Raw genomic sequence first — 288358 nt, forward strand, 5'->3', positions numbered from 1 at the left:
GTGATAACACGAATCATAAAACATCTCAGTGTCCTCTAGCACTGGTTCGGGATACAGGATTGTGTGTAGGGGTTATTGAAGGAAAGGGGAAACTTTTGTATAAAAGGAGAGCATTAGACTAGTGTTAGCTGACAGAGAATTACTAAAAATGAAAACAGGTAAAGTTTGAAAATTAGAAGTCAAAGTTGGATTTGATAGAAAGCTTTAGGAAAGAGGATGAAAAGTGGAAATATTTTAATATTAAGATGAGTTAATGCAAATAAAAATATAACCAGGGAGAAATTTTGGCCAGATGTGCCCAAATAAATCACAGAATCAGTAAGATACAGAAGATGGAAAGTACCTTGTTTCTGCCTTCTTGGGACTTTAAGAGTAGGGAAAACCAAGGACGCTGATGGAGGTAGAGCAGAGATCTCGACAAAGACTAATTTCAGCGCATCACTGTCAGCTCTCTAGGTAAATGGAACCCCTAGTTATATTAAAATAAAGCCCATGTGTAAGAGAAGTAATTAGGGAAAGATCAACTTATTAGTTTTTTCCCTTGAGAGAAAACGTGGTTAGAAAGGGATTTGTGTAGCAAAGAATAAGCTCATAAAGAGGATGGTCTATCAGCTGGATACTTCTGGGTATCATGTGTACCTGTTTTGGTCACAATCAGTGTCTGTAAATCAAGTGTTGGCAAATCTACGATGTCTACTTGTTAATATTAACTAAAAGGAACTTTGGTATGGTATTTGGTAGGACACATTCTGCTGCTGGACTGTGTAATCAGATCGGGATGGGAGCAGTTGGCTCTTCAGATTCAGTGGTCATTGGCTATGTGGTTCTTAAACTTTACCATCCATTGGAATCACCTGCATCACCTCAGCGTGTGCTCAGTTAATTTCAAGCAGGGCTTATTATAAGTAGATTGCTGCCCCCCCCCCCGAGATTCTGCTTCACTAGATCTGTGATAAGGCTCAAGAATTTGCATTTTGGGGATCCCTGGGTGGCTCAGTGGTTTAGCGCCTGCCTTTGGTCCAGGGTGTGATCCTGGGGACCTGGGATCGAGTCCTGAATCGGGCTCCCAGCATGGAGCCTGCTTCTCCCTCTGCCTGTTTCTTTGCCTCACTCTGTCTATCATGAATAAATAAAATCTTCAAAAAAAAAATAAAAGAATTTGCATTTCTACAAAGTTCTCAGGTGCTGATTAGGCTACTACATCACAATTTGAGAATCACTGGGCTAGTCTTTAGGGCGTTGACAAGACATAGTTTCTGAGTCCCCAGTGCAGAGGATCAGACCCAAAACAGTGGTGACTTCTAGGTAGATGCCATCTTAGGAAGTTTATTGATGGCTAGCTAAGTACCCTGTCCCTGAAGACTACTCTATCTTGGAGAGCATCTTTTAATTATTGATCAGAATAGGTTATTATCTCTGGCTCAAATCTGTCCTGATCTTATGACTTATATCAGAAACTGTTTGCATTAATAAACTCCTGATTTTCACTTCATTTGTTATTTACTAATAAGATCAGTCAAGTCTGTTGCCTTCTACAGAATACAATTTAGCTTCTTTTCTGCAAGTTGATTATAATATTTAGAAGTCAGAGTGGTCTTTTCCAAAATAATTTTCCACTGTAATCTGCATCAGTGACTTTTGGCTGTCTAGAATTAATTCAAAGCTGTTTCTATCACTTCTGCATCAGTAAAAGCTGGTATTAGTTGATGGTTCCTTAATAGTTTTCACCATTCTTCCAGTTCCTCACAAAGCTTTCCAGTTGGTTGTAATTCTAAACTCTCTTCTACTCTATGTCTTCCCTCTCTGCCCAGTGCTGATAGCTTGAACTTGCATGATATAAAAACTCAGTATAGTTTGTCTTGAATAACAGAATCTGACCAAATAATTGCTTCTTTCCAAAGCTGTTACCTCCTCAATTTCCCTCACTGTTCCCTCTTATTCCCTTAGCAAGTCATTCTTAAACTTTTAGAGAATTTGTGCCCAACAGAAATATCATGTGAATCACAAATGCTAGCCTCATATATAATTTTTGAATGTCTGATAGCTATATTAAAAAAATAAGAAACGGGTGAAATAAATGTTATAATATATCTTATTTAACCCAACATATCCAAAATATTCTCATTTCAGTACATAATGAGTATAAAAGCTATTCATGAAATGGCCCACATTGTTTCTTTCATATTAAGTCTTCAAAACCTGGTTCATTTGACATAGCACATCTCAATCTGGACCAGCCGTATGTCAACAGCCACACGTGGCTAGTGGCTAACATATTGAACAGTGGTTTTAGAGCCTCTGAATTCTCTGAATTTATTCCTCCATAATAAAGCACCTAAGTTCACACTATTTTAAAAACTCTGTCAGGATTTTTTGGAATAACAACCCCTGAAGGACATTCCTGGATGGGGCTTCTAATTCCAGGTTAAAATTCTTGCTCTTAAGATTCCTCAGGCTGATAGAACCAGCATCTGAGGCAGATCATTCTCTAACACACAGACCTCCTTGGTCCCACTGGAGGCCAGTGTCCGGCAGCAGTGTTTGGACGGCAGTGCCATGGGCTGCCTCCTGCCCCCGACCCCACTCCACAGCACCAGTGGTGGCTTCTCTCTGTTCTGTTTCTGCAGCATCCTGTACAGAACTGTGCTGTGACATGCAGTAGGTTTAATATCTTTCTGGCCGAGAGAATAAACCCGAGCCCTCCTTCCTTTCCATCGACACCTCTGTAGAGCTCTCTGCACCCTGTGCCCTTCACTGTTTGCATTTAATTTTAAAGTCAGTGTATTGCAAGGAGGCTGGATGCAAGATAGATACTATATTAAACTGTACTGTTATTTAAGATGTAATAAAGCAGTTTGACATGAGGGAAAAAAAAAGATTCCTCAGGCTGAAGAGGATCTGGTGTTCAGGTCTCCAGCAAACAGTGCCAAAGCAGCCTTTGCTTTTGTGGTATACGTGGGTGAGGGAGGGGTGGGCACACTGGCCAATCAGAACTTTAAAATGTGGGTCTTACATTCGTTCTGCCTCTGGGTTTCTGGCACTAGCATTCCAACTCCATCACATCCTGTACTCTTCTGTTCTTACTTCACTTTCCATTGCTACAGGTGTTGGGGGGTGGGGTGGGGAGGAAGAGACAAAGAAATAAAAAAATTAAAATTAATAGAGACTTCTTGTTCTAGCCTACCAGATAAACCAGCATCACCTGTAGTAGGTATTCTTTGTACTTGTGACAGGGGCTCATGGATAAGTAAGAAAGAGGATTTGTACTTATATATCAAGATCATTCCAATGCTTAGCCAGTTATACCTTTCACTCTTTCACCGCTTGCATTGTCCTTCTCCAAATTATTTGTCCTCTGGTGAATCTTGACAAAGCGCCTGCACAAAGCTAACATGCGTGCAAAACCTGGATGAGCCAAATTGATTTGCCTATAATTTGTTTGTGAGGCGATCAGGACGTGGTTGAAGTGATTTTAATTTCAGAGCCCAAGTCACCAGTCTGTCTTTTTGTCAGGCAATTAGTTCCGCTAGCTGGGCAAGAATGCTGTGATACGAGGGGCTGAGGGGAATCGGGCAAGTGGGAGCGGTATACCCTTTCTTTTTGCTTCCTCGGTGTGTTCCTCATGCCAGGCTTCTTTTGTCTCTCTGGTTTATTTGAGGTAAAATTCCCTGTTGAGCACCAGGCTATGTGACTTTGCTGGGCATCATCTTGTGAATAAGTGCTCTGGATAAGAACCCAGAAGGAAGTAAACAGAGGAAACCCTAACAGGAGCTATTACATCTGGGCTGTCTGGCAGTGTGTTAGGCTCTTCAACATGTGATTCTATTTCATGTGCTCGATAACCTCGAATGACCGGTATCAATACCTTCATTTTATTCATGATGAAATCAAGGGGCAGAGGGAAGTTGGTAATTAACCAGAGCCACACATCTAAGAAGTGCAGAGTCACTGCTGCAACATGGGTGCTTTTAATCCCTGGACTGTGCTGCCGATTCAGCCATCCACAGAGGCCATTGCCTTGTGAACTTTGGGGAGGAACCATGTTTGGGTAAAGAGGCAAGATGACAGTAACCTCAACAGGGCACTTCTACTTCTGGGGGCAGGGACCTTGTTAGTATCCTCCACGCCCAAGTGAACCTGCTTCATCCTCGTCACACTGGAGGCACACTCATATTTGTTCAGTGATTCAAATACTTTATCTGATTTTTTAGAAAGATTTTATTTATTTATTCATGAGAGATACAGAGAAAGAGAGGCAGAGACATAGGCAGAGGGAGAAGCAGACTCTGCTGGGAACCTGCTGTGGAACTCCATCCCAGGACCCCAGGATCATGCCCCGGGCCTAAGGCAGACACTCAACTGAGCCACTCAGGCTCCCCTCCTATCTGATTTTCACAGTGAGAGGTAGCAAGGGAAGGTAGTATTATCTTTATTTATGATTACTTCACCTGAATTTAAAGGAATATCTCATATTCCCAAAGCAATTCAAATAAATTTCTGAGTCATTGTAATTGTCACGTTGACAGCCTACCTAGAGAGGTTGAAGGTCCCAGAAGCAGGGACCACCTCCTATACATTTTGTATCCCTTTCTCCATAGTGCAGAGTACATTGCTATGGTCATAGAAAGTTCTGTTGGACGATGCTGCTCTAGAGGCAGGCAGAGGCTAGTTGGTGATGACCTAACATAATACCCTACTTCAGAGCCAGAGGTAGAACTTAATAATTTTTGAATGAGTAAATGAATGAACACCATAATGGAACTGTTTTCCTAATATAGACTAAGCTAATTACGGTGATCAGTCATAGGTTGAATTAGAGCTTTCCAGGATAGCTGACTCCATTTTTCGAAATGAATCATCAAAAAGAGCAAAACAACTCATTTCTTAAGATGTCAAAATGCAATTTTAAATGTCATGCTAAGTAATGGCAAGATGCTGGAGTGGCCTAGTCAGTGATTACTGCTATTTAACAGTAATTTAAAAACAAGGCAAGAGCAAAGTTTATACCAATATGGCATCTAAATAGTCAAAACCAACCCTAGGTAGATAATGAATTAATTCGTATTTATTAATAATGTATTTCACTTATTTTGTACCATTTTTCACGAAGTTTAAAGTGAGTCATGGTTATTATTTTAGCTAATATCATGTCATCCATCTACACCAGACGACTGGCATTGCCTTTTCAAAAAATGACAGAGAAATGAAAAAAGAAATAAAATTTTTATTTACCATGATGCCCGGTGGGCATGATATCTTGAGTCCCCTTTTCTTGCCCTGTGATTATTTCCCCCATATTTTTGGGGACACTTGAATAAAAAAAGAATAGCAGAACAGATGCCTGAAAGACTTAGTTTATTGCACGAAACTTCCCAGGAAGTACAGCTTTTCTTAAATTGTTCTATGCCTTAACCAGCCTCTTAGAGGAGAAGTGCCTTTTAGCAATTCAGCAAATTGGTATTTTGTGGAAACACACCAAAGGCTGTGGCCCATTTAACCTTGTATGTTCCTTCCTTTAACCAATCTCATCTATACAAAAGCCAGTCCTTAACTAAGATTGATCTAATACAGTTTGAGGGAGGCGCATTATCTCCAGGGTAAAGCAACCCATTTATTTACTTATAGAATGTCTGCAAGTGCCAGATATGTGCCAGGAACACAATGGTGAATGGCACACAGTTCCTGTTCTCAAGGGGCTCCTGATCTCCTGGGAACTCAGGCAAGTAGATTGGTAATTACCACAGATGGTGACCAGAGCTATAATGGGGTAAGCAGAGGCTTCTTAGGAAGCCATATTGTTCAACTTGGGGCATAAGAAAAGGCTTTCTGAGAAAAGTAGGAATAAATCATGTCATGAAGCCTAGGTAATGGTTAGTCTGGAGATGAGAGAGGCAAGAGAGTGCAAGAAAGAGAGCAAGTCTCTAGTGAAGAAACACAGGAAGTTATAGTATCATGAAAGCACAGATTCTAGGGGCCACAGTGGGTGGAATGGTGGAATGAGGCTCTGGAGCTGCGGTGTCCAATATGGTAGCCAATAGCCACATGTGGCTATTTAAATTTAATTTTAAGTTAATTAAAAGTAAATAAAAATAGAAATGCAGACCCTCAATTTCACTAGCCCTACTTAAAGAGCTCAATAGGCACTTGTGGCTATTGTGTTGCATAGTGCAGCTATACAATATCTTCCTCATCACACAAGTTCCATCCAATGGTGCTTCTCTAGAGGCAGGCAACAGCCAGCCAGCAGTGAGCTTTGAATGACATGCCAAGGTACTTGGACCTTATTGTGAGGGCAATAAGATGCCACTGATGTCTTTTATACAGGAGAATAGAATGATGACTCTCTAGGGCATGAGAGGAATCAGAGGCAAGACCAAGAGTCAGAGAGGTCAGTGCAGAGAGCCTTTCATTCATTAGAGAAAGAGATGATGAAGGCCTAGAACAAGGTAGCATAGTAGAGAAGTGTATGGATTCCAGAATTAAGAGAGATAATCAAGATTTACAGTTTGGATGTGGAGGGTGAGGAAGGCAGAAGTGAAAGTTGATCCCTGTTTGGCAGCCAGTGAATGATGGCACCATTAGGGTAGACAGGGAACAAGGGAGAGGAAGGAATAGATCTGGAGAAGAGAAATGAAAAATTCAAATTTGCTCTTGAATTTGAAGTCAACGGTGAAGCATCCAAGTAAGCTTGCAGAAGGCATTTGGATAGTCAGATCTGAAGCTTGAGGGGTCTCTTGGCTGGAGATAAAGATTTTTAAGCCATCACCACATGGATGACATTTGAAGCAATGGGAGTAGATGAAATCCCGGAGGGAGAGAGTGTGGAATGAGATGCTAAGAAGGCCGAGGACTGAAGGCTGATGGGATGAGACCAGCCGTGGAAGAGGAGCGCAGAGAAGCGGTCAGAGGCAGGAAGAGAACCAAGAAATTGTATGGGAGCCAGGTAAAGAGGATATTTTGGGAAAGAGGAGTGGTCATCATGTCAACTGCTGTAGAGATGTCTTCTCCATAACTCCAGTGCCATTTATTTTTTTAAAAGATTTTATTTATTTATTCATGAGACACACACACACACACACACACAGAGAGAGAGAGAGAGAGAGGGAGAGAGATAGGCAGAGACAACAGGCAGAGGGAGAAGCAGGCTCCATGCAGGGAGCCTGATGTAGTCTTGATCCCAGGTCTCCAGGATCACACCCTGGGCTGCAGGCGGCGCTAAACCGCTGAGCCACCCGGGCTGCCCTCCAGTGCCATTTTTAAATGTCTAACTTATATTAGAGATATTTGTAAATGCTATTATGCTCTGCACTACTCTAAGCACATTGGAAGCATAAATGGAGTCTTCTATATCATCACGCCTTTGTTTTTCCTCGTGTAAGTCTTGCGTATAGAAGATGCTCTTTTTGGGACACCTGAGTGGCTCAGTGGTTGGGCGCCTGCCTTTGGCTCAGAGCATGATCCCAGATTCCTGGGTTTGAGTCCCACATTGGGCTCCTTGCGTGGAGCCTGCTTCTCCCTCTGTCTGTGTCTCTGCCCCTCTCTCTCTCTCTGTTGTCTCTCATGAATAAATTAATTAAAAAAAAAGAAGATGCTCTTTTGATAGCTGTTTAATTACTTTCCAGCCTCCAAACTTAAGGCTCTTAAAGTATATATAAGTTCAAGGCTCTTGGACTTAAATATATATAAATATATATATGTGTATCCTTTTCGTGTATTTTTTTCTTCCACAACTTTCTCTAATTGAATGAAAACATCTCCGCTCCCGGTGAGGGTCAGGTCATGATAAACCCATAATTAGTAGAACCTCATGTTTTCAGGAAATTTTGTAAATTTGTGTGTGTGTGTGTGTGTGTGAGAGAGAGAGAGAGAGAGAAAGAGATAGAGAGAGAGAATTCCCTCTAAAACATAAGAAATAGAACAAAGATGAATACGTTTTAATAAAAAAATTTATTATGATTATTTACACCAGTTCCTTGATAAGCATATAAATGTAAACTTTTATCATTGGCATTATTTCACATATGACTTATCCAAATTCAGAGTTAATACTGTCATTTGAGCGTACAGGTAGTGAGAAAATTTTATTATATTCACAGAATATACATACACGTGCATTCAAAATGTGTCCCTTGTTAAGCCAGTGGTATGGACACGGTCCCATTGGCCCTGCTTCTGCTCCGTAGGTGTACACTGGAATCAGTGATGTCCTCTACATGCTCCTCACTCTTTTTTTCCTTTAGGCTATTGATGAATCTCAGGGTAATTTCATCCCATTCTTCAGGCAATAGCATCAGCAGAAACCCAATGCAGATGATGATGGTAGCAGCCAGGCGGACCACGTTGAATATCACCTCCTGCTTCAGGAGATCCACAGCTAGGGAAGAAAAATCAAGTCTGTCACAGGCTATGACTGTTTCTAAGAGAAGCTTATATAAACTTATATAAGTTTATATATATTTAAGTCCAAAGCACTGGCCAAAGTCAGTGCTACTTCTAGAGATTTCAAAAGTCAAGGTTGTCTTTCCTCTTTCCATATCATATCGTTCCCTTTGTCTGCTTTCTGTGCCTTCTCTCTAAATCAGAAGTATCCTTTATATCCTTCAACTCTCATGTCATCTCATTTAATTACCTCTGCAGTTTCTTTCTTTTTTTTTCTTCTTAAGATTTTATTTCTTTATTCATGAGAGACACATAGGAAGAGACATAGGCAGAGGGAGAAGCAGACTCCCTGCGGGGATTCAGATGCAGGACTCGATCCCAGGACCCTGAGATCACAACCTGAGCCAAAGGCAACCACTGAGCCACCCAGGTGCCCCCTGCAGTTTTATTTCTTGAAACTTTTCCTCTGCATCCCCTCACACTTCTCCAGTTTCACTGGGCTGCTGATGAATTTTCAAATGAGCCAGGCCTGTTAATGCCTATGTCTTTGCACGTGCTGTTCTTTTTAAACATTTTCAATCAAGGTGACATTCCTATAAATTAAAATGAACTTGTTTCAAGTGAATTTAGTGCACTCACTAATTTTTTTGTACATTCACAATGTTGTATGACCACCACTTCCATCTCGTTCCAAAACATCTCCATCACTTAAAATAAAAACCTCTTACCCCTGGGACACCTGGGTGGCTCAGCAGTTGAGCGCCTGCCTTTGGCCCAGGGCTTGATCCTCCAAGTCCCAGGATTAAGTCCCACATAGGGCTCCCTGCATGGAGCCTATTTCTCTCTCTGCCTCTGTCTCGACCCCTCTCTGTGTCTCTCACAAATAAATAAATAAAATCTTAAAAACAAAACAAAACAAAACAAAACAAAAAACCTCTTACCCCTTAAGCGGTTACTCTCCAGCATTCTCTACCCCAACTTCCCAATTCCTGATTGGGAATCTGCTGTTTGTTTCCATGAATCAACCTATTCTGGAGATTTCCTATAAATGGAATCATACCACATGTGACATTTTGGGTGTGGCTTCTTTCATTTAGCATGGCATTTTCGAGGTTCAACTGTGTGGTAGCATGAATCCATACTTCCTGACTTTTTATGGCTGAATGATAGCTCATTGTATCACAATTGTTTATCAATTCATCTGTTCATGGACATTTGGGTGTTTCCACTTCTGGGCCATTGTGAATAGTGCTACAGTGAATATTCACACACGAGTATGTTTTCAAGTCCCTGTTTTCAATTTTTTGGCATATGTATCTAGTAGTGAAATTGTTGGTCATGCATATGTTGTTCTTTTTACATGGAATGTCCATTCCATCTCATATCCACACCACCCAGCTAATCCCTTCATTAGTTCTCTCTTTTGGCTTCTTGCCAGTAGCCACCCTGGATGCCCTTCCTGGGTGCTCTCAGAGCATTCATTACATACCTCTATCAAAACAATTCTGTCTCTACATTTTAACTACTCAATTCCTTCTGTCTTCCTCTGTCTACTACACGATCCTGAGAGCAGAAACTGTGTGTCTTCTTCAGGACCTATTACCAGCATTAGCACAGTTTGTGGCGCATCCTAAGTGCTCAGAAATGATGCGTTGAATGAATGGATCCCTGGGTGAATGAACAAACTTCTTTGACAACTCTATTCCCCTTGGATATATCTTTTCTCTGGATATCTTATGATCCTAGGAGTCTGTCTCACACAATTTGGCATTTACTAATAAATTATACTGTGGAGTTATAAGTTATCTCATATATGTTGGTCTTGTTTTCCAAATTCAGTGAAAGTTTCTTATGGGAACCATAATCTCCTTTTTTCCCTGTTTATTCTACAGTTTTGCATATAATAAGTGTTCAATGAACACTTGCTGATTGTCCTGGGGCAAGAAAAGATGGGACTTGGAAAAATGGAATTTTACAGTTAGAAGGACTGTCCAGTCTGCCAAATCACTCCCTTTCATTACCTGTTCTATTGACAGGTTTCACTACAAAGATTATCCTGGAAAAATAGCTTCTCTTCTTGTCCCTGAAGTGAGTCAAATTGCTTTTTTCTGTATCTGTTCCAGAGGGCCATCTGCTCTGCCCCCAGGAGAAGCTTCTGCAGCTCCCCATGGATAGTCTGATGGGAGCCAACACCCTGCACATTTCCTACACTTTCATTAGTGACGTTTACTTGCAAGTCCTAGGCTGGGAGGCCTTTTGTTTCTGTAGGACTTCCTCTAAAAATACCACAAAATTAGGTTGTCAGGGAGATTACATGAAACCCAAATGATACATTTGGTATTTAATTCTAAAAGCACGACCGAGTAAAAACAGTGTTTATAGCTGCAAATTTTAAATCTGCTGCATAGCTATTCTGTTGTCTGCCACCTTCATGATATTTAAAAACATCTTCCCAGGCAAGGGACATAATTCACAATTGTTCGAAGACACAACTCACAGTGTAAAACGAACACAAGCAGGACACTGATGGCACACATGTCAAATCGTGCCAGTACCTGCATTTCCAGGAACGCTGAGCACTGTCCCGATGGAGATTAGGATTGGGTATGTCAGCACCACGCCGACATTCACCAGGATGTTGAAGGCTGTAAAATAAGGAGGATACAGAGGATGAAGGGGAATTGATATGCTGGGCTCCTTCCTTCTTAACATAATACAACCAGTGTTTTTCCTAGACGTGCCTTCTATACTCTCTGCACTCTCAATTAATTCTCTAATTTGGGAGCTGGATGCAGGAGTTTCTTCTTTTTTCTCCTCTGCCACCTTGGCTGCTTGATCTCTTGCCAATTGGCTGGCAAAGGGCCTGTAGAGCAAATGCAAAGCAATGAAACAATCAATTCACTACGCTGCTTATTAGCACTACAAAGGTAGGTTGGGGCCAGCCAGAGAGGTTGAGAGCAGAGGGCTGGTTTAAGTTTGGGCTTTCTGCCTTAGCTACTTTGCTATATAATGCCACATTCCTGGGTCACTCAAAGGCTCTGGTGTCACTGCCTAAAGGAAGATCTATCTGAGAATGGCCTCTGCTGTTTTATTTCCTCTCTCTTGTGATGAGCATCAATGCAGGCAAACAAGAATGTGTTCAATGTCATGCACTGACCCCCACAGAGCTTTTCCATATCCTGATTTGTGCACAGATTACCCAAGGGCAGGTCCACAGAACCAAAGGAAGGTATAGCTAGATATCTTTAAATTAGTATCTTTGGATCTTTTGAATAAAATATAAGATAATCATCTACCCCCTACAAAAATGATCAAAAATATATGTTCTCAAAAGAAAAGCAATTATAAAATACCTAGCATTATTTTATTTTATTTTTAAAATTGAAAAAAAATTTTTTAAAGTAGGCTCCACGCTGGGAATCTGGGTTATGATTGTTCCCAGCTAATGGTTTCGGCCAGAAAATTATCTAGGACTTTTAATTAGGGTGTTTGGGTCTTATGAGATCAAAACCTGAGTTGAGATCGAGAGTCTGATGCTTAACCCACTGAGCCACCCAGTCACCCCTACATAGCATTATTTTAATGGATTTCAATCCAGTATTTGTTTAAGGGGTTAGAGAGATGAATATCAACAATTATGAATGGTTCTCAATTCAGAGAAATCTTTATGTTAAAGACTCAACCATGTTGCTTATAGTCGATAGAGCCAAAGATGGTTCTAGAGCCATCCCATTCAGGACAGTGTTTATTCTTCCATTGCTATCTATAATTCTTGCTTTAATTAAGCCCATTAACTTAGTTATCTGGAGTTACTTGTACTTGGTAGTTAGAGACAATGGGTTTGACTTTCATAAAACTTGGGATCCTGCATAATTATTATACAATAGTAGTGGCAATCAAGGCAAAGGACCTTCTTAAATTAATAACTACTCCTCCCTCATGGCAGGGCCACAATGGGACTAACTGTTCCAGTATCTCAACTCTCTCCTCAGACCTAGGGAGTCAAATATGGCACACTGTAACAAGTCAGGAATTTATGAAATTCTACACAGGCTCTGCTGAACTCCTGCTATTTTATTGGCCGAACTGGAGTTTTCAGCAGATTGAAAGTGTTGGTATTTGGGTGAGAAGTGAGCCCTTCTCACTCAGCAAGAAACAGGTGGCTGCACCAAAATATGTTGTCTGTTTTTAATTAGCTCTTTCAGTAGAGCACTTACTCACTTTTCTGACAACCTAAGGGCAAGAATATGTAATTCAACATGTTATCTGTGGCAGGGGGCTCAGCCTAAGCTCAAGTGGGACTCAGGCATGTTAGGTGAACAGTCCAGGTCAACCTGCAAGAAGAAATGAGGCCAGGTGAGCCTGAGCAAATAAAAGCTGGAGTTACAGACAATGTGGGTGGGCCAGAAGACCACCTGCTGTTTTTCCAGCCCAGCTCTAGCCTGATCATATCTGGTTACTACAGAGAAGAGAGGGATGGAAGTAAAGACTTAAGAACAGAAGCAGTGAAGATTGTAACACCCTGGGATGTGTAACGTAGTCAGGAGAGAGGCTGTCTTGTCATTTTGTCACAGAGGAGCTTTGGCACCTTGAGGACTGCAGTGCACTGGGTATGGGTGGGGCAGAGCAGCTCTAGAACCAGGAGGCACTAAACCCAGTGGAGGATGGAGAGCCTACTGCTCGGTGAAGAACTAGCATCCCACTAGCCTGGGTGACACTCAGCCAGATTGGGACTTGTGTAGGACCATGTGTTAAGACATGCCAAGGGATATATGTTGGTGAAGGGCTACTTTGTAGCAAGCTGGGGATCGTGTGTACACAGCTGGTGCCAAGAGTCAGTGAAATTTGGGTTATGACTGCTTCCAGCTGGATTGTTTTTGGCCAGGAAATTATCTAGGCACTTTTAATTAGGATGTTTGGATCTTATGGAAATATTACTATTAATTTCCACTCAATTTAGCAAAGGTTATGAAAGGTCATAACTACATATTTTTGGACTTCAACAGTAGAAATCAAAGGGCCAACAATTAACGTTTGATCCTTCTCTTGTCTAAGACCTCCACTCAGGGGCCTGGGCCAAAGTAGAAAGAAGATGACTCAGTGCCTATGTGGGAATAAAAACCAGGCCATGTTTTTCTTCCAGGAACTGGAACTGCAATGCTGCTTCAGATTATGTCACTTTGATAAAGAAGGTCAGCTGAGGGTCGGTAGATGTCCTGCAGGTCAAGTGTGGTGGGTGAATGGATACCAGGACAGAGGAGCAGAATGAAAAGTGCATTTGTTCTGAGTAAAGGGACACGGAGTCATTAGTTGTTGCTGTTGTTCACCTGCTTGGGGAGGGAAGAGCAGGCTTGTTATTTTTCAGGTTCCTTTTACATTGAGTGTAGCAAAACCTGTTGTTCAGGTGAAGCGGATGAAGCAGACCGCCTTGAGTTTGGGGAGTTTGAAGAGAGAACATTACAAAGACTCCAGGTGATTTTTTTCCTGGTCTTTGACTAGGCACAGCCTACTTAGCAGGGCAACCAAGTCTGGGTCTGACTTCTCTTGTTTTCTGAAGGCTTCCTATCTCAAATTTATTCTCCATACACAGTCAGAGTGGGCTGACAAAAATGAAGACGTGAGCCTGTCACCTCTGCTGAAAGATTTTTAAGTGAATTTTAAATTCAATCCCCTTAACAGGCTTCCAGGCCCTTCATGACCTGTTTCTTTCCAGAATGTCCTCTCCCCCCTTCCTCCTTACTCCTCCTACACGTAGTACTCCAGCCATTTTGATCCACTTTGAGTTACTTAAATGCACCATATCCCCTCTCCCTCTGCCTGATGCACTGTGCTATGCCTGGAACACAGTGATATCATTACAGTACATCATGAAGAATGGACAGGCTGCTTGACAAGTGGTGATCAGAATGGCTTGGGCCTCCACCTCACACCCTAACCCCTCGGAGATATACCAATTGAACAGCTCTGATCTAATCAAGAAATAGCCTGCAAAGAACCTTCTAACCATTAATCAACCTTAGGTAACTTTGGGAAATGGAGGACAAAGGTTCCCAAGGGAATAATCCCACTATCATCATTTGTCTATCCAAGGAAGGGTAGAATGACATAGGGAATGGAAGGCAAAACCCAGAGCCACTTACCCAGCCACAGCCCGGCCATCCCACAGAGATAGCCCCACGGCAGAGCCGCAAATGAGGACCAGTGCTCCACCTTGGTGAAATACAGGATGACTGGGGTGAAAGAGATGAAGATCAAATTGAAGAAACCCAACGTGGAGACAAAGTGTGCTGCTTCACCGAAGTTGGCACTTCCAAGAAACATCTTAAACAAAACCTAGATTGGGAAAGAAACTCCTTAGCCACACAGTTTGAGACTTTGCTAGAGTGGAAAGGCAAGTTCTACATAGTCATACAGTGAACTGACCAGTCCAGAGTTTATCCTCTATTTCTTTTTACCCCACCATCTCCATGGCACCAAGTGGGCCATTGAGATAAGGAATTAAAATGCTCTGTAGTCTTCAGATGAAAAAGCAAATGCCCTACAACGAGTTCCTTATGACATTGGAAACTGCTACAGGCACTTTGCACTGTGTTAAACACCACTATCGGGAATGAGCCTAGGGTTAATGATAAATAAGAGTGCAGACAAACCCAGGACAATCTAGGATTGAGATGCCATCAATTCTTCTCCTCAAGCATGGAATTCATTTTACCCGTATTCTGACAGATACCAAAAACTTAGAGACTGTCATTATGCTGTTGAGAGAAGTAATAATGATGCCTTGGATTTATAAGCACTTTTCTCTCTGAGCTTAAAATATTTTCACAATTACTGTGTTTATTCGCCAGATTAAAACAAGTTTTTCTTTCTGGATATAAATCTGTGTACAGAGGAAGACAGCCAGGAGATGTGAATGGCCAACATAAAGACACATTGGGCTGAGGAGGAGCCAGGTCTCTACTCCCTACTTCTTGGCTTTATAACCCTTCTGTTTCCCATATTAATCCTCAAACAATGTAGAATGGAGCAGATATTTCTGACAGTGTACATTTGATTTTATGCATGTCTGTAAATATTACTGCTCCCAGAATGAATCCATCTATATCATGGTCAGGAGAATTCTCTATAAGATAGCCATCCCTGTCACATAGCAACCAGGTATTGCTTTTAATTTTGACAGAACTTATTATTTTTTCTCTTGAGAGACTTAAACAAGAGAACTTGACCATGTGCTGTTCTTTGGTCACATCAGACACCTCAGTGAGTCTCAGCTGGGGGCCAGTTAGACACTAATGGCAATTGAGTGAAAACTTGTCACAGAATCAGTGGGCCAAGAAATGGCAATATGGAAATAGACTTGGTGTCCTCGGAGCCACAATGTTGGTGAATAATCAGAACAGGCATCCAGGAGGGAAGCAAAGGGCGCTTTCTGCTTTTCACAGAGAATTTTCTCATTGAAACACCAAGAGAGGTGAAAGTGGAACAGGGCCTTAGCTATATACTGAAAGCTAGCTCTGAGAAGTGGAGCTTTGGGGATAACCTTTTAGATCTGCTCTCTCAGTCCTCGCTTCTGAAGTCAGGGGCAATGACTGAATGGATTTTCCACTGATGACAGGCAGCTCCAGAGGAGAAAGAGTGGTTAAGTACATAGTGCAACCCCAGAGTATCCATCAGAGAGGGAAGGAGGCCCTGCATTTCACTAATAACAGGAGTTCCTGGGGCTCGAGGTTAATACACAGCAGTCAGCTGGCGAGTGACAGCTTGTTTGTTATTTTTAACACCTCATTGGAGTTAAAATAATGACTGTAGGTCGTTAAAGAACTTAAAGACAGGAGGGGTCTCAGCCTCTGCTGCAACTGGTTGATGTTCATGTGATGAAGAGGCATGGAGCATGGGCTTTGGAGGTGGCCAGTTGGAATTGAAATCTTTTTATCACTTCCTGGCAGTATGCCCTTGGGCAAGTTACTTAATCTTTTAAATCTGTTTCTTCATCTGGAAAATGGAGATAAGTGCCTGTGTCTCATAAAGTTGAGTTAACACAGGTGAAAATTTCGGGCAAGTGCCCAGCATGTAGCAAGTATTCAGTGAATGGTACTTGTTCCTACTTGAACCATCTTTTTTTTTTTTTTTCTCTAGCCAAGACTTTCTTTGTCCTGCCTTCCTTTATTACTTAAGTCTAAACTACGGATAACAGTTGACTACACTAAAAAAGGCACAACATACCTTATATAATGCTGATGTAGAGGCTGAGCCCACTGCAAATGCCACTCCTATGATTGAATCCGTGTGGAAATTATCTGCGTATGCCATCATGACGATGCCAGTAATGGCCATGATTGCGGCAACTATCTGTCAAATAGAATGCAAAGAAATTTTTAAAAAAATGATGCCTCCATATCTCAGGGCAAGCAATCGAAGACTTCATGAGAGTTGCTAAATGCTTCCTCAAACCCAATTACCTCTTGTACATCACTATTTCAATGTAGGAAGGGTCAGTATTAACAAGATATCAGTATGCTCATGAGACATCCAGGCAGAGAATATAAAAGCTGCTCACATTCTAATTAAGGTCTAGTAATTTCAGTTTAATCTTTTAGCTCAACTTCTTAGGGATTAATACCCATGTTGGTGAAATAAATTTAATAGAAAATCACTCCAGAGCATTTTCATTTATACTGTATTCTTTTTCTTCAAACAATCCAGCATATATTTCAATCAGCTCCTCGGATCATCAATGCATGATTTTGAAAACTGACACATAACCAGGACTTGATTAGGGAAACACAATATTGATGCAGCTAAGAGGCAAAATTTAGGCCAAGGGGGGAAAAAAAGGAAAGCAAATAATCTGTCATATTGATTTATAAGGAATGAGCTGAGTTTGCATTGGCACTTGGAATGTCAAATGGAGGTCAGTTCCTCCTTTTGTGTACGTGCAAACTAACCACAAAGGAGAACTTTATCCCCTTATTCTAGAGCATTTACTGCATAAAGTGAAATATTCATAATTTGATTAAAATCATAATGGTTTGCTATAAATTGATATGATCCTTGATATATTCAAAAGAGGGGTCCATTCCCTTAGTGAAATGCTGATTTGCATCTGTTTCTCAAATTATCTTGAACTGATTCTCCTGGAAAACATTTCGAAGCTGTAGTAAACAGTAAAATGAGGGCCCTGGAACAGGGAACAGTGAGTCATTTCTTGAGAAATAGTCTCACTGACTTTTAAAACAAGATGCAACTTTGCAAGAAGTGTAAAGGTACCTGGTGGTTAATTTTGTTAAGGTTCAGTTCTGAGTATTCCTGAGTAAATCAATTCCTCCATAGATAGCTTTTCCACATATGTGACTTTTTTTTTTGGTCCCTCCGAATATTATTAATGAATTATTTATAAATTATTTATAAATATTTATATTACAACGAAACGTAGCTCTTCAACATATAACTGTAGGCTTGTTCAGACCAGCGCAGAGTATGATGGCGATGACACATATAATTTAGATGCTGCTAAAGCAATTCTTTTGTTAGTGACCACCAAAAGCAAGTGCACTGTTGGTTTCAGACCTCGCTCCCTACTAAAGTATCTTTTATGAAAAACAGCAGGAGTACTTGAGAACAGATGCTGACATGTCAGCAGTGAAAAACTGTCTTCATAAAGGGTTTTTCCAAGAAGGCTGCTTGATGGGAGGCGTTTCTCTTGCTGGGTGAATATCATATTCTCTAAAGCTCCCAGGCATGTGTTCTAGTTAGACTTTGCCTCTCACTAGAGGGAATAGAATCTAATACACACACCATGAGGTGTCAAGGAAATTTTCCAAACAAAAAGTAATAGACTCATAAATAAACATGGGGAGGGGGTTATGTAGACCTGGAAATTCTGTAAGGGCTATCATTTTGTTTGATTTGGGGATTTATAGTTCAGCCAGGGACTTGCAATGATCCTTTGGGCAGTCTGATTTCAGAGAAATAAAAAGGTACATTTTCTGATTTGTTTTCATGTTTAAATAATGCTCATGGGTCAAAGTGTTCAGGTGCACAAGTAGATTTCCCTCATAAGATCAAGCTTGTAGGACAATAAATTTGAATCAATATTTGTTTTCTTTCAGCCAAGCATCAGTTGTGTTTTCTTGTTCAGATCAAGACAGGGTTAATAGAATACAGTATTAATCATAATGAACTTTAACATGATGTACTGTTTCACATTTAAATTATTCTATAATACATAATATCTAGGTTTAGGCAATTGTGTGTAACATAGAATTCTGGGTTTAGGAGTTTATGAAAAGAAACAACCTGTACAAAACAAAAAAGAGCACAAACAAGAACACTGTTCTGGAAAGAGATGAACATTTAATACTATTACTCCCAGGATATGGCTCTAGTTAGAAGCACTTCCTTTTCTGAGTCAGTAACAATATATATGCATAATATGTCTATTATAAGGTTTCCCAAGATAGGAATTGGGTATGGACAAAGATTATAAATTTTATAGGAATTCAAAATTATAACTGTGATGAGCCTTTTAAAGATCTCCATTACATTTTATATTCAAGTGCTGTGGAAATATTAGCTGGACCACTTAAGTTGACATATCAATTATACCAGTGTCTCTTTCAATTGCCTTCATGGAGAGAAGCATTTTTCATATGGGGGCGGGGCAGACAATGTGGTTAGTTAAGTTCTAAAAGCATGAAAATCTGAATATTTGAGATATTAGAAAAATTCTTCTCTATGGTGTGAACAGTAATTTATAGGTTATATAGGTTTTCTGGAAGGAAAAGATAAGTTAAATTATTTTCCACATATTTAATTTAAATTTTACAACTAACTAATAGAACAAATTCTCTGTGGCTGTGTTTTGAGAAATCTTCGACATGTTTCTTATCTACACAGCTGGAACTAAGGGAAGAGAGCTCAGCTAATGCAGGAAATGCCAAAAAATGTGGGGTGGAAAGCTCAGTGGAGTGGTCATTTGGATGATCCCAGAGTATTTCCCCTTGGTACCACTGCTTAACTGCAGAGTAAATACTTTTGAAATTTTCAAATAACAAATAGCCCAAGCACAGATCTGAGTCACAGGCATTTTCAGAATTAATCAGTTATCAAGGAAGGATTCATAGCCTGGTCTTTTGAACAAAAAACACAAAATGACTCTTACTGGGCTCCGGATGCTGGAAATGTACCTGCGGGAAGCCAGTGCCTTAACTCCTATGTCAGAAATGCACATAGGTGCATATCCACATGGGAAAAAACCCCAAATATGCCTTTGAACACATCAGCATCCAGATGAGGGATGATTTTGCTGAAAATAAACAATCTCATGGTGCCCACTGTTTGGCTTCAGAAACATGTGGCTCTCCTCATAACCTATTTCAGTTCCAGCCCCATCACCAATAAGTACTCACCACTACCATTACCTCAATCTGGTTTGAGTGAGCATGTTTGCAACCGTAATGATCGCTAAACTGCCAATGCCTCATTTTTAACTTTGGAAACCTCTCGGACTTCTCACATCATGGTGTGCCCACCTGGGAGGAGTACCTTGAAGATGAGAATTTGTTTAGCTCATTTTCCCTGGTATACCTCTTAGGGGACATTTCCTTTGGAGCCAGTTACCTTCCTCTTCAGGCTCAACACCCCTCTGAGAGCCTCCTGTCAACTTTCAGGGCTATTCAGAGGGGGACCTTGAGGCTGTTTGAGTGTGTTCCTAAAGCCCAGAGATGGCTTTGGAGATAAACATTTGATAATCTCACTGTGCTATATACCACATGTGACTCTGCACAAAAGCTAGGTTTATACCACCTCTCAGAGAATTCATTTGTATGGTTAAAAGCTCGGGAAACATCTGGCTTTTGGCTGTTTTATTTTCTTGTATCGTCATTTCCTTTTTGTCTCAGGCCCTCAAAAACTACCAGAGTCTAGCCCTTCTCTTGATCTCTGTGATGGTTTACCAGCCCCTCATTATGTTTACTGTGCTTCCCATCGGCAAAATGGTGCCCAGAATTGTTATTTGTGTAGCAATACCAGATCTTGTAGGGTTCTGAGTACTGAGGTTAACTGTTAATCGCCTAATTGCAACTGCAATGTCTTTTCATAATTTGCCTTGGAGTTAACTGTGTTTCTAAAAGTGGGTGAGCACGGAGGGGCTTCTGTGGCTCACAGTGGACCACCTCTAAATTCCAGTGTACAGCAGCCTCTAGAATGAAGGGCCTCAAAGCTACACTGCTGGCTGGGCTGTACTCAAGCTCAAGACCAAAGGTCCGGAGCTCAATGTGGGGTACGCATTAATAGCTTGGCTGATGAGAACTGCGCTGATGATCATCCTTGTTTTCTTTTAGTTTATTTAAATAGAGTCCATTTTCAAGGAACCAAAGCTATACAGAATCCTTTAGCTCGTCCACATGCTACATTTAAGGTTCCATGAAGGTGAACCATCTGTTTTACTCAGATCCAGTGAAATTGGACAAGAGTTGAAGTGTGAGTAATGAAAGGGGTGGGCAGTGTATAGCTGTACAGATTGTGTGTGTGTGTGTGTGTGTGTGTGTGTATGTCTGCGCAGAGGGTGCCTGGGGACAGGTCAAACCCAAGTTGTGCAGAGCCCCAAACCAAGATTCCCATCCTCCATCCCCCCAACACACATCTATTTTTATATGAATAAAATCCATCTGAAAACGATCTCCAAGGGAGACCAGGATGGAAAGGAGGGAAAGAATGGCCAGATGGAAAGACTAAAGGGTGTGCATGGAAGATAGAGCAGATCTATTGATGGCATTTTGTTAAGGGGTTATGGATTCCTTGCGGGTGTAAAACTGGAGAGCATTCCACCTCAGCTTTCTCTTCCTTGTATTCACAAATTTTGCTCCTGCCAAGAGGAGGATGAAAAGGATGAGTCCCACTACCCATCCTCTGCTGCCTCTTCCAGGAAGCATGAAGGTTCTGAAATAGAGGATTCTGTGGTGCACATGGATGCTCAGTTACGGCCCAAATCAGTAACAGCTCAGCTCCAGGGTCCTGATTTAGCACACCCTGGAGCCCAATTTGAGTTCAGAGAAGTGCGTTAAACAGAGAAAGATTCCATTTAACTGACATACTCCAGTTGGGCTGTGGTGGATCTTGGAAAGTGTCCAAAAGAGCCACAGTTTAGATAGTTAACTGCATAGGGACCCAATTACAGCTAGAAAAATATGTGGGTGTCAAACCTAGGAGACAAAAATTCATTTCCTAAATCTGCTAAGGAAGTTTGGGGTTTGCTGAACCATTCACCACTCACCAATTTTATTCCTCTGTTCAAGGGAATTTAAAAATGAAAGAAAAAATTCAATTAGTAATATAAAAAATAAGGGAGGGACAAGATCTGAAAGAGTTTCAACTTCCTAGTCTGACATTTACTTTGCAGATCGGAGTGCAATCGATACCAGCGACAGAGAAGAAAACCCCCGGCCAGGGGCTCATTTTCTTTGAGGAGAACCTTTTTTTATTTAGTTTCTCTGGTTTTCACGAATTTAAGAACTCTAGCTAAACAGGACAGTATCTTGAAGATGGGAAAAGATCCTTCTTCCAAGCTGCAAGAGCTGGATTCTCACCAACATTTGTGCAATTAAAAAAAAAGATCTTTTAAAAAAGTTTACTAATTTCCACGGGATGATCCTGTAAGCAACTACTCGTGAGTTTTTAACACACCAATGTTTACAGCAAATTGGCTGAAATGACTTTATGATAGAAAACTAAATGTACAACAAATCCCCTTTACATCTGTCATTCAATCAATATTCTAAGAAAACAAAATATTAACAAGTTATTCATAAAACATAATTAGTTTTTCCATGAGCATTGCTACTTCTGGCAACTGGTGCTCCAGAGAAACACATATCACCAATATTATGATTTAAAGCATCCTTCACTGTCTGTGCTGTCATTTGGATGTGAAAAATAGAAGTAGGAAATGTGATCATCTGAAATGTGAGCCTTCTTCAGATCAAACAAATGACAATTATCATCCAAAAACCATCTATCTGTAAACTGCTGAAGTCTTAGAGTGAGTGAAACATACAAATTTTAATCTGATGACTAAATGTAGTACTTTAAATACTAAAAAAGAAAAAGAGAGAGAAAAAAAGTAGTCCAAGCGTGTGTGTGTGTGGGGGCGGGCAGCACAGGCTGTGCTTTGCTCACCTCTGGATGTAGGTAATGAAAGTGACATTCACATCATCAGTGTTGTTTGCCCTCTTTTAATTTCTCAAATGCCCCAATTAAACATGTTCTCAACATGTTTCAGGAAAAACAGAATTGTTGATACTGTCAAACGGCAAAATGCTGAATATGTCTTGGTTCTTACATTGCCCCTGGACCGATTAGGAGCGTCATTAAAATTACACCTTCACGTTCTCCTGGAACATGGCATTAAACACCTCCTCTTGGTTTCCAGGGAGGAGTGAAGGATATCCTGTTATGTGAAAGGAAGACTGACTGCTACCGTGCTGGATGTTCATTTTTACCATTTTGCCATCTATGGTGTCTTAATTTATGTATATACTTATTAACAAGTATATACAACTCGTTGGCTATATAACATTTGTTTTTTTCTATTGGGTCTTCTGACTTACAGATGCTGTCATAGTTTCCTGAAGCCCTTGTCACAGATTACCACACACCTGGTGACTGAGAACAAGAGAAATGCATTCTGTCACAGTTCTAGAGGCCAGAAGTTCAAAATCCAGCAGATCCATGCTCCCAATGGCAGTTCTGAGAGAATACATTCCTTGACTCTTCCAGGTTCTGGTGGCTGCCTGGCTTTCCTGGGCTTGTGGCCCCAGTCACTCCAGTCTCTCTCTCTGTGGTCATGCTGCCTTCTCCTCTTCTGTGTGCCTCCCTTGTGTGTGTCTCTTGTAAAGATACCTGTTACTGGAATCAAGGCCACCTAAATCATCCAGGATGATCTCCTCTTTGCAAGATCCTTATGTTAATTATGTCTGCAAAGACCATTTTTCCACATAAGGTCACATTCACAGGGTCTGGGGATGAGGATGTGGACACCCTATTGGGGACCACCATTCAACCCACTAGAGATGCGAATTTTCAAATGGTGATGGTTTGTAGCCTCTAGGCAGATTTTTGAAATCTGTGATTTAAATAGAAGTTACACAGCTGAGTTTTGTTTTGTTTTGTTTTGTTTTTAAATCTCAAAGATTGAAACTCTTTTGGCGGGACATCTTGTATCAGTAGGTTCCCTGATTAAATGCATTCACTCACTCTAATGCAACGGATTTTCTCACTGGTAAATCTAATAGTGAAGGTATTGATTCCGTTTTGGTATGCAGATGCCATTGGAAGGGCAGAAAAGCCCTGAAATCTCTTCTTCCCTCTCTTCTGACAAGACCCTCCAAATTCTTATGGATAATCCATGGTGCTGGCAAAGATCTCATCAACATGAATTTATTTCCTATATTCTCAAATATCTACAGAGTCCTATTTGGTAGATATTTGAGGACTCAAATAATCCCCTGCATTATTCTAGATTCTAGAGACAGAGGCAGAGTTGGCTTCATGGGCATATGACCTGTGCAGATGCATAGGGTCTCATGCTTAGAAAAGCCTTGCCTTTGGTTTCATGCTCTACTGTTGCTATCTTGAAATTATTGATAGATTTTTAAAAAAGAATGGTCCCTGTGTCATTTAAGAAACAAAATATATCTCTGTGTGTCTCTTGTGAATAAATAAATATAATCTTAAAAAAAAAAGAAAACCATTAAGAAACAAAATAGATGGACATAGGCAGGGAAGGAAAAATAAAATAAGATAAAAACAGAGAGGGAGGCAAACTACAAGAGCTCTTAACTATAGAGAACAAACGAAGGGTTGCTAGGGGAAGGTGAAAGGGGATGGGTTAAATATCATGGGCATTAAGGAGGGCACTTGTGATGAGCACTAGGTGTTATATGTAAGTGATGAATCACTACATTCTACTCATGAAGCCAATACTACACTATATGTTAACTAACTTGAATTTATTTATTTATTTTTTAATTTTATTTTTTTTTTAATTTATTTTAACTAACTTGAATTTAAATAAAAACCTGCGGGAAAGATAAAACTGCTTTAAAAGGTTTTTTTTTTTTTTTTTGTTTTTTTTTTTTTTTAAAGAATGGTCCTTGTGTTTTCATTTTGTATTGAGCCCCAAAATTATGTAGTTAATCCTGAATGGAACAGTGAGCAATATAGGGACTGTCCCTGCTTTCAAGGACTTGTCAGGATACCTGCTGGTAGACAGCCAGCACCAGTTCCACATATAAAAACATAACATTAAGCCCTCTGGATGTCAAATCTAAGATTAGCTGGTGGAGAGTGTGATTCTAATGTATCACGGACAGGTTTAGAGGTTCTCATCTCATCTTCTACCATAGCTTTCTACTTGTTCATGTCAAGCTTCGGTTCTAAATTTCTGAGCAGCATCTCCCAGGATACAATCAGAATTTGCTATTTAAAAAAGTTTTAAGGGCAGCCCAGGTAGCTCAGCGGTTTAACGCCGCCTTCAGCCCAGGGCCTGATCCTGGAGACCCAGGATTGAGTCCCATGTCTGGCTCCCTGCGCAGAGCCTGCTTCTCCCTCTGCCTGTGTCTCTGCCTCTCTCTCAGTCTCTCTCTCTTTCTTTCTTTCTCTGTCTCTCATGAATAAATAAATAAAATCTTTAAAAAAAATAAAATTAAAAAGTTTTAAGGGTTAATGGCTGTCATCAGCTCTCTCTCTAAAATTGATTCCAGCATTTAGGGGCATAGGGAACCCAGAATCATTGCAACAAGAGGAATATTTTGATAGAAAAATATGCTTCCAATCCAGTCTTGGACATCTCTTTCAGAGAACAATAATTGTGTGATGTTTATTTTCTGGGAAAAGGCTTTTCATCTGTACCTCTTTCTAAAGAATTATTTTCTCAATGTTTTCATCATGGTGGCATGACAAATTATATGAATGAGATCTGGCTCCTTAAATCTGCCTGGCTTTCAATCAATCTAATTTAGAGCAAGCATACAAAATAATTTTTTTTTCAAATCCATATTACTTTTGAAAGGAATAAACTCAGAACTGAAGTGGTTGGTGGAAGTTTAATACAGTTCAATTAAGGATTTGTACCCCAAAGTACAAATTGTTGCCTTTAGTTCCATTTCTAGATTAGTCACACTAGATATATAGCCACTTTTAACAGCATTGTACTATTACCAGTGACTTTAATTACTGTTTGGTAACCTTATCTACTTACACCAATGTTAATTAAATCCATCTCGGGGCCAGGGGGAGGGAAAGCATGAGGGAGTTGTCCCAACATATGTTGATTGAAAAAAAGAATTCATAATCTTTACTGTGGCTAATTTTCTCAGACCCTTCTTTCCTGAGGACAGAAGGAGTTGATCACACCATTAATTCTAAAAAAAAAAAAAAAAGAACTTATTTTCCCTGTCTGTGTTCGTGCCTCCTGTTGAAATCAGCTGACTGCCCAAGGGAGACCATCTCTTTATCCTTTCATGATATTGTCATTGCCTGGGTGTTCTAATGCATCTCCAAATTCCAATTTGTACTCAGAACCAATGGGGAAAGTTTGACAGAAATTCCATGAAACAGAGGAGCTCTCCTGATGCCAAGGATTTACGATACGGGCGGCCTCACCCATCGAATCAAGTGTGCCATTACCCTCACTCCCATGAACCTGTCTTTCAGCACGATCCACGACAGCAAGAAGACAAAAGCTTTGTTACAACAGAACAGAGCAGAGACATCCGTGGCTGTCAGCTTCTTTAAAGCCAGTAAATACAGGTAATTAGTCAAAGTCCATAGAATAGAAAAGGGAGCAGTTCTTTTAAGAAAGAGCTTCAACGTCAGACCATCTTCTCCAAAAATCCGACTGCATTCCCTAAGAAAGAAAAAGAGGTAATTGTCAGGTACTAATTGTGACACATGTTGGGTTGTCTAACTCTTGACAGCCACTTTTCTGGCAAGAACACAAACATTCAACATTCATTGTTCATCTGTGGAACTATTGAACCCAGGGCTCCCACCTATGGGCCACAGCAGGGGCAGAGTTCCATGGAAATGAGCCCACATCTCCCCAGGAGCAGAGTGAGGCCCTTTCCTACCTCTCAAGATGGCTGAGGCAGCCATGCTGCTGCTGCTAAACATTCTTAGATAAGCTGGGAGAAATAAGAAATGAGTAGTTTCTTGGATTACTAGCTATTAGAAGAGAGAGAAGATTCTTTCCCAATGGGCGAATACAATAGGCCTGTGACAGTGTGAACAGGTAGAGACAACTTGCAGCCTCCCGTACCATGGAAAGCCTCCCAGTTTGGGAATTCTATTTTTCTTAAGGGACAAGGCCTCTTTTTAATGTATCTGTCCAGGTGACTAGCTGGTTTTTCCTCTAGCATTTTTAAGACAGAGAAAATGAAGAAAGCTGCTGTGATGACCACAAAATGGTAAAATAGATAAAAATCAAACTCAACTTGTGTTTATATACACACATTTGGCTGTCTTGGAGGAATTATCTGAATTTATTGTGTAAAAATAATCAGTTCAGTTAAATGTTTGATGTGTTTGATTTCTGACTAAATTGATTATTTAGCCCAAGGGACCATTTTAATCAAAATATTCAAATTAGCAATGCAGACAGGCAGTAATGATATGATAGAATCATTAGTGTTTATTTGACTATGGATTGAAAGCAGGCTCGCTGTTGGGATAACTCAGCTTTATTTTTTCCACGCAGTTGTTTATCCAAACATTTACTGGGTAACTATCATGTGCCAGGCAGTGTATTTTCAAGAGTAGTATAAATATCTTGTTCAAAGCAACAAGTTGGGATGCCTGGGTGGCTCAGTGGTTGAGCGTCTGCCTTCAGATCAGGGCGTGATCCTGGAGACCCAGGATCAAGTCCCACATCGGGCTCCCTGCAGGGAGCCTGCTTTTCCCTCTGCCTGTGTCCCTGCCTTTCTCTGTGTGTCTCTCATGAATAAATAAATAAAATCTTAAAAAAAAAAAAAAGCAACACGTTACTAATGTTTGCATGCTTATAATGAAATCTATGTGGTTCTTGTAGATACTAACACTGGTTTCTCTTCCAGCTTTTTCTGAAGAGAAACAATTGTGCTTCCAAGTATTACAAACCAAAGTGATCTCTGGCCAATGTCTGCCCCACACGTATGAAGCAGCTTACCCCACAGGAGGGCCACATAGAGGGAGGGAGTGAGTGACAAAGTGGTGAGGCTCTAAGCACAGGAGTATGGCCTTCAATGTCAAGTCTCAGGGTAAACACTGTTTCCAGGCAGCTGAGAATGCTGGAAATTGTAGGCCAGTGAATCCAGGGAGATTAAAAATGCACATTGAGATGGGATGAGCACTGGATGTTATACTATATGTTGGCAAGTTTAATTTAAATAAAATATTTTTTAAAATACTGCACACACAGAAACCTGTGTCATAGTTTTACTTTTTGGGTGGGAGACAACTTAAAATGAGAGGCTTTTTGTAAAATAAAAATGTGATTTCTCAAAGGTAAATTTTAACTTGAAAGACAAAACTTCAAGGAAGGGGTGAAATAACTCAAAAACAAAGTCTTCTGTAAAGTAAACAGGAATCAACACTCCCTGTGTGAGCACATGCTCACACACCCGGGAATTGGATGGCATATCTCAAGGACTGCAGCCATGGAGATACACTGAATCAGAGCCACATACAGACCAAGCAGCAGTTTGCACAGGACATCTTGGCACGAGTTTCATATTCTGCTCATTCTCACAAAGGGATCTGCTCTGTGAGAAAGTCTGCCAAGGAGAGCTGGAGCTGAGAGTCCTGGGCTCATCCTGACATCTACCAGCACTAAATGGTGCTTTGAAATACACATTTATGAAGAACCACAACAAACCCATTTCTGATGAAAGGATTTCTTTTCATAGCCCTGGCCCTGGCCCACCTTCCTTCCCAGAGGCCACCATCACACTGAGTTGAGTGCTCTCAAGCAAAGACTTTGAATGCAGGAGAGCCCACATTCTGACCCCACAGGGAGGCACAGCAACAGGGACAGCCCCCTCCCCCAGGGGGGCAGAGACTGTTCTTTTCACCTGGCTTATCCTGTCCCCCTGGTGTGGGCTTCCTTATCGTTTCCCTCTTTTCCCTTCTCTTACTGCCAACCTTCTCTCCATTTGTCACTGCTATAATCAGTCGGACTTAAAAACGCTCTCCACTCAAATGCCAGGTCACCTGTATAGGACCTTATGCTATTTTAGCATTAAGCACTAAGAAATGTGAAAATTCAAAAAAAGAAAGGATTTCTATAGAAAAGCAGGTAACAGTGGGTCTCTCTTTGGGATGATGAGTTCAGAATTTCTAGGCAAGAGGCACTGACAGGTGGCAAAGCTTGGCCTAAAGCTTAGAAGCTGGGGGACGCTAATAATTTAATTGTGCTCAACATTAGGATGTTTGGCTGGCTCAGTCATTTAAGTGTCTGACTCTTGATTTTGGCCCAGGTTATCATCTCAGGAGTGTGAGATTGAGACTCACATCAGGCTTCACACTCAGCCAGGAGTCTTCTTGAGATTCTCTCACTCTCCCGTTTTTTTCTCTCTCTCTCTCTCTGACCCTCCCCCTACTCATGAGCTCTCTCTTTCTCTCTCTAAAATAAAATAAATAAATCCTTAATTATGCTCAACATTGTTGCAGTACCTACTCACTACTGAACCCCATCCATATGTCAGATGACATCTTAAGCACATTTCATAGGTACCTGACATAGATGAATATATCTTTGGCTCTAGTTTCATGCTTTCTAGAGATTCTTTTCCTTGTAAAAAGTGTGGCTTATAAATTTTTTTTATTAAATTTCAAATTCATGTGATGCAATTAAATTCTCTTGATTGTAAAACTATTTGCAAATGAACAATCCCTACAATATAAATTTGATACATTATTGAAAATTCTTTCGATGTTAGTGGTAAGAAAACAACGGAAAATGCTTTCATACCATTCAAGAGAAAAGAAGACAATAGTCAGAGGGTCTGGTGCTATGGGACAGATTCTATTTCCAGTCTTATACACTAACTCTATTTTCCCCTTGTTCTACCATGAGAGCTTCCGGAAGTACCTTTTTGGCAGATGGTGTAAATGGGTCTACAAGGAAAAAAAGATCAAGCGTCTTAGAATTTTCTGGCAATGTTTACCTCTCCTATGGAGGAGGCCTCTGGAGAATATTCCCCACAAAGACAATGTTTTCTACTTGACAGTAAAAGCTCTTTGATTCGGTTTCAGAAATGGTCTTCACCCAACCTGCACTAACAGGTGGAGGTGTCTTGTCAAATCAACAGGTTTCACTAAATTCAGAGTTAGTCAGACATGAGAGATGTGGTAAAGATGAAGTTGATTCCCAAAACAACATTACTGTAAGCAGCAGCTTCTTGTTGTAGATGTGTTAACTTAAATAAAACCTAGTTGCTTGCTTTGAGGTGTTCTGAGGTACTACATCCCACACTAAACTCTTGTTTTTATCAGCATGTGTGTCTAAACCACAGGAGCATTGGAGTAGAACATACATGCTATGGATAAACTATTTTCAAACAGCAAAATTTTAGTCGATACCCATGTCCCCTGTAATAGCTTATTAAACCTTGTTATTAAAAAAGACATGCACCAATGTCATGTCTTTTTTTTTTTTTTTTTTTGTATTTTGAATCAAATACAAAGTATCTTTAGTGGGGCTCCTGGGTGGCTCAGTCAGTTAAGACTTTGGCTCAGGGTCCTGGAATTGAGCCCCGTATCAGTCTCCCTGCTCAGTGGGGCATCTGCCTCTCCTTCTGCCCCTCCTCCCCACTAATGCCTCTTACTCTGAAATAAATAAATAAAATCTAAAAAATACCCCAAACCAAACCCAAAATATCTTTAGCAATCACAGACCTTTTTCATGAAACCAGATTATTTTATGCACTTAGGTACTGCAACATCCAAAATATTAAGCATATGTTTTTGTAACAATTAATCTTATTAATACATGTTTTTTTCTGGGCTTGAGACACCAAGGTATTCTTTTAAAACATGACTTTCAGAGATAATTCTGGATTTAGATCCGGATCCTGTTAATAAGCCTTACAGCTTATTCCTTTCCTCCAAACCAGAACACATTTATTATTTTTATATAGGTTTTGTTTAATTTTAATTGAATAATCATGGACACAATAGAAAATCAGCTCACAGTGTGACTTTTTCTCAAGCACTTCCAAGCTGGTGATAGAAAATGGAAGTTGAAAATACACCTTTTACAGTTTGTTAAGTTTTTAAGAATAGGCTGATAATGCATTTCTTTTCATGTTCATAGCTGGTGAAACAACAGCGAAGGCCCCATGTGCTCCGAGCCGGCAAAGAACGGCATCTTCTAAACCTCAGGGCTAGGGTGCCTGTGTGCCTCAGTCAGTTGAGCATCTGACTATTGGTTTCAGCTCAGGTTATAGTCTCAGGTCGTGAGATTGAGCCACCAGTCAGGGTCCCCATGTCAGGCTCCCACTCAGTGGGGAGTCTACTTGAATTCTCTCTCCCTTAGTCCCTCCCCCCACTCTCTGTCTCTCTCTCAAATAAATAATCTTTAAACCATCAGGGCCAAACTTCCCTTTTCATGAAACCAGATCATTTTACCCATTTGGGCACCACAACATCCAAAATGTTGAGCATATGTTTTTGGAACAATTAATCTTATTAATACATGTTTTTTTCTGGGCTTGAGACACCGGGGTGTTCTTTTAAAACATGAATTTCAGAGATAATTCTGGGTTTAGATCTGGATGCTGTTATTTAGACCTGTGTGATCTTGGACAAGTCATTCAACCTTTCTAAACTTGTTTCCTCTTTTGTTAAAATGGGGATAGTGACACCACCTTAAAGGTACATGTTACCACCAATGGTGATTAATCAAGATAAGATCTACGAAAGCAACATCACAGAGCCTGGCATGTGGTAGATGTACAATAATTTTTTTTAGGAGGAGGACCGATTCTGTTTCCTAGTGCTCATGTATTCATTACCAAGCTTAGATCCTGGTTCTCCTCACTCCCAAAGTCAACTCAGTTCATATTCTACAGAGATGAAATTACGCATATTTTCATGAAATTATTTTAAAACATCTTGTATTAGCCATTTAACATGAAACAAACCTACCTGAATTTTTTCATTGGAGATTGCTTTTCTTGAGCAGTGGCCAGATGACCAGAATAATAGACTGGGAAAAACATAATGTTCCAGTTTGTTGAAAACCAAGTCATGAAAAATGGACAGTAGAAGTTCTTGTAAGTAATTTTTACAATCTGTGTGGTTCCAACCCAAGACGATGACACTGACAAGATGATCAAGAGTCCCCAGACAGCCTTCAGAACCATGGACGTGCAGGACCGGCAGCGAGCCTTGATTCTGTTTTCTTGGCTGCTGTTCTCAGGATGAGTCTGTGTTCCATCATCCCCTGAAAACAGGAAAGGAATACAAATGTGTGGAAATCAGGTTATAGGACAGCAACCAAAGAGGCAGACAGAAGAATCACCTGTGTTTTTCTTTTTTACCATCATTTAAAGAGATTAATAACTCTGGCTCATTTTCTCTTCTGAATCTTTGCTCTGTGGGGGTATGGTATGTATCTTGACCCTCATCCATTGTCAACACCATGACAATGCTCATGAACTTGGTGGATGCTATGCTGTCCTTCCACGTACCCAACCACTTCCTTATAAAAGCATAACATATTTCTGCCCCCAAAGACTGTGGCCTTTGTCACTTGACCTGCTTGGTCTAATCAAACATGAAGAGATAGATGTGAGGTAGGCTACCTCCTGGGAGAAGCTTTAAGAGGCATCAGAAGGTCTCACTAAACTCTCTTGCTCTTCTCTGTTCCTAGAATGGAAAATGCCAAATAGCAGCTGCCCTTTCAGCCTCTGTGGGAGAAAGAGCAGAACCCAGCCAAAGTAGCCCTGTATCTGCCAACATGAAAAGTAAGTGAAAAATAAGTATTTGTTTTCATACTCCACTAAGGTGTTTTTTTTTCCCCCTAAACTGCAGCAAAGCTGACTATTAAATTGAAAAGCAATGTGTCCCAAGAACAGGGCAAATCTTGACTACACAAAGTCATTTCCCATCTCAGAACAAATTACAATTTAATGTATTTCGGGGAGCACAATGAGTTCTGCTTTGTAGTTTCACATTTACTAAGAAAATTTAGTAGCATGTATTTTACATTAAAATAGTCAAAACTCTGTGAAAGTTACAATCATAAAGTCCTTCTCTCCTGATAGAGAAAACAAGTTCAACACAAAAAAAATGTATGCACCGGTCAGAAGGTTAAAAGGAAGCAGAGATCACCCTGAGTCCCCAAGCTGAGATCCCAGGTGTTAGAATCCTGAGGGAGGGGAGGCTGAATTGTCTGCAAGTTCTCTTGTCTTGAGGAACCTCCTCTGAATACAAGGTTTGTCCTAGTGGTTAAGAAAGTGATGTAGTCCACAGGTTTTAAGTGATAGTGGATGGGTTTCTCACTTTATCTCTCCAAAACCTACTGTCTCTCTCCTGCTGAATGTGGTCCTATTGCTTAGTGAGTCAGGCATGATTGCCCCACTGAGGTAAAAACTTTCACCCAACTAAGGCTCTCTGATAAAATCATTTCGGAAGGGGTATAGCAAGCCTTGAAGGTGAATTTTGAATTGGAGGATATAAAACAAGTAATGACAAACAGAGCAATTACTGTATGACTTCCGAGTCTTTTAACAATACTGGATTCTAAAAAAAAAAAAAAAAAAAAAAAAAAAAGGGATCCCTGGGTGGCGCAGCGGTTTGGCGCCTGCCTTTGGCCCAGGGCGCGATCCTGGAGACCCGGGATCGAATCCCACATCGGGCTCCCGGTGCATGGAGCCTGCTTCTCCCTCTGCCTGTGTCTCTGCCTCATTCTCTCTCTCTCTCTGTGACTATCACAAATAAATAAAAATTAAAAAAAAAAAAAAACAATACTGGATTCTTAGGGCCTTGGCCTCTAGAAGATGAAAATTGGTATTCTTTTTTTTATGTATTCAACAAAATCCTATAAAGAGGACCAGGAGCTAGTTAGCTAGTTGGGTCTAAGGGTTCAAAGATGAAAGACCTGAGCTCATGGCCAGTGGCAAGCTAGAAAACACATCTAATGTGTGATATAGGGCCAACTATGGCATATTAAAGGCCATATGGGGGCAAAGGAGAATCACTGGTTAAGGGATGGGGTGGTAAATGATCAAGAGAAACTTCCATGATGCAGTGACATTGACATGAGTCTGGAAGTGTGAGCCAGCTAGCTCCCTTTACTGTGTATAGATAATACCTGCCCTTAATAACAGTTATGCAAATCCTCTCTATAACCATGTGGCTTGTGAAGAGAGTAGAGGGAAAAATATAAAATGAGTGAGAGGGTAGAACAAGAGACTCTTGTCTTAGGAGGCTGGGAAGCAGACATTAACCTACCGGGTGAAGTAGGTATTATCACTTCCATTCTACAGATGAAAAAATTGAAATTTGCATTAAAAGTTGTCCAAGGTTGAACCCAAGTTAGTATGACTCTAGTGTCCACATCTTTTATTCTGAATACTCATTCTGTGCAGGTTTCAGGCTTGAGCTCTTCATTCAAGTGCTGGAAGTTTCAGAAATAGTTTGGAGAAAAAATTCTGTTTCCTGACAGGAATGGTAGTTTTGTATAAGGCTTAAGAAGAGCGATGCTGGGCAGCCCTGGTAGCTCAGCGGTTTAACGCTGCCTTCAGCCCAGGGTGTGATCCTGGAGACCCAGGATTGAGTCCCATGTCCGGCTCTCTGCATGGAGCCTGTTTCTCCCTCTGCCTGTGTCTCTGCTTCTCTCTCTCTGTGTCTCTCATGAATAAATAAATAAAATCTTAAAAAAAAAAAAAAAGAAGAAGAGTGATGCCTATGAGAAAGATTTGCTCTACGACACTTCAGATTACATTACTCTCAGGGACCATCTCATAAAGGAGGAATGATTCTATAAAGAATCTTAGTATCATATTAATTTGATATCTGCCTTCATTGTCACCTTCTTTGAAGACTGCTTGGTACCACCATCGTACTATATACAGTACTCTTGATGACACCGGTAGTCCCCTAGATCCCTCCATAACATTGACCCATTCTTCTGCTAACTAGATTTAGTTGTTGCCAATTCTTTAATTTTACCATTTATCAATAACATAGATTGGGTCTCCAGAGCTCTTTTATTTTTCTGGTCACTTTAAATTCTCTATAGTCTGGCTTGGATTTATAGTTTTGTATATATCATTAAAACTGATATACTGGGGGTGGGGGGCACCTGGTTGAGCATCTGCCTTTGGCTCAGGTCGATCCAAGAGTCCTGGGATTAAGTCCTGCATCAGGCTCTCCCTGCAGGGAGCCTGCTTCTCCCTGTGCCTATGTCTCTGCCTCTCTGTGTATTTTTCATGAATAAATAAATAAAATCTTTTTAAAAAAACCCTGATATACCAGGAAGTCCACCCATTACTATGAAACTTGATTAGAGCCATTAATGGTAGAGGCCACTGGAATCAACATGAGTGTAACCATTGTATGGCTCTGAGCTCATGTTTGATTCCAGTCTTAACGTCTTTATCCCTCAAACAGTGATAACATTTGTCTCATGGTATTCATTTTGAAGCCAAGTACATAACATTCATGAAAGCATGGTGAACTTCTCTTAAGGTTATTCTCCTTTTCTCTTTTTTCTTCAGTGCCCTGGAATATCCCCCAAATGCCTTCTGAATCATTACAGAAAGAGTAAATTATGTCCCATGTGATCTTTAATGGTATAGCCTTCAGAGTTTATAGTTTGCATATGATAGATATAGCAAGTCTTTATTAACCAGTATATTTAATTAACTGGAACATTTGATTCCGCAGATAACTGGGATAATAGGAATATTACTGCAACTTATAAAAGCCAATTAAAACTTTCTGAAGATTTAAGATGTAATTTTTTTCATTTTTAAAAAAGAACCTTGGCCTCGGGATTAACAGTTGCTGAGATACTATTTTAAGATGTTGTCACTTTTTGAAAAAGATTTTTTCCTTTTTTTAAGATTTTATTTATTTATTTGAGGGAGAGCATATGCATGCGTGAATGGGAAAGCATGAGCAGGGGTGAGGGGCAAAGGGAGAAGGAAAAGCAGACTCCTTGCTAAACAGGAAGCCCTAATACAATTCAAGGCTCAATCCCAGGATGCTGGGATCATGAACTGAGCTGCTGACTAAGCCACTCAGGCACCCTGAAAAATGTTTTTTTCTTTTTAAAAAAATCTTTTCTCACATTAGTAGAGTCCTAGAAGATGCTTTCCTGTTTTCTGTATACCTTTTCTTACTGCCTCTCATCCATAACTAAGTGCCCTGAATTCCATTCTCTTCTCTCTCTTTTTTTTTTTTTTTTTTTTTAAGATCTTATTTAGTTATTCATGAGAGACACAGACGGAGAGAGAGGCAGAGACACAGGCAGAGGGAGAAGCAGGCTCCATGCTGGGAGCCCGACGTGGGACTCGATCCTGGGTCTCCTGGATCATGCCCTGGGCTGAAGGCGGCGCTAAACCACTGAGCCACCTGGGCTGCCCTTCTGTTTGTTTTTTAAGCCAGTTTTCTCAAAGCTCCATTTTATTTTCAACTGACCATTTATTTTGGATGGAGTGTTTTGCTGTTTTATTATTGTTCTTAAGGATGTAAGAGATTTTAGTATGTTACCGATCAAGCTGAGGAATGAGTGGAAGGAGAGACTGAAAAGGCAGGTGGCAAAGATGGAGAGGAGGTGATCACAGAAAAAGCAAAAAGAGCTGACATTGGAAAGGTAGGACCATGCATGTTAAAGTTGGCCCCCAAATCTGGTATTTGGCAAACAGAAGAACAGAGACATTGAGGCTCAGAGGAAAGCATCTGTTTCACTCTCTTCAGAAATGGAAGTGTGGCCGTGTGACAAGAGGAAGTGAGTATGGACCTGGGAACTAAGGCACATTCTCTGAGGAAGGCAGGAAGAGGTCCACCGCCAGGGAGGACAGTGTGGGCAGCAGCCTAGGGGACTCAGCTTCATTTGAAAATGATAAATTTGGGGATCCCTGGGTGGCGCAGCGGTTTGGAGCCTGCCTTTGGCCCAGGGCACGATCCTGGAGACCCGGGATTGAATCCCACGTCGAGCTCCCGGTGCATGGAGCCTGCTTCTCCCTCTGCCTGTGTCTCTGCCTCTCTCTCTCTCTCTCTCTCTCTCTCTCTCTCTGTGACTATCATAAATAAATAAAAGAATTAAAAAAAAAAAGAAAATGATAAATTTGCTGGGAAATCCCTGGATCAAGTTATGAGATTTATCAAGCAATTCCAGTAACCCGAGTGGCCTGGGAGTTGGTGTGTGCAGCCAAGCGGATGTGAGGAAAGACTAGAGGTCTGGGCTGGTCAGGAAATGCTGAGTGGCGAGGCTGAAGTCCTGAAGAAGTTGTTAACAGTGGGAAACTAGACGGGTTCCAAGGACTGCCAGTCCTGATGAGCGCAAAAGCAGAGTCTGTGATTTTATTGCTGTTTTCCTTCTTCTTGGAAGGGAGTGCACTACGACGGAATCCCAGGGTTGAGATCAAGATGCTCTTCAAGGTGAGAAAACCAGTTCCCTTGTAAACTTAATTGGGTGTCACTGTTTAAATCACGTGGTAAGCCCTCAATGAGTCTTTGCTATTCCGTTTCTCTGCTACCTGGCACAGCACTAACAGATCATATCTATACCTTCCCCTTCTTCCTTCTCCTCCCACCTGATAAACCTTCCGCACATCACCCCTAAGAGTCCAGGTACCGCCTCTGCGTTCTGGGCCAATGGTGCCATCTTTCATGGCCAGTTAGAAGGTTACCTGGTGAACAGTTATTTAAGAGGTCATCAGCGTACCTGATCTGTTCTGCCTTTCGACTCTGTGTCCGCAAACTCCAGAAGATCCTCGGCTCTGAAGTTCAAGAATAGGAGCAGAAGAATCTTCGGTGACAGAAAGAGGGGACAGTTGTCTACTGATGCCACTGTGTGAACTGGGGCAGTTGGCTCCTGGTTTACATCGAGTAACTGATGATCTGGAGGTACCTGGGAAGGAAGAGTTCACACCAGTTTGAGAACTTTCCAGAGGGAAAACTAGAAACAGATTTTTAAAAAGATTTTATTTATTTATTTGAGAGAGGAGAGAGAGAGAATGAGCAGGAGTGAGGGGCAAGGCAGAGGAGGGAGAAGCAGACTCCCAGCTGAGCAGGGAGCCCCATGCAGGGCTCTATCCCAGGACCCTGTGATCATGACCTGAACCAAAAGCAGATGTTTAATCGACTGAGCACCCCACCCCAAGGCGCCCCCAAACTGTAAACAGATTTTAAATGCTTTGGAAGTAAAATACATGGCAGTAGTCATAACAGTCCTGATGGGACATTCACTGAGCTCAATTTTATTTATTTATTTATTTTTCAATTTTAATCTTATAAAAGGGGCTCCTAAAAATAAAATTCCATCTTGGCAAGGTCTGTGTCCCTAAAATAAAGGGTCTTTTAGATAAATCTGTCAAAATAAAAAATGAACTTGAGAAAGTGGTTTGGGTTGATATATCTGTTCTGAATTAGAACTGTTAACCCAGTGAAATAATTGACCTCAAGGGAAGGAAACTGTTCTGTTATGCTTGTGTCTTCCCTTTTCCTCCTAAGAGTGACTGTTGAATTCCTAACTGGTAAAAACTGCCAACAGGGTCTCCTGTGAAGTCCACTCTACACTTTTCCATCGGGTTGGTCATGAAAATCCAATTTGGTGGTGTCTCCTCAATCACCTCTGGCTTCTATCCACTCTTACAGAGGAAAACCTAGCCTTTAGGATCCTCCACAGGCTAAGCCCCTCCTGATCGATCCATCCCCACTCAGGATCGACTTCATGGGCCTACAACCAGGACAGCCACACAGGGCTCAGAGGGAACGCACAGCCCTCCCATACTGTCACAGTGACAGTCCACAGCGGCCATGTGGAAGTTCTTTTATCTTTTTTTTTTTTTTAAGATTTTATTTATTTATTCATGATAGTCACACACACAGAGAGAGAGAGAGAGAGAGAGAGAGGGGCAGAGACATAGGCAGAGGGAGAAGCAGGCTCCATGCAGGGAGCCCGACGTGGGATTCGATCCCTGGTCACCAGGATCGCGCCCTGGGCCAAAGGCAGGCGCTAAACGGCTGCACCACCCAGGGATCCCAGTTCTTTTATCTTTCAACTTTTTTTTTTGTAAGTAACATTTGATGAAATAATGGAGCACACACAGGGGACTTGGAGCTTCAGCCCAGGTGTGGTCTTGCCTCCTCTTGCTTCCTCACCTCCTCGGGTGGGTTCTCAGCCACCACTCTAGGGTCCTTGCTTAGCAATCCTACAGGGACCTGGGTACTGGTGGGGAGTGCTGGGACCTCAGGGGGAAAACCTCCAGGGTCTGTGGGGGCCTGCACTCACTTAGAAAATATCAAAAGAGCAGACATTAAATAGCAAATTTAGAAAAACATGGAAAACATGGGAAGTGGAAAAAGAGAGAGAAAGGGAGAGACAGAGGACATAAGAAAGGAAAAAAGCCATTTTCTGCCTTTTTTCTTTTTCTGCCTTTTGAAAAGGGGGCTCTACGTTTTCCCTTTGCACAAGGACCTCAGATTCCACAGCTAGCCCTGCTCCAACCAGAATACTCCATTCCAGCTAGGCTGGTTCTGGCTGGGTTCTGACACCTTACCCTCACCACTGATGAGCTCTAAGCCTTTAATTGGGTTGTTCCTGGAACATTCTGAATCTACCCAAATCTTTAAACATTAAGATCAAGTTCTGATTGGTTCATGCAGCCTTTACTGTTAAATCACATGCATCTATACTTTCTTTGAACTTTTACTGTCTGAGCTCATCTGACAGGAGTCTTGCACTAGCTGCCCCAATGCTTGACTTTCGTGAATGCTTTCACTTTCTCCAACTGCAGAAGCTGCCTGTTATTGGAGACTGTTCTACTCTCTCTGTCTCTCAATAAACTTTTAATTTTGTAATAATTTTATATTTACGGAAAAGGGTTCAGAGAGTTCCCATATGCTCTTTACCTGGTTTCTTCTAATGTTAACATCTTGCTTCCGCACTCCACGCATTTGTTGGAATTAAGAGATTAACACTGGCAATTACTGTTAACCACGCTCCAAACTTCATTTGGATTTCCCTAGTTTTGTCACAAATGGCCTTTTCCTGTTTCTGGGACCCCATACAGGACACCGCATTATATTCAGTCATTGCGTCTCTTTACTGCCTATGTTTGTTCGCAGAGTGCGCTTATTTTTCCTCGAAAGTTATGAGTTTCTCTATTTCCACTGATACAAGGGGAAGAGCAGAGGCTATTATCCTCTCTGGGTCACGGAGGCTATGTCTTGGTATGGTGCCTCTGAGATGCAGAACACACAAAAGTAAGGAGCACACAAAATCTTGAAATAGCAATGACATCTTGGCTTTAATTTGGTTTTGAATAATCACATAATGTACTGGATGAGTCATTACTTGAAGCAATCAAATCAGAACCTCAAGAAGCAGTGATGTCCAGAAAAAGAAAGCTTGAGTTCCTCAGCCATCATCTCCAATAAGAACCTAACAGAACAGCAGAGTAACTTGGCTGTGAATGTTAGTTATGCAGTCCGGGGCTCCCCATCTATGACAAAATGTATCTTGTTTTCTTTTCTTTCTTTTTCTTTTTTTTTTTTTCAGTCTTGGGAAAAACAAGTAGAGGTATATAAAGATGGACTTAGCTGTACCATATATTACTAAGTGTCTTAAATTGATCCAATTAAAATGTATTATTTAATCTTGGATTTAAATTTTTTTTGAGATTTTATTTATTTGAGAGAGAGAGAGAGAGAGCACACACACATGAGCAGGAACGTGGGGCAGAGGAAGAGGGAGAAGCAGGCCCCTCATTGAGCAGGGAGCTAGATGTGGGGCTTGATTTCTGGACCCTAGGATCATGACCTGAGCCAAAGGCAAATGTTTAATCACCTGAGTTACCCAGGCGCCCTTAATCTTGGATTTAAAAGAATAAAATATGTACAGCTACTCAAAAAACCAATAGAAGAATTACATATCGATTATTGTGCTTCAATTAATGCTGTGTTAATACTATTATTATAAAAGTGTCAAAAATAAGGTTCGTATTTTACATATCCAACATATTTACTGTGCCTTTCACAACTATGTTTTTAATTGAATATTTCAAATTCAATGAAAAGAGTCTGTCTAAAATTCAGTGAACTCTCTCTCATTTATTTATGCCCTTCGAGAGTGACTGACACTCAACTACTCCAAGTGTCATTTTTAATTTATCTTTCAAGTATTTTTCATAATTTATTTTACATAAGTTGTGCCTTCTCATTTTCTCTTATGTGAATATCAGTTTTCATTTTGTGATCATTAGCAATTATAGGTGGAAAGGAGGAAGTCCAAAAATAGTTTGGGAAGCTAGTTGAGCAAGGATTGAGATAAAACAATGGCCATAGTTACTAAGGAGTTGGTAAATCATGTGTAGCTGGGACTGTTGGATTTGTAAGCCAAGTTAGCGATTTCTCTTGCTTCCTCATTTTCACTGAAGCATTTTGTTCTGGCTTCTATACCTCCTGGTCCATATGTAATAAGGCTCAATACCAATTACCTGCTGTCAGTTGCCTCATACTGGTTGATTTATGGAAGAGACCAGAGAACAGGTGAGCCACTGGAGACATTTAAATCATTGTCCTAAAAAGGCAAACTTTAAACTTCAGAGCCAAGCCCAGAGGCATATTCAGGGCATGGGCCATGAAACAGTCATCTCCAATCCTGGAAAACACAAACACTGCCCCATGCTACATGGTCTCGTACCCTTCAATTAATATAAAGCCACCTCTGGCAAAAATAATATTCAGAACGTCACCTGGGATGCAGTCAAGGATCATAAATAAATCATGTCTATTTTCTATGCCACAGTGACTGCCTAGGCATTGCAAATTCAGTTAGTGAACAGTGTTCAGACTTTAATAGGTAGTGAGAGTAAACTGTATTAGAAGTGATAGGTTGAAAGTCTCTCATTAGTCACACCAGACGGTCCCCCTCTCCCTTATAAAGACATTTGCTCACCTGAGCCATGGCAGTAGAGCCATCTTATGCCATTTTTCATATTTGTCCAGGAACAAGAATATAATTTCTTCATTTGCATTGGGTAGGCTCTGCATGTTCCCCAAATCGATTTAACTCAACAAGTAGTTATTAAGCACCTATTCTAGGGCCGGTTTTGTGTCAGGACCGGGAGTTAGACAAATGAATACATGGTACATGCCTACATGGAGCTCTCAACAGTATTGGAGTCAGACTTATAACCAATTAACCATAATTTAATGTGAACTGGAGAGCAAGAAGAAAGGGAGTGATTCATTCTGCCTGGAGCAGGGAAGTCTCTCTAAGTGGCTACATCAAAGTTGGCTTTGAAGGATGAGCAGGACTTTGCTGGGCAGAGTTCTACACTGAGGAATAGGCCATAGGAGCAAATACCCTGCAGGGTAAAGAGCATGCTGTGAGACAATGGTAAAATGAGCAACTCTAAGATGCTGAATTCTGAGTACAAACAAGCATTGAAAATCCTTTGAGGAATGTTGCTCAGATGAAATGGTCCATAGAACATATTCAATAAATGTAGATTGTTATAACAAAAAAATAAACAGGTAAACAAAAATGACCATTAGCAGTTCTTTATCAGTTAGAATGACCTCATGCAATAGAAATCCAAACTCGACCAGTTTAAGCAAAAATGAAGAGTTTTTAGAAGCTTAGCAACCAAGAGACAGGACAGCCAGGAATGTCCCTAAGCCTCAAGAACACCTAGGACTGGGGTGCAGTATAGGCAAACAGTCCTCCATCTCTCACTGCAAGTGCTAGCTTCACGTCTTCTCACTTGGCTACTGTTTGTCTTTCTCTACAGAAAACTTGATTGTTTGAAGATCCAGGTTTCCAGTCTTGCAGCTTTAGCCTCCTGGGAGAAATCTAATTTCCCAGAGTCAAAAATCTTGAGGAAGGAACTTGTTGTGTCTTATACTGACTCCCAGTCCAACTTTGTGGCCAGGAAACACTGTGACAATACCAGGAAAGGGCGGTGAGGGTGGGCACACAGGGCCTCGGGCATCCCCTTAGAAATGTCAAAGCAAAAAAGGGCAAAGAACCACAGCTGCTGAGTAAAGCAACCCCCGAAACAGAGTGGAAGGTATAGGGTTTTCAGATAACAACTTGGAAAGGCAAGCAATAAAGAGTACGTAAGAACAGCTCTTTGGAAAGTAGGTGAGAAACAAAGTGTCAGGTAAGGTTCTGTGTGAGCAAGTGCAAGATGACTTGGAAGATAATAGACCAGACTATAAGGTATTCTAACAAGAGCCCTGCCTGTTCTTTTTAAAAAAGTTTTATTTGTTTATTCAAGAGAGACACAGAGAGAGAGGCACAGACATAGGCAGAAGGAGAAGCAAGCTCCTCATGAGGAGCCTGATGTGGGAGTCTATCCCCAGATCCCAGGATCATGACCTGAGCCAAAGGCAGACACTCAACCACTGAGACACCCAGGGGCCCCCTGCCCGTTGACTCTTACCTCTCATGAACATAAAAGGTCAATGACACATTTGGTTTTACTAATCATTATACTGAACAGTGAGCTGGAAACCTTATCCTAACTTGCCCCAAGCTGTGGTGCTTACTTAACTTGAAACACCATAGGTAACCCTGGTACCCAAACCTAAACGCAGAGATATGAAATACAGAAGGCAATTGCACAATGGGGGTGGTGAGTGGGAATCCTAAATCCCTACAGCTTTCTCTCCTTTGATTTAAAGATTTATTTTTTTGTTTAAATTCAATTTAATTAACATATAGTGCATTATTAATTTCACAGGTAGAATTTAGTGATTCATCAGTTGCATATAACACACAGTGTTCATTACTTCAAGTGCCCTCCTTAATGCCTATCACCTGGTTACCCTGTCCTCCCACCCCCTTCCCCTATAGCAACCCTCACTTTATTTCCTATTGGTAAGAGTCTCTTATGGTTTGTCTCTCTCTCTGTTTTCATCTTATTTTATTTTTCCTTCCCTTCCCCTATGTTCATCTGTTTTATTTCTTAAATTCCACATATCAGTGAAATCATATGGTATTTGTCTTTCTCTGACTTATTTTGCTTAACATAATACCCTCTAGTTCCATCCATGTCATTGTAAATGGCAAGATTTCATCCTTTTTGATGGCTGAGTAATATTTCATTATATACCATATCTTTTTCGAACAAGCACCTGCAAATCATACTTATCCATAAGACAAACAGGTGATTCCAATGCAAGTTAAAAGTTTGAGAGCCTCTGTGTGATACCACAAAGGGTAGTGAGGTACCCAGGTATAGCAATGGCTCTTACTACACTTAGCCCCAAAAGGACAAGGAGAAGGAATGATTAGAAAAATTTGGAAGGAGAGGCTTGCCTGATACGAGTTATGACTTTTCATTAAAGTAGGCACCCAGCTAGGGGTCCCTGAAAATGCTCCTTTCCTATGATATCTCTTAGGGACTCCTCATTCATCAGTAAACCAAAGAGAGCAAGAAAGCCTATTTCTATAGCTCTTACAGTTCAACCGCCACAAAGAAAGGCAAGTAGAGAGAGGTTATGAGGCAGATAGAAAGAGAAACTGGAGAGGCAAATGCATGTGATCTGCCATGTTTCTACAATAACAATATTATAATCAAAATCAGGGGCTAGGACATATGATAGTCTAGCTTTACATTTCTTTGATTGATGATTCTTCTTTGATGATTCTTCCAACCAGTCTCTTGAAAATCATACTTTAAGCATAAAACTAGCTTTGGCTATTTTTTTAAAATTTATTCATGAGAGACACACAGGGAGAGGGAGAGAGGCAGAGACACAGGCAGAGGGAGAAGCAGGCTCCATGCAGGGAGCCCAACGCGGGACTCAATCCTGGGTCTCCTAGGATTACGCCCTGGGCCGAAGGCAGTGCTAAACCGCTGAGCCACCCGGGCTGCCCAGCTTTGGCTATTTTAAAATAATCTTTTATAAGTGTGTTTCTTTTAAATATCCATGATCTTTTCTGTGAGGATGTTATAATCATCGACACATCTATGACAGAAATGTAATCCTGAATTTTGATTTAGTTTGTTGGAAGCCACAATTATCATTTTGACATTGTCTGATGAAAAAGAGATAAAATACCAGTAATTCAACAAAATATTGTGAAAAGCTATATTTCAGCTTTTTTTTTTAAACTCACATTCCATCGAATTACAATGGGAGCAAATATTCCTTGTAGTGAAGGAATATTTACCATTGTATGGTTGGATTTTCATTGAAGTCCATATGGAATTTGTAAAAAAGTTAACTCATTTATTAGGTAAATACTTAGTTCTAGTATTATTGAAAGAGGTCAGCACAGTGCATAGTTTCATAAGCAACATAACAAATTTCCATTTTGATCTGTACCACCTGCTTCTTTAAAGCCCAAACTGTTTTGGCACAGCACTGCTTCACTTCCACGTACTATTCACTCTCTGTAGCTCTGAACACTTTTCTTTAAAAGATTTTATTTATTTCTTTGATAGAGAGAAAGCAGAAGCAGGGAGAGGGGCAAAGGGAAAGGGAAAGGGAGAAGCAGACTCCTTGCTGAGCAAGGAACCCAACTCAGGGCTTGACCCCAGGACCCTGGGATTGTGACCTGAACCAAAGGCAGACACTTAGCCAACTGAGCCACCCAGGTACCTCTGAACACTCTTGATTAATTTCAGAGAGAAATGTCTTTTTATTTTTTTAATGTTTTATTTATTTATTCATGAGAGACACACAGAGGCAGAGACACAGACAGAGAAGCAGGCTCCCTGTGAGGAGCCTAATGTGGGACTTGATCCCAGGACCCCAGAATCACGACCTAAGCTGAAGGCAGATGGTCAACTACTGAGCCACCCAGGTGTGCCGAGAAATATCTCTTAAAATAAACTGGCTGCTGGTTATATTATTATCCATTTAAAATTTTTTCAATTTTTTTGCTAATTATCTTATTGCCAATGATAATCAAATGTCCATTAACTAAAAGCTAGATTTTCAAGATGTAAATCTGAAATATTTGGGTGCCTACACACGCATATGAAAGTGACCTTTAAAAAATCTTTCAAAACCTAATTCGTTTTTATTCACCTAAAACCTGTAATAGGAAGAAGCGACTAATAATTGTTCTATTTCTGCAATATATATCTTGTCCCTAAAACAATATTAATTTATTCTATCTGGAATGTATTTATTTCTTCTACCAATAACTAACTTTAAGACTAAAAAGTATGTCACTGCTCTTTACTTTTACAGTGTAAAAATAAAAATGTCTAGCACTTACTTAACACCTACCATGTGCCAAGAGCTTTACATATATGATCTCCTGATAACACAATACTGTGGGGTGGATTTTACTATTCCCATTTTATAGATAAGGAAAGTGGATCTTTAATAGTCCAAATAAGGATTTAAAAAGTCAAGACGGGTCCAGTTCCAAAGCCCATATTCTTTCCAGTATATTTTGTTGCCCTTCCCATTTCAGCCAATCAGCATTGTTGAGCTCTTTCTGTGTGAAGGGGAAATACAGAAAATAAGGACAATTATTGTTCAGAGAGCAGGGAGATTAACTTCAGCCTGGACAGTTACAGAATACTTAGCAGAGGATGACGGATTCCAGCAGATGCTAGTACATGAGCAGGGTCCGAATGGGAAGAGAGCCTAAAACAGCTTCCAACAAAGGAAAGTTAGGATTTTGCCCTTTTAGTTGTTAAGAGCAAAAGAGGTATTTTGAAGAGGGATGACGAATTGGAAGCTGAGTTTCATGAAGGCAAAATTGGCAGGAGAGGGCAATATGCACAGAACACACAGAACTGGAAAGAAGACATCTATTTGGAAGTTGTTCAAGCAAAACATACTCTTTAAAGAGAGACAGGACTTCCCCTTTTAGAAACATGTATTGCAGTGGGACCCTTTTTTCCCTGCTAAGATCCAGACATTCACATGGTAAAATCAAAAGAATACCAATAATAACAGTATCTTGTGCTTATTAACTGGTCATACTTACTCTTCCCGGTCATGATCTCACTGTTGTGGGATCCAACCTGACCACCATTTACCCCAGGCCTATATATGCCAAAGGGCCTCTATTCTTACTTAGCAACCCATGTATTTGTCAAGCACATGTTCTGGATTTGTATACTAAAGAGAGGTTGGCAGGGTGCCGGGGTAGCTCAGTTGGTTAAGCGTCCAACTCTTGATTTCAGCTCAGGTCATGATCTCAAGGTCATGAGATCCAGCCCAGTGTTGGGCTCCCTGCTGGGTGTGAAACCTGCTTAAGATTCTCTCTTTCTGCTCCCACCACCATCCCTTCCACCTCTTGCATTTCTTTTGGCTCCTTTGTCCCAAACAAAATATCATCCTTTACAGATGCTTGTTTAGATCATTTCTGGACCTATATCTCTATCCAGTATCAAGCATTTATTTCCTCAGCACTGCTCAAAGTGTCACCCTTTCTTCAACTAGGGCCCTGATCACATTAATTAATTAAGTCTACAGTTGTTTTCCTAATTCCAGCTGCTTCTTATTCTGCCCATCCTCAGTCTCTGACTACATACCCTTGTTATTCCTCACACCTTCATCATCTGGAGAGTTAGATTATAGGTTAACCTTGATGATTTTTGCTGAACATTTATAGAATCTGGAATGGGTTTTTAAGTATTCCCAAGGTACCTACAAAAGAATTTCAAATCTATTTGGCTGATCCTAGATATGAATCAGCAGAAATACTATAAAATTGCCTTTAACATTTTTTATTTTTTGGTGATAGCCTCGGTCTTAAGTAATTTCCAAGATGATAGAAAGTGTCGTTCACTGAAAAAGAACAAAAGACATTTTTTTTAAAAATCTCAAAAAAAATAAAAAATAAAAAATAAATAAAAAATCTCTAAGCCCTATTAACAACTCCCTGAATGTTTTTTAATGTGAATACCTTGGGCCTCTGTCTTACTTTTAACTGCCCGGCACTCAGGCACTCAACTCCTTCCCATTTAGGGGGCCTGCCCCCTTGTCCCTTCCCTGCCCCCTCCCCCAATTATATAAGGCTTGTTGGGGAAGTGCCCCATATTCCACAATAGAAGCCAAAGGAGGCTCTTTAAGAGGTCTAAAGCTCTCCCTGCTCCCGACAATAGGGGACAGGCATGACTGGGTTTCACCCCATGAGACCCTCCTATCCCCAGAATTTTAAATCTTGAGAAATCAGGATGGTTCACGTTCCGTGAGCAACACTGGCAGCCTGGTAGTGGGTAGTGATGGCAACAGCAGCATCCTGGAGGACTATCCCAGCTGCTTGGCTGTAAAGGCCCTCAGTTCCTGCACATTTTCCAAGGTTCTCTGAGTGTCTCCACCCCAGTCCACCCAGTAAATCTCCCTTTTGCTAACTACTCATAGCAACTTTGGAGGCTCTGCGTTGAGAGCCTTGTCTGAGACAGCCTCTCTCGGACCTTCACACGCATCCAACCCCACAGCATCCTCCTTTCCTGTCCTCTCCCTCTTCTCTCTGATGTCCTCACCCACTACTTCCCTTTATTATGGCCTTACTCTACGAATGATACACTCTGTTCTCAGGGAGGGGCCTATGGAGAAATTTAGGAAGATTTAGGAAGATTTTCTGGAATTCTTGCCAGCTGCCCTGGAAGAACCCAATGGCAGACATTCTTTTTTATTTTATTTTATTTTATTTTATTTTATTTTATTTATTTTATTTTATTTTACTTTATTTATTCATGAGACACACACACACACACACACACACACACACACAGAGGCAGAGATACAGGCAGAGAGAGAAGCAGGCTCCATGCAGGGAGCCCGACGTGGGACTCGATCCCAGGACTCCAGGATCACACCCTGGGCCAAAGGCAGATGCTCAACCGCTGAGCCAACCAGGCAGCCCAATGGCAGACATTCTTAAGGGGATGTAGCTGGCCATTACCTTTTGCTGAACACCTGGAGGTAAGTCCTTCCCTCGCCATCCAAAGGGAGCTGGCTGATTCCTAGGTGAAGGTGAAGAGAACCTCAGTGATGTACCGACCTCACTGCTCTCCTCTGTCACTTTAGGCCTGATGCCAACACAGGTGGAGATTCATTGGCTATACAGTAAAAAGGCTGGCCATGATGGCTCTGAAATACTCACTTTAACCCAGGAAAGCCAAAAGAAATGTAGGATTCACTTTAGAACATTTCCCAAAGAGATCAGCTCAATAAATTGAAGCAATATATGTAAGAAAACACTGTGCCATATGAAGAAAATAAACGTAGAAGTGCTACCTGCCCTAGTATAAATATATAGCTTGGTTACTCCTGGAGTATTAAATGGAGTCCTGGAAATTTTACCTTTGAATACCCATCCATGTATCTCAGTTGGTAAGATACCAGCATTAAGACTACACAACTATTTTGCTTTTTATAATATCATACATATTATTTTTAAAACACATATAAGTAATGTTATGGTATTAATCATATTTTACATGAATTGATTAATTTTACATTAATCACATTTCAGATGCAGTGGGAGTGTTTATGCTTGAAATAGCTTCTTGTTAAAATAAGTAACTGACTTTAATTTGTTTTCTAATTCTGGATTTTCATATGTTGAGCTTGCTTCTTTGATCCTGTTTGCTTTTCATTAAGCCTTCACTTTGACTTTCTTCTAATGAGCCTTTGTCTCTTCTGCTCCTAACGTCTTGATTTCCTTGTAATTTGAACTGGAGTTTTACTCATGTGCAGGTGTACATGAAAGGAGCTAAGATCCCTATGTACCTTGTGGCTTCATTACCACCCTCCAGCAATGTCACTATTGCCCTGAAAATCTTGAAAAATATGCCCTATTGACTGTAGAAACTCTCTACTTACAAAGTCCTTCCTGGAGGCTCTCCTGGGATACATTCCCTTCTAAATGGCCCTGGTGAATTTTTTGACTGATGGATTAGACAAAGCGTTCACAAGGCAGCCTCATAATTCATTGTAGTCAAAAACCAATTCAGGATAACCCAAAGTCCTGTACCTATTAGCCTAATTGTATGATGATCCATTAATTAAAAAGTTATTGATGCCTACTATGTATCTGGCCCTCTGCTAAGTGCAAGGAAGACAAGAAGGCATGATGCCTGCCCTCATTTTCTTATGGTCCAAGAGAGGAAAAAAGCCAATTACACAGTAACTTCCATAAACAGCATTAAATGCTGAATGGGTGGACAAGCCAGGTTTTAATTTGGAGCCAACTGACTGCTCAGCCCTTTGCAACTGCCAATGGTCCACCAGTATCTTCTCATTTGGGAATTGGCTTTTAAACCATAAGCTTATGGAAGAGTTCACAAAATATTTATGCCTTATACATGAGCAGAAAAAAATAAGTGGGTAGAAGAGAATGCCAGGGTATAGCTAATGCTGTTAGCATCTACATCTGTCACCAGAGAGGAGTGCAAGGCAGGAAATGGCAGAAGCAGCTGCTTGGGCAGCTTCACTGTGATTTAGACCACAATCTAAAGACAACAATTCACAAATTTCTGCCTTGAGGGATATGGGGAAAGCTACATGATCAGCATCAGGTCACTTTCATAATTGTTGTGGGTATCCACACCTAGCAGGTAGGTGAACTATAGGGCCCTTGAATCCAAACCCACAAGGTTTAGTTGAAGGTCCATATTCGAGGCTTGTAAGCCTCTTCCCCACTCACCTAGATTCTACTGTCCCTTCAGTATCCAGCTCAAGGCCTAACATCAGCTGTCTGGGTCCAATGTCTACTTCCAAGGCTACTCAATGCCATTGAAAGCTTAAGCAGGGAAATGGAATGATCGGATTTGGGTTTTTAGAAGAGTGCCCTGCAATGTGGAGAATGGCTTAGAGAGAGTAAAACCAGAGATAGAATGACTTGTTAGGAAACCACTGGAGTGGTCTGGGGGAGAGATACTAGTGGCCTTGCAGAAGTGGTAGCAGTGAGATCAGAGAAGGTGTGATTTGAGAGCCACTGCAGAGATAAAACTGACAAAATTTGGTAAATGATTGGATGTGGTTTTAGAAATGAGGGTGAAGGAGTAAAAAATAAGCATCAGTTTCTGTCCAGGACAACGGAATTGATAAGGCACCATTCTTAAACATGTTGAGTCTTTGAGTCATCCAAGAGAGATGGATAGTGGGCAGTTGGACACAGAGATCCAGAATCCAAAAGACGGGTTTGGGATGGAGACACAGATTGGAGAGTCAATACAGACAAGTCATCAAAGCTATAGGAAATATTATGAGTTGAGTATCTCCCACCTTTTCTCAACACATGTTGAAGTCTAACACCCAGTATATCAGAATGTGACCTTATTTGGAGATAGCATCTTCACAGAGGTAATCAAATTAACATGAAGTCTCTAGGGTGGGCCCAAACCCCATAGCCCTGGTATCTGTATAAAAAGGGGAAATTCAGACACACACACACAAACAGAAAAAACACTATGTAAAGATGAAGGCAGGTACTAAGGTGTTTCTATAAGTCAAAGAATGGCAAAGGCTGTCAACAAATCACCAGGAGCTAGGCAAGAAGCATAGAATACATTCCTTCTCCCTGGCTGCAGAAGGAAGACACCTGCTGACACCTTGATCTCAGATTTCTAGCCTCCAGAACTGTGACACAATACATTTCTGTTATAAGCCACCAAATCTGTGGTACTTTGCCATGGCAACTGTAGTAATAAGCTCATACCAGATGGAATAAAATTATCCAGAGAGAGAATGCTAAGTAATGCAGATAACTAGGGCTGAGATTCAAGAAAACCAACAATTAAAGGGGTATGAACCTATAAAAATAAAAGCAGCCAAAAGGTATGGGGAAGAAACAGGAGGATGAAAGAATATGGAAGCCAGAGAAAGAGAGCAGAAGAAAGCCATGCTGCAGAGTTTGGCTTTAGTCATTGTTGACTGTGGAAAGATTACCATTGGTGGAGTAGCAGGGGCAAAGGGACTGGCGTTTACTGAGAAAGGCATGGAAGGTGAGAAAGCACAAGCAGGAAGTGTTGACAACACACAAATGCAAAGAGAAAGGACATATTTTCTATACATATTTTTAAAATACAAAAATTCTGTTATTTTAAGGAGTAGACAAAGCTCCCAAATCTGTTATATAGGGGATAAGGATGGACATCTATCCAGATAGATGGATGCAGGGAGAAGACCAAGTCTCTCTGTCTTGGTTCATACTACACAGGGGCAAATAAACCAGAAAGCAGGTGAATTATAACCCAACAAGGGAATCCTGATATAGTGACAAATCCTGGGCTTAATGGAAATGAGGAGCTGCAGGATGGATGGAAGAAAGATGGCAGACCCAGGTGTTTCAGAATACTTTTTTTTTTTTTAAGATTTATTAATTTATTTGATAGAGAGTGTGTGTGTATGTGTGCAAGGGGGTGGGGCAGAGAGAGAGAGAGAGAGAGAATCTCAAGTAGACTACTGGCTGAGCGCAGAGCCCAACGGGGCTGGGGTGGGGGGCTCCACATGGCACTTGATCTCATGACCCTGAGATCACAATCTAAGCTGAAACTAAGAGTGGGAAGCTTAACTGATTACACCACCCAGGTGCCCCAGGATAGTTTTGTTACAAGAAAGATAATCTCTTATTCACTGTACAAAAGATTCATAAAAATCATGCATGGCACTGTAATTCAATAGGAGATGTGAAATTTACTTTAAGCTTCCTGAAATCTTCCTACACAGAAAGCATTCAGGGAAACTGATTTGGCATATTAATCACCTCCCTGCCCCCAAGGTCATTTCAAATGTTCAGTCAAAATCCTCACTCACCATCAAGGCCATTTCTTGGCCAGCGATGAGGAATAAATATTAAAATGTTTGTTTTATGCCTTTGGTAAGCAAATGAGAGTAAATGATCCCCTGGGGGGACCATATTTGCCCATGTGAAGCAAATCACAGCTGCTAGGCAAGTGTTGGCATGTGTGCTGCACTGGTACTGATGACTGAGCATAAGAGATTGAAAAATTCTCTTGCAGAGGCAGCTCTTGCAGCCTGTGAGGCATGCTCTCTCCTTGCAATCCTAAATTTATCTAATGGAGTGGAAGATACTTCTGATGTTCACACTGTCTGGAAGATCACTTAAATTTACTGCAGGAGCCCTGGAAAAATGTAAACGGTCTTGCTGGCATCACCTTCTTAGACATTTCTTGATTCTGACCCCTCTTGCCACCCCTACTCCTCCAATCCCCCCACATTATGCCCTCCTCCTTTGGCCTTTTCTTGCATAATTGACTGTCAAGAGTTCCCGGCCCCCAGGACTGCACAGAGTTACTGCCATGTGAGGATGGAAGTTATCTGCTATCAGAGAGAAAACTCTGGGTAAACCTTGACCCACACACCTATACCTTGGAGCTAATTATCCTGGCTACTATTTGTTTTGACTTGGCAACCCTCATTCATACATTCATTCATTCATTCATTCATCCATTTATAGACACTTACTGAGGAGTCTCTTGTGTGTCAGACATTAAACTAGGTTATCTGGTGGGATGCCTGAGTGGCTCAGCGGTTTAGTGCCTGCTTTCGGACCAGGGCAAGATCCCAGAGTCCTGGGATCTAGTCCCTCATCAGGCTTTCCCTGCATGGAGCCTGCTTTTCCTTCTGCCTATGTCTCTGCCTCTCTCTGTGTCTCTCATGAATAAATAAATAAAATCTTAAAAAAAAAAAAAAACTAGGTTATCTGCGCTACGAAGAGAGTGCAAATCAAGTCTCTCTGCTGTGGTTCAGAGTACACCGGTGCAAAGAGGCTGGAAAACAGATGAATCACAACCCAACATCAAAAGCCCTGATATAGTGAAATCCTGGGCTTAATTAAAATCGGTTTCTTGAGGAATCTGAGCCCGGATGGTATGAGAAACTGCGACACTCTAGAAATAGGAACAATACTTATAGGGCAACCACTTCAGATGAAGAAGACAGGACTAGTCACACAGAGTGCAAACATTAACATAAAACAGACAGAGAAGGCAGGACAAGTAATTAACCATCTAGAGCTACGAACACAGAGTAGATGCCCAGAGGGTCCAAGATAAATATTCTGGGGAATAGTCCTGGGGAATATTAGGTGGTGGATAAATTGAGGACAGCAAACAAAATGAAGTAGGGTCAGAGACAGAAGCAGAGACACAAGGGTAAGAGAAGTCAGAGGTTCGAGAAATTGGAAGGACTGAGCATCAGGGTTGAGTAAAGGGTTATTCAAGTTACATGGGAAAGTTCCAGCTATGATGAAGTAACTTGTACAGGACTTGTCCACAAACTGGATAAACCACATGAGGCAACTGTTTCCCAGCATTGGCCAACAGGTAGCATCAGACTGCAATCTCTAAGGAAGGTCACAAGGTAAGCCTCTTGATCTCCAGCCTCTGTTTGGAGGCAGTTGCCTCCTTGTGGAGCAGAAAAGTGAGTCTGAGTAGAGCCCTGAGGCACCACTGAATAGAGGAAGCAGAGATCAAAGTCTGGGGCCACTGGAATTCATGGGCCAGTTGGAGAAGACAGACCTGGGACTCCCAACACTGCCACAGGCAACTACAAGCTTGAATGTTTCTCTAGCCATGCCATTGACCACTTCTCCCCATCCAACCCCTGGGCCTACATTCTATGAACTCATATTTGAGCTTCAGGACTCAGGTCAAATGTTGCCCACTAGCAGGGGCAATCCTGGACCACATGCTTTCCTCTGTGTAAGCCCCACATATCGAATTACACCATACTGTACTGTCAGTACTGTTGTACTTATTTTTCTCTTGGCTTTCAGCTTTTGAATAGTATGGGCTCAATCTTGGCCATTTTTGTGTCCCCAGTCCTGGCACCTAGTAGCTTTTCATGAGCATTTGTGGAGTTGCCTGTTTCTCCTCTCGGAGAAGTGTAGCACCTAATCATGCTCTTTATTTTCAGTAGCTTCAATGTGCCTATATTTTATCACCCAACATATGCTCAAGAAACATATGTTTAATGACTAAATGAATAAATTGACAAGATTAGAAATGCCCTAATTAAGGACAAGAACTAAATTCTTACTTGTTTTGAGCCTCTTATTCTTTATGAAAGGATGTTAGGCACACATTAACTGCTCAATAAATACTTGTGAAACTGGTTGATTAAAACAGCAGGAAAGTCACTAAACTCCAGACACATCAAGATTCCCTCACCCCTACCTAGAAGCAGCTTCTCAGTTCCTTTTGGATTTCTCTGGTCCAGCTACTCACCTCTGTTCCTGCCTCCACCATGTCTATCAGAGTGACCCAGAAGTCCTACAAAGTGTTCACCTCTGGCCCCCAGGGCCTTCACCAGCTGCTCATACACAAGTGTGCCTGATGTCTGTGTCTGCCTCTCAGCCTTCTTCCAGGTGGGTAGCACAGGAGCTTGCAGGGTGGCCTCGATACCAGCATGAGTATGGTTGTGGTTACAGTAGGTCTAGGGGTGTGTGGGGTATCACAGATGTCTCAGTGGATCAGAGTCTGCTGAGTCTTCTTCTTCTTTTTTTTTCTGCTGAGTCTTCTTAAGCTGGATGTGAACCCCAACTTCTAGGCCAGATGCACCCAAAAGAAGGAGCAGATGAAGACCCTCCCTCAACAGCAAGTTTGCCTCCTTTATTGATAAGGCAGAACCTGGAGCAGCAAAACGAGATTCTGGAGACCAAGTAGAGCTCCTACAGGAGCAGAAAACAGCTCAGAGCAACAGGACAATATGCCTGAGAACTATATCAACAAGCTTTGTTGACAGCTAGACACAGTGGTACAGGAGACGCTGAAGCTGGAAGTGGCACTTGGTAAAGTGCAGGGGCTGGCAGAGGACTTCAGAATAAATATGAGGGAGAGATTAAAAAGCCTGCAGAGATGGAGAATGCATTTGTCGCTATCAAGAAGGCTGTGGGTGAAGCTTAGACCAACGAGGTAGAGCTGGAGTGTGCCTGGGCCAAATGGCATCATCGCGAGCTCAAGGTCCAGGGCTGGGAGATGGCCAGCCGCAGCCGGTCAGAGACTGAGGGCCTCAACAGCAAGCAGATCAAGTAGCAGATCAAGTAGTAGGAGCTGCTGAACTTCACTGAGACGCACACGGATGACCTCCAATGCAGGAAGATGGAGGTTTCTGAGGTGAACCTGAACATCAGCAGGACTCCCCACTGAGATCCAGTGCCTCAAAGGCCAGAGGGCTTCGGTGAAGGCCACCCTCACCGATTGCTGGGCAGTGTGTGGGAGCGGGTCAGTAAGGGCCCCAAGCTCTGAGGCAACCACTTCAGATGAAGAAGACAGGACTAGTCACACAGAGTGCAAACATTAACATAAAACAGACAGAGAAGGCAGGACAAGTAATTAACCATCTAGAGCTACGAACACAGAGTAGATGCCCAGTAGATGCCCAGTAGATGCCCAGCTGGCTGAGCTGCCGGCTGCCCTGCAGCAAGCTGAGCAGATCTTGGTGCAGGGGCTGTGCAAGTACCGAGAGCTCACGGATGTCAGTCTGGCCCTGGACAGCGAGATTGCCATCTACCCAAGCTGCTGGAGGGCGGGAGAGTCAGCTGGAGTCTGGGATGCAGAACATGCCTATCCATACTGGGACCACCAGCGCTACTCAGGTGGGCTGAGCTGGGCCCACTGGGTCTCACCAGCCCTGGCCTCCACAACAGCCTGAGCTTCTTCCAGTTCAGCTTCAGCTCTGGTGGGGGCTCCAGCTCCTTCAGGCATGTTAGTGCCTCCTCCAACCAGGCCATTGTTGTGAAGAAGATCGAGACCTGTGATAGGAAACTGGCATCTAAGTCCTATGATGTCTTGTCCAAGTGAACAGCCACTGAGAACCCTCCCAGTCTCTCCCCTCCTGTGGCTGCCATAGAGACTTTAGGGAAAGGAGCTGTGCAGGGGAGTGTAGGGAGCAGGAGACCCACCTGAGGCTCAGCCCCAGTCCTCAGCCTACCATTGGGGGTAGTCAGCGGCCCTATGTACCCCATCTTACCCATGCCTCCAACTAAAAAAGCCAATTTAGTTGTCTTTTCCAAAATAAAGCCTCAGCTGGTTCTGGGAGTCCTCCTCCCCCCACCAAAAGGGGTTTCTTTGTATTTGAATTTTTGAAATGTGAGCAGGAAATGGAAACTGCATTGGCAATTGCTTTTAGATCTCATGAATGCCAGATAAGTTGACTCTAAGGAGCTATCACATTTAAGATCTGGACAGCAAGGACAGGATGATTTTTGTGTCTGTTTCTATCTTCTGTATGGAGACCATTAACAGATCTGCTGAGTTGGTCTGATCAACAGGTGCATAGTCAAGAATCAGCTCTCCATGATTTCTGGCAAATTTTAATAGAGTAATTATATAATTTATTATGTATGTAGCTTCATCAGGGGTTTAGATCAAAGTGAAATATATGAGGCTTGATTTCTACAAAGTCTTGTTAGGGGACAAAAGGAGAGCTTGTCATACATTCCACCAAGAAGATGGCAGTTTCCCTCCCTACATCCCCTTCCCTCCTCACCAGTGGGATGCTCATAGTCACAAGACCCACAGTCTCTCTGTCCTCTCAGAGTCTCAGTTGTCCCAATGACACTTTTTGATCTCCCACTAACTTGGAATAGCATTCACTGAGAGGCATTTCTATATAGCAACAGTCAGAGGAAACTTTTTCCCATCTGAGATTTAACACAAATTCTTTTTCTGGAAGCTGCTGACAATGTAGCTTCCAAGGATTTTCTAAGGTCCAGCATGGCTTCCGGCAGAGTCTCTTTAGAGCAAAAATTCTGCACTAAGCACAGTTAAAGAGTCCAGACTTGGAAGTCAGATGACCAAGGCTGGAATATCAACTCTGCTTCTCACCACGTTGTGCTCTGGAACAAGTGCTGTTTCCTTTCTGAGCCTCAGCTTCTTCAGTGGCAGGGAGAGTGGTATCTATAGGGTTGTTGTAAGGGATTAGGTGAGATAATGTACTTCATTGTCATTTTATCTGCAGAACATTAGCACCCAGAATGATGCCTTTCACCCAAAAGGTTCTCAAAAAATATTTACTGATTGAATTTTACTGAAGCACAAGGCAAATACCATAGGCAAAATCTGACTTATAAACTGGAGTTTTTTCTCAACTCTAAATGCATTTCCCCATATAAACAAAGTCATAAACTGTGGTTTGACCTCAGATTGGGACTCAAGTCCCATTTAACACACTGCATTGTTAAAACATTGTACATTTGCAGTGAAGAAGCACAGTCATTAAGCAAAACTAGACAACATTGACTAATTTATCTTGAATGTTTGCGGTTGAAGAAAAGTAGATTAATTTAAGGAAGAGAAAAAAGTTGTAAATAAGTTTTGGAGGGACCCCGAGGGAAACTGCTGTGTATTTCCTGAAGACTTTCAGCATTGACTGCCTAGCATCTTTATTTGAATTTCCCATCAAATCTTAGGACTCTCTTCTTTGATAAAGATATCCCATTAGCATCAATTTTTTGCTTATCAAGGTAACACACATTTCTTTTAGCTTGCAAGAATACATTTCTTATTTCCACAGAAATAGGACATGGGAGGGAAGACACTGGAGGGAAAAACAGGATGCATGAGAGAGGAACCAAACAAACAACAGAGGTTTATAATAACTCTAAGAACAAGTTGAAAAAGAAATGGGAAGTAAATGAGGTTAAAAATAGATTGTGTGTGTGTGTGTGTGTGTGTGAGAGAGAGAGAGAGAGAGAGAGAGAGAGAGATGAGAGAGAGAGAGAGAGAATTCTACCTCAGGCAGTCATTTTAATGAAGAGGGGAGGAAAATAGCATATGAGTCCTCTCTTTGTGAGGTGAAAATGGGAGCAGTGGTCAATTTCAGAACAGAGACTTAGTTCCCTGTTATGGCATCTCTGTGGTCTATCAGCCATTCCAGAACTTGGTTTCTGTTCCAAACAAGTGCATAAGAAAGGTTTGAAAGGCAACCTGAAGTGAGGAGGTTGGGTGACCCTAGGGAGTCACTTAACCATTCCTAGATTGGAACATTCTCATTTAGAAAGTGAGAAAGTGGAATTAGACACTCTGGGAAATTTTAGTGTAAAGAATTTTAAATTTTTATGAAAACTTTGTGGATTTGGTATGAACTAGCACAACTGCCAGCTAGGTACAAGTTAAAATCATAGACTTTGCTTATGCAACCCAATATGGTACTTCCCCCTCACCTCCTTAAAAAGTTATCTTCCCTAAGCATCACCATGACAACTGAGAAATAATCCTGTGTTTCTTCTAGGAAGGGATTTTCAGACTTATACCTAGACACAGGGCAGGATATTTTTCAGGAAATATCACTGCATCTGGAACTTTCCCTAGAGTGAAAGATCTAAAGAAGAATCCCTGAAAGAATAAGAAACAGAAACTGATTTTCCTTTAAAATCCAAAGAAGGCTCATATTTTGCAGTGTTACATGCTGCTTTAAAGAGTGTATTTTCAAGAGGAAATTGAATAAGATGCATGACAAATTTATTACACTTATGCTTTATCAAAGGACATGGTTTTAAAATTCCACTGTGTGCATTTTGAAACTGATCATTTTTATAAAACAATGTTATGAGACTTTCAGAATCTCAGTTACGCATACCAAAGGCATAGGGTTGAATCTGCAGTTTTGCCTGAAAAGAGCATTGTACCAGAAATTAGGATTCCCAGGGCTTAGTGGTCAGTTTAACTCCGACTAAGCATCTGATCCTGGATGTTTCTTTTTCATTCTGTCTCTTGATTTTCTATATATGAAACTGGGAAACAACTACGATTCTTCGTATCAAACTCTTCTCTTATATTTTTACTCTGGTATAGCATAGAATTTACCATTATTACCTTTTTTAAGGGTAATGTTCAGTGGCATTAAATATATTGCTATTGTTGTTCAACCATCACTCCCATCCATTTCCAAATTTTTTCATCTTCCCCAACTGCAACTCTGTATCTATTCTCTTATTTTGATAATATTTCTCTTAATCCACTCAGAGCAGCTACCAATAGTATTCTCATACCATGTACCTCATTAGTGTGGTGATGAAAAAATAATTTTACAGAATTAAGAAGGGAAAATTGAAGACTGCAGATATGCCAGTTTGATGTCAAATCTGCTACAAAGTATACACATCAAGTTCTGATGATTAAAAGCCCATTTTGGTTACTTTCAAAAGTTTGAACTTGAATGTTTAATCACTGATGTATATAATCCCCTGTGAAAAGGATACCAAGAGGAATCTTTTCCCTTTCAGTGAAAAACAGCCAGAATTCCCAGAGAAGACTAATAGAGTTAAGCATTGTGGTAGATCAACCGTCCAAAGAAATGGATGACTCAGGTGGGCTTGTTGTGTCTGTGCAGAAGAGATTCCTGGAGCACCATTGCATCCAGGGATTTCCCAAGCTCCAACACTCATCTGTCTACCTCCATTATTTGCTGTTCATTTTATTTTATTTTTTAAAGATTTTATTCATTTATTCATGAGAGACACACACACACAGAGAGAGAGAGAGAGAGACGGGCAGAGGGAGAAGAAGGCTCCATGCAGGGAGCCCGACACAGGATTCGATCCCCGGTCTCCAGGATTAGGTCCTGGACTGAAGGCGGCGCTAAACCACTGAGCCACCAGGGCTGCCCTGCTGTTCATTTTAAACCCAGTTTCTTTTACTCGCTGCTTCGGACCATCCTTGCTTCCCTGCCTCTCTTGGCCCGTATATCCTAGATCTTTCTACCTCTCAACCACAGCTCTACCTTCATCTTGAATGACAAAATTCCTTTTTGCTTAATCCCATGCCATTATAGGTGAGCTTCCTCCACTCCCTTCCTGGCCATAGCTGGTTAACCCTTAGCCATTTTTCTCTCTTCTTGCTACCCTCTCTCTCACCCACAACCAGAGCCACAGCCATCGGAAAGGTGGTTTTCTATATATTATGAAAACAACATCAATATTAAATCAGATAATTTCAGCCTCAGCTTTCTGATGCTGATATATAGGTCAGACTTCCAAGCAGGGAAATCCCATATTGAAAATCTGGCTCATTCTAACTGCACATATTCTTTTTTAAAAAAAGTCAGAGCTACCTAATCATTATGTACAATGTATTATGCATTTGTTTATTCTCCCAACAAAAATTTACTCAATACCCTGCATATGCTAGGCACCAAGTTAGGTGCAGAAAAATAACTGAATGAGAAAGTTGCTGCCCTCACCAAGTTTAAAACCTTTAGAGAAATATAGACCCCAAATGGACAATTGCAATAGTACAGATAAGTACTGTGAAAGGAGAGGTCAAGCAGTTCTGCATGCACCATGATAGGGACATCTAACCAGGCCTGGGCTCAGATAAGTTTTCCTGAAGAAGTGATACTCAGCAGGAGCCTAAGAGAAGAAGTTAAGCCAAGCACCATAGTAAGAATCCTAGAATACACTGCATGCCATTTACAGATCATAATAATTTCTCTTTTTTTTTCAAAAATTAAATGTTTCTCTTTTCCAAAAAGTAAACTCTTACCTGATATGCAGGGGACAGAAAGGACTTTAAAGATGCCATTTAAATACAGTAGATTCTACTTGTCCTTGGGATAAATAATGATGCTGTCTCATGATGAGATTTATTTTCTTTTTGCATTTCAGTAATAAAATCATATCAGGAGAGATCTAAGAGAAGATTTAAAACTAGCCTTAAATGTTTCTATCTAACATTTAGAACTTATTATTAGTACAGGAGTAAAACAGATTGATGACATGAGCAAGATTTTAAAATAAAATGTTGGAAAACTTTATCTATTTGATTTAAAGAATCCAGGCATGCATAAAGCATCAGTAATGTCTTAATTCTTAGCAACTCACATCTGAATTCACACATGAAAAGATGTCTGTGCTCCATCAGGGGCTCATTACCCAGGATCCAAAGACTTCAGGAGTTCCCCACATGTTGGGAAATTATAACCAAAAATGGTGGGCACGTACATATTAGTGGGGAGATGTTCCACAACTTCATTTGGCTACTCAACAAGGAATCCATGTCCCCTAAAAGTTCAAGAACCACTACTCTGTAGGATGGCAGTAAGTGCTAAAAGGGCAATAATTGCTGGATAGAACTTTAGAGATTCTTGAATATGAATTATCCCATATATGGATTAAGAAGTGGCGGTAGAGTTTCAAACTGAATGTGTTCTCTAGGAAAGAAAATCAACTCAAAAATGTAGCTGTAAAGATTTTGGTTAACATAAAGCCAATTTAAGGAAAAAATTCCCAATAGTAAGGACTGATAATCATCAGAGTAGTGTTTCTAAAAAGGAGTGTAGGACTTCCTTTTTGAAATTTTTAAAAGAAAAATAGGTTTTTATCCCCTAGAAATGTAAGATGGAGTCTTCCGGGCTAAAAGCAAGAGAATACACAATGTGACAACATAGTCCTCAAATGCTCCTCTTCTCTTTCTTGGTCTGTGGTAACATTCAACAAATTTTAACACAAGCTCATCCAAAGGCAACTGTAACAGATGGTTTTCAAAACGCTGCCTTTTGTACATAAAACCAGCAGTTGGAAAAGTAGTGTGTTTATTTTTCTGGCTTTGCCTATTGGCCTTTGGACGACTTCAGGCCCCATAATTTGTTTTAGGATGGACGTAAAGGTCTACTGTTCGGGATTTAAGTATTTTACATTTTGTAATCAATGGGATATAAGCCAGATTGGAGTTTAGTTTTGTAGTCTCAAAAAAGGGTCTGGTGAACCCATTCAGAGTAGAGAAATAAACTGAGGAAAGACACTGAACTTGCCAAACCCCTCTGCATGCATTCATCTGCATAATAAATATCAATGATTAATATGCTATCTAGCAGCAGCATTTATTCCTTAGATCAGGTCTAAGCAAAACTTTGCTAGCTAATTGTTTATGGAATTGTATCTACTTGAAATAATTCAACTGCTTTTTCAAAAAGAAGCATTTTTTAGTTAAAACATCATTACAGCTTAGCTGAGCTTTTTGCCTAATTAGTTTGATGTTTATTGCTATTCATCACAGAACTATCAATGAAATACAAAGTCCCTCAGATGAACTCAAGGAGTAATATAATGGAAATAACCATATTACTCATTCTTGAATACAATATTTATGGAGCAGTTTTAGTAAAAGTAATTGTAAAATATTCCCGAATTAAATAAAGACATCATCAATTTGCCAATCCAGTACTTAAAAATCTGTTGTCTCAACTAATATAGGTAAGGTTGTTAAAGAGATAATTTTAATTCTTTTTCTTAAACAAACCAGTCAGCATTCAATATATGAGTCTCTAAGATTCAATATTAGTTAATATCTGAAATGACTGTTTCACCTTAAACAACTAATGTTGTTTTCCCCTTCTTTCTTTAGAGTTAGACTCAATCCAAGCTCACACAAAATGTCAGTGAAGCTGACAAGGATCTCAATTCAACTATGTAGGAAAACATACATTTTATTCAATTCCTTTTATTCAATACTTTTATCTCTTCACACACTATACTCTAATACAGAAATCTTTATATACTTTCCTTATGTACGTTGTTAAGGGAACAGCAACCAAGTACAATTACTGAAATATTAGAGAAGTCAAAGATAGAGATCTCTGTAATTAGAATTCAATAAGAAAGTTCAGTCTCCAAATAAACTAATACTTAAATAAGTCAAATCTAAGCAACTGTTAAAAGTTTTCTCTTTTAGGGATTCTAACAAATTTTCCCTACAATAATGCTCATCTCCAAACTGCCCATTCTGTAAGTATAACCCGAATGTAGGCAACGAGTAATTTAAACTGTATTTTAAGGGTTTCTACAGAAAATAAACACAGTGATGATAATAAGCATAAGGAGCCTAAGACCAGCCACGTGGAGGACAAATGGCCAGTAAAACAGCATTTACCGTCTGAGAGAGGTAAGTTTCGTGCAGAAACACTGTAGGGCACCACTCTTGAAGAATGTTTCTTCATCCTTTGAACTGGTTCACCTTGTTCACAGTGCTTTTTCTGAGTTGGTTTGAGTCTCCAGTTCTATAGCAAACACTGCTGCGGCTGATGTCTGGGTGACGTTCTGGAGATACTGCTGGAAGCTACAAGCACTGATGTGCAGTTTCCCTGGGAAACCATTTGCCACATGTTTAAGCAATGTTTGACCTCCTCTAAAAGTTTTCTCTTAAGCTACTGTTAGGCATAGTGCAAAACTTGAAAAATAAAAAGGGAAAATCAAGATTGCTTTCCATTAGAAGCACAGCAGAGTTGCTGAACTAGTAAAGCATGACCTTTCTAAAGATATGTGTGTGTGTGTGTGTGTGTGTGCATGTGGTATAACATATATTAAGAATTTTAATTTCCATGGGGTGCCTAGGTGGCTCAGTTGGCTAAGTGTGTGCCTTCTGATCAGGTCATGATCTTGGGGTCCTAGAATAGAGCCCCACATTGGGCTCCCTACTCAGCAAAGATTCTGCTTCTCCCTCTCCCTCTGCCTACCTCTCTCTCTCTCTCTCTCTTTCTCCCTCTCTCTCTCAAATAAGTAATCTTTAAAAAAATTTTTTAAAGTTCCAGATTGGGAAATTGATAATGTCATTATATATATATGCACTATGTGTGTGTGATGTGTGTGTGTGTGTGTGTGTGTGTGTGTGTGTAACTGAAGCACAATATTTCTAGGGTACAACCAGATGAAACAAAACCAACAAAATATTTGGAAAAGTATTGAGTTCCTTGGGGCAAATCACATGGAAGGACTATATTGCCAGGATAAACATTCTGATTTTGATGAAAGGCAATTAATTTGTATAGACTTTCCAAGAGTGAAATGTTTCCATAAATAGAAACAGAATTTTCTCATTTCGTGATAACAGAAATTACCACTATATATGCATCAATTTACTCAGGACCAGCACAGATAGATCTGGATAGATCCATCTGGCTGCTACGCACTTGAAGGCCCAAGACTGGAGCCCAGGAAAGAGGGATGGAGCATCAGTGGAAAGACTACACTCATGGGAGGAGCTGACAGCTCACAGGGAGAGCCTGCAGGAAGTAAAGAAAAGCAGGCCTCTGGCTGAGCCCTGAAAGATACTTTCTTTAAAAATATCTTCTGGGACGCCTGGGTGGCTCAATGGTTGAGACTTTGGCTCAGGGCCTGATCCCAGATTCTGGGATTGAGTCCTGCAACAGGCTCCCTGTGTAGAGCCTGCTTCTCCCTCTGCCTGTGTCTCTGCCTCTGTGTGTGTGTGTGTCTCTCATGAAAAAATAAATAAGATCTTTAAAAAAATCTCTTTTTATTTTGAATTTTTTTTGTATATTTTTTTATTGGAGTTCGATTTGCCAACATATAATATAACACCAAGTGCTCATACCAAATAATTTTAAACTTACATGGAAGTTGTAAAAATTGTACAGAGACATCCTGTGAATCCTTTACCAGGCATTTTATTACATGTATTGATTTGTCTAACCACCACCACAGTCAGGATATACAACAGCTTCATCACCCCCCAGAAAAGTTCAGCAGCACAATGCCCTGGAGACACATCCAATATTGTTGTGTGCATCAAGTTTGCTACTTATTCTTGCTGAGTAGTGCTCCATGATATGAATCTACATCTATCCCAGTTGGAACACTAACTTCTTGAAGCAGATTTCCTGCTGAGCAGGGAGCCCGATGTGAGATTCACTCTCGGGACCCTGAGATCATGATCTGAGCTGAACTCAGATGCTTAACTGACTGAGCCACCCAAGTGTCCCAAGGACATTAATTTCTAAGGTAGTGAAAGAAGAAAAGAAGCCCACATATGAAAGTGAGGAAAATGAGGAAAGCAGGAGAACCAGGGTCCAGAAGTAGAGGAGGGGAGGTGTGCTTCAAGCAGGACAATCACAATCAATAAGGTAGTGAGCAACTGCCACATGCTAGGAAGGTGTTAGGCTCTGAAAATAAGATGGGAAACAACATGGTCCCTGTTCTCATGAGTTTAACTGGAAAGATAAAACCAAACAAAAAGCTTTACTAATAAAACATAAATGGGAATAAGTATGGCCAAAAGGGAATGATGTTACAAGTATGTATACCAGAGGGACTCGACCTAATCTAGAGTTCATTCATTTCTTCTTCTCTTCTTTTATTTTTTCATTCATTGTGCAAGATTTATTGAGTACCTAGTGTGTGCTAGCTCTGTGCAAGATTATGGAGATCTATTAGTAAACAATACGGACAAGGTTCCTATCCTTATACTGCTTACATTCTATGCTGTGGAAGTGATGTTTCAGCTGGAAGATCTGAATGATAAGAAGTAATAAAGTGGGTGGAGGATAGCTATTCCACACTAAAGGACACATATGCAGAGGTCCTGTGGCACAGTGCAGTACAGTTCATTGGAGAAAGAGAAATTGCCCATGTGGCTATAATGTAGGAAGTGAGAAATAAATGGGTATGAGATAAAGTAGAAAAGGCCAGCCTCATGGACTTTTTTTCCCTAAGTTTAATTTAAAGCTATTAGGTGGTCTTAAAACAGGGAAGTAAACTGGACTTATTTATAGTTGAAAAGGATCACTGGGATAATTGCAGAGTAGACAGTAATGGAGTGGAGATATTCAGATAAGCCACGGTGGCTTTGGTTAGAAAAGTGGAGTGAAGATAAGGAGCCAAAGCCAAGACAATTTTGGAGACAGACCTGACAAGATTTAGTGACAGATTATCTAATCCAAACCAGGAGAGGATGGTAGAAGGCAGAAGATGAGGGAGGGAAAGCATTAAGAATAAGCCCCTAATCTCTGGCTTTTGCAGCCAGATAGATATTATTGAACAATGAAGAAAGAACAAATACCTAAGACAGGTGGTGGAAGACCAAGTGATCCATTTTTGGTATGTTAAGTTTGAAAAGTCTATGAGACATCAAAGTGGGGATGTCATAAGGCTGTTGGGTTATAGTTTGGTGCTCAGCAGATAACACCAAACTGGACAAATAGGAGAATTGGCAGTGAGGAGAGTTTTTAAATTGCCACAAGTTTGGGAGAGGTCAGCTAACACATGGAGAGAGCCACAAGAGGAAACAGTACTGAACCCCAAGACCTCTAACACTTAGAGATGAGGTTGAAATAGAACCAGTAAAGACAAGACAGATGTTTGATAACTAAGCATCTGCAAAACTGAAATTCAGAAAGCCCTCAAGGATGATAGCTTAATATGCCACATTTGAAATGCCAAAAGAAATTATTTTCCAGGAATTACAAATGTATTCTTGGAAGCTAATGAACTGTTTTGATTTCTGAGAACAAATTTAAATAAGTTTGAGAAATTCCATCAAACAATTTATGCCAGTGTATGTAATTACGCCAACACATATGGCACTTAGAAACCACTCACTCCTTCAATGGCATGTGAAAATGTTAGCACAGCAAGGGAGAATCGAATCTTAACTCCGAGCTTCCTGGCTCTGCCAGGTGAAGTCAAGCAGCTTTTACTCCTGTTTAGGATTTCATTGTTGATTTGTTGAACTAGGTTTTGCATGGTGTTAACAGATGCTTCAAGAAAATTCTGGGAACTTCTACAGCAAACCTTTCTGATTGCTTCACAGTCACCAAATTAGACAGCCAGGACATGAGGGGAGCAGGGATGGGTATGCAGGGGTCCAGGGGAGCCAGAAGCAGTTGGGCACAGTTTAATTCCTTGCAGAAACCCATTCAAGTTTAAATGCTGGGTGAGGCCTCTTCTGGGGGGGCAGGGGTAGAGAATGGAATCAGCCCGAGAGAAACATTTTCTGTATACTGGATTTACATCCTAAACATGTAGATTTTGCTGAAACATTTTGAAAATTTATTTCTACTCTTTATGGCAGAAGCTACACTGCAAATACCATTCTCAACAGTCTCTTCCTTGTGCTGTTTATAAGGTGTTGTAGATTGCTTTCACAATTTATAAAGACTGCTCAAATATCCCATTTTATGTTACCTTTCCATCATCAGTGAGGCATTTACTATTACTTTTGCTTAAATGACAAGAAAACAAAAGCTTAAAGGGTTGCTAAATGTGATTTGTCACATGGCTGACAGTTTTCCAAATACATATTCTAATATGTATATATGTTTTATTCCATAATCATGTATTAAGTGCTTGCTAAGGATCAGGCGTTGTGCTAGAATCTAGACATATAAACACTGATTAGGTAGGTAACTGAAATTAGATTTCTGCTCACAGTCCACGGATACTTACTAGTGAGGTTACCAGACAAAATCCTGTGCAATATGTGGGGTGGACTTATATTAAAACTTATTTCTATCAGAATCACATCTAATTGAGCATATTGTATTTTATGTGCAAAATCTAGCAACCTTATGAGTTGTTAGAAACATTTTATGAACCACCTAGCCAACGGATCCCTCCTTGTTATTTTTACATTATACAAAGTGATTCGAAAGGTCTTATTTTCCAGAAAAATTCTATCTGTCAACAAAATGCAAAACACAGATTGACATTTATTGACTATAGCATAACTAGACAACAAATTATAAGGCTCTAGCTGAGAAACATTTCATCTCTTTATTATATATTACTTTTTAGTTTACAAAGCATTTTGCATACATTATCTCATTGGATTTTATGTAGATCAAGTGATATTGGTCCCAATTTATAGATGAGAAAACCAAGGTTTAGAGAAGTCATGTGACTTGCTCTGAGTGAATAGTAAGTCATGGCACCCTGAAACCAGTCAATGAATCTTTAGTTCAAGTGCTTCTTTTTCAATAGGATTCTGGATGCTGATGACAGTAACTGCTAAAGTAGAATACTATAATTGATTCATCCTCCTTCAGTCTGGATGAGGCTACAAAGGCAGAGAATAATATAAAAGTTGTCAGATATGCCCTGATCCTAAAGTCAGGGCACATCACTTAAGCCCAACTATAGAAGAGACTACTCTGAAGAGAGTTGTTGATATGCTGTGCCGTGGCCCCCTCACACCCCTCACACTGAGGTGTGGAGGGGGTGTGCTTCTCCCTCACTTTGGGTGGAGGGGCAACTTGGCACATGTCCTCCAGCGTCTGGGGTTCATAAGCTCTGCAGCTTGAGTCTCCCCAGGAGAAGTTCAAAAGTGGAATTCAGCAGCTGGAGATGTCCCTGTGAGAAAACAGAGTATAAAGAGCAGCACAGGGAACTTTCTTTCAATCACTGGGCAAAATGATATGTCCATATGCTGGGAACCAGTGAAGGAGCTGGCCTGGTAGTCTTAAAAAGGATCCTGCCCAAGGTGACTCCCAAGAGAGGTGACACCGAAATAGGAGAGCTAGGTTCTTGTCTCACGGAATTGAAGAATGAATCTTGGGGACAAGGGAGAGTGAGTAAAGTGATAGAAGTTTATTAATCAAAGATACAGAAAAAGCTCTCAGGAGTTAGAGGGGTTCTGATAGGGTTGCCACTGAGGGCTTTTAGGGTTGGTCTTTTGTAGAAAGCTAACCAGGGAACTTAAATCTTTTTGACTTCTCTACTGGTGGCACATTTATTAAGGAGTAGTGATAACATCTTTAATGGTTTACTTCTTTTTAGGGTCTGGTTATTTTCTGTTGACCACAGGAGACTGCATAAATAAGAATTCTCCCTCTGACACCTAGGGCAGGGTGGTCTGGAGTGTTCTCTTATCTCTGGCTTCCTTACATTTCTGCATTTTGGGGATTTCTGTGAGCCTGATCACATAGCCCCCTATCTATCTCTTCCTACCTAGCTCTGTCTGTCCCTTACTCAACATGACCCCAACAGAATCAAGGTTGGGAACCCCAGGATCTGAGAGATGGGAACATCACAATCAGTCAGTTTGTATGGGAGAGGCAATTTCTTAGAACTCTTTGAATTGTTTAATGTACATTAACTCTTCTCTTTAAAATATTTTATTTATTTATACAGAAAGAGCATGTGCATGAGAAGGGGGAGGGGCAGAGGGAGAGTGAAAGAGAGAATCTCAAGCAGACTCCATGCCCAGTACAGAACCCCACCTCACTTTTTTTTTTAATCCAAAATCAAGCCTGTATTTATTTTCATTGATTGACACACGAACTGAATGTTTGAAACAACTAGAGTCTACAGGGGAAACACGGCTTGAGAATATAGAACGGAGCAGATGGCTGCAGAGGCTGAACCCATGAGGCTCCAAAGTATGGTGGACACAGATATGGACAGCAGGGAACAGTAAAGGACACCGATATTCATGTGGTTATGAAAGCAAAATCAAAATAAAAAGGAGATCATGTCAAGGCCTCCACAGGTGGAGGAGCACGCCAAGAACCTCACAACCCCGAGGTCATGATGTGAGCTGAAACCAAGAGTTGGACACTTGGTGAACTGAGCCACCCAATTAACTTTAATTTTCATCACAGTCCTATGAACTAAGTACTATTATTATCCCACTTGACAGAGAAGGAAACTCAAGCACATATGTAGGTGAATTAACCGGCCCAAGTTCATACAGGTGATGAAGCTGGAATATAAACTACGATAGGCTCATAAGCTCTACTGATTCTATTTGGGCCCTTCTTTTATTTAATCCTCAAACAACCTTATTGTTGTCCTGTGGTTATATTCAGCTGTGTCAACAGAATATGAGGGAAAGCTCTCAGAAACTAATGATGTCATAGAGAAAAAAAATTAACTTTTCCTTTTCTTGATTTTGTACACCACACGCTAAGGAAGGAGATGTGATAAATATGTTTACTTTAAATTGTGGAACACTCAGGCAATGATCCCCATTCACTACTCTCAAAGACTCTGGAGATCATTGGACAAATAACAGAAATGATGAAAGACAAAACAATGCAAAATGCACGGTAGAAATATTGAACCTCATGTGCAGTCTCTAGCTATAAGCTTCTGATATTCAGTCATAGATAGTAGATAGGTGGTATGAAGTGAAGAGACAAGAAATATAAAAATTCTGACCTTAACTGGTAGAATAAAAATTTTAATTTATAAAAAAGCCTGCAGTCTTATGCATATTACATGGAAACACATGCAAATGTGTGAATATACAAAATGAGATCTCCCAGAGGAAGCTTCCAGCCAGGACTACTGTACTAAAAGCGGGCTCAATCTTCCAAGCTAATTGATGGAGGTGCTAAAAGTCACCTCTAAAAGGAATTATCACCATTAGACTCTACCATTTTACATATTCTAAATTACTGTTTTAATAGAATTTAATACGAACATTATTACAAACATTTCCTGAGGAGACTAGTGCATGAAACCAGCTGGTTTGGTGCTTTACAGTCAAATGGGACTAAAGCAAGAGCCAGCCTTTTCTGTTATGAGAAAGGCCACTGCAAAGAAAGGCTGGAGGGAACACACATTACTCTTGTCTGCCCATACCACTTTTTCATGATAAGCACCTCTAATATTCCTGTGAGGAACTACCCCCATTCCTCTCTAGGTCCATAGCGTTGAGGTGAAGCTGGACATCACATCCCATACTCCTTAGTCAAGGATGGACACATAACCCTGTGCTGGTCAGTCTATTTCATAACTTAGTGACACAAGACTCAAAAGTAGTGAGGCCAGCTCCAGGACTCTTGCCAGAACCTTATGGAAGGGCGCTCTTTAATTGTTAATATCACTTATATTGGTAAAATGTGAGCCTAGAGTTATTGGAGTCATCTTTGCCTCAAAAGAAAATGGAGACAGGGCCATTGCTTTGGCACTCATATCAGGCCTCACTTGAATTCAATACAACCCTTGGGCTTTTCAGTTTCAGAAGACAATAAATTGTTTTGTTTTGTTTTTATTATTGTTTTCTGAACTCAATTTGAGTTAGGGATCTTTCACTTGTAAATGAAGGAAGGAGTCAGGTCCATCTCCATGGCCCTAAAGCAAGAGAACTTAACAGTTGACCTAATGGGCCATTGCCAGCACTTAGAAAACAATTTGAAAAACAACTTCTTTAGCAGCATTTCAGCTTAAGTCAATTATACAGCATTTGACTTGATGGGAGATAATGAGAGATGCCCCGCAAATGACCATATTGCCTTTTCTTGCCTAAAATGTATCCTGCCTCATTAATGACAGAAACTATCCCACTTCTCATTTTTCTCTTGTGAAACCATTTTCTCATTCTCTTTTTCCTATGTGTACAAATTAAAAAGAAGATTCAATGAGAAACCTCCACTTCCCCACTCCCATGTTAATACAGTATCTTCTGCTTGAGATTGGCTTGGATCTATGAAGTTTCATTTCCTTACTATGCTCAGTTTACTATTCACCAAAACATAAGTCAAATAAGGACATATTTATTTGTTTCATCAGTGTTGGATAAAATTTTGAAATATGATCTCATATTGAGGATCTCATAATTCTACATTAAAATAATTCTAGGAACATTATTGCCTTCTTGGTGAGAGGTCTGGTAATTTATTAGGAGATGTGGCAGAGGACAAGATATTGATTCCAACTTATTGTATAAATGACAATGGTCTAAATCTACTAGTCTACTAGATCTACTCATCTCGAATCTACAAGTACATATGATTACTACTATTTCTACCAGTAAACCTCCTGCTTTAGAAAAACTTGGCCTCCCAGATGTTCTAGAATAATGAAGAAAAGACATAGGCTAATCTATCCAGAAGAATTTTAAGAGAGCCTTTTCCGCTCATGGTGCCCATCAACATTGTGAACGTGTATCATCTTAAATCCAGCTTGAAAAAGCAGACTTTTCCTCAAAGCTGAGAAAGTTCAGCCCTTTCTTCTATATTAAACATATTCTCTCTTCTCCATTCAATACAACCCTTTCCTTTGACTATAACAGCATACATCTCATAATAAATTATTGAGTCCCTAATCCAAAAATGTAGGCACAAGAAGGGAAGGAAAATTAAAGTTTTTCTCTAAGGGTCTCCTCTGGTTTCTTTATCTTCCGAGATGCACTATAAATGTCGATAGTGGATCCATGTGTTTCCAACATCTTGAATTCGTGGTGTTCCCAACACCTTGGCAACTCAAATTCCACAAATGCCACTGAATAAATAGAGGAAAAATAAATAATTCATCCCTAATCACAAAGAGTATCAAGCACAAAAGAAATACAAAGGATTCCCAGATCTTAAAAAGGTGGGGTAAAGGGTAGAAAGCTTCAAGACAAAAGAGAACACATGAACACAAAGGGCTTGGAACAACTGCTGACTTTAGCATATTCTGCCTCTAAAATTGCAACTCAGGGTGCCCTCTTGTTTTATATGGATACTAGTCCCTCACATACAACAATTTCCAGTAGAATCTGCATTTGACATGGGCCAAGTATTATTTCAGAGTGTTAAAATGATATTTGATCTGCTCCTTATTCAAGGAAGCATTATCCCTATTTTATGGATAAAAAATTGAAGTTACATAAAATGATCAAGGTTATAAGGCAAGTAGAATCACACAGACCCCTGATACATTATTTTGGATAAGATATTTCCCATAAATTTATTCACATAGATGATCTCTGTCAAAATATTACCTAGAAAAGATAAATATTTTTGTGTTTGGTCTATAAAAAGAACCACTTGAGACTCAAAAGGAATCAGATAAAGGTTTACAAATGATATTAACATAAAAATAGATCTCATAGATTTGACTAAGGCCACACAGTTTATATACTGTGGAATTTATGAAATAAGAGAAAATAGAAGTTTACATGAGCCATGAATTAATTGGTTAATGGAGCTTTCCAGTCTTTTTAAAAATTAATTTTTTTTGCTCAAGGCATTATTATCATAAAAATGAAAATCAATGCAGTGTTATAAAGAAACAGATGTCTTATGAACAAATCCTAACTAGGCTTAGAGAGAAAGCAGAGGTAATTAGTTATACAATCTAAGCTTTTTCTGTTCAATGTCAGAAGCACCTGTTGCATCTTAATTATTTACTCAGAGGAAAGATGATCATGAACATGCTAAGTTTAAAAATAGAGATAGTTTTAAAAATCAGGTGGTGATAAACAATATTGTCTCTCAGTTTCAGTGAATATTTTATCAAAGTCAACAGAAATGGCCCTGGAATAAGATGCTAGGGACCTGAACCTGAACCAGGGACCTGAGCCAGGTGAGCCTAATCTCCCTGGGCTTCAGTTTCCTCATCTTTTGGATAAGTGTACTGTACTGGATGGCCACAGACAGCAAAAATAAGAATAACCGAAAACATCCTCCAAAATAACATAGGAGGAAATGTAGACACATTTTCTAGCTGAAGATCTGTAATTAGCTAGTTGTAGTGTGACCTATTTCAAGAAAATTCAATACTTAAGCCTCAAAACTCACAAAATGAATGAACTAGGAATTATGAAAAAATACATAGCCCACTGTTTTTTATTTTTTTAAAGATTTATTTATTTATTTTAGAGGGAGAGAGTAGGGGGAAGGGGCAAAGGGAGAGGGAGACAAGGAGATTCCCTGCCAGCAGGGAGTCTGGCATGTGGGCTTGATCCCAGGACCCTGAAACTATAATATGAGCCAAAATTAAGAGTTGGAGGCTTAACCCACTGAGCCACCCAGGTCCCCTGTCCACTGTTCCTTTAAATGTCAACATTCTGTGGTACAATAAAAAAAACAAAAGATTTGATTTATAAAAAAGAAAAGATCACCTACAAAATTTTAATACTATAGCTATCACATAGAGCAAGATACTACATATTAATATATAACAATTTATGAACTCTGGATTTTTTTTATGAAGGACATGGACATCTTTATGAAGACAGGCAATTATCATCTGTCTAGATTAACTGAGGAACACCGCAGTCTTAAAGGTGGTGGGAATAAGTAATGCATAGGTTTATGAGCCCTGTTTTACTAAAAGTCATTGTCTGGAAATTATTATAGATTATTTTGTTTGAACATGACAGTGAGGATTACATAATCAATTCTAATCTATAAACACAAATAATCACTGTGTTAACACAAGTACAGTCTCTATTGCTGGAATGTCTGCATATCTAGGATGCTTGACCTCAGAGTGTCATTAGAGTTTAATTGCCTTATTTCATTTTATTAGTTTACTCACACTTGACCACTAGTAAGTGAAATAGCAATGCAGTCACCTTCCACAGTGAAATGAGGAGGTGATTTCTAACCTTATCTAGATGAACTCCTAATTAACCTTGGTTGCATATCTTTCCATGCTCAATGACCACTATTGCTGATAAAGGTATCTGCATTAGTGACTGGGTGCCAAGGAAAAAGACATCTCCTCCTTTGAAGATGATTTCTTATAAACAACCAATTAACTCTTGCTTAGCTGATAATTTCATTTTTCCAGAAGATTACAGGTGTTTGGAATATTAAAGATCATCCTAGTAATGATGATTACCATATTTCATAAGATGTAGATTTTTCAAGCCTAACACCCTTGAAATCTGATTTATCTTAGAGCTAATGACATCTTACAATCACTGTTAGCCAGTGGCAGCTGTGGTGTAGTTGACCTTGTCTTTGAATGTGTGAACTTCATTTTAATTCATAGTGGCATTACAGAATAACCCCAACCTCTTTATGTTTCAATCAATAAACCATTTAAGGACTATCAGAGGAGGAAAAGGAAAAACCTCCCAATGGTATGTTCGTCAAACTTTTTTAAAAATGTCAACATCATATCTTGCACTTATGGGTGTCAACAACTTGGAAGAAAATGTTGGAGGCAGTAATGGAGTGAAGACATGATATATCCCCATCAGCCTTAATGGCACAGCATGGAAAATATGGACTTCAAAGACAGCAGAGATGTCTGATTTGGACAATTGAAGCATTTAACTTTTCATATTTTCAAAAGAAAGACAGATTCTAATGTTTTGTGTCTAAATTAGCCCAAAAGAACCCTTAGTGAATGTAAATAAAAATTCAAAACAATAAGAAAACCATGTGTTATGTTTTCATTGCCATTATTTTCCAAGAACTATATCAAATATTAGAGTATCTTAAAATTTTAAATTCCATGATAGACAGTGGATTTCAGCATGGCTGCCACATGCGCTGAATGAGTGGTGGCTCATCTGAGAGGGACTTTGAGACCACATCTGGGCTCAGTAAAGAGGAGGGTGACCAGAGATGTCGCAATGGCAGCTGGTGCCCCTGCCATTTTTCTTCCAGTTCAGCCCCTCCTCAAACCAGTAGTTCTCCTCCTTTTCTTAATTTTTTAACTTAGAAATATAAATATGGATGATTTATGCACCTTTCTTTACTATTTTTAAAGATTTTATTTATTCATGAGAGACACAGAGAGAGAAAGAGAGAGAGAGAGAGAGAGAGGCAGAGACACAGGCCGAGGGAGAAGCAGGCTCCCTGCGGGGAGCCCAATGTGGGACTTGATCCTGGGTCTCCAGGATCACACCCTGGGCTGAAGGCAGGTGCTAAACCACTGAGCCACTCAAGAATCCCTGCACCTTCCTTTAAAAGGCAGGGGTAAATTGAGCTTTCAAAAAGTGTGTACGAGCTGTTTTTTAAGCTGAAAAATAAAATCAAGCTTTATTCAAGCTTTTCAGCAGTGCCCTGCATTATCTGACCTCTGCATCTCATCTCCCTCACACTGTCAGATAAAATACAGATAGGATATGCTTCTACTAAAAATAATATACTGGTTAGCTGAAATTCAAACTTAATTTAGGTGTCCCATTATTCTATTTGTGAAGCCTGGCAGCTCTGCCCATCACTCACTGCCCTCGTCTCTCCACCTCCATCACCCTACCCTGCCTGTCTCTGCCCCAATCCCCAGGCTCCTCAGGTTTCCACACATGCTGCCCCTTCGAGGTCTGCCTAGCTTCTCCTCATCCTTCTGCTCCCAGCTGAAGGGTCACTCCTCAGAGACTACTTGCTGATTCCTTAATCAAAATTAGTTCCTCTGTTGAAATTTCTCGTCAACACCTTTTCTTTTTCTTCATAGCGCTTATCACAATTTGTAATTACTCACTTATCTCTGTGGTAATATGATTAGTGTCTGTATTAGTTCCCTCTTGCTACAATAACAAATTACCAAACCTCAGTGGCTTAAACAACACAAATTTATTATCGTGAAGTTCTGATGGTTAAAAGTCTACAACAGGCTGGTAGGGCTGCTTTCCTTCTGGAGGCTCTAGGGAAGAATCATGTCCTTGCCTTTCCTAGCTTCTAGAAGATGCTTGCATTCTCTGGCTCATGGCCCCATATCACTCCCGCTTCCATCTTCACATTTCCTCCTCTGTCTCTGACCCTCCTGCTTCTCTCTTATAAGGAACATTGTGGTTAGATTGTGCCCACCCAGATAAATCTAAGATACTCTTTCTGCTTCAAGATCTTTAATTTAGGTATATCTGCAATTCAGGGATTAGGATGTGGCCATCTTTGAGGGGTCATTATCCTGCCTCCCATAGCATCTCACAGACTATGAAAATGGACCATGTCTACTTCTTCCCACTGTATCTCTGGGGGCTGGCAGGCATATAATGGGCACTAGATAAATGGTGGTGAAATAAATGAATATATCTTTTACGTTTCCCTACTTTGAAGCAAATGGCAGAATCCTTACACAGTTGACCAAATAGAACTGACTAATCTGAATACTTAATTTAGAGGTATGCTATTTCAAAAGGGAGGCATATAGGTAAGATCCTGCTTGTATTGTGGCAGCTTCAGATGTCTACCCATTTTATTTTGTTTTTTTTTTTTATTTTTTATTTTTTTTACCCATCACAGGATTTAAACTCATGATCCTGAAATCAAGACCTGAGCTGAGATCAAGAGTCAGATGCTTAACTGACTGAGCCACCCAGGCACCCTCACACCCAATGATTCTATACCCACCTTTATCTCTCTTTCCCTCCCAGAAGCACTGGATGCATTTGACTTTTCTTTCTGTCTTTAAACACGTATCCCTCAGCTTCCAGAACCCAATAGTCTCCTAGATTTACTCCTTCTTCTCCAACAGTTCCTTCTTAGTTTGCTTTCCTGGTATGACTTCTCCACCTGACCATTCATGTTGGAGCACCTGAGGCCTTGGTGCAGGCTGTCTTCTCGTCTCTGACCATGTTCAGTCCCTTAGGTGATCTCATCTAGGCCTGTGATTCTAACTTACCTACCTGTGGATGGCTCTAAAATCACATATCCTGCTCCCTATTGGTACTCTTACCTGAATGTCTAATATTATACCAACTTAGAATGTCCCAGAACAGAACAAGAGTGTTCCCTGTTCCTGTTGCTCCCAAATACAATTCTCCCTTCAGAGTCCACATCACAACAAAGAGCATCACCATCCAACCACTTAACGTTCTTCTCCCAACATCTAATTCATTAGCAGACTCTGTTGATTCTGCCCAAAATGTACCTCATATACATCCACTTCCCTCCAATTCTGTGCCCATCATCCTAATCCATCCATCCAGCATCTCTAGCCTCATCCTAGTAATCTACCAACAATCTCTCTACTTCCAGCCCTTACTTCCTCCTATACTATGCTCTCCACACAGTGGCCAGAGTTTGGTCTTTTAAAAATGTCAGTCAGGGGATCCCTGGGTGGCGCAGCGGTTTGGCGCCTGCCTTTGGCCCAGGGCACGATCCTGGAGACCGGGGATCGAATCCCACATCAGGCTCCCGGTGCATGGAGCCTGCTTCTCCCTCTGCCTGTGTCTCTGCCTCTCTCTCTCTCTCTCTCTCTCTCTCTGTGACTATCATAAATAAATAAAAATTAAAAAAAAATAAAAATAGAAAATAAATAAATAAATAAAAATGTCAGTCAGACCATGCCACTCCTTGCTTAAATGCTTCTAACTGCTTCCCTGCACTTAAATGCAGACTTGGTTTTTTGGCTTTCAGAGCCCTCCAAGACCAGATCCCTGCCCAGCCTCCAGCCCCATCTCATGGCACTCCTCTCACTCATCAGTCTCTATAAAGTTGTCAAACTCGCCACACTATTTATGTGTCAGTGCCTTAGCCTATGCTATTCCCTGTACTTGGAACTCTTCCCCAGCTCCTCACATAGCTGGGAACTTCCCCTCTTTCAGGTCTCAAACCAAACATCACCTCCTTAGAAGTAATTCCCTAAAGCCTGTATCTAAAGTAGCTACCCTCTCCATCACATGTCATTCATTACCTTGTCAATTTCCTTCAGGCATATATCACAATCCAGAATCATCTTCTTCATTTATGTAGTTACTTGTCTCTCCCATGAGGGTAGAAGCTCTTTTCAGTCTTCTTCACAACTAGATCAGGACCTAACATGAAGTACTTGCTCAAAAAATGTCAGTGGACTGGCTTAATAAATGAATAAATAGTTTTTGAAGACTAAATAATCCAGAGCTTGCCAAATATATCAATATCAGACTGTTGCGCTTTTGCAATTGCTTACTGGAGAGTCTCCAGTGGGGCATTCTGAAAAATGCATCATCCTGGGGGTGGTGGGGTTACTAAACTGCCTGCAGCCTCAGGAAGCCCAGCTAGTGTGCCCCAGCCAGCACTGGTATCGGGGGGTACCCCCTTTCTCTGCAGTACTGTGACAGATGAGAGATAATAGCAACTACAGGTATTAAAAGTGCTGTCTCCAAAGGAGTACCTCTGAGTACCAGCCACATCATGCAGGCATCAAGAGGGACCAGGATGGTCCTTGGAGCATGAGGAGAGCAGAGTTTCTCCTCATAGAGGGAGGAACTTAGTACAGGCACGGGCTGTGGCCAGAACAGCCGTTCAAGCTCCATGGTGGTGGCTTGGGAAAATGTCTCTGTATGTGAGCATGAGCTGAAAGCCCTATTTACCTACAGTTCTGGCGTTCTAAGATTCCAGGCCCAAGGGGGCTAGAGGGACCAGAGAGAGGTTCATCCTCCTCCTGTGTCAAGAAAAAGTGCTGTCAAGTGGGGCCCTTGCTAGGCAGAGGAGGAGGCAAGAACTGCACAGCAACAATAACCAGAGAGCAGGTTTCTTCTCCTGGAGAAAATAAGAAACCAGGTCAACACACTAGACTGCGTAAGCATCCTAGGTTCCTAGAGGACTCTCAGGAAGGAAGCTCCAAATGGAAAGAATGACATTCAGGCCACAAGCAGGATGGGGTCTCTGAGTCTCCAAAGCAAATATCAAATGGGATGTGACCTAAGTTCATTTCCCGAGTGGGAATGGTAGAATTTTCCAGAAGCTTTTGTGAGCTTCATTATGAATTCCACAGAGCTCATATTTTAATGACTGCCAATAAGCCAGAGACAAGAAATAATGATAAGAAACCATGGACAGGCATTGGGGTGCTCTGTGCTTCTTTTTACTTCAGAAATCTTTCACCCGGGTACCTTGCTTTTAATAACCAAAAACCATCCATGACATGTCCTCATTCCTTCCCAGAAGGAATCCAAAAATCAATGTGTCTGAAGCACATTTCTTCCCTCATTTGGATCAGTGGTTCTCAATAGGAATTATTTTCCCAGTCAGGACATTTCATCAACTTTCGAGATGTTTTTGGTTGTCACAACTTGGGGAACAGGGTGCTGCTATTCACATCTCGTGTATAGAGGCCCGGATGTTGCTAAACATCTTACAATGTGCAGGACAGTAGCCCTCCACAACAAAGAGTTATTCTGTACAAAATTACAACTTTTTTTTCATTTTTTAAAAAGATTTTATTTATTTATTCATGAGAATCAGAGAGAGAGAGAGAGAGAGAGAGGCAGAGAGAGAAGCAGACTCCATGCAGGGAACCCGATGTGGGACTCGATCCCAGGTCTCCAGGATCATGCCCTGGGCTGAACGTGGCGCTAAACCACTGAGCCACCTGGGCTGCCCTTTTTTCATTTTTTTAATAAATTTATTTTTTATTGGTGTTCAATTTGCCGACATATAGAATAACACCCAGTGCTCATCCCATCAAGTGCCCCCCTCAGTGCCCGTCACCCAGTCACCCCCACCCCCTGCCCACCTCCCTTTCTACCACCCCTAGTTCGTTTCCCAGAGTTAGGAGTCTCTCATGTTCTGAAAATGATAACTTTTTTAGTGCTGGGTGTGAGAGTCCTGCTTTACACTAAAATCTCTTCTCTGCTGTGGTTCTGTAATTATAAGAGGGGAAATGATTTGTGATATTGAACCAAAGCTGACAGTTCATCTTGCAAATAGTTTTAATACAGAGAAGTTAACCAAGCACTAATTTCCTTTTTTATTTAGTGCTGATGCCACCCCATGGAAGAGTCTGCCCGACTGTTTGCTCCAAGCATTTTCCCCTCCATTGAGTATCTGCTTTAGATTGCAGGCAACCCCTGCAGACGGTTAGAAGCATTTTCCCTCAATATATTAAAAAACCTCAAGTACATATTCCTTTGGAAGTTCAATATCACAAAAGTCACAAGGCCATTTACAAGGATTACTTTCAAAGGCCTTTTATGGTTACTATTAAATAAATTATGTGTTCAGTGTACTGGAGCTTTAGAGAAGAGATAAAAGCTGAATCTCTGCCCTGAAGAGCTTGTGATGCCCTGCCAGGCCCAATAAAATAAGGCATGAAAGAGGATTTCAGTGTGATGAGAAGAGTCCGGTCTCACTGGGGGAAAAATTCACAAGGGAAACTATTTCAAAGAGAGGACCCAGTGAAACCACGGCTATTCCCTCTGCTAAAGAACCGAGCTAATCGAAGGCAGTTGGGGCTTCAGCATTACTCACTTACGCCTGAGGTTAATGTGGAAAGACACTAATGGGCAGGAGAGGAGGCTCCCAGGGACCATCCCTCAAACTCTTGACTCAGTGTCCAAACTTATAGTGATAGTAGTTCAGCTCTGGACCTTTGTTGTTGTTGTTGTTATTTTTTTTTTTTTTTTGCTTTTGTTTGTTTGTTTTTGTTGTTGTTGTTTTTGAGAGAGAGAAAGAGAGAGAGAACACATGCATGCTAGTGGGGGGAGGAGGGGCAGAGGGAGAGGGAGAGAAAGAATCTTAAGTAGGCTCCACACCCAGTATGGAGGCTGACACGGGACTCAATCTCACAACCCTGAGATTATGACCTGAGCCAAAATCAAGAGTTGGATGCTTAACTGACTGAACTATCCAGGTGGCCCATCAGCTCTGGGCCTTTGATTCACTTTCCAGCCCCACAAATTTAGATACCAGAGAAAATTCTGGAAACACAAATGTATTTCACTTCCTGTCTGCTTCCTAATCAAGACCGTAATTATATTCTGAAAATGTGACTCTGGAATAATATATGCCAGGGAGCTGGTGGTTCTTGCTGCCATGTGCAGGAGAGAGGCCCCTGAAGGAATAGCCACTTTATCAGGGTTGGAGGCACCCTTTGTTGGAGTATTAGTTTGCTAGAGCTGCTGTGACAAAGTATCACAAACCAAGAGGCTTAAACAACAGAGACTTATTGTCTTACACTTTTGGAGGCCAGAAGTCTGAAATCAGGATGTCAACTGAATTGGTTCCTCTTGAGGGCAGTGAGGAAGAATCTGTTTCATACTTTTCCCCTAGCTTCTGGTGGTTTGCTGGCAATCTTTGACGTTCTTTGGCTTGTGCCAAAATGCCACCCTATCTCTGCCTTCATCTGCACATAGCAGTCTCCATGTGTGAGTCTGTACCCCTTTTTATAAGGACATCAGTCATAACGGATTAGGGGTCCACCCTACTCCCATATGGACTCATCTTAACTAATTATATCTGCACTTGCAAATATGGTCAAATTCTGAGGAACTGGAGATTAGGATTTCAACATAAGAACACTTGGGGTGGTGGCGGGATCCCTGGGTGGCTCAGTGGTTTAGTGCTGCCTTTGGCCCAGGGTGTGATCCAGGAGTCCGGGGATCGAGTCTCATATCGGGCTCCCTGCATGGAGCCTGCTTCTCCCTCTGCCTGTGTCTCTGTCTCTCTCTCTTTCTGTGTCTCTCATGAATAAATAAATACAATCTTTTAAAAAAAAAAGAACACTTGGAGGATATAATTCAACCTATAACAGAAGCTGTAAAGGGAAGACTTCTGAGCTCACGGCATTCCAGCTTATTTTAAGGTCTGTTGATGATGCCACAATGCCTCCCAACCAGGGGATGTCTGAAGCTGTTGTCACAGCTCTTGATTCTATACTCTGTGGTGGCCCCTACTGCTAAATCAATGGCAACTATGATTCTTCAGAGCTTAGCTGGAGCCATTTGGGACATGTCTCTCTCCACTGGCTAGAGTCACCTTGTTAATTCAGCATGTTCCTTAGTGTGTATCAGAAGGGAAGAGTTGACACTGAACCACCACCCTTCTCTGTTCTTCCTTTAAAAAAATGACAAATTATTAACAATGTCTTTATAGAACTGCATGTTATTCAATAATAGTTGAATGCCTGCTCTGTTTGGGGAGGAGGGGGCCACTGTGCCAAGAGCTGTGGAGGAACAGAAGATAGATGTCTGTTTTGATGAAGCATACTGTGGGCCAGACTGCTGAAAAATAAAGCAGTAACAACACATCAGCCTATTTTTGTATCCAAATGACCTAAGAACCTAAATTAGGACTTCTGAGCCCAGGATTATTGTGAAACCCCCAGTGGTAAGGAGGGATGGGTATTTAGGGCTGCAGAAGAGTGTGTGTGACATCACTCTAGGGGTTTCAATTCACAGATGGTACCTATGAAATAGCTTGTACCATGCACAGCCATGCACTGTGGCTCTAGATTTATCATCTTCTCTTTACTTTCTCAGCCTTGTGGTACCACCTCATCCAAAGCCATTACTATGATTGAATGCTATAGACATTGCTATAGACTGAATATTGCCCCTAAATTCATGTGCCGAAACCTAATCCCCAATGTGATGGTATTTGAAGATGGGGCCTTTGGTAAGTGACTAGGTCATGAGGGTGGAGCCCTCATGAATGAGATTAGTGCCCTTATGAAAAAAGATCCCAGATTGCTCCTTTGCCCCTTCCACCCTGTGAGGACACAGGAAGAATGCAGCTATCTATAGACTTGGATGAGGGCTCTCACCAGACACCAAATCTGCTAGTGCATTCATCTTGGGCTCCCCCACCTTCCGACCTATGAGAAATAAATTCCTGGTTATGAGCACCCAGGTCTATGGTGTTTTGTAATGGCAGCTTGAATGGAGAAAAATAGCTGTATTCTTGCCAGTGCCCACATCACAGGCTTTCAATGACCCTTTTTGTCCTTCCTGTCAACACCTATAAACTGACACTCTTACACCAACTCTCACCTCATGTTTGACTGTCACACACAATCAGTTATCACACCTCATTTATCACCAATTGTAAGCTGCCAATGTTTAGAAACAATCATTTCATAGATTAGTATTGTTATCCCTTAGTGTAATTCCTCTCACTTATTTATGTCCTAATGCAGGTGATCACCTAATCCCATAATCTCTGAGGAAGAAAGGAAGAGGGCATGCTCCATACTGCTGCCAGGGTTATTTTTCTAAGACTCAGGGTTGATCCTGTCACTCTCCCATTCAGGAGTCTTTAAGAGTTTACCTTGTATCCAGAATGAATGCTACATGTCTTAGCAGAGGTGATCCCACAATTTGCTCCATCTCTTCCCTCCCTGCATTCCCAGCCTCATCTTCAGTACTATTCCTTCACATCCTACATTCTAGCCAAATTGGACTACTGGTTTCATTTCAACATTTTATTTTACTTGCTACTGCAGTGCCTTCATTTTTGCTGATCTGCTTGATATTCCTTGCTCCAGAGATACATGCCAAATACTACCCAATTCTCCCAATAAGAATCTATCTTTCCCCCATTCTGTGCTCCTATGACATTGTTAGTATAAATGATTTAGCACAATTATCACATTCCATTGTGACTTCATTTATAATTGTGCATCTTGTCTTGGGTATTAGATGCTATGCTCTATAAGGAATATACACACCTGTTTCCTCAAAGCACCAAGCACAGAGTTATACAGATGGCAGGTGCTTAGTCAAGATTCAATTTCCACTAGACATCAAAGCTGCTAATGAATTAGAAAGCACTCATTTAAGCATCATCTGTGTCTTTGACTTAAATGGCGTTTTTTTGGTGTTTTTTTTTTTTTCTTTCCTCAATTTCTTCTCTGCTCAAGTCTTTTCCTTAGGAATTAGCTTTCAAGTGAATATCTTCTCCTTTATCTTTCTCCTTTTGGATGCTGGAGGAGGATGGGGCAAAAGATTCCTACCATGGCTTCTTTGTCCTTTCCTGTGATTTGATCATGTTAGGATATTGTCTCTGTTAGGATGCACTGAGTGCAACTTTCCACCACTGATCCTTCTGATACATCAGTTTAGGCTTTAAATAAGAACTGAGGAGCTCTGGTGCTATAGGTCTATTTGTCCTTTCATGAACTTTATTAACAACACATTGCCATTGGTGATTTGGGGGTGGCTTTTTTTTTTATGTGATATTTTACCCTACCACCTCGGGTTAATGGCTGCTAGAAAGGCTATCACAATATCGTGCATATATTATTTCCCCCAAACTACAGGATTTTGCTGGTCCTTGCTTTTCTCTGCTATGCCACAAATAGCATTACATGTGAGATTCTGTGCAGCTGCAGAAAGTTCCCATGACCAGTGGAGGCTGGATAGTTCTCCACACTGGCTGCAGCCCCTCAGAAATCAGGCCCTGACTTTGATTTAGTTAGCATAATAATACTGGTGGATAATTCATTATTCTGGGGAATTTGAGTTTTTTAAGCATCCTAAAATAATTCAGTAAAGAAACCTAAGGTAAGAACAGTACCAGAAAAGAAAGGTTTCAGGTGTGTTTGCCACTAATTTTACTATATACAGCACATAAGTATGAATTCGGGTAAATTACCACGTCACTGAGAAAGCTACTTAACCTCTGTGGGTCTCAATTACTATATTTATCCACAGAGCTTTTTTGAGAACCAAACAAGAATACATATAAAGCATGTCAGTAGTGTGCCTGACACATGGTTAAGTGCTCAAGGACATGTAGCTATTATGATTATGAAAAATCAGGCAAGTTCCTTTTCTCCTTGGTGACTCTATTCTTCTCTCTTCAAAACACAGATCATAGTTATCTTTTAGTGTCATCTGATAAGAATGTTTTATAACTTAATACCCATTAAATGCACTGAGAGTCTCGGATGAAAGCCTCTCTATAAAGGGAGAAATTTATACTATTTTTCAGAGAAGCAGTTAGCTATGATTTAATATGAAATATTTGTTCTTCTAATACTTTATTAATAAAACTGATGCCAAATATGTAAGCTTTCTAAATGTTCCAATTCATTACTTTAAGTGCCTCTTTATCAAATGGAAACATCTGTGTTGGAACAACTTTGATTCAGTGCTTGTTACAGTGACAGTGGTATTTGTTAGGGCTACAATAAATTTTTTTGCATGTTTGCATATATTTGAGATGCTCAACAATTAATTAGAGAGGGAAGAAGTTCCTTCAGTAAAAACAAAATAGCAGATCAAAAAAGAGGAGCCTTTATTCTTCAGGTTCCAAGAGACTTTCTGACATTTTTGTTCTTTTTATTTCTTTTTTAGTTTAAGGGCAGATCACTGATTGTTAATTTGAATGCCAATTCCTAAACTGAGATCCAGTTTAAAGCCAGATACGGCTCTGGTTGCCAAGGTTGTTTGGAGAAATGCTAAGGGTCATGGATAGGCAAGGACTCATACATATGGATGTTACCTGCCCTGCCACCCCAGCCCCAAATGCAAAGCAGACAAGCAAACAAACCCCAGAAGAGTGCCTAGCACATAACAAACGCTCAATATATATTTCTAGTAAATAAGTAAGCTAATTTCTACACCTCTAGGTCTGTGCTCACTAGCAAGAAAGCAATCCCATGGTGTGTGAGGTGAGCGATCTCCCTGGCACAGAAGGAAACATTCTCATCTTCAGAGCTTCATCAGGCACCATTCCCATGTATTCCTCATGATTCCTGGGTCATGCTGGCAAGCTCTAGAGTTTTCCTGATCTATTTTATTACATTATTTTACCAGCCCAAAGTAGAGGAGAAAGACATCTGACCCAACATTACTGACTTTTTTGTTCTACTCCCAGTTTTCATGGATCTTTTAACATGATCTTGGCAATGCAATGATTTTAAGCCAGTAAATAACTATAGCAATAGGAAATCAGTAAAAATGATCAAATTCTCTTGATAATAGAGATCAGCTTCCTAAAGGACTTGAATTAGGATGTCAAACCAGTAGCTACTGTGTGAAGGAAAATGAGGGCTATGGATCCAGAGGTGAGTGTGCTCTATATGCAAGATAATAAGGGCCCTAACCTCTAGAGCAGTGGATCTCCCACCTTGGTGAGTGTCAGAATGCTCAGGAAGCCTTGTTAAAACAATTTGCTTGGCCATGTTCTCAAAGTTCCCGACTTAGTAGGTCTGGAATAGAGTCTGTTAATCTGCATTTTAACAAATTCCCAGGTAATATTGGCCACACTTTGAGAACTACTCCCCTGAGGTTTTAGGTTGAGGGTTGCAAACTCCGCTGGTGTTCAGTAGCCAGAAAGGAATATAAAGAACTGGGTGTAGCATCTGGGAGTGGCGAGGCCCGTGGTGCACTGCAAAGTGTATTCATGATTTAACGGCCACTCAAACCGACAGCATTACTGTAATCACAGTGTAGGAAGGCAGGCGTTTGGGACCCTGGCTCAGCCATTTGCTTGCCACTGTTCACTCTAACACCTCGAAATTTATTCTTTAAAAAAGCATAGAAGCTCATACCATAATCAGAGTTCTATCTATAACTTGGGTTGAAACTCTTCTCTCCCTAGTCCTTTTTCAGAGAAGTTATAGATCATTCATAGTCATGGCACCATACTAAGCAATGCCCACTGGAAATCAGCTGACATGCCACCTGGGAAATGTTGTGATTAGAGCATCTTCTAAGAGTCAGCAAGGTGTGCTGTGTGTTCTGCATCTTCCCCTCCAGACTCGCTCTCCCTCCTTCCCTACCTTGCTGCGCTCCCAGAGGCTACCCACTGGGGACTGGCAGAGCTGGGCTTCCTTGCCTTCTAGCTCCTGGTTGGGATGGCCAGTGTGAAGGAGACTGGAGGCAGGAAGAGGGAGAGGTCACCCACCCACCCTGAGCCATGATTGTCAGTGGTTCTGCTCTAAGACCACAACTCCCATTAGGTGGCCCTCTCTTAGAGTTACAGCTACTTTTTCTGGGCAGCCTCTCCTTTCTCTGGCTGCTTCCTGTCTAAGGATGCAAACAGCTCCCAGCTTCCCCAGTCCTTGGTCTCCCTCAGCCCTGACCCAACCTTTGTAACTAGGTCCTTCATTGTATTCCATTCCCTCTCCCCTTCTGAGTGTCTTGTGTTCCCCACCTGGACCCTGTCTGATTCACAGTTCTACTGGATCAGATGTGGAATATTCCTCATTAGTATCAAAATTACATGAGACAATTTAGCAGCGACAAACCAAACAGCAGAACAGTGATCGTTTGCCCTTCGGTAAAATCAAGTATTAAATGCTGCCCAATTATGGAATTAACCTTTTTTTTCAAGTACCAATCAGCATTCTACTTCTGGAGCCCAGGTTCAGGTTGTTCAGGGGAAGACCAGATAAGCACAAAATCAGCTTTACACAGAGGGATCTTGCTGCCAAAGCTTCTGGATTTTTATTGTTATCCTGGCCCTCTAGGCTCAGAGGCCTCTGAAAGCAGTGGTGGGAGACCCTGAGAAAGAGACTGTTACCATGCAGGGACCACAGAGCCAGGACGCAGTTGCACACATCTGACATCGCAACACGACAGTTCACATTTCTCTGGTCTGTGACACATTTGGAACAAGCATCAGCCCTTCAGTTCTGCAGGGTTCTGGCAATGGAAAACACCACAGGTAACTAAAAACAGAACTCGACGGTCTCCATAAATTTGTCAGCTGATGAAATCAGGCTGCCAGGGTCATGTTAGGAGTGACAGATCAGTATCACTTCTATTTCCGTGACATGAAAACACAAACCATCCTGGGCCATGAGACAAAGCCATAAGTGAGAGATTGCAAATTGGCAGCTTGCAGGCACGGCACAATCCACAGGCATGTTACACAGCCCAAAGAGTGTTTTTATTTTGTTCATTTGGTTGCTATCATTGAATATTTTGAGGATTTCATGTAACTATTTGGCTTTCAACTTTTACTGAAAAAAAAATTTCTTGTAGCAGTCTGATGCTGCATAGAGAATAGAATACTTGGTAGACCTTGATGGAAATGTTAATGACTATAAGCTAATAGTGGAATGAGAAAGGTTCAATGTGGCCCAACACCTAGAGTGACACTAATAATCAAGTATCTGTTGATGGCGAGGCAGCCACTAGAGAGAGATGTACAGAGAATTCACATTTAGGTCAGCCTGAGGTTCAGCAAGCACGTTGCTTGTGATTTCATAATTGCTAAGGAATGACTGTGTCCAAGGGCATTATCTTCTCTTTTGTCATGGGAATGGTGGGAGACATCCATTTAATAAGTAGCGTGGGGGTGGGAAGCTGGACAGCCCAGCTCTGGTCACAGTTTGGTCTCACCAAACTCAGAATAAAAACTATGCCTCCTCCAGGTGTGGCAATAAATGTATTAGCTACTGGGAAGGTTCTTCTATGAAAACCAGGCTTTCTGATGTCCAGGCCTGTCCCAATGACTAGAAGACACTAAGCCACAGTGACAGACAAGGCTCCGAGTTTGAAAACAGAGCTTACCCAGCAGTGAGAGAAATGACATTGGCTTCCCTGGGCTTGCCAAGAAGGTGAGCGGGCAAGGACCATGTGCACCACCTTCCTCCATGGACTAATAACTTAATGACACGTTTCCACTTCAGTGTGGGGCCAAACCACTCCAGGGACCTTCTTTCATCTTCTTCTCTCCCCTTTGTCACACACACACACACACACACCACCTTACAGATCAAGAAGGTTTAGGGATCCCTGGGTGGCGCAGCGGTTTGGCGCCTGCCTTTGGTCCAGGGCACGATCCTGGAGACCCGGGATTGAATCCCACATCGGGCTCCCGGTGCATGGAGCCTGCTTCTCCCTCTGCCTGTGTCTCTGCCTCTCTCTCTCTCTCTCTGTGACTATCATAAATAAATAAAAATTAAAAAAAAAAAGAAGGTTTAGAGAGAAAAATACACTTGCCAGAGTGGAAGATATTCCATTCCTCAACTCAGGTCTTCCAGACAGCCCACCCAGACTCTTCCCAAAGTTTGGTCAACATGCACCACAATTCAAATTGTAAATAATAATACCAATTGCTTACATTTACTGCACTAAGCATGTAATTATGGGCCAGGTAGGTGTATATATTTAGACCTCTTCTTCCTCTTCTTTTTCTCCTTCTCCCTTCCCTCTCCTCTCCCTCTTCCTTCTTCTCTTCCTCCTCCTTCTTTTAGTTTCAAGTTTTAATTGAAATTCCAGTTAGTTAACATACAGTGTAATATTAGTTTCAGCAATAGAATTTAGTGATTCATCACTTATATACAACTCCCAGTGCTCATCACAGCCAGTGTCCTGCTTAATCTCCACCACCTCTTTAACCATCCCCTGACCACCTCGCCTTCAACAACCATCAGTTTGTTCTCTATAGTTAAGGGTCTGTTTCTTAGTTTGCCTCTTTTCCCCCTATGTTTATCTGTTTTGTTTCTTAAATTCCACATATGAGTGAGATAATATGGTATTTGTCTTTCTCTGATGACTTATTTTGCTTAGCTTTATACTTTTCCAGCTCCATCTACATCCTTGCAAATGGCAAGATTTCATTCTTTTTGATGGCTGAGTAATATTTCAATATATATAATATTTCAATATATATTATATATATATGTATATATATTATATATATATATACCACATCTTCTTTATCGATTCATCAGTTGATGGAAATTTGTGCTCTTTCTATAATTTGGCTATTGTTGATAATGCTACTATAAACATCAGGGTGCGTGTGCCCCTTTGAATCAGTATTTTTGTATTCTTTAAGTAAATACTTAGTAGAGCAATGGCTGGCTAGCTTGATTTTTAACTTTTTGAGGGATCTCCATACTGTTTTCCAAAGTGGCTGCACCAGTTTTCATTCTCACCAACAGTGTAAGAGGGTTCCTTTTCTCCACATCCTCCCCAACACCTGTTGTTTCCTGTGTTGTTAATTTTAGCCATTCTGACAAGTGTGAGGTGATACCTCACTGTAGTTTTGATTTGTATTTCCCTGAGGATGAGTGACTTTGAGCATCTTTCATGTATCTGTTAGATCTTGTCTTTTATTTCTCTTGACAAGCCTATGAGGCAAGCACCATTCTATTTCAATGTTCAGGTTGAGGAAATGGAAGCTCAGGAATGTTCAAGGTCATCCCAACAGTAAGTGGCAGAGCCAGGATTCAAAACTGACTTCTCTGATCCCAGAATTGGAGTAAATATATTACACTGAATATACTAAACTGGTTTCCTGAGAGATTGTCATGGAAAAGTCCTTTGTCGTTTGTACAGACAGAAAGGGAGGCACAAAGAGGTTAACAATTTCCTCAACATCACGGTCTCTACATGAGTCAGTGTGAGCAGAGACCCAGAACTTGAACTGGGGTATCCCCAAGGTTCTAAATAAGCAAATCCTACCCAGTTGTATTTTCCTCATTCAGCACAATATCATGCAAGCTTCCCTCTAGGTATGATGATAAATCAATGGACTTCCAGGGCATGAGGGCAGCCTTCAGACTCCTGCCAACAAGGAGCCGAAGGCCTCAGTCCCACAACCACAAGGCAAGAAGTTCTCCCAGCAACCTGGATGAGCTGGGAATGCCACTTGGTTGACACTTTGATTGCAGCATTGGCAGGCATGGAGCAGAGGACCCAGTAAAACCCTACCCACACTCCAGACCCACAAAACCTGTGAGATGATAAATGTATTATTTTTAGCCATTGAATTTGTAGTAATTCATCACACAGCAACAAAAATACCCGATAAACAATAAAACAGGGATAATGGCCCCCCAGAATGCATGTTTAATTTTTTTTCAACTGGCAGCAGTCATTCAGAGAAAGGCAAGAAAGCTATCAAAGCAGTTTTTCAATGCTTCATCCTGGGGGACCTAGAATGTGTGCAGCACTCAGCTTAGGTGGAGCTTCCTAGAGGATTCAAAGATGCCCCCGACACTGCCCCCAGGGAGATAGAGACTCTGAACAAGGAATTGTAATATGTAAAGTTTGAGAAGAGCAGGATCCCTGGAGAGATCTGGGGCTAGAACCTGAGCTATGGAAGGAAGGCAGGAGGAAAGCTGCACAAGAGCATCGGGCAGGGATAACTTTTGATTCAGAACTTCCAGGAAGAGGATTGAGAGCACCTTATAGAACAGTTTACTCTTATACTGGTGAAATAAACAGGTCTAGTTCTGTTTTTCCGTGGTAAAGAAGAAGAAGCCGATGAAGGGATACTCCATGAAGCCCTCTCTTACTTCTGTTAATTCATATTTAATATTTCTTAATCCCAGAAAGATCCAAAAGCTACAGAAGGCGTAGTGCACTCTGGCTACTGTTGGTAGCCCACTCATTCCTCTTATTGCCTCTGTGCTCCCATCCTGCAGCAGCTGTGACTTTTGAGGTTTTCCCTTGAGCCCTGGAACTACCTCACCCATGCAGAAAGCTAGAAGTGTCTGGGAGGTTACCTACTGCCACTTTCACCCCAGTGCTCCCAGCTGACAGCCAGTGATACGATGGATCAGTGTGGAAGTATAATAACCTAGCTTCTTTCCCATGAATCAGGACAAATCTTAGGATAGTTCATACTCCAGCGCTCCCAAGAGAATCAGACATCACTTAAAACCACATCCTTTATGGTTTCTTCTCCATTCCTTTGCTGGGGATGCTCCTCCTGGGAGCATTTCCTTAATAAATCTCTTACACTCAAATTCGTAGCTCAGAACCTGCCTCAAGGAGAACCCAAATTAAGAGAAAAGAGAAATAGAAATGTCCTATGGCTCTAGACATGTGGTATTTGGCTGCATTTTAGAGTTCATTGATCTACTTTGCCCAGAGAATATATCTAGAACATTCTCTGAGGTGGGCTGAGTCACAGCATCATGCTCATCCACCAAGGTCACATACCTCTTCCTAAGTGCTCCATTATCTGGTGCCCACTCCTCCTAGGGTCTGGCGCTTCTTGTCAGCACCTTGCAGCTGCTGTCAAGTTCATCCAAGGTACCATGGACAAAGATCCTGCAAACAATCTACTTGACCTGAACAGGGAACAATGTAGCCCAATCTGACATCCACATTTAAAAGTGAAAAAAAAATTTTTTTTAAAGATGAAAATCAAGAATTTTAAGTGACCTCAAGAAAAACTATAATAGGAACAGTGAACCTTAGCTCTCTAACCTAAAACTTGTGCCATGACAACAGACATTATGACCCATATTGTCTCTAATAGTTTATTATGGAGGGAAAAATTCAGGCCTCTTGAACTCTTCCCTACTAAATTCACAAAGATATGTTATTGGCCCCTGTGAAACATGTGAATTCAGAACAATATTAATACTCTGGATGTATAACTGTAAAATAACTCTCCTAAAAAGTGAAACCCTTCCCTGTATCATATATTGCTTTCATTTATGCTTAAAATCTACTTAAGAGAACTTGCCAAATAGTTTTTTAGAGTTGGAAACCAAAGAGAAAAAAAATAAATGAATAACATATGCCCTTACTTGGATCCTTCTGCAGCATGGTAAGGAATATCTAGAAGATAAGTTTTACTCTTTTTACTTAGATTTAAAACAACGTAGTTGAGTTAGGACAGAAAAGTAGGCTACCAGCAAAGCCTGGATCCCTTCATATGAAACAGACTTTTAACCGCACCGCCCCCTCCCACTGAGTAGTTTTCACAATTTCACAGAGCTATTTTAAAATTTTCTTTAAGGAAAACAGAAATTAAAATTTGACTAAAACAATCCTTTAAGGAAAGGCAACAAAGTATTTCAAATTTGAGTCAGCAATTTATTGCACGAACCCTTTTTAACCTTCACGTACTACTTTCAATATTTCACTATGTTTTGTTAAAACAAATCACTTAAGAGACCTGGACAACAGAGCTGGGGAGTGTCAAAGGATTATAGTGACAACCAAAAAAATGTGGAAGTGAAGCTCAATGTGTCTGTAATGATGCAAAGCATGTGTAGCAAACAGTGTAGTCTCAGCTTTAGGAATGATGATGGGCACCATTTATGGAATCGGAAAGTTGCAAGTTTTATTTCCAGCTGTGGAACTGAATGACTTTGAGTGAGTTGCCTCACCTCAGTGAGCCTAATTTTCTGGATCTGTAACATGGAGCTGATAATACCTTTCATGGGGTCAGAGTGCGGATTAAAGGCGATATGTATGTGTGACAAGATGGAGAAATATTGATTGAGCAGAATTCCGGGATATCTGTGGATAGGCAGACTGGCCTGATAGGGCTGCTTTCCCTACTCTAGCTTCGTTTTCAAGAGGAATAGTTGAAAGGCTGGATGAGGAGGCTCCAAGGTAGGACTGCAGGCTAGGGGTGGAGTGTTAGAAGCACCTTTAGAGGAAAACATAGGAGAATCTCTCCATGATTTACAAGAGTCAAGGGTTTCTTAGAGAGAGGTTACAGAAAACATAAATCATAAATAAAAAATTAAATATTAGACCTCATCAAAATTAAGAATTTCTGTTCACTAAAGGAAACCATTAAGGCAAGCCATGGACTGAGAGAAACATATCCCACAAATGGCTGATATCAGTGAAGCAATAAAGAACTCAGTAAACAACCCCACTGAAATGGGCAAAAAATTTGAACACTTTACAAAAAGAAGATCTATAAATGGCCAGTTAACCCACACACATGTAGTCAACATCCTTACTAGTTAGAGAAATGCAAGTTAAAACCACAGTAAGATACCACCACAATAGCCACCAGAATAACTAAAAAGAAAAAGATTGACAACCCCAAATGTTGATAGTAATACAGAAATTGGACCTCTTATACATACTGAGAAGATATAAAATGACACAATCCTTTTGGAAAAAGGTTTGGCAGTTTTTGAAATAAAACTAAACATATGCCTGCCTCATGATCTAGCAATTTTACTCTATGGTATCTACCAAAATGAAAACATATATTCATAAAAAGAACTTGTACAAGAATTTTTACAGCACTTTTATTCATTATAGCCAAAAAACCTGGGCATAGTCCAGGAGAATGGAGAAATAAACTGTGGAACAATGGAGTACTACTCAGCAGTAAAAGGAAAAGAATTACTGACAAATGCAACAATGTTGGTGAATCTCAAAAACATCCCAAGACAAAGAAGCTTGACTATATACTGTATGTTAAGAAATGTGGAGGGACCTGGGTGGCTCAGTTCGTTAAGCATCTGAGCCTTTGGCTCAGGTTATGATCCTGGGGTCCTGGAATCAAGGCCTGCATTGGGCTCTCCACTCAGTGGGGAGCCTGCTTCTCCCTCTCCCTTTGCCTCTGCCCCTCCCCCTGCTTGTACTCTCTCTCTCTCAAAATAAATAAATAAAATCTTTAAAAAAGAAAGGAACTGTGAAGGGTTGGAGACTTTACCCTCTTAGGGAACCAACCAGTTAGCCTACCCCTATTCACAGATGCTAGTAGAAGACACAGGGCTCCTGGGTCACTGACAAATGACTATAGTACTAGCAGCTATAGCAACAGCCAGAGCATCAGCATTTTCCCGCGCAGGCCCCCAAATCCAATTCCCACAGGGTGATGTGAGGAGCCAGGGGACAGCTGCACATTCAGTGGTGTTGCTGAGCTTGGCAAAGCTGCTTCCTTTATAGTGGGCAGTGAGTATGAATGCTCTTTGCTCAGGAGGCAGATATGATCTTTGCATTCCAAAGCCACCTGCTAAACAAACATCCTTGAAAAGAGTCTAGGACAAAGGCCATCGGTGCTTCTGGTAGCAAGCTGTGCAAAAATGTGAGCCATCTGTGAATAGAACTGTATCCCAACACTGTATAATTCCACTTACATGAAATTCTACAGGAGGCAAGTCATTTATGGCAGAAAAAATGAAAATAGTGTTTTTCTCTGGTGGTATGGAAGTGGAGGTGGGTCATGCAGGGAACTTTCTGGATAGCAATTATGTTCTATATCTTGATACGGTTTTTGGTTATATAGGTGTATACATTCATCAAATTTAGTGAAAGCACACTTAAAATTTGTGTGTTTAATTTGAGGCCAGTTTTATATCAAAAGAAAAAACTGCAAATAAATACTGAACTTCAATTAATGATATGTATGCCAAAGTGCTTGGTTGGGATATACATACTATCTACAATTTACTTTGTAAAACACTGAAAATACACTGGATTAACAGATCAGTAAAGAGATGAATAGATAGAAAGCTATGCATAAAGCAAGTACAGTACAACGTTAATGGTGGAATCCAGATGGTGCTTTTACAGATGTTTGCTATAAAATGCTTTCAGCTTCACCATTTGTTTGAAAACATTTAAAATTAAAATGTTGAGGGATGCCTGGGTGGCTCAGCAATTCAGGAGTAATCCTGGGGTTCCGGAGCAAGTCCCACATTGGGCTCCTGCGGAGAGCCTCTGCCTGTGTCTCTGCCTCTTTTTCTCTCTCTCATGAATAAATAAATAAAATCTTTAAAAAAATTAAATTAAATTAAAATGTTGAAGGAAAAATGAAAGTCTAACAAAAGAATAAAAAGAAAACAGGGATAAACATGAAGAGATAGCCTTTCTAAACAACAAAGGAAAACTATAAAAGAAAAAAATTGATAGAGATGACTATATGATAATTTTTTAAATTCACACATAGGCTAAATGCACTTCCACCCACACACACATACACAGTCTAGTGGTGAAAATGAAGAGTTCTCACAAGTCAAAAAGAAAAAGGATCAATACCAATAGAAAAATAAGCAAGGGTCATGAACAGGCAACTCAGAAAAAAAAATGAATGTAAAAGTTAATAATCTATTACAAACAAAATGTGTAGCATTGTTGGTAGTCAGAGATGCAAACTAAAACATCAGTAAGATGTCATTTTTCACCTATTTGATTGGAAAAGAAATTTTAAGTGACCATACCCTGTGTTGGTGTGGATATGAGACTGATTGACTGGCCAGCTTGACTCTCAGCTCCTCCACTTAAGCTGAATGACCCTGGGCAGGGTACCTAGCCTTTCTGTGTCTCAGTGTCCTCATCTCTAATATGGCAAAAATAATATTATCTATTAAGTTAATATACTGCATTTCAAGGTGTATCTGGGCATAAGAATATGGTAACAGTTCAAATGAAAAACCAACCCAAAACAAAACAAAACTCAGCATGTAGATTTTTGGGAAGCCCAGAGCACAGAACTCACAGGATCCAAATCATGCACTCAATCACTGTGACAATGACTGCCCTATGATGAAAAAATATACCTCACGTATGTTTCAAATAAATATATGGATAACTCATTTTTGAGGAGTTTATTTATTTATTTATTTTTATGATAGTCACACACACACACAGAGAGAGAGAGAGAGAGAGAGAGAGGCAGAGACACAGGCAGAGGGAGAAGCAGGCTCCATGCACCGGGAGCCTGACGTGGGATTCGATCCCGGGTCTCCAGGATCACGCCCTGGGCCAAAGGCAGGCGCTAAACCGCTGCGCCACCCAGGGATCCCTTTTTGAGGAGTTTAAATGTAAAACTATTGTATTATTATTTTTTCCAGAGGTAGAACATATACTTAAGCTAGCAGAAGGGAATGCACATCTTAAAGAAACCTTCATAAAGTCACATTTGAAATTTTTCCTTTCACAAACAAGACAAAAATTATCAAAATTATTTCCACAGAAGACTCTTCCATCATTGTGGCAAGTTAAAAAAAAATACAATAAAATAGAAGGAAAAGACACTTTTAAAAGTTAGGTTTTTAAAAATGTTACCAACATCTCAGACTTAGAGTAACTGTGGGGCCATTTCCAGGACCACCTTCTCCCCTGCCACCACAGAGACTCTGGGCACCATCCATGCCTGGGCTTGGAGGCCACTTCTGCTTACTTGTTTCAGGGCTGGATACAGACCTGCCTGGGGAACCCAAGCAGCAGCTCCCTGGTAGAAGCACAGACATTTCTCTTCCCTGACAAATGTCTGGGCTGAATTCAACTACACTTTTCCTTTTTTCTATACCTAGTGACCTAATTTTCTGTCACCTGATTTTTAAAACTAGTCCACTCCAGGTTAAAAATGTCAGTCTTTAGCTCCCTCCCCCATCATAGACTGGACTAGACTGGCTTTCATGCAGAGGCTAGAGAGGGCATGCCTGCCTCTGAGATTTGTCCTCTCCCATCAGCCAGCATCTGATAGTACCCAAGTGAACCACAAGAGAGACCAGAGCTGTGAGGCTTCTTTTTGGGAGGTTTCAATTTTTTTTTTTTTTTTTTTTGAGAGAGAGAGAAAGGAAGAGAAAGAATCCTAAGCAGACTCCATGCCCAGCATGGAGCCTGGGGCAGGGCTCGATCTCACAACCCTGAGATCATGACCTGAGCCAAAATCAGGAGTAATGAATGTTCAATCAACTGAGCCACCCAAGTGTCCCCGCTCTGTGAGATTTTTACCCCATCTGTTCACCCCCTACCCCAACCCCAGCTGGAGCAGGGTTTGTATGGGGAGATTTCCTCAGGGAGAGAGTGTTAATTTTCCCTCTAGGTCTCTCCATCAGGGAGGCACCAATGTCTCTCTATGGCCCTTTCTCTCCATTATTTCTGGTACTCCTGTAGGAGCCACAGGAATCATAGCATCTCTCTTCTACAGCTTCCAGAGCCTTGGAGAGCTGCAAGGATGGGGCTGGTTGGCCCTGTCTCCTTTCTACACCTCACACCACTGTGTGGGCAGGCTGTTCTGTGTGCCTCTCTTGAGCAGCCGTGGGCCCCAGGGCTCGTGCTCACACCCCCAGCCCTCCTGTCCTCCAGCAGCGCCTAGATAGCTCTTCCCACCCTCTCTCCTATGGAGATACTAAGATGGGTCTGTGGGTTGAATATAAAACCACATGGAAATAAAAGAACATTCCCTCTGTCCTCTCTCACACGGGGCTCTTCAGGGTTAGAGCATTTGCGGGCAGATTCTGTAGCTCCTTCATTAGCTGTGAGGGAGAGGGTTAAAGAGGGGGAAGATGTCCCACTCCAATGGTGGGTGGCTCATGGGATACTTCACAGTTTTCATTTTAAGCTTTAGGACTCAATTGTAAATTAGGACAATGTGAAAATTCCCACTTGATATTACATGTATATTTATTTATTTATTTATTTATTTATTTATCTATCTATTTATTTATTTATTTATTTAATTTATTTATGATAGTCACACAAAGAGAGAGAGAGGCAGAGACACAGGCAGAGGGAGAAGCAGGCTCCATGCACCGGGAGCCCGACGTGGGATTCGATGTTCCTAAACAGAGTATACTGATCACATTCTCCTTAGCTATTCAAGGTCATCATTAAAAACCCCAGTAGGTGTTCTGGGACATAATACAGTAACACACTGAAAAGCCAATGATGTGAGCTAGCTTTCTGCCCCATACATTGAACAATCCCCAAATTCACTGTTTTTAAAATTATGTTTGTTAGAGACTTTTCTGGAAATTTCCTTCTCAAACGACTCTTCTCCCTGCTGCATATAGTCCATTAGAAATTCTTATAATCTAATGCTCCTGGTCTTTGCATTGGGAAACTAGATAACCATGTTCATTTGAACTGCATGAAAATCAAGAGTAAATTAGTTTCAAGAGTGATTCTGAGCAGATCTCCAGGAAACAAAGCACATTATCTTCACTGCATGTGACATCAAGGTTTGCTGCTCAGGAACCATTTGTGGTTAGTTCTTTGTTCTTGGCTGTGTACAGACGGGTGAGGTTATCAGATAGCTTATTTGAGTCCCAAATAAGTAATGTTGAACCATCGTTTCTCAGTAGAAGTCAGGTATTATCGGGAGGCATTAATTCTCATATCACTGGGTCATTATTTCAATTAAAAAATCTATCAAGAGGTGAAAATAGTCACTGTATTTCTGAAAATGCTTTAATGTTACCAAGGAGTCAGTTTCTTACTAACCTGGCCCATATCTTGAAATTAATTCCTAAAGCTATTTATACTATGCAGGCTGTCCCTGGAGCCACACTTTAAAGGATGCTATTTCCAGCATGAGCTCAGTTGTTCAGGGCAGTATCCTGGGGTTTTCAGTTCAAAAAATCAAATTAGTACAGCTGGGCCGATTACCAAAAGCCATTAGAAGACTCCAGTTGCCTTTTTAACAGCTCCCTACTCTCCTGCACTCTTCCTGCCTCGGAACCAGGAATGTTCAGTGTGAGAGCCTTTTTTCTGAATTGCTTTTGGCACAGGCTGCAGGCAGGCAAGCATGTAGTCAGAAGCTCATCCAGAATCAAAGTTACACGACAATGCCTATTTTGGCTCCAAAAGTCAAAAGGAGAGTTCCATTTTGGCACAAGTTCTGCTCTGACCCACGTCAAGGATATTCACTTATTTTTTAAGACTTTTGATAACCTCATACTAATGTTAAAATGTGGGCCCCAGGATAATAAAAAAAAATGATTACTAAAGTCTTTATTAATTATACTTCCAGATTTATTGAGAATTGTTTTTCTGTCTAGCTTTGTTATGGATTGAATTATGTCCTCCCCCAAATTCATATATTGAAGTCCTAACCCCCAATATCACAGAATGTGACTATTTAAAGATAGGGTCTTCAAAAGGGTAATTAAGTTAAAATGAGGTTATTAGAGTGGGCCCTAATCCAATATGACTGGTGGTTATTATAAGAAGAGATTAGGTCAAGTAGACACAGAAGGAGGACTATGTGAAGACACAGGGAGAAGATTTCATTTACAAGTCAAAGACAGAGATCTCAGAAGGAACCAGCTCTGCTGAAACCTTGGTCTTGGAATTTCAGCCTTCAGAACTTTGAGAAAGTAAATTTGCTGTTTAAGCCACCTAGTGTTTATTAGGGCAGTCCTAACAAACTAATACAAGGTGTCAGCGGCTACAAATTCACATCATAAACAAAAGAGCTACAGGAAAGTTCATAACCATGTATGGCAGCAGTAGTGCCAAGAACAGTATTTGAGTTCCAATTTAAGAGTACCTTTCTGCTTTAACTGAACCTGTTTATTTTTTTTTTTAGGTGTAACTGACATAACATTATATTACTTTCAGGTGTACAACCTAATTATTCAATACTTTTTATATATATATATATATTTGTGTAAATATAGTGAAATGATCACCAAAATAAGTTTAGTTAACATCTATCACCACACATAATTAGAAAAATATTTTGCTTCTGTGATGAGAAATTTTTTTATCCATGTTGTAGCATATTATCAGTACTTTACTCCTTTTCATAGCTGAATAATATTTCCTTGTGTAGATCGATCACATTTTGATTATCCATGAGGTGATGAATATTTGCATTGTTTGTTTGTTTTACTGTTCGAAGCAGTGCTGCTACAAGCTACATGATTTTGTGAATAGACCTTTTCATTTCTCTTAGGTACATACCTGGGAGTAGAGTTGCTGGGTCATAAGGTAACTATGTTTAGCCTTCTGAGGCTGTTTTCTAGGTTTCTGGCTTTCTTTCTTTCTTTCTTTCTTTCTTTCTTTCTTTCTTTCTTTCTTTCTTTCTTTCTTTTTCTTTCTTTCTTTCTTTCCTTTCTTTTCTTTTTTTCCTGGGCTGTTTTCAAAAGCAGCTGTATCATTTTACCTTTCTACCAGTAGTGTATGAGGGTTCCACATCTTCACCAAACTTGTTACTGTCCATATTTTTTAAAATTTTATTTCAGTTGGTTAACATGCGGTGCAATATTGGTTTCTGGAGTAGAATTCAATGATTCATCACATATATACAACACTCAGTGCTCATCTATGAGAACTTTCAGGATCTACTTTCTTAGCAACTTAGAAAGATGCAATAATTATTAACTATAGTCATGTACTGTATGTTACATCTCCAGGACTTATTTACTTTATAGCTGGAAGTTTTTGCTTTTTGACTACCTTCATTCATTTCACCTACTTTCCCAACTCCCAACTCTGGCAACCACCAAACCATTCTCTATATCTGTGAGTTTGGCTTTGTGTGTGTGTGTGTTTTGGGGTTATTTTAGATTCCACATACAAGTGAAATCATACAGTATTTGTCTTTCTCTATCTGACTTATTTCACTTAGCATAATTCCCTCAAGATCCATCCATGTTGTCACAAATGGCAGGATTTCATTCTTTCTTATGGCTGAGTAACATTGCTGTGTGTGTGTGTGTGTGTGTGAGAGAGAGAGAGAGAGAGAGAGAGAGAGAGACCTTTTCATCCATTCATCCATCCACAGACACTTTCCATATTTTGGCTTTTGTAAACAATGCTGCAATGAACATAGGGGTGCAGATATCTCTTTGAATTAATGTTTTTGTTTTCTTCCAACAAACATCCAGAAGTGGAATTGCTGGATCATATGGGAGTTGTATGTTTAATTTTTTTTTTCTATTTTTAATTTTTTGACGAACTTTCATACTGTTTTCCATAGTGGCTATACCAGTTTATATTCTCCCCAAGAGTGCACAAGGGTTCCCTTTTTGCCATATTCTAACAGTTGCTATTTCTTGTCTCTTTTTAATAATAACCAATCTAACAGGTATGAGGTGATATCTCATTGTGGTTGTCATTTACATTTCCCTGACTGTTGGTGGTATTGAGCATTTTTTCATTTACTTACTGGCCATCTGTATGTCTTCTTTGGAAAAATGTCTATTCCATCCTCCTGTCCATTTTTTAATTGGATTGTTTTTTGTTATTGTTTTGCTAACTGGCCCTTTTTAGATATCAGTTATATATAGAATTTGGAGCCACCTATGATCCATTCCCATAAAATACTCTCTGAACAAGAGCATCTGTTCTTTGTTCTATTCCCATCATGAAACATCTTCCTCAGTCTGAACACTTTCTCCATCTTCTAGAGCACAATGAGCTCTTCTAAATTCCAGGTTCCATGTCCTTCAATCTTCCTCTAGAGTCTATGGTCAGCTAAGCTAACCCTCTCCCTTCCCAATATCAGCTAATTAGCCTCTCTCTCTCTCTCTCTCACCATTACCTTGGATCCCTTTCTTCTCCAGCCAAGAGGGGAGACTATCCTGTAAGATACACATATAGGCAGCTGCTGCTTTTCAATACCTTGTGTGTTATCTCCTTTCCTGGTCTTCATTTAGTCACCAGGAGTTAATCAGTTATTAGTGTTAGAGTCCTTCTTTATTTGCAAACAGAAATAATTCATTGTCATACTAAAATGTAATTCCTGAAGAACATAAACAAGAGAACACTAGCTTGAGAAAAAAATATTTTTAGCAATATATTTAGACTGAAGCAGCTGTGCATTCAGATTAAAATTGTAGAGACAGAAGATTAATTGTCATACTGCAAGTCTGTGGAATCATCCGTATGAACCTGCTCCTACAGAGGGGTGGTTCACAATTCCAGGTGAGTTTCCTAATGACATCTCATTGACTCAGAGATCCTGAGTGAATTGGGCCTATTGATTGGTATTTTAAAGATATATCAGGAATTTGAAGACGAGGTTATTAATGAGGGAAAGAGAAAAACTGAGAAAGAGAGATACGAGAGATTGAAAGAAGGCGGAACGGGGGGGAAGGCATTAATTTATTTTTTGTTCCTAACTACTATGTAGGACCCAGTGTTTCCTTTGCGAGCAAAATTTGGAATAAATTAGGTTTGATTGCAGCTAAAAGCATCATATTAAGACCTTAGAAAACCAACTCAAATTGTTGCATTGCAGAATGGATGTTATCTTTAACTGTGGCATCACCCTGAGACAGCTTTATAAATTACAGGGTACATTCGGTTATTTTGATGAGATTATGGGTTCTTTATATTGCTTACTCAGACAGGGATAATAACAGAATACAACGATGTATGTTTATAGTTCCTATTGAAAAAGCCCATAAAGGCGACCACAATGGAATTAATGATGATTGCTTCTCCAAGGTGTGTCTTCTTGATAATGAAGTTAGTACCACCCTTAATCTGAGCAACCATATTTAGTTGTGAAGGTGAGCAAGATTCCATCTAGTTGTAACCAATGGTCTGCTACCTATCTGCAGCCTTGTTATCCTGCTACTCTTCCTCCTGGGTCATATCCATTCATTGATCTTGTTGAGGTTCTCAAGTAACAAATATTGAAAATTCAAACAGGATGATGAGTTATTACAAAGGACTTCCCACTATTTAACATTATAAATTAATTTAATTTATTTTTGAATCTAAGAGACAACCAGAAAAATCTGGTTAAAATAGTGCCATGGCAATACAATGTTTATTTTAGTACCAGGGAAAGTAACCAAACACAGGGAAGTCAGCTGAGAGGACACCAAAGTTATTGTATACATTATTTGTTAGTCAACTGAAATAAAGAATATATTTATAAAGATATTAAATGAAAACACAGCATAAGATTACCATTGTTTTTCTCTCCTCTTTCTCCATCTGAATATCTTATAAGTGTTTCAAATTCAGCATGCTTCAAGATGAACTAATTTTTTTCTCTCCAATTTCTTTGCACTTCCTAAAGTTTTGACCTCAATTAACAGCTTCATCTTCCTATCAAATTAGACCCTCCATATCATGATCAACTGCTCTCTATCACTCACTCTCTCTCTCTCTCCCTCTCTCTCTCTCTCATCCTCAATTCACTTCCCTATCCAGGCAATTCTACTTCCTAATTTTTCTGGAGTCCATCCCGTCACTCTTCAGGCCACTGGCACTAGCTTACTTCAGGTTTAGATCATTATTGCCCTAGAGAACTCCAAGTGTCTCCTAACAGAATGCTAAGTCACTCAAATACTTTTAGGAATGAGGCCATTATTAAAACAACAAATACATGAAAAAAAATAAAACAACGAATACAATAGTAACAATAACAACAAAACTCTCTGTGCCTGGTCTAAATTCCCAGCCACCATCCCTTAAGGCATTTCTATAACATTTTCAGAGATATATTTGGAAAATAAAAATTGAGTATATTATTCCATCACTTAAGCATCAAAGATGCTTTAAAGCTATGGCTCAAATTTCTTAACATTCTAAACACTCATCTCTGCCCACACTCGGTGATTCCATTTACTTTTCAAACAAGCCAAGCTCTCTCTCACTTCCATATCTTTGTATACTCCCTCTCTCCAGAATATCCTTTAGCCCCCCTCTCTAGAGTCCTAACATTCCATTCTATCTCAACTTTTAAGTCTAAAGTCAAATGTTAAAACCTGGCCAAGCCAGCATCTCTTGGAATGAGTTCCTGTCATCAGCCCTAATGCTGTACAAATCCTCACTGTAGTTGGTCAACTGGGTAATAACTATTGAGAACCTACTGTGCTAAATGCTAGGGACAAGTAGCAAATAAGAAAGGTAAAGTCCATGTTCTTATGTAACTAATATTCTAGTGGAGAAAGATAATAAATAAACAAAAAGAGTAGTATCTAGAGTGATATAGGGACAGAAAAGCAACTGGGACAGATTGAGGAGAGAATAGGAAATGAGAAAGTGGAGTCAGTTGAGCACATTTTGGGATTTGTATTTGTTTCCGTGTCTTCCTTGTCCTCTAGACTGTGACCCACAAAAAAGCAATGACATCTTATTTATTGATGTAAATGAGGACACAGTACAGTGTCTGACTTGTAGTAAGCAATCAATAAATGCTGGATTAAAAAAAAAAGAACAAATGAAGAAAGCAAAGGAAGAGAATAAAAAGATGACACTGCATATTCAATTTCTGCCACACCAGCTTTTGGGTAATATATCAAACAGAAAGCAGAAAGACTAAATGCTAAAGTTAGCAGATCATATACTTTAAATATGATGGATGATACCTGACTTTCTTTCATTTGCTGAAGGTTAAAGGGAACTGCAGTCCACAGCCAGGATGGGAGTTCAAGGGTAGTAAAGGATCTTACAGATGTCAAGGAGTCAGATCCAGAACTGGTATGGCCACATGCTATTGACATGTGATAATACTGGAGTATGAGGGGCACCTGGGCAGCTCAGTGGCTGAGTGTCTGCCTTTGGCTCAGGTCGTGTTCCCAGGGGTCCTAGGATTGAGTCCCGCATCAAGCTCCCCATTGGGGGCCTGCTTCTCCCTCTGCCTATGTTTCTGCCTCTCTCTGAGTGTCTCTCATGAATAAATAAATAAGATCTTAAAAAAAATATTGTAGTATGAATAATCAACAAAGAAACTGAAGCTTATATTGGCTATGTAAAAGTAATATCAATTGTAGTCATTTACGTGAATTTTTAAATTTCCCTGAGGCAGACACAGAAACATAAATACTACATGATCTCACCTTAGATGTAGACTCTAAAATAGTTGAACTGTAGAGGTACAGAGTAAAATGGTAGTTTCCAGGGATTAGTGGTGGGAGAAGTGGGCAGAGATGTTGGTCAAAGGGTATAAAATTTCATTTATGCAAAAAAGAGTAAGTTCTGGAGATCTAACATAGAGTATGGGGACTATAGTTAATAATACAGTATTGTATACTTGGAAGTTGCTAAGAGAGTTGATCTTAAGTGTTCTCACCACACAAAGGTAACTATGTGAGGTGATGGATGTATTGATGAACCTTATTTTGATAATTATTTTGCAATACATGCATGTATCAAATCACCATGTGTACACCTTAAACAATTACAATATAACAAGTCAATTATATCTCAATAAAACTGGAAAAATAATGGGATGCCTGGGTGGCTCAGTGGTTGAGTGTCTGCCTTAGGTTTATGATCCTAAGTGATGATCCCGGAGTCCCGGGATCAAGTCCCACATCAGGCTCCCTGCATGAAGCCTGCTTCTCTCTCTGCCTGTGTCTCTGCCTCTGTCTGTGTGTGTCTTTTATAAATAAATAAATAAATAAATAAATAAATAAATAAATAAATAAAATCTTTAAAAACTGGAAAAATAAAAATAAAATTTTTAAGTAAAAAGAGGATGGCTGGAAAAAAGGATATTCTAGAGTGAAAAAGTTCAGATGTGGTACACTATGGTATATGTCCAGGAAACCATCAAGAGTACAGTCTGACAGAAAAGTAAAGTATGTAAAGAGGTGAATTTGGAGGAAAGATTGGAAGAACAGACTGAGATAAGATCATGATGGCCAAGTAAAAGTTTATATTTTGTCCACTTCCTTCTCAAATTCCAGAAAAGGTTCAATTACATTTGGAATTTTCTATATTATGTCCAATAGGTTCTCTTATTCCCAATGAAAGCCCCTAGTACAAGAAAGTTCCAATATGAAAGGATTCCTTAGGGGCAGCTCATACACAGTAAATCCACTAATTTTTCACTAAGTAACTGCCATGTAGCTGTTTAGACTCAACATCAAATTATATCTGTGTTACATATGGATGGTAGAACCACTTTAAAATTCTCATATATTAATTGCTTGTATCTGGTTGCTTATTGATTTTTAACTTATAACCACTTTACCTTCCTAAAAAGATTTTGAGACACTTTCTCACTTATGTTCGGAAAATAAGGTGTGTCTGTCAATAATCCATTTTGGTTTTCCATTTACTCTGACAAATTTCCCTGCTCTGAGGTATTAAATTACATTCACTTCCTATTCAAGAGATTCCCCGGACTCCTCTTGTAGTGAGAAATCAGTTTCTCTTTTTTCACATCTGAACATGTGCAAGAAGACACAATCTAACCGTAAAACCTTCACTTATAACCCCAAACACTGAGTAACTGGCCTGTAGTAGACTGCAGTTACTTTTCTCATATTTGTGTGCCTATCTCCACCTCCAGGTGGAGCCAGTGTTCTAGGAAGTCCTGAGAAATGCAGACAATTCTCCACTGAGATAAATGCTTCCAGAAAGACCCATTATCTATGCAACTGTACCACGCAATTCTCAGTAACTACATATTGGAGTACTCCAAACATGACAAAAATAAGAAAATACTATATGTTCCATTATGCCAAAGGCTATTTTATTAATTTTTTTTTTTGCAATCAGCGTGAGAGTTGGCTTTAATTCTTAAAGAGCAGACCAATCAGAGAAAATAATAAACAAAAGCAGTTCCACAGTGCTTTCTTTTTGTATTCAATTCTATTTAAAAATATTTATACTTCTCTGCAAAGAGCTGAAATTACCAAATGAGTTGGGCATTTAGACGAGATTTATGTAAGGGAAGTATTTTTTAACAATACAATATTGTTTGTTTCACACCATTTTTTCTCAATATGAGAAGGTTCTATGCCTGCTCTGTAGAGTTGGTTAGAATCCCAATCAGGATCTGAGCACGGACCAGATAAATGTTTTTTTCCAAGATCTTTAAATCTGATGTATTTATAACACTTTGATCCAGAATTAAACTTCAGAAATAAAAAGAATTTCATCTAGCACTATTGCTTCATTTAAAAAAAATTTTTTTTAATTATAGAATATAACACAGATTTAGAAAAGCACAACAACCTAAGGCTGTAAAACTAATAATGTACAACAAAGTAAATACCATATAAGGACTTCCTGGGTCAAGAAATACAACATTGGGAGGACCTGAAAAGCCCTTTCACATCCTCTCCAGCATTATGTTCTCCCTTCAGATAGAACCACATTCTTGGTTTTCTTTGTAGTTTGGTTACCTAAGTATGCATCTCTAAATGCTATTGTTTAGTTTTGCCTCATTGTTTTGTGAACTTTGTATAAATGTGCTAATATAGTATTTTTACATTCCTTGCTTCTTTCATTCTGTGTGATGTTTCTGAGATTCATACATTTCATGAAGTGTAGCATATTCATTTTTGTCACAGAACAGTATTCCTTTGTATGAATTTACCATAGTAGTTATCTGTTTTAGTGTTAATAAACATTTAGGTTTTTTCTCATTTGGACCTATCAAAAATAATGTTGGGAGTTTGATAAGAATTGAATCGAATCTATCAATCATTTTGGGAATGGAAAAAGTTGACATCTTTACACTAGGAGTCTTCCAATCTATAAACATAGTATATCTTTTTATTTATTAAAGTCTCATTTAATTTCTATATTTCATTAAACCACATTTTATAGTTTTATATAGAGAAGTTTTGCATATAATTCGTTACATTTTTCTTAGATATTTGATTTTTTATGCCATTGTGGGTTTTTTTTTTTCATTTTCTGCTTATTTTGCTAACATATAGAATTGCAATGATCTAATTGTATATTTGTAATATTGTGGCACTGATAAACTCTCATATTAACTTATGTGGAAATAATAATAATAATAAAGATTTTATTTCTTCCTTTCCAATCTGTATGTCTTTATTGCTTTTTCTTTTCTCATTGCACTGGCTATGATCTCCAATAAGAGGCTGAATAGAAGTAGTAATAGAGACTTCCTTTCTGATTCTCAATTACCAGGTAGAGAGAAAGCATCAAACACTTTATTATTTCTATGATATTTGTTGTAGGTTTTTTGTGTACAATAGTTAAAGATTATAAACCTTTATTTTCCTGTTTTCATAAGTAGTTTTTTTTTTTTATCACGAGTGGATATTGCATCTTATCAAATAAACTGAATTGGTAGTCAAAAGACTTCTCTAAGTACTTCCATACTTGCAAAATAATAAGACCTTGACAATTTTATTGGCAAGCTTTACCAAACCTTTAAAATTGTCTCCGTCAGTTAAGGGTCTGACTCCTGCTTTTGGTTCAGGTCGTGATCTCAGGGTGGTGAGGTAGATCCCAGCATTGAGCTCTGCACCAGGTGTGGAGCCTGCTTAGGATTCTCTCTCTCCATCTCCTTCTGCCCCTACTCCCTCATGTACAAGTATGTGCTCTCTCTCGCTTTAAAAAAAAGGGGATCCTTTAGTCCTGAGATCAAGCCCCTGCAACCACTGGCTCTATGCTCAGCAGGAAGCCTACTTGAAGATTTCTCTCTCTCTCTCTCTCCTTCTGCCCCTCCCTCTACTCGTGAGCACTCTCTCTCTCTAAAATAAATAAATAAATCTTTTTAAAAAATATATAAAATGGATAATGCCTGTCTTAAGTTGTTTAGAAAAGTAGAATAAAGGGAAGATCTCCAACATATTTTGTGAGACTTATGTAACTTAACCAAGGATAACTTAAAAAAAAATTCCTTCATTCTCTCGTGTTGACCTGAGCTAAAGCCAGATGCACCTGGGGTTCTCAATCAAAGACAACTTGTGTAAACTAATCAAGAATGTGAGAAAAGTATATCCCAATAGCACGTTTATTTACTTTTTTCAGCTTTATTGCACTATAACTGACAAATCAAAATTATATATATTTAAAGTGTACAACTTGGTAATTTGATACACATACACATTATGAAATGATCACCAAAATCAAGCTAGTTAACATATCTATCACTTCACATAGTTACCTTTTTCATATGCTGAGAACATTTTAGATGCCTTCTTAGCAGCTTTCAGTATACAGTATGGTATTGTTAACCATAGTGCTGTTGAATTTAGTTTGCTAGTATGGCTTTGGGTATCAAGGTGATGCTGGCCTCATAAAATAAGTTTGAGCATGTTCCTTCTTATATTTTTTGTAAGAGTCTAAGAATTGGCATTATTCTTTAAATGTTTGGTAGAATTTACCCATGAAGCCATCTGGTCCTTGGCTTTCTTTATTGATAGGTTTTTGATTACTGGTTTATCTCCATATATATTATTGGTCTGTTTAGGCTTTCTATTTCTTATTGATTCCATTTTGTTAGGTTGTGTATTTCTAGGAATTTATCCATTTCTTCTAGGTTATCCAATTTGCTGACACATTGTCTGTTGAAACATAATTGTCTATAATAGTCTCATATATATGTATATAAATATTATTTTAAGGCATTCATTATACTGTCTCCTCTTTCATATCTGATTTTATTTGAGTCTTCTCAAATTTTTTCTTAATTGGTAGAGAATTTGCAGATTTTGTTTATCTTTGTAAAAAACTCAACTCTTAGTTTTATTTTTCCTTAAGGTGGGGAGGGGCAGAAGGATAGGGAGAGAATCCTGAACAGAGTCCTCACCCAGCATGGAGCTGACACAGGGCTCCATCCCACAACCCTGAGACCGTGACCTGAACCAAAATCAAGAGTCCGACACTTAACCAACTAAACCACCCAGGCACCCCCAATTTTCTTTTCTTTTTTTTTTTTTAATATTTATTTATTTATTTATGATAGACAGAGAGAGAGAGGCAGAGACACACAGGAGGAGGGAGAAGCAGGCTCCATGCCGGGAGCCCGACGCCGGATTCGATCCCGGGATTCCAGGACCACGCTCTGGGCCGAAGGCAGGCGCCAAACCGCCGAGCCACCCAGGGATCCCAACCCCCAATTTTCTTGATTCAATTTACTTCTGCTCTACTTTTTATTATTCCCCTCCTGATAACTTTGGGCTTAATTTCATTTTTCTCACACCTTGAGGTATAAAATAGATTTCAGATCTTTTCTATTTTTTTAAAGATACTCCCTATTTTTTTGTGTAGACATTTATTGCTATAAACTTCCCTCTTTTTCTGCATCCCGTAAGTTTTGGTATGTGTTTTATTTTCATTTGTTTTGAAATAGTTTTTAAATTCCGTTTTAATTTCCTCTTTCATTCAATGATTCTTTAAGAGTGTGTTGTTTAGTTTCCATATATTTGTGAATTTTCTCATTTCCTCACTGCTGTTGATTTTTAATTTGATTCCATTGTGGTCAGAGAAGATACTTGGAATTATTTGTTTCATTAAATTTGTTAAGATTTTGTTTTGTGAATCAATATGTGGTCTATCTCAGAGAATGTCTCATGTACACTTGAGAAGAATGTGTATTCTCTTCCTGTTGGGTTCAAAGCTCTGTCTGTTAGATCCATTTATTCTATAGAGTTGTTCAGGTCTGATGTTTCTTCATTGACTTTCTGTGTAGATGGTCTACTCATTATTAAAAGTGGGGTACTGAAGTCTCCTACCATTATTGAATTGCTATCTATTTCTTCCTTTAGATCTTTCAATAGGTATTCTGTTATTTGGTGTGTATCTATTTATAATTTCTATTTCTCTCTGTTGAATTGATTCTTTTATCATTATAAAATGACCTTCCTTGTCTCCAGAGACTTTTTTTTTTTTACATAAAGTCTATTTTGTCTGATATAAGTTCAGCCACCCCTGGTTTCTTTTGCTTATCATTTTCACAGAATATCTTTTTCCATCCCTTCACTTTCAGCCTATTGTGTTCTTAAATTTAAAGTGAGTCATTTATAGACAATATATGACTGAATGTTGTTTGCTTATCTATTCAGCCGCTGTATGCCTTTTGACTGGGGAGTTTACATTTACATTTGCATTTACATTTAAAGTAATTATTGGTAGGTGAAGAGTTACCTATTGCCACTTTATTGTTTACTGTTTTGCAGTTGTTTTGTTCCTCTCTTCCTCTCTTGCTGTCTTCCTTTCTTATTTCATATTTCTTGTAGTGATTTGCTTTGGTTCTTTCCTCTTTATTTCACCCAATTATCATTTTATTTTTTTCTACCTAATTATTATTTTTAAATATGCATGCAAAAGTTTTAAATTTATCTAGAAAATTTAATCAAAGAATTTAATATATCATTACTATTTGTAATAACAATGATCTCAACAGATACAAAAATTATTCATTAAAATTAATTGCTCATTTACAATAATTTTTTAAAATTCTTAGATGACAAGGAACAAAAGGACTTCCTTAACTCCATAAGGGTTTATATGAAAAACTACCAATTACCAGCTTAATTGTGAAACTCTGAGAACATTTCCATTAAAGTCAAGAATGAAGGATGGTGTCTATCACTCTTACACTTTAACACCAAACTGTTGGTTCTATTCAAAGAAATAAGATAAGGAAATTAATGAGAAGAATAAGCATTGGAAAGAAAGAAACAAAATATCCTTACTTGTGAGTGCCATAGAATATCCCAAAGAATCTACAAACAATGAAAATTAATGAGAATTCAGCAAAGTTTCTGGTTACAAGGTTAAAGGATAAAATTCAATCCCAGTTTGACATAATAAAAATATAGAACAGTTTCATGACTTTCTGAATTTTTGGTGCCCATTTTGTAGTAAACCCTCCTTGACCCTTAATTCCTGGAAACCAGTGATTTTCTTTCTGTCCCTATAATATAACTCAAAAGTCATAAAAATGAACTCGTATAGTATTTAGCCATTTGTCTCTGCCTTCTTTCACTTAGCAGAAAGCATACGAAACTCATGCATGTTGTTGCATGACTTAGTAGTTCATTTATTTTTATTGCTAAGTAGCATTTCACTGTATGATGTAACACCATTTGTTTTTCCATTTACCAGGTAGAGGACATTGGGACGTTTCCAGTTTTTTGCAATTCTGAATAAAGCTACCATAAACATTCATGTACAAGATTTTGAGTGAATGTAAGTTTTCACATTTCTTGGGTAAATTTAGAGGGGTGAGATAGCTGCCAAACAACTTTTCAAATTTGCATCATTTTGTATTCTTATCAGCAACATATGAGAATTCCAGTTGCTCCACATCCTCATCAGCAATTGGTATTATCAATTGTGTGTGGGTTTTTTTTCCTTACTTTATTGTAAATAGGTACGTAGTGGAGGACTTTCAATGTCATCTTAATTTATATTTCCCTAGTGGCTAATGATATTGGTTTGTAATTTTTTTTTAATGTCAAAAACGATGCTGGCTTTATAGAATGAATTGGAAAGTGTTTCTTTCTCTTCTATTTTCTGAAAAAGATTGTATAAAATTCGTGTTATTTATTTCTTAAGTAATTAGTAGATTTCACCAATGAAGTCTTCTGGGTCTAGAAAGTTTTCAACTATGAATTCAATTCCTTTAATATACATATATAAAGCAATTCACATTTTTTAATTTCTTCCTCTGTGAGCTCTGACAGTTCATATCTTTCCAAGAACTTGTCCATTTCATCTAATCAAATTTATGGGCATAAACTAGTTTATGATATTTCTTATTATTTGTTTATTGTCTCAAGGATCTAGAGCAATGTCCTCTTTTCCATTCCTGATATTGAAAATTTATGTCTTCTTTATTCTTGGTCAGTCTGGCCAGAGATTTATCAGTTTTACTGATATTTTCAGAGAACGAATCTTTGGTTGCATTGATTTCTTCTAATGTTTTACTGTTTTCTTTTTTTTAAGATTTTATTTATTTATTCATGAGAGACACAGAGAGAGAGGCAGAGACACAGGCAGAGGGAGAAAGCAGGCTCCATGCAGGAAGCCTGTCAAGTCCCTGACATGGGACTGGATCCCTGATCTCCAGGATCACACCTTGGGCTGAAGGTGGTGCTAAACCCCTGAGCCACCCGGGCTGCCCTGTTTTACTGTTTTCAATTTCATTTCTTACTTTTATTATTACCTTTTATTAATTGCTTTGAATTTGCTCTCTCTTTTTTTTAAGTTTCTTAAGATGGAAATTTAGATCATTGATTTGAGACCTTTATTGTTTTCTAATATAAGTATTTAATAACAATTCCCCTCTGAGTGGGGTTATAGATTCATTTATTTATTTGGGAGAGAGAGTATGCACATGTGAGAGAGAGAACATAAGCGGCGGGGGGGGGGAGAGGAAGGGCAGAGGGAGAAGCAGACTCCCCACTGAGCAGGGAGCCCCACATGGGGTTCCAATCTTATCCCAGGATGTTGGGATCATGACCTGAGCCAAAGGAAGATGCTTATCCAACTGAGCCACCTAAGCACCTCCATCCCACAAATTTTTATACATTGTTTTTATTTTCATTTAATTCAATATTCCTAGTTTCCTCTGTGATTTTCTCTTTGACCCATCTATAATTTAGAAGTGTGTTAATTCCAAACATTTAGGAATTTTCAAATGTATTTCTATAATTAAAGTTTAATTCATTTACGTTCAAAGAATATACTTAGCATGATTTCAATTTTTAAAAAATTTGTTAAGATTTATTTAATGCCCTGAATTGGTCATTAGAGAACATTTAGAATATTCATATAAGCAAAAACAAAATTGATAAAATATCCATTGCTCAGAAGAAGTTAATAGTTCGATATGTATTTTTCAATTTCTTTCATTATACTCCCATATATACATAAACACGCATTTATGTATATATACCTGTGTATGTGTATGTGTATATATAGACACACAGAGTAGAATCATGCCATACAGACACTTTGTAATCTACTTTATCTATGTAAAGCCTCATGAATTAGTGGGTGAGACATGAGCTCTTAAACTACACTGGTCGGGTTCAAACCCAGGTTTCACTATGTACTTGCTCTGTGACCTTTGGCAAGGTCCTTAAATTTTCTGTGCCTCAGTTCTTCACATATAAAATGGAGATGATGATAATAGCATTTACCTCATAGGAATGAAAAGAATTATTTGAATTAATACAAACAGACTACTTAAACTGCACCTGGCACCTTATTAGCATTATGTAAGTGCTTGCTGTTTTCTCTCATTGCTTTCCCCTGCAATGGTTCCAGTGGAAGGATGCACCACAGTTTATTTAGCTCATACCCTAGTAACAGGCATTTGGATGATTATTTCCGTCCTTAGAATGAATTCACAGAAATGTGATTGCTCTTTTGAAGAATGGGCATATTTGTTAAAAAGTTTCTGATGCTTTTGCACAAGTCTCAGAAAAGGTTTTTGGTTTTCTTTTTTAATTGATTGAACAACCCACCATTATGCAACAAAGTATACAAATGGGTCAGAAACTATTTTCCAAAATCTTCCACAATAATTTTTTTGAGGTTTGTGTAGATAACAGTATTAGAAGACAACTTCACAGGTTAAATTTCTTTTTATTTTATTTTATTTAATTTTATTTTATTTTATTTTTAATTTATTTTTTATTGGTGTTCAATTTACTAACATACAGAATAACCCCCAGTGCCCGTCACCCATTCACTCCCACCCCCCGCCCTCCTCCCCTTCTACCACCCCTAGTTCGTTTCCCAGAGTTAGCAGTCTTTACGTTCTGTCTCCCTTTCTGATATTTCCCACACATTTCTTCTCCCTTCCCTTATATTCCCTTTCACTATTATTTATATTCCCCAAATGAATGAGAACATATAATGTTTGTCCTTCTCCGACTGCCTTACTTCACTCAGCATAATACCCTCCAGTTCCATCCACGTTGAAGCAAATGGTGGGTATTTGTCATTTCTAATAGCTGAGTAATATTCCATTGTATACATAAGCCACATCTTCTTTATCCATTCATCTTTCGTTGGACACCGAGGCTCCTTCCACAGCTTGGCTATCGTGGCCATTGCTGCTATAAACACCGGGGTGCAGGTGTCCCGGCGTTTCATTGCATTTGTATCTTTGGGGAAAATCCCCAACAGTGCAATTGCTGGGTCGTAGGGCAGGTATATTTTTAACTGTTTGAGGAACCTCCACACAGTTTTCCAGAGTGGCTGCACCAGTTCACATTCCCACCAACAGTGTATGAGGGTTCCCTTTTCTCCACATCCTCTCCAACATTTGTTGTTTCCTGCCTTGTTAATTTTCCCCATTCTCACTGGTGTGAGGTGGTATCTCATTGTGGTTTTGATTTGTATTTCCCTGATGGCAAGTGATGCAGAGCATTTTCTCATATGCACGTTGGCCATGTCTATGTCTTCCTCTGTGAGATTTCTGTTCATGTCTTTTGCCCATTTCATGATTGGATTGTTTGTTTCTTTGGTGTTGAGTTTAATAAGTTCTTTATAGATCTTGGAAACTAGCCCTTTATCTGATATGTCATTTGCAAATATCTTCTCCCATTCTGTAGGTTGTCTTTGAGTTTTGTTGACTGTATCCTTTGCTGTGCAAAAGCTTCTTATCTTGATGAAGTCCCAATAGTTCATTTTTGCTTTTGTTTCTTTTGCCTTCGTGGATGTATCTTGCAAGAAGTTACTATGGCCGAGTTCAAAAAGGGTGTTGCCTGTGTTCTTCTCTAGGATTTTGATGGAATCTTGTCTCACATTTAGATCTTTCATCCATTTTGAGTTTATCTTTGTGTATGGTGAAAGAGAGTGGTCTAGTTTCATTCTTCTGCATGTGGATGTCCAATTTTCCCAGCACCATTTGTTGAAGAGACTGTCTTTCTTCCAATGGATAGTCTTTCCTCCTTTATCGAATATTAGTTGCCCATAAAGTTCAGGGTCCACTTCTGGATTCTCTATTCTGTTCCACTGATCTATGTGTCTGTTTTTGTGCCAGTACCACACTGTCTTGATGACCACAGCTTTGTAGTACAACCTGAAATCTGGCATTGTGATGCCCCCAGATATGGTTTTGTTTTTTAAAATTCCCCTGGCTATTCGGGGTCTTTTCTGATTCCACACAAATCTTAAAATAATTTGTTCTAACTCTCTGAAGAAAGCCCATGGTATTTTGATAGGGATTGCATTAAATGTGTATATTGCCCTGGGTAACATTGACATTTTCACAATATTAATTCTGCCAATCCATGAGCATGGAATATTTTTCCATCTCTTTGTGTCTTCCTCAATTTCTTTCAGAAGTGTTCTATATTTTTGAGGGTATAGATCCTTTACATCTTTGGTGAGGTTTATTCCTAGGTATCTTATGCTTTTGGGTGCAATTGTAAATGGGATTGACTCCTTAATTTCTCTTTCTTCAGTCTCATTGTTAGTGTATAGAAATGCCACTGACTTCTGGGCATTGATTTTGTATCCTGCTACGCTACCGAATTGCTGTATGAGTTCTAGCAATCTTGGGGTGGAGACTTTTGGGTTTTCTATGTAGAGTACCATGTCATCGGCGAAGAGGGAGAGTTTGACTTCTTCTTTGCCAATTTGAATGCCTTTAATGTCTTTTTGTTGTCTGATTGCTGAGGCTAGGACTTCCAGTACTATGTTGAACAGCAGTGGTGAGAGTGGACATCCCTGTCTTGTTCCTGATCTTAGGGGAAAGGCTCCCAGTGCTTCCCCATTGAGAATGATATTTGCTGTGGGCTTTTCATAGATGGTTTTTAAGATGTTGAGGAATGTTCCCTCTATCCCTACACTCTGAAGAGTTTTGATCAGGAATGGATGCTGTATTTTGTCAAATGCTTTCTCTGCATCCAATGAGAGGATCATATGGTTCTTGGTTTTTCTCTTGCTGATATGATGAATCACATTGATTGTTTTACGGGTGTTGAACCAGCCTTGTGTCCCAGGGATAAATCCTACTTGGTCATGGTGAATAATTTTCTTAATGTACTGTTGGATCCTATTGGCCAGTATCTTGTTGAGAATTTTGCATCCATGTTCATCAGGGATATTGGTCTGTAATTCTCCTTTTTGGTGGGGTCTTTGTCTGGTTTTGGAATTAAGGTGATGCTGGCCTCATAGAACGAATTTGGAAGTACTCCATCTCTTTCTATCTTTCCAAACAGCTTTAGGAGAATAGGTATGGTTTCTTCTTTAAACGTTTGATAAAATTCCCCTGGGAAGCCATCTGGCCCTGGACTCTTGTGTCTTGGGAGGTTTTTGATGACTGCTTCAATTTCCTCCCTGGTTATTGGCCTGTCCAGGTTTTCTATTTCTTCCTGTTCCAGTTTTGGTAGTTTGTGGCTTTCCAGGAATGTGTCCATTTCTTCTAGATTGCCTAATTTATTGGCGGATAGCTGTTCATAATATGTTTTTAAAATCGTTTGTATTTCCTTGGTGTTGGTAGTGATCTCTCCTTTCTCATTCATGATTTTATTAATTTGAGTCTTCTCTCTCTTCTTTTTAATAAGGCTGGCTAATGGTTTATCTATCTTGTTAATTCTTTCAAAGAACCAACTCCTGGTTCTGTTGATCTGTTCCACAGTTCTTCTGGTCTCGATTTCGTTGAGTTCTGCTCGAATCCTTATTAACTCCCTTCTTCTCTTGGGTGTAGGATCTATTTGCTGTTTTTTCTCTAGCTCCTTTATGTGTAAGGTTAGCTTTTGTATTTGAGTTCTTTCCAGTTTTTGAATGGATGCTTGTATTGCGATGTATTTCCCCCTTAGGACTGCTTTTGCTGCATCCCAAAGATTTTGAACGGTTGTATCTTCATTCTCATTAGTTTCCATGAATCTTTTTAATTCTTCCTTAATTTCCTGGTTGACCCTTTTATCTTTTAGCAGGATGGTCCTTAACCTCCACGTGTTTGAGGTCCTTCCAAACTTCTTGTTGTGATTTAGTTCTAATTTCAAGGCATTATGGTCTGAGACTATGCAGGGGACAATCCCAACCTTTTGGTATCGGTTCAGACCCGATTTGTGACCCAATATGTGGTCTATTCTGGAGAAAGTTCCATGTGCACTTGAGAAGAATGTGTATTCAGTTGAGTTTGGATGTAAAGTTCTGTAGATATCTGTGAAATCCATCTGGTCCAGTGTATCATTTAAAGCTCTCGTTTCTTTGGAGATGTTGTGCTTAGAAGACCTATCGAGTATAGAAAGAGCTAGATTGAAGTCACCAAGTATAAGTGTATTATTATCTAAGTATTTCTTCACTTTGGTTAATAATTGATTGATATATTTGGCAGCTCCCACATTCGGGGCATATATATTGAGGATTGTTAAGTCCTCTTGTTGAATAGATCCTTTAAGTATGATATAGTGTCCCTCTTCATCTCTCACTACAGTCTTTGGGGTAAATTTTAGTTTATCTGATATAAGGATGGCTACCCCTGCTTTCTTTTGAGGACCATTTGAATGGTAAATGGTTCTCCAACCTTTTATTTTCAGGCTGTAGGTGTCCTTCTGTCTAAAATGAGTCTCTTGTAGACAGCAAATAGATGGGTCCTGCTTTTTTATCCAGTCTGAAACCCTGCGCCTTTTGATGGGGTCATTAAGCCCGTTCACGTTCAGAGTTACTATTGAGAGATATGAGTTTAGTGTCATCATGATATCTATTCAGTCCTTGTTTTTGTGGACTGTTCCACTGAACTTCTTCTTAAAGGGGAATTTTAAGAGTCCCCCTTAAAATTTCTTGCAGAGCTGGCTTGGAGGTCACATATTCTTTTAGTTGCTGCCTGTCTTGGAAGCTCTTTCTCTCTCCTTCCATTTTGAATGAGAGCCTTGCTGGATAAAGTATTCTTGGTTGCATCTTCTTCTCATTTAGGACCCTGAATATATCCTGCCAGCCCTTTCTGGCCTGCCAGGTCTCTGTGGAGAGGTCTGCTGTTACCCTAATACTCCTCCCCATAAAAGTCAGGGATTTCTTGTCTCTTGCTGCTTTAAGGATCTTCTCTTTATCTTTGGAATTTGCAAGCTTCACTATTAAATGTCGAGGTGTTGAACGGTTTTTATTGATTTTAGGGGGGGATCTCTCTATTTCCTGGATCTGGATGCCTGTTTCCCTTCCCAGATTAGGAAAGTTTTCAGCTAGAATTTGTTCAAATACATATTCTGGCCCTCTGTCCCTTTCGGCGCCCTCGGGAACCCCAATTAAACGTAGGTTTTTCTTCCTCAGGCTGTCGTTTATTTCCCTTAATCTATCTTCATGGTCTTTTAATTGTTTGTCTCTTTTTTCCTCAGTTTCCCTCTTTGCTATCAACTTGTCTTCTATGTCACTCACTCGTTCTTCCACCTCGTTAACCCTCGTCGTTAGGACTTCTAGTTTGGATTGCATCTCATTCAATTGATTTTTAATTTCTGCCTGATTAGCTCTAAATTCTGCAGTCATGAAGTCTCTTGAGTCCTTTATACTTTTTTCTAGAGCCACCAGTAGCTGTATAATAGTGCTTCTGAATTGGCTTTCTGACATTGAATTGTAATCCAGATTTTGTAACTCTGTGGGAGAGAGGACTGTTTCTGATTCTTTCTTTTGAGGTGAGGTTTTCCTTCTAGTCATTTTGCTCAGTGCAGAGTGGCCAAAAGCAAGTTGTATTGGGAAAAAGAGAAAAAGAGAGGAGAGAAAGAAGGAAAGAAAAGAGAAAGAGAAAAAAAAGGGAGGAAAAAAACGAAAAAAAAAAAAAAGAAGAAAAAGAGAAAGAAAAAGAAAGGAGAAAAAAAAGGGGGTGGGGGAAGGAAACAAATCAAAAAGCAAAACAAAACAAAACAAAAAAAAGAACCACGGGGGAGTATCTTCTGATTCTGTGTACTTTAAGTCCCTTGGCTTCTCCTGGAAGTTGTCAGTCCAGCTGGTCTTCTGGGGGAGGGGCCTGTTGTGCTGATTTTCAGGTGTTAGCACTTGGGGGAGCTGCTGTGCCCCTGCCTGGTGCAGGGCTCAGTGGGGGTTGTTTACCCCGTGAGGCCGCAGGAGGAACAGCCCCAGTGGCGGGGCAGCTCTGGAAACCTGGATTCAGCTCCGGCAGGAACTCCGTCTGCAGGGCCTGGAGGCTCCGGGGCGGGGCCGCTGATCTGCTCAGCTGGGGCAGGAGCGTCCTCGCTGTCCTGGGCCCTCCCGGCCTCTGCCTGTCCCGGGGGAGGCCGGATCCTGGGCTGTGTCCCGGCGCCCTGTGCTCCGGAGCCTGCGCTGGTGGATTCGCGCTCCCGGGCCGCGCAACCCCCTCCGCGGAGCCGCCGCCCGAGCCCCTCCGAGCTGCTCCTGGAACCGCGCAGCCCCCTCCGCACGGAGCCTCTTCCTCTGCCCGAGCCCCCCGAGCTGCTCCCGAGGCCCCGCAGCCCCCTCCGCGGAGCCGCCGCCCGAGCCCCCCGAGCTGCTCCGGGTCCCCCCATGCGCGCTGCAGCCCTTAGGGAGCTCGGCGCACTCTCCCGGGGCGCAGGTGTCTGTTAGTGTCCCCGGGAGCCCGAGGGCATCCCCGCCCTCCTGGGTCCTGCTCCACCTCCCCGCGAGCCCCTTTCCGCCCGGGAAGGTCGGTGCAGCTCCTGCTTCTCCGGGACGGGGCTCTCCTGTCCTGGGGACACTCGCCCCGGCCTCAGCCCGGCTCCTCGCGGGGCCCCTCCCCCTGGAGGCCTTTGTTCCTTTACTTCTTTTTCCCCGTCTTCCTACCTTGATAGATGCGTGAACTCTTCTCACTGTTGCATTCCAGCTGGTCTCTCTTTAAATCTCAGGCCGAATTGATAGATTTTCAGGATAATTTGAAGGTTTTCTAGGTAATTTGGTGGAGACAGGTGATTTGGAGACCCTACTCTTCCGCCATCTTGCCCCTCCCCCCGGTCTCTGTCCACAGGTTAAATTTCAAAGAGCTACAGAGACAAACTATTTCATTCCAGGACCTCAGAGCATGAACATGTTACTTCTACAAGTGAATTCCAGAAGGATGACAACAGATGCCAAGCAAAAATACAAAAGAGATTGTGCTGCTCCACTGAACAGGTTTTAAAATTGTATTAATTAAAGCTAGAAAATCAATGAACTGATTAAGGAAAATTGTCCTTCAGGCATTTATAGCTCTTAAGTAAGATGTAAATCCATCTTCTGTGGATATAGATTATATAGACCTTTTTTTAAAGGAAAATGTTTAATGGCATATAGACTGCCTAGAAATATAAATTTCTTTGTATTCCTCTTTATTTTATATTATTATATAATGAATTGGAAAGTGCTCCCTTCTCTTATGTATATACATAAATATATATATATATATATACATAAATAGGGATGTTATTTCTAGCCATGAATACCTAGCTTTCTGATGAAAAAGTTCCATTGATTCATAGAACAAAAAATGGAGGATTTGAGAATGTCTTTCTTGTTTTAGTACTGAAATTCTAAATGGCCGTATTTAGGGAGGTACAGAATGAGACATGAAGAAGTCTTCAAAATTTTATATACTTTTTCCACATTAAACCCCATTTCCCAACATGAATAGCAAATGTTCAAGAAAATTCTGGTCAGCAAGTAAATACAACCAAACCCAAGGATCTCTTCATCTCAGCTAGAAAAATGTGGCTCATGGAACCCAGCACAGACACCCTCACATATTTAACCAAGCCTTAAAGGTAAACAGCTTGAGCCATTCTTACAAATCAAGACTTGCCATAGGATAAATTTCATCAAACTAAGAGAGAAATCACTCCAGGGAAGCCATCCTACCTCAAGAAAACCATAGCAGAACTCAAAGGTATCCCTAATTTGGGGGAAAAAATTGAAGAAATTCTATTTTCTTACAGTAAGTTAACCAACTGATAGAGAACAAGCTGATCCACTTTCGACCCAGAGAACCAGAAAAATGAGGTTCAGAGTTTTCGTCACTAAGAAAGCTCTCTTTAACAAAAATTATAAATTCTTCTAAAATATAATTTATACCCCAAAGTTAGCTTTTCTCTGAGTCCAGGTTCTGTGGGATTTTTATATAAAATTAAAGTTTCAATTGCACAGAATAATTTACTGTATCTTCAATATTCAGGAATGTGAAGGACACCAAATAGACAACAGCCACCTCACGAAAGACAAATCTGTGTTCATGGGATTAATTAGAAGGTAGTTTATCTGGAAAACAGGATGCTTAAAAGACAACTGGTATCAAACCCGAGCCTGTTCCATTCACTTTACTTCCTTCTGTTTTAAATAATATTCTGTTAGCAGTTATGACTAGACATGTCCTCCCTTATGACAGGTCTTCATGTGAAAAATTCATATAACTTTTGGCATCTTTAATTTAGTTGAATAAAAGATCTCATTCTACAGTTAGTAATGACAGTTTATCAAAATGTTTGTGCTCTGCTTCTTTCATAAGAGTGTGCATTAGCAGTAACAGTAAAAACTGTAATGTCAACACTTCTCCCAACTTAAACATCTTAAGACTAAAAGAGATTTCAAAACTAATTTGTTCTAGACCAGCAAAATATAGCACCAACAGAACACTTTCTTTTCAAAATGCTTTTCTATTATTAGCCACTTTATCTGCACGATGTTCCATGACTGGTTCAGTCTAATCCCCATTTTATGGATGAGTAGATCGGGCATGAGACCATGGTAAGCTGCTGTAGGCTATAAAATAAAGGCAGTGGACAGTGACCACAACCCATGAGGATGATGACTTTCTGAGTTCTAGTCCTATCTTTTCTGTAGATTGTTAAGATACATTGCCTTTATTTTTTTAAAAAATACATTCACACATACACGTACATTCTCTATATCAAGCTGCAGTTTATATTGACCTTGCACACACAGATCTAAAATGAACCACCAGCTGTTCTGTTGAGTCAGATGGCACAGCAGAGGAAAAAAAAAAAAAAACTAGAACTTTGGAATGAAATAGACCAATTCTAACCTTGGTTTTGCCACCAACTAGCTACCTAACCCTCTCTGAGTACCATTTTCCTCATCTGTAAAATGGGGCTAATAGCATCATCTTCATGGAGAAGTAATGAGAGCAAATGCAAGCACAGTAATTGATACATAGAAGATGTGTGACTATCTGTTCCCTTTCTCCTTCCCCATCACATTAGATAATACTGTAGGTGGCAAATTAAGTTAAATCAGCGTCCTTTACTACTTAACCCTATACAAGTGACAATTTGCAAGTTGACAAGTACAAACAACGAGTGGCACAGGGCATGACTAAGTTAGCTGAGGGCAATCCACAGATAAACTACTCACAAGTGACCAGGCAGGTATGAATAGTCCCCTTGTCCCTCTCATTATCTGCTCTGTCCAAAAGGCTAATGGCAGTAGCTGTTGCCAACAGGTACGCAGTGGGAGAGGTAAGCCATCATGAATAGAATGAAGCCAATGCCAGATAATTACTCCCCATACAATTAAGGATTGAATCAGTGCACAATGCCTTCCTTAAACAGTTCTCATTCCCACGGATGTTAAACTTAGCATAGACGAGCTACTCTCGTACTCCTTTTTACTTATAAGCATTAGAATCAAAAACTACTCCGCAAACTCTTTGCCATCTATTTTAAAGAGAATTGCTCTAAGAAGCTGAAAATATCAAGATACCTTTTCAAATCATTTTCATACTCTTTTTTTTTTTTTCAAACAAGTGCTTCAAAGGGTTCATTTCTTTCTTCAAAAGGACAGGCTGTGTCTTGTTCTCTGAAAAATGGATCATAAGTATGATGCAGTGAACCACAGACTCCCAAAGATTCTTGGGGCTCCCTGCTGGAACTTTCTGTTGCCATCACCCAAGGTCTAAAGAGTAGGACCTGAAATATTTCTCCTCACCTTTTCTCTACCACATAGGACTTAGAACTGCAGAGTTCAAAACAATTTTTTTTTTTTATGTGAAGAAATATAGGGATCCAAGATTTCATTGTATGACTTTGAACACGGGTTCTAACGTCTCAGGACTACAGCAAGGTTGGCAGCAAGTTTGACATCTCAACCAGCACTCTGAGCTTTCCTATGTGGAAAGACAGGCCAGTGTATGGAAACCTCTGAACTAGGAGTTGGCTGTTGTAGTCCTAGTTCTGATAAAATTTATGTGGGACCTTGACTTTTATGGCTCCGCCTCTCTCACACATACAATAAGAGTCAATGGCAAGATCAGTGATTCTGATGAAGGCTGGGGATGATCACCCCAGAAAAATGATCAGAGTCACAAAGATTGTCACAGAATATCAGGAGGTATCCTGGCCCACAGGGCTGGATGGGCCACCCTTCTTAAGGACTCTATGGCTACTGTCTTCATGTACCCTAACAAGATACAATATGATTCACTCCCCAGACAAGAAAGGGTGTTCTTCACTGGCTCTTTTTGCTGTAGTTGCAGAGGACCAAGAAGAACAAATAAAGGAGAAAGAAGTATGGGAAAGCCAAGGTGAGACATGATGACTAGATCAGTAGCTAGATATACTCCCCTTACATATAAACTTAGGCCTCTGTGCAAGGCAAGGGCTCACTCTGTGGGTTTGTGTGCATGTACCTAGGAAGTCAGCCAAAATGTTTTTTTTTTTTTTTACTATTGATGATATATGAGAGAGAGCACCTACCCTGCAGTCACTCCCTACCTAGGAATACTCCAGCAGAAGCTCACTCTGCATACAAATTGCTCAGCTGGGCTTCTTGCAGTAGAGTAGACCTGAGAAGTGCTCAGGGCCAACCAGTACCTACTCCCAAGGAGGGTGGGCAGCAGCGGCCTCTACAGCAACAAGAGAAGGTCCTAGCACTATCTCAGCAGCAACAAGAATAAGAATAAAGAATAAGATACAGTTCTGCATTGCCTACTAATTAGGCAGTATCATAGCTAGCTCATAAAATTGTTCTGAGAATTAAATGAATTAATGTATGTAAAGGACTTCGAACAGTATCTGGCACTAAGGATCGATAAATGTTAGCTATTTAGTACCAAAAACTAATTTACAAAGAAAAAAACTACTGGAATTCAACCTAACAGTACATATGGAGTACATATGGGATAAAAAAAATAATTTTTCTTTTACTTAATCATTGGATAAAAAGATCAGGAACTAGAAGATATGGTAAATCCATAATTCATTTATTCAGCACAAAAAGAAATACTAATTGTACACATACAATAATTATAAAATCCAGCACCAGTTATATATTATGGTGCTGTTTCTTTGTTTGACCCCACCCCACCTAGATCTATTCTCTGTCTTTCTCCACTCTACTGAGGATTCCAAAAAGCAGACCTCTATCATGTGGGATACCTCCCTTGCTGAATCCTGACTGATCTGGACAATGGGAAGCTCCAGTAAGGGAGGGAAACAACTGTGCTCCTCCACAGCTGCTACTCTTGCTGAGTGGGCCACCCCCATGGCCCCAGCTCTCTTAGGGTTTGGGTGACACCATTCCCTAACCCTTTGCCTCTTCAAGCCAACAGACTAGATTCTGTCTCCAGAGTCTTCACCACCTCTTGCTAATCCCCGTTACACCATCCAACACCTTTGAAAATAGTTTATTACACTTAACTTGAGTTAAATAGTTTAACTTGAGTTAAATCCATTAACTAAAACACTGTCTTATGTTCTTATCTAGATATTTCCCTGAAGTCAGGCTTTTCTCCCCAACCAGAAGTTAGCAGGGCTGCCTTCAACTTCATGTTTCATCTCTTCCACCTCACTCTCCAGCTCCTACCTCAAACATAAAGATCATTGTGCTGGGGCCACACAAATATGGCTGACACACCTATGGCTCCATTTCCAGCAATGAAGGTACTTTTAACTAAGGAAATCATCTCTACAACTTGATGTGCCTGTTGCAATGAGTCTTTAGGCTTCACAGCTGAGCTGTTCTAGATAGATTACACTGTTTTCAACTACAAAGTCATCCTCAACACAGTGCTGAATCTACCATGAGCTCTGCCACAATAATTGGTTCCTGATAAAAACTATATGTATGTGTTATAGATAGTATGTGTATGGCTATCATCTATCTATCTATCCATCTCTCTCTCTCTCTCTCTCTCTATATATATATATATATATGCATATATATATATGGATATAGATATTTTTATATCTATATAAAATAGATAGGTTCCACCCCCACCATGGAGCCCAGTGCAGGGCTTGAACTTATGACTGTAATATTGAGACCTGAGCTGAGACCAAGAGTTGGGCACTTAGCTGACTGAGCCACCCAGGTGCCCCTCTATGGCTATCTATATAAAAATTTAAGGAAAGATTCAAGCTTTGTCAAAAATATCACTATCCTAGCTTAAATTCTAGTCTTGTCCTTAAAATGAGAGAGGGGGCACCTGGGTGATGCAGTCAGTTAAGCATCCAATTCTTGATCTCAGCTCAGGTCTTGATTTCAGGGTTGTGATTTCAAGCCCCACATTGGGCACCACACTGGGAGTACAGTCTACTTAAATAAAATAAAATAAAATAAAATAAAATAAAATAAAATAAAATAAAATAAAATAAATAAAATAAAATAAAATAAAATAAAATAAAATAAATAAAATAAAATAAAATAAAATAAAATAAAATAAAAAAGTAATTACCAATAGGGCAATGGGAATTTTGTAGAAAAAAAAGCTAAGAATCTTATTTCAAAAGCTGGAAGTATTCATGAAAGCATCATTTTTTTTTTCATTTAATAAATGTTGTTGGAAGTCTGCCATGTGCCAGACCCTGTGCCAAGCACAGAGGATACAGCAATAAACAAGATAGAAATAGTCTCTGCCTTTAAGTATTTCAGAATGTGATGGTAAAGACAATTTTGACTAAGTTCATTAGTATGAGGACTGTAGTGAAGAGATTCAGATGCTATTTGACAATATGACAGTGGACTCAACTTATCCCAGGTGGTCAAGGAATATTTCTCTGGGGGAGCAAAGCTTAAGCAGAGCCGTGGAAGATTGGTATTAGCTAGATAAGTGGGGTAGGAGAAATGGAAAATAATGTGCAAAGATCAAGAGATGGAAAAGAAGATCACATATTCATAGAATTGAAGTAGGCCAGTGTGGCTATAGTAAGAATGAGTACAAGATGAGGGTGTAGAAGTGGGCTAGGTAATGCAGGATCTGTAACTAAATTAAGAGTGTAGATTTTATCTTAATACCAATGGAAAGCTATTGAAGGGCTTTATGAAGGAGAGAGTCACTACCAGATTTTGAAAAGCTCTATCTGGATCAATGAGGACAGGAACAGATGTGGGGAGACTGGTTTGGAGGCTGGTGTATTTAGCCCAGGCCAAGGATGACACTTGTTTGAAGCAAGAAAGTGGTCATGACAGGGAGAAGTATTTGAATTCAAAGGTATTGAGGGGAAAAATCGTTTGACTTGGAAATAGGTGGGATATGGAGAATGAAGGAGAAGGTAGAGTTCTGAAAACTCCCAGTTATCAGGCTTGGGTAGTTGGATGGATGATGATGCCACTTCCTGAGACAAGGGAGCACAAGATAAAGACAGGCCTGGGATGTGAGAACATCATCTATCAGGTGAAACAAAAACTGGGTAAGAACCACTGAGTTAAACTAAGGGTAAAATCATATGAAATTTTCAATATTGGATTGTTTTGGTGTACAAAAATGGAAATTTAATATGGTACTGTTACAAAAGTCTATCTTCTGGGATTAACACAATGTTTAAGGAAGCACTGTTTGATTATGATACACTATGAGCTTTTCTGCAAGACTAGGTCAGGAATATCTATAATCATAATCAAGAAGAAGCCACAGAAAGGGGGCACAGAGGTACATGCACATACATACACCAGGAGGCCTAAATCAAGGTGCAAAAAGGCATAGATTCATCAAACACAAGTGAAGAAAATTAAGCTGTATGCAGCAATACTACGAGATCAAATAAATTCAGTGTACCCCAGAGCCATTCTAGGACTATTGGAAAACACTTATCCAATTAACTTACAGCCTGCAAAGAAGTAAGTCAGAGTTTAAAAACTGTTTTGCACTTATTCTCCATAATTCCAAAGAAAGCATGCCAGAAATATACTGTGTTTGCTTCTAATTTTAAACAGGAATCCAGGTTTCTCACTCTGGAATTCACTTACAGAAACAGGTAACAGCACAGCAGATGGAGGTTCCATCCTAGATCTTGGATCACTGTCAACTGTCTCCTATTGCATATTGGAGGGCTGCAGCTCTTCCTTCCTATCTTGAGTGCAAAAGTCCTGTAAAGCACAGGAAGGGGTATAAACCAGCGTCTACCATTTCTCATTGCACTTTCCAAGAGGAATCTGCCTCCTTCTCAGGCTGTGTCTCTGCCATGGAGTTCCAAGGTTCTGAGCCTATTTATCTTGAAGCGAAATCACCACTGTAACAGGGGGCAGTATCAGTTGTCTACTTGATACGAAATTGCTTTCACTGAGCCCAGCTTTATCCTGAAGGTCACGTCAAATTAGGGATTCACATCCCTTTGCTTTAGTTTAGTGTTAGTATATTACTCATCATTAAATGAAGTCTAGAGAAATATGCTACTAGTTAGAGGTAAAATTGTGCAATTAAAAGACTCAAATCTAACACATTAGCTACTAGCTCAAGTTAATATTAACCTAAAGTTTTTTGAAGTATTGACATTACCAAGTTGATTTCTTACACACAGTATTTTTCCATGTGATGTCTCATTACCAGGCTTGTAATAGTACCTGGCTGTTTTCTTCATTCCCCCAGCCCTGGGAGAAAGGAGGGGAAGAGGATGGATGTCCCATATTTAATTACTTTCTTTGCTTATTTTACTTCTGAACTGTTTTAACAAATAGGTGGATTTTTTTAAGTAGAAAAGGAATATTTTTAATTTCTATGCCATGTGTTAGTTTCTTAAGAAAACAATTACATATTTAGATTTCATAATTTTTAAAGAGCTTCTAAATGCCTATCAAAAAGAAGATGTTATTTTAATCCACTTATTGGGTGATTTAAAAACCTTTATAGACATATCTGTGGCTAGTTAGGTGCAGATGATTAGAGCCCTAGTTCTTCACCTTTGGGGATTTTCAATACCTTGTTGTTTTGTATTTGATTTTATGTTTCTTACCACCTCCACATTCTTAGTGATGGCACAGACACATCTTCATAGAAATTACCTAATCCAGAAACCCCCAAAATACCCTGTATTCCTTCTTTTCCTTCATCCAATTCTCTTTCCAGATCCAATCAACTCACCAGGTTCTGTTCATTCTCCCTAGAAAGTATCTTTCTAACTCTCTGCTCCATTTTCAAAGCTGTGACTTTGGGATAAGCCTTATAATCTATCACCTGGACAACTGCCAGAGCTCCCCACTCTTTTCTCTGCTTTTAATTATTTCCCCTACTCAAGCAACCCACAGCATATATAGCATGACCTTTCTAAACACTCAGATCTGGTCCCTTCCTTTCCATTACAACCATTCAATGGCTCTCTTTGGCCTATAGAATAAAGTTCAGTGCCCTTCGAACTACATGCAAGGCCATCTGTCTTATGGCTCTTTCCTCCCTTTCCAGTTTTATTCCCCCTTCCCCATCCTGAATCCCCTCGACACACCAGCCATGACCAATACTTAAAGGCTCGAATATGCATTATACTGGTTCACATCTTTATACCATTATACATTTATTCCCTTTACATAGGAATCTCTCCTACCAAATTAAGATTTTCCTCTTTTGTGCCAGAACCAAACTGGATAGATATCTCTATTCATGTATTTATCACACTATATAATAATTCTGTTTCTGTGGTTGCCTTCCTCTGTAGAACACAAGAAGGTCAAGGAGTTTTCTTATTCAGCCTACCTAGCATGGTGTCTGATATGTGATATGTGCTTGATGAATGGATGGAGGAGGTGTTAAGTGGCATCTCCTAATTTCTTAAAAATTAAATTAATGAACATCATTTTGCTATAAAGTTATGTAGAAAATCCCTTAAAATACATAAATTGTAAGATGTTGTCTTCATCAAATTGTTATAACCCCACTTCTCCTACCCTAGGGAATCTGCTTCTCTCTGCTCAAGGGCCACAGATAATCTCAGACTCCCAATCCCAATATTTCCACAGATGATAACTAGGCACAACATATTACCTGGAGAGAAAAAATTTCACACAACACATCTAACAGAGGGACGATAATGGCATCTTTATATATAAAACATGACATTTACGCATATTAGCATTCAAGAGGAGAAATGCAAGAATCTAGAAGCAATTTATCTTTCTTTATACTAAAACTACATTATTTAAAAAATATTATCATTCTTTGACTCATCCCAAAGGAAGGGGTTCCCCCCAAATTATTCATGTCATAGACCTGACAATAATGCATCTGTGAATTAAGCCAGAAATTTAAAAAGTTTTGCATCAAAATACAATAAAATAAAAATCCCAGGTCCTGAGTAATACTTTAATTTTATTATTCACTCTTTTAAGATGTTCAGCCAGAGTAACTAAAATGTGTTTCCCCATTGAGAGTCTTAAAAATAAACTTTAAACTTAGGAACTCTGTGGATCCAGTCTCTTTCCAGAATGAAGCCATTTTATTTGTTCACTTTGCCTACAAGTGAAAGCATACAGCCTCTGTTTAGTTCAACTAACCAAGGATATAAATTGCCCCAAGGTGTTTGTTTTTCTTGCTCTTTATAAATAAGATGACCTAGAGAAAAATACAAAAGATATTGCCTGCCTGTGTGCATTCACTCATTCAGCAAATATCTCTGAGAAGCCCTTGCTAGGCCTGGGGCTAGTGAGATGAATAATTCACAGTCCTCTCCTTCAAGAGGTTCCCTGCCTAATGGGGATATGAAACCTAATCAGGTAATTATAAAACCACATGGGAGGTTAGTGATAGAGACATGCACAAGGTTTGGTGTAAGCCCAGAAGAGGAGTATTTAAGCCGTTAAGTGGCTGAACAGAAGAACAGACACGTACCTTTGGGATTCAGGGACCCAGAATAGGCATGTTAGAAGTAAGTTTGTGGTGAGATGTAAGGAATGGACAGATGAGGGAGTTTACAGCTACTAACCTCAGTTTTCTCAAGAGCAGAGGATTCTAGCCATTTCCTGGGAAAGAGTAGTTGAGCATTGAATAAGGGCATGTCTTCTAGAAGTAGTGGAAGTGTGGTATCATTTCTGAGAGGAACAGAACAGTGAGGTACTGCAGGTAAGAAAGCAATTGAAGGGTGGCTCTGAAGGCCCAGGGAACTGAATCTGTAGAGGCCAGAAAGGGCAAAGAGCAACACAGGTCTGGGTTGGGGTTCTGTAGACCTACACGGCACAAGAATACAAGAACTGGCAGGGGACTAGTAGGCAATCAGTTCAGATGGCTAACCCACAGGTTGCATAAGATAAAAAGATGGCTCAGCAATGTATGATGACTGGTATGTGATCATATGTTCCTTTTTGCCCAGGACCATCCTGCCAAAGAATCTCTATTGGGCAGTATATTATATGGTCCCCTACATAATACAGAGAAATAATAAGAGAACGGGTTTCTATGAGGTTAAAGGGATAGTGTGGCCGAAGAGTGGAATGAAGGAGTTATGATTTAAGAAGGCGGAGCTTCCGGATAGGGAGAAGATAAAGGGTGTGGTCCTGGTAGGGAGTGGCTCAGATGACACAGAGATGACAGTCTTTAGTGTTAAGGTAGCCCCAGCAATATGATGCTAATTGGTTGGATGCGTCATTCTCATGGCCATTGAGATCAGCTCTGACACTTAGTAGATATTCAATACAAGTTTGAAGATATAGCAAGAGGTGGAACAGGAAGGGCGACTATGAACCAGGCCCCACGTGACAGACAATAGGGAGCTGGCTAAAAAGGGGAGACAGAAGTGAAGAATGATTCAAGATGGCATATATGTGCCTGAGACACAACATAAAAAATGTACTTTTAAAAGAGGAAGGGAGGCAGCCCGGGTGGCTCAGTGGTTTAGCGCCGCCTTTAGCCCAGGGCGTGATCCTGGAGACCCAGGATCAAGTCCCACATTGGGCTCCTTGCATGGAGCCTGCTTCTCCCTCTGCCTGTGTCTCTGCCTCTCTCTCTCTCTCTGTGTCTCTCATGAATAAATAAATAAAATCGTTTAAAAAAGAATAAAAATAAATAAATAAATAAATAAATAAATAAATAAATAAATAAATAAAAGAGGAAGGAAAGAGGAGCACCTGAGTGGCTCAGTCCTAATCTTGCTTTCAGCTCAGATCCTGATCTCATGGGTTGTGGGATCAGACCCCAAGTTGGGTTCCTTGCTCAGCAGAGAGTCTGCTTGAAGGTTCTTTCCCTCTGACCCTCCCCCTACTTGCGCACACGTTCTCTCTCTTGAACAAATAAATACTAAATCTTTAGAAGAGGGAGGAAAGATATGATCAGGGAGCAGTCAGGGGGCAAGCCAGTAGTTTGGGGGGTATGAGAGAATAAGAAGACCCTACAGTGTAAGCTATAGAAGAGGAGAGGGGAGGGGAGTGGTGGGCACCACTGTGCTGCTTCCATGCAGCCTGAAGGGGCAGCAAAGTTCCCATTAGGGGAGAGGCCAGGGGTTCTGTCTCAATGTAAGTGAATCCTACTGAGGTCATTAAAAGGTCCAAAACCAAATTCCAACCTGCACAGGAAGTTCAAGGGTAGCAGGTAAATTTCTCATATATTCTTTTTTTTGCCTTGTACACTCCTAGCCTCTATCTTGGAAGGCTGGTACAATGGAACAAAGATAATTATCCTTTCTTGGGCTAAAGTGTTAGTTATGTTACTTCCTGTTACAACTTAATAATTACTAGAAAATTGCTTATAAACAAACCATTTCCACTTCACATATATGCATCTTTTCTTCAAACTTTGGAAAGAGAACCGTAGCTTGTCCCAACATGTCTCTTCCTGTCTATGTGAAGCATAGAGGCAGATCTCAATAAGTAACCACAGGCTGTTCTGGAGTCCCTGAAAATATATGATGTACTAAATATCCCCTAAATATTTATCTTTTACAATTTCAAATTATTATCACCAAAGAAGCTAAAGCTCAAAATGTTTTAATTCAACTAAAAGAATTTCATCAAATTCAGCACTTTTAGAACAATTTATAAATGTCTGAGTTCCTCTGTCCTTAAATCATAGTTTGGGGCAGGGTAGAGAGCAAGCAATAAGAGAATTCTTGACTGATTGACTCAGGGGGGAGGAGGAGACTGTCAAAGAATTTGGGAGAAAGGTTCATCCTAAAATTTATTCCAGTGAAACAGATCCTGGCTCCCCCATATACCCCCCTGTCCCAGCTACCTGGAGGCCTGAGACACAAGTCCTTGAGCCCATGGCCAAAGTCTCTTGACAAAAAATGTCCTGCCCATCCAGTACTGACTTAAGTATTTCCATCTTTTCAAGTGCTGATAAGGAGAATGGTGGTTCTCAAGCTGAGGAGTCCATAGGCTCATCTCATTAACTGTCTACTATGCTTTCATGGTTTTTCTTTGGGTCATCCCCAGTCTAAATAGCAAACAAGATAATGGAAAGTTTGTAACTGAGGTCACCAACTGCATAAAAATAGGAGAGGTGACTTTTATTTTGGTTTGTTCTTACGAGAAACTTCCGTGTGAATAATCTAAACTTAATAAAAATAACACTGTCTCAGCTAGAGACATCTCTGAAAAATGGTAGCAATACAGGTATGCATTATTTTATTTCTCCCTGTTTCATTATTTAGATCTGCACGCTTCTGCGATGCTAGGCATCTATATTTATCTCCTAGTCTGTCAGAAAACACTGCAGCTGCAACTGTGAGTTTATCCAACAGATACAAATAAGAGACCAGCACCCTTCTAAAAAGACTTCAAATTTCAGATCACAGTGTCATATCACATGGAGACAGATACAAAGCTTTTCAGGATGTAGCTTGTGGTAGGGGCAGTGACACAAGTGGAGTTGCTAAGGGAAAGTATTATATTTAAAGTAAAGGAGCAGATGTAAAGAAGGGAAGGGATCATTTAGTTCAAACTCTTCATTTTACTGAGGAAAGAATGACAACCCAGAGTTTTAAGTCTGTTCAAAGATCCATAATAGAGCCCAGGTGAGAACCTGAAACCAGAATCCCCAGGGGAGGGGTCAGTACTCTAATTTCCACAGTCTCTTCTTTAATGAAGTGTACCAAGTCGAGCCTTCATGTTTGGAGATAACACAGAAGAAGTTTCCACTAAACACCCTATGGCTATCATGAACAACTGTCATTTTTTTGACCACCAAGGACTATTTTCTAAAGTACAGTACTCTGATTCCTTTGTGGAATTACTTGTCTCCTACTGGAAGAGGTCTCGATGGGAAGGTCCATCCAGGCACCTGCCCCTCTACTGTGCAAGCTAAAATAGACTCTGGACTCTCTTTTGTCAGAGCATTTTTCTCCCACCCTACAGCAGCCAGGGGCAGACATATAATTGGGTCTAATGACTCTAGCAGTTGACCCAGCCAAGACTGTCAGGCAGTCAGTTCCTGCTCCTGCGAATTAATACCTACGTTTCCTAAGTCTGTGTTTTAAGCATTTCCTTCAGTCCAGATATTTTCCTGTATCTCTGCAACAGAATCTCATTTATTGTAAGTTAGAGTCAGAGTTGATTTCCATTACTTACAACACAAAGCTTCTTGGAGGAAAAGAATGTAAAAAAGTCTAAGAGATAGAGAGATCCTAACTAATTCTGAGGTTAGATACACACATAGAAGCCATTCCTTTAATTAAACATTCCTACTTGTGGTGAAACAGAGAAAAGCTACAAGTCTGCTGAGATTTGAGTATAAATAGCTGTTGAAGTTTTGATGTCATGCTGGCATTATTGTGGAGTTAAAATCATTGAACCTAGAGCCTTTTAGAAGAATATAGAAAGTTTCTATTCCAAGATAAAATCTGAGTTCTAAAGAAGTGACACACACAAGTCTAAGGCTGAGACACAAATTGGATTAAAATTTAAGAAATAACAGTGAGATCAGTGTGGAAAACATTATCTATAGCTAGATGTTTATTTTGAAATAAACATCTTTCTCTGTATTTAAACTCAGATTTTAGAAGTTTTATAGTATTAAATTTTCATATTTTGAGCTTTAGTTTTTGAAAACTAACAGAGGGTGGACAAAATGGTAAGGTGAGGAAGGAAAAAATGTATCTCAGGCAAAATTCACCTCTATGCTTAGACCTTACTATGGCCTTGATTGAAGCATGATCGCCTCCTTGTGATGGTATACTTTAATTGCAAACTCATCGGATGATTAAGCCTGTGAAAGACTGACCTTACAACCTAAAATATAATAAACAAAAGCAGTAGAGTCATGATTTATATGTAAATTAGAAACATTTTATTGCATATGATAGGAAAGCTTTTTAATTCTAAAGTGTTGTGGGAATGAAAAATTCTGGTTGATGGTAATTAAGATAAGCTAAATGTTCAATCATATTGCTCCACGTGTCATGTTCTTCATCCTAAGACTTATAAATCAATATGTTGAGCCAACAACTCTTGGGAAACTAGAATTTGAGCCCTCCAGTTGTAGTAACCAGGCAGATGGCACTACAAATAGAGTTAAAGAGCTTCTGTCAGAGAAACAGGTTTTACAAGTTGGAATGAAGAAAACCCAAACTGAGCTAAATTGGGTTATGGGACTGCAATAAGGAATCCTTTTATCTTAGTTGTAAAGAAAATCTACCCACAAAAAGAATCACCCAGAATATCATACATCAGAACATTCATGCAAGCAGAGAAAAGCCAACATGAATTTCTAACACATAAAACCCATTTTCACAGACTGCATGAAAAATAAAAAAAAACTTATTTCAAAATTCACATTGCCTTTTGAAAACAAGCCATATGTTGTTTGTAGGAAAGGTGCTAAATTTTTGAAGAAAAGGATATGAAGTGAGTTTCAGAACCAAAGGTGACAGGAAGGGCACCAATTCGTGTATAAATATGAAAATATGAAAAAAAAAACCAGCCTCTAGATTCCTAGAACATAGATAATTTATCACCAGAAATTGCTAACATTAAGAGCTGCACGACTTTGGCTTTGCTACTGTTTAACTTGGGCCTCAATCCAACTGCCATATTATAGGTTTATGTAGGCGATGTCAGAAACCCAAGTTCTTCGGCCTACGGATTTGGAAAGTGTGCACTTTGAAAATGAGTTTTATATTCAGAAGTCAAGACAGAATTCTGACTTCTAAAATACACTTCTGCAACAAGAGAATGTCATTTTTAAAAAATTGATCATGACTACTAATACTAGCTTATATATCCAAAGACAAGTAGAGATATAGTCAATAAATAAATTTGGAAATATCTAGGAAAACTTTTTTTAAAGCAGTCCAATAGATACAAAGAGAGACTGAACTTAGAGGCATATGTTGCAAAAACCAAACATTTTACACTTTCAAAAGTGATGTGTATAAAATACTGGAACACTTTTTCCATTGATGTATAGTAACATTAAGGGGAGAATTTTCATATTAAAGTAAAAACATTGAATTTTAAACATTTTTAGCTTTTTAATTATGGAAAATTTCAAATGTATACAAAAGTAGAGAGGATAGTATAATGGACTTGCAAGTGCCTTTCAGCCAGCTTCATGATTATCAATTCATGGCCTAGGCATGATTTGTTTAACCCAGGCTGTGGAAAACAATCTCAATATGCTATAAAAGATGTCCTTTTAATTTATTTTTCAAAAGAACTGTTTCACTTCATTCTTTTCCATGGCTATCATCTGTATTTTTTTTAAAAATTTTATTTATTTATTTTAAAGGAGATAGAAATGTATTCAATATACCCCAAGGGAGTGGCAGGCAAGACAGTAATGGAAATACTAGGTAGAGGGTGTATTTAAAATGGGAGGGTGAGGACGTAGGGGGACATATGGAATTGGTAACCGTGCCCGGTTGTAAGTAACCCATTGTTTAGTTAGAGCCTATGGATATTTCCAGATGGGTTACCTGATGTCCCTGTCTGTATTCAGCCAGAGAATCACTGTGGCCCTTTCTACATTCCATTGCTCAAACCTATTGCCTAAAAGCAGACTCTGTGTTCTCCTCTGACAGATTGGCAACGACAAATCTTTGGCATTTGGGCAGAGGTCTTATCTTTGGTAGCTTCTTCTTGCTGAATGAAGGGTGTGGAGATGTCCCTACCAAAACTTCTTGGTCCATCAGGGGTTCTGTGCAGTTATAGACCAGAACATGGTATTATATTAACATGCTGACAGGTGATTTGAGTGAAATTCCTTTGTGGTCAGGTCCATGGGATTTAGTTGAGGGGCCCCACAGATGTTATGGGCCGAAATTCCTGTTGCACCATCCCTGCTGTACAGGGAACTGTTGGATTCACTCAGTCTCCTAGCAGCATGTTTGCCTGCATATCAGGATGGCAGCTGAATCCACAGGAACAAAGGGAAAGGGGCAGAGGTAAAAAGAAGTGAGGTGGCTGAGAGTCAACCAGTGTCAGGGAAGAGTCCCAACTGAGTCTGAAATGTGTGTGGATTCACCCTGGGTGAGCTTCCGCGGCCAGCTGCCTCACACATTGGGTACAGACCCTGGGGATGGAGTGAGAAAGCAGAGGAAAGGAGTCCTTTACCCTTACAGGCTTGGGTACTCTGACCACACCAGGGAGCTGCCCTGGCCAGAGATCTTCAGTTGGCTGGGAAGTGCTAGGGTTAGACTGGGGAAAGGTAGAAAAGAGAGAGGAGAAGGAGGGAAGGACAAAAAGGAGAATCCCTCATCTTTCTGGGCAACAGTGGTCAGATTGGTTCCTCTGGGGCTCCTGATCCTCACCGAGGAGTAATCTCCACCAACTCGACATCGTCAGTTCCCCAAGGAGTAGTAAAGCTGGTCTACTGAGGGAAAGTCCTGAGAAATTCCAAAAGAATCTGAGAGAGCCCTGAATGACAAAAGCTCCTCATGTCAGGTTCGTCTAAATATGGGGAGGCCCCAAATTCTCCCTGTGTAGCAGTGTGGAGCTGCCAAATATGGTATCTCTCCTGATCAGATAGGGACCTGCAAATATGGGGTGCTGACTAGATGGAAGTCAGTGGCCTGGGTGGTGAACGGATTCACTCAAGACAGAACAAAGGAGATAGAAGTTTATTGAATACACTGCAAGGGAGGCCAGGCAGGACAGCAAAGCAGAGACTATCATCTATATTTTTAAAACTAGATAGCTATTTGTAGAATCAAAAAACGAGCTGAAGGAAACTTAGATAGCAACCATATTCCCACTAAATTCAAGACCTCCTGACGCAAGATCCTCATACAGTGTAAGGAAAGTCTTTCTACAAACAGAAAGAATCATTTAAAATCCAAGAAAGCTGCCTTATGAGGCCATGGATACGCCATCTCTCGAAAGGTTGAGATACAGCCTTAAGCAAAAACTTAATATCATGGTATACGGTAAGAATGTGTATTTGGGAAACACACCTGAGTTTGAATCTTGATTTTGCCAGTTAGCGGTTGTGCCTCCCCTCTGAGCTTCAGCCCTTCTACCACAGGGTTACTATTAGAATCCAATGAGGTAACATAAATAAAATGCCTAGCACACAGGAGATACTTAATAGACATCTCTTCTTTCATCTCCCTTTACTCCCCAAATCAGTTACACCTAATGACAGAGAAAACAAGCAAATGTATAAAAGCATTGTACTAAATGATCTCACATACACGCATAATTTTTCGGTCACCATCTTATTATGGGATAACAGTAACTGAAATATTAAATTGATAGTGTTTTTCTCAGGGCTACACTTTTCCTGAGACAATCCTCATGTGAAAAATATATATGGAGAATAGAGTCCTTCTTATCAGTATATTAAGCTGGAACAATACAGGGCAAGTCACTTCAGAGACATAGCAATGAAAGCTAAAATAGTTTCTTTTTCTTCAGCCACATTCTTATGCTACAGAGAAAATATCTGATGTGGAAAAAAAAGAAAAGCTTTTGATATGAAGGAAGAGAATCGTATTAAGAGGAAATGGAAAAAAAATCTCAAGCAGATAAATTCTTAATTACCCTTTTTCTCACTATCTTAATACCCAGCTCCAGTAGTATGTAGTATTTCAAATTAATGACTCCTAGGTGATTTCATTGCTTCATGTTATATGAACCCTCAATATAAAATAAGTCCCCAAGTAGCCTTGTGCCCATAATCAGCATCTCTCTGAGGAGTGGTTGGCTCTCTCTGCCTTCTAGTACTCACTCCTAATGTGGAAAATTTCTATCTGCTACAATGAGACATCATTATTATCCCATATGGAGCCAATTTTTTAAGACTCTTTCCTAGAAATACCCACCATGTGACAAGTGCTGACATTTGTGACATATGTAATACAACATGCTGGGGCATTTGAGAATCTCTCTGGATTTAATCTCTCAAATATGGTGCATTGGGCTTTGGTGACTTCCCTGCAGATATTTTTCTTCTTGAATATTGTGTTCTGCTATCCTTCTTTTCACAGATATCCTACAGTCATCAAAGTAAAGATGATCCATTTTTAAAGCCTAAATATTAAAATTATTTATTAGAGTGTTTCAGCTAGCCTATGATGTACAACAAATCAAACCCAAACTTAGACTTACAACAATGATCCTTTATTTTGTCTCATGATACTGCAGTTTAGCTGAAGTTTAGTTTAGCTGTCCCTCTTTTGCCTTCGCCTGAGTACATTCATGCAGCTACATTCAGCTGGAGAGTTGGCAGGGCCAGAAGGTTCAAGATGGGCTCACTTATGTCTGCCAGTTGATGCTGGCTGTAGTCCAGGGTACCTCAGTTCTCCTCCACTTAGCCTCTCATCTTCCAGTAGGCCAGCCTGGTTTTCCTACATGACTGTCTCAGGGCAATGTCTTTGTCCTAAATGGTCTAAAGCAGAAAGTGCAATATGACATTATTGTCATTGCATTCTGTTGATCAAAACAAAAGACCAGTCCTTATTCAAGGTTTGGGGAAATAGACTCCACCTCTTAAAGGTGGATGTGGCAAAGTCATACTGCCGAAAAGCTGGGGAGGAAATGTTATAGCAATCTCTGAAAACAAGAGGGTTCTAAGCAAAGGTATCAAATTAAGTGTATTGTCTTTCTCAGAACTAAACTTGTCTTCTCTAAAATTCAAGCATAGCACCATGCCTCTGGCTGTGATTTCCTAAGAATCAGAATCTAAGCCTTTGCTTAGAATTGCAACACATCTCTCAGTGTTGTGGCTGCATTAATAATCCCTTTGTCCCCACCTGCAAGTAGAAGTCTAAGGAAGAAAATGAAAGTTTTTATTTTTTCACAGTAACAATTTTTTGTTCCTAATGGAAAGAATAATGTAGAAAAAAAAGTTCAGCCACTTACAACACAGGCAAATGCCATGCTTGGAGAGGCCACGTGGTAAAATCTTTGAGATCCTCAAGTGGAGAACTTAATTGGGATGGTACAGTGGCCATCAGCACACCCCCCAAGATGTGGCTGTGAGCCACAGAGCAGCCTCTCCCACATTCAGCTTGTCCCAACAAAAGCCAAGAAGTAACTGAATAGCAATGAGTGGGTATGGATCATGCCTGCACCGGTATTCAGAAACCTGGGACCTCTCTGATTGCTAGTTTTTATCTGACCATGAACCTGACTCTTGTGTCTCTCTCTGCATGGCTTTACTGCAATTGCCCACAGGATACACAGAAAGCATTTTAGATATCTCTGATAAGATAAAATGGAAAAATATTATTGTATGACTCCCCCCAAAATTCTGGCTACAGATAATTAGTGGGACATTTAAAGAGATTTAACTGCAAACAGGAATTTGCTCTAAGTTTTAAAATATTTCATTTGAAAAAAAAATCACCAAGTTATTACAGAGCTTTGACAGCCAAAGCTTAGTTCCATGGTCATCACAGTAAACTATGGTGAGCATTTCCCTATAAATCAATGATTAGCATCCTCCTTCTTAAAAGATTTTATGGAATATATTACTTTGTGGTTTTGCTAGTTTGTGAATTAGATTCATGTTTTACTCTGTAGAATATACAGGAAAATGACTTCTGTGTGTGTGTGTGTGTGTGTGTGTGTGTGTGTGACAGAGAGACTGATGCAGAGAGAGAGACATACATGCACACAGATCTCATTCATTTCTGCTATGTCAGGCACCCCTAAAGGAACAATTCCACTTAATGTCCAAAGGACTATGTGCTTCTATTTACTGTCTGACTTCTCATCTTCTAAATCAGTTAGTATTCGTGATAGGAATACCTGAAATGATATATCATAGATAGAGATTTTGTTTCCTTCAATTTACTCCCTATTCTGCACCTGCTCAGATTCCTCAGTTTATTTTCATCCTCCCTTTCTAAAATCAACTGATAGATATTTTATTACTTTAAAAGAATATAAGCTCTCCCATCATCTTTTGACTCTAGACTGTGAATTATTACACTTAATGTACAATGTCCAAGACTGCGAACGCATAACTGGAAAGGAGTTAATGGCAAGGTTACAGCAAGGGTAAAATGACCTAGGTAGCTGTCAGAGGTTAAATGCATGAGCTGTGGACAGCAGTACTTGCCAAAGACTTGTAGCTTTAAAATACTCAGATTCAAATCTCAGATTCTGACATATTATCCTCTCTCTAGACTCTCCTCTCGTACCATAATGCACATTTTATGACTGTAAGCCATGCTACATTGGGCTTTCTCAAAGAATGATGAAATGCTAACAGCTCCAACAGAATGTAGCAGAACAATGGGAACAAAACCACAAATGAGCAGAAGCTTGGCACTCAGTGCCTCTAAGGCCAGAGCAGTTGAATTAATCTTTTCCAAATGCAACTAATTAGATCTTCAACTCCAAAGTAAATAAAGATAAGACTTATTAGGTTATAGTATTCATAAGTGAGGAAGGATCAGCAAGTAATAAGCATAGCTGGAAAAAGGAAATTCTATTAGGGCAATTATTCATGTTGAAACTTTGATGGAGAAAAAAAATACATAAGTGATTTCCACTTAAAACATTTTGAGACGTGCCCTGATTGTGTCTACAAATGAAGGCTCAGTAACCTATCAAGTTAATTTCCCACTCCAGAAATGCTGGTACATCCAGCATGTATATTAGAGTATACATGGAGTATATACTTGGGAGTATATTAGAATCTATCTGACACCGAGGGCTAGGTGCCACCTCACCTGCACTCACGTAATAATTTCACAAAATTTTGTTGACCTCCTACATCCACCTCAGTATTTCAGGGAGCAAAATGGCCCCTGTCCTAGGAGAGGAGTTGTCAATTCTACCATTGCTAAGACAGACTTTCCTTCAAACAAGTCTACCTGGCTCTCCCTCCCTCTCTATTTTCATGGACTTCCTATACCCTGACTACCTGGGCTCAGCCTCCATCCATTTCTTCCTCCGTTTGATTCTATTCCCTGTTGTACGTGGGCTCTGGTCGGCCCCAGGGCTTGCCGCCTCCCTAGTTGGGCCCTGCCATGTACTGTTCTGGCATTCTCACAGCTGCCCACGTTCTGGTGTAGATTATTGAACACAAAGACATTAAGGGGGGAAAAAAATGAACCAGCAGATTTAATTAACCTGCTTTTCAACCAAATTAACTTTTGTTTTGTTTATTTCTCAATATCATTGGAAGTCTGCCTAATTCCTCTAGATTGACCATTCCAAATTCATTAGCCTTTGTTTCATAAATGTTTGAATTTTTATATTTTTTTAAGCTGCTTTCAATGCTGTAATACAGGAGAGACCTCCTGGTTGTGTCCTGGACAGCTTTCCCCCAGACACGAAACAAAGAAACAACTTTCACTCTTACTTGCTCCCTATAAAAATAAAACAGTTCGAGTTTCTTTGTCATCATTTCACTGATGGTGGACAGGCTTTGTGTATGTGACATCCTGTCTCTTCCTCTACAAAAGCTGTCCTGGGTATCGTCAAAGCTTATGTACTCTGTTGCGAGGTGAAACTTCGGAGAATAAGACTGAGGAATAGACTTCTTGGAACAGAGTTCTCAGGGCACCTCCAGGTGTGATACAATCCTTTAGATATCTAAATCTCCATGAGATACCCCACCACCATCCACCAGAGAATCTCACATTTGAGAATCTCCATAATAGGGCTCTTAGTGACCCAGGGAGCAGAAGGACCCCCAGCACATCAAGATCTAGCACTTTGCTAATTACTTTACTCGCTCTTTTGACTATTGAAAGGTTTCTTTATGTAGTTAGAGTAAAACAAGCAGATTTGATTTGGGGAATTATTTGTTCTTAATCACACAATTCCTAGGTCTAACGAGGAAGCACATGGTTTCCTCAAGGAGCTATGGGGCTCTACACCCCAAAACAGGTAATATCAAATGCCAGAAGTGAAGCCAGAATCCAAAGATCCTCCCTTCCTGGATCACACTGCCCCCTGTGGACTGTGCTGCAGAACGGGCCCCACAGGGGTGCTTGAGGAGTGAGGTTTACTGACAGCGGTATATAGGGTCTCAGTCTAGGCCTGGGCTGAAGCTGCCTACGCCATTTATTACATTCCTCAACTTCACTGAATTTCCTTATCTATAATTCAGAGGTAATAATTCCTACCTGACGGGTCTGGTGTGACAAGAAAATAATCGATGCAGGGCACCTAGCACAAAGCACGCTCCCAGTAAACGGTAGCTATCATTATTTTTCATTTAAAATGTAAGATAATGATAACGTGACTCCTATGAGACTACCATAGCTATTTGGGATAATTTATTAAAAGCCACAGAACTCCATCTTTAAGAGATTAAGAAAAACTATGATTACTAGTCATATATTGCATTTTCCAAGTACTTACTGACAGAATTTGGGCCATTTATTTCAAGACTGTGGATAAGTTACTTAATTGTTGTTTTTCTATTTTTCCAATAGCATGAATATTTTGTCTCCAAATATGCTGATACCCTTAAGCTGCCTAAAACTCTATCCACAGGGGGTCTGCAAGGAATGCTTGCTGGAACAATATTAAGGTTTAGTGATTCTAGTGTTTTGTTTGTTTTGTGGGTTGTGTGTGTGTGTATTAGGGAGGGGTGTTGTTTTTGTCTTCCAAAGCTTTGTGTCATTCCAAAATGACTCAAGGGATAGATACTATGCAAGCACCATTAATTATCTGGAAATGCAAGGATAGAGAAAATGTGCTTTAAAAATACAGGAGGGTTATTACGAAGGGGTGAAGAATACATACTGGAATGTGTGGGCCATGTTTGAGTTCAAGTTGGTTTCTAAGGGCTCTGTAACAGCTCAGGACGGGGTGGTCTGGCCACCCATGTGCTATCTCCTGCCCTACACAGGGAGAAAAACCTGAAAAAAATCCTGAGTGTAGAAGTTTTTGAGATAATCCACTTTACTAAATAACTGAGATTTTAAAAAAGATATTATCCATTCTATTAGGATGTTCAGGGTCCTGGGAAATAAAATATAACAAAAGGGAACAAACATGTGAGCAGTAACACCCCCTAAAATATTTGTCTTGTTCTTTTGAAGGTTATCTTAAAACAAAGGTTTGCTGTAAGAATACATTGAAATAAGAACTCTTAAGACATAAAGCCAAGATGAGAGTAAATGCTTACTGTATTGGGCAGTGTGGGACCCCATGCCATCACAGATGTCCCACAGAGAGTCAGTCAGGGCATTCTTCCTCAGTGAGAAACACAGGCATGTTTTACACCCATGGATGAAAATGTGAGGTTCCTACTAGTTTAGCCCACATTTCCAATATACACAACCAAAAAGATTAGGTTTTGTCTTGCATACAACACTAAGGCTGGAGTGCCTGGCTGGCTCAGTTGGTTAAATGTCTGCCTTTGGCTCAGGTCATGTTACTGGGGTCCTGGGATCGAGCCCCACATTGGGTTCCCCACTCAGCAGGGAGTCTGTTTCTTCTCTCACTCTCCCTCTGAACTCTCCCTCTCTCAAATAAATAAATAAAATATTTTCAAAAATACAACACTAAGTCTGCTTTTGACTATCTGTAACATTTCATATGAAATATTTCAAATAGGATATAAAAGCAAAGAAAATGGTATAATGAGCCCTCAGGTACCATCACTCAGCTTCAGCAATGAAAAGCCCATGCCTAACTTTGCTCCACATATATCCCAAGCTACTTCCCCTGTCCCTGGATGAATTGCAAGCAAATCTCACTTCATTATGTCACTTTATCCATAAATATTTCAGCTTATGTTTTTAAAAAATTAGAATTCTATTTTTATACCTAACCACAATACTATTATACTACTGAAAAACATTTACAGCGATTCCTTGATGACATTAAATGTCCAACCACCTTTTGCATAATCACACACAAGTTGATGCAATCACATGAAAATGACAGCTGCCATAAGTAGAGACTCAACATCTTTGAACAATCTTCGTTAGAATTAAATTATTGATAAGAGTGTCTAGCATAAACTTCAAGAACAAAAGTCTGTTTCAGTGAAGAAAGTGATCCACTTTTAGGAGCATTTGCTTTCCCCAGTGAACTTAAACAGTGCATTTAATCCATCCACTTAACTCAAAGGGATGGAGTGCTTGCACATGGAAAATTGAAAGCATGTTATTTTTAGGCTCAAGTTGTAGAATTCTATATCTGACCAAGAAAACATCATAGGAATCTAATGAAGCCAGCTTGACCAAGCCAGCAGTTGGCTAATTTGTTGGTTTATTAAAGAAAAACTATCTGAGGTTTGTCACTGGTAGGTTAAAAAAAATAGGAATACAAACTCTTAAAGCCCAAAATACTAAATACATCTGAATGCTGAGGTTACTTGTACAATACAGGAGCAGTCTAGATCGTGTGTGTGTGTGTGTGTGTGTGTGTGTGAGAGAGAGAGAGAGAGAGAGTATTTTATGCAATTTTATCACATGTGCAGATTTGTGTGACCACCACCATACTCAAGATACAGGATGATCCCATTACAATAATCCCTCATACTACCCTTTTTTAAATACTACCCTTTAAAAAAACTAAAAAGGTATGATTTACAGACCACCTGCATCAAAATTAGCTGGGGGGTGGGTGGGAGGGGGGGCAGGTGTTGCTTATAAATTTGAAGGCCTCACTAGGAACAGCTGAGTCAGAGATGCTGCAGGCTGGGTCTAGGAATTTGCATTTTAACAAGCTGCCCAAGAAATTTTTATTTATACTAGGATCTTTGTTATATTTCAGTATTCTGGCTTTAGTATATATTTCACCAAAAACTAGGACTGAAGAGCTTTAGAACTTTTAAATTAAGGTGCAATCAGAATTGTTGCATCTAAATATAAGGAATCTAGTCCAAGCTCAAATGGAAAGGCTATTTTGGATTTTGGAGAGAAATTTAATGTGTGTAGTTTACGTGGCTGCATCTAGAGTCAACTAAAATTGCAAAGCGTAGACTGTAAATCCCCAAATATGCAATATAACACAATCTTCTTTGCTAGTTCCTGTGCACTGTGTCAGGTTACTTTACCAACACAAGATATTTAGTGCTCACTATAATTCTGTATTGTGGGTCTAAAGGTCCACATTTTACAGATGAACAAGCAGAGGCTCTGAGGAATAACTTGTCCAACAGATATACAGCTTGTAACAGCTGAGCAAGGATTAAAATACAAGTATGTTTGGAATCAATATTCACACACTTTCCACAATGCCAGAAGGACTTAGATATAAAACAAAGGCCGCTGAGTTAGATTTATATGAGTAATCTCTAAATTTCCTATTTTTTGATTGAGATTGTATCTTCACTAAATTTTCTGCTGTTGTTATTATCATTTTTGTTTGGAAGTAGGATTATAATAGGACTGGGAAGCAGCATTCAAAATATGTTACCAGATTGTGACCAAGTACAGAAATTGAGAGTAAGCATTAACAAATGTTCATAGCAATTAAACATTGCTGTGACATTAAATGAATGATTAGTGGATTTACCTCCTTGAAGACAACATAGACCAGTACAGAATTCCAAACTCGCATAGCCAGTCCTATATGGCTCAAGCCACAGGTGGTCTTATATGGAGAACCACATAGGAGAACCTTGCAGAGACCACCTTGCAGAGACCACCTGCATGTTACATGGAGAACAAAGAAGTGGTCCTTCTCTACAGAGAGTTTGAAAAGTACTGGGTTTTGCAATTGAAAATTTTAAAGATGTAAAAGAGGCACTCTGCTTCCTGTTTGCCCATTGTGCAGGGTAGACATAAGCTGACAAGACTCTCAGATGCTGCCTGAGCCTCAGAGGGCCCACACTTGTCTCCCCTGGTGACACACGAATGCCTCCTCATCCCGCCATCATTGTAACTCCAACTACCACCCACAATATATTTTTCACACAGTGTCCATGCTTAGCTTGGTTACTTGGGAACCAGGAGAGGAGAAATTGGAACACAGAAGTCACTGCCAGGTCCGTCACACAAGACTTGCAGTGGCATCTGTAGTGGAGCAATGATGATAATTTATGGGCAATTTCTCCTGTTGCTATTATTACTCCCTCTATTCACCACTTTCATTATCAGTCCAGGAATCTTTTGATTTGGAATTTGGTATCGCTCATATCACCTGCCAGTTCTCCTCTGTCTCCTTTTACCTAACACACATGATGTAGAACATCAGTATCATCATTACAACAGCTTTCATGTACTAAATTCATGTCAAGCATGGCAGAAGGGCTTTATGTAAACAATCTCATTCAACTCATAAAAACTACCTAACACATTTAATTATCGCAAATTTTTATAAGAAGGAACCCAAGCTTAAGAAGGTGAAGTTATTTCTCTGGGTAACATAGCTAATCAGAGGCCAAGCAAAAATCTAATTTCCAATCCCATGTCCTTAACCACTTTAGCTAAATAAATATTCAACATTATTAATATTTCCATGTAGTTAGTAATAAGAATCTCCATTTTATAGGTGAGAAAACTGAGGTACAGAAACAATCAGACATCTGGCAATAAGACAACATAGTTCTTGTGACTCAGAATGATGACTTCATACTAGTGTTCTTTTAGAGATGGTGTTTTTCCTTTTGTTACTACTATCTACAAATGTCCCTCTCTGCTGTTTTTTTAATTTGTTTATTTATTTATTTATTTATTTATTTATTTATTTATTTATTTTAAAGATTATATTTATTTATTCACTAAAGATTCAGAGAGAGGCAGAGACACAGGTAGAGGGAGAAGCAGATTCCATGCAGGGAGCCTGACGTGGGACTCGATCCCAGACTCCAGGATCACGCCCTGGGCTGAAGGCAGGCGCTCAACCACTGAGCCACCCAGGTGTCGCCTACTCTGCTGTTTTAAAATCATTACTTGCACTGTATCAATGGGGATTTGCCTGAGTTGAATATCTCAGAATAGGCAACAGCAAAAAATCATTTCACTTAGAGTTATAAATGCCCAGAGCTTCTGGACTATGTTTTTATTTTGGTTAATATTTAATTTAGGCCCTTGCAGGTGAAGGCAAAATGAGGTTGTATACAAAGAAAGAAAATGGAACTACATTGCAAGGAATAGGATAAAAATAGAATGACATTAGTTCTCAAATATGACAGTAGATAGATTAAAAATTGTAGGCTTACAAATGAAAATATCATATGCCATTTATGTGGACATTGGCAGTTTTTTGAAACATATAATTTAGGCTTCATTAAATTTTTAATAACTCAATACAGAACACTGAATCCAAACACTGAGATTCTAAAAATAAACTCTTAAAAACATTCTCTATGTGTGTGTATCTGTGTGCATGTGCATGTGTATTTTGTTTTCTACACAACCAGACAATCTATTATTTTTTCCCAGATACTTGGGTAGGGAAAGTAAGAATTGCTAATTAGATCTTCCTACTTCAGGCTCCTATTTTCCATTTTTCTCCTCCCATCATTTCCATTTCTCTGATGAAGCCAAGATACTCAATGCAATCCCTACAAATAACTCTAGAAAGAGCACTTGTACATTGCCATGTCAATGTCTTCACTCTTCCCTTCTGACTTTGGGACCCTCAGGGTCTCTACTTTAGCACTGAGGACAGGACAGGAGACAGTGACAGAGCCACATGTTCATGCTGTGGCTGTACCTGTGGTCTCATTATGATCCTAACTATTTCTGATGAATAGTGGCACCCTCTAACAAAGGGGTGGTCTCTGCAAGGTGGTATATGCAGTCTTCTTGGGACAGTGTTCAATTGCACCCAAGCTCCTGCTGAGACTGAGGACACCCCTACTGGAACAGCCATATCCTCCTTCAGGTTGGGTCCTCCAATGCTTGGCCCAATAGCACCTGGGCATCCCCATGCTTCTTGACTCTCTTCCAACCCCTATGAGCCTTTACAAAGACCCATAGGTGCCTGGAGGTATTCTTCTATCCTCTGAGGGCTGAGAAGATAAATATGGGGTTGGGATTACTTCCTTCTTTTCCCAGGTACCTCATGCTATGATCTTTTCACACCCTGTTGGCCTGGGATGCTCCACTGGGCCTTCAAACATCTCTAGACCAGATGTAGGTACTCACTGCTCTGTTCTCCATATGCCCTCAAACTTCAGGGAAACCATGTTAAATTTTCTCCCAAAGAATTCTCTCACATACACCACTGTGAGAGCAACACCAGAAAGGGACTGCGATGTTCAATTCAGTGAACAGCCAGCCAGGTGTCCTGCTTTCATGCTACCCAACCTCTAGTTATTTTTCTGCTATTCCTCCCACTTGGGTGGAAGGAAGAGAACAGTTTTTTATTTTCTATGAACACAGGCCTCCCCTGGCTGCGCCCAGATCAGACTCCCCTGTAGGGCCCTTTTCTTATATTGTCTGGAGTGGGAAGTGTGCCTGTGCCAGCTGCAGTGTAACCAGGATGTCTGGATGGTCTGGGCAGGAAGCTGTCTGTCCTAAATGGGGTCAGCTCTTAGGCAGCTCTAAGGATTTAGAGCATATACAGTGAAGATTTCCCTCCTCTTTAAGGTTTGGTGAAATTACCAGGACAATAGGAAAAGTCTCTCTAAACATTATTAACATAGAGATAAGATCCTTTGCAATTTATAAACCAATGCATTTTAATTGTCCCTAACTTGCATCTTTCTTCCTAGGTTTATTACCCAAGGGAAGAAAGCTCACACTTCTTTAACAAGACTCCAGGCTTTGCTAAGGAATCCGATTCATGGAATTCCTCTACCTGTCATTCAGGGCCAGCTTCCCACGCATGTGACCAGTGTAGTAGCACAGAGTCCCATGCTTGTTGCTCCGTGTTCTGCAGTTGCCATCCTGAAATTCCTAGTTAGTTTTGGAGAAGGGGGCCCTGCATTTTCATCTTGCACTGGGCTGTGTGAATTATGCAGCTTTCATTAGAATATCCCTCCCCCACCACTCCCCATCACTGGCCTCAGGGCCTCCAGGTAAAAGGAAGATAAGAAGCAGCAGAAGAAAAAGGAAAGAAAAGTCAACAGTTTCTGGTCAGAATTGTAGGAGGAAAGCAGGAGGCTGGGGATGTAGGTATGCAAACTGGTGAGCAATGTGTCTCAATTTCCCCCTTGACTTCTCTTCTCTGAGAGAAGTGGAGAAGGGTTAAGCAGCATAGAGGAGCCAGATAGAAGAAGGACCTCAACCCCCCGTGCTGATGAGAAATCTGGCAAGGGACCCAGTCTACCCCTCACCAGAGTGGGCTGACCCAGCAATATAAACCTGGTTGTATAGTGTGGCAAGGTGGGGGGGGGGGCCTTGATGCTTAACTCCTCTGGCCAGTCTGGCTCCCATACCCTATGGATCAGAACCTCAGCCTCTAAGGGCCGACCAGAAGGACCTCAGTTCAGCAACCCTCCGCCCCACCTTGGATCTGCCCTGGGGTTCCTTGTGCTGGCAGTGTTCCTAGAAGTGTCTACTGTGGCAGAGGCCCACACACAGCTTCGTTCCGAGGCTGAGCCAGCCAGGCCCTGACCAAGGGACTGCTCACCTCCAATAGTCCAGGTAGTTGTAAAAAGATCTAAATTATCAATCTCATTCAAATATCCTTTCAGGGAATAGAAACCCTTTAGTTTCTCCAGTTCTCTTTGAACCAACTTTCCAATCTTGTTAGTTCTATCACTAATAAGTAAGTTTTTGAAATGGGTTCATTTTATATTTATGTTCTGTTTTTCACTTTAGAATATAGACTTTGATAATGCTTTCTGCCAATATCAAAATATCCAGCTTCAAGAAATATCCTGCCCTTACTTTCTCTCACTCATCTGTGGAAAAAAAATATGCAAAGAACTCTGTTCTTGACACACTAAGGCATACTAGAGAATATTTTTTAACTTAAAAAAAAATCTAAGATACAATATCAAATGTTCAGAGGCAGGCTAGTATTGTGATTAAGAGGGTGAACTATAGAGCTTGAATAGCCGTTTTGCTGACTCTGTAACTCTGGGCAATGTTTCTTTCTTTCTTTCTTTCTTTCTTTCTTTCTTTCTTTCTTTCTTTCTTTCTTTCTTTCTTTCTTCTCTTTCTTTCTTTCTTTCTTTCATTCATTCTTTCTTTTTTTAAAGATTTGTTTGTTTATTAGAGAGAGAGAGAGAGAGAGAATGAGCACACATGGCGGAGGGGCAGAGGGAGAGAGAAAGTCCCAAGCAGACTACTTGCTGAGCATGGAGCCCTGCAAAGGGCTCCACATGGGACTCAATCTCACAATCTTGAAATCACAATCTGAGCCAAAACCAAGAGTCAGATGTTTAACCCACTGCACCACCCAGGTAGCCAATGTTTCTTTGCATAGTTTCACCTTCTGTAAATCTATGATAATATCTACTGGGTTGTGAGGAGAATTGAATGACTTGGTACCTACAAAAAACTTAGATTAGTGCCTGAAACATGGAAAGTGCTATATACAAGTATAGTTACATTATTGTGTTATTATTTTATTAACAAGGGTAGTTAGAAAAAAAAAAAAAAAAACAAGGGTAGTTAGCAAGTATGTGACTAGTACTAATGTTTGTATTATAGGCTACAAAATACAGTTTATAATCCTTTAATAGTCAATTATACCAGTTTTCAAACACACATCTAATCTGCTATCCTATAGTCTGGTAGTTTGTATTTTCCAAAAGGAGCACCCAGTAGACAATGCTATTACCTATCTCATATACTACTTTTGAATGTAATCCCAGCAGACTTTTCTGAAGAGCTAGTACCTAATTACCCTACTATCGAACCTGGTCTGGACTTAGTGACTTTCTTGACTAATAGAATATGGCAAAAGTGACATTCCATGATTTCTGGAGTTAGGTCATAACAAACGTTGAACATTTGCTATTGGAACGTTCCCTTTTGTAACCCAACTGCTATGCCCTGAGAAGCCCTAGCCACATGGAGAGGCTACATGTAGGTATTTTAGTGGACTGCACCAGTTGAGTTCTCAGCCGATCACCAACATCAACTGTTAGACATATAAATTGAGTCTATTTGGATGTCTACTCCATGTGAGCTTTCAAGTAACTCCAGCTCCTATTTGACTGAAACTGCAGGACAGATCCCAAGCAAGAATCTCCTAGCTGAACCCAGTCAACTCCCAGAACCATAAGAGATAATAATAAATCCTTATTTTAAGCCACTAGGCTTATGGATGGTTTGTCTTGCAACCAGGGACAACTAAAACACACACCCTTTTGATCTCTCTACAATGTGGTTCTAAGAACAAGACATTTTGGTTTACTTTACCTATCAATTTATCTATCTGAAGCATTATGCTCCAAGCAAAAGCAGAACAAAATTCTAGCTGCTTCAAACCATCAGTCCTCTTGCATATGCTCTAGGGAGGTTATTTGTCACTTATAGAACAGTTATTTTCAGCATAAATATTTGAAATTAGTGGGAAGTATTTTAGGTGCTTCCTTATTTAATCTCCTCTCCAGGAATTCTAAATCTCCTTTTGATTAAAGTGACCCTGGCTGCTACTGAGTTCCAAGATTTTTAAAACCCTACATGGGTAAATACTGGAAAAGAAATCATTTAACAACTGCAAATAGTTTTATGCCGCTTTGGGAAAGTGTAAACCTTTGATTTTCCTTTGTGGCAGATGAACCCATAGTTTAGAGCAAGGAAAGCCAATGGGCTTTCAATTATGCAGAAGTATTGCAAAGACTTCTTTCTAAAAACAGGGAGGGTTGAGGCTCCTGCTCAAAGGAGCTTGGTGTTCTGCACAACAGTGTAAAGACTGGTCTCATGGGTGAGCAGAATTATAGCTTTGTAGATAACACTATCTTTGAAGTAGTGATTCTCAAACTTAAAACCACTTTTCAAAGAAAAAAGTAGTGGACAGCCTCAGCACTGTTTGAAATTATTTTTATTATAAAATTATTTAAATACATACAAACATAAAACACATACAGATCAAGTGCCTACTATATGCCAGATACTGTTTTAACATTGGTGACAGACTATCTCCCTGACCTCAGCAAGTTTAAAATCTGATGGAACTATGATTATAAGTGGACCAGACCACTTCCTAGAAAATAACATAGTATTATTCAAGACATAAATACATGGTATTGTTCAAGACAGAAAAATCCAAATTTGGGGAAATGTACTAATGCTGCACTATTATAATCTGATGTCTTTGGAAGGCAAAAGGGCAAGACACATGTCTGAATAAGGGGTGGAGATACTTGGTAAAGAAGTCAATTTTCATGTTGCCAATTGTTCTAGAAAAGGGTTAAACCAGGCATCAGGAAAATGGGGACTGAGATAGTAGGCTCTACAGATGAGGTAAAGAGAAACTCTCTCCAGGTTCTTGTCAGTCAGATCTGGACTGTGAGGCAATTGTCCACAAATTCCCATTCTGCACTGGGAACTACAGTCATTTTAAGACCCTAGGAAAATGTTTGAAAATTGGGGGGGGGGGACAATTAGTGACTCTAAGATAATAAAACTGTTAAGTCACTATTAATAGATGTTTAAATGCCCACAAAATATAACTTTGTGTCAACAGTACTAATTGTTAAAATTAGTATTCATGAAAATGTCATTACATTTGGAAATAATTAATTGCCAGATGATGTCATTTTGCAAAAATTCTCAAACATATACAATTGCCAAGAAATCATTGCCAATCATAAATTAAATGAGTTGCAAAATAATTTCCAAAGGAAACTCATAAAATTTCTTTTATACAGTTAATATGAAATTAATGTAGATGTGGGTTTGTACCAATGTGTTTGATAGGAAGTGGAGTATGGTCTCTAAAAATTTGAGAACTTACAGGCAACAATGCTGAATTAGGGTCCTCTGGACCTATGAGGGGGTAAATGCTTTCTTAACTATCCTGAAGCAGGCCAGTTAAGTAGGGAAGGGTATTAGCAAGCAGCCAGGAGGGCTACAATAAACCCATATAGTACCTTCGTGTGATTTTTAAAAAGGTGACCATTCCAAGTAGATCTAGTCCCAGACAGAGCACAGAACTTGATGAGCTAGGTGTGGATTAGATTTCAGCACTTATGTAACTCTTGGGCTAGATGACCTTATTCAGAACACAACATGCATAGGCATTCAGGGAAGCCATGATAATACTCTGTGCAAATGTCAGACTCTGTATAGTAATTGTTACCTACTCTGTGGCTCTCCTTCCCTCCCACAGTCTTGAAACCTTAGTCATGTGTTCAGGGAATGTTTCAGCCTTGTTACGGCTTTGCCATAGGAAACTGAGTGGAAGGACATGTCCCACACTTAGAACAAAAAGAAAAACAAGAGCCCCTTCTCTTAGGTCAGAATGGTATAACTGAAGATAGCTGTGCACAGCAGAGGGGGGTTATGGTGAGAGACACTGGCCACCAAGGCAGGTTGAACCAGAGCCCAGGAGCATGAATGCCTATCTTGAGCATGAGGCAGCACGCTGAGAAATAACTAGTGGATAATCATGTGATCGGGTACTTAAAATTAAATGCAAATTTATTTTGTAGTCACAGATGAGTGAAGCTAAGGTACAAGGCTTTTTTCCTTCACAAAGGCTCTAGTCTAACAAAAAATTCAAGTAAAGTAAGAGAGGGTTCAGTAGAAAATAAAAATAAAAGTTGCTTTCTCAACTTCATCTCTAGAATATTAATAATTAATTTACATAAATAGCCTAACTATACCAATCAAAAGGCAAAGATTAGCAGTGGGTAATAAAACACAGCTCATCTATATGCAGTTTATGAGAAATTCATTACAAAGTCAGTAATACGTAGGTTGGATGTAGTAAACAGATGAGAAAAAAGATATACGATGCAAATGTTAATTCTGAAGAGCAGGAATGACTATATTAATATCCAATGAAGTCGACTTCAGAGAAAAGAAAATTACTAGCGGCAAAGGAAGACATTACATAATGATGGAAGGATCCAACCACTAGGAAGACACAATGATCCTCAATATGCACTCATCAAATAACAGAGCCTTAAAGATACAAAACAAACACTGACAGAGCTGAAAGGAGAAATAGGCAAATCTGCAGTTCTAGTTGGGGACATATCCCTCTAACCAACTAATAGAACTACTAGACAGACAATCATCAAGGACATAGAAGATCAGAAAAACTCAATCAGCTGACATGATCTGACAATATAAAGAACACGACAGTCAATAACAGAAAAATATATTTTTAAAAATCATCCATGGAATGATCATAAAGATAGTCCATATTCATGGCCATAAAACAAACCTAATAAACTCAAAAGAGTTAAAATCTGACCATAACGTGTATTCTCTGACTATGAGGGAATCAAACTAGAAATTAATAACAAAAAGAAAGCAAGACAATCTCTAAACATGTGAATATTAAACAACATACTTTTACATAACCTAGGTCAAAGAGGAAGTCTCAAAGGAAATTTCAAAAATACTTAAAACTGAAATGATAATACAACATATCAAAATATGTACGATGCATTTAAAGCATTACAGAGAAGATAATTTATTATACTAAAATGTTTACATTAGAAATGTAGAATGGTCTCAAATAGATTAACAAACTGGAAAAAGAAAAGCAAAATAAACCTAAAGCAAAAAGAATGTAAATATTAAAGATAATAGCAGAAATAAGTGAAACTGAAAATAGGTAAACAGTAGGGAAAATCAATGAAACAAAAGCTGGTTCTTTGAAAAAAACTAAACAAAATTGATAAGCCTCTAGCAAGACTCACAAAAACAAAAAGTATACAACAGAGAACACCACTATAGATCCTGCCATCATTAAAAAGATAAAAAGGAAATACTACAAAAAGCTTTCTATACATAAGTTCAACAACTTAGAAGAAATGGACCAGTTTCTTTAAAACTATAAACCATCAAAATTAGGATTTTCTGTTGGCTTTACCTACACCAAAATGCTTTTTTCAGCTTACCCAGTAAGAGGGATATATATTTTTTAAGATTTTATTTATTTATTCATGAAAGACACACAGAGAGAAAGAGGCAGAGACACAAGCAAAGGGAGAACCAGGCTCTATGCAGGGAGCCTGACGTGGGACTCGATCCCGGGACTCCAGGATCACGCCCTGGGCCAAAGGCGGCGCTAAACTGCTAAGCCACCCAGGGATCCCCAAGAGGGATATATTTTAAAAATCAAATTTGTCTTCCCAACTTAGATTCTAAGTCTTACTCTTCAAAGGATTCTATTTCTAATAGAATATAGTGAGAACTCAATTTTTGGTTTAAAAGCATGCAATGGTGTTTCCAAAACTGTCCTGTGATCAGCAAGGTCTATAGTACAGTAAGCAGTAAAATATACTGGGGAAGGGAATTCACAAAGTTAATTTCCTATTTTGAGTCAGCAATGTTCATGGATTCACTAAACAATCCCCCATGAGTTCCTCCTTCAAGTCTAAATTCTCAAAAAAATCTTCCTAAAGGAAACCGTCAGGATCAATGGTAATTATAATTTTTCTCCATTTCCATGGACTTGGAATTACCATAAATTCTACATTAAAATGACTGGAGAAAAGAAACAAATATCTCAACTATGGAATACACTTTCAGATGAGACAACCTCAGTTCTCATTTTTCAGTTTGTCTAAAGAATCTTGTTTGTGAGGAATTTCCAGAAAACATTGCTTCTGACTTCAGAGAGCAGAGCAGCTAAACTATCCCAAGAATATTGGCATCAGCCCTAATAATACTTAAGAGCAACCCTGGTAAGAACAACTCATATCCTTTCCTAATAAGCCATTTTGCTGCTCTGCAACAGTACTTTGTTGACAGACTCCTGCACTCGTACTGAGCTTCCATTAGCAAGAACACCAATGGGCCCAACTCACCCATGGAGCCAGGGGCCCCTCCTTTTCATAACATAATTTCATTGAGCTCAGCCATTGGACCTAATGTGCATGTTTTCCTTGAAACTATCTCTATGCAAGCCATGTATTCTCTGAAAAATACATGAAACATACTTTCACAGAAATACAAGATTGGGTTCTGAATCTGTTCAGAAGCAATCAGTCCAAACTTCATAAAATAACTGCATAATTTCAGTGTCCCACATCCATCATGTTACCTATTTCTTTTAACATTTAGTGAACAGAAACCTGCTTTTTCATGTTGGACGGTTATTTCATGGATTCTAATAAGAAACATCATTTCTGAACATAGAACCACAAAGGCAGGCATTCAACCAGAAAAATGAAGTCAGTGATGGAAGGGTCATGTCATCACCTACTACAGGGCTCCTATGAAAAGTATGGAAAAGTGGACAAAGGATACTCCATATAATGTGGCCTGGGTGCTTAGAGATTCTGTAATGGTACTTCAAGTCACATTTTGAAAGAAATGGAAATGAATTTTCTGCCTCTTTCTTTATAAGACCTGATGTAATATAAGTTTTAAATGGATTTTGACTACAATTTCCCATAGCCTGAGGGTGAGTCTTTTTTGAAAAAGAGCAGCCATATTTTCAATGTTTTACTGATGCGTTGCATTAATCATTTAAAAACACCATCTGCCTCCTTTGTGAAGGGCCCCAGTTCTGAATTTAGAAGAGAAAGTACAACCAAAAAACCCACAGAAACAACAATTAATCTATAAAAACTCTAACCCAGCATAAGTTCTATAAACAGTGGAGTGGGGTCCCAGGTGACCCATTCAGAACAATGAAATGAAAGCCAGCACTACTGAGTGCACTGCCTATTAAAATGCCTCTTGTCAGTGGCACAGAAGTGCACTTCAGAGGACAATTCAAAGGGAAGGGCACCGGGTCACAAGGCTCTTCCTGTCTGACAAGTGGTGGCAGTGCAAGTGCTAAATGACAGGACATCAATCTGTCTGATTACCATGCAGTGTCATCGTTGGCCAACTTGCAGCATTTAGGGACTGTTTGGGGGCAATGGAGGCAAAAATGGAGGGTGTTGGGCATGTTTCATTTTGCTTTTACAATGAAGAAGCCAGAAATATTGAGTTAAGGGTAATCTCATAACTGGTGATCAAAATTCCCAAAAAAACAAAGTATAATATCAAGCACTCTGAGGAATGAGAAAAAGGCCAAGGCAGGGCTTAAGCTCTTGGGGTATTTTTCTACCCTCATGGCCTCTGTCTTCCTTATGAGCTCTCTAAGCTCCTGAAGCAAGCAAAATGCTATGGACAGTGAATTTTGCAGGAAGGGGGACATTTTTCTCAACTTTTCTCTTCCAGATCATGGAAATACATATAATATTCAAGGTCAAACCCAGGGAATAATTCCTGGAATAAAAAAACATAGTGAAACCAGTGAAACCAGACTATTTTGCTGCTTCCCTCAAGAAAACTGTCTTCCTTGAAGACAATTATGAATGTCAAATAAGATCAACTAGGTTTTATTAAGTACTTACTATGTAGTAGGCATATGCATTGTCCACATATACCTTTAATAGCTCACCAACCCTACAAGGAAGTTATCATTGGACCAATTTTATGAATGAGGCAACAGGTATCAGATACCTGTTGAATCTTACGGTTAGTACCAGACAAAGCCGGTAAAGTATAAAATCATAGTTCATATGACACAAAGCCAGAGTTCAGACCCGGGTCTGTCTACCATCAATGTTTGTGCTTTTCCTCTCTGCTCAGTTAAGAGGCATCTTCTATTAGGAAAGCTAGCCTAGCATATTTGGCTATAACTTTTCCACCACAGATGCTGATTATCCAACTTTTAAAAACACCCCATGTAAAGAGTAGTCTTTCTTTTTTAAATAGAAATTATGATGAAAAAAAAAAGAAATTATGATGAGTAGTTCTAGGGAAACAATCCCTCTAACATGACCTGAAATGTGAAATAAATTAATAATTTCTTAAATGGTTGTGACAACTGCCACTACATTCGGGATAACATGAAAGCAGTTTTCATACAATCATTGTTCTGTTGTCCCCAGGAGCTTTAATGGACTTTCTCAGAAACCAGTATTCACTTCAGGCCCTGAGAAGGTGGTATACATTAATCACAGAAGCCATGTGTTAAATTCATGCCACCAGTAAATACATTTTCCAGAATTCATCTTCCTAAGGTTTGGAGGATGAAAATCATAAAAAGTACAACAGAGTTCAAAAGGCAAAGCAATCCAAGTAAGACCAATGTACCTTGGTAATCTTTCAGAGGTCATCCACGTATCAGAGTGTAATATAAGTAACAAATGTTCACCATAATTACCCTCAGTTATCAAGGACCTACCTAACAGCAGAGTAACTATTAAAACATTTTTAAGAAATGTAATCAAATGATTAATTTATATGACCAATCATGTTTACCAAATGATAGCTATTGTTTAAATATTTTGATGATTAAAGGGACACCTGGGTGGTACATTGTGTTAAGCATCCAACTCTTGGTTTTAGCTCAAGTCATGATCTCCAAGTTGTGAGATTGAGCCCTGTGTTGGGGACTCTTCCTCCCTCTCCCTCTACTCCCCACCCCCCACTCTCTCTCAATAAATAAATGAATAAACCTTTAAAAAAATTAGACCTCAGTTACCTGGAGTATTAAGCTACATTAAATATTTCTGTGATGATGCTAAGCATCATGATTTAACCGAGATGGTAGCCAAGGTAGTACACTGACTCCTGGCCAAGGGCACCATTCTCCTCTCCTTGAAACTAGATGATCCAGCCACTTAAATGTTACAGCTCCCCTGCCTGCTTTCCTTGACAATGAAATGAGGCCATAGTTGAAAAATTGCTGTTTTTTAAAGCACCCAAGAAAACCAAAGCATATAATTTAACAGAAACAAGCGAACAACAACAACAACAAAAAAAAAAACAGTCTGGAAAGCAGGAAAGGGAATTCTCCAAAGAGGGACCTCACCGTACTGTATAACTTCCCAAATCCTGTGACCATGCCCAGGGATCTCTGACTAACAGAATAATACAAATCAATTAATAGTGAAAGGGGTGGGATCCCTGGGTGGCTCAGCGGTTTAGCGACTGCCTTCAGCCCAGGGTGTGATCCTGGAGACCCGGAATCGAGTCCCACATCAGGCTCCCTGCATGGAGCCTGCTTCTCCCTCTGCCTGTGTCCCTGCCTCTCTCTCTCTCTCTGTGTCTATTATGAATAAATAAATGAAATCTTTAAAAAAAATAGTGAAAGGGGTGTAGCTGAGAAAAATCACATCTGTTCTTCCTATTCTATGCTCACTTCTTAAACTTTCCACTTCTCCTTTACAGGAGCCATGACTACATCAGCACGTCTGTTGGCCCACTGGTTCATTTTAACTCATCCTTTGGGCTTGAACTCATTTAGATTTCCCATTTCCTTCAAGCATTATGGTCATTGGGCCTGGGACAAAAGGCCTCTCTGAGTATGTTCTGAAACTTTCATGACTGTAATACCCTTCGAATAATATATAAATAAAACTACTCAAGATTATATGCGTAGATGCAGAGAGAAACACACTTTCAAAAAAAAATGACCTTTTAAGGATTCAACTATCATACATATTGGCATCAAAGACTAATAAAAAGACCAGAAATCTTGAAGATGTTGGTAGAATTCTTAGAAGATTGAGTTTTGAATTCCTGTTTCACCACTTGCTAACTAGATAAACTTGAACAAGTTACATTATTTCTAAACCAGACTTTCCTCCCCTTTATTAGAGATAAAATAGGCTCCTTGTCTTATAGGGTTGTTTTGAGAATTTAAATGAGATGATACATGTTTATCACAGATCTTGGCATTTTTTAAGTGCTCAAAAAATGTTAGTTGTTAATATTTTCATTAAATGTAATCATATCCTTCCCCAGGCAGTTTTTATGTGTAGAAACAATTTAGAATACTTGCCCCAAAAAAGAATATTTGCCAGATTCAGATCAATGAAAAAATAGAAAATCTCAGCAAACAAACTTTGATGTTTTGTCTATGGCTTTCATGTGTGTGTTCAGCCCTCAAATTTCTCTTAGATAATCTAAAAGAATCCCCCAAAACTTGATTCATTTAGGAAGCATTAATTGAGGTCCCAGTGGTATGTAAAGAAAGAAAAACAGATTCAAGAGCATGCCTCCATGTTTACTTCCAATGACTAAACTGACTATAGCAAAGTTCAGAATTTCTAGCTAACTTTATACATTGGAGTTATTTGACCAATTTGGCCATGTGGTGATTCAATATAATAATAAAAAAAAAACCTTAGATCAGCCACGATATAACTTTATAGATTCCATCAGTAATATCAGCTATGGGAAAGTCACTCAGAAATCCAGTGGACTAGAAGCCACCAGATTGAAAAAAGACCAAATCTCATCCTTTTGAAAAAGGAACACAAAGAAATATGAGGTTGATTTCTGAACAGAATTAATGAATGAAAGTGACACATAAATTATAGTATAAAAATATTTCTCCTGTGGACTTTCAAATAACTATAAAATTAATAATAAAAATCTTTAACTTAATTTCTACAGAGTAGGGATTTTCCACTTCTGCATTGCAGGTCTTCATTTCTCGTAAATGGCCATCTTTTGTTATTTCACATGGTTCATGAACCTTTTCTTGATCACCTCACCTGTAGAATAAACTGCTGCCACTTTGGATCTGTGAATTTTACTTTTTATGTAACTTTTTCAGTCAAAGTTAGAATGATTAGAAGTGTTATTAAGGTGAAGATAATGCATTTATATCTAGGCAACTTGATTCATATTGGCACCAGTGTAACATATCAAAATCCTATAAACAAAAGCATTAAGAACAGAATAGGTAATGGAAGGAACTTCTCAGGGAGCATAAAACAACCAACTGAATTTTGGTCTTCCTCAAAAATATGTTTTTTTTTAAATTTTCATGTAAATAGTGTCATTCTAAAGCACCATATGTGCAGAATGAAACAAGCAGACACAGCTGGCTCCTGGCCATAGCAGATGGAAGGAAACCAATAAAGCAGTTAAGCATCAAGCTGAAGGGCTTGCATGCACACACACACACACACACACACACACACAGACTCTTAATAAATATCATCCAATGTTGATGAAGTACTCAGTTTCACTGGGGACCTCAAATGATAGGTGACACACATGAAATTATTAATGACTTTATAAACACTGACAAGGTGGATGTGTTCTTGCTGCTCAGTTAAAATATGGAAGTACATTAATGTGCACAGGCATACACAAAATCATCTCAGACTTCCTAATTTCATGACTTTTTTTTGCACAGAGAGCTTTCAGAACTATGTGCAAATTTCCACACCACATGCTTTGCTATAACCTCCCAGAGACTGCCAGGATTCATGAAACCACTTTTAAAAGGTGTCCTGAGTGAGAGGTTGTCAACCTGGCACACAGATCTTTGACTCTTATGCGGGGCCCAGAAGTCCCATGCTTTGCCATGCCTGCTAGAGGAGGACAGACACTCACTCCCTGGTGGGCAACTTGCTGGTGGGACTCCTTCATGCTCCCTCTGCCCCAAGTAACATACTATCCGTTTTTAGTATTTCTAATGTAGGCGGGCCAGCTGAACTCCTCCTGGGAAGTGGCATCGGGAATGGCATAGAATGAAATAGGACCTATGCATCGAGAGGAAAAAGGAACTTTAGAATGTCCTGGTCTCCACTTGACACATTAAAATATACTGTCGCTGACTGGCGGTGTGTTCTCATGCAACTCAGTTAACCTCTTTGGACTTTAGTTTTCTACTCTGCAAAATGATAGAACTACAACTCTAAGGCACCTTCCAATTCAAACACTCTATGGCAAGTAGCTGCAAAGTTTCCAGCCCATAAAACTTACATAAAGCTCTCCTGGAAAAAGAGTCTATGGTAAAAAGCATTTAAAATGCACAGAAAAGGGATCCCTGGGTGGCCCAGCGGTTTGGTGCCTGCCTTTGGCCTAGGGCGCGATCCTGGAGACCCGGGATCGAATCCCACGTCAGGCTCCCGGTGCATGGAGCCTGCTTCTCCCTCTGCCTATGTCTCTGCCTCTCTCTCTCTCTCTGTATGACTATTATAAATAAATTTTTTTTAATTAAAAAAAATAATAAAAAATAAAATGCACAGAAAAGGGCAGCCGGGTGGCTCAGCGGTTTAGCGCCACCTTCAGCCCAGGGCATGATCCTGGAGACCCGGGATGAGTCCCGTGTCAGGCTTCTGGCATGGAACCTGTTTCTCCCTCTGCCTGTGTCTCTGCCTCTCTCTCTATCTGTTTCTCAAATAAATAAATAAAATCTAAAAAAATATTTAAAAATAATAAAATGCACAGAAAGGACCAGTTGCCTTATAAAAATGGAAATCAATAAAGGGAAAAAAATCTAAGCCCCAGATATAACTTTTTAAACAACTGTGTGGTAAACAGAATTGCTGGTCTCAATTTGCCACTCTCCTATAGTGAAGTATATGTCCTTGCCATATCCTGATAACATATGGAATGTACTTCTCCACACCTTGATCTTGGACTTGGCCATGTGACCCACTTTTGTCAATGGGATATTAGTGAAAGTAATACAGAGTAATACAGGCAAAATGTGCCTTTGCACTGGAGTTGCCCTCCTGAGCATCTGCCATTGCCATAGGGAAAACATACCACGGGAGTCACTGCCCTTTCAGTCTGAGACTCCTGGAACAATCCTAAATCAGGCCTACAGCCTGGAGTCAGCTGAGTCTACGTGAACTTCACAGACCCACAGGCAAGAAGAAAAGTACTTCTGTAAACCATTGAAATTTTGAGGTTATTAGATGGCATGATTCCAAGAAAAGCTAACTGATAAATCCTGCAAGGAAATAACATAGCTGTATGAAGAAAATGCCTACAGAACATGAGAAGATAAACACCTATCTATATAGATTCTCTATAAAGATCTATCAAGATTCTATATCACAGCACTGACAATAATGTGTACTCAACGTGGTCACAAGTGTGTCAAGATGACAGCAATGTCAATTTGAAAACTGCATACAAATTACAACAGGCTCTCCCACACTCACTTTAAAACAATCGTAACAAATAGCCATAAATGGTTAGCTTGATAACAGAATTAGATCTTTATTGGGAAAGTGGTAAAATTTTGGAAAAATCCGAAAATTCCTTCATTTGAACACTGATTTTTACAAACTACCACATACATGCATTACATGCAGCCTGGGAATGCTGCAGATGTTTGCCACCATAAGCCACACACCTTTTTTTCCGTTTCAGACTTTTTTTTTAATTTTAGAAATTGGAATATAATTGACATATAACATCCTATAAGGTTAAGGTGTACATGTTGGTTTGACACACTTTTGTATTGCACTGATTACCACCTAAGCATTAGCTAACATTTTTATCATGTGACATAATTATTATTTCTTTGTTTGTGGTGAGAACAACTAAGATCTAGTCTCTTAGCAATTTGGAAGTTTATAATACAGCATTGTTGACTATAATCACCATGCTGTGCATCACGCCTCCAGATCTTACTTATCTTCTAGTTGCAAGTTTGTACTATTTGACCAACACCTCCCCAATTTCCCCAGCCTCTGGTAAAAGGCTACTCTGTTTTTCAAACTATGGCTTTTTTCGATTCCACATATAAGTGAGATCATGTGGTATTTGTCTTTTTCTGTCTAACTTATCTCACTTAGCATAATGCCCTCAAGGTCCATCTATGTTGGTACAAATGGTAGGATTCCTTTTTACTCATGGCTAAACTATATATATATATATATATATATATATATATATATACATACACACTCAGGAGGGCAACTCCAGTGCAAAGGCACATTTTGCCTGTATTACTCTGTATTACTTTCACTAATATCCCATTGACAAAAGTGGGTCACATGGCCAAGTCCAAGATCAAGGTGTGGAGAAGTACATTCCATATGTTATCAGGATATGGCAAGGACATATACTTCACTATAGGAGAGTGGCAAATTGAGACCAGCAATTCTGTTTATATATATAACTTGATAAATATATAGCAATTATATTTGTTAAACTATTTATATTTATATATAAATATATATATGTCTTATATAGTATACAGACGATGACTATATATATAGTATAGGTAATATATATATACACACACACACATATATAGTATACACACACACAGACACACAGACACACACCTTCCTTACCCACTCATCCATTGAAAGACACCTAGGTTGTTTCCATATCTTGGCTATTATAAATAATGCTGTAATGAACTTGACTGTGCAGATATCTCTTCATGATACTAATTTTCCTTTAGAAAGATATCCAGAGTAGGATTGCTGGACCACATTATAGCTCTATTTTTAATTTTTAAGGAGCCATCATACTGTTTTCTATAATGATTGTTTCCACCTTCCATTTCTATTTCCATTTTACATTTCCACCAACAATGCACAAGAGTTCCCTTTTTTCCAATTCCTTACCAGCATTTATTATCTCCTGACTTTTTGATAGTAGCCCTTCTAACAGATGTGAGATGGCATCTCATTCTGTGCTTGATTTACATTTCCCTAATGATTGGCTATATTGGGAATCTTTTCATGAACATGTTGGCCATTTGTATGTATTCTCTGGGAAAATACTATGCAAGCCCTTTCCCGAGTTTTAAGTTGGATTTTTTGTGGTTAAAAAAAAAACTGAGAGCTTTTCCTCTAAGATCAGAAACAAGACAAGGATGTTCATTCTTACCACTTTCATGCAACATAATATTGGAAGTCCTAACCACAGCAATCAGACAAGAAAAAGAAAGAAAAGGCATCCAGATTGGTATGGAAGAAGTAAAACTTTCACTATTTGCAGATGACATGATACTATATGTTGAAAATCCTAAAGACTCCACCAAAATACCACTAGAACTGACAGATGAGTTCGGCAAGGTCATAGGATACAAAAATCAATGTACAGAAGTCTGTTTCATTTATATACACTAATAATGAAGTAGCAAAAAAAAGAAATTGAGAAAACAATCCTATTTACAATTGCATCAAAAATAAAAAATATCTAGGAATAAATTTAACCAAGGAGGTGAAAGACCTATACTCTAAAAACTATATAACATTAATGAAAGAAATTGAAGATGACACAAACAAATGAAAAGATACTCCATGCTCATGGTTTGGAAGAACAAATATTGTTAGAATGTCCATACTACCCAAACCAATCTACAATATTTAATGCAATCTCTATCAAAATAACAACAGCATTTTTCACAGAACTAGAATAAGCAATCCTAAAATTTGTATGGAACTACAAAAGACCTCAAATAGGCAAAGCAATCTTGAAAAAGAAGAACAAAACTATCACAATCCTAGATATCAACATATACTACAAATCTGTAGTAATCAAAACAGTATGGTACTGGCACAAAAATAGACACATTGAACAGCAGAACAGACTAATGATCCCAGAAAAAAAAAAACCAATATTATATGGTCAGTTAATCTTAAACAAAGGAGGCAAGAATATCCAATGGAAAAGACGGTCTCTTCAACAAATAGTGTTGGGAAAACTGGACAGCTACATGCAAAAGAATGAAACTGGGCCACTTTCTCATGCCATACACAAAAACAAAAAATAAGCACAAAATGGATTAAAGACTTAAATGTGAGACCTGAAACCATAAAAATCCTAGAAGAGAGCATATGCAGTAATTTCTCTGACATTGGCTGTAGCAACGGTTTTCTAGTAATGTCTCCTGAGGCAAGGGAAACAAAAGTAAAAAGAAACTATTAGGACTACATCAAAATAAAAGGCTTCTGAATAGTAAAAGAAACAATCAATAAAACTAAAAGTTAACCTACTGAAAGGGAGAAGATATTTGCAAATGACATATCTGATGAAAGGTTAGTATCCAAGATATATAAAGAACTTACACAACTCACCACCAAAATAATAATCATCATCATCTAATTAAAATGGACAGAAGACATGAACAGACATTTCTCCAAAGAAGACTACAGGTGACCAACAGACACATGAAAAGACGCTCAATATCACTAATCATCAGGGAAATTCAAGTCAAAACCACAATGAGATATCACTTCACATCTGTCAGAATGACTAAAATAAAAAACACAGGAAATAAACACAATAAATTGGCAAGGATGTGGGGAAAAAAGGAATGTTTATGCACTGGTGGTAAGAATGCAAACTTCTGCAGCCACTGTGAAAAACAGTATGGAGGTTCCTCAAAAAATTGGAATAGAATTACCATATAATCCAGTAATTCTACTACTGGGTATTTACCTAAAGAATATGAAAACGTTAATTCAAAAAGATAAATGCACCCCTATGTTTATGGCAGCATTATTTGCAATAGCCAAATTATGGAAGCAATCCAACAGAATCCATCGATAGATGAACGGACAAAGAAGATGTTGTGTACACACACACACACACACACACACACACACACTGGAATATTACTCAGCAGTTAAAAAAGAATGAAACCTTGCCTTTTGCAACAACATAAGTGGATCTAGAGGGCATAATGCTAAGTGAAATAAGTCAATCAGAGACAAATAGCATATGATTTCATTCATATGTGAAATTTAAGTAACAAAACAAAGAAAAAAAGAGACAAGCTGAAAAACAGACTCTTAACTATGGAGAACGAACTGATGGTTACCAGAGGAGAGGTGAGTCAGGGGATGGGTGAAATAAGTGAAGGGGATCAATAGTACACTTACCATGATTAGCACCAAATAATGAATACAGTTATTGAATCACTATATTGTAAACTGGAAACTAATATAATAGTGTATGTTAACTATACTGGAATTAACTTTTTTTATTATTTAAAAATATATTTAAGAATTTATTTTTAAAAATTTATAATATTTAAAAATTTTATAAAAATTACTTAAAAATATTACTTTAAAATTTATTTAAAAATCAGATTATTTGCTTTTTTCTACTGAATTGCATGAGTTCTTTATATATTTTATATATTAACTTTTTATCAGATATATATGGTTTGCAAGTATTTTCTCCCTTTCTATAGGTTGCCTTTTCAGTTTATTGGTCATTTCCTTGATGGGCAGAAGCTTTTTAGTTTAATGTAGTCCCATTTGTTTATTTTAGTTTTGTTGCTTGATGCACATACTTTCTTAAGATACAATATTTGAATTTTTCCTAAGATCCAGAAGCTACTGAATTTGGACAAATCAGCTTTATAGAGAAATGTGTGCATATCTGTCTCATAATTTAATAATATAATTACCATGTTGCATCTGATATTTATGCTGTTCTGTCTATTGGAGACAGAAATCCTGCTCAAGCAACCTTAGGGTTTCTAAAGTAAATGCACCAAAGTCTTTGTTTTAACAGTCTCAGCAGAGAGGACCAGAAAATAAACTAGTCAGAGAGGATAAATTCCCAAAATTCAGTCAATATCAGAGCACCAGTCACAGTAATAAGAATGAAGTAACTGCTGTTTTATACTACTTGATAATAGATTATGCAGCCACTTAAAACAAAGTTTGTGAAAAAATTGTGATAATCTATAAATTAATTATGCCATAATTAAAAAAAACCAGCACGCATAATAGTATCAATAGTAGGATCGTTAACAATGTAAAAAAAACATGCACTAGAAAATCAGATTTGGAATGTCCTCAAAATTGTTAATGCATTGTCTTTGAGTGATAGAGCACTTGAGTGATTACATTTTTTCAATTTTTTTGCGTTATCTGTATTTTCCAAATTGAATATGCATTATTCAAAATATCTTTTGAAATTACTTTTCCTAAATTATAATTTTATTCTTTCAAAATGTAGTTTTCCCTTTTGCTATACTCTGTTCAGTCTTCTTCCACATACTTACCAAAAAAAGGGAAATGCAAATTAACATTGAAACAGAGTTTACATGTTTATATCTGATCCTCTAAAGTTTTGTTGATTACCAACAGCACAGATGTTTGGTCCCACAGCTAACATTTCAGGTGCAATTTTTAAAAGCCAAATATTAACCAGAACTATAAAATAATATAATCCTTACAGAGGAGTTGACAGTGCCTTACAGCACGGTCATTAGAAATGAAGATGCCATCTCATTACTGTGAGACCAGGGAAATTTTAACATTACACAGGACATGAAAATATTGTGTCTCCAAAATACAGCAATCATGTCTTCAAATTTGTGATTATTTCAGCAGAATGGACTGGCCTGACTCAAAAGTTATATTTAAATAAGTTATAAATACTATAATCTCAAAAGAATAAACAATTAGCATGTTCTTCATCCCAGAGAGCTTCAAAGACTCTATTTGATAGAATATCATGATCTCTATTTCTTCAAAGACAAGTAGAAAATAGAAATGTGAAATAATTTTCCAAAGGCCACACAGAGTAAAATATGACTATACTAGATACTTCTTAATTTATGAATCTTTCCCAAGTGTGTCATTAGAATCTTGAAAATATATGTTACTATTGGGCTATATGTAAGAAGAAATGCTTTTTTTTAAAATCAAAATTCCCATGTTGCAAAAATAATTTTGTATAAAGCAGTATTTAGTGTTTTCATTTCCAAAGAAAACATTAAAAAGAAATAGAACTACTTCCTACTTGGCTTTGTGGGAAATTGCTACTAATAACTATTGTTAAACAGTTTGCAAAAATATGACACGCTATTTCATTGCCTGATAATAAGCTCAGAAGAACAAAGCATAAATAAGTAGTTCTAGGCTATTGTTTTTCAGCTTCAGAAAATTACACAGGCTTTTACTAGTTGATTATTTTGTGCACTTGAAATCTAGAAATACTCATTAAAAATTAATAGTCTTGTATCATAAATAATATAAGCATATCTTTAAAAGATATGGAAGGTAGATTATTGGCACTTTGTAAAACTAACAAGAAAAGACTACTATATCCCACTTCAAAGATTTACCTAAGTTTTAGGAAGGCTCAGGAACAATTTTGGGAGTTTGCTTACTGTGTAAATTCACTTGTGGTTTGTAAGAGCCAAGAAACAGCAAAAATTACCTCCTATCCCGACACACACACTAGTATGTCAGAGCAACTAAGATTACCTGTTAATTGATTTTTTTAAGGCAGCTTTGCTACATTTTTTTTCTCTTTCTTTCTTTTCTTTTTTTCTTTCTTTTCTTTTCTTTTCTTTTTTCTTTTTTTTTTTTTTTACCTCATAAAGAAAAAAATACTTTCATTTGCTCCCTCTTGGCTGTGCTGGAGAAACAGAAGCCTCACCAGGATTAATGGAAGGATGACCAACTTGTGGAGGAGATGCCCGTGAATGTCATGTGTGATTAATTAATACTAGAAAGAGCAGTGAAGACATTTTTAAGTCATAAGATTACAAACGAGACCAAACAATAGAGCACCCTAACAGTGTGGGGGCTTTGTTAGAAACAATTTGCCTCTGTGAAAAGGAATTTTTCCTAAGCATCCCTCCTACCCTTGAGAAAGAGGAGTGACAAATGGGATTGGTAAATTTGGGGCAAATGCTCCCATCAGCTGTACCTTTCTTCCTCCTGTTTACACAGAGTATGGGTTCTCTCTGTGCCTCCGCGCCAGAGCCTCTCCTGGGCAAGTGTCCTCTTCCAGGGGAGTTGGGCCCCCAGCCAGGTGCCACCTAGGGCGATAGGACACTTCTACCTAACTCAGGACTTCAGCTGTTAGCCACCCATGTGGCTAACATATTAGCTAAAGCCATCACCTCCCTTTTGGCTTCTGCAAGTAAACAGGAGATATTTCGTCCCTGTCTTTTGCTGTTTTATATCTGAACTTTTAGGTTGGTTTTGCTTTGATGATACCATAGCAAATCACTACACTTACTCTCAGGAAAGGACTTTCATTCGCTGTCAATTGATTTGCAAAAACTCCACGCCAAATCCGCTGCCTGATTTACAAGAGAGCCATCAATCATCACGTGAGACAGTGAGTCCACACTTGAATAATCTGCTTACTACACATCACAATTCTCGCCATAGCACATCATGGCCCTGTGGTATTATTTATTAATGTTCTCTTTTAAAAGGATCAGGGCGTTTTTTTGTACTATAAAGTAGTATGCCAAAGAGAAATGACATTACCACTGTGAAAGGAAAATGAGTATGACTTGTCAAAGATTAACATCCAAAATGTACATAGCACTTACCATATGCCACACCATTAGAAGTGCTTTACAAACATTACTTCTCTGACTTCTGATAATAATCCTATGAGGTAGGTACTATCATTTCTGTAGGTACTATCATTTCTCATCTATATGAGAAATAACTACTTATTTATTTCTCATCTATAGATGAGAAAACTGAGGAAAAAGAGATTAGGAAATCTGCTCAAAGGTAAGCGGCTAGTGAGGGGCAGACTGGGATCTGCATCAAGTGGCCGGCGTCTGGTGCCCTGGCTTTAAAGTCAGCTCTGACAGACCCCAAATATAGAAAATGACCATAAAGACAAAGGCAGCAGAAAGAAAATCGGAGTTCTCATTTTATAAAAATAAAAATGAAATGCAAGGCATAACAATTGGTTAACAAAAATTCACACCTGAAAACTATTTTTCTTGCACAAGAGCTGTCAATAATCAGCTGATAATAAAATTTTAAATTTAAAAACAAAAAATCAAATACAAAGAATAACAACCAATTTATTATAAAAATCCACTCTGGAAAATTCTATTTTTCTCATGCAAGAAATAACTGTTGATGATAAATCAATAATAAAAGCTTCATTTTGAGTAGCTTCCTTTTAAGATTAATTAGAGTAAGATGCCTCAAAGGGAAAAGAATATTTTAATTCATTTTTGCTCCTCTTTTGCTAAGTCCTGAGCAGAAATCTATAGAGGCTGAATAGACCTGGACCACTCTGAGTTTATCTAATGGCATTTTTCCTCACCACATTCTTCAATGTACTTATCAGTAGTGATTCTTATTCCTCACTCATCTCTTTCCCCTACAGGAACCGGCCGTCAAGTGATTCATGTGGTCAGGAGCAAGTGAATTATAGTTCTTGGCTCTACTACTTCAGCTTCACTCAAGCAATAACACTTACTGTATCTATGAAGTCAGGGATTTGATGGGCTATTCTTTTCATAAAGTATGCATGAAGAGAGACAGTATTAAGCCTCCCCGACTTCACTTCTTTGCCAATGGTCTCACAGCAACTACACATTTCCCAGCCTCCCTCTAAGTTAGGTGGGGTCCCGTGGCTGGTTCTAGCCAATAAAGTGTGAGCAGAAGTGATTCATGGCGCCATCAGGGATCTTTTCTTTTCTTTTTTAAATTCAATTTGCCAACATACAGTATAACACCCAGTGCTCTCATCCCATCATGTGCCCTCCTTAGGGCCCATCACCCAGTTACCCCATCCCCCACCCACCTCCCCTTCTGCAACCCTTTGTTTGTTTCCCAAAGTTAGGAGTCTCTCATGGTTTATCTTCCTCTCTAATTTTTCCCACTCAGTTTCCCTCCTTTTCCATAAGGTCCCTTTCACTATTTCTTATATTCCACATACAAGTGAGACCATATGATAATTGTCTTTCTCCAACTGACTTATTCACTCAGCATAATGTCCGCTCTTTGTCTGTTTCTGGCTAGAGAAAGCCAACTCAAGGACCTAGAGGAACCCAAAAGCCCTCAATAGAAATGTGAGTCCTTGAATGACTGTGGAACATAGGAATGACTTCCACCAAAGCCCACACTGGACTATGATATGAGGTAAGAAATAACCTTTTACTGTTTTAATTTACTTTGACTTAGAGATCGTTATGATAGCAGTTACTTTATTCTGATTAATATGATGCGTTAAAACAAATATTTAACTCCTAATATTTGAAAAGTGTTTCTCCATGTATCCTTAAAATGACAACTCTTTGGTAAACACCAATGTCAGAGGTACAGCCCCTGCTGTGATCATTCCGTGGAAAATGTGCTTTCAGAGACACTGATGAAAATAATCAAAAGCTGCTTCCATAACAAGCCGTGTTCTAGCTAAATCTGCTCTAGAATTTACTGGGTTTTCTCTTTCTGTTAATCCTTCATTGTAACTGGCATATTGAATGGGTAGAACTCATGGAGTTTAATCACCAAAACTTGTTTTTTCCAACTGTCTCTTTAAATCCAATCAGATCCTTCTCTTCACCCTGATTTTTATGGTCATGCTTAGGTTTTAAAAAAGGAAAGAAAACCTACTGTCATTTTCAACACAATTGCAATTTCAATTCAGTATTTTTAAATGACTAATTGGATATAGTAAGCAAAAGATCACTTAGAGTTACTAGTCCTCCCTTCCACCAGTACTTCCCCATCCTGGGCCGGCAGCCAGCTGCTCCCCACCTTAGTGTGTGGTTAACATCTTCTGTGTTAAATGTGAATTTTCTCCCCACACCCCTACTGTTATTTCTGACCTGTGTCCCATCCAGGGTGGAAACTGCAAAGGGGAAGAAGTAAAAGGGCAGGAGAAGTTCTACTTGACAAGTCCTACGGTCATATAGTACTGTTTTTTCTGGTGTTGGTGGACATTTAGAGCTAATATTTTTTTTACTGTGGGTTCTCTGGAGACTCTTTTCTGGGTCTCTCCGGCTGAACCCCATTGATTCATTGATGTCTCTCATTTGGCTGCCCCTTCTCAAACATCCTCAGCTTCATCCCCTATCTCCTCACCCCCATACTTAAGTTATCTTGCTAATCTATTTACTCGCTTGTTGTCTGTTTTGCTCCCCATTCCCATCACCCCACTAACCTGTCAGCTCCATGACAGCCTTTTACTACCATGGTCTCCTTACCCTGGGGGAATCCTCTTACAATTATTCCAGGTTCAATGACAGTCCCTAGGATTCACATTCCATCACAGGGCAGACACAGCAGCAGCAGCTCTTCCCCCAGCCAGAGCACTTACTGTCCCCATATCTCTGGCTCGTTTGATTTCCCAGTGAGGCTGGGGGAAATGAGACATCAGTTGGCCAAGCCCTTCCACTCACAGGGGTCATAGGTGAAGCTCTCTGCATAGCTGGGTGAAAGTCTCCTCCTCAGATTTGCAGTGACAGGCAAAGCACATCCCTACTTCTCTTGCTTAGAAAGAATCACAGTACAGCTTTCCCCTGAGAAACCCTCCTCACAACACTTTTAATTTTGAATATCAATTCACTTATCTTTGGCATAGGTGAGGGGCTTCATGAATCATATAAGTGGTTTTCAGACTTCCTTTTCTGAATTCTGCATATGGTTTAACATTTCTTTTTGGAGTGGACCTTCTATTTATCTTGGCGCCTCACAATCTGGTTTTCCTGGATCAATCGAAGTCTTCCTTATGAGCAAGCATTCCAGTTAATGCATATTTCCAGGCTCCGGGTGTCCTATTTAACATGTCTACACTTTCATGCGTTTCACCTAGTATTCCCTACACATAGCAATTGCTTGATTTGATGGGTCAACAAGCTATTCCACTTCCATTTCCTATAAGCATGCAATTTAATTTTCTTCCCACCACCTCTGTTGGGGACTTTGTCAGTCTAAGTTTCTGTTTTTCCCTATTCATAGGTTAGCATTCCAGCTGGAAGTGAAGGCTAAAGAATGACTCTTGACGTGGTTGCTTTGTTTTTACTCAGATTTATATTGAAGATCAATAAACACATCAACATGTTCTAAGGATGCTTTACTTCGCACTCAACACAGGTGAGAAAGTTTCATTGTCCACCTCTAAGTTATCTTGCTAAGCTGTTTATTTGCTTGTTGTCTGTTCCACTCCACATCACACCCCTACCCGCCTAATATATCCACCCCATCCATGATAGCAGAATCTACCCATCAGGCTGACTACTATTAACTCTCCCCAGAGCCAATGATTCTGACAAAAAAACATGCCCTAAACTAGTGCATCCCTAACTTCAGAAGTCCAAAAATCACCTGGCATCACACTAAGTCAGATGTTATTTGATGAAATAATAGTTAATTTTAATCAGTAGGTCTGGGGTGGGCCAAGGAGGCTGCTTTTCTTTTCCCTTTTTTTAAAGATTTTATTTATTAATGAGACACACACACACACACACACACACAGAGAGAGAGAGAGAGAGAGAGAGAGGCAGAGACACAGGCAGAGGGAGAAGCAGGTTCCATGCAGGGAGTCCGACGTGGGACTCGATCCAGGGTCTCCAGGATCAGGCCTTGGGCCGAAGGCGGTGCTAAATCACTGAGCCACCTGGGCTGCCTAGGAGGCTGCTTTTCTAACAAGCTCCCAGGTGATAATGATGGTTGGCAGAGAACCACACTCTGAGTAGCAAGGTTGAAAAATATTTGTTGAATGAATTTGACTTTTTATATGGTTAATTTGTTATTTACGGTATTTTAGAGAGACTGATGGAGATTATGGGGCAAGGAGCCCTTCAAAACTGTCCCTTGCCATTACCACTGACTGTCCCCATTTTTAGCCTCTGCTCTCATTTTTCTTGGCATCTGATGTCTTTCACTCGGATTCACGTGAGCCCGTCCTTCCTGCAACAAAGTCTCCCAGAGCTGACAGCTCTAAGATTGTCCTTTGTCAGAGTCTGTTCTTGGTCTAGGAAGTATTTCAGAAAACACCACGCAAAAGGGCCAGACCTTAAGCACGGGGTCGAGGACTCTAAAATGCACAAATCTCAGCAAGACTCCAAGAAAAAGACTCAGCCCATACAGCAGTGAAAGTGAGTGTTCAGACTAAACACCTAGAAGGTGTGGCCCCATCTTACTTTAGCTCCTCTAAAGCAGATGTATGCTTTGCATAAATTTGCGTAGCATTAGGTGATTCTAATACTGCCGGGTGATAAACTGACTTATTAAGAGAAACTTCTGTCCCAAATTCCAGTTTGGGAGGCAATAAACAAAACAGATCTATTTCCCAGAAACCTCCCAAGTTTGAAGCAGGGGCAGGGAGGGTAGTGGAGGCCCTGGCCCAGCTGAACTGCAGAGAGGATGCACTGCAGCTTGCCAGGGCATCTGGATTTACAACTGAAGCAGCAGCTTCTCCAGATGAATTTAAGCATAGCACCTGAGTTGGGTAATTTCCCCTATTTCCCACCATAAGCAGGCAATGCAGTCTGGGAAGGTGAGGGAGAGTGGGGTGGCAGGGGCAAAGATCGCAGGGTGGGTTCACTTTCAGATTCTCTACTTATTACAAGCTGTGTGGCTCAGGGCAAGTTACATAATCTCTGAGCCTGAATTGTCTCATCTTTAGAGTAAGATAAGCAAGAATAACAGTCTTGCAAGGTCATTATGAGAATTAAATAAAATATACACCAGGAGGCTTACTGTAATGAATACCCCTTTCCCCTTCAAGGACCACCATGGGCATGGGACACACATGGTCTCTGCAGCCTTAACTTTTAAAGCATCTTTACAGCTGTTTACTTACTTGGCTTTTCTAGGAGAAAAAGAAAGAGAGAAAAGGAAGATTTGAAGAAAATGAATACAAAAAGAAGAAACTATGGAAGAACCACAGGACATTGCAAAACAAAAACAAAAGCCCACAGCTCCTTCGGACATGGAGACGTGGCATGTGACCGTCAGAGGCTCTCACAAAGCTGATGAAGGTCAACTGACAATGAGTTAGGTCTGCAGTAAATGCGCTCCAACTAAAATAATAGTAAGTCAAGCATCTGAGTTTGTTGTGAGTTTGACCCAGAAATTAATTTCTGAGAAGAAGGAAGTCTTGCTATTCCAGTCACCTGCAAGTGGAGTAAGAGCAGCACTTGGCCTTGCTAATGCCTGATGTGTATTCCCTGGTGGGACTTTAAGGGAGATGACTGAACTATGCTCCCTATTAAAACCTCCTAAATATAGTCTCTGTGGTGTAATGCTTGCTGGACCCTTTCACATATCAAGATCCAAAGCAAGTTCAAATCTGCAGTACAGATAGACTTTGGGACCAGCCAGAGACCAAATTGTGCCCCTCTCCTTCCCTTCTCCCTTTTGGGGTCCGTTTGTACAGAACCACTGTGCATCTTCCAAGATAGAGATGAGTCTGGCTACAGGAAGACAGCATCAGTCAGTCCCCCACCAGCCCAGCTCCTCAGAAGTGCCCCTTTGGTCTTTGACTAAGTCCTTGGGAAGGGACAGCTTGGAGAAGTAGCCACCAACTGTACTCATAGATATCTGAGAGACACTGGCCACAGCAGGCAGCAGAACTTTGGGGCATATGACAAAGTGAGGCAAAGAGTGGAGAAAAGGAGCTGTCCCCATGTCACTAGTGTGGCATTTCACCCAGTGGCCAAGTGTACTAGCCCTACGGACTGGGGTTTGAATCCAGGTTCTCTCATTTCCCAAGTGGATGAGGTAGGGCAAGTTCGGGAACCTCAGTTTTGTCATCTATAAGATGGACACAAAAATGCAAGCATCTCTTCGAGTCCCTCTGAGGCTTCTATGAGACCCTTGTAAAAGCAGTGCCTCCAACTTTTCTCAAGTCATTACAGAAAATAACTCATGTATGTTATAATCCTATGACATAATGAAACTGCTTAACCCCAGAACTAACAGCATTAGGGGCCCTCAGACCACAGGCCCTTGGAGACCATTCTCCTGAGGACTGAAGGGACAGTAATAACAAGGGTGACAGCACATGCATAGTGCTTCCGAAGGGTGACAGCACATGCACGTTCTAAGTGCTCTTCATTGACTAATTCATTTGGTTCTCACAACAATCTTATGAAATGAAAATATTCTTAGAATCTTTATTTCACAAATGAAACTGAGGCATGGAGAAGCTAGGTAATTTGCCTGAGATTATAGGACCTGTGAGTGTCGGGGGCAGGTCCAACCCAGGCAATTAGATCCAGAATCTTGCCTTCTACATTTGGCAACACAACCTCTCAATATCATGGCCCAATTCCAACCCAGACGTGGTGTCACTGAAGTACAGCCCTCCTCACCATACCTGGCATAAGGCATCTAATAGACATTAGTATTTATAGAGCAGCTCAGTCGAGTGTGCAGATGCCCAACAAGATCTGCAGTACTGGCGGTTTGACAGAGCGGGACAGTCCAGGGCAGAGGGCAGCGGCACAGTCGGTTGTGATAGGAATCACAGAGACAGTCACAGCTGGCCCAGCAGCCAGTCACAGCACCAGGAAGGGAAAGGAGGACAGAACCAGTGAATTCCCCTTGGTGGTGAGTGCTCTGGGGTTGTAGCACTCTCCAGTAAATCGCTGAGAGACACTTCGGTGGGCCTAGCATTAGTGTGGGGAATTTGAGCATTCTGGTGTTTAGCTGTAGGCATTACTGTCATAGCTACTCCTAAACTGGCCTGCCCAAGGAAGCACAGGGTACAGCTGTAAGCAGCTGCTGAACTTCAAACGTTCATCTTGCTGATTATAAATTGCAAGTTCCTGAAAGGCAGAAAATGTGTTTCTTTCATTTTGGTAGTCTCTCCCAGTTGCCAGAGGCCTTTTTTTCACATAGTAGGATATCAATAAACACGTAATGAAGTTAACCAAATATATTTAATAAAGATTTACTATCTAGGGCTAGCCCTTAAGACAATTACTTTCAACTTCATAATTTTCTTTGCAGAGGCAATGGCATAAGCCAACTTCTCTACTTTAAATTTAAGTAAGAACAAGAAAACTCCTGATGGCAAAACTGAAGACCTAGACCAAACTCTGAGCATATTTATTGCATACTGACTCTGTACAAATTCTCTTTAAACACTACAGCAGAGTCCTGCCTCTGTGGATAACAGTCTGTCTATCTATCTATCTATCTACCTACCTACCTACCTACCTACCTACCTATCTATCTACTGTTTGCAAACTCAATCTTGTTGTTTTCTCTAAGTAAAAAAATTCAGAAAACTGCTAACAGCAGTTTTCATCATTATTATTTTTATTATTACTATTATTTTTGCTAACACTTAACCAATTCTGAACGCATTAAATCCAATGTTATTTGTTGCCATAACTCAGGGAAGAAAAGTTGCTGCAGTTGGTGCCATAACTCTTTAAGTCAGCTGTTTTCAAATGTATAAAGGTGGCTTCAGGTCAGCTTGGAGGACTGGTTGCCATGTCCCAATGTCTGGACTCCTGGTGCAGGGCTAGACTAGGGCCAGGATGTGATGGAGTGAACATAAATTAAATGAGACTGCACTTTCTTTCATGGAACCCCCAAAGATGTTTGTCCTGGAAATTGAAAATCCCTATTCTACAAAATAAATGCTGTTTAGCAGTACATTGCTAGATACCAACTGCTCAGTGACAATTTAAAATAAGGGTCAACAAACTAGAGCTCGTGAGCCCAATCTAGCCCACCTCCTGATTTCTTAAGTAAAATTTCATTGAACACAGACACATTCATTCTTTTATGTATTGTCTATCACTGCTTTTGCCACACTGTTAGTATATAATTGACTAGTCTCAAAAGACACTGACTGGCCTGCAACACCAAATATATTAGCTATCTATCCTCTACAGAAAAAGTTTGCCAACCCCTGATTTAGAATAACACCTATGGTCATAGAACCAATATCACCAAAATTCATTTCACCAATCCAGAGCCCAACCTCCTAAGACATCTGAATATAATTAGGATGACTAAGTTTTTTTAAGCATTTATATAGCTTACTCCTTGAATCGTCAACACGATGCCTCTCAAAGAGGCATAAACTTTGCCATAAGGTGGTAACAGAGGAGTAAAAGATATTGGCATCTCACTCATGTACAGAAAATCAAATGCATGATTCTTATTGCATTTCCTTCCATACATGAGTGTTTAACTTGTTCCCTTTTGAGCTGGGACGAACTCTAAAACATTAGAATGTGTAAGTAAGACACAGAATTAAAAACTCCATCCCTTAATTCTTAAGACATGGCCCTTCTTCTATTTTTGATGGTTGCCTAGCTGCGGCCTTGTTAGCCTGCCCACCCCTAAACAGCTCTCTGGTCAGGCAACATTTGCCTACTGATGTGTGAATACCCCCTGCAGATGCCTCTACACCCCACTTAGCACACCTTTTCCTTCCCTCACCTCGAATTCCCCCTGAGTATTACTACGTCTCCCAGGATGCTTGACTAGCAGAGAATAGCAGTGTTCTCATTCTTTCCATAATAACTTGTTTTTCTTACACTCCTTCTCATGAGTACAAATAATGAAAGAGGAAAATTTAAAAAGTAAAGAAGAAAGATAGTGGTGAGAAGTTAACATGTGGTAAAGGAAAAGGTTGTAGGAAAGGAAGAAAGAGACATACAGGACTATACCAAAGGTAAAACCTTATTAATAAAGATGCAGTAATGAGCGAAGCTGTCAAAAGAGAAGGAAGTAAAACTTTGACAGTGCAGAGAATGCAGGACATTTTAGTTTCACCCATTGACCTTGTTCTTTCAAAGCACCTCCTATATTTTCTCAGAAAGGATGTACCTGAGATTGCACTTCACGTCCTTGTACTCCAAGGAGAATTGCAATGACGGTCGTGAATTTCTCGCTTAATAGTTATTAAGCTCCATGCATTTGGAATCCCATTTTCACAAACTTCAGAGTACACTGTAATGTCTTTGTTTTACATCTCATTAAATGGAACTAAACAGCTACACTACAATAGCTGCAATAGCAGAAGAGGCTATTGTCTACTGATAGTTATTGAGCAAAACCAAATCAAGTCCCAAAACTCAGACACCACTCAGGATCACTCAAACTAGCCACACAGATAATCAGTCTCCCTGTACTCCACATTTCCACTATTCAGAAACCTAGCTCGGGGCTTGCTTGATTTGGGATCCATCATTCCAATACTTGAACAAAGCATTTGTTTACTACCTCAAAAGCAGAAAACATGTAATATCATCTAACATTTAGCAGACATTCACTTCTTGCACTGAATTTTTTTAAAGATTTTATTTATTTATTCATGAGAGACACGAAAAGAGAGGAAGAGGCATAGGCAGAGGGAGAAACAGGCTCCATGCAGGAAGCCCAATGTGGAACTCGATCCCAGGACTCTGGGATCACCCCCTGAGCCAAAGGCAGACGCTCAACTGCTGAGCCACCCAGGCATCCCTGAATTCATTGATAATAAAAAATACAGTAGGGTCTGCCTTACATACATTGAACCCTACATATTTATAGACTGGGAAGCAGAGCTGGAATAAGGATAAAACCTTAAATAAATGCCTAGAGCACAGGTTTAAGGAGGCACTCACTTTCAGGGTCATGTTAGTACAGAATCAGCAGTTTCTGAGCAATGGGAAAGGGGAGTTTATGGATAAATGTTTCACTTTTCCATCCCTCAAGTATACTATTTGAGTTGCACTCTATAGGCTACGCAGAAGGATATTATGATTGCGTGCCAGATGCCCAAGCAGTGACCACTTGATAATAAACATTTACATGTGCCTTTCCCACCCTCTCTGTTTAATTCTTTTGAAATTCTCACCCCAGCTCCATGGAGTCCCTGTCAACTACCATTTCCTAAATGCAAGCCTGTATCAGAGGCTCCGCCTTCTGAGAAAACCTGGCCTAAGAGAACTGGTGTAGGATTTGCCATAGGAAGCAGATGCTCAGGATGGGATTCTAGAACTAGTGACTCACCAGGCACCAGAATCACTATCATCACACTTACCTATAGCAAATGGAAATGAGGTATTGGTGAAAAGTGAACAGTTGGTTTCTGTACTTGAACAGGATAGAGGGAATGAGAATTATAATGATTAGGGGTCAGCTAGCTTTAGTTAACCACAACTACAGGGTATATTGTGTTGAAAATTAGGTTCAGGATTTATTACTAAAGATGTAGAGATACAGGAGGGCTTTGTTGTATCTGCAATGTCTACAATACATCAGCAGCCTTGATAGGATAAGAGTGGGCCCCTGAGACCTGGATATAGAAAGATCTGAGGATCTTGTAGCCCTAGAATCCTTTGAATAACACTGTCCTAGAATAAGCAGCACCCTCTCTCTTTCTAGAGAACACCCTCCTTTCACCTGGATATCTGCAAAGACCTCACCTGAGGCAGGTGCTTCATGTGATAAGGCTTGTCAACCTCAAGAGCTACTCCACTTCCTGTTCCTGCCTCCATAGGAGGATGCACCACAGCCCAGGGGAGGGATACAGTCCTTGCTCTGGTAAGAAGGAGGGTACATGCTCATAGAAGTGCAGGACCTGATAATGTGGGCAAGTAGGAACCTGGAGAATGGAAAATATATATGAGAATAGATCTTTTAGGTTTTGGACTAGAAGACAAAATATAGGCGGGATAGAGAAAAATTTCTCCCATGATTTGGGAGCCTGATATTCTGGCAAGATCACCTGAGATTAATCCAAAAAGATGCCTAGAGTGGCCCTTGAAGTTTGAGCATGACAATGACCTACAGTAAATGAGGTAGAGGTCGTGGACTCATCCTAGCACAGTACTGAGGTAGGAGTCAGAAGACTCCATGAGGTGAGAATATTGGAATGAATTTAAGGTTAGAGAACTTAGCCCTTGAGTTTATACTCCAGAAAGGCCCAAAGGCAGAATGAACAGGTGAGACTCACTGAGAATCTAGGTAGTGGCTGTCCTCTGTAAGTTCAAGCTTACAGTAGGAAATACTGTTGTTGAAGTGGGCTCCTGACTTCAACATCAATATATTGTGGTGTTAATGGTTTTGGGAGATGGCAAACGCCAAATGCTAGCACTAAATCATCAGGTACAGGGTAGAAATAATTACCTTCATGGTATCAAGTCTGGAGTGGCAGCCAGGGGGCTTCATCTCCAATAACTAGATACATGAGTGTGGAACCAACAGGTGGAAATAAGGTTGGGCCCTGTCACCACTTCTCTCAGGGGCCCCCTTGCTGAACGTGTGCTGCTTCTCTCGACAGCCTTAGCATTTGCTTGTGAACCAGATTTGCTGGGAGGTTCACAGAGAAGTGAAAACTTCTACCAGGGGACACAGGGTGAACCTGAAGCTATAACTCCAGTTTATCATATGGGCTTCTCATTCCAGTAGACTAGTAGCCAAAGAAAGGATCACTTTGTCACAGTGGAGTTATTTGTGCTGATTACAATAAATGAAAACCTAGGATTGCTGCTACATAATAAGGGCAGAAAAAAAGCATGTCTAGGAACTCGAGAATGCATAGGGTATCTCATGTGCCTACAAACATTAATTGGAAATCTCAGCAACCATGACCCAATAGGTGTTAAAAAATAAAAATAGAAATAGAAATAGACAAAGGCCCAGACCTCAAAGGAATAAAGATCTGGATCATTGACCAGGCAAGCAATCTAGACCTGCTTAAATATTGTCTAGGTATGAATGAATTCTAGAATGGCTATAGAAGAGTATAATGATGAGTATTAATTATAGCTGGAAGAACAATTGCAAAATGAAGACTGTAGCTTGTTCCAATAACCCTGCTGTTTTATACTTTTCATAGAATTGCAGCAATTTTGCTGGTAAACAGATACCATTTTTACCAAAAACCAATGACAAGCATCACATTTAATGGTAAAACTTTAGAAATATTTCCTTTAAATTCAGTGTCTAGGCAAGGATTCAAGCTAAGACTGCTAGTTAACATCCTGCAGACATCTTAGCCAATACATTAAATTAAAAAAATTTTGAGGGATCCCTGGGTGGCGCAGCGGTTTGGCGCCTGCCTTTGGCCCAGGGCGCGATCCTGGCGACTTGGGATCGAATCCCACATCGGGCTCCCGGTGCATGGAGCCTGCTTCTCCCTCTGCCTGTGTCTCTGCGCCTCTCTCTCTCTCTCTCTCTCTGTGACTATCATAAATAAATAAAAATTTAAAAAAATTTTTTTGAGAAGTATAAGATTGGAAAGAGATAAAATTGTCCTTTATTGTATATGATATGATTGTCAATATAGAAAATCTGTGAATAAATTACTAGAACTCACAAAAATATTGGCCTACTAGTGAAATATAAGATCCACATTCTAAAGTTAATAATATTCCTTTTTACCCATAATATTGGATTAGAAGATAAAATTTAAAGAAGATTTCATTCACATGGGTGCCTGGGTGGCTCAGTTGGTTAATCCTACCCCACCCCACCTTCCAGTTGGGCTTCCTGTGCAGCAGGGAGTCAACTTCTCCCTGTGCCCTTCCCTTTGCTCATGTTCTCCCTCTCCCTCTCTCTCTCAAATAAATAAATAAATAAATAAATAAATAAATAAAATCTCTTTTACACAAAAAATCTGATTCACAATGAAGGATGTAAAGGTAATGTGATGTGAAGAAAACTACAAAAATATTATGAGAAAATTTAAAATACATGAATAAAAAGATAACATTTGAGGATGAATTAATCTATAAATCCCAATTAATCTATAAATCAAATGTAATTCCAATGGAAATGTCAACAAAGTTATTCATGAAATTTGGTAAGTTGTTTTCATAATTTACATGGAGAAGCAAAAGCTAACAACAGCATAGACAGTTGTGAACAAGATAGGAGAACCAATTTTACCAAATAACAGTGTTTCTTATAAACAGTAATTAAGACTGTGTGGTATTGGTAAGGGGATTAGCGAATTGTCGAACAAAATAAAGGCCTCAGAAATACACCTAGGCCTATGTGAAAACCTAACACCTAGGATGTGTGAAACTGCAAATAATCGGTAGAATACATGGATGAATACTTCAGTGAATACTGGGACAACTAGTTATCCACATGGGAAAAATAATAAATTGGAATACCTATACAATATGATAAATAAAATTAATTCCAGGTATATTTAAGACATAGATGATAAAACAAAAGTATAAAATCTTTAGAAGAAAATTTAGAATTTTTATGACCTTTTTCCTAGGAAGAGATTTCTGGAAAAAGATCACATGCACACACACAAATCATAACATTAAAAAAACCCAGCACAATGTTCAGCCTATAGTGTAAACATCCTTACATTAAATAACAGTATATGCTTATTATCATTCATTAGTTACACGCATCTTCACATCATCTGTGCCATTTTGTTCTAAGTAAATTAAGAAAATCAGGAATGGGGTAAAGAGTTTTTAGAGCAGTGCTTAAGGGCAAAACATGACACTAGGTAGTAAGAGAAAAATAGTATACTTTATGTAGATCTGGAATACTTCATAGCTAGAAAACAAGCCATAACAAACTATAAGCCAGTGCAAGGTATGTCCCTCAGCAAAAATCAGAGATGACAATAGCTACAGATAGGTCAGTAATTAATGTTTTATTCTGAACTTCAATTAATTGTTCTCTTCAGAGTATCAATAACACAGCAGCCTAAGTGACTTTATATGTTTTCCCTTTTGAAAGTATTTGCCAAGTGAGTGTGAATAGAAAGGAGAGAAAACTTCCTTTTTAGTAACATAGGACTTCTTGAATTTTAGATTATGAAATGAGTTAAGCCTCTGAGAATGGTATTTTTAGTGTCAGATCTCATGACAAGGCACTGGCTTCCGCAAGGATCATCAATCTCACAACTTTGAATTGACTGAAGTAATAAGAATACTTGGCAAAAATGTAAATCTAAATTAGAGAGAGGATTGAGATTTCTAATTATATAGCTAATGCCTTAAAAAGTGTCAACAAAAAGAGAAAGCTTGCTATCCTGTAAATTTTATAAAACGACTTATTCTTTAATGTGATGTAATCTTTTCAGCTTGATTTACTATATGAGTTACTATAACTATTTCATTTTTTCATGTATTTCCAATTTCCTATTTTTAAGATTTAATTCACTCATGATTGCCATTGTTGCCTGATATGTCATATACCTGGTTTGCTCCTTCTAAAAACAAGTCAAAAAATAAAAAAATAAAATTAAAAAATAAAAACAAGTCAAAGACAAAAACAATGCCGTTTCAACAATAATTTCAAGTCACACATGCAACTTCTTCCTAGACTTTCAGATTTTTGTGATAGCACACCAAAGAATACTAGAATCCAGAATCCAGAGTTGGTTCTTTTAGCAAATGGTGATTATAATTTGGTATAGAAATTCACTTCACAGCTCAGTCTACCATCAGGCAAAAGCAAAGTTTAAATAACCAATAGGTCCCTCATGGAATAATGAAAGGTATGTCCCTGCACCATATTAACCACACCAGCAGGTAATGAGTGCATTACTAACAGGGCAAAACTAAACCAAGACATTAGGGGCCTGGAGAAACAAACTCAGCAGAGAAGTTCATTTACTAACTTGTCCATTCGAGTCAAGTTTATCTGTGGACAACCACCAGCATCTCGAATATTATCAGTTCTTTGTCTTCCACTATGGTTGAAGAAGGCTGGATAGGTCAGTTATTCTGGTCAACTACAATATTAGAAAAATAAATGTGCAGAAATAGACTTTTGGCTACCCCAAAGCCAGGTTCTGGTCTCAGGATCCAGGGAGGCCTAGGAAACTGACTTCCATTTTGCCAGGTGCTGAAATTATCCCTCAAAAATAGCTTATCCTTAAGAAAGAAAAAAAAATTGCTATTGTTTCCACATGATAGAACAATGATTTATTAGATTCCATGGCAAATCATAGAAAATAACCATTTTCTGAAAGACATCATGAGACCACCTGAGGGCAAACATGCAGAGCTAGCTGCTTCCAAGAAGTCAGACAAGGAAATTACCAAATCCAAGTCGAAGACTGGAGTGACGAGGATCCCGGACTTATGAATAAAAAGCTATACAGTGACCACCAGTGGGGGATGAGGAGGGAGAAGAGTGTCTTGGATGAAAGAGAAAGGCCACTGCTTGTTTCTAGGGCACAAGCTATAGGCAACTGTGTGGGGCATCCAGAATGGGCACTGGGCTAGGACAGAACAGGCTTGCAGGGGTGGGACCGAGTGGGGTCTTAAAAATAGCCACATGTCACAGAGGTCTTACTCTCCTTCCCTGATGTCCCATCCCACCAATGCCACACAACAGCCCCAAGCAAGCACTGTGCTGGCCTAATGGATGGGCTAGAGGAAGGGACAGCCTCTGAAGGAAGAGCGCTGGAGTGATTATGTGCAGGGTGTGGGTGAAATCACAGCCAGGCACCACAGGCTCAGCACAGTGACCACATCTCCTCTTTTGAAGCAACCTCAGTTCTTGCCAGCATTCATGGCCAAGTTCATCCAGAGGTCCACATCCCCAGGCCGGCCCTCCTACCCTGGGTCTTTGCATACCACAGAGAATATACCACCACAGAAAAGGTGGGCCTGGCAAATGGCCTGGTGATTTGGCATCACAGCAATGATGAAGACCAAGGGACAGTATCTGGCCACCTGGTAAGCAGACTGGCCAGACTCCACCAGAGTTGTTTTATATCAGTTAAGATGTGGACCTGGTGAGGAGGCCAGCATACAGGAAATCCAGAACATTGAGAGAGACTGGGACCAGGGCTGGGATCGGGGTGAGGGAAGTGACTGTCCCCTCTTCCAACCTTGCAAATATAAGGAGGTGTTCACACTTAAGGCGCTGACTGGGCTTTTGTACACCCCTGGGAGTGCCTCCTTAAATTTGTGCCCTGGTCACTTCATTCCCCTCACCCTAATCCTAGCCCCAGCCAAAAAGTCATTGACAAAGATGAAAACAAAGCCTGAGTGTAGATGCAGTCTTTAAGCCATGCTGATGCTTCTCTAACCGCCAAAGTCCACATGGGAAACGTGGGGATCTGGAAAGCTTGCACTTCTGTCTGGGAGCATGTTGCACTGTCTGGTTTGTAAGGTTACCTGCCTCAAAGTAAATTTCTGTATCCTTTGCAATTAAATAATTTTTATATCTCTTAACTGTGTTTCTTGGCACTTTTTCCATCAATTACACCACTGTCCTGTGGTATCACCTATGCAACACTTAATACTAAAATAAGATTCAAAATCAAAGTAGAGAAAATCGGGGTCAGCATTTTGAATATCAGCAACTGTACTGCAGGTGTTAAGGAGTAAGCAGATAATAGCAGACCTGTGGGAAGAAGGCTAGGCAAACTAGGTTATTCTCTACATTCACCGAAAAATTTGGTTTATTAGTTATTTGGCAGTTCTTAAGTTTATTCTGTTTTTTTTACTCTTACAAGCTAAAAAAAAATAAACATGTTATTGGCTCCAAATAAAAATTGATAATTCAAATACTGATAAAGGAACATACTTGTTTCTGTGCCAAGGGCAGTGGGCTTTCTGCCTAAAGACAACTGACTTGAATGTCCAAGGGGTCTATTAGGATTCTAATTATCTAGTGCTATTATCTATTATAATGACTACCCTAAAAGTCTGTGGCTCAAAACAGTAAACATGTTACTATACCTTAAGTTAGAAATTCTGCCCCCAAACATCACATGGGACCATTCAATGATATGCAGTTGGGCTGTAAGATGGCTTCACTCACATGCCCAGAAGGCTGAGCTCAGCTGAGCAACCCTTGTCTTCCAAGCAGTCTCAAGATCTCTTCATGTAAATTCTCTAGCAAGGAAGCCAGGCCTCTCACATGGTGTCTCAGAGCTCAAAATGTGAGCTATCATTTCAAGAGACAGAAAGTAGAAGGTGCCAATCTTTTAAGGCCAGGACTGGAAACTGTCCCAACATCTTTCTTACCCTTCTGTTGTAGTCAATGAAGCCAGAGAGCCCATGTAGTTTCAAGGGAAGGATAACATACTCCGTCTCTCTCTCTCTTTTTTTTTTTTTAAGATTTTATTTATTTATTCATGAGAGAGGCAGAGACATAAGCAGAGGGAGAAGAAGCAGGCTCCTTGCAGTGAGTCTGATGCGGGACTCAAGCCCAGGACCTCAGGATCATGACCTGAGCCAAAGGCAGACACTCAACCACTGAGCCACCCATGTGCCCCCAGACTCCACCTCTTGAAGGGAAGAATGTCGAAGGGCCTTTGGCCATCTTCATCCCATCATTCCTAAGTATCTTCCATCTACGAAGCTGTAACACACACTAGGGCAATACCAGAGATGTCCAGCACCCATGGGGCACATTTTATGTTCTCTTTTTGGTTTGAGCATATCCATAAGGACCCATCAAATCCATGAAAGCAGAGCAGGAAGGCCAGACCAGTCTCTAGAATCAGAAGAGCTAGACACCTGGGCTATCTGAGTGGCATCAGCAAAACACCTAGAACTCAGCTAAGCCCTGGGTTGTGTGGGACAGAGCTAAGAACATCAAGGCTGCTCAGTGTGGTTTGTTCACTACTTCACTGACACCCCTGACCGAGGCACCGAGTTGGATGGTCACAGTTCTGTCATTATCTTCCTTGACTTCTGTGCAGGACTGGACATGGTTCAGCACTCCCTCATTCTTTAAATATTATCTTATGTTTCCCTTGATAACATACCCCTGATTTTCCTCCTACTTCAAGGTCCATTTTTTTTCTCCATCGCTTTTGCTACCTTCGCCTTCTAAAATCTCTAGAGACTAGGGCACTGTAGAGCTTTGTCCAGGGCTTAGTCCCTTCCAAATCTACAAGGTCATCTAAGTGTTCCCATTCATCCAGAAGTCCATATATGGATGTTCTCCAAGGTTGAATCTCCAATCTGGACTTCTTTTGTGAACTCCACGTTCACGTTTCTGGGTGACTATTTGATATTTCCACTTGGATGGAAATAGGCATTGCCAATTTATGACCAAAACAAAATTCTTTTAATCCCCTCAAAGCCTATTTTCCCCTAGTCTTTCCTATGCACCCAGTTGTTCAACCAAAGACTTAGGAGTCATCCTTAGGTTAATCCTTTCCCTTCAGTTTCCAGCCCCCATCACCCTCTCAACCCCCAAAACCTCCCTCACCGCGTCTGATCTATCAGCAAGCTATCTTGGCGTTACCTCTAAAATACATCCTTAATCCAGCTATTTAGGATTTAGACCACCTCCTGCCTAGGCTACAACAAAAACCTTCCAACAGGTTATTCTTTTTCCATTTTTATCCCTTTATGTCATCACCATTCAGTGGCCACAGAGACCTTAAAACAGAATTAGATTGTGACCCACCCCTCCCTTTCTAAAATCACTCATAGCCTTACTGCACTTAGAATGCCATCCATGCTCCTTACCACAGCTCCAAGCCCTGCACGAATGGGCTCCCACTACCTTTCTGGCCTCATTTTGTTGGATTCTGCCCCTTGCTCACTAGGGTCCAACCTTCCTGGCCTCTTTTAGTTTCCCCTCTGCCTGGAGCACTCTTGGGCTGCCTTGGCCTCAAACTCTGACACCAGATTAAAAGATGCCTCCTCAGTCTTGTGACTGCCTTCCCCACTCAAATAACTCTTAGCAAAACCTGTAAGTAGCTCATCTATTATTTGTCATTGTCTGTATTTCCTTCTCAAAAATCCATCCCATGCATTCGGGGTTAGTGTTATAGCACAGCATACTTGCACCATGCTCCAGGGGAGCAGGAGAACTTTAAGCAGTGCAAATGCCCTGAAGGACCATGCAGTCTTGTTTGTTGTTATATCCCCAGGGCCTGACATAGTACCTTGTACTTAGTAGATGCCAAACTAATATTTTTCAGTGAATGAATGAATGAACTAATGACTCCAGGCCATTTTAAAAGGCTTGGAAGCTTTGAGCAGCATGCAGTCTGGCACTACATCTATTTCACCCTCCTTGGATTGTTTATACACAGAAACTGAAAACATATTGTTAAAAGCATGATAGATAACATTTTTTTCCCATTTTATTTTTAAAAATCAGTTTATTGGGATGCCTGGGTGACTCAGAGGTTGAGTGTCTGCCTTCAGCTCAGGCTGTGATCCTGGGGTCCTGGGATCAAATCCCACACAGGCTCCCTGTAGGGAGCCTGCTTCTCCCTCATCTATGTCTCTGCCTCTCTCTCTGTGTCTCTCATAGATAAATCAAATATTTCTAAAAAATAAAATCAGTTTATTTCTGTGATCATTTCAAATATTATTTATATTCATTGTATAAAAATTCTAACTCATAAATATAAAAAAACAGGAAAATTAAAGTCACTCATAATCTCACCTTTCAAATAGATAATGTCCTAAATGTTGCATCCTATTTTATTTCTTTGCACTTTTTGAAATTTTTCTCTGTGCTGTAGAGATTTTTCAGTATGGAATTTCAGCTGATTTTATTTTATTTTTTAATTTTTTTTTAGAGACAGTGGAGATTAGAGGGAGAGGGAAAGAGAGAGAATCTTAAGCAAGCTCCATGCCTAGCATGGAGCCCAACACAGGGTTCAATCTCACAACCTTGAGATCATTACCTGAGCTGAAATCAAGAGTCAGAAGCTTAAGTGACTGAGCCATCAGGTGCCCGTGGAATTTCAGCTAACTTTATATCACATTTCCCAAGATCAGGAAAAATAACACTATTCTAACAACTGGCAATAATTTGAGGATGCCTGGAGGACTATTTTGATGATTTCAGATGATCTTTGCCAGCCTACTAGTAGGCCAGTAAATTATCTCACTTAAAGATTTGTAAACAGTTAATCAACAAAACATTATACTTAAAATCCAGAATGCTGTTTGCATGTGTCACAAAATTTGGTAACTAAGTCAGAAGCCTGAATCATTAAAGGTAAAAATTAACATATAGTACTCATTCATTCAATGTTCAATCCAAATGTTTACTGAACATCTACAGTGTTGGGCAATGTTTTAGACTCTGGCAACAAAGCAGTGACCAAAATCTCTATTTCTTAAGAGGTTGGTCTAGCTGGAGAATAATAGAGAAATGGTAGATAGATGATGATGAAGATGATGACGATGATGATGATAGATAACATAAGTTATATATTTGATGATGGTAATTGCTTTCAGAAAAATATGGCAGGGAACAATGATAGAGGAGTTGCAATTTTAATTTGTTATTGGGGTTATCAGAAAAGGCCTCACTGAGAAAGGAGAACCCTCTTGCACTGTTGGTGGGAATGCAAACTGGTGTAGCCACTCTGGAGAACAGTATGGAGTTTCCTCAAAAAGTTATTAATAGAACTATGATCCAATAATTGCACTACTAGGTATCTCCCAAAGGATACAAAAATATGGATTCAAAGGGGTACATGCACCTTGATGTTTATAGCAGCATTATCAACAATAACCAAGCTATGGAAAGAGCCCAAATATCCATTGACTGATGAATGGATAAAGAAGATGCAGTGTGTGTGTGTGTGTGTGTGTGTGTGTGTGTATAACAGAATATTAGTCATCAAAAAGAATGAATACTTGCCATTTGCAATGACATGGGTGGAGCTAGAGTGTATTATGCTAAAGTGAAGTAAGTCAGAGAGAGATAAATACCATATGATTTCACTCAGATGTGGAATTTAAGAAACAAAACATATGAACATATGAGAAAGGGAGGAAAAGCAGAGAGGGAAACAAACCATAAGAGACTCTTAATGAAAGAGAACAAACTGAGGGTTGTTAGAGGGAAGTGAGTCGGGGGTGGGCTAGGTGGATGATGGGTATTAAGGAGGGCACTTGTTGTGATGAGCACTGGGTGTTGTATGTAAGTGATGAATCAGTGAATACTGCTCCTGAAACCAATATGGCACTGAATGTTAACTAAAATTTAAATTAAAATTATAAGAAAAAAAAAAAAGAAAAGGCCTCACTGAGACCTGAAAGAGGCAAAGGAGCGGGCATAGGTATATCTGGAGGAAGAGTGTTCCAGGTGAAGGAAACACCCATTGTATAGGTCCAGAGGTAGGAGAGAATCTGATTTGTTCTAGAAAGAGTACAAAATCAGTGTGGCTGGAGTTGAATGACCTAGGGAGAAAGCCATAAAAGATATGGTCACAGCAGTGCCATATTATTCAGAGCCTTAGGTCCTCTAAGGATTATAGCTTTTACAGTGAGTGGAACAGAAAGCTATTGGAAGATTTGGACTTAAGAATGATATCATTTTACTTAATCCTTAAAAGGATCCCTGCCTGCTGTGCTAGGAATAGATTTGGGATGAAGGGCAGAAGGAGGAAAAGTCAGGAGGATGAGCAATATTCCAGGACAGCGAAAGATGATTTGGAAAGAGATGATCAAAATTATCCCAAAGTCTTAGGCCTGAGCCATTGGAAGGGTGGAGTTGCCATTTACATAAAAGTGTAAGACCATTAGAGTAGAAGGTTTCAAGGGAATATTAGGACCACCCAAGCAAAAAATAAATAAATAAACAAAATATAGGAAATAACTGGCTATATTAAAAGGGAGAAAGCAGGGAACAGAGTAAAAAATAAATGGAGAGTTCAAGTGCTGGTACAATTAATAAATAGGTTAAGTTGGGTCTATTCTGATACTAGATGTGCTTCTTTTAAAAAGTAAAAAAAAAAAAGTCTCTAGGCAGCTGTCAGAGGGATTTGACATTCCCCAAGTACCCTGTAAAATAACTTCTTAGAAAAGATCAATTCACCAAGCAATAAAATAAAATTCTATTAGCTTAACAGCATGTTCAGTAACAAGAAAGTAATTACTGATTTTTCTCTTAAGAGACTTATTTTCTATGTTCATCACATGCTTCTCTAGATGTCTATAAAAATGAAAGGCAGGACATAGAATTCTGAAGAGAGTGATGTTAGTTGTCCTCTGCCAATGGTTGAGGGAAAATTTCACAGTCCTATGTGAAATCCCCAAAATGAGGCTCATCAGAAGCCCATGTGTTAGTAAATTTTTAAGATTTTAAAAATTTATTTGAGAGAGGGGGGAGAATGAGAGGGGGGAGGGGCAGAGGGAGAAGCAGACTCCCCAATGAACATGGAGCCCTATGGGACTCCATCCAAGACCCCGGGATCATGACCTGAGCTGAAGGCAATTAACCCACTGAGCCACCCAGGCTCCCCAGCGATTTTTTGCTAACTACCTTGTCTATTATAAAATTATAAGGCAGTCCGTGGGTCCATTCCTTGCTTTTTTGAGAAAATAGCAAGTAAACAACGTGGTTAACAGCCACTGGGATATCCTAACTATCATTCTTAAATGCATGGACGATTTTTACAAAGCATGATCCTCCGTGTAAGCCATTAGAAGTCTCTCGATTAATAACAGGCATCTATATTTGTTTTGGCCAAAAAGGAGCTCTATGATGAATCCCAAGCCCCTCTGATTATCTCTTCTCCCAAGTTCCTTCTCATATAAGTTCTGTAAAAAAGGGAATACAGAAGTAATTACCGAGCCAGGCAAAAATCAATAGTGCCACTCACTACCAAGCAGGCCCTTTCGCACCAGCCCCAGCTGAGATCACAGGGAGGCACTACATCAGAAGTTCTCAGCCTGAGAGGTACATTTGAATCTTGTGAGAGCCTTTTGAAAAAGTACCCATCCCCCAGACCCAACACCAGAGATTTTGACTTAATTGGTCTGGGAAGGGGTGGAGATTTTTTTTTTTAAGTTCTTCTCATGATTATAATGCACACCCAGGACCAAAACCATGACATTAGAGAAAGCTGTGAGCACAGCCTGTTCTGTAAGGAATTTCAACACCAACAGAAAGAGTATATTCTAAATAATGATAATAATTTGGTAATCCAATAGACATAGGGCCAAGTTTTCTTCTTTTCTTTTCTTTCTTTTTTTTTAGGGCCAAATTTTCATGTGACAGGAAAATTCAAGTGGTAGAGGTGGGGTGGGGAGTGGTTAGAAAATTCAGGTAATGGGCTTGCTTAAATTTTAAAAAGATCACCTTTCCATGGCATTCACAGATACCCTTCCCACACATCCCGTCACAATCCTTTCAACCCAATTTTCTTTTAAAGCCCATACAAGCAGACTGTGCTTCCTACCAAATTCTACAATATGTACAAGGAATTCACCGTGTCACAGAATGTTGCCCAGAACCACCCCTCACCTGGGCGGCCAGCTTCTTCCACATGTTGCAGGCAAATTCAAAAAAATGGGGATGAGTTGGAGGGAATGATTCTTCCAGAAAACAGCATTAGTTCTCCGGGTAGCATGAAATGTGCCACGGGGTGGGAATTCAGCAACTCCATCTTAGGAAACAAAGGTGAACAACTCCAGGAGGCTATCCTGAAAAGGATCTAAGATTAAGCAACAGCAACAGTGACAATTTCCCCCACAGCCCAAGCACACCCACAGGACACTTTCTAGCTGGATGACATATCAGGGTTTTTTTGGTTTGTTTTTTGTTTTTTTAACAGCCATCCTGGTAATGCCTCATAGAGGGAAACACAAATGGGTTTAATTAGATTTAGGTCTCTGGACACCCAGTATGCACAGAATCAGTACGTCAGCTGCAGCAGGTAATGCCCCGGCCTGGCCCTCAAAGCAATGGCAACGCTGCCGAAGCGGAGCTATCCACACCAGGCCCTGGCATGCAGCACCCTGTGAGCTGCACCGAGCAAAGCTGGCAGAGGACTTCAGAGGAGGCCACCGGGGGCAGGAGGCCTTAGGACAGCTTCAGGGTAGAAGTGAAAATGAGACCAGGTCCTGAAGTGTAGTGACACTCCAGGGAGAAGGCGAAGATGGCAAGGCGGGGCGATCCGGGCAGAAGCCCTGTGGCGAGAGCAGAGAATGCCTCCAGGACACAGGTGCGACCCACAGGTGACTCTCCACAGGTGTGCTGTGGCACCAGCCTCTGCGTTCTGTTCACATGAAAAAATTTATTTGTGCTACCGCTGAAGCCAGCCACAGTCAGAGCAATGTCTCCCTATGACAGATTACAAGCCGAGAGGGTTGTGCAAAGCAGTGTAAAGCAGCTCCAGAGCTTGTGGCCATGAAGAGGGCAGACTGTGTCAGCAAGCAAGGAAGGCGGCGTGTGGGACTCTGGAAGCCCAGGGGACATTGCTTCTAAGATAGGAGAGCCTGGCCCTGGCCCTGGCTCACCCTGCAACGCAGCTCCGAAGAGCAGCCAAGAGAATGGGGATGCCACACTCCCTGGGCCTGCTTTGATGGGTGCCGTGAGACCGCCTGCTACTGTCATGAGGCTTGCGTTGTGGTGATTGCTGACAAGCTTTCTGTGATTTTGAGTCTCTTGATCCCTTCAACCATGCAGTAAATGATTTAAGTATTTCAGAGAATGCTGTGAATATAAAAAAGAAAAAAAGTCGACACTCTCCAGACTAAGCACGTGGGACCGTACCCTGCATGCACTGGGGAGTCACTGATGGTTGTTCACAGGAGAGTGACTTTATGAAAGGGACATGGCAGGAAGAATCATTTTCCCATTAAGTGCAAATGAGAATGGAGGGAGGAGAGAGTATACAAGCACAGGCACAGTTATTTCAATTCCCCTAATGGATTAATTTTGAAAAGTAGGAAAAGAATATACAACTTTCTACTTTTCAACAAAATTTCAAATATATTGTCTTCTACCTAGGAAAAAAAGTTATGGACGTAAAGAGTAAATATTGCCTCCAAAGAAAATGCTTACATAGTAGCATTTCCCTTTTGCATATTTTCCACTTATTCCAACTTCATCACATTACAGCCATGTGGTTTTGATCAAATTGTTTAATCTCAGTAAACCTTAGTTTCCTGATCTATGAAATGGTGACAATATGACTGTAATGCCACCCCATGGGGTCTCTGTGAGGAATACATGAAAGAAGGCATGCAAACCAGCTCTTCCTTATATATAGAAGCTTTTTTTTGTTTGGACCTCCTTAGCTCTGGGCAAGAAACACATTTCTTACAGGGCTTCTTAGAAGACTTCCAATATGCACCAAATATGAGGGTTACGACCTAGTTTCCTGTTCCACCATGGAAAACCTAAAAGATACCGCTAGGAAAACCTGCAGTCTAGCATGAGAAAGATTAAAAGCTTGAGTTGAGTGACTCAAAACTCATTTAAGAAGCCAATAAATTCAAACCTCATTTATCAAAGGAGTGCTTGTTGGCTCTGCTCGGACCTCATTCACCACCTTCTTCAACAGGAAAACAGCACCTGCCAGCCACACCTTATAAAACAGCAAGAGCGCCCAGCAGGAAAGGGGCTGTCAGAACATGAGTTCCCCCAAGCAGACAGCGGCCAGTGCTGTTGTAAGCCAGGCGTCCCACACTCCTGCTGGCCCTTCTGTGTAACTCTGAAACTGAACATCCAGGGCTGCTCTGTCAGAGACTCATCCCACGCTGAAGACACTGCTCCTTTGTGCACAAACGACCCGGGCGGTGAGTGCAGTAGCGCTGGTGTAGACAGCATCAGCCACTTACTCTGGGTGCCGGGGACACAAAACACATGGCTGCTCTCTCACTGCTGGTGGGAAGTGGCACACACGTTCTGTCCGAATTTCTCATCCTCCCTCCCAACTGTGATCCCCCCACTGTGTTCCAGTTTTCGTTAGTACACCAATGCTCCACACCAATCACTCAGGCTGCAGCAGGGACATTTTCAACTTCTCCCATTCCTCTCCTTACTTCTCTCTTTTTTTAAATTAAAAATTGTATGTACTTAAGGTGTACAATATGGTGATTTAATATATATACACATAGTGAAATGATTACCTGGTCAGGTATTTAATGTATCATCTCCTCACATACTTACCTCTTACCTGTGTGGTGAAAGCGCCTGAAATCTACTCTCTTGGCAAATTTCCAGTATTCGGTACAATATTATAACTGCAGTCATCATGCCGTGTGTTACATCTCTAGATTTATTCTCCAATATAACTGCAACTCTGTACCCTTTGACCAACATCTCCCCATTCCTCAGACTTCCTTGCTCCTGGACACCCCCATTCTGCTCTCTGCTTTTCTGTTTTTAACTTTTTCTTAGACTCCACTTATAAGTGAGATTATGAAGTTGTTTTCTTTCTGTGTTTGGTTTATTTCACTTAGCATAATGTCCTCCAGTTTTGTCCATGTAGTTGCGAATGGCAGGATTTCTCTCTTTTTTTTTTAAGACTAAGTAACATTCTATTTTATATATATATATATATATATGATAAATGTATATATCATAATTCCTTAACCCATTCATTCATCAACAGACACTCAGGTTGTTTTCCTATCTTGATTACCGTGAATAATGCTGTAATAAAAGTGAAAGTACAGTTATCTCTTCAAGGTACTGATTTAATTTCCTATGGGTACTGACCCAAAAAACGGATTGCTGGATCCAATGGTAGTTTTTTGTTTGTTTTTAATTTTTTGAGGAACCTCCAAATTGTTTTCCATAATGGGTATACCAATTTATATTCCCAACAGTGTCTGGGGATGCCTTTTCTCCACATCCTCACCAACTTCGTTTTTCTTTTTTTTTTTTAAGATTTTATTTATTTATTCATGAGAGACAGAGAGCGGGAGGCAGAAGGAGAGGCAGGCTCCCCACAGAGCAGGCAGCCTGATGCGGAACTTGATTCCAGGACCCTGGGATCACAACCCAAGCCAAAGGCAGACCCTCAATCGAACAAGCCACCCAAGGTGCCCCACCAACTTCTTTTTTGATAATAACCATCTTAACAGATGTGAGGTGATATCTCTTGTGGTTTTGGTGTGCATTTCCCCAATGATGAGTGACATTATGTTTTCATATACCTGTTGGCCATTTGCATGTCTTCTTTGGAAAAATATCTAATCAGGTCCTTCTCAGTTTTTAGTCAGGTGGGTTTTTTTGCTACTGAGCTGTATGAATTCCTTGTATATTTTGGATATTAACCCCTTATTAGATGTATAATTTGCAAATATCTTCTTTCAGTTCATAGGTTGCAATTCCATTCTGTTGACGGTTTCCTTTGTTAAGCAGAAGCCCTTTTAATTTGATGTACCCCTACTTGCTTATTTTTTGCTTTTCTTGCCTGAGCTTCTGATGTCATATCCCAAAAGTCATTGCCAGCGCCAATGTCAAGGAACTTTTTCTCTATATTTTCTTCTAGGAGTTTTAATGTTTCAAATCTTATGTTTAAGTCTTTAATTGATTTTGAATTGATTTTGAATTGATTTCTGTGTAGGATGTAAGGATTCAATTTCATTCTTTTGCATGGGGTTATCCAATGTCCCCAGCATCATTTATTGAAGGGACTATCCTTTCCCCTTTGTGTCTTTTTAGCATCCTTGTTGAAAATACTTGACTGTATATGTTTTGGTTTATTTCTGGGCTCCCTATTCTGTTCCATTGGTCTATGTGTCCATTTTTATGCCAGTACCATATTATTTTGATTAATATAGCTACAAAGCTATGTGATTCAGAATCAGGAAGTGTGATGCCTCCAACTCTGTTCTACTTTTTCAAGATTGCTTTGGCTATTTGGAGTCTTTTGTGGTTCCATACAAATTTTAGAATTGCTTTTTCTATATCTGTTAAAAATGCCATTGGAATTTTGATAGGGATTGCATTGAACCTGTATTTCACTTGGGGTACTATGGACATTTTAACAATGCCAATTCTGATCCACAAACACAAGATATCTTTCCATTTATTTGTGTCATATTCACTTCTTTCATCCATGTTTCTTAGTTTTCAGCATATAGATCTTTCACCTCTTTGGTTAAATTTATTTCTAAAAATTTTATTATTTTTGATGCTGTCATAAATGGAATTATTCTCTTGATTTCCTTTTCAAATAGATCATAGTTGGTGTAAAAAAACCCAACTGGTTTTGGAAGATTTTATTTATTTATTTGAGAAAGAGAGCATGAGTGGGGGGCAGTAGGGGCAGAGAGACAGGGAGAAGCAGGCTCCCCCAGGATACTGGGATCATGACCTCACCTGACCCAAAAGCCTAACTTGGGGCTCGACATGGGGCTTGATGGGGGGCTTGATGGGGGGGCTTGATCCCAGGACACTGAGATCATGACCTGAGCAGACCTTTAACCAATGGAGCCACCCTGGCACCCCAATTTTTGTTTGATTATTTTATATCCTTTCCTGAATATGTTTATTAGTTACAACAATATTTTTGTGGAGTGGAGTCTTCAAGATTTCTACATATAGAATCATGTTCTCTTCTGCAAAAAGAAATAATTTTAGTTCTTCCTTTCTAATACAGATGCCTTTTATTTGTTTTTCTTGTCTAATTGATCTTGCTAGTACTTCCATTACTTTGTTGAATAGAAGTGGTAAAAGTGGGCATCTTTTCCTTGCACCAGATCTTAGAGGAAGTATTTTCAGTTTTTTCCCCATTGATTATGAAGTTATTGGGGGGTTTTCTTAAGTGGCCTTTATTGTGTTGAGAGAATTTCTTTTTACACCTACTTTGTTGAGAGTTTTTATTTTGAATGGATGTTGAACTTTGTCAAAGGTATTTGTGCATCTATTGAGATGATCATGTGCTTTACATCTTTCATCCTCTTAATGTGGTGTATCACCTTGATTTGATTGAGTTATGTATATTAAATTAAACTTGTATTCCAGGGATAAATCCCACTTACTTATGACATATAATCTTTTTGATATATTGTTGGATTTGGTTTGCTAGTCTTTGGTTGAGTATTTTTGCATCTATGTTTATCAGAGATATTAGCCTGTAGTTTTCTTGAGGTGTCTTTTTCTGGGTTTGGTATCCAGGTGGTACTGGTCCCATTAAATGAATTTGAAAGTAGTCCTTCTACTTCTATTTTTTTGAAGAGTCTAAGAAAAATTAATATCAGTTCTTTTAAAAATATTTGATAGAATTCAGCCATGAGGCCATTTAGTCCTGGACTTTTCTTTTGTTGGTAGGGAAAGGTTTATTACTTCAATCTCTTTATTTGTTATTGGTCTGTTCGGTCTTTCTATTTCTTCTTGATTCAGTCTTGGCAGTTTGTACGTTTCTGGGAATTTGTCCATTTCTTGTAGGTTATCCAATTTGTTCACATGTAACTGTTTGTAACAGTCCCTTAGGACCCTTTTTGTTTCTGAGGCATCTGTTGTAATGGCTCTTCTTTCATTTCTGATTTTTGCTGAGTCTTCTCTCTTTTTTTTTTTTCTTAGTCTAGTTAAGAGTTTATTGATTTTATTTATTTATTCAAAAAACAAATTCTGGTCTTTGTACTTACAAATGCCAAGTTCTGCTACTCTTCTTCCACAATATCTCTAGTATCTTTTCCTCCTTTCATTTACTCTATTAACAACCCTATTCATTTCCTCTCATCCAAATGAGTAATTGCTGAAGAATGAATCTCCCCATCTCCAGTCTCCCCTTCCCTCCAACACATTTGAACTTTTAGAAGCACATCTCTAACTGGACCATCCCTGTGTTCAAATATATTTGTGACTCCCATTACCTTTATAGTAAAATACAAATTCCTTAGCTTGACATTCAAGATCCAGATGATCTATCCTCAAACTATTTTGTCTACCTTTTCTCCCATTGCTTGGCTATATTCCCATTTCTGGAAGCCATGCTTGATAGGACAGATAGCAATAACCTAATTATATATCTAAAAGTATTACAACATACAAAATACAACTGTCTTCTCAATACGCAGTCTTCCCAAATGGCCCCAATGATTCCAGCCTCCTGCCCTAGTGTCATCCTCTCCCCTCTGAGTATGGGCTGGACCTAGTAACTTGCTTCTAATAAAAGAATACAGAAAATTTATGGAGTTCACTTTCAATATTGGGTTATAAAAGACTGTGACCTCCAACTTTTTCTCTTGCCTTCTCTCTTGCTTGGTCTGGTGAAGCTAGCAGCCATGTTGCAAGATGCTCTATGAAGAAGCCCATGCAGCAAGAGACCAAAGGAAGACTCTGGCCAAGAACTCATGAGGACCTGAAGCTTCAGTCTATAGTGTTCTAGGAAATGATCCTGCCAACAAACATGCAGATAAGCTTGGAAGGAAATCCTTGCCAGGGGTAAGCCTTGAGATGACTGTAACCTTGTGAGAGACCCATGACAAGAAAATTTAGCTAAGTCTCACCTGCATTTCTGACCCACAGAAACTGTGAGATAGTAAATGCTGTTTTCTTAAGCTCCTAAGGTTTGGGATAATTATTACATAGCCATATATAAATAATATGGTACCTGTGCTGAGCACATAATGTGTTTGAAAAAAATCAGATGTTATAATAAATAACATTTCTCCCCATTTCTAATTTCCTTTGAAAGCTAAAGATCAAAAGAATATTCATTCATATGACAAAGATTTGCTGAAAGAGTCCTATGTGCAGGGCATTCAACAAGGTATTAGAGGAAGATAAAAAGCTGAAGAAGTCAGGACACTTGCTCTCAATGCATTTACAGTGTAAGTAGAGAAGGGATATTAGAATGAAAACCACTGAATAAAAAGATTTAAAAGGGGGAAGTGGGTATAGGAAACACACTGAGGACCACTGGAGGGGAGTGAATGGGGAGGACAGGGTAACTGGGTGATGGACAATAAGGGCACATGATGTAATGAGCACTGAGCGTTATGTAAGACTGGTGAATCACTGCCCTCTACCTCTGAAACCAATAATACATTGTGTTTTAATTAATTGAATTTAAATTAAAAAAATTTTTAAAGGGGGAAGTGAGAGAATGCTGAAGGTATTTACAGTGTATCGGGGCCATGAGAAAAAAAGACACATTAAGTACGTAGCAAATGAGGGGGGCAAGTCAAAGGAAAGGTGTCAGTAAAGCCCTGTGGGAATGAAAAGGAGGAAGGATAACTCATGCAGGATAGTAAGGAAAGGCTTCTTGATTGAAGTGCATTTGACACAAACCTTGATTATCAGGGGAAATCTTGATATAAAAAGTTGGGGGAAAGCCATGATGAGGGGAAAAGCGGTTTAAGCAAAGCAAGGAAGTCAGAACATATACAGAGAAAGTAAGTAGTGAAATTCAAACCAAATATATCCCCAACTCAACTTTTCCTTAACTGGATACCCAAAGTTCCAACAATCATCTAACACCACTTGCAATGAATGAGGGAAAGTATGGAACAGGGAAACCATTTCTATGGCTACTCCCAAGGCCTTGGAGGGGACCCACACAAATGAAGTGTCCTGAAGCTCCAGCTCCATGGTGTGTCTGTCTCTGGTAACAGTCAAGAGAGTCTCTCATATTTTTTCCTCTGAGTCCAGGTTTATAAGTAGGTGAACAGGGCAAGCCATGGATCTTGTCATCAAATCAATTTCTCTGTGTGTAGAGAGATTAGTGACGTTTCTCCTACTCAGATAATGTGTATGGATCTAATAATAAAGCAGGTTTGTAGAATAGGTATTATGTTTGATATTGCTCAGAATTGCTGTGAGGATAAAATGAGAGGATTTATTAGAAAACCTTTGGCAAACTCTAATACACCTAACACAATGTAAGTTATATGAAAAATAATGAATTCTGGTACAGGAAGCTGTTAATTGGAGATGTTCTGTGCTTGTGAAAGGTCACACTGTGCCTATCAGAGCTGGGGCTCCAACCCAGGACCCATACTACTAGGGACGCCCGTTTCATGGTTAGCCAGAACACAGGGTCCAGGCTCAAAGCTCAGCCTGGTCACTTACAAACTATAGCTTGGACAAGTTGTTTAATTTCTCTGAGCCTCAGTGTCCTCATCCATAAAATAGGAGTTATCAAATGTGCATTGTTGAGAGGTTTAAAATATATAATGTCTGTAAATGCTCAGCACAGCTTGGTACACAGCAGTCACTCAATAAATGGAAGTTATTATGACTGTTACCATTTGGTACCATTTTCACTGAACCAGACAGTACTCAATTCTAGTAGTTCACTGATCGTGATTTCCGGTTCCAAGCAGTATCAAAAATAGACAGAACCTGTCTTCAACATCTTACCACTCCCCTTTCCAAGGGCTTCTTCTCCAGATTTCCCTTCCTGAGCTGAAACCTCATGTTCAAGTAAGGCTCAGGGGACTATCGCAAGCACCTTGTGCTTCTCCACCTCAGTTTCAACTGTGTCTCCTTCCTTCTGGACCCTGAACTCTGCTTTCCAAAGTAACAGCTAATTAGCTGACATACTAATCTACTAAGGGACTGAATGCTAAAATTGTTCAGTGCATTACTTTCCCCACCCGACCTGAGATATCTTCATCCTACCTAGGGGAGACCCCTAGGTGTAACAAGCTGTGTGTAAACCATACAGATGGCCCTGCCTCTAATATATCCATCTTTGTAACTCCATGTTTGAAAGACTCAAGGACACAAAACACTAAAAGACTGGATCGGGTTCTGCCTAAGTTTGAGGGAAAATGAGCAGTGAAATCAATTTCCCATAGCCTGGTCTCAAAGAATATTTTAAAAACTCATGCTTGCAAGAAAAAAAAAAGATTGAGAAAAAAAAGATTTCTAAAAGAGATTCAAAAATAAAACCAACACATTAGGTAGATGTGAGGACAGACCAAATTTCCCTCTTTAAAAATAAGCAAGAAAAATGCAATATATAACCAGGTCCATCTGGCAAGAAGAGAAAGAAGGTTAGGAAAGGCAGCCACCCAAGATGTACCCTTCAGGATGTGAATACAACATCAGCAGGCTTAGAGCCCTGTCCCTGCTCCTGAGATAGGACTCCATCACTCCGGTCCTTAGTTTTGTTACCGAAGAAGCATACCCAATAGCATCATGATCATGCCACTCTTTAAAAATATCTATTGTTTTTCTGAAGGCGTCAGGTTAAAAAACATACTTTCTCATTTATAGTAATGTAGAAAACTAATATTTAAAGGAAGGTGTATGTGTGGAATATAGAAAATAACAAAAAGAAACATCAGTCATCCATAATCTCTCTGCCAAAGGATAATTACTGAAGATTTTTCAATATGCAGTTTTTCTTTCTGACTTCTTCTCTAAAGATAGATAGATACATAGATATGGACATATGTATGTATATATATATATACACACACACATACATATAAACAGGATGAAACAGTTGAGCTCATCTTGTGTATAAAATTCTGTAATGTGATTTTTTATCATGTTATATAATATTATTTATAAACTTAATGACTGCATGGTACACTATATAAAGGTACTTTAATTTGTGAAATAGTTTCCACACTGTTCAACACTTAGTTATTATAGTTTCATCAATGAATATAAATAACAATACTGGGGGTTATTTGTGCACATATCATTCCAGCTCCAATTATTTCCTTTGGATAGATGGCCAGAAGTAGAATTACTGGGTTGACAAGTTAAGTATTTTGAAGGCTCTTACTATAAACTGCCAAGTTTCTTTCCATCAAGTTTATAGCAATTTATCATCCCAGCAGAAAATACAAAATGTGCATCTTGTCATCTACCCCACCATGCAACGACTATTATTTTTAAAAGACAAAAATCGAGGAAGATGTATTTTTGAATCAAGGAAATTTGTGGCCACTCTGCCAAATCACTTCAGTAGCCATTTCCCCTGAAATCCAGAAATGAATATTATAAGAACACCGAGTGCAATGAACAGAGTACTGATGTTGCAAAGAGGTTCTTAAGTGAACTCTTCAGTGAATCAGTCAGGATCCCAGCAGGAACCAGACTGTGCTCTAGAATGGGCAGTTGACCAGCATTTAATAGGTGGTTGTGTGAAAAGAGTGGGATGGAGTCAAGACTGGCAGAAGGGCCGTGGGAGAGCCTGCAGGAGCTGCCACCACCTTAGGCCTAAAGGGGAGGAGGAAGGAACAGGACCAGTTGCTAGAGAAAGCAGGGGATGCTCAAAGGTAGACGCAGGTCCACAGGTGGGAGCCAAGAGAAGGACCCCCTGATTTTGCTCTCTTTCAGCCTTCATACCAGTGTCTTCTAGCTCAATACCGTAGGGCAGAACAAGGGACCCGTGTTGCTATGGACTCAATGTGCCCCTCCCCCCCAATTCTACATGTTGAAACCCTAACTTCAGTAAGATGGTATTAGGAGGTACTTAGGTTGATACGAGGTCATGAGGATGGAGCCCTCTAGCTGATATATTAGTGCCCTTATAAGAAGAGGAAGAGACCAGAGGCCCCCCGCCCCCCTCCAATGTGAAGATAAGAGCAAGAAGGCAGCCTTCTGCAAGCCAGGAAGAACCCTAGCCAGAAACAGAGTCAGCAGGCATCCTGATCTAGGACTACCCACCCTCCAGAACTGTGAGAAATAAGTATCTATGGTATTTTGTTATAGCAGCCCAAGCAGGCAAAGATACTGGTAAATACAATCATACAGCTCAGCTGCCCAGGTCACAGAGTAGGGTGAAAAGACAGACAGTGGAACTTGGGGGGCAAGTGGAACCACCTAGGGCAGACAGCCAGTAGGAGACAAGCAGGGTGTGCAGTCTGGCTCCAGTCTCTGCTTCACAAACCACTCCAGTAAATAATTCATCTAGCGTCACTGTTTGCTGTGGAATTCTCAAGCAGCAAGTGGGTATATTACAATGTAATCATTTCCCTTTGCCTCAGTAATTTAAAGAGTGAAAATTTTGAAGCTTTTTTCTTCTCAAGAGACCAGAATATATTTGTGGGTCCAAAGGCATCTTTGCAAAACAGAAGAAACATTTCCTTTATCTTTGTATCAACCAAGCAAAGGAATGCCTTCTAATAAGCAATTGAGTAAAAACAACAACAAAAAAAACCTACTGTGATTGAATTTATTTTTCCAGAGAAATGCAGGAAATAATCATGAATGCTTCATTAAAACTCTTCCTAATCATAAATGTATATCCGTGTCCTAACAAGTACATCTTTTTAGCACTGCAACTCTCCAAGCCAGCAAACAACTCTGTAAAATTATCTCTAATCCCTCACAAATGACTCTGGGGTCCCACTGAGGCTATAACACACATTATTTAGTAAATCCATGAATCTACAAACCAGGAGACATGGAAAACCATAGCAACCAGAGACAGGACTAGGGAGGTGGCCAGTGTTTAAAGGACAGCATGAGGAGGGACAGGCAGCCTTCCTGAGCTCGGAAGCCCACTCACTTCCTGCTTGACTTGACCTTGCTTTCATCACTCCTCCCACCCTGCAGACCTGGTGCAGGAACTTATAGCTGAATGGGCTCATGAGTCTAACTGGTCTCATCTTCTGCTTGCAGACAAATTGTTATCATTTTATATGAGGAAAATGAGATCCAGAGACTTTGAGTGACTTGTCCAAGGTCACAAAACTAACACATGGAAGGAGAAACACTAGACCTCAAGCCCTGATTCTAGCCCAAAGCCTAAAAGCTAACTTGGTAAATCAACTCTAATTTCTGCACAGTCCAGTTCTTTAAATGGAATGAGGGAAAAGGGAACTCAAATTCTACCTACATCTCTGAGAGCAATAACAAACTGTTATGGCCACTGAAAGTAGCATACTGAACCTGGAATTAATCTACAGAATTGCACTCACTGATAAAGAAATTTCACATTTCATAGCAAATTTCCCCTTCAGAAAATATCATGAATAATATCAGATGCTGGCTTCTGCCAGCAAAGCCAACGCATACCTAATGCATTTTGATTCTAAGTCCTCATAATTGTTGGAGGCTTTATTCATTTAGTTAATGATAAACATTTTAAGAACATGAGAGCAGGTGTCTATTGAACAATACTAAATATGGAGGGAAAAAAAACACATATGCTTAAAGAAGTATAAACAGTAAAGTTCTCTGCTTAGAGCTCATAGAAGAGGTAATACCTATAGAAAGCTTAGAGCCGGGGGATCCCTGGGTGGCTCAGCGGTTTAGCACCTGCCTTCGGCCCAGGGCGTGATCCCGGAGTCCTGGGATGGAGTCCCACATCGGGCTCCCTGCATGGAGCCTGCTTCTCCCTCTGCCTGTGTCTCTGCCTCTCTCTCTCTCTCTCTCTCTCTCTCGCTCTCTCTCTCTTTCTGTCTCTATGTGTGTGTCTCATGAATAAATAAATAAAAATCTTTAAAAAAAAAAAAAGAAAGAGAAGAAAAGAAAGCCTAGAGCCACCTTGTCGCCACCAGCAGCTGCAGCAGACAATCTCAGGACAACACGACTGGGGACACAGAATTCTCATCTTCTCTCACGGTCTTTCCTGAGCTTACCTCAACCCTATCCCTAGCTCTGCATGTTCTGGAATAGTAAATGGTGTTTGTTGCGGACCATCTCTGCTAAGCAAGTCCGGTTTTCTCATTCTTTTGTACATATCAGTTCTGATTTCCCAGGCTTTGCACCTCTGGAGGATCTGAGTCAGTGCTCTGGGATGGAGCCCAGGCATCTGTGTGCTGCGAAAGCTCCCCAGGTGATCCTGATGAATCGAAACACAGGTGCCTGGGCTGTGTCCCAGAACAACTGACTCAGGATCTCCGAGGTTTAAGACCTCGGAGATCTATACTGTGAAAAAGCTCCCCTAAGTTGATTCTCATACATACCAAAAAAAGAGAAATGCTCTCTTCAACTGACAGGCACAGATCTAGCCACACCACCACAGGACATCTTGGAGCAACAACCTATGTTAAACAAATATTCAAATACAGACAGACTCCAGCCCTGCCCATAGCTAACCTCTGGCTTTCCAACTTGGATAAATGCTACATTCGTTCTTTAGGGCAGCTGTTGAGTGTATTTAAGTACACCATGGAGATTGTATGCACAACTCTGATGCATCTCTTATTATTTTTTCATATATTCACAAATCATCTTTATGAATGCTAGCTTCCCATCGAATAATAAAAATGCACATTAAACAAGAACACAAACCAAACAGCCTCAATTTGAAGTGTTTAATTTTATTCTAAGAATCTTTTTGTTATTTTCATACGTCAAATCTGAATCTATTCACAAAATCATATGCTGAATTAAGTGAAACATAAAAGAAAAAGTTTATAAGTTAAAATAACATCAGAAGCAGGCTCTAAATTTAATCTAAGACAAGAGCAATCAGGCATTGTGGGAAACATTTTACCAGAGTACAAGTCACCAGCCATGATTATCTTCAAACTTCAGAGTACAAGATGACAACACCAAAAGGACAGAGTTGGTAATGATTTTGAATAAGTGGCTCCTGAAAAGTAAAATCTCTTTCAAACAAAACAAACTACTGCAAGAATTTTGCACTTCACTGAATAACTGCAGCACATCAGTGTATTCACTTTTTCTCTCTTTTTTTTCCTCTACAGATTCATTCCCTCTGCTTTGTGTCAGCCCTAACAGTGAGCTACAAAAATGTCAGAAATTATCAAGTGTAAATAGTGTCAGATCCTGTGCTCACAAGGAGGTCCAAAGTGGTAATCATGTATTTCTCAGTTTTAAAAAGACAGAAAAATATGCTTCTTGCCTACAAAGTAAAATGATGACAATTGCAAAAACATCTTAGTAGAGCTGATCCCTGGTCTCTCCTACCAATGAAGGAGGGGGGCGGTGGTGGAAGACAAAACACGGGTGTTAGAGCAGACAGTGGCATAACTAAGACTTCATGCTATTAATGGAAAGTCCAAGAACAATGGAAAAGCAACATCATATTTACTCCAACTAAAATTAGATCAAATCCTTCTCGTCCAGCATGTCAATACTGTGAGTTGCCTCTCAAAGCACCAAAATAGAATGGTTGAAGCGTTAACAGACCAATACAAAAGCTGCTTTTTGCTGCAGAAATGTAAAAACCACCACTGTTATTCACCAACCCTGTGAGGGAGATGAGGTGACCCACCTCATCTCCCTCAGATGCTGCAATCATATTGTTCCTCAATAAAGATCAAGTTATTTAAAAAGCCACAAAGTCCAGATAAGTCTCATCGGATGTCTCCAGTTAGCTCCTGCAGGTTATAAGCCACGGGGAAGCCATGGTACCTGCAGCTACCTCTCAACAATCTAAAGGCAGGTAAAGAAATAGATGGGGAATATAATTAGAATTCAGTAATAATGGAAATGTTTACATAAACTGATAATTTTTTTCTAAGCCTTTCTTAACACCCTTAAAAAGCAGCAAATGACTGATTTGCATTTCACACCCTCTCCCTAATACTCAAAATATGACTGACAGGAAAGTGACAAGGGAATGCAAAGATCCTCTATTTCTGCCACGTAATTATCTCTTGACTACTCAAGAGTTGGCTGGTGAGAAATGGACCCTGCCCAGTTTCTGTTGCTATAGACATCCTGGAATCCAGGAGGACGCCCCCCTCCCAAACTCAACATGCCAACACCTCATTTACCAATGACCCCTCCAAGGATTCCCCCCCCACCCTCGCAGCCTCCCTAGTAACCACCATCATCATTCTACCATTGAAACCTTGGAGTTATCTCTGGCTTTTTCTTATTATGGTATCAAGTCATGGCTCTTCCCAAGTGACTTCAGTTCTTCCTCCTGGGCCTCTCGAAATGATCCTTTCTTTTTACTTCCATTGTTTGGGCTGAGAGTTAAGGAACGAGCAGGAATTTTCCAAGCAAATCTGTTTGGAAGGCATTCTGAGAAACAGAACAGTCTGCACCAAGACATAGGTGTGTGAAAGCACAGCACAGTAGGGAACACCAGGCGATCTGACATGGCTGCAACCTGAGTGGCAAGAAAGGGGGTGAGAAAGAGCTCTAACATGAAAGACCTTTGATCCCCCAAGGTGAGGCCTGAACTTTTGCTAGGAAGCCAGTATTTTGTATACTTGAGTAAAAATTTGACTAAAGCCTTTTCTACATACCACCTATATTATTTGCTTTTTCTGTAAATTGGTTTTTCTATATTAATCCATTTATTTAACATTAAAATTTTCTTTTCACTTTAAAATTTTTATTATGGAAATTTTCAGATGTACATAAAAGTCGAGATAATAGTAAAATAAACCTACCTGTACCTAGCATACAAATATCAATCAACGTTTAATCTTGTTTCCTCTATTTACCCCTTATCATACCACCTCTGCTAGCCACACACAGCTGAATTACCTTGTCTGTGATAAACAGGTCACAGGTACCGTATCATTTCATATATATGTGTATATATATATAATATATATATGACTTTGTAAGTTTTTTAGATGATTTATTTATTTATTTTTGAGAGACAGAGCATATACGTGAGCGCATACAAGTAGGAGGAGGGGTAGAGGGAGAAGCCGACTCCCCAGTAAGCAGGTAGCCCAACCTGGGGCTCGATCCCAGGACCTGAGATCATGACCTGAGCCAAAGACAGACACTTATCCAAGAGCCACACAGGTGCCCATATATAAGACTTTGTAAAACATAACCGCAATACTATAATCACACCCAAGAAAGTTAAATATCCTAAATATCATCTAATGTCTAGGACATTAAAATTTGACATCACAGCCATATATGAAAAACTGAAATCACTTGCTATCAGTTGTTAGAAGAAAATAATATCAAAATTATGGCATCATATGCTTGTGTTTGAAATCTTAGCTTGAGGCATGTTCTCCTTATTAAAAATGGAGACAGTGGTAGGGCCCCAGTTTCCTTTGACCAATAACCCCCCCAAGGACTTCCCCCTCATGAAGGGACCCCCATCAATAGAAGGGGGTTACAAAGGAGGAAGGGACAGCATCTTACTGTGTCCTACAATTCACTGAGTCACCCCAATACTTCTTGAAAGCTTGAGAGAAGATTTTCTTAGTACTCTAGTAGAGGAACACACAAACTCACTCACATGCCCTTGACCAAAGAATAAACCTCCTGTATTTTCTCTGACTGATCTCACAGCTTCAAGGGAAGGTAGAGGAAAGAAACACTATCTAGTCAATCAGGTCAGCCAGATCAAACCTAGCAGTCAATGAGATGACAGATGTCTCAGCTCGATGGCCCTCTTGTCTCACTCCATCATTTCTTGAACCTTCGTTGTCACCCAGGCTAACCTCAATCTCTCCAAAGCCAATCTTACCCCAGAAGGGGCTTTAGTGCCAGGCCCAGATCATCTTTCCTCATGAGAATGCTCCCCTGTGACTAAATCACCAAACCTTCAAGAAATGCCAAAATGTGACATTTTCCAGAATATTTCTCACCCCCACCCCCACACACATATATTCAAATATCTTCCGTGGCTCCCCTTTCACACAGAGAAAAGTTCATATCTTTGCTGTACTATTCAAGGATCTCCTAGATCTGGCTCTCACTAATCTCTCCAACTTTATTCTTTCAGAGTCCTCTGCTTTACGTTACCTGATTTAGTCTTTTTTTTTTTTTTTCTGATTTAGTCTTTTACCCAAGCATGCCCAGGCACAAAAATCATTTAAGTCAACCTGACATAGTTTAATACTACCCAACATCCTGATCATTTCACTCATTATTTTGCCCCACCTTTCCAAGGTAAAAGCCAGAGAAGTCACATCTCCAGACTCCTTAATACCGGGGTATAGGAATATGACTTAGCATCTCAGTATTGCTCTCTGGTGTAGAGATTATGTGAGCTCTCAGAATCTTTTCATAATTTCTCTTTTGACATATTAGCTAGAGTTGGTTCTGTTGTGTGCAACCCAAGACCTTTACTGATGCACTGTCCCTGTTCCTTAACTTAGCTCATTTCCTGTGCTGAAATTAAGTTTCTGTTTTCTACACACAGCCAAACTTAACCCCCTCTTTCACGTTCTACCTTGCCCAAGGTATCTTCCTTAAGTTTCCTCAAACATTCTTTCCAAATTCAGGCACTCATTGTTTGTATCACTCATTGGAAAGTTAATACATACTTTTCTATTTTATAGCTATAGTCTTTTGCCATATCCTATTTCTACAACTTGAATATGAGTCTCTGTGTTTTTACATATTCAATAGTTAACGAGTTCTTTCTATGCATAAAGTATTGTGCTTAATTCCAGTGATACCAAGAGGAGTAAGCCAAAATCTAGTCCTTGGCAACTTACAGGTCACTGGGCAATTTGGTTAATAAACCAAAGGATACAACGCAATGTTCTGTAATAGAAGTTTTATGAGTTCTGGTGGAGGAAGAACTCACTCTCCCTAGGTAGGCTCCAGGAAGGTAGAGAGGACAGAAGTGAGGCTTCCTGAGCAAGTGGGAATTCACCAGGCAGGCAAACAATGAGGGGAATGTCTTCTACTTCTTAGATTCCTGAGATTCCCCCAAACTTAATTTGTTCCCTAAACATTCTATGCGCTCAAATTCTCTTCTAGTCTGGGGCCAGCAATGCATATGTCTAAGAGTTTCAATAAAAAAACCTGATCAAAAACCAGTAAAAGAAAATGAAGGAATCAGTGAAAATGGAGTCAAACAAAATTTTTCCAAATTAATTCATCTTCTTTTATCAAACACTTGCTGTATGAAATATAGTTTAATACTGCCCCTGCCTTCAAGGTCCACTGCTTGTTTAAATGCAGTCTAGCTGAGGAACTACATATATAAAAGCAAGGAGACATATACAACAATAAAAGACTTAACAGTTCAGTCTAATAATAGAAAAAAAGACCTAAGTGCACATGATCAGGTGCCAAAATTAATGCAACCATGAGAATTTTTTTTAAAGAGTGATCGCTTCACACTGCGTGAGTCAGGGGAAACTTTATAGAGATATAAATGTATACAAAGAAGTGCTAAGTGAAAGGTATAAACACACAGGACAAGTTGAGGGATTAGTAAACAAATTAATTTCACTGAAATAGAGAATTTGAGTGGGAGAAGAGCAGGAATATAAGAACTAGGGAAAAAAAACTTTAAAAATTAACAACCCCAGGAGGTTCCCAGGTGAAATCTGAAACTGGTCCCCATACACAGAGGGCAAGGAGACTTAAAGAAAGAGGTGGTCCATTCCAGACATGTAGGTGGCACTACAAGGTCACCCAAGGAAATTTAATACCCAAGGAAACCTATATCCAAGGCTTGTCATGGTGGACCAAGATGAGTAGATGTTTGCACCTGCCTGCCGAAATCTTAGTAGTTTGTAAAGGCCTTAACTGGGTTCAGTCACTTCTACTGTACAGATGGCCTCACCAATACATTTCTATCTCAAGGCTGTGCCCTTGAAAATGGCTCTGGCTGTGGGAATGGTGGGCAAAACTTACTTTCCAGAGACAGGGGAGAGGGTGAGGAGCCTCCAGGAGCCTAGATTTAGTTTAAGGGTCAAAAGGCAATCACATTCTCTCAATGATCTCCTCTAACAAGGGGTCACTCTTTGTGGATAACATACACATGCACAAAGGACAGTGACTATTTGTTGAGTACCTACTACCCATAAAGTATACAAGTATCTGTAAGTTAATCTAAAATTTTTTAAAGATTTTATATCTTTATTCATGAGAGACAGAGAGAGAGAGAGAGGCAGAGACACAGGCAGAGGGAGAAGCAGGTTCCATGCAGGAAGCCCAATGTGGAACTTGATCCCTGGGCCCAAGGATCACACCCTGAGCCAAAGGCAAACACCCAACCGCTGAGCACCCAGGCTTCCCAAGTTAACCTAAAGTAATACTCAGATAAGAACACAGGGTCTTAGCTTAAATATTTTGTTCAAGGTCAGTCTAGAAATATCCAGATGCAAAAGACAGATGTGGCTTCTTACCTACAGGGCTTACAGCCTAACATCTTCAGAGCTCATAATCGGATGGACCAAATTCATATTCCAACTCCCAGGACCAGACTCATATCTCTCCAGTACTTCTCTATTCCCGTCCAGCACCCAACTAGGTTAAATATTAGAAAACCTTACTCCCTCTTCACCTCACACCTTTCAGTCAGCTTTTGTGTACAATAGATGGCAGGGATTCTTGACCCAGCCTGCACATCACAGTAACCTGTTGGGCTTTTAAAAAATGTACATGTCCTGGACCCAAACCCAAAGACCTGAACTAGAATCAGGCATCTGTATTTTTAAAATACTCTACAAGAGATCCTCATCACAACCAGAGTTAAGAAGTAGATAGATACTCAACAGTTGAAAACATGCCTCAAAATTTATCACCTAAGATCTAAATGAAATCCTCATTGTTGCAAAAGGCAAGGTTTCACTCTTTTTGATGGCTGAGTAATATTCCATCATATATATATATTTCATCATATATCATATATATATCCATTATAGATATATAGATATATATCTCACATCTTCTCTATCCATTTATCCATCAATGGACAGACATCTGGGTTCTTTCCATATTTTGGCTATTGTGGACATTGCCATTATAAACATTGGGGCGCATGTACCCCTTTCAATCATTATTTTTGTATCCTTTGGATAAATATGACATGGAGTATATTAAGCCAAGCAAAATAAGTCAGTCAGAGAAAGACAAATACCATATGATTTCACTCATACATGGAATTTAAGAAACAAGAACATAGAGAAGGGAAGGAAAAATAAAATAAGATAAAAACAGAGAAAGGCAAACCACAAGGGACTCTTGACTATAGAGAACAAACAGGTGCTGGAGGGGAGGTGGGGGAATAGGGTAATTGGGTGATGGGCATTAAGGAAGGCACTTGGTATATTGAGCATTGGGTGTTATATGCAACTGATGAATCACTAAATCTGACCCCTGAAACTAATAATACACTATCTATGAACTAACTTGAGTATAAATTAAAATAAATGAAATCCACACATGCCCACTTTATTCTACTCTAACAAACACTCCAGATGAGTGATCTAATAATGATGCTAGTGATAATAACACTAATACCTACCTCTTATTGAGTGCCTACTCTGCCCCCTAGGCACTGTGTTACTTTTTTACTTGTATTATCTGATTTAATTCTCACAAAATCCAAAGAGGAAAAACTTTTAATATTCTTATTTCCAAAATCATAAAGCTAGACAGAAGAGCTGGATTTCACATCCAGGAGTGCATTGATCCAAAATAAATGCTCTTTTAGCCACTTCACTACACTGCTTTCCAAAACTAATGGTATTATTTATCCACCGAATATCTGATCAAGAGCCATCTATATGCCAGCTACTGTGCCCTCAGTCACATACAAAATAAATCAATACTCTCTTACTCCAAGGTAACAGTGTATTTACTCAAGCTCCAATGGATAATATTTGTCACAGGGACTATACCAAATAAGCTGAAAATAGAACAAACAACAAGCTTTGTTACCCAGTAACTTAACAAGATAAAGATTTCACTACCAGGAAATTGGGTTTTCCCGGGGAAGAAAAAAAAAGTATAGGCTATAGTTAGGGAACCACATATATTAGGTTTTGAGGAAATGGACTTTGATTCTGATTCCCACAGGTCTAGGCTTTCAAAATCTGAGTCCTGCTCACCTTCATTCATTTCCAGGAGCTGAAGGTTAACCATCAGTTTAATAACCTCATTATTGATCTCCAAAGAGAAACCCGATTCACATTAAGACCACTTGAGCATCACTTGGTATTATTTCTCAATATGCTGCTACAGAATATCCAAATGCCCTGAAAGAAGGAATGTTTTCAAAAATGCAAGTCATAAAAAAAATGCAAGTCATGTATTCCTTTCCTTCCTGTACCTCCCATTCTTTCCTGTGGTTATGTTAATCTTCTGAGAACCATGAGTGCCACTGAGAATCTAAAGAACCTTATGAAGACCTTCAGAAGCAGATATAGTCCATGTACATGTCTTTAGATTAAGAATCTCTCATCTAAATAACCATTCTGGGATCCCTGGGTGGCGCAGAGGTTTAGCGCCTGCTTTTGGCCCAGGGCGCAATCCTGGAGACCCGAGATCGAATCCCACGTCGGGCTCCCGGTGCATGGAGCCTGCTTCTCCCTCTGCCTGTGTCTCTGCTTCTCTCTCTCTCTCTCTCTCTCTCTGTGACTATCATAAATGAAAATAAAAATTAAAAAAAAAAGAACCATCAAAAACTTCTAAAAAAAAAATAAACAACCATTCTATTTTTTTCTTTTTATATTCAATGTTTTAAAATTAAATGCTCTTTCAGGCACTGAGTGTATTTGATAAGCAAGAGAAAGAAATGCTCCTCATCCCAATGGAATTCATCTACAATCTAGCAGTCTTACATATTACTAGATTTTGAAAAAGAAAATATATAACCCATATTATCAATTAACAGAAGTATATAAACCGTGAATGACTAGCTATACAAGTATGGCTAATACCTGGACAACAGTTGGAATGCAGGACAAAGCAGGAGATCAAGGGAATTAACCCCCAACTGATGGGAAATGACCCAAGAAAGTGAGAAGTTTGTGGAGGCTGGAAAATCTGGCAATAGATAGTGTAGAATAGAATAGGAGTGGGCAGGGTTCACTGGCAGATCTCCAGTCCCAAAGAAGACATGGGTCAAGGTTTAAGGCAAAGCACTAGTCTCTAGAATACAAGGCAGAAAACCAAAACAAGGATTGAGGCAGTGGGGTCTTAGAAACCCAGACCCATTCACTGACACTGGGATATGGAAGGGACTTGGTCAAGAGGAAACAGGCAAGACTCCATACTTGGAATGGGCACAAGATCAGAATGAGACTATCAAGGCACTGAACCTGGAAGCCACTGGCCTACTGCTTCTCAGTTCCATCTAGTCCTCAATCTCTCAAGAACAGAGGACTGGTGCCAGGGCCCATGCCAAAGGTAAAATCTATAGATGAGGGTCAAAGAGTTAAAACTAGCTGTGGAGAATGGGAGAAGATATTTGCAAATGACATATCAGATAAAGGGCTAGTTTCCAAGATCTATAAAGAACTTATTAAACTCAACACCAAAGAAACAAACAATCCAATCATGAAATGGGCAAAAGACATGAACAGAAATCTCACAGAAGAAGACATAGACATGGCCAACATGCACATGAGAAAATGCTCTGCATCACTTGCCATCAGGGAAATACAAATCAAAACCACAATGAGATACCACCTCACACCAGTGAGAATGGGAAAAATTAACAAGGCAGGAAACCACAAATGTTGGAGAGGATGTGGAGAAAAGGGAACCCTCTTACACTGTTGGTGGGAATGTGAACTGGTGCAGCCACTGTGGAAAACTGTGTGGAGGTTCCTCAAACAGTTAAAAATATACCTGCCCTACGACCCAGCAATTGCACTGTTGGGGATTTACCCCAAAGATACAAATGCAATGAAACGCTGGGACACCTGCACCCCGATGTTTCTAGCAGCAATGGCCACGATAGCCAAACTGTGGAAGGAGCCTCGGTGTCCAACGAAAGATGAATGGATAAAGAAGATGTGGTTTATGTATACAATGGAATATTACTCAGCTATTAGAAATGACAAATACCCACCATTTGCTTCAACGTGGATGGAACTGGAGGGTATTATGCTGAGTGAAGTAAGTCAGTCGGAGAAGGACAAACATTATATGTTCTCATTCATTTGGGGAATATAAATAATAGTGAAAGGGAAAATAAGGGAAGGGAGAAGAAATGTGTGGGAAATATCAGAAAGGGAGACAGAACATAAAGACTGCTAACTCTGGGAAACGAACTAGGGGTGGCAGAAGGGGAGGAGGGCGGGGGGTGGGAGTGAACGGGTGACGGGCACTGGGTGTTATTCTGTATGTTAGAAAATTGAACACCAATAAAAAAAATAAATAAAAAAAATAAAAAAATAAAAAAAAAAAAACAAGAGAAAGTAGACAGATAAAAAAAAAAAAAAAAAACTAGCTGTGGAGATTATAAATCTACAGGGACTAGAATCCATAACAGCATTACAAGTAGTAACCATGTTTCACAAGATAGATCCCATTATCTTGAAATTTTTAGATGTGATTCTACTGAAACAGAAAGTTGGAAAGCTAGAATACAAATTCAGTTAAATACTTGGAAATGTCTGTCTACTGAATGTTAAGCATCTTGATATTTAGAAATTACATAAAGCAGCAGATATTTAGAATACCAAGTTATTGTGCTATAATCAGATTTTGGCAATAATATTGATCTATTTCTGGTTAATGTAAATTCTTCACAATAGGTAATTCTATGTACTGTAGTAGTTCCCTCATTCCTCTCTCTACAATGCTAGGATACATACTGCTTCTTCTGAGAGTGTAGGAAAAGGTAGAAAAATAACCAAGTTAAAAATGATTAACAACATAACTGATAGCTTGTCTAGGCCATCACTAAAAATTACAAAATATTTGTTTCCTTCACTTTTCATATAGATGGGTTCAGAGCAGTTCAATGGAAAAATTTTAAATTTCTTCTCTAGAAGGGCATTCTGAAACAAGGTAGAGAGTGGAGCCAGCTAAACCTGAAAGGAGCAAGATGAAAGGATCTGAAAGGAGTACTCCTTGCTGGTGTTCTGGCCATATTCTATTTGCCTCTTCACCTTGTTATGTGGTCTGGAGGCTGGGCTATGTGATCTACCACTGCAGGATCCCATGCTCCTTGAATTCCATGATGTTCAGGCAGTGGAGAGCATCCACCAGCAGAAGATGGGAAGGAGAATGACATCAAGATATGTGTACAGGCTATAGAGTCCTTCCATTCAACACTGGTGCTGTCAGGTAGCCTTCTCCACATAGGCACCCCACCTCTCCCCATGCTCCCAGACCTGTTCACTATTCACAGCCCTCTCCACCAACCCTGAGGCTCCTAATGCTTTCAGTTTCCCTACACCCTGCCCATTCCTCCTCTAATTGTCCAAAATGAGTGTGTATCTGTTGAATGCAGAATGATGATATTTATCATTCTACAACCACCCTCCAGTGGACCTGGGGTTAGAGGCAGCGGTGGGGTGGTGGATGGAGGCTATGTGACTTCTGCTGGTAATACTGTTCAAGTTACTGTGAAAATGTTCCAGTCCTGGGTGCAAGGGAAAGAAGTCTGTTATTTCTACTTTGCCAAGCATCCTGAGGGCAGAGCCAAATTTCACCCTCCTCCTGAATCAAGTCAATAGTTAAGAGATTTTGGTTTCTGCATACCATGAAGACCAAAAAATCATTACTAAGCCAACAGTAATTCCCCAAAATAGAGCTACCAAAAGAAAGATCTAAAATGTTGGAGTAGAAAGGGTTTGAAGCTCAGTTTCTCCCCATTTGAGCTTTTTCCTAATGTACTTAGAACATTTCTCTCAATTGCTCAAAAAAAAGTTAAAAACTGAATTTGTATTCTTCACTTGCCAGAATCTCAAAAGAGTTAGAATATGATATTCCTACAACGTCCTCAAAACTACAAAACAATTTCAATAGCTCCGCAGGATATTAAAACCTCCTGGTAGCTTCTCATAAATTCAGTTTTTGGTTTCCAGCAAGTAGTCAGACACTAAGTTCAACTCTTATTGAAGATAAGAGCAGGTTACCCATTAAGCATAAATACAATTGACTTAACATTTTTTTTTAAATCCACTGACCTTATTAATGCCACAGCTGAGAAACTGGGAAAGGCCTGTCTAAAGATATTCATCTAGAAATGACAGAAACAAATATGGTTTACCTCCAATGAAGGTGAATCTAATGATGCTTAAATCCCACCCAGAATGAGGCATCACTACAATCACACTTGCATTTCCAAGACCATTGATAGAAAGCTACATGAAATCTTGCAGAAGACTCAGTAATGTAAAAAACAAAGAGTGAGACTATAGACCAATAGAGTCAATATTAAAGTAGTATTGGACTCCTTTTTCTGAAAAGGACAACAGTAACACCAGTATCCACATTCCAGTGATTTAAGCTATAACTAGAGAAATATCATTAGATATTAGAACAAGCATTGACAGCTAAGATGTATAGTCAAAAATTCCACAAATACTGTTCACAGGTACCATGCAATGCACAAAGGACTCAAAACTATAGACATCTATAATTCACCACAGGAATAGGCAATGTCTTCTCCTTTCATCCCCTTAATAAGGCTTATTTCTTTTTTTAACTTGTGGATGCAAGAAATAAAGAGTCTTCAAGAGGAAAAGCTGCCTTCTGAAAGCAAGTTTTCTGCAGTGTGACCATAAAGATAGGCCTTCAAATATCCAGGTAAAATCTTGAGGGCTTAAGAAGGGGGGCGGTTAGTCTCTACTTGTTTCTCCACTGCCTTTCTCCTCTCTGTCTCTAGAAAAGGAGGAGATTCCAGATACCAGTTGAGCCTCAGTAGAAGTATCTAAATCTCCCTCTTTTCCTCTCTCTTTCTCTCTCCCTTCTTCTCTCTCTTTCCCTCTCTCTCTCATTCTCTCTCTCTCTCTCTCTCACACACACACACACACACACACACACACAGTATGATTCTTAAGGCCATCTTAATCATCTCTCCTCTTTCCAAAAAGAACCTTCAGGTGCAGCATCCATTTGAGGTAAAATTCAAACCTGGAGGAGAGGGAGAGGCCCTGCTTAGGTTCAGAGAGCAAACCCTTTACCAACACTGTGCATTGCAAGTTACAAGCACTCCTAAAGAGGAAGCAGAAGTGTATTATCTTCTTCCATGACTTCAGGAAGAGGTGGAAGAGCTGAGTCATGGGAAGATCTGAATTTTACCATTTTGACTTCTTGTTACTCTCTCTAGTAGAGAGTATGGCTTTGGGAGGCAGACAATTCTAGGCTCAAACTCTAGCCCTGATTCCTGGTAGCTGTACCCCGGAATGAGGTAACCTCTCTGACCTCAACTTCCTCATCTGTAGCATAGTGATAATAACACCCCCCTCACAGAAAGGCTATGAGTTTTCATGAAATCCTATATTTTATTGGCACGTAAGGTGTTAAAATGCTACACAACTGTCAGATAATCGTAGTAGTACTATTCAGAATTCATAGTCTCAATCCTTTGTTGTGCTAGAAGTTAAAGCCCTTGCTATTTCTTTCAAAGTGCTCAATTTAAATCTCAGAAACACTTCATCTTTACTCCATCTTCAAATATTACTCTGCACAAAGTCCAGCCTTACATCCAGTACAATTCACCATGGCTGTACATAGTACATATTTGGGTACAATTTTCTATTAAAAATCACACTATAACCAACTTCTTATGTTATAGCATATGCTGAGATTCTCATTCCTGCTTTTTGTTCCTAATAAGCTTTCATGGGTCAGATGCTAGGTGTGCTGGATGTTTTACATGCACAAGCTTTACATGTGTAAAACTTTAAAGAAGATAGAATCTATAAACAAGTAAGTTAGACACCTTGCCTCCATTTTCCTTCCCTTATCAAGTAACCAAACTTGAGTTGGGAAGGATACCCAAGTCCAGAGTCAAGCATATCCTCTTCCTCCTTTCTGCTTCCTTTCTGAGAGTCAGACTTAAGTTACACATAGGAGAGCCACCGTGAAATTCTACACTCCCAGCAAATATAATGAGAATGTAACACAAGTCAAGATGAATAATAAGGCCATTGAAGACAGCTTTATTAAAAGCCACACAAGGGACTTAGAGTGCAATTAACAACATCTGGTGTGGCCTTTGGTTGTCTAATAAGCATAAGTGTGTCATCTTCTCTGAAACAGGTGAGCAGTATTTAGATGGGAAAAAAAAATAGAGATGTCTTAGAGCATGTTAATCAGAAAATCTGCTTCAACTTGAATTCAAGTTGAATTCAACTGTATCACCATCAAAATAATCTCCCAAAGGGAAGGGGATTAGATGTCACCATAAAAAGATTCATGTGATTCATTCTGAACTCCTCCCCAAGATGAGTGTCCCACAGATTCCAAACCTCACTCTCCATCCCATGCTTCATAAATCTAATGGGCTCCCTTCCACATGAGTAAATTTTCCATACTCCCAGACTACTGAACCAAGTATCTAGGGGTAGCAAATTACAGCAGCCCACTTCCTCTCATTGGGTCCTACAAACACTAGGCAGCCCCCACAGGCCTCCAAGTGAAACCCCACTTGTCCTTTGAAGATTCCAGCCCCAGTAACAGAAGAGTTTTCTCTGCATTCTAGCGTAAGGTGCAAAGTCACTGAGAACAAAGCTCCTGAGAGTCTTTAAGTGGGTTTTTCCCTAAAATTCACTTGTCCATACAACTTATAGGTTAGATCCACTGCAAACATACATGAGATCACGTGTTAAGGTTTTAGTAGCCAAGAGTTTTCCTTGAATTTATGTACCTGAAGGAAAATAATATTTGAAAAAACCTCAAATGAAGCCATGAGTTCTTCACAATGGTTTTTACTCCATGCTTTCAGAGCCAGAGATGTATTAGAGTAGATGCAATGTATCAGGAGGGCTGTAGAGAATGAGTGGGAGCACATACTATAGGCCTCAATCCAAATCCTCTTCAGTCTCCAAAATGACTGAGAGGGCACGATATGGATACTCAATCTAGGAAAGAGATTGAGTGCTAGGAAAGAGAAAGAATATTCCGGGGTCTGAGGAATCAGTGCTACCCCATGTGTGCTCTGCAGACTGGTACTGGCCATGAACTGCTACCAGATAAATATGGAAATTGAGAGTAAACATTGAGAAAATTTTATAGCAAATTGACACTGCTATTATAGTTCAGCATGATGATTTTTTTCTATTAGTTCACTTGTACTGATTTTGCAAGAGTTTTCATCTATAATGAGTTGGAATTTTAAAAATACAAACTGGTTCTTTACCGCAAGCAGTTTGAGAAGTGGTGTTCTACACCTAAGTTCACAGCCTTGGCTGTTCAGTGGACTCAGGGGAGTGTTAAAAGGTACTGATGCTTGAGTCTCAATCCCAGATAATCTGCTTTAATTGGAATGTAATGCAGCCTTGGCATTGGGATAGTCTTTAGAACTCCCAGTTGTTTCTAATATGCAGCAAAGTATTTGAGAACCACTTTCCTCATACTGGTAAGGGATCAGGGGACATACTTGGGGGTTAATGAAAAAGGAACCCACAAAAGTAATTATTTATTTATTTTATTTATGTTACTTTGAAAATTTGGAAGATAGTTTAAAGTTATTATTCAACATTAATTAAAATAAGGGTAAAACAGACCGAAATGCTATGATATACAATTATGTTATATATAATTTTTAATGAAAACTTTTTATTGCAATGTAACAGCCACACAGCAAATTACACAGACCTGAAGTGCACTGCTTGATGATATTTTCATAAGGTAAACACATTTGTGAAACCAATATTCAGATCAAGAAACAGATCATGCACAATGTTGTTTGACCCCATGTTATGACATCTAAAATAGCTTCCCGCTGGGAGGAAATCACGATAATGCACTCCATTACTATGAATATGACATTTATCTTGGTTTACAGTAGATCTAGTTTAAGTTGGAAGATTTCAAAAATAGAAATAGAAAGGACAATGATACTTCCTGGTAAAGATGGCAGGTTGAATAAACACATCTGTTCATTCAGGAAATTCCACTAAAATGACAATATGTGAATTTCTTAAAGGCATAAATCTACAGAATCAAGAGCAAAGATAATAATGACAATTAAGGAGCTAGCCAGTAGTAAATGACTTTTCCGGCCTGAGAAAACTAAAACCTAAACTGAGGGCAGAGGAAAGTAGATATTAGTCGATTCACAACATATAAAAGTGATGCTAGTGAGGCTAAAATCAGCAGCCTTCGTTAAGTCTGTTTAAGAAGCCATCAGGCTTCTTAATCCCCATGGCTCACTCCGTACAGTGTTTGATTCTGCCTCCCTTAACCCTACCAAATGCCAGGCTTTACTCTCTGGAAAGGCCCAAACAGGAGTCTACAGGAACACCAAGCACGGCTGAAGATGGAGTACCATACCAAAATCATGGGGGAATTAAGTGAATGTATGCACACCACTCACAGAGATGTCCGAACTTCTTTCCTACTTGATTCCCAAAATGTTAGCAGCCAACCAAGAGATTAGAAAAGCCTTCTATGGGGATCCCTGGGTGGTGCAGCAGTTTAGCACCTGCCTTTGGCCCAGGGCGCGATCCTGGAGACCCGGGATCGAATCCCACATCGGGCTCCCGGTGCATGGAGCCTGCTTCTCCCTCTGCCTATGTGTCTCTGCCTCTCTCTCTCTCTCTCTCTCTCTCTCTCTGTGACTATCATAAATTTAAAAAAAAATTTAAAACTTAAAAAAAAAAGCCTTCTATGATTCAAAGGAACATATCTTAAGAAAATGATTTTGAATGTTCCCAAGGAAACAGCACAGCTATTTGAAATAAAATCATAAAAGACAAGCTCCAGTTGGGAGACAAGTCTCCATAGGTCTTTCATTTCTGAAGATCTTGTGCAGAACCTGACAGCTTTTCGTTCTGGACTACCTTTTCAAGTCCCTGTATCGTGAAGAGTTTGGAAGATACAGATAATGTCTCCCTCTAGAAAAGAGGCAGGTTTGTTTGCAAGCATCTCGCTCTGAAGCAAAGGTTGGAAAGGTTTGTTTACAGGCCATTATAAATCATTGGGATTTCCTAGGCTGAGGAGTCCTCAACTGTGACACAAACCGACTATAATAATGAGGATCTACCTTGCTGTGCTCCATCTTCTCCCTGTGGAACTTAGGGAGCAAAGGGAATCATGGTGAGTATGAAGCTCACACTCCATGCTGGACTGTAAGTAATAAATAGTCCTTTGTCTCTGACCCAGGAGCCTTATGTCTTCTGCTAGCATCAATGAAACTGCAACAGGCTGACTTCTTAGCTTGCAAGTGCTATAAGACCCTCCATGGTTCTTGACCTCCTTAACCATTCCCACAGATTCCAAATAGTTTTGGAGCCCTCCATTCTAGAATATAAGCAGGTAAACAAAAATCACAGAATTCCAAGTATATGCTAACAATCATAAAAACTGTTAAAAAAGCATCCTGGAAAAAGCAGCCCATTCAAGAGAAGAAAACAAAACAAAACATATTAGTAATATCCTCAAGGAATAAGAGGAGCTTATAACTAGAGAACTTTACATATCTATAAACAAGAACAAGATGCTGTATGTTTAAAAGAAATATTAGGAAAACAAAAGAAAGCTATTACAACTTTAAATGAAACTTTAAGTAAGAAAAAGTTAATAAAAGAGTTTTAAAATAAAGTCAAGAAAATGTCCTGCAAAGTACAACACACAAGAGATGAAAAACACTAGAGTCTGGGTACTTCATTATAGCATAAGCCATTAAGTCAGCCACGCCCCCTCCCCCCTCCCCGCCCCCCCCAGCTTCCTGCAAGGGGATAAATTTCCTTATTGCTTAAGCCAGTATCAGTTGAGTTTTCTTTTAGCCAAATTCATCCTGGGGAGACCTTGGGAACCAGTGTGCCTTGGAAAAGGATAAACTGGTTTGTGGTCTGAAGCAGGGGATAAAATGGAAGTGGTGCCTTTATCAAATAAATAAAGTCTTCTCCTCAAGCTGTTTATTGCCACAATTTTGCTGCAAACATTGAAGATGCCAGCAGCTATGCTATTTCCCTTTAGCAAATAACTGTTTTGTCTCACAATGCTTCCCACTCAATTTTCTGCTGTATGTATATGAATATCATCTAAGGAGAATGCCTAGCCTGTTAGCTTTTTGGGAAACATGAAAGTTTGTCATGTCAAACAAACTGTACCTGGGGAAAAAAGTAGGTTGTGCTGCTTTGGTGATAAAAGAAGTTTGCATATCAGTATAACTTGCTGCCTTACACATCAGCATGCAGTAGCATCCAAAATATTGTCAATGATGCCACAGAAAACTTTGTCTAGTGCTTAAAAGTCAATTGCATCAAAACCAGTAAAGAGAATGTAGAAATCTTCTTGACTACCTGGAAGCTAATGTCTTTCCAGAAACCATGACTTGAAATCTTTGAGTGACATTTGGGAAGGCATTTGTGTCACCTCTGAGAGAAAAGGGAAGCCCATCCTTGGAATAGTCACTTCAGGAAGGAGAAGTTCATTTTTCACTTTGCTTACTTTATAGATATAAACATGACAGACTGTGTCATTGAAAGCTTTAAAGTCACTATTATAATGCAGCTGAAAACCACAAGTTCTTCTGGAAACACAGCTCCTCGGGAAAGTAAAGGATCCAGAGTGACACTGTGTCATAAAAGTTCAGTGCAGATAAACAGTCTTGGAGTATCTAGATACACTGCAGGATATATTTGAAAGCTAATTATGCTTAGACAACCTTAAAATCGAAACACAAATTAGTCATCCTTTCTTTGCTGTCAAAGACAGCATGGATGATGCAGATCTCACCTCAAAGATGACCTCACTGACTTGAGTGCAAATGAAATGATGATTCCCATGCCTAAAACCACTCCAAAATTTCCACTTCTTATTCAATCCAGATGACAAGAGCTTTCTCACTAAAATTCACTTTTGAATAAAATTGAACCTCATCCCTATTTTAGTTAACAAATTTGGACTATTTCAATTTTTCCAGACATTGCCATTAAATTTTGTACACATTCTATAAAATAGAAAAACAGACACAACTCATTAGAATTATCATCTTTATAGCCCATTCCTGTGAAGTAATAAATTTCCAGGGTAATAAAATAAGCTGCATGAAAACATTTGGCATATATGTGTACTTTGGGAGAAGGGGGTAATTTATAGCTTTATCTAGATTTTCAAAGATTTCTGTGCCCCCCAGAATGTTAAAGGATAGAAACACTAATGACTACCGCTCTACGCTATGAAGTAGTCCTTCAAGATAGTACGTAATTACCATGTCAAGTCATGGTAATTTCTAACATGATTTTAATCCATTATCACCTTGTAAACTAGTAGTTAAGTTTTCAAATGTGATCTGACCCAAGTCCTGAGAAGTTGATGAGGAAATTCCTATAAAACTGAAATTATCTTTCCAAGTCTGATGCATTAGAAGCCTACTTAAGAAACATGGCAACTGAATGCAATGGGCCAGGCTAGATCCTGGACCAGAAAGAGAACCTTAATGCAAAAACTGGTGAAATCCAAATAAAGCCTGAGTTTAACTAACAGTAATGTATCAACACTGGTTTCTTAGTTTTGACAAATTTACACTGGTCATATGAAATGATAACAATGGGGAAAGTGGGTGAGGGACATACAGGAATTCTTTGTATTATCTTAACCACTTTTCTGTAAATTGAAAAATATTTCAAAGAGATGATGTTTTGCAGAAACTCTGCTTGAAATCTTTAACAAGGCTTGATCACATATTAAACAAATATTTATGGAGTGCAGAGGCACCATTTTGTATGCTGGGCACATGGTGCTGAACAAAATGGATCCATCCCTTTCCTTAGGGAGCTAAGAGAGTAGTGGGCAAGAAGACCATTAAACAGTCACAGCAATCAACATAAATTGTAACTGCAGTTTGTAGTAAGCACTGTAAAGGAAAAGTACAGAGGAGAGAGGTGCAAAGTTAGAAAGGCCTCTCTGAAGCAGTGGCACTTAATATGAGACATGAGGGATGGCTAGGAGCCAGTCAGCAGCATGAGGAGTAAGGAAGAGCATGTTTGCCAGCCAGGAGGAAAGAAAGGGCTAGGAACACACACCTTTATGCCTAAAGCATAATCACATCATGGAAGAGTGTTACCATCTGAAGAACTGGACTCTGTAACATCTTCCTTATAGTCTGGGTTTAAGTTTTTATAGTTTTCCAAAGAGATATGGAAAGCCACTAAAGACTTTAACCAGAAGAATGATCCAATTGCTGCTTTCAAAAGATCATGATGGTTGTAAACTAGGAGTATGACAAGAAGCTCCTGCTCAAGTGCCCACATTAAAAAAATAATAAGGAAAAAATAATGATAAAAAATAATGAGAAAGAAAAAGTTCTCAGCTTCTAACTATATTTGTTCTAAAAAAAATCCCTGGTAAATAATCATGTCATCCTAGATTGTATATATTGCTTCTTTAGAACCTGCCACCATAAGACTTGCAAGGAAGATGGAGTCCCAAAAGGGCTCCCAAATCACTCAATCTGGACCTTTCCTCCAGAATGACTATGATTAAGCATAGGTATGAACAAAAACACAAGAAAGACACCAAAGTCCAATGTCTTGGAGCTTATCAAGGTATCAGCAGCTAAAGTCTGCAGCTCTTACCCCCTTGGGAATCCTAGCTTTCATGAGAGATGAAGAATTCTTAGTATGTCTGGTTTTAAGACCACAAAATCATTATTGACACCTCACTAGTACCATCTTGGCATTAGCCCAGGACTAAATATAGAAAATCCTGGACTGCAGAAAAATGTAATTTTCAATGCCTGTTTAAAATATACAATGTTAAATGTCATCCTCAATTACTATAGAAGTAACTGGTATGTTGGCCTATCTGACCTAAAAAAATGAAATATATCTTCCAAACTTGATGTAAGTGGTAGCACTTCAATAAAACTTAGTAATTAGTCTGCAGTACTAGTTGGGTTCTTTTAAACAGAAGGCCCTAGGGACTTATACTCTCAACAGACACTTGGATCTCCTTAGTTTGTAGAAATATAGTATCTTTAACCTCACTAAATATTATTGAGATATACTCTAAAAAGAGATCAGAATCAGAAGAAAGAAAAGACTGGATCTTGACAGAAGTCTATGATTTGATACAAAAAGCTTTTTTATGCAAAGCTCTGTGAACCAAATAGCTATTAAGTGGACTGTCCAGCCAATTGCCCCTCTTCTCTGGAAACAATATCTTCCCCTGCAGTCAAAAGGGTTACAGGAGAGAGTTTCTGGCAACATGATTGGGTAACTTGACCCTGCCCCAAACCACCACAGTCAATAGAATCAAGAGTGTGCACTTGACACAAATTGGGCCAAAGAGTCCCTTTCTCCGGGAATCTGAATTTAGAAGTAAGAGATTCTTGCTCAATCTGTCTGCTCTCTTGAATAGAGGACACGTAAACACTGGAACTGCTGGCAGAGGCTATTTTCAACCATTTGGACAAGGAAATTGAGAAAGCCAGGCTGCAGGAAGAGACAAGAATGGAGAACATGTGCCAGAAAAAAGAGATGAAAAGCAGAGAAAGAGGGCTTCCTGTTTTCCCTATCACACTCCAGGACCTGATGCTAGCTTATACCACCCTATCCTTGCCCCTAAAATCCATGGAACATGACCAGTTATCCCTTCAATCACTCGTTTTTACTTAAGCCTGTTCAAATGGAATCTTGTAACTAGAAGACAAGCCCTCATGAACACTTCAGATCTCTCCATTTTATTTAGTCTCAAATAACTGAGAACCAGCTTGCACAAAAATTTTAAGGCAAGATCTCTGCAAGGAGAATCTAATTCCAGCCTCTCAAAACAGAGAAGTGCAACAAAATTAAAAATGCTTATCCTAAAATATTAAGCGGAAGAGAAGCAGGGCACAAAATTGTGTATATATCAGAATTATGACTACACTATAGTTTATATTTGTCAAGAAGTGAGGCCCCATATGCATTAGGAAGAAGGAAATTAGCCAAAATAACAGTAGTTACAGTGACAAGATTATTTTCTGTTTTCTCTATATTCTTCTGGATCTGTAAATAATTAAACACTTTATGACTTAAAAAATTAACTCCAAAGATTATGTAGAAATATATAATGTGTTTATAACACAATGATGTATTTTTTAAAGTAGAACATAAAATACTGTTACATTTACTGCTGTATAAAAAGGAACTGTCCCTTTAAGACTCAGCATATTAAAGAAACATTGTAACTTCCAACCCACTGGCTCCAAATTAATATTCCACCTTCACTTCCTCTTCACCTATTTGCCCTCCCTGTCCAGTCTAACCCTACTTGCCCCCATTGCATGCTAACCATCTTCAAATGGGATTTCATACTTCCCCTCCCCCACTCTCTCTTCACTATACTCCCACATCCCTGGCATCCCTCTGCACTCCCTTCTACTTTGAGGTCTGCATTTTGTATCTCCAGACATGCAGAGCCATCCTGTCACTCATAGGCCCTAGATTTGTCTCCTCTCTTTTAGATCAACCCACTGGGAATAACCTCATCACAAATGGCCTCCAGCCCATTTTAAACTATCCTTAGGGGCAATCCAGGTAAGTGTTACATACTGCCCCTTTCAATTATAGCACCAGACAAGCCACAAGTGGATAAGGAATGGAAGGCAACATCCAAAAATAAAAACCATTGTGAAGTTGGATAATTTGTAAATGATCTTTAACAGGCTATGACACAACTTTCAATAACAATTCAAAATTCAATTCTGCATATGGGAGGGGGAAAAGTGGTAAGTCACTTATTTTCCAGGAAAAAGGGAGCAAGCCTCTCTGATGATGAAACCAATTCTACTGGTTTCCTCCATAATCATTAACAGCTTTCATATATTGAACAGGGCATTGTGCCAGACATTCTTATACATTATCTTACATAATCCTCCCAATGACCTACGAAAAAACTATTATTCCCATTTTACAGAAACAAAATTGTTGATCAGAAGAGTTAAGTTACTTATGCAAGTTTTCTTTTTAAATATTTATTTATTTATTAGAGAAAGAGACAGAGAGAGAGCAGGGGGAGGAACAGGAGAGAATTTTCAAACAAATTCCCCACTGCGAAGCCTGATACCAAGACCCTGAGATCATGACCTAAGCCAAAATCAAGGGTTAGATGTTCAATCTACTGAGCCACCCAGGTGCCCCGTTATACTTGTGCAAGTTTGAAAGGCCTTATAAAAAGTAGTAGAACAGGATCGTTATGTCTTTGCATTAGGCCTCATGGCCTCATGGCCTCAAACAGGCCTTAGATAGGCTTTCTCAAGGAAGTAAATCTGCGATTTACTTTATAATGTTAAACCACGTATTAGCTAGTAGTAGTAGTAGTAGTAGTAATGGTATTTTATAATACAAATACCCAATTTACATGTAAATTTATATTTTAAATGAAAAATACACACCAAAAGAAGCATTGTAGAAATGACATTATCCAACATTAATAACACACACAATAATATTCAGTATCAACATAGCCCTTATACATTACAGTTAAAAACTATATTACAAAGACTTCTCAATACCACATATCAATGGTAATTATTTATAACTGTTTACAAACCAAGCTTATTAGGGTAAAACAAAATACAAACTAGGAGAAATATTTATTGCATTCATTTCACTAGGAAGAGACAATTTTATAACCTACTTCATTAGAGTGGAGTAACTTTACAATTTTTAACATTACTCCAGTTAAAGTGCTTAAGTATTATGTATTATACCATGAAAACCAATAGCAATCATTTCAAAGGGGAGTGGGGGAAGGACCACATTGTATCTCTAATTCTAGTAACTTGTACTACTCTGTATTAAAAAGAAAAAAAAAAGCCTTTGCCCCCATTTAAGCACAGAAAATGTGATGAAGTAAGAAGGATGAAAATGCAGAAGTTACAACCACAAAGGTAAAGGGATCACAAAATACCATTTGGTGTATTCTCATTCTCTGAATAGGCACATCTATTCATAGCTGGTATATTTTTTCTTTCCCTCCAATTGCTACCATCGTGTACTCTTTCTTTTTCTGTGTGAAAACAATTAACTCGCCAATTTCTTCAAAGGAAACTATAATCATTCATTCACTAGTACAATAAACTTTATTGAGCACCCAGAATGTACTAGACACTTTGCCTAAGAGGAAAATAAATAAATAAAGGTAAGTCCCTGCCCTCCCCAAGCTCTGTGGGTGAGAGAGCCTTGTGTAAAGTAAACAGCTGAAAATAGTGTGCTAAACGCAGGAGCAGAGGTGAGTACACAGTATTATAGGAACACAGCGGGAGGATTAACCCAGCCTGGAGCAATCAAGAAGCTTTACAGAGGACAGCACGTTTCAACTTAGCCTTTAAAGATAAATAGGAACTTTCCAAAGAGTGATGAAGGAGACACACAGAGAGGAAGCTGTCTGGCCATAGTGTAAAAGGGCACTGAGGAGCAGAAAGAGCATGGAGAAAATGATGTTATCAAAACAACAAGCTCCTTGATGAGATACTTACCAAGTTCTATGGAGGCCACGTGAGCTATGAAATTAAAAAGCAAACAAACAGGGGCACCTCGGTGACTCAGTCGGTTGAGGGTCTGCATTCGGTTCAGGTCACGATCCTGAGGTCTTGAGATCAAGCCAGAGTCCAGCTCCCTGCTTAGCAAGAAGTCTGCTTCTCCCTCTCCCCCTATCCCTCCCCCCTGCATGTGCTCTCTCTCTCTCTCTCTGTTAAATAAACAAATAACATCTTTAAAAACAAACAAAAAACAAACTTTGCCAAAAATCCAATGACTTCAGTAGATTAAGGTGTTGCAATAAATGGAAGACCATGAGTACACTACATTTACTAAAAATATACAGACCAATGAGAGAAACATTCAGTATGAAATAAAAATAATTTGCATGTGTTTATGGATACAAAAACCGACTGAAAAGATAGTGTTAACAAAATGTTAATACTAATCACCTCTGGGTGATGGAATTATGAGTAGTTTTGTTTTAATCTCTCTTTGCTTCTCTGCCTTCCAGATTTTCTGCATTAAGCATACATTACTTTGGCAATTAGTGGGGGAAATATGTGCTAAAATAGAACAATGTAAGCTGGGCTCAGATTGTGGCATGCTAAGGAGTTTGGACTTTATTACACAGAAAATGAAGATTTATTCCAGGCATTGGATCAGGGATGTGAGATGAACAGATTTTGCATTTTAGGAAATTAAATGTTGTTAAGGTGTGCATACTGGATTAGAAGGGTTTGAGGCTGGAGGAAAGATGTGATGGATAGAACTAAGGCAGTGCCAGTAGAGATAGAAAACACCTATTTGGGGAAGAATAGACAGGACCTCCTAACTGAATATAAAGTAAGAAAAAAGGGTAAAGGTTTAAGGATGATTCTAGGTTTCCAGGCAATTGGTTAGATGCAGATATTGGAAGCCAAAAGGCATAATAAGAAGGAAAAGGCATATTTTAAGGATGGACTGCTGAATTTAGTTTTATGCGTGACATCTTAGAGGACATCCAGGTAGGAATTCTAGTAGGAAGTTTGAAATGGTCTCAGTTCAGGAAAAAAGGATGCAGATACACAGTCTCATAGGAGGTGGTGAAGCCATGGGATTGAGTGAGTTTGCTCAGGCAAAGTTGGGTGAGAAGAGACAGCAGAAGCTGGAACCTTGGGACATGCTAAGTCTATAGCAGCAGTCAGAGACGTCAGAAAGCCAGAAGAGGGGCAGCCCAGGTGGCTCAGTGGTTTAGCGCTGCCTTTGGCCCAGGGTGTGATCCTGGAGACCCGGGATCGAGTCCCATGTTGGGCTCCCTGCATGGAGCCCTGCTTCTCCCTCTGCCTGTGTCTCGCCTCTCCCTCTCTCTGTGTCTCACATGAATAAATAAATAAAATCTTTTAAAAAGAAAAGAAAGGCAGAAAAGTCAGACTTTGGTAGAGTTGTTTTGGGGAACAAGGTGGTCAACACTGGGATCAGAGCAAGGGGAAGAAATTTTACTATTGCAGCTACCAACAGTAAACAACCACAGAACCTGGTGACTAACGGGGCATAGAAAAACAAAAGGCCAACAGGTGCAAAAGACAGAACAAAGAGAGGCAACTGGTCACCCTCTGAGATAGAAGGTGTTGTCAAGAGAAGCAAAGTAAACATGGTAGGGATTACCAAGTAAGGTTGTTCTGTTGAAGTTGGAACTTTTTTGAAAGCTGTTGAAGCTGACCCACTGCATGGCTGTTCTGGGGCAGCAACTTCTGTGCTTTTAAAAACAACGAAGCTGATGTGCACAGGGAAGATCAGGGAGTCAGTTCCTGGCAGGTTTAAGACTAGAATCAATCTCCAAAACACTAGGGTTTAATTCACTACACATCAGCATATTGCCTCCTTCTGCAAACACAAAAAGAAGGCTTACCCCAAAAATATCAGGTATGCAATATAGTAAAATATAAACTAATTTATCCTTTGCCTTGACTTAATGGAAATAACTTCTCACAACATATAGCGCTCTCTCTGACCATCACCTCTTGTCTTCCAGCTAACTTCCACTACACTTTGATCCCACTGAGACTGCAATCCACTGATCCTACCACCTCTTTACTCATTGTCATTTTCTTGATTTCCTCTCCTCTACTTACCAGCTTCAAATGCTGTGGTCAATTACTACAGTAATACCTTCCCTGCTTCTAGTCACTACCCTCTTGCCCCTATTATTTTATTAAACCCATTGGACAATATGCAATTCTGGTTAAATCCTTCCCTTCACTTGCTCCATGTCTTCATTGTATCAGGGACTACAACAACCTACTGACTGCTCTCACTTTAAATTTGCGGCCAAAAGCTTACAACAGGCCCTCTGTGGCAGCCAGACAACCTTACTGCACGTCCCCAGGCTGTTCACTCTCCCTACTTAATTATTCACACTTTCTCTCTCCTCCAACAACTACCACTCTTTCTGCATCCTCACTGTCAGTTGATTCCTTGCTTCCTCTTTGGAGAAAACTAAAGCAATCAAAGAGAACCTCAAATGATCCCCCCCCCCACCATCTTGGTTACCCACCTTTCAGATCCTGCACCCACTTCCTCGGCCCTATATCCATGAAATGTCCTTTCTCTTGTGCAATAGGCTCCATATCTTATCTCTCCAACATTGTTGGTTATTCTATTGAATCATTCGCAAATGACAGCATGCAAACATGCTGTTATTTCTTCCATCAAAAATAAAACTTCTTAATCCTACTATCCCCATTTCCTCCCCTTGCACAAAAATCTTTGAAGAATTCTCTTATACTCACAATTCCAAGTCCTCTCTCTAATTCTCTCATATACACATTCTAGTCCTTTTATTCTACTTATCTGCTTTTGTCAAGGTTCTAGTCAAGGTCACCATTGACCTTCAATCGCCAAAGTCAGTGGTCAGTTACCAGTCTACATTTTACTTAACTTTTCAGCAGCATAGGACTCAGCTGATCTCTTCCCTTTAAAACTCTTCACCAGCTTCCGGGGTATCACATGCTCCTGGTTTTCCTCCTACCTCCCTGGGAGCTCCTTTTTGGTCTCCCTTAGTGGTTTCTCTTCTTCTCCACAGCCTCTTAATGTCTGAGAGCCCCTAGGGTTCAATCTTTATTCCTCTTTTCTTCTCTCCATAAATTCATTCCTTAGAGATTTTGTCAGTCTTAGGCTTCAAATACCATCCAAGTGCTGAAAAATCCCTAATTTATGTCTCTAATCAAATATTTCCTCTAAACTTCATCTCCCATTACATTTAACATTTCCAAAATATTATCCTTATCCCCTGACCCCCTAAACCTTCTCTACCTCGAAGTCTTCCACACTTCAGCTACTGGCAACTCAAAGTTGGTAAAACCAGAAAAGATAAGATCATTTTTTTGTTCCTCTGTCCTGTAGATGCTATATCCAATCCATCAGGAACCCCCTTTGGCTCTAATTTCAAATATCTGTAGAATCTGACCACCTCTTCCCACCTGCACTGTTACCACTCTTGTTCAAGGCACCATCATCTCTCACCAAAGTTATTACAATAACACACTAATCTCTCTGCTTCCACCCCTGCCTGAATAGAGCAGTCAAACTGATAGGTAAGACAAGTCACATTACTCCTTTGTCAAAACCCCACAAAGGCTCCTCAGCTGAAGGACTTAAAATGACCAATAAGACCTTACTTTACCTGAGCCCTGAACCCAGGGTGACCTCACCTCCAATCACTCTCCCAGTTGTTCACTCCACTCCAGCCATGGAAAAGCTCCATGCTTTTTCTCTAGCAAGGCACATTCCACCTCAGAGCCTTGCATTGGCTGTTCCCTCTACCTGGAGCAACTTCCAGATGTCCACATGTCTAACTTTTTCACATACTTCAAGGCTTTGCCTAGTTCTGATCTCCCCAGTGCAGCCTCACCTGACTTAAAACTTGCTACAATTTCTACCCAGTTGCCATGCTTTAAAATTGTCACAATCCCTACCCATCTCATAATTTTTCATTCTTTTTACCATGTTGTGGTATTTTTAAAAGCACGTATCACCTTGAAATATACCACATGATTTATTTCTTTGTTCATTATTATTGTCCGTCTCCACTCACTGAAACTTCAGCTCTAAAAAGGAAAACATTTTTGTCTGTTGTGTTCATGGATGTATTCCTGGCACATAGGAGGTGCTCAATTAACACTTGTTGAACAGATGAATCTATTTCCCCTACCGGGCTGTAAGTAACTCAAGACTAGACAAATGCTTCAATCATTTCTGTACCTTGATTATCATCCTGATAATATCATACCCTGATAATATCATAAGTACTATAAATTATATAATCTATATGTGTATGTATGTATACACATACACACATATTTGTTTCTTATATCAGCCTAACAGAATTTCTTGTGGATTGCCAAGGATGGCAGCAGCATGCATTAATAGGAGGCTGATCACTGTTGCATTTTCTCAGAGATGAGTGCCCACCTACCTCTAAAAAGGTAAATGGCATAGATATCCAGAGATCATCCTTAAGGCCTCATATATGACCAGTCAGAAAACGGGAAAGTGACCTTGCCTTCACATATCATATATTCCTCACCATAGCCTTTTCCTAAATATATCCCTCCAGACTTCCCCCAAGCTGTTGCTCATTCCTGGTAACAGCTAAATCAATTGACCATATTGTACTGGTTTGCTTCAATGTGTTTGTTTACTAGTTGAAGCCTGCATTAAGGGCAGGATTATTTCATGGTGCTCGGCTGCCTGGCTCTCTTCCAGCTCTCTCCTCTCCTAGTCTCTCACTGTGCAAAATGGCAATCTCTTTCTACCTCTGAAAGCACCAACATTCTGAAAGTTATTTGACTATCATGTAATTCTCTGTCCTTGTGAGATGCTGTCCTCACTGAGCTCTGTGGCCTGAAGTTAGGTAAGTGCCCATCACAAATTACTATGGCAAATGTATCTAGATCCCTTTTACCTTCACTTACTGTCTCAGCCAATGCTCTTCCCTCTTTCTGGCCTATTATTCTACTGCAAATGATACATGAGCAGTTATTTGAATCAGTACGAAAAGATAATATGAACATGATTTTATCTAAAATGTCACTTTTCCAGGATTCCATTTGGTTTCTTCTTTATTAACCAAAGTTCCATTGTTATAAAAATTACAATAATAAACTACTCTGAGTCCTGTAATTTCACAGACAGCTTCTCTATTCCCTAAGTAACCAAAACCCCATTGTTCCTAATTAAAATATTCAAAGGTGAAATCCAAGTAATCTCCACATGGTATACTAGCGCTTCCACTTCAGTCTCTAGGGTTAAAAGAAACCCTTCGCCAAGGGGGGGGAGGGGAGAAGTTTCTGAGTCTATAGTACAAAAGCTTCAAACTGCATTCCACAGTGTGTTATTTTCTTTCCAGAAAATTCTAACACTATATAATTACTTTTGTATGGAAAATGAATAATGTAAGCTTCTAAAAACAGCTAGACAGAAACCATCCAAATCAGACAGGCCTTTCCTGAAACCAAATGAAATATTAAACGAGAAAATATCTCTAGGAGAACAAAGCTCTTGGATTGTTATTAAATAGAGATGGAACATAGTGGGGGAGAAAGTTACAAGGGGGGGTGTGTTTTCTCATCTATGGTGTCCGGGTTTGTCTGCTTCAGAGAAGCTGTAGCATTGATCAGACCAAAAAAATGTCACAGGAAAATACCAATCAGAAATGCATCTAGGATCTTGCAAGGTTTCCTGTTAAAAATAACAGCAAAAACATCAATTAAGCTCCATCTATTGCGACAGAAATGCATTGGTAGAGGAAAAGCGAAATCCCACCTGCATGGGAAATAAGCCGCAACTGGTCCCCCAATTCGGAGAAAAACGAGCTTCACTCGGTCCCTGGCTGAACTAATTCCAGCAAAGATAGCCAGTGGGTTCGTGTGTTGGGGGAGGGGGACAGAGTAGAGCGCACCTCATCGCCCTCCCCCCAAAACTGCTCCAGAAATGTGCAAGCGTCGGCGCCGCGCGACCGGGTTCGGCCCGCAGAACGCCTGTGCGGAACGCAGGAGCCTGCTGGGCTCCCGGGCAGCCGCGACGTGCGGCGGGCGGCGCGGGTGCGGGCGCGGGCGCGGGCGCGGGGTCCTGGCGCGGGGTCCTGGCGCGCCTCCCCCTCCCACCCACCCCACCCCCAGGCGTTTGCACGGGTCTCCCAGGCTCCCGGCGCCGGCGCTCGGAGACCTGGGCTGGTCCTCTGCCTGCCCCGGCTGGAGCACCTCGCAAAGGCATTTTAGCAGGAGCAATTCCCGCCCTGGCATCGTCTCGACAGCCCGGGTGAACGAGCCGAGCCGGCCTGCGCCGGGACCCACGTCCGGCTCGGCCGCCCCGCCGGCCCCACCCCCGAGCCTACCCAGCCTGCGCGTCCCGCGCCCGGCCCGCAGCCCGGCACCCAGCAGGGGCCGGGGGGCGCGGGGCGGGCAGTGCAGCACCTGCGGAGGACTTTCGGCTCATGCAACAGCCATGGCAGCCTCCCCTCGGGTCGTACAGAAGCCGGAGGCGAGCCGGCCGACGGCTGCCAGGAGCGCACATCGGGTCCCCCTCCCTGCGCTGCCGACCCCGAGGCTCGGTGAACTAACTCTTGGGCGCCAACGGCCCGGACCGCGTCGGCTCGCGCGGTTCAGCACCGAGGACAGCGGACACACTTTTTGCCCCAGCGGCCCCGCGGCCGGGAGGGTAGCGTTAGCGGCAGCGGCGGGGCTGCAGGTGTCCGGACCGCGCGCCCTCCCGCATCCCACCCGCTCCGGCGCCTGGGGCGAGGCAACCCCGCGGCGTCTTACTTTTCTGGCTGGAGTAACCCGGGTAATAGCCATAGTAGCCGGTGATCCGCAGGATCCGGTCCTCGATGGTAGCCACCCCGTTGGGGGCCGCCTTGACATCCATAGAGAGCGCCGGGCGGCGGCCCCGCGGCGAGCGCAGCGCGGGGCCCGGGAGCTGGTGCAGGTGCTGCCGCCGCCGCCGCCGCCGCCGGTGCTGATGTTGCAGCTCGTGCTCCCGCGCCCGGGCTCTGACTCCACCGCCCGGCGCAGCACCGGCTCCGCATCACAGCGGCGGCGGCGGCGGCGGCGGCGGCGGCGGCGGCGGAGCGGCCCCCACTCGGGCCGGCCTCTCCGTCAGCCTGGCAGCAATCCCGCCCGCCGCCCGGCGCACTGCTGCCCGAACAGCGCCCCCTCACCTCCGACGCCCACCGCAGCCGGGGCGGGTGTGGGCGCCCCACCTGGCCGCAGACTCTCCTCGTTAACCCTTCTGCGCCCCTTCCCCGAAGCCCAGACATCCCCCCGGCCCCACCTGCCAGAAGGGATGCTCGGTCAGGGGCTTGGGAGGAAACGAGGTGAGATGGTGGCGGGGGCTCAGGGAGGAGCGGTGGAGACGGTTGAGACCCAAGCGGAGCCAAGTGTTAATGCGAGAGGAGCACAGTGTCGCTCGGGGAGATTGGACACCTTGGGGGCGCCGCGGGGTCTTGGTCCACGCTTGGCGTCGACACCACCTGGGGTCAGCAGACAGGCTAGCGTTCCTAGGAGTTAATCAGTTCTCAAAACTTGCCTAGACGACAGGGAGTCTTTTCTTAAGATATGAAAAGGGGGGGGGGGACACCCCCCCCCCAGAGGCCTCAGCAGGTGGTACAAGAAGTGATTATCCGGGTATTGTGGACACAAAGACTTTAAAAGATGAGGCCCTCGAATCTGACGGTCCGGTCCCGACCCTCAGCAGCCCCCAGAGTAAACATCAAAGGCGTGGGAGGGAGACTCAGCTGCACGCAGCATGTTTATTTTGCCGATTTCAAATGCCTTTAGGAGAAATAATTTTCTCCTTTATTGCCAAAAAACATCAGGGGGGAAGCCCTTCAAACTGTAAATATCTGGACGGATGAAAGTTTCAGCTACAGTCTAGAGACTTTTCACCTGAGTCTAGAATGTCCTTGAAGCTCTGTGTTCAGAGTGAACACCCTCCCCTCAGGTGTGGCTCATCTGTTCCAGCGAGACACCCACCGAGTGAGAATCCGTGAGCAGCGAGGACGATTCTTCTATTGGTACTTTGTAGTCGCAGCCTCCTGAAAAATCATTTTCAAAATTTCATCTCAGAAACTAAAGGGTGTGGGGGGTTGGGGGTGGAGGGTCAGTTCATCAGCTTAGAGGTCATTATGTCCACCTTCCACCCAGACCCAGATCAGGACGTCCCTGCCAGATTTCACATTTCTAAAACTTGGGGGGTGGGAGGGAAGCACAACAAAAACAAGTTGACCTCACTGCCCCTCAGAAACCTCCAAAGAACCTATCACGGCATTCCACCTTCAAGCATTTCCCACATTGTATGTGTGTCCTTCAGAGGGAGGAAATGTTGCAAACTTTTTAAAAGATGAATGAGATTTAAGCATATGAAAATGCAGTATTACATTTCACAACGTATTAAGGGTTTTCATCCTGACACAAACCATAGCACAGAATCCTGAGAGTGGAGTGAGTCTGAAGTGATTGTAGCTGGGAGGAGGGTTCAGAAAGAAATCAATTTCCTCCCACACCTGCTTTTTGGGCTAGGGAAGATGGAAGGAAGGATGGAAGGAACCAAAAGGTCAAAATGAACTTAAAGGAAAAAGCAACTCTGGCGCCATGCTGAGGAGCCCAACATTTAAAGCAAAAATGGAAGGATTATGCTTTTACACTCTGCTGCCCACCCCTCCCCCACCCTGAAAGTGATTTTCAGTACACTTCTGTTACTTTTATTCTTTTTACTTCTGTGGAAAACCTTACACAAAATGTATGCATTATACATGGTAAAATGGGTTGATCACATTAAGATTTCCCTTTTGTTCAAAGTTTCTATAAAACAAATTTGCTTATATCGCATCTAATATGTGCTTAATAACATCATAATCCATAGATATTAATATACAGATGATTCAATGAGAAATTAAGAAACTACTCAAGCAAAAACCTTCTACCGTAATAGGAATTTGAATATGCACAGATTTTAAGGACAAGTGGTTTTGTCCTATTAATGCTTATAACTTATTTTACCATAATGTTTTAAGTTCTAAATTACACTTATTGTCTAAATTGTTGCCTTCTTCCTAGTTTTGCTTTGCTTTCAGAAATTTCCAGACTAGCGGTTGGAAATGTACTTAACTGAATTTCATCATTCGTACAAACAGCAAATTCAGCATAAATTTAAATAATGTAAATATTATACCCACAAGAGTCTATGTTTCCTAAAAGAAATTATTTTTCAAATCTCAGACTGACCTGGAAATTAATTTTTAAAATAGAAGAGCACTTACAAATGCTCCTGTAATCACCTGTAATCAGGTGACTAAAACTGTGAATTTAAGTACATGCTACCATCTTGGACACACTTTTTTTTTAATGGAACCAAAATTTTACAATTATAAACAGATAAACAATGAAAAGTTAATGTCTGCTAATGATAAGCACTCTTTGTGTCATATAATAAGTGTTTTAATCTTTCAAATGTCATTTTGCAGATCCTTAAAAAATTATAGAAATTATTTTGAGGGGAAGAGAATTTTTTAAAACATTTTTATGTGTTTGCCTGCTCAGCCTACCAATTTTCACAAACTGCAACACAGAAATTCAAATTTACAAAATATGAAATATCAGTGTGCCTCAAATCTATTCTGAAAAAAATAAGGAAAGGTACAATTAAACAAACAAAGACTGAAGCTAATTGTTTGATTCACCAAATGGTTCCTCATAGTGGCCAGTTGATATAGCCAATCTCCCTATTAAATTAAGTAGTAAATCAATTTTCCGGGATATCACAATTCAATTTAGAAAAATTTGGTTTGTATGCAGGAATATTTTTAATGCATTACGAAAGAACATCTGTCTGTAATTCCAAGTGAGTTTTAATATCTGGACCATATTTATTTTGATCATCTGACCAAAGATTAGATATTTGTACTAACTGAGTAAATAAAACTTGACCATTTGTGTTGTTAAAAAAAGCTATATCATTTATGAAATAGTTTATATGATAGTCACAACTCTGTGTCTAATGCTGAAAGTATACCAAGTAATAACATTAAAAACTAAATATGATCACTGAGCATAATTTCTATTCAAAGATATAGTCCGTCATAAAATCGCTTTAACATATTACTTCAGCTTTTATACTTTGGAAGGAGTAGTAAAATAAAATCCATGGAATCTAGTCTTTTTTACTACAATTAGCAGCTGGAGGCCAAAAAGTCTGCCTCTTTCCAAGGCAGGAACAATTCACTTCATCTTTTTGACCACCTATTCAGAGTTACCAATAAAGGATGTCAAAAGAAGGGAATGTACTATGGTGTAACTACCTCCTTAGCTAAGAGTAACTAAGCTATTTGGAGAGCCAAGAATGTTTAAGTTTTAATACCCAAGGGCCAATATTGCCTTGTATAATCATCATCACTATTTACAGAGTTGACCCTAGGTAGTTTGCGCAATGTTTGTGTTTAAAAGCATCTAACATCTGTCCACCCCAGGTGATACGCATTAGCATCTAGACAGAAAGAAACATAGTCTTCATATTCCATTTTCCTTTTTTTTTTCAATATTTTATTCATTTATTCATGAGAGACACAGAGAGACTGGCAGAGACACAGGCAGAGGGAGAAGTAGGCTCCTCACAGGAAGCCCAATGCAGGACTCCATCCCCGGATCCTCGATCATGCTCTGAGCCGAAGGCAGACACTCAACTGCTGAGCCACCCAGGCGTCCCTCATATTCTGTTTTCAGGTCAGGAAAGCTGTTTTGAGCATTTAACCACTAAGTCATCAGCTGCCCCGTTTGGAACGCCGATACTCTAATCTTAAGCAGTGTTAGGCATTGTTAATTTACCTTTCAGCCAATGGCAAGACTGAGAGGGGTTGAGCCCCAGCACTCAATACCTAAGACATCTGGGCCAAATCCAGTCTTCATTGACCTCTGGTACCAGGCTCTATCACAGGACTATTTCTGAGGCTCAGTTCCTTGGAAATGCATTGAAATCCTTTGGAGAGAGTCTGAAGTAATTACAACAAATAGACTCAAATTTTAGAATTTATTTATGATGTGTATTTGTGTGTCTATATCTATCTGTCTCTTTCCTTCCTTCCTTCCTTCCTTCCTTCCTTCCTTCCTTCCTTCCTTCCTTCCTCACTCCCCGCTTTCCTCACCTCATGCCTCAGCTGTATGTAGTGGTTTAGAGCATGGACTTTGGATCCAGATTGCCAGGGGTCAAATCTAGTCTCACCATTTTCTAGCTGTGTGACTTTGGGTGAGTCTCTTAAACTCTATGACTCAATTTTTTCATCTGCAAGATAAGAACATCATACTGTTATCGTACTTTTGTTTGTTTGTTTGTTTGTTTACTGTTTAAAAACATGTCTCTTTGTACTCGTGAGCCTTTACTTTTGGGTCTTGACCGGAGATTCTTAAGGGGCAAATGGACTAAATGAATGAATGCCAATCACAACAACAGTGGGAGAGAGTGATAATTCAATTCAACAAGCAGTTACTGAGTGCTTACGATGTGCGGGGTCCTGCGCGCAGCCCCTGGGGGATAGAGATGAATAAACAACAGCTTCTGCCCTCCAGGAGCTCACGATCTTCCACTTGTACGGTCCAATCCATTTGTCCATCTTCCTCTGAGGCAAGTTCCATCTGTCTCTGTTTTCCCATTGGGTTGATCTGTTGTTTTGTCTCTGGATTTCAGGTGAGCACATCACCAACTCAATCCAGATTTATGCTGGCCAACATCTTGCTGCCCCTTTTTGGAGGCCCAGAATGGTGTCACTTAAGCTAAGTCACCAAATCTGGACTTAACACCTAACCTAAATGCAATTTCAACTTCCCCCAGAACTGTAGTCATAACTCCCAGTCAGAAATTTTCTAATCGACATCAATGACGATTCTGTCACATGGGTCCCCTCCATCCCCCAAAGGAAGATGATATAATCCACCTAATGAGACTCCCTGCCCTTCCCCCTAAGGGAAGGTGACCTTGCCCAATACAATCCTGTCTTTTCCTTTGCTAGTAACCTCTTGCCTCATTCTCCTTCCTGTAAAAATCTTCTATTTTGTACAACTCTCTTCTACATGCTAATTGTTGCTGAATAAAACCAATTAGATCTTTAAAATTTACTTGGTTGAATTTTGTTTTTTAATTATATCTACCTCATGGAATTATGTGAAGATTAAATTATTTTATATTCATGAAGACCTTGTAAAGTGGTTGGCATATAAAAGCATCAGAAGTGGTAGCTACCATTAGTATTTTGTTTTATGGACACAGAGCACTCTGAGCTTCAGTTTTCTCATCTGTAGAATGAGCTCAAACTCTCTACTTAATAGTGTTGCTGTGATGGTTAAGTGAGATAACATATGAAAAGGGGACGTCTGGGTGGCTCAGTCGGATACGCTTCTGACTCGTAATTTCAGCTCAGGTCATGATCTCAGGGTCTTGGGCTTAAGCCCTGAGTCCAGCCACTGGGCATGGAGCCTGCTTAAGATTCTCTCTCTCCCTCTCCTTCTGCCCCTCCCCACTCACACTCTCTCTAAATGAAGGAGGAAGAGGAAGAAAGGGAAGGAAGGAAGGAAGGAAGGAAGGAAGGAAGGAAGGAAGGAAGAAAGAAAGAAAGAAAGAAAGAAAGAAAGAAAGAAAGAAAGAAAGAAAGAAAGTCTTAAAATATCTTACCAAGACTTGTTACATAGTAGGTACACAATAAATATCAATATCCTCTCCCAACCCCATCCTGCCCTGTCCATTATTTATTTCCAAAGTTAATTTACTTGAACATTTTATTCACATTATTAGGAGTTTCTGTGTCAGTTGCTGTCCGGAGTCTCCTTGAATCCCTTCAACCATGACAATGATCACGTGAGACAGATCTTGGAATCACATTGGTAGACCAATAGAATAGGTGGGCTGCAGAATTTAAGTATTTTGAAGAAAAAGTAATTACTGTGAGTCAGCAGTTCTTCCTGTCCTTTGAGAAGGCAGGAGGACCCAGAGAATATGCTTCAGGCTGGCAACAGTCCAAAGGTTGGTGGTCCCCAGGCATGGGAGGGATTCTGGTCCTGCTTGATGGAAGTGCCCCAGGGAAGTGGACTGGCCTCAGAGAGATCACATGGTGGTGCCTGGGGGAGGCTGGGCCTTTAGCCCTGGGCTTCCCAGCCTCCTAGATTCTGCCTCCAAGCTTAGACCAAAGGCACCAAACTGCCAGCTCAAGAGATGTATGTGGCTGGCATGTGTGGTTTTGGCTAGTGTACATCTCCGCAGAGATGAGAGGATTGAAGACCAACATGTCCCCCTGATGTTTGAGCTTAGCCAAAGCTCTCCCCTGACTGCATAACCTTGCAGTAGGGGAGCCCCAGTAACACAGAGATTGCATTTTCCACTATTCTTATTGGCAAATAAAGATTTATTTAACCTTTTTAAACAGATGTGTTGGTGGTTATATGCTCAAACGTGCTACATATTCATTTTACAAATAACTTTAATGTCAACATCTAAAAATGCCATGCATGCCACAGCCTCAGACCCAGGGTGTATCAGTTATTTCACAAGGCTGTCTGTATCATTACCCGCTAAAAACGTCAAATCTGCTGTGGTGTCATTGGTAGTATTTGCCAATTATCCACAGTTCTTCGTTTTAGGCATGCCAGAGAATTGCACTTTCTGCCCTCTTGTGGCTGTACGGGGGCTACATGACTGATTCTAGTGAACGAAAAGGACAGTGATCATACCCTAGCCAGAGTGAACCAGAACAGATCACTCAGCGTTCTCTCTTCCCTCTGGGATGATGACCATAACATTCAAGATGACTTTGACACATAAAAGTCAAGTTACTAAAAAATTAAAATCAAAACAAGTTTGACTTCCTTCTCTAAACACTATATTTAATTTTAAATCTTTTCTTTATCTTTTATTTTCTAAGGGCAAATTACACATGTTTAAGTATCTGTTCACCAGTTTCTGAAACAATTATCAGTAAACAAGAGTGAAGACAAAAGAGTTGGAAAGAAACAGTATGAATAGTATGGGAAATCAGAGAACAAAACATTTAAAACTCATCAGAATGTATCAACAAGGCGAGGAGAGTCCAGAATAACATATACATCCAATACATCTATGTCTTGAGTAACTATTGCCAAAAGCAATCTCAGGAATGACTTTGCCTTTTGTTTCAAGAACTAGTCATTTGCAAGAAATATGTTCACAAGATTCTATTTCATCATTGTTTCCAGTGTCAGTGACACCCATCAAAGAGCTTGCACCTCGAATACACTGAGATAACACAGATCATCAGTACTGAAGTAGACATTTGCCTTTTTTTATTTTTCTGGCTACCCAACTAATGTTAGAGGATGCTCCTCACTTACCAAAAAGAGTATGCCTCTCCAGAGAAAAGCTAAAGGGTTGTACCAAGTACCTTTTTGCTGCAATTCACTTGCTCCCGCTTCACCTTGCAGTGGCCAGCTCTGTGTGGATTCCCATCAACTTCAGACAGACACAGCCTGGCGGCACCTGGCCTCTTGCCAATGCTGAGCACCTCCAGCCTCCTGTCCCGGGGCTTCCTGTGGATGCTGAGACATGAAAATGCATGCACTTGGATCAAACACCCATGCAACCTGCAAGTGCCAGGGACTCATGCAACATGGGGCAAACATGTAATAATGGGAGCTAGGAGCTGGGTTATGAATTCTCCATTCTGTTCCTATGGTCTGCACTGAGAGGCAGGCAGTTCTGCAGCCTCATGCCCACAAGATAGAGCAATCAGACAGATTGGTCAGTCTTGATGCCAAGGGATGGTCAGCTCAGTAACATGCTGACGTACCATTAGGGGAAAAAAATTAAGCTATTCAAAATTCAGAAAGTGATTGTTAAGATAACAGAACTGAGAGTATTCTCTCATTTTCCAAACTTTTTGATATATAGCTTCCCTGCTCTTAAAATGAATACGTGTGTGTGCACACACACACACACATAACCAACCTTAAAACCCATTTTAGCTCTATTCTGCAGTATTGCTAGGCTTTTACACGCACTGTGCTGGAGAGTGCCACCTGCCTCCCCATTAATCTCCTCCATAATCGTAATTATCTCTTTTCCAGCAAATGTGATGAAGTCTGACTAAAGGTCTCTAATTCTTCTGGCTCTTCATGTTCTCATAAATAATAAAACAGGACTCCATGACAACGAGTACGGGAAAAGTTTTGTAACATCTCAAAGCGGTTCTCAACTCTTTAGATTCTTAAGCTAACAAAGTATGGCAGGCACTCAGTTATCCAGGCATCAGTGATGAGTTACAACCACTTGGTTCCATGTAGTAAGATCATCTATGCTCAGATGAAAGTTACAAATGCTTCTTCACCTGACCAGGGCTGCTTCAGCTGTTTCCAAAGATGTCTCTCCTCCGGGAAGCCTTCTCTGAGCACCAAGCTTCCTGGAGGACCCAAGTATTTGCCCATCAGGGCTTTTCCCACAATATGTGGTCTTTCCACACTGTATACTTAAGTTCCTCAAAGGCAGGGACAGCCTTTTATTCATCACAGTGTGGCCAGGGCTTCTCAGAGTGCCTGGGACACCCCAGGCAATCAGAACATGTTTGGGACTGCAAGAATCATGGTAATGAAGAAAATCTTTCATTAGGATCACTTTCTGGAAGAAAGGGCAAGGAACACACACTCACTGAGGAAAGGTTGACTTGTTTTGAGACCAGATATGGAACAACTTGCCCAATGAAGAATTTATAAATGAGGAAACTAAAGCTAGAGAGCCTAAGCCAATGGTCTAAAAGCCCCTCAGAGTTGGTGACAGCTCTCATTCTCAGCACATCATCTTTTCTTGACACTGCACAATGCCACCTTCTCCTGTATGGCTTTATGACAGAGCCCGCCATCCCCAGCCCTCCCCTCACCCTTCAGTCAGATCATACACTTATCCTTCTCTTCTATCTTCCCCTAGTTAAACCCTGGACTCAGAAGACAGAAGGGTGCCCATCAAGGGCTGTTAAATGGAATTGAAAACAAAGATATCTATTTTCCAGAGTCTCATGTGAATTATATTTCTGGTATAATCAGTACCTGGTTACTTATACAATTTCCCATCCAATCAAATTAAAATATTACCCTTCATTTTTGGGGGGTACTGGAGGTGGGGTTAGATAAATGGTTTGTATTTGCTTCAACGTGGATGGAACTGGAGGGTATTATGCTGAGTGAAATAAGTCAATCGGAGAAGGACAAACATTATATGGTCTCATTCATTTGGGGAATATAAAAAATAGTGACAGGGAATAAAGGGGAAAGGAGAAAAAAAATGAGTGGGAAATATCAGAAAGGGAGACAGAACACGAGAGACTCCTAACTCTGGGAAACGAACTAGGAGTGGGAGAAGGGGAGGTGGGCGGGGTGTGGGGGTGACTGGGTGACGGGCACTGAGGGGGGCACTTGATGAGATGAGCACTGGGTGTTATTCTATATGTTGGCAAATTGAACACCAATAAAAATAAATAAATAAATAAATAAATAAATAAATAAATAAATAAATAAATAAATAAAAATGGTTTGTATTGTCTTTAGATGCGAGGAAATGAATAAAATTATGTATTTTCTTATTAGAGAGCTGATATTTTAAAAATTCACTGCCATAAATAACATGGGTTCATTTTGACAAATCTTTTAGGAATCAAAATTAATTAGTAGGTTTGAATCTACTTTATGTATAACCTACTACAATGTTCAGAAGACTTGTTTACTTGTTTCTTCATTGATTTAATTTAAAAAATATCATCAGCTGAGCATACAGAAGGCAGTGAATGCACGTTACTCTTCTTCCCTTCTCTTTGGTACCCTTCCTTCCTTCTTCTCTGGCTCTAAAGTCTACTAGCATATGCATGCCACTGCAGTAATGCCAAAATTGCACTCCTACTGTCTAGTTTTTACTATACACCAAACAACCCCAAGCCTTAGTGGCTTAAAATAACAACCATTTATTACTTCTCACCACCCATTGGTCAGCTGGGTATTTCTACTGATTTGTCCAGGCTTCTCTGATCTCAGCTGGGCTCACTTATGCATCTGTGGGTCAGCAGGTGGGTCAGCTATGGACCAAATAGCCCAAGATGGCCTCTCTCACATGTCTAGTGGATGAAGAGACAGGGATGAGTGGGTCACAAATCCCATCATCTGCTAGGCTAATCCAGGCTTGTTTAAGATAGCAGTCAAATCCCAAGAATGAGAGTCAAGCTTGAAAGGCCTCTAGAGGCCCAGACTCAGAACTTGCACAATATTGCTTCTGCCATATTCTGGTAGCCAAATCAAGTTATAAGGCTAGCCCAAATTCAAGAGGTGGAGAAACAGATTCTGCCTCTGGATGGGATTGCTGCAAAAAACTGGTCACTTTTGGATTCTACTATATCTGCCAATGTAAATCAATGCCAGTGTTGCAAAGCATATTGATCAGAGACTTGATGAGAATGTCCTTTCTGCAAAATGTGTTCTTTAATAGAATTCCTTGATTCCAGATCAGATCAGAAAAACAATCTTCTACTCGTCGTTAGCAAAGCAATATGGAATTGACATCATTAAGCAAAATCTGGCATTAAGGTTACTTGGGATGATAAGATTTTGCCTGAATCAGAGCTGCAGCCTTTTGCATGACATATAACTCCAACCCTTCTGACTTAAAAGTGGGGAACCAGAAGCTGGACACCCACACAAGCTGGGTCTACACAATGGTGGTACAATCAGACACAGAACAAAGAAATGCGAGGAGTTTGACTCAGCAGGGCTATTCCTACAACCATGGCAAAAAGTGGGACCTGGAAAGTTAAGGCATTCACTGTGCTTACCCCCTGTAGAGGCATTTATCACACTATATAGCAAAGATCGGATTAACTTCCCTCCCCCATTAGATTTCTAGTTTCTTTGGGACACGAATAAATCTTTTAAATCCATATTTCTGTATGTAATACAGAGCCTGACTTGAAGAAAAGGAGAAGAGTTATTTCTGTGACTCAGAAAAAGACTAACCCAATATAACCACATTTATATTTTTAAATGAATCTTTGCAAATACTCAGAAATTCTCCCATATGAAAAATTACAGAAGTACTGGTGAAGATAAGTGACTCCTTACAAAAACAGAAAATGCCACTATTCAGCTTAAATCAGAAGGAAGAAGTTGGTGATATTCAAATTATAATCCGGAGGAAAGAGGGCTGAGAAATGCATGTTTTTGCTTTGTAAGTCAAGAGGGACCCTTAGATTTTCAAAAACTTGAATCTAAATTTTCAATTCACAATTAAACACTTAAAAGTATATATGTAGGGGCACCTAGGTGGCTCACTTGATTGAGCATCTGACTCTTGGTCTCAATTCAAGTCTTGATCTCAGGGTCATGAGTTTGAGGCTTGAGTTGAGCTCCACACTGGGCATGAAGCCTCCTTTTTTAAAAAAAGTATAGGGACCCCTGGGTGGCTCGGCAGTTTAGCGCCTGCCTTTGGCCCAGGGTGTGATCCTGGAGACCTGGGATTGAGTCCCGCATCAGGCTCCCTACATGGAGCCTGCTTCCCTCTGCCTGTGTCTCTGCTTCTCTCTCTCTCTCTGTCTCTGTCTCTCATGAATAAATAAATAAGTAAATCTTTAAAAAAACAAGTATATATACAATATTAACTTTACTTATTTATTTACTTATTTATTTGACAGAGACAGAGAGATAGCATGCATGCAAGCAGGAGTGACAGAGGAAGGAGAGTGAGAATCTCAAGAGACTCCCCAATGAGTGAGGAGCCTGACTCAGGACTTGATCTCACAACCCGGAGATCATGGCTTGAACCAAAATCAAGAGTCAGACGCTTAACTGACTGAGCCACCCAGGTACCCTTGCAATATTAACTTTCTAACTGTTCTGTGGCAAAAAGATGTAAGAAGTTTTCTTCACGTTATTGTTGTTATTTATATTCAGTCTCATTCCAAAAAGGAATCAAAGTGGCTTGGAAAAATACTACTTTTTGAGATTTAAAACAGTAATAACAAACAAGTAAGGAACTGGGAAGAAAGTAAAATTAAAAATAGGAACCAAAAAACGAAGCCAGAATGAGGTCAACAAATGCCACGAGAACTAATACACTTTACTAGAAGTAGCAATAATTTGGCATGGGGCTTCCTAGACCCAAAGAGGAATTTGTGGTCCCTAAAAAAACTACTTTTATGATCACGAGCTCAAAACAAAGTCAGGAGAAGCAGAAAGCATGACTGGTGTGCACCCTGAGAGTAAGTTCTCCATGTAATGTTCTAAACAACAGCCTGAAGAACATCCCGAGGAAGATGTACAAACCCATAGCCTGGTGGCACAGTGTTAAAGCACTATGGAATAAAATCGCATTGATAATGCACTTCAAACACAGTGTCCTCTTATAACTCTCAACTAAGCAAAACCAACATTTGGAAACTTACAGGCTCTCTGTCCCTCAAGGAGGTCTCTGCAAATCCTGAGTCTCTCATATGAGAAACTGGTTAATATCACCAAATCTTATAGACAATAGTTCCCAACTGGTTTTCCTCTTCTTTTTCAATGTCACTGCCCAAGGTCAGGCGACGCCGATCCTTTCAGCCTGGATTACCACATGGCCTTCTAACTGGTTTGTCCTATTCTAATTTATCCTCCAAATCACAGCCAGCTTGCTTTCCCTAAATAAGGCTCTGTTTTCAAACACCTCAAAGGCTCCAGCAGGACTCAGCATGAATTCCACACCCCTCATTACAGACTTTGGCTTCCATATCCCCAGCTCTTTGACGTTGTTGGAAAAGTCCTGCTCTCTCTCACCTCTGGATCTGTGCTGTTCCCTCTGTCTGGAAAGCTCTCACCTACAACCGTTTGCTCCTTGCTTTTGTCTGGGGCTTTTCCTCCATGTTTCAAGCTAGAAGTTGCATCTTCCAGAAAGCCATCTTTACCTGTCTAGCTCATTCACTGTACTAGAACCTTCACTAGGGCAGGTCCTGGCTCTGTCTTTGCTCACCATTGCATTTCCAATGCCTAGCACAGTGTAGGATGGGAGCTATTTCACTGATGTTTACATAGTTAAATAATTGATTAATTAATATTGATGATCATAGGCAAGTCCTTAAGTAGTCTCTGTTACCACTTAAAGAAAGATCCATTTACCTTCTTTAACAAGCAACAAGTACAGGGGCACCCAGGTGGCTCAGTCCATTAAAGTGCTTCCTTCAGCTTAGGTCATGATCTCAAGGTCCTGGGATGGAGCCCCGCATTCAGTGGGGAGTCTGCTTCTCTCTCACTCTCTCAGGTAAATAAATAAAATCTTTTTTTTAAAAAAGCAACAAACTTAAAGATATTTCTGATGATATATGTTGAGCATTAAGAGCACACGTGCCTACATTAAAGAACATACCATCTTTGCCACCTCCATTTAGGCAGGGTCAAAGTCTTCTTCAGAAAACAAGTCATAATCCACTGCTAAACAAGAATATATGGATAACTGAGACCCCAATGTCTTCTACCTTTCTAACATTATCATAACCTTAGTGTGAGACAAACGTTAGAGTGCTTTACCAAATCTTACATTCCAAAAAGTTTTACAAGACATATGACGTTGCACTTTTCTAGAAAGTATTCATTTGAGGATCTTATCTCATCGTGTAACAATAAAAAAACCCCAGGAGACTAAGAACCTATCTTAACTTTGTCACTAACTATGATCATGGGATCATGATCTGGCTCATTCCTGCCTAGAGCTGGACAATTTAATGTTCCACTCTGAGCCTGGCTCTGCCCAAGGTCTGAACAATCAAGCCTAATCTCTGGCCCCCCTGGAGCTGCCAGCAGAGCCAGGCAGGGTTCCCTTCTCATACTTTCACATCAGCCTGAGGTTGTCAGCTTCCACCTGTTTTTTTTTTTACTGAGTTTTTGCATAATATTTCATCTGAATGAAATATTCTACGGCTGATGAGAAATATGAAAAATCACAGATTAAATTATTTTTAAGTTCCTTTTCCACTCAATTATCTACTCCACACAAGAGGTATTAATTTCTTCTGGACATATCACTGTATCCAGTTTGAAATGGGTATAAAGAAACCATGCCCCTTCTCTGGGCAGATCGAAGATAGTACCTGAAAGAAGTTTCCGGAGATCATCTAGTGTGTTTTACATTTTGCAAATGAGGCCACTGAGGTCCAGTTTCAGTGATGTGTCCAGCGGCACACAGTTGTGTGAAGACAGAGCTAGGACCAGACCCAAATCCTCCCAGGCCTCAGGGCAGAGCTCCAAGAGATGGATGGTGCTCAGCACTCTCTGGAATAGAGGGCAGGCTGCAGGCATGCTAAGTGGGGAGAGCCTCTCTTCTCAGACCCCCACTGCTAACTGCTGTGATCCAGGCCTCCCCATCTCTCAGCTAGGTTAACACAGCTCCACAGCTCTAGTCTCATCCCCTTCCGATCTACTTTCCACACCATTTTGGATATTTCCAAAACGTAAGTGTCATTATATCATTCTCCTAGTGAAAAACACTGTGTTGGTTCTCCATCATCAACAAGGTTAAGATGTATTTTCTAGGGTAAGAACCACGATTTTCACATCAAACCACCCCTCTCTTACTCTCCAAACTTGGCTTTTCCTGAGCTTTTCCTCCAACTGGACACCTTAGCCAAGCCTACAAGATACTCCTGATTATTTCTCACCTTGAGACTTGGTGCCCCTTCTGCCTGGAAGGTTCACACTGCTCTGATGCTCCCAAACCCTCCATCTCTCCCTGCCAGGAGAGAGTCTCTCGGACATTTCAACTCAGGCATGTCCTCCACTGGAATCTTTCATGAGTGCCCTGGTGGAATTCAAACTGACTTCCTCTGTGTTCCTTTTGTGCTGGCACAACCTTCTCACTCCATCACATGCCGTTTTCCCTATTGTCAATAGGTTCCAAGAAGCACGGATCAGCCTGCATGCCTCTTTCTAGCCCCACCACCGAACACTGTATCTAGCACAGAGTAAATGAGGAAGGAAGGATGGAAGGAAGAAGGTTGATTGATCCTTTCAAATATTTTCAGGGCTTTGCAGTCCCCACGGTTTTCTCGTTAGTAAACCGGGAACAAAGATATAATTCATTTCCTAGAGTTGTGCTGAGGATAGAATGGGATGATGTGCTTGGAGCACTTAGGATGGTGTCTGCAAGTGCTAAGAACACAAAAAATGTACAGCATCATTATCATGTGAAATAAGAGATGATGCATGAGTGGAACAAGGACTGAGAGGTTCCACTCATTTTAAGGGGCACATCCTGGTGGTGGCAGCTCTACAAAGATGGAATGTGCTGCCGCAGGAAGCAACACAGTCTCCATCCAGGAGAATTCCCAGCCTGAGCAAGAGAATTACCTGGCAGCATTCTTATTAGGAATTTATACTTCACATGGGCAGGTCAGTGGTTGTTCCCAGGTTGAAGTTAATATTTTTATCTAGAGATTCCGTGATGCCAGAGTAGTCCACTGTATTTTAAAATCTAGATATTGGGATCCCTGGGTGGCGCAGCGGTTTGGCGCCTGCCTTTGGCCCAGGGCGCGATCCTGGAGACCCGGGATCGAATCCCACATCGGGCTCCCGGTGCATGGAGCCTGCTTCTCCCTCTGCCTGTCTCTCTTTCTCTCCCTCTCTCTGTGACTATCATAAATAAAATTTAAAAAAAATAAATAAATAAAATAAAATAAAATCTAGATATTGATATTTAGCACCATTTTTCTTTAAATGAAGGATTGTATTAGGTTATCTTGTTGGGAGAGGTCATGGAGAGTACATGCCTGCCAGTGGACCCGTGAGCAGGACCCGAGCAATCAGAGGCTCCTCACCCCCTCCCCTGCTGTTGGGATGCATGTGGTTCTGTCTGCCCTCCCCATTCCCAGAAACTGCTGCAAACCCCTAGACCTGAGATAGTGAGGTGGTGTTGAGATCATCTGGAAGTATTCATGACCAAACCCAGTGAAGGCCTCTAGATAAACTTCAGATTTGGCGGGCAAGGTGTGGAGATCTACTCATCTTGCAGCCCTGGCGACAAGCCTCCTTAGTAAATAAATTCTCTTGCTTTTTAAACCCACCACCTACCAGTCTGGAGTGGTTTGCCTCCTTCTTCCCTCATCTCTCCCTTCCCTCGGGGTATGGGGCAGCCTCAGATTATAGGAAGGTTTGAACCAATGTGTCTGTGTTATTTACAAACTCCAGTTAATTTCAAAGTTTAAAATCACAAATACAAGGAGAAAGGAAACTTCAACTAATAAATCAGGTGATAAAGTTCATGATAGTAGTGGGTAAAAGTAATTTCCAAATTATAACCACAGGTTTCTTTACTACTTATGCTGCTTTTCTAAATATCCTAAACTTAGCAGCCACTATAGCACTTCCTTGGCATTTTGATAATATTGACAAATGCTGAACCCTTTTATATTAAAGCACTGACAGTTATTCTTCTAGGCACTTCTTATTTTCTGGAATCCAATTAAATGAAGCCAAAGGTAATTGGAGCATCTGTTCTTCCTCAACAGATTTTGGCTTTTAATCATGTATGAAATCACCTTTAACTGTAGCCCTCAATCAACCAATAGAATATGTTTAGTGATGGGATTAAGCGTTTAAAAATGAAATCCCACTCCCTCTGGTGGTGTAGTCTCTAAACATCCACCCGGTTCACAATTTCGGTTAAAATGTTCAAAATGGATTGGGAGCTCTTTTCTATCCTGTCTCCTTTTCACCCAAGAGATGCTGACACGAAACCATTCCTTCAGAGGGGATATTTTAGTGCTACGAGTTTCACAAAAATGCATGACAAAGAAACAGTCATTCTTCTCACACTCCTTGATGCCTTACATACGTCATACCAACATATACAGAGAAAACTCTGAAACAGGTCTAAGCATCCGTTGTTTACCTTTGCAAGTAGAAATGCAGTTCTTAAAGTTTTAGGATTTTACACAAAGGTAGTTTTGTTGTTATGAGCAGAATAAAAGAAAACATAATTACTATGCCCTACGCCGTTGACTCCCCAGGTTCATGGAAACAATTACTAAATGATTGATCAAATTACAGCAAAACACAGGAGGTATAAACTTGCATGTTGGGAAACTGTCCTCCCTCTGTGCTTTGGGAGAGACATCATAAATAGTAGGAATACCAAAGATTTTCCAAAGAATACACTTACATGTAACAATGTGTGTTCTCAAAAAGAGTTCATTAGATACGCACATTGCTTTTTATTACTTTACAACATATCTTTTCCATCTGAAGATATCTCATTTCTACAATATATACAGTGACCTAAGCAGAGAACAAAAGGATCCCCTGCTTCCAAACACGGTTTACATTTCCTTTTCAGTTTGTATAAAAGTCAGTATTGTGCAGTAAATTACAGCTTCTGGACCCAGCCTGCCCAGCTCAGTTCATCACTAGCTACTTGACCATAAGCAAGTTAGCTGAACCACATCATACCTTTGTGGGATTTTCTGGTTTTTTTAAGGTTTTATTTATTCATGAGAAACACACAGAGAGGCAGAGACATAGGCAGAAGGAGAAATCCCGGGATTTGAACCCAGGACCCCGGGATCATGACCTGAGCCAAAGGCTCAACCACTGAGCCACCCAGATGCTCCGACATCACACCTTTGTAATGCAGGTAATGAAAGCTGTTCTGAGGTATAAATAAGTTTGCATGTGCTTCGAACAGTGCTGGCACAGAATAAACGCTGTACAAGTATTCACTAGTACCTTTGGTGTTTGACTGAATAATTGAACTATAAACCCGTAACAATCAGCGTAAACTGGACTTCTTCCAGTCGTTTCAAGAAAACATTTTTTTACAAGCCTTAGGATCCTTTTACCTGCTCTTCCCCTTTCCCTACATTTCTAACACTGTAGCCACAAGCCACATGTGGACCTATTTAAATGAATTAAAATTAATTAGATGAATTAATTCATAATTATATGAATTAAAATTCAATGAAATTTACAAGTCAATTCATCAGCTGCACTGGCTACCTGTAAAGCCATCAATTGCTACATATGGCAAGTGGCTATGGACTTGGACAGAACTGACAGGGGACCTTCTATCATCTCAGAAAGTTCTATACGGCATTGATCTAGATTCACCTTCATCCCACCGTTTATCCCCTTCTGCTACTCCGCCTTCATTTTGCTGCTTAAGCATCACTTCCTCAATTAATCCCTGCCTGCATCTAAGGTCCCTTTATATCCTCCCATAGCATTCTGGATTTTGCTTTCCAAATACTCTTTATAGTTATAAATATTTTTAATGAATTATTTTCCCACTAGGCTGTAAGGAGTTTGAAAAAAGGGATTATATGGGCACATAGTGGCACCCAAGTTGCTGACTAAGGAGCTATGAAGGGAAATTTATAAAACTCCTTCATGTTTTAATAGCTAACATCTGTTTACTGGGTGCCAGGCAGTATGCTGAAGATTTTACCTGCTTTAATTCATTTAATTCTAACAACTCCATGAGGTAGTGGCTTGTATTAGTTACATATTGCTGCATAACAAAATGCCACAAACATAGTGGCTTAAAACAACACATATTTATTATCTCACAGTTTTTGTAGCCAGAGGTGTTGACATAGCTTAGCCCTAGTCCTCTGCTCAGGGTCCCACCCGCTGCCATCAGGTGGTGACTGGGCTGTGTCCTCATCCAGAGACTCAGTTTAGGAAGCCCATTTTCAAGTTCACTCAAGCTGTGGGCAGAATTTATTTCCAGAATTGCTTAGAGTGGGTAACATTCTAAATAAGGCCAATCTCTGCCCTGCGCCCAGGGAAGAATTTTCAAAAGTCAGCTTCATAATGTAACTGAAGAGGCATGGAATAAGTTTATTCCCGGGGCTTTCTTCCAGAGAACAGGCAGGACATAAGAAGAAAGAGAAGTATTTTTCCATCATTCTCCTTCCCTTTACCCAAACTGGTAAGAGTCCCCCCAGATAGCTTGACCCTTACCATATCAAGGAGAAAAAAAACGTAATTCCAAAGTTCCTACTGGTTCTTTGTACAGATAAAGGTAGAGCCTGTGCAGAAGGCCTCGTCGGTTAGCAAAGTTCCTTCTTAAGCTTTTGGCCACACAAAAGCAGGTCAAGGAACTGGTTTAGATGGCAAAGAGAGGTACGATAAGCTAAATCACTGGATATAATAAAGGAAGAGTTTATTGGGTGTTGCAGTGTCTTTTAGGAAGTGTGGAAAGGGAAAGGGATAGGACTCCCTAACAAGGTGGGGGAGCCGGAAAAAATTTCCTGTGGCAAATGGACAAGACATTTGAGAATAATATTGTTCTTAAGTAGTTCCCTGGTTTTACATTTTTTAATGTTACTCTGCTCCATGCTGTGCTCTACCTTTCTTCTGTTACCCAAAAAAACACTGCTTAGAGTCTGTACATGAAGCAGCCTTTGGCTGGGGACTCTGGGTAGTTTAAGGATAAAGCAGTAAAGGAAATTATCATTTTCCTGCGGACCATTACTGCCGAGCAGGTTTACATGGAAGGAGGCCCACAGTCCTGTCATTTTGAGCAGAAACCAGGGCAGCGCTAAGAAAGATGGTTAAGAGCCAGGTAGCAACCAGTGGAACTGACAAGCCCTTTCATGAAGTACAATAGAGGAGGGTGACCCTTGAAGTGGGGAGGTAGACTACTGGGCTCTGTTCAAGCTTTCTGGGCCCAGGATGTTTTCCCCACACCTTATATGGCAGCGTCATGCCAGGTCAATTGTTCTACAGGCAGCTGTCCCACTGAACCTGATAAGCAGAATGCTATCACCTTGGGAACTGTGCCGTCGGCTAGAACTGAAAACTGAAAAATGGAATCCCTTGTTGCCCTCTGAATGGGCAGCCTCTCTGTGAGTGACACAAACGTGGCTTTCACAGGTGTCACTTTGAAGGATGAGCCTCCCATCATCTCAGTGAGGAGTTACACAGTGATCAGAAAGCCGCAAGCGTGGATCCCTTTTCTCTCTTGCTGTCAAAGGAACCACTGCTTACAGAGCCCCAGCAACAAAATTCATCCAGGAAAGTGTCAGAGCCAAGGTAAGGATTGGCAGAGCTACTGTCAGCCTGTGCACAGCCTCATCTGGGCATTATTCTCAAGAGGGAAACTCAACATATCACCTTCTCACGAGTGACACAAAGTCGTGGCTAACTATGCAAAATTTGTGATTGGCTGCTTTGCAGACGTCAGCTGACAGCAACACACACTGATCGCCCAAGATCATTTTCCTGCAGTAAACCATGGCAAGCCCACGGAGCTGCCAATGGTGCAGATTCCTTGACCCAAGAGACACAGTAGCCTATGGCATCGCAGTGAAATTCTCTGAAAAGTCCTCCATGGAATTCTTGATCATAGAAGACCAGCTCTGCTTCACTGACATCACTGCAGCCATTATCATCTTCTTTTACCCTTGCTCAGGACACAGTCTGAGCCAAGAAAGAGCTTGGAAGAAGGAGATTTGAGTTCTTCCTGGAGCTCAGGCTGAACTACTAAGACACCTATGTGCTAAAAGCCACAGATCTCAATGACTTTCTCTCAAGACAGGAAAAATGAGTTTTCAGAGGCACTTTATAAACACCAGGCACTTCTTTAAGTTAGCACTCAACATCAACATGTCTTCAACAACAGGGAAGTGAAGAAGACTTCCACCTGCAGCCCCCTCTATTTTGGAAACATAGCTGTAAAAGACACAGACTTGAATCTGAAAGTCTGGCTTCATCATTTACTATCCAAGAGAGCTGTGAGTTCCTTTGCAAGAAGATAATGATGATATGCTCCACCTCATACATTTGTGTTAAGAACTAAATGAAATAATGCACACGAAACACTTCGCACAATGCCTGATGCATAGTCAATGCTCAATAAATACAAGATGTCATTATGACACTATTGTCTTCATCCCTATCATTGTTCTAAGTGATATAATCAGAGGAGAGACATTGGGAGAACAGAGAGCCATGATAGAGAAATTAGACCATTTGTACTTTGTTCCAAATTGGAAAAACAAAAACAAGAAAGTCACTTCACTTTGGTTTGGAATTTATTTTACTTTGTCAAATACTATAGAGTGCTTACTATATGCCAGTTACTGCTCTAAGCATAGAATTTATGGAATCAAATTTCATTTAATTTTGTGGTGTCACTAATTCGATAACATCATATTACAACATATTGAAAAAAATATTGTAAAGGTAAGTATAAATAACATGAAGAATGCATATGCTTTTCTTTCATACATTCAAAGAATACTAACTGAATATATGCCAAAAGCCAGGCCTAGTACTAGCCACTGGGATGATAACGTTGAACAAGACAGACAAATTACCTACCTCAAATTTACAGTCTGTTGGGATGTTTGAAATAATCATTCACTTCCTTTTCTTTCTGCATGAAGTTTCAATCCTTATCAAATCTAACATAGTTCAACCATTTATTTAGCTAGACTTGGATCTGCCCTAGATAAGCTACCTGGCTTCCCTAGGCAATTCATCAGTGACTCCCGGAAACTATGATCAACATGGATAACCAAGCAGAATCACCAATTGCCAGATGTGGCTGCAGGAGATCTGGCTCAGCATCCAGTACAGGTATCAGGATTAGCAATGGCAGGGCAATCAGGAAGCATGAGCTGTCAGCTGACTCTAAGTGGAGTGGACAACAGAGACCCTTGAAGTCCTCCCTACAGCACTGCTTCAAGCCATGTGATCCGGCTGGTCAGGGCCACAGTGACAGGGGAAGCTGCTCTACAGTGATCCCCAGTGGGCGATCCAAGTTCAGTTGATGCCCTAATCATGCAGGAAGGCTCAGAGCAGAGCAGGTTGTGGGAAAGCAGGCTCTATGGCCACTGCAAGTCACAGGATGCCCTCGTGTTTAACTGATGTGGATGGGCCTCCTGGCCAGAAGAGTGCCTCTTGAACTATGCTCACAGTAGGACAAATACAAAGGACATCTGAATATAGACACACAATTGTATTTGTGCACACATTATAGTTATCTTAGTACAAATTGGGGCATACATTTTGAAATATCTTAAAGTGAATACCTCTGTGGGGCACCTGGATGGCTCAGTCAGTTAAGCACCTGTCTTCAGCTCAGGTCATGATCTAAGAGTCCTGGGATCAAGCCCCACATTGTATGTGTGGTGGGGGGAGGGTCTCTGCTCAGCAGGAATCTGCTTCTCCCTCTGCCCCTCTTCCTTGTGCTTGTGAGTACTCCCTCTCTGAAATAAACAAAATCTTTTAAAATAATTTTTAAAATGAATGCCTTGTTATAAAGAAAATATCCTACTCTGTTGCCATTAATCCTATTCCTAGTCTGCTATGCTTGGTCTATATTATGGGCTTCCTCATTCATTCATTCATCTGACAAATGTTCATTGAGCCCCTCACTACCGGTGCAGGGCCCCGGAAATACAGTGCCAAGCAAAACAGGCCACAGTTTTGCCTTTGTAAGTTTACTAGTCAAGTGGGCTAAGTGATCATTGAAATTACCAGTCAACAGATAAACATTTCCATGGTTTGAGAAACAGATCTTTTTTCTCCTTTAGTGGGTGCACATCCTCCTCTGCCCCCATTGTTACTGGACTTGGATATGTGACTGGCTTTAACCCAAAGGATGTTAGCAGACAAGATAGGAACAGAGGACTTCAACGTATTCGCTTCGTGCTCTCCTGCCCTTCTTCAGAAGAACTTAGCATAGCCACTGGTCCAAGGAAGGGGAGAGGACATGTGGAGCAGACACAAACTCGCCCACACCCAGGAGACAAGCCCGGGTGACCAATAGCCTGAAACAACATGAGAGCAACGGGTACAATCAGCTAAACCGCAGTAGACCTGCAGACCCATCAGCATGAGAGTAAATGCTTGTTTTTGTAAGCCTCTGAGTTTGGAAATGGTTTGTTTCACGGTGTAATTGTGGCAATAACTCTACTACAGAGCCAAACAAAGCAAGAGAATTTCCAACATTTTGAAAGTTTGATTATAATGTGCTACTTATTGTCTATGAAAGAGAAATTATATCCCCGCAGAGACATTTTGGAAACATCAAGTTCCTTATCCTGTCTCCGAGGATGTAACCCCCTCTCCCTGTGCCACATCTACATAGGGGCTTCATTCATCAATATCCCTTTTCCTGGAGGTGAATAAAGGGAGACTAGGTCTCCCTGAGAAACCTATGCACAGGCTGTTTTTTCTAATGCACTCACCATTGCATGCCTGATTTTATGAATTCATATTTTAAGCAAGCTGTGAACAAATTTGAGAAAATTTAGAAAAGAATGAGAAATGTTATCAAAGTTCTTGTAAACAAGGCATGAAGCCATGGGAAAGCACAGTGCTACCCTCATAATACTCTGTAGATATGGTTGATTGATGTTAAAGGAGAAGAATTGGGGGAGTGGGTATCAGTTTTCCCAGAAATATGAATGTAAAATAAATTGACAAGTTCCTTCTTCTGCACTAAAGAGCAAACAAAACTAAGCAAGCCCTTTATACAGGGTAGTTCTAGGTTAGGTGCAAGAGAAAAACTCTTATCAGTTGAAATATGTTTCTAGAGAAAGCTGGACATCTCCTTGTAAACTTGTTTAACATGAGGAAAAGCAGGGGGTGCTGGGGGATGATCAGAGTCAGAGGACTGTATTGAATCACTGTTTCCCAGGATTTCTAGATTGTGGATCTCTTCAATGCAGTGAAAACCTCACAAACCATATCCCTAATGAGCATCAAAAACAGTTGTTGGGTTTTTTATATTTATTTATGTATTTTATAGAGAGAGCATGCACAAGAGAAAGTGTGTGCATGAGAGCAAGGGGAAGGGCAGAAGGAAAGGAAGAAGGAGCAAGAGAATCCCAAGCCGACTCTATGCTGAATGGGGAGCCTGGTGCAGGGCTCCATCCCAGGACCTTGAGATCATGACCTGAGCCAAAATCAAGAGTAGCCACTTAACTTACTGAGCCATCCAGGCACCCCCCAAAACAGTGACTTTTTAATATTTATTTGAGAGAGCCTCAGAGTGGGGGGAAGGGCAGAGGGAGAGAACCTCAAGCAAACTCCCTGCTGAGTGGGAAGCCCAAGGTGGACTCAATCTCACAACTCATGAGATCATGACCTGAGCCAAAACCAAAAGTCAGATGCTTAACTGACTGAGTCACCCAGGTCCCCCAAAAAACAGTTTTTAAGGAAACTCAGTGACTCTAAGGGAAAAACTTAAGTTTCCATTGAGATGCCCACTAAAATGATATCTTTAAAAAAAAAAAGATTTTCATTCATCCAACAAAATTTCACTAAACATCTAGTTTGTATCTGGCACTGGTTGTTTTGTTTGTTTGTTTGTTTGTTTGGGGGGTTGTTTTTTGGTTTTGGGGGGGGTTTGCAGTTTTAATTACTGCTGTAAATGAAGCCAATCACCTGCCCTCCTGCCCTCCTGGAGTTTACCTTCTATCACAAGTGTGGAAACTTGGAGTAGAAATAATATCAATACAGTAAAGTAGGTTGACTGCTTAAGACTATTTCTGGTTCTATAGTTCTTAGATAATTGTAGAGAAGGTCTATGAATTTGTGGTTTCATATATATATATATATATATATATATATATATATTATAATAAAGACAAAGAACTCTCAGAGTTTTGAAATAAACAAGAATACAATTATGGAGATCATTCCCCCCAAAATCCATGTGTTTGTTCATTATTCATGACATTTTAAATTTTTAGAAAAAATGATAAAATGAGTTTTGGGGGTGTCTCTCCTGTCCTTGTCTAAGTGCATTTTCCTTTATCTTTTCACTTCTAGTCCATGAAAAAAGGGATCAGGAAAATGTGGCCTGAACAGCTTGCTGCAATTCCCCACTGCTGAACTGGAGGGAGGATCTGAGATCAAGCATGTACTCTAGACCTCCTGTTTTGTGAAGAACTGTGTCTAGACACATTAGTCAAATGGCACTTTTGGCTCATGAGAAGAAAAGCTTCCTCGCATCCTTTCTACAATGTCTCCCAGAGGATTCCATGTAGGAGCGGCGCTCTGGCTGCACAGCTGAGGTCAGCTTGCAGAGGGTGCTGCTGCCTATCTGTCAAGTTCATTCATACATTACAGGCAACTAAAGGATGTGCCAAAAATAATTCCATCCTTTGATCCATAGCTCCCAGAACCACTTGGTAGGGGAGAAACCTGCCTGGCAGATGTTACAGACACAACTCATTTGAAGTTTCAAAGCTGATATGGGTATCAATACCTGCTATGCTGCCTCTAGTGAGGGATTAAACATGGATCACAATGTTCTGTTTTGCATCTGTGTCTCATAATGACTTGCATTAGCACCTTGGTATTAGAGGTTGTATCCAAGATTGGTATTTTTCACAAAGCATGAAAGCAGTCATATTTATCAATGAATAGTGTATAGCGCCCAGGAACACTAGCTCACCCTTCTTTCCCCACAAATAACAAAAGTTCTCCCCATGTACTCACTCCTCTGTGGTTCTAGCAGCCTGCAACCCTGTGGGACAACCTGGCTTTCTAAAACTTGGCTTGTTAAAAAAGAAAAAAAAAACAGAAATCTATGAATAGTTTTTATTATAGGTTACGTTTAGTTTATATGACTCTGTTTCTTACGTAAAAGAAAGAAAAACACCCAAAGGGTAGAACTGGACTTTTTTGAAGATAGAAAATAAGTAGTAAGGGCTCTAAATGCTTCTTATCAGTTAGGGATCCCAGCTTAGATCTCTGCCACTTGCTTATGGAATTGTTCTAGAAGCTCTGTGAGAGGATTGGTTTATCAAGCTTGTTTCTTGTCCTGAAGCCACCTTTGCAAAATACAGAAGCAACAGATTCTCTTTTAGTGGGCAGCCTTTACTGTCTTCAAGAAGCTATGGGTGCACACATACAACACACGCTGAGCACGTATTGTGTGTTAGGTGTTACATATGCTATCTCATTTTAACTTGACAACTATTCTTTGAGGTAGATTTAATTCGCATTTTTTTCCGATTGTGAAACTAAGGCTTACAGGCTAAGAATCTTCTCCAGGGTCACACAACTCGTAAGTGAAAAAGGTAGGATCCAACCCCTTGTTCTCTACCATTACACCACACAGCCTCCTGCTCCTGAGACGTCATTTACCTTATTTCAGAAGCTTCATCCCTTTGGAGAAATGGGCAGCTCAGTTCAGGCTCTTTGTGTCCAAATGCCTAATTCATAATCCATGCTCATTTTCCATCATTTATTAGAGGCCTTCATTCTTGGTAGCTTTTTCCCTTCAAAAAGGAGAAATCTATGTTGTTCTTAGCTAACATGTCCATACATGCTTTTCTCTGGACCAGAACACTAACAGCCAACCAGTAAGTGAGGGAGACCAAAGCTCTAAGGTTTCAGTCCTAGCAAACTTGCTTTGTAAATACCCTGTTACTCTCTGCTCTTTAAGAGCTCAATGAAATTGGAGGGAAGGGTGAAAATTATAAACTTCTGGTTACAACATAGATTAAGTCCTGGGGATCTAATGCATAACATGGTGACTATAGTGAACAATATTATATTGTATGTTTGAAAGTTGATAAGAGCATAGTTCTCAGCACAAGCAAAAAAAATTGTAACTATGTGTGGTAATGGATGGTAACTAGATTTACTGTGGGGAACATTTGGCAATATATACAAATAACAAATCATTATATTGTATACCTCAAACTAAGATAATGTTATAAGTCAATTATACCTCAGTAAAAATTGGTAAACTAAAAAAAAGCTAAATGAAACTCTCCAGTTTAATGCGACCTTCTCCACATCAACAAAAGAAACCAACTCCTCAAAGTAGATGTTGAGTGAATTTCAATTTAAGTAGATGACAGTTTAAACCCCTTCTCATACCAAAATAATCATGGGGATTCTTTTTATTTTTCATGAAAGTGCAAAAGGATTTTGGTTTAATTTGAAATCCAGATAACAGAATACTATCTATATGATACACTCGCAACCATAAATACAGTTAGAAGATGTCCCTGTAATAATTTGCTAAAGTTTTATTAGCTAGCTCATAGGAAGATAACAAATGCAGATAGACCCCATCAAGTCCCTTATATGAGCATACTCCAATGAAACAAGATAAGATAAATTAAAAATTATAAAACTCAATATTTAGCATTAGTGTGCAGGTATACGTAAGTATCATTCTAGGTACCATGTATACATTGGCATTATGACAAACCATATGAAATTAAATAAAAAGAGCCTTAAAAAATTCATGATTTTTGAACCGGTAATTTCACATTGCAAGAAAATAGCTTACAAGAAAAAAAGAAGTCAATTGCACAAATAATCCCTTTGCAGCAATAGTTAAACAGCAAAAAAATAAACACACAAGTGTCCAACAAGAGAAGAAATGACTCTACAAGCTATTTCATATATATATATATATTCGTATGTATCATATATATATATATTCATATGTATCATATACGAATGTATTCATATATATATATGATAATCTCTGAAAGAGAGTTATTTAGATTCTATCAGTGCCTAGATAAATAAAATAACAGTAAGTGGAAAAAAACCAGAAGCCTAAGGTATAATTTTAACAATAATGTCATTTGTACAATCAATCACACTGAATTGAAGGTATTAATTTATATAATTGTCTTTCTATGAACCTTCTATGTACTCTTTAAGAGCAGAAGCCATGGCTTAGCTGCACAATAAACTTATATTGCAATGAAATGAATAAATTGGACTCTCTCTTACAAAATGCAACCCAAACTTGTCAGAATCCTAGCTTTTGTCAGATTCAATGTGCATATCTCCCTTAGAAAGGACAAAGCAAACCATTCTGACTATGCAATGCGAAAGAGATTTGGAAAGCAGGTAGAGATGCCAGTAGATCAGTTAGGAGCTAATTGGTAATTTAGGCAAGAAGCAATTGCCTATAGGCAAAGAACTGTTATGTATTCACATAATTGAGAAAAAGAACAAAATATTGATCTATACAACAACAGAAATGAAGTTCATAAACATAGGTATAGAGAGGATGAATGTTTTATATGAAGTTCTAGAGCAGGCAAGACCAATTTTAGTGATACGGATCAGCATAATGGTTTCCTCTGGGAAGAGTATCAACTGGGAGAGGCCAAGAGGGAGCCCTGCAGATGGCTAGAAATGTTCCTTATCTTGATCAGGGTGGTCCTGTAAGGATGTATATGGATGCACACTTAAAATGTGCATATTGTGATTGCTATTTTGTTTTACAAAGTTTTGAAATATTGTTGGTGACCCAGGTTGGGTGGTGGCAGTCGAGACTGGCAAGAGAGAATAGATGACAGATTTGAAAGATAAAATCACTGAAAAGAAAAATGAGCTAATGCCTGCTTAGCAGAGTGCCTAGTATACAGTACAGCTCAGCAAGTGTTATGATAATTGCCTGAAAAGTTTGGTGAGCAAATTAAATTAAATAATGTATATAAAGCATTTAGATCCTTGTTTGGGACATAGTAAATTCTCAAGGAGTGGTAACATTTTTTTTAATTGATTAGGCTGTAAGCTCTTTTCACATTTAGTCTGCCTTGCTAGACCTGCTCTTCTTGCCTTTATCTGGAAGATAACCTAAACCCTACTAAGGTATGTCTGGAAAAGTCATTCTATCCTCTCCCTCTACGAGTTTTATTAACTAAGTGCACCACCATAGCTGGCTCCTAAGGCATCCTAAGGAACCCCTCATCAGAGGCTTCACCAGAAGCACTGAAAATAAAATCACATGAAATTGGTGCATGTACACTTTTACTCTCCCTCTGGTTGCTGCTTTGTCATATCAGGATTGTTAGCACCATTTCTTGCAACAGCGTATCAAGAGACTCCCTGCTAGGGTTAAAGCTCCTTAGCATCATGTGGGAGAGGACATCCCAGCACCATCTGCCAGGCCTGCAATTCTATTAAACTGTCAGCATGATAAATGACAAAGACAAGGCATTGGAACAGGAGAAAATCTACAGTGAAGCACTGTGGTCATAAAACAAGAAGAACCAAAATGGATTTAGGGCAAGTACACAAACCATCCTTTATAATAAAATTTTCACTTGCAAGGAGGGAACAAAGAGACTGAACTATAACTCCTGAGTACAAGCAGAAGGCAGTAAGACAATCAGTCCGCTCTCAGCCCTGGTGTGCCGTCACACATCAGTGATGCACGCTCCAGCATTTCCATCTCTGCTTCCAAGCAGCTCTCCTGGGGCTCACTGAAAACACACCTTGTCCACAGATGGTATTTAGAGAGCTGGTTCTTCAGAGCGGTCCTTTTGCTTACAAAAATAAATAAATAAACATCTCTGCACTGGAAAATAATTTAGTTACTGCTCTTCAACTACAAATTATCTCAAGAGAGCAGTCGCCCAGTGCATCACTGCCCTGCATCTAAATTTAGTCCCCACCAATGACATCTTCTGTAAACAGAGCATTAGGTAATCAGGTTTCTGAATATTTGGGTTTTGGAATGAGTTCCAATAAGTCTCATTCAGAGTCGCCAGGTAATAATGCCAATAGTAGAAGCAATATTGACTCTATGGGATGACTACTGAGGTGCTAAGAGATTAAAGACGCTTTAACTATACCTTCTTCAAGTAGCAAAGGAACTAGTGGCAGCAAAGTCATGAAAAATCTCCATGCACATAATGTTTCAGAAGCATTTCTAAAGAGAAACTTTATAAACACTGAATGATAATTAGAACTTATGTTATCCGGGCAGCCCCGGTGGCGCAGCGGTTTGGTGCCGCCTGCAGCCCAGGGCATGATCCTGGAGACCTGAGATCGAGTCCCATGTCGGGCTCCCTGCATGGAGCCTGCTTCTTCCTCTGCCTGTGTCTCTGCCTCTCTCTCTCTCTCTCTCTCTCTCTCTCTGTCTCTCATGAATAAATAAATAAAATCTTTTTTTTTTTTTTTAATTTTTATTTATTTACGATAGTCACAGAGAGAGAGGCAGAGACACAGGCAGAGGGAGAAGCAGGCTCCATGCACCGAGAGCCCGATGTGGGATTCGATCCAGGGTCTCCAGGATCGCGCCCTGGGCCAAAGGCAGGCGCTAAACCGCTGCGCCACCCAGTGATCCCAAAATCTTTTTTTTTTTTTTTAAAGAACTTATGTTATCTTGGGTTTTTCTGACACTGTAACCAAAACTAGTAAAATAAGATTAGTGGTGGCTGAGTGAAAATGCAATTATCTCAATAACAAAACTAGGCACACCAGATTCATAATAATGTTGCATCTTCTGCATTTTTTGTGTATGTGCTCCGTCAGTCACCACACTGACATGCTTGAATGCAGCAAGCTGAACACTATTCATTGCATGCCTTAGGTTTAAGACATATAGTAACTTTCCTTCCAGGCTTAAGACATGTGGGATTGGGGTATTTTATTGCTTTGGAAATAGAAAGTTAATAACTATGTTAACCAGTTAGATACGTGGGTGCCTCAATCAGATCATTAAACACAAATCTTAATGAGCTTCTTGGGCAAAAACCAGAAGAGAACAGAGACACAGAAAACAGACCCTTAAAAACACCTCCTGTCTCTGCTAATACATAGGCATATGATGCAATTATTCATCCATTTCAAGTGAAGCAAGAGCACTTAAAATATCTGGCAGTTACTCCACTACTCAATTTGCGTGTCAACATTTCTATTATATTAAAGGAAATAGAAATGAAGTCAGCAAATTCAGTAAGAGCCTTGTTACTTTTTGCCAACTTATTCAATACAGAAGTAAATATCCAGTTATTTGATACATTTCCTCCATATTGCCTTATGGATTTGGTTAATATTTGTTATGTTTTCTTAATAGGTTTTCTAGGAATATTCTTCAATATTTCTATAAATCAGAAAACATGATTTAATACCACTTTGGCTAAGGATTGGAGGACTCCAGAGCAGCGGGTCCACGCCTCTGCAGTGAATGTCACTCCTATTTTGTTCCTGATAGCAGTCAGAACACTTCTCTACTACTCGGAAGCTCCCCCAAATCAAGCTCCCACAGAAACTTGCTGATTCATTATAGGATGGGACAGTGCTGTGAAGTGTGAGAAACAGTGGGCTATGGCCTAATTTATGTCACAGCACTAATCTTCACCAGCCCTGGGATTTTGCAGAAATTATAGTACTAGTTACTTTTTCCAGCTGACCACTTGCTATGGCCAGATACTATACTAAGCACTTCATACCCTCCAGCTCATCTAATCCACTGAAAAGTCTCTACAGACAATATTATTTCCCCAGTTTTTCAAACAAGGAATCTGAGAATCAGAGAAGGTGGTAAGTTGCTCCAAGTCCCACAGGAGGAAGTAGCAGGTCTAACCTGAGTGTTGAACTGGCTCCTGACTACCGCACACACTCTCCGGGTATTTCACCTTTAAAATAGTAGAATAGTACCATCCATGCTTATCTCATAAGGATGCTGGGAGAAATCAATACTGAACACACACGTGAAACACCTAGAAAACTAAAACGTGCTATGCAAATGTACAGTGTTTGCATAATTCTGAAATCCTTGGGCTTCAAATTATAGAATGTCCATCTGAAACTGGATTAAGCAAAAAGAATGTATTGGTTCATGTAACTGGCAAGTCCAAGGCAAGCAGAGCTGGACTCAGGGATAAGGGATGGCTCAGATAATACTGCCGGGATTTTCTTTTCTTATCTCTTAGCTCCCCTTTCTCCTGCTTTGGCTGCATCACCATGCAGGTGCTTCCTCATGGTGGCAGGATACTCAACCTATTCTCACACCTGGGGAAAGAGGATGCTTTCTTGGATGTTATAGCCAATATTCCAGGATCACAGCACATTATGTCACATGACCATCCCTGAACCAGTCACGGAGTGGAGCGATATACTGATTTGTTTCCATCTGGGTCATTTGCCCACCTCAAGATCCTAGTGCAAAGTCAACTTCCCACATACCACCAGGATGGAGGATGGCAATGGTGGTGGGGTGAGGATGGCAGTGCCCTGGGGACACTGGAGCTCTCTTAATAGGAGAAGAAGCCACACAGGAAAACACCCACTAAAATATGTAAATAATAAACACTGTGTACACTTATCTTAAAGAACACTGAGAAATATGTAGAACTGTTGAATCATTATATTATACACTGGAAACTAATATAACACTGTATTTTAAATATACTGGAATAAAAAATAATAATAATAAACACTATGCTTCATATTTGTTTTATAGGACAACGACAGAGAATGCCTAGCAAATAATATTAGCTACCTAATATATGTAGAATTCTCCAAAGTTAGAAAGGGCTTCTATATACACTAAATCATTCTATTCTTATATCTTTACCAAGTACAAATCACCATTTTACAGATAAGTAAACTGAATCTCAGCATAATATAGAGATTTACCCAAAGCCACAAAACTGATAGGAGATAAGCCAGAATTTGAACATCTTCTGACCACAATTCAGTAATCTGAGGAGGTGGTGTAGGTTTAATACTGTGGATTTTGATTAAATGTGCCCTGGAAGCAAATTTGCCTTTAAGAAAGCACTACAAAGCACAAAAGTTCAGATAACAATATCTTTCTACCCCATACTTTGAAGAAATAATTAACTGTCACTGAGTGTGGACATTTGCAACAAAACATGTCATTCTAATACTTACTTCTTTACTATATTGGACATTCTTGGTGGCAAAGTAAATTTATTGGTCCAGTCCTTTGGGAAGGCAATTTGGTAATAAAATATCAAGGACTATAAAAATTCCCATATTCTTTGACTTAAATTCTACTCCTGGAAATTTATCCTGTGAAAATGATTGAAATAAGTGAAGAAAAATTCATGTGTATAAAACATTCATAGCAACATTAATCATAACATTAACATTTTTGAATTTGAAGAGAATATATGTAAAGTGCTTAGCAGGATGCCTCATGACCAATTAATGTAGGTTGCAATAATTCCCTGCTTATTCTCGAATGCTAACAGATCCTCATATTTGTGTCCCATCTGTAAGGAAGGTTCTTCTCCCATATACATTTTAATCCTTTTATTTGGGTCTCTGCCCAAATGTGACCACACTAAAGAGGACTTTCCATCCCTCTAAACAGCATATCCTCACTGTCCTTTTCCATCTTCTTGCTATGCTTTGTTTTCTTTAGCACTTACTTCTGCCTCATACATGATATATTTATTTGGTTTTTGCTGTTGTCCTTTTTTGCTCCCATGAGAAGGTAAGCTCCATGAAGGCAGGGACTTTGGTTAGTTCATCACAATGTGTCCAACATCTAGAAGACTATCTGGAACACTATTGAATAAATATTATGCCTGTCTTAATTCTTAAAACTTTGGCTTCCATATTTCTTCATGTATCAGTAATTTTTAGTTTGCCAACTCCTTGGGGTTTTATTGTCAGAAATATGGCTCAGGCAGAGGCAAGATGGATCAGCAAGGGGAGAACTCTGATATATAGATCCAGAAGGGCTAGTGGATGGCCAAAGGGCCAAGATCTGAACATACAAGCACAGGCTGGACTTGACATTCATGATAAGGGCATGGGAGAAGTAAGTCTTATGGTAAGTCTAGACCTAGATATTCAACTCATAAGAAAAGAATGAGAGGAGGGTGGGAATCTAGGACATAGAGTCTATCAAATCTGATACAGACCAGGCCATCAATAAAGATGATCAATCAACCTCAAAGAAGCACAGCTTCCCTAAGGTATCCTACCATAGGAAAAATAAGGTTCTGGGGAAAAATTTCAGCCACTGGGCCACATGAGATGCCAGAGAAGAATGTTATTATTGAGAAACTTAGATCCAAAGCAGAGGTCCCAGTTACTGGGTTACACTGAGGGCCAACACACTGGTGATTCATTGGCCAAGGGCTGCCCTGGAGGGAAGGAAACTTCTGGGCACTTCCAGGGAAAGCAACCCCAGTAGCTGAAGCTCATCCATCCAAAAGAAGAGCTGCAGGTGTTGGCTGAAAGGCCAAGGCATACTAGAACAGGGCGCAGAGAGTAGGCACAAAAAAACAAATGGTATAAAGGATCCAAGGATGCGATGGCTTTGTAATAATGGTGAAGTAGCTAGGCTGAACTACTTTTCCTAGAATTCCCATACAACTAAATTTCCAGTTAGGGAGGACCAAAAAATACACTCTGTGCAAGATTTGGAATGAGAAAGTGGAGCCGTGGCCATTTTTATTCTTGTGCTCAGAAAGTGGAGGCAGGTATTTTTGGTAGCTCACACATGTTGCTGCTTTCCTTATTGATATGAAGCAGTGACCAGGCCTATAACTTACCCTTGGATCAGGTAACTCCAGGATAACTCCACCTTGCCCTGAATCCTGCTGCATTTTCTACACACCTGGGTCAGGTATGTTTAGCTCCACGACAAAGGATATCAGCCTCAGTTAAGCGACTGACTCTTGGTTTTTGCTTGGGTGGTGATCTCATGGGTCCTGAGATTGAGACCCACATGGGGCTCCCAGCTCAGCCAGGAGTCTGCTTGAGATTCTCTCCCTCTGCCCCTCCCCCCACTCGAGTGTGCATGAGAGCATTCACTGTCTCTCTCGAATAAATAGATAAATTTTTTTTTAAAAAAGGTGTGTGGGAAGGATATTAGCTTCTCCTGCAAGTCACCCATGACATCAAGGTAGGAGACAGCAAAGACTGACATCCAGCTCATGCTCATGGATTCCAACTGGTCCTTGTTCTTCTCATATTCTTTTTATCCATCTTCTTTTCCCATCTGCTTGCTCTTCAGACTAGGATCCCATCAGATATGAGATGACAGCCTCACAGAGATTGTTCAACAAGCTCCCACTGTATCAGGTGAAATCCCTATTTTAAAAATCATATATATACACAAATCATGGAGATAGATATAGATAGATATAGATTAGATATAGATATAGATATAGATATAGATATAGATATAGGTATATTTCCTAGTGGTTCTATTTCTCTCCTTAACCCTGACTGACACAAAGTGGTTGTGGCTGGAGGACAGACTTTGTTTGCCAAAGTTTACTATTGGATCGATTTTGCTTCAAAAAACATTAAAAACCTGTACATTATGAAAACCCAATGTAATTTAATTAATGTCTACTTTAAGTATTAGTCCACTCCCCTAAGACAAGGTTTGCACAAAACAGTCTAAAGTACAGTTACAGGAAATCCTTAACAAGAAAAATAATTATGTAAAAACTTTAAATTATTTACTCTGAATAAAATTAATTCTTACCAGTAACGCTGGAGATCTATCCTAATGGGTTGTTTAAAACTAATTCTCATGAACCTTCTTTTAACCCAGCAATAGATTTTCCTAAGCATATCATCAATTTCAATAAATCTTTTCATTCTGCCATTAAACATGAATTTTACAAGTTTTATTCCTAAACAACTTAATTAACTGGTTGGGAGATTGAAGAATATTCTTGCAAAGAAAAAAATGTGCTGCCTTTACAGCTTAAGTTATTAGCTTGAGAAAGCGAATCACTCAGTAATTGAATAAAGAATCACTATAAATATTTAGTAGTTCTATATTCTGATGCAACTCTGCATCAATCTGTCACACTGATAAATTCATTAACAATTTAAGCCTGGAGTTTGGGTCTAAACACACTCTGAATTATTTATTCCATCATAAAACTGTACAGCCTCTCTGGAAGGTCTAACTGTTGGTGGTAAAGTTCCACTAATGTGCATTTATAGTAATAAGAGAAACAATAGCAGCCATGTCTCTCAGGATCTAAATCAGAAAAAATGCTAAGTCTTCTGAGAGAGGGCCCATTTTCCTAATGAAAATCTGCACGCTGTTGCTATATCCATTACAGAAGGCAGACACCATTCTCAAATTTCTCTTGATTTAATGCTCTGGTCACAGCATTCTCACAGACTCCTGTGTTCCATTGTAAGGTTAGGACACTTTCATTCACCCAAAAGCAAGACATTGAATGAGGGATGAATTTAATAGCAGAACAATGTTGAACTGAATTCAAATTGTGGTTAACTTTATAACTTTATATACATCTGACCAGAAAGTAATTAATGGAAGAAACATTAAGAAGAGTTTTCTGCCTATGCTGTTGAATTTTTTTGTCTTTCTGTCTTCAAGATAACATTTACTAAACATTTACTCTGTGTCAGGAACTGAAATAATTTTGTTTACATATGTCATCTTTACTTTAGCTCTGCTGAGTGGGTACCATCATTCTCCCCCCACTTCATTTTGTTCAAATTTTACTGAGATATAACTGATATATAACGTTAAATTAGTTAAAGGTGTACAACTTAACGACTTAATGCATGTATATCTGTATGGTGAAATGATTACCTCAATAAGTCTAGTTAATATCCATCATTTCACATAGTCACAAATTATTTTCTTGTGGTAAGAACTTTTAAGATCTACTCTTTTAGCAACTTTCAGGTATATAATCCAGTATTGCTAATTATAATCACTATGCTGTACATTACATCCCCAGAACTTATTTATCTTATAACTAGAAGTTTGTACCTTTTGACCACCTTCACTCACCAGCCCCCAATCCCTGCCTCTTGTGTCCACCAATCTGCTCTCCATGTCTACAACTTTGGGTTTTTTTTAGATACCACGTGTGAGATCATACAGTATTTGTCTGTTTGATATATTTCACTTAGTGTAATGCCCAAAAGGTCCATCTGGATTCTCACAATGGCAGGATTTCCCTTTTTATGGCTGAATAATACTCCATTGTGTATCATGTGTCAACTGACATTTAGATTGTTTCCATGCTTTGGCTACTGTAAATAACACTCCAACAAAGAAAGACAATGGGGGTATAGATATCTTTTTGAGATAGTGATTTTGTTTCCTTTGGATATATACCCAAGGATATCCAAGTGGAATTCTTGGATCATACGGGAGTTCTGTTTTTATTTTTTTGAGGAACTTCCATACTATTTTCCATAGCAGCTGCACCAATTTACATTCCAACCAAAAGTGCACAAGGGTTCCCTTTTTTCCACATCCTCATCACTAATGCTTGTTATTTCTTACCTTTTTGATAATAGACATTTTAACAGGTGTGAAGTGGTATCTCATTGTGGTTTTGATTTGCATTTTCCTGATGATGAGTGATGCTGAGCACCTTTTCACATATCTGTTGGCCATCTGTATGCCTTCTTTGGGAAAATGTCTATACAGTTTCTCTGTCCATCTCTAATTAGTTCATTTGGGGCTTTGCTATTAAGTTTTATGAGTTCTTCATATATTTTGGTTATTAACCTCTTATCAAATATATGATTTGCAAATGTTTGCTCCCATTCCTTACGTTGCCTTTTCATTTTGTTAATGGTTTCCTTTGTTGTGCAGAAAATTTTTAATTTTATGTAGTCCCACTTGTTTAGTTTTGTTTTTGTTGCCTTTAATTTTGGCATCAAATACAAAAAATCATTGCCAAGAGTAATCTCAAGGAGCTTACCCTCTATATTTTCTTCTAGGAGTTTTATCATTATAGGCTCCTCATTTTAAAAATATGAAAAATAAGGCTCAGAGAAGTTAAACAACTTATTCCAAGGTCACAAAATCAGGATTTTATGGTGCTGGGATCTGAACCAGGTCTATTGCCAAAGCCAATGCTCTTAATTACTTCTCTCTACACCCTTAACTTTACAAAAAGTAAACATAAAAAGACCATGGAGAGAAGGGCTATCTCATGCCTTTGAGACATGGTTCTTATATTTTTCATCTAATGCTGTGGAGCAAATCGTCCCCAAACTTAGTGGTTTATAACAACAAGAATCATTTATTTTCTCATAACTTCATACATGTGGGTCAAGAATTTGGCAGTGTCTTGGCTGGAGAGTTCTGGCTCAGGTCTCTCATAGAGGCTAGATGTCTACCGAGACTTCAGCCACCTGAATCCATAAGTGAAGCTGGAGGATCTACTTCCAAGGTGTCTTACTGAGATGGCTGTCAAGCTGGTGCTGGCTTTTGGCAGGAGGCCCCCACTCCTCTACATGTGAGCCTTTCCACTGGGCTGCATGAGTGTCCTCACAGAATGATGGCTGTCTTTGCCCAGAACTAGCAATCCATGAAAACAAGTAAGAAACTGTAACATATTTTACACTCTAGCCTCAAAAGTCATACACTGTGACATCCACAATATTCTACTGGTCACACAAGTCAATTCTGACTCTATGTATGAAGCAATGACAAGAGTGGTGCGAACACCAGGAGGTAAGGATCCCTGGTAACCATGTTGAAGGCTTGTCATGTCAGTCCTCTTGCTATTCTTACAACAATTAACAGATGACTTTCTGCCTGTGACCGTGTTTCAATTGCCTCTCTGGCCACCCAATTAGAAAGCCACAAAATTACTGCAAAACTACTGAATCTCAGAGTATCCGTAGTTGGTGGTACAAATGTCAGTAGCTGACCCTGTTCAGAGTGGGTGGCACTAAACAGAAAAAGATGGCTTTCTGAATACAGGATCTTAAGAGAGAAAGAAAGTCAACATGAGAAAGAGAGTGGAAGGCAGATCATAGAGAATGTGGAAACTACAGGAGGGAGAAGGAGCACAATGAAAACTGAGGAAAAGGGAAAGGGTGTGTGAGGAAGGGAAAGGGTGTGTGAGGAAGGGAAAGCAAGTTTAACTGGATTTGAAGTAAAGGCATCAAATCCCCAAAGACTGAGGCACTGACAGTGAGTCTATAAGAAGGAAACCTTGTACCCAGAGCCCCCCAGCCAGCATGAGGACAGGAGATCAGCAAAAGGACATAGAAACTGAATGGGACATATAACCACCACCACAGACATGAGAAGAAAGAGCATTCCCCTGGTTAGGAGGGCTTGTGACCAACACTAGGCCCACACCTCAGTGGAGTATATTTTAAAACATATATTAGAAAAGTAATACATGTTCCTGAAAACTCAAACAGTGCAGAAGTAATAAAAACAGAAATTAGAAGTCCCCCACCCCCTAAACATGACTACCATTTACAATCTGGTATAAGTCTTTGTTCCTTTTCTGAGATGGTACAGCCATATAAAGAAAGATACGAGATGGCCCTGTAGGTATTCTACTGCAATTGCTTTTTCATAGAAAAACGTACTTTTGATATCTTTCTGTGTTAGTAACAGAAATGCCTCATTCTTTTTAAGTTTCTTGATATTCCTTTTTATGATTGTTGCGTGACTTATTTAATCAATCCCCTAAGAAAGGGCATTTGAATTACTTCTAATTACTCATTGCTATAAACAATGCTTAAGGAAACATCTTGTGTAATATCCTTGCATAATTGTGGGAGCGTTTCTGTGGAAAAAAAATCCCAGAAGTAAGATTGCTGGATCAAAGTGTATGCACATTCAAATTTTTAATAGATATTGCCTTCCCAAAAGGTTGTACCAATTTGCATGCATGTATTTTACATTCGATGTTTGTGATTAACTTAACTTTCAAGCAAACTCAACTATAAGCATATTCATAATTTAAATAAGTTTTTGTCAAATAGTTCTAAGCCTAGTGTGTTATGGTGAAAATTCCATGCACTTGGAAAGAATCATTATATTGTAGGGTAAAATATGTCAGATGAACAAAACATTATACTTACTCAAGTAATTATGTACACATTTCCACAGATTCAAGGCTTTCAGCTACCATATGGCACCATTCCAGAAGCTGCAGTGTCTCCCTGATTTTCCCATGGCTTTCCAATTCCCAATGTTTTTCAGGAATTCCTTCTATCTAGAAAAACCATCTAAAAGCCAGGATCATTTTAGTGTGTGTGGGCTTTATTTGTGACCCTTTTCAGGAGTATTTGCATTTTAGGATTGGGTGTAGAGAAGTTAATTTTTAATGGTATTATTTCTGATGAAAGTGTTAAAAGGGATTTAAACAAATACAAGGGGAGATGAAAGTCACTAAAGATAACATCACAGTTACCTAGAAAACTACTTCCAGGAAATGAACAGAAGAAACCCCTGCCCACTCTTAGGTGTATCTGGTAGCATATCTGTGGTCCCAGTCAATAGACTGCCATCTACTAGTAAATATTTTCAATTTCCCTTGGTTGACCCCTAAAATAGTCACTACCAGCCAACCTTCTCTGCCTGCCTGCCTGTGGCCCCTTTATCCACCTCATTTGCCAGGAATCACAACAGGCAGAGAAGCTAAGCTAAAAGAGACTCCACACCCTTCCTGAATCCCTGGAAAGACTCCCTTCTGAGTGCAAGCAATCTCCCTCGGGACTTGACTACAAATCACCTCCCAGATTCCTTCAAGGCTGAAAGGAAATGAAAAGTAGCTCCATTTCACTAAGACCTGAGGACTATTTGAATAGGTTAAAGTTTCATTTAGACCAATCTTCAGGATAATGGGAATGCTTTTCACAATATTATTCTCTTCTCATGAATACATTTGTATTTCTTTCTTACCTGTTTCTCTATCTGGTCATAGATTTTGTTAACTGGATTCTAGGTAAGCGTGAAAAACACCTGTTCAGTATCCATTTGTCTTCCCCATAAGGATATGGCCAATTCATATTCCTCTCTCCTCCAATTCAGCCCAGTAGCACCCAAGTTGACAACTCCAGTCTCTGCTACTTCCGCTTCAATGGTGGGAGGTAGTGGGGTGGGGAGTTCTGTGTCAGCTATGTGACAGGGGCCTGGCTGGTGCTCAGGAGCAAATTAACTAAGACTCTTGTAGAGTGAGTCCCACCACTATCATTCAATTTGGAAAACTAGTCTACTTAGTTACAGTTCTAAGTAACTATTCACGTAATTTGTCAGAAAAAAATCCTCTTCTTAGCAAATAATGAAAAGACCCTTCGGAAGCATTAGGTCATGAGCACTGACATCAAAAAACATGGGTCAGAGTGGCTTCCTATGTTGAATGGTCCCCACCTTACATTAATTAGCACTACTAAACCCTATTCTCATTATTTAGGATGCATGGGTTAGCTGGTATATAAAATGTTTTGGACTCTGATATACAACAACCCCTATACCATTGGTAAGCCATTAATGTTTGTTCATCTATTTATTCAACACATGTTTATGATAACTGGTATGAGCAAGGCACTGAGTTGGAGCTATTGTGGAAACAGTTCTAGGTACTGAAAGATAGACAAGTACGCCCAGGATGTGTCTTTTAAAAATATTTTTACTTTGGCAAAGCCAACAGGGGAAGAAATAAGCATATCCTTTTCCAAAGTTGTAATTATCTAGAGTCATGTCACAGAATAGGGAAGGGTGGTAGAGCTGCGGCCAGTGGATGCGGAACCTGACCACAGCTTGCTGCTGACCCTTCTACAACAGCCCAAGTCATGCATTGCCAAAGCTGCCAAAGGCTTGGCTTGGGTCTCATGGTGGAGACTAAACAATACTGGGGGTCCAGTGCAACTCAAAGACAGCTTTGAAAATTCTGCTTGCTAGACTAAAGTGAGATGATTAGGTGGGACATATGTATGTTAACACACTGTTCTACTCCACATGAAGTTAGCATAGTGTGACAGAGATGGCTAGCTAACCTCCCAAAATTTATGCTCCTTCTGTAGTGTGAATTTGTTTCTATGATGTGACTGTCCAGACAGATTTTATTACCCAGTACTCTGTTTATCAAGGTGTGACCTTCTGACTAGTTTTCACCAGTGGAGTATGAGTAGAATGATAGGTGTCATTTTTAGGATTTTCCATTACCCAGAAGACAGAAGATCCACACAATGGAGGGAACCTGGGTGTGTGAATTACTGTAAGTAAGAAAGCCCCCCTGCTGAGCAGAATTATACACATCAGACTGTTACATGATAGAGAAATAATCTTTTCTTGTGTTAAGCCACTTAAAAGTTTGAGGTTTATTTATCACAGCAGTTAGTTTCACCCTATATTATAGAGAGGCAGAATTAAACTTAAGGAATAAGCGGCAGGCACCTACTCCCTATACTCGATAGGGAAAAAGCATTTGGAAGTTTTCTAATTCATAACACTGAGAAGGAAACAGTAGTTGAGGATAACATTTGAACATATAGTTAACACATGTCAGAGTAAGCATGAGACAAATTCAGTGTCTCCAGGAAATGGTCAACTCTCAGTTTCCCTGGTTTCCCACTCTACTTGACTTTTGCAGGTGGAGAGGGGTCTAGAAGCAGAGAGGAGAAAGCTAAATCCTTCTGCAGGCTAATCAGAGGTCTGGGAGCCAGTAACTAAGGCCACTGATCAAGGAGTTTTCAACTGTAGAATCTGGGGGCCAGAACAGGAGGGAAAAAATGGATAGAGAACATTCCCAAATAACTACAAGGCCAGGTAGGTGAAATGCCTGCCTAGATGTCTTCCCAGGGGAAGACAGCACAGCCTCTTGCAGGGCATGGAAGGCTGGGGAGATCAGAGAAAGGCATTGGAAATTCATTCTGAGGAGGGGCACAATCTTGATAAAGGTTTTCATGTACAAAAAAATCCAGTAAGAAAATGGTGATTCTTTCAGAAATGGTTATTCTTTGATCATTCTCACAGATAATTCTCTACAAACCACTCCACTGACTTTTAGATCACTTTTACAAGCCTTACCTCTTTTCATGTTTGCTTACAACTCTTGGAGGTGAGCCTCCCTATTCAAACTGTCACGTAAAATCTCTGATACAGATATAATGTTTGCATATTGTTTCCTTATCTCTTGATTAAAAACTCACGTTCTTTACTGCATAAAGTGGATGCCTTCAAAAAGCCAGTTTTATTTATTTAACCATGCTAGCTCACTTGAATCACTACCAACAGGCTCACTCTATATTTGCTTTTGGTTATAAAAATCTTCTGATTTTATATTTCTTGAATCAGATATCAAGTATTAATGACCACATATAAAAAACAAACCAAGTATTTCTCATGGGATTGGAAACCTTTGGAAAACTCTGTCCGATTAATTTCATCACCATTTCTTCTCTCCAAGGAGCAGCCTTGGCTCTTAGATCACATAACTGTAAAATTCTTGGGTCAATAGAAATGAATATGGTGAAGTATTATAATCAGGGCTATTAACCCCTTATGGAATACTTTCTAGTCGAAGGTGCTTGAGCCTCCAAAGGATCTCATCAGTTTCAAGAAGCCTGAGAAGAAGAAGAAAAGAAGAAGAAGAAGAAGAAGAAGAAGAAGAAGAAGAAGAAGAAGAAGAAGAAGAAGAAGAAGAAGACGATGACATAGCCCAAGCCCCCAAGCCTCTGGAAATATTTTTACAGCTAAAGAATAGAATACAGAGCTCTTTTTTATAGCAATACAAATTATATCACAGATGGAAACTTCCCTTCCAACTTAAAGAAAGATTAAAAGTGATTTCATTTTTACATGTTATAGTACTTTAGGCACAGACCATCTTCATAACAATTTTGTACTTTATTCATGTCTTCAATTATTTTAATGTTTATTTCAGGAGATTACTTATCACATTGAACCAGACATATATCAACACGGTGGAAGCTCAGGCAGAGATAAGCTCATTAGCACCCGTGGCAGTGATGCACAGAAATGAGGCAAAACCTAGTGTTGGGCTGGCTATTGGTTGCTGGAACCCAGGTCAGCATAACATACCACACAGGGGGATAAGGGAGGCAGGAAAAGGCAAAGCAGGTGCAGTATCAGGAAGCTGGAAGCCATTCCATGAGAGGCAATTGGTTCAGACCACCCCAGGATCAGAGAAGGCTACCCCAGGTTTTATCTTCTTCCTACCACGTGGTAGCTATATGACCTTGGACAGCTACCTAAAACCTTCCCATCTCTAAATTTGGGGTGTAATAGTACCTAAGGTTCTTAGAACAGTCAGTTTATTAGTTTGCTAGGGCTGCTATAACAGAAAACCACAAACAGGTGGCTTAAACAACAGAGTATCTATTGTCTCAAGGTTCTAAAACTGTTAGAAAGTAAGAAGTCTGAAATCAAAGCATTGGTGTGGTTAATTTCTTCTGAGAGCTATGAGTGAAGGCTGTGTCCAAGGCCTCTCTCCTTGGCTTACAGATGGCCATCTTCTCCCTATGTCCCTTCACGTCACCTTCCCTCCGCACATTTCCATTTCTGTGTCAGACTTCCTTTTTTTACAGGAATATTGGTCATCTTGGACTGGGGGCCCATCCTCCTCTCATATGACCTCAACTTAATTATTCACATCTGCAATAATCTTATTTTCCAAATAAGTTCACGCACTGAGGTTCTGGTGGTTGGAACTTCTACATATGAATTTGGGAAGTGACACAATTCAACTGTAACAACCAGTTTGCAAAAAAAAAAAAAAAAAGGTTAATTGCTATTTTGACCCAGTGCCTTTGGGTGTGGTGTCACCCCCAAGACAGCTACAGCCACACTGGTGGCTGACTGAGGAGGGCTCTGCCAAGTTGGCATCATTGAGGCTCCACTGCTGTATGAGATGCTTTCTCCGGAGTCATACCTGTCTAGTTAACTGGTCCCATTGCAGAATGGGACCCTCTGTGCCAGGACCCAGGGGACTTAAGGCATGCTTGAAGGAATTTTTATTTTGTCTTCTAGGTCAGCGGGTCTCAAACTTCATACACCCAAGAGCTTATTAGAACAGCAGATGCCTGAGCTACACCCAGGAGATTGTGATTCAACCAAATCCACCTGAACCAAGGCCCAGGAATTCATGCTACTACTTTCCACTTCCACACTCAAAGCAGGTATCATTCATCAATTAGAGAACTCTGTCTTGTCAAACCTGGAAATGGTCACAGAATCCTTCTCAACACAGCTCCCCAGGCAACTAACAACAATTGATGGTGAGATGAGCTCAATCTGCTATTCCTGCCTCAGCCTTAGAGCAACTCTGGGTCTCCTGGGGTGAAAGAACCATGCACTCTACACAAGAGCCTACACTACCTGTGCCTGAAAGAAAAGCTGAACGTGAGGCACATTCAAGTTGCTCTTTCTCGATCTCCTCCCTGCCCTGGGTTTCTGCTGGATGGATGAAACCATACTGAAATATAAGGGCAGACCAACTATCTTGGGCAACTTAGCCAACCCTATGGAACTGGCAACTTAGACCTGGGCAGTTGGGATCTTGACACTGGCTAGTTTTATGGCCTAAGGAAATGTCTCTGGACTTTGTAAAATGTGGCATCATTCTCAATGAACTGTCATGTCCTTTTTCACCTTAACGCAACTGATTCTGAATATGGGGTCAGTGAAAATCCAAAGAGAAGAACTACATTGGCCAATATTTTAAGCAAATAAAAGCTGGAGACCTCAGTGAAGTGAGTTCAGTAGAAATATTAACATTTGAGTGCCTAAAATGTAGCTAAAAGCACTGTATGTCTTGTAATCTCTTATCCTGTCCCTCTGAAGTATGTAGGTGTTGTTATATCAGTTTTTCAGATGAGAAGGCTGGGGCCCAGAGGAGTTGAGCTAACTTGCCCAAGATCATATATCTGATTTAAAGGGGCGGGGGGGATCTCTAGAACTCAAATGTCTTTTGACACACCAAACTCTGTTCTTTCCAACATACTTAGTTTCAAAATCCTTTTAAAATGGTGCAGAAATGGATTTAAAATTAGAAGAATGTATGAGATTGAGTCACACAGAATTGTCAATATTCAACTATTTTGTTATCTAAAAATGACAGTTTCACAAGTTTAACCTCACAGGTGATCCTTGCACATGCTGTTCTTACTTTGTTCTTACTTTGTTCTTACTTTGCTGACTTACTTTGCTCCCCCACATCTCTCCTACCAGCCAGACAACCAGGTAAACTGATCCCCTTCTGGTCTCTAAATCTCAGAATGTGGTAAGTTTGGCAGGGCAGAAGCAGCTCTAGCCACTGAAAATGCAGAAATCATCCGCTAAGAACCTAGAGTAACCACAAAATTGCTCAAACATCTGTCTCAACTTACTTGAAATCTGTGTAGGAGATTCAAATACATAGTCCCACCCAAGCAAACTGCATTTCCTTTCCATATCAGCTCCAAAGCCTCCCTCTCAATGCTTTTTTCTTCCCTCCCCTCTCCCTTCCCCCCCCCCCAACCCTTCATCCCTTCGTTTTGTGGATTGACTTAGCTCTGTAGAGGTAAGAAAGGATCTTCCCTCTTCAGTTGAAAGAAGAGGAGAGGACTTGAAATCATGATCAAAGTCTTATTAGAGAGTTAGAAGGAGTTGGATTGTTTGAACAATTCCATGCTAGTCATTTCTGCCCTCTAACACAGATTTCGGGGGATTTGTTGTTTGTTTTTTCCATATGTTCTCCTTAGCCTGTGTGGAGTCCCAAAGAATAAAGAGTTTCTTTGAATTTCCTTGAATAGTGACTTTTTGTTAGTAGTTTATTTTAGTACTCTGTATTTTCTACATCTTGGAAGACTGGTTGACTTCCAAGACCAAAATTTGGCAAGAACAGATTCTCCTAGGAAATGAGAAGGAAGGAAGAAGACAGGCAGGGTGTCCTGGAGGAAAATAAAGAAATACTTCTTTTAAGTGGAAAGTTCTGAGCCAAGGTTTGAAAGAACTTTATCCTTTTAATACAAATGGAAAGATAGCATTTATTCACATTTTGTCAACAGGATAATTTGTCACTTTGCAAAGTATATAGACATGCTTGAGTTGGCTTGCTGTTACAGCGCTCCCATCCAATTAAAACAATACAGAAAATACCCTCTAGCTTAGACATTACACAGAGTGCACAATTGATATTCATGAAGGGCTCCCTTGACACAACCATCACTCCTTCCTTAGGTATCTCTTGGCCTTTATCATTGGCCATGTCCTGGGCATTTATTTAGCACTGCCCATTCACTGATTTTTTTCTCTCTCTCTCTCTTTTCTCTTTGAAAATAATATGGCATACGGAGATCTGGTTCATACCTGAACATCACCATTTACTAGTTCTGTGAACATGAGCAAGTTCTTAAACCTCTTTGAGTGTCAGTTTCCAAATGTGGAAAGTGGAAATGGTTCTCACTACCTTGAAGAATGATTTGAGGGCATTTGCTAGTGCTGCTAACGCCCTTCCTGTTACACAGCAGATGCTCAAAATAGGCCGGCTACCATTTTTATTAACAAACCATACAGTCCTTATGGCAGGGCCTGTGTTACTAACCTTTTTATATCCTTAGCACTTCTGCCAGTGTTTTGCACATGACCTATAAGTGTTTGCTGTTGCAATGCTCTGGCTGCCAAATGTTAGGATATTTCCATTGTTTCTTTAGACAGGAGTTTTTATGTTTTTATTAAGGAAATTTACAAGCAGACATCACATGCAACTTCTTTTTTCCATCATTTACACAATCACAAAATCACATTCACACAGTCTTGCACTTCTTTGCTTTTTAAGAATTTTTATTTATTCATAAGAGACACAGAGAGAGAGGCAGAGGCACAGGCAGAGGGAGAAGCAGGCTCCCCGCGGGGAGACTGATGCGGGACTCCATCCTAGAACCCCTGAGCCGATCACTCCCTGAGCCGAAGGCAGACGCTCAATCACTGAGCCACCCAAGTGCCCCGGTCTTGCACTTCTAGCTGCTGCTAGTGACACTTACATACACTTAATAAGGGAGAAACAAGTTTCCAAAGATTAAGGCGGTGATGAAAAAGCATCCTGATGCTAGAAAGCAAGTTAGGAAAAGAAATCTATGGGTATCCATCTGCCATGATTGCATGCTGGTCTTACAAACCAAAAGTGAGGGCTGGAAAAATCCCTAATGAATGGCTAATATGATTTCTTTCTGTTGGGAAGATATCCTTAATCATTTGTCTTTTTTTTTTTTTTTTTTTTTATTTTTTTTTTTTATGATAGTCACGGAGAGAGAGACAGAGAGGCAGAGACATAGGCAGAGGGAGAAGCAGGCTCCATGCACCAGGAGCCTGATGTGGGATTCGATCCCGGGTCTCCAGGATCGCGCCCTGGGCCAAAGGCAGGCGCCAAACCGCTGCGCCACCCAGGGATCCCCTGTCTTTTTTTTTTTTTTTAAGGGACTATGACAATGGAGTGAGCTGGGGAGATGGAGAGACATACTAAAAGGCACAATGATGCCTCAGAGAAGGGCAAGTAGGTGAGTGAGCCTGGTTTGAGATTACCAAGTTTCCAAAAG

General features: G+C 40.0%; 1 protein-coding gene and 2 long non-coding RNA genes across 3 annotated transcripts; 2 read left to right on the top strand and 1 right to left on the bottom strand.

The window, feature by feature from the left end:
- Positions 1–7928: 7928 nt before the first annotated feature.
- Positions 7929–240273, bottom strand: SLC35F4 (solute carrier family 35 member F4). Its single transcript, XM_025443500.3, has 8 exons — positions 240101–240273; positions 37313–37498; positions 31561–31858; positions 26065–26284; positions 16603–16728; positions 14520–14712; positions 10935–11024; positions 7929–8374 (listed from the first exon to the last, which is right to left on the bottom strand). The coding sequence occupies exons 1-8, from the start codon at positions 240201–240203 to the stop codon at positions 8133–8135; spliced, it is 1458 nt and encodes a 485-aa protein (XP_025299285.1). The 5' UTR covers positions 240204–240273; the 3' UTR covers positions 7929–8132.
- On the top strand, positions 36783–64806 carry LOC112657469 (uncharacterized). Its single transcript, XR_003135043.3, has 3 exons — positions 36783–37026; positions 63322–63428; positions 64407–64806. It is a non-coding gene; the product is annotated as an uncharacterized LOC112657469 (long non-coding RNA).
- LOC112657470 (uncharacterized) lies at positions 102448–121749 on the top strand. Its single transcript, XR_003135044.3, has 3 exons — positions 102448–102923; positions 112785–112868; positions 121619–121749. It is a non-coding gene; the product is annotated as an uncharacterized LOC112657470 (long non-coding RNA).
- Positions 240274–288358: the final 48085 nt, after the last annotated feature.

This window comes from Canis lupus, chromosome 8, assembly GCF_003254725.2.
Source record: "Canis lupus dingo isolate Sandy chromosome 8, ASM325472v2, whole genome shotgun sequence".
Classification (NCBI taxonomy): domain Eukaryota; kingdom Metazoa; phylum Chordata; class Mammalia; order Carnivora; family Canidae; genus Canis; species Canis lupus.

Coding starts and splice junctions, on each gene's coding strand:
- SLC35F4 (XM_025443500.3), bottom strand. CDS start 240,203: ATGGATGTCAAGGCGGCCCCCAACGGGGTGGCTACCATCGAGGACCGG. Junction 31,859..37,312: donor CGAAAGGCAGAACAGATCAG/GTACGCTGATGA, acceptor TCCTGTTTTCAG/GGGATGATGGAACACAGACT. Junction 16,729..26,064: donor ACAGGTTCATGGGAGTGAGG/GTAATGGCACAC, acceptor TCTATTTGACAG/ATAGTTGCCGCAATCATGGC.